Below are 274,412 nucleotides of genomic sequence, written 5' to 3'. Positions count from 1 at the left end.
AGGTTAAGAACATTCAACAACTCAAAGAAATTCTGAATGTGATGAAGGGTATGAAATGAAAATGACTTTTTATTAATAGGTCACAAGACAGGTTGGTTGGCAATGACTGTCACAATAAGCTTTTGGCTGATGACTCCACATATGCGCATACAATGTTCTCAACAAATTTATATTATTATGATTCATGACCATCTGATAAAATAAAATGAGCATTAAACATGAAAAAAAAAACCTAAACAAAACTGCAATTTATAAACATTGTTAAAAAAAAAAAAAGAAAAAAAAAGATGTTGCAGTGCTGGTGCTTTTGCTCTGACTAAAATACCCCTGGGTAGGATGTGACAAATATGACAAATATGTAGGCTGCTTACAATGTAATGTGCCCTGAGATAGCCATTGATGCTACCTAAAAATGCAATGATTTGATTTTGTAACTACAGTCCAGAATTCCCTGATAAAGTAACAAGTAAAAGTAGATGAAAAATAACATCAAAAAACAAAACAAAACAACATATTCACCTAAATTTTATCCTCCACATCACCTTTATGGGTGGAAGAAGTATCTCATCGCAATATTAAACAGCATACATCAACATGTTGTGCTACTTGAGTTATTAAGCTGTCGTGATTTACATTATGAAGTTTGTGGAAGCATTACGTAACTGTGGACATTAAAAAACCCATTTTGCCTTTATGTGTATTATTTAGTTTCAGCACAAGCGTCGTACTGTGTAATGCCACTAGATGGCGCAGTCGAGATGGGAGAGTATATTTGAAGGATCTCAGTAAATACTAGAAATAACAACAAAATAATAGAACAATGGGGGGTACAATAGAGTCTTTGAAGGAAAGTGCACTCATTGCCTCATAAGCGCTTTATTACTAATAAAGTTCTTTTAAATCATTTAAGAAAAATAAATATAAAATTTTGTCAAAAGAGATTTAAAAGGTACATTGAAGAGAAGGAACATAACTGTACAGATCTTTTAAAAAAAATTGTGTTTCTAAATAGCACATCCAATGCAAATTCAATGGTTTTAAATTCTTTTCTTAAATAGTTGTGATGACTGTCATTATTATATAATACATGTTTTAATTTTGTTTGCTTTTTAGAATCTAAATATAGAGCTTTTGTTGTCTTTGGTTATTTTTTCTTGCACTTTGTAAACAGTACCTCTTAGCCTAAACAATCTTCCTTTCAATTTTTAAACAAAACACAGGTACATTTTCTAAATGCATTATAATTTATAACTGTTTTTTCCCCATCCTGTCATCAGGCTTAGTGTAAAGACATAAGTTACACAAAATTACAATCTTCTCACAGTTCAGCTCTTTTTGTCACTGTCTTTGAGCTTAGCTTTTCCAACTAGAGAAGCAGTACTTGAATGCTGGAGGTTTCTTGAATGAACCACAGTAGTTGAGGGTGGGACACTGCTGTTCCCAACCTCAACTACTGTATGATATAAGATCACATAAACCTAACTAAACATAAAGTATGTAAGATTCTCAATGCAATAGAGTGTTTTAGTCTATTTATTATGCAATGAAAATATGGTAAACCAGTCTAAAAACAGAAAGAAAATAGCTATAAACAATAAATAATTTGTACCTGTAAAAGGTTAAGAAAAATGTTGGTTTTCTCTGTTAGGGTCACAATTTGTGATAAATACAAATCCCTATACAGTAGATTATGTAGGGACTGTATTTATAAGCAGTCTATGGGTCATCCATTTCTTTCCCATTTACATTACAACACTCTCCAGAATAAATATCAGCGATACAGACTCCCACAGCAAAAAGAGGGGAGAATACAAACAGGACTACGGCAAATATCAGGTGTCCACACACCCCACGGTAATGCTTAATTCAATGCTTACTTCCCTTCAGTATCCCTTCACCTTTCCCTCAGTTTCCTCGTTCCAGGTTTGCACTCTCACTGATTGGAGCTGACGTTCCAAGTTTGGGCTGAGATCTGACACAGGTTTGTACACCTGGTAATGGTCCCGGTTGAAGTACAGTCGGGGTAAAATGCACGTCTGTTTTTTTGTGTGGTTGACTTGATGTATCTGAGGGGGTTATTGAACAATGGGCACCCAAAGAAAGAACTTCCTGGCCTGAATGCGATGCCTCGGATAATCCTGGGCAAGCTGCCTCAGCGCAGGACAAGTTGTCTGTTCCTGATTCAAGTGGCATCTGACGTGGCCTGGAGCAGGAATGTGTGGGGAGGATTATTAGCTTGTGAGATTGTTGAGAAGGAAGAGGAAAAAAAAATCAAACAATGCTTTTATGATTATAAAAAACCCTTAAATACAGAATGACAACAACAAAACCGAGTTTGTGCATGTGATTATACTGTTCACAGAACCCATGGTATATTTATATAATATACCATACCATACTAAAATAAAGCACTGGTTCTGACACAGTTATCATCCTAAATAATATATTATTAAGGAGAACAGAAATAATACAATCACTAACACTATTTAACTTACTTTAAATAATATACTGTATATAGACAGGCAGTTAGCTGTCTGTTGTCTTAACTCAGTCTGGGTCAGTACAGGATGTTACACGTTGTTCTGCCTAAGAAACTGATGCCAACAGTCTTCCTTTACCATGATTTAAGGATACAAGACAATAGGGGAGGCGATTCGGTATTACTGGGAACTTTTACCCTGTCTTATCTCCTTTTACACCTCAACCCAGTCACAACAAAACATCAGCAGTTAACAAGATGTGTAGGCTATTCCAGTCATGGGGAAATGCTTTTTGATATTCTATAAAAGAGATCATTCCTGTTAAAGAGCTGGACAGCTCATGAATTCAGCAACAGTGAGGTGTGTCTTTTGATTGTACAAAAACACAACTTTATGTACAATCAGGAGCACAATCGAGAGTGACAGGGTGTCTGTGAGCAGGTTAATGAAATAATATACAGGGCTTTGTTAGATCATTAAGGAAATGCAATACCTGATATTCATAGTACAAAGAAAAATGTAAAGGCAGGGCATGTAAGTGCATACACATGTTTGTGAAATAGTAGCGCAGCCACATGAAGGTAAGAGGAAATATTCTGTGTCAGCTTGATTTGTGAGCTCATGATGAGATGTTGCAGATGAAATGGGGAAATTTTCTTCTTTCACTGGAAACTTTGATGTAATCTTTGATACCATTTTTGAAGCTCACATCAAACACCGACGAACTTCTTCACAAAGAAACCTTTGTTTTTGCTCGACCCAGAGGGATTTTCTTACTCTCTGTCTTTAACCCTCAAATCCACACCATTAAATCTATTGAAGAGTTTACTTTAAGACAGACACTATCTACAGCTAAAAAGGAAGATAGAGCAAATACACACATACAAAATGTGTATGTGATGAAACCGATAAAGGGCAGAAGCCTTGACTTATAATGATGGTTCATATGACTGGTCACCTGACATATTCTTCAGTTTTTGGGATATAGTTTTTTCTCCTGATGCTGTCATGTGTACCAGAGAGGAGAAAAGCACGTTTCTTATTTGTTTCTCTGCTTGCAATGTCACCTGTTTTGAGTTTAACCCTCAAGAGACAGACTGGGATAATTTATGACCCCAGCAAGTAACAATGGATGAACCAAAACACCCTGACTATTATTACTGATGTCTACACTGTAATTTTCTGTTAATCAAAGTCTTGCAGAGTCACCAGTCCGTCTGTGCTTTAGTGTTAAATAACAATGTGCTGTAATATAGATAAAAACCTATATTACTGAAGAACATCTGCTGTGTGAGAGCAATAAGAAATTAGTAACAGGTACATTTCTACCTCTATTTCTCTCCCTACTTTCTTCTCTCTCTCTCTGACACACTGCTGAAATCCAATAAAGGCAAAATGCAATATGTACATACACTGTGGTAATATATTGAAATGTAGGAGGGAATAGTTCCTGGAAACCTGAGTAAGCAGAAATCTGAATCACTTTCTGTATTCGCAGAGCTTAAAGCTTAAGAATTTTCCCCCTCACAGAGCTGAAATGTGCACACTCCTGAAGCACTTCCAATTTAATTTAAAATGTTCAGAGCACAGCTACGGTATGTTCAACCTGAAGCCCTTCTTATCAATCGACCAAATGTATGAATTTGAAAAATGATCTTGAAATGAAGTATCAAATTCAATCACAGGACATTTTAGCACATAAAGCCCATGGGTTTTCTCAGAGCACGAGCACTGATTTAAGAATATTCGCCACAGACGACTCTCACCCGTACAAGATGGAAAGATGGAGAGTTACAAGATTCTAAAAGTAATTAGTTACTTGAAAAGTAACTATTGTGTGAAGTGTTTAACCCTCTGGGGTCCAGGTTATAATTGGCCATTTTTCACTACTTTTGATGTTTCCTTTACATTTAACCTTTAAAATCGATTTACTTTGCCTTGTTTGGTATCATCCTGTTCAGCACAACCTCACGTGCCTGAATTTGCAGTTATGTTTTCATTTTGACATATTGTATTAACACAATTCATCTAAAATCAGACAAAAAACATAAAATCCAAGTAGAAAAAGTTATTTCTGTAACAACCACAAACATGTTTATTGAATCATATTTCATATTTCATAACTTTCATAACTTTAAATGCAGTTAAATGCAATTGTCAATTTTAAAATCCAATGCACAAGTTTTGCAAACAACAAAGTTATTTGCAGCCATTTACCTTTTACCCTTTTTTAAATAACCATTTCAAACTATTTACAGAACAATCAAATTATTTGTGTCACTCCAAAAAAATAATTTCTGTCCACTATAAAGGAGAACATCACAGCCTGGTACCTGCAGGTCTGACAGCATCAGGTGTATCACTCCTGTTTCTACCTGGAGACAGCAGTAGCCTCATTGTTCTGACACACAACACAAAACTATCCACAACACTACACACTAACAACACAAGACAACACATATACCGCGAAAGCCTAATTACACAATGGTTGCCTGAACCTATTCTTGTTAAATGATGAAAAACTCAAAGGCACGTTTCAGCAGTGGATGAAAATATGGGCTATTGATTCTAAAAACAGAAATCGCAAAAAGGTTCAACATTTACTAAAACCGCAATTCAATCATCTGAGAATCTTTACTCATTAAATTATAACAGTTAGATGAATTTATATGCAGTGATTTACTGATCAATGATCAAAGGGGAGATTTATGCCACAAAGAAGATTGGCATGAAAAGTAGGTGGCATTGGATCTCCTATAACCTGTTGAGCTAAGCTGTCTTTCCAGCTCCAAAGTTATTTGATTGCAAATGTATTTTGAAAATCTCGCCATACATTTTTCAATGTCAGCAGTGCGAAAACCTGCACTGATCTGACCTAATTTCTTCCTCATCCTGATTCCTGACCTTGGAAGGGAGAGAAAAATATTTTTGTTTTGTTTTTGTTTGTCTTCTTGTTTTATTTAATTCCTTGTAGGATATGGATCCAACAAGTAAAGTATGCATATTATGCACACACACAAACACACATGCAGCTATTACCCATTACTTGTATTCTTGAATAAAGACATTGATCTGACACATTTAAAATGCAGCCAATTGTTTTTATTGTTATATTATTAAGAAAAAAGAAGGGGGGGGGGGGGTGTTGAAAGGAGTAAAGGGATAGAGGAGAGAAAACCCCAACAATCCCCTCTGAGCAAGCACTAGGCGACAGTGGATAGGAAAAACTCCCTTTAAAAGAAGAAACCTATGACAGAACCAGGCTCTAGAGGGGGCAGTCAACTGTCGGGACTGGTTGGGGTGAGTGTGAAAACGGAGAGAGAGGGGAGGGAGATGGGAGAGGTGTTAGGAGTTAAAGGGAGAGGGGGGAGACGAGGTGACATCGGCAGTAGTGAAAGAAGGAGTGTTCTTCCTCCAGAAGAAGCGGAAGCGTTTTTTCTTTTTTTCCAGCTGCTTTTCCACGAGCACCTTTTTCTCGAGGATGAGGATTTTCAACTCCTCGGTTGTTTCTGTGTTTTGCTTCTCCAGCTTATTGCATTTTTTCTCCACTTCTTCTATTTCGGCTTGTTTTTCTTCCAACCTTTCTTTCAGCACTTTAGATGTTGCCTCCTGTTTTTGCAGTTTTTCATTTTCTCCTTCCAGCTCAGATGCTTTGAACTTCATTTTGTTGTAAAGTTCTTGCAGATTTTGGTTTTTCTTCTCAAACTCCTGGAGAAGAAGTTTTTCTTCTCTCTGCTTAATGACCAGCTGCTCTTTCTCTTGGAGGATTTCTTTATTTTGTCGCAGAGCTTCATCAAGCTTTCCTTGCAAGCTTTCATTTTGTTGCTTGATGCTCTGAAGCTTCGAATCCATTTGTTTTTGTTTGATCTCTTGTTCCCTTTTCTCTTGGAGAAGCTTCTCATTTGCTTGCTCTGTGCGATCAAGCCTTTTTTTGTCAACACTGTACATGAGCTCCATGTCTCTGAGATTGCTGTGCAGCCCTCTCTTCTTCATGCCATCTTGTATCTTTTCTTGGACAAGTTTTTTATTTCGTCGCATGGCTTCATCAAGCTTTCCTTGCAAGCTTTCATTGTGTTGCTCGATGCTCTGAAGCTTGCGATCCATTTGTTTTTGTTTGATCTTTTGTTCCCTTTTCTCTTGAAGAAGCTTCTCATTTGCTTGCTCTGTGCGATCAAGCCTTTTTTTGTCAACACTGTACATTAGCTCCATGTCTCGGAGATTGCTCTGCAGCCCTCTCTTCTTCATGCCATCTTGTATCTTTTCTTGGACAAGTTTTTTATTTTGTCGCAGGGCTTCATCAAGCTTTCCTTGGAGCTCCTGGTTCTTTTTGTCCATGTCTTGGAGATCCTGTTGTTTCTCCTCAATAATAGCTTCCTGTTTTTGAAGCTGGTATGATAACTTCTTTAGTTGAGCGCTCTTTCTCTCATTTTCCTCCATCAAGAACTTCATCTTCTCTGTGTTTGTGAGCGCTTCATCCTCCATTTCTTCCAAACGTTTTTCCTCTAGTTCTACTTGGTCACACCAAGGAAGAGAGGAGAGGGAAGGGTCTAGTGGCTCATCCCAGGGAAGAGCGTAGGGGTCAACTTCTTGTCCCTTTGGATCTTTTGTTTGAGACATGTTGGGTCTGGATACAGTTACTATTGCAAAGGATCCAAATATTTCAAAAGGTTTTTCTGGCGAACGGTTCAATGCTGCACACATCAATGCTGCGAGAAACGGACTAAAAGTCGTTGCTCTTCACCCCTATTTATAGGTTTTAAGGATCAAAGGATCGGAATGGTGGTATGATTCTACATGTGTGTGATGTCATAATTCTGTAAGGCAATGAGGTTGTCACATAACATTTGTGGAGGAGGGCATTTTTCAACTTGGACAAATTATCAGTAAAGTTTCAATCTCTTTTATTTTCCCCCAAAAACGTGTTGTCACAATTATGTTTTCTACAGTCATTGGTGTCAACAGATCAGTTTAAAGTTGGGTGTTACTCTGCCCAGGGTGCTACCATAGAAGAAAAATGTGGACCAATAGTACTTTAATGATTTCCGCGGATCATTTCCGTGTAAATCTTAGCATTGCGCTAGCTGTCAAGCGAAAAGTTTAGCGCCGTACAGCCATATTAAAAAGGTTTAAACTGACTCAGATCATAGTGAGTATTTGAAAAAACATTTATTTACTTTGAAACCTATGATGTGGAAAAGTTAGCAAGCGTAATTTTTCCCATTTTGTTATACACGTGTGCTTAAATCCGGGAAATGTTAATCTTTTCTAAGATCCATGGGTTTATCCAACAAGCAGCTAAGTCACCATTATATCTCGGATTCTGTGCGCAACATCTTAATGCAAGAAAACCTAAAACAAAGCAAAGGAAACAAAAACAAAACAAAAAACACAGATGCACTTTTAAGCTCTCTCTGCGTTCACTGCCTCTCAAGTGTCAGACTTCCTAACTTTAGCTGATGCTAACCAACATTAGCGCTTACGGTTGGTATGTAAACACAACTGTCAGCCCTTCACTTTTGGTGCCGACAACATTTTGAGCATTTTCGACAGTGTGTGAAATGGTCGTCATTGGCATTACATGCCAGTAGTGTTCGCTAACTGACTTTACCAGGGATTATATTTATTACAACGTGTGGAAGTGATCGACAAGTATGCTTATGAAAGTGAGTGGTAGGTGTTAGTGGGACTTTACCCTGCACCCATGTGCAGAAGCTTGGCACATAATCTCTAAAGGCATTGAAGCTAATCACAGTGGCATCGGCGTAACTTAGTGCTGAACATCCAGTTCATGGCAAGTCTGCCGTGAACTGGAAACTGGAACACCACTGTCACTTTTCACAGTGAAGCCAGTTTTACATCAACATGTACTGAGAGTGGGTGACCAAAATTAACACCTTCAAACTCAACTGAACTTTGCAGCTGCCCACATGGTCAGATGAGATAAAGAACTATTTGGCCACAATGATAAGAGGTATGTTTGTAGGAGTAAATGTGAGGCTTTCAAACCTAGCATCATTCTCTGAGGTTGTTTTGCTGCCAGTGCACAAAGTGGATGGAATAATGAAGGAGGAGGTCTACCTCAAAATTCTTCAACTTCACATCAAATCAGTAGTTAGATGGGTAAGTGTTGAGTGTTCCAACAGAACAGCAACCACAAACAGAAAACCAAAAACTAGTTTTGGAATGGCTAAAGCAGGCTAAAATTAAGCTTCTGGAAGAGTCTTCCCTAAGCTTTGACCTTAATCCTGCCTCGAATTTGTGGACTATGCCAGGAAACCAACCAGTTTAAATGAACTTTACGAATTCTGCTAAGAAGAGTGTTCAGAAATCTGGCAGACAGAAGCTTGTCGATGAGGTGCAACTTGCACATTTAACCAAATATTCGCAGAGGTGTATATTTATATTTATAACTTTGACCCTGTGCACATTAGTTTCTTAGTTTCTCAGTTTCTTAGTGCATTTCTTGTGGCATTACCAATAAGTTTGATGTGTCTCATGGCCCTCTTCCTACTGAAAAAACAAAAGTTGTATCCAAGATGGCCGACTTCTAAATGGCCACCATGGTCGCCACCCATCTTGAGAAGTATGCCCCCTCACATATACTAATGTGCCACAAACAGGACCAACCATTCCCCTTTTATTACGATGTATCCATATAAATGGCCCACCCTGTACAATATAGAAATGTAGTTGAATGACAAGAAATAAAACACCACCAGTGTCAGTGATCATTTACACCTTTCCCCAGATTGAAGGCAATCAAATATTTGTCCAACCAACAGTTCAAACCTCCCAAAATGGTTACTTAAAAATTAAAATTAAAATGTTTTTAAATATTTAAAAATTTTTTGAATACAATGAGACCACTTACATCTATTCATCAAACAGAACACTGAGTTGCACATCAGACTCAGTTTGCAATTTTCTTTTAGACATCTTTGTTTCCAAGAATAAAGCAAATGTAAGAATTACTTACAAGCTTAAAGCTACAGATTTACCTTTAATTTAATGTATAAGTAATAAAAAAGTGCAGATAAAAAACTGTTGCAAAGGAACTTTCTACTGTAAAAAAAAAAAAAAGAGGGCATCATTCCATTGAAACAACAGAGATTACAAAGACATTTTAAGTTCTATTCTAAGAACATTTCTAAGAAACTTCTACAAAAGTTTTGTCCTCACATAGAGACACAGTTTCCTTGTTGTGAAAGAAAGAAAAAAATCTGATCAACAAGAAGTGACTCAAAACATAAGAAAACACTATAAGAAGAAGACTAAGACAGGGCCTGTAGCTGTTAAACCATGCTGCACTTTCTTGACTAAAAAAGCACAAACGTTGGTTTAATAATGGACACTGGACATTCTGGACTTTGTTTACACTAATTCGATTAGATGCGTGGTCATCAAATCGAATCACTTCATCACTAAATCACTTTAAGCATATTTGCACTGCACAAGACACTTACAAATGTGGATTGCACAACACTGGACATTATATTTCTTAATTTCCACTTAATACTGTACAGCTGCTGTTATTGTATATATATATTTATATTTCTTCATACATTCTTATATATTTCTATACTGTGTATTTGTGTATTGTGTATTTTGTTGTACAGTTATTTTATTTTCAACTTTAATTTATATATTTTATCTTATTCTTTCCCAGTTAAATTTACCCTTCATTCTAATTTGTTGTTGTACAGTTATTTCATTTTTAACTTTAATCTTTATATTTTATTTTATTCCTTCCTAGTTAAATTGACCCTTTTTAATTTTCATATTTATTTCCTATTTTATTCATAGTCTTTATTTTCTTTAGGTCACGAGCAGTTGTGTAAGCATTTCACTGCATATCATACTGTGTATGACTGTGTATGTGACAAATAAAATTTGAATTTGAATTTAAATTTGATTTAATGCAAGAAAATTACAATAGAATCACACAACTGTCTTATTGAAGTTACAAGACAAAACTGAACATTTTCTATTTATGGATCAGCTGCATATCTGGCCCAAGTCTTAAAATCACAAAAGTAATCAAGCATGGCTGTAACTTTTGAGTGGTATCATTCATACTGAAGTATGTATTCTGAAGGGTTTTCAAATGAGATACCGATCTCCTGAGATCCAACCCAACCATAGAAATGGGCAGTGCATAAGAAAAGTCAAGAAGAGGGTAAAGGAAGGGTGGGGCAGATGGAGATGAGTGTCAGGTGGAAAAGAGGAAGACCAGTGAGAAGATTCATAGATGTAGTGTAGAAGCATGCTGGATAGGGTGAGATAGAAGCAGATGATCCACTGTGGTGACCCATAAAGGCACCTGCTAGAAGAAGAAGAAATCGTTGGTATAATTTTGGCAAACATATTAAAAATGGACTAAAATGCATGGTAGTTGTTCAAAATTATCTACTTTAAAGTATTTGAGGTGATACAGCTCATAGCACGTTTTGGACTTTGGCAGCTGAACATTTTATCCATTTTGCTCCGACATTGTTCTTCCGCTTTTGCGTCACCTTTTTCTAGCCAACAGTCTTGTTAATGGTTCTGAAAGTGAAGGCTATTTATAGTAGGTGTCTGTGAGTGTGGGGGTGTATACAAGCCATGGGGATGTGTCCTTCACCACTGCTGTGAACAATGCTCTGTGCCAGACTCACAAACACTTATTTGCAAGAGGGAACTCAGTTAGTGTGGAGAACAGTATACATGCATATAGACTAACACATAAGCACACGGCACATGTGCATGAAAACACACAGGGAAACAAAATCACACTGCAAAGTCAAAGAGAAGAAGGAGCTTTGCAATTGCAGCCTCTATTTTTTTTGTAACTTCAAAGGAAACTCACATCATTGGATGTTATTTGGAAACTAAAAGACTTGTAAAATAAAGTAAGTACACTAAAACTGGGCTACTGTTAACAGATATGAATTTTTAAATGTGTACCTGAAACAGTGGCTTTGACTTCTTGGTTGATTTTAAATATGGAAAATGTAAAAATGTAGCAGTATCACAAGTTAGCTAACAGCCAGTGATAAAGAGGTAAGACAAGCTGCAAGTGATGTCGAGGGTTCATGGATAAGTGGTATACAGTGTGGGAAATTTTTTTTTGATTGCCTGCTGAATTTGTAAGTTTGCTCATGTACAAAGAAATGAACAGTCTTAGTTTTACCGTACTTTCATTTTAATGGAGAGAGACAGAATATCTACCCAAAATCCTGAAAACACGTTACATGAAAGTTATTAATTGAGGTGCACGTCACTGAGTGTTTCATTGAAACAACCCAGAAACAATAGGTGTGGATCCTACGAGGTAGAGAGGCGGAGTAATTAGTAAGGTTGTGTGAAGTGATGCAGAAGTATCCACATGGCAGCCATGAAAAAAACTGGTCAAATTCTCCAAAAAATGCATTTCAGTGCTTTCTTTATTACCTTACCAATACATAGGATACACTGGACCATCTTTTATGGAAGCAGAGATGTCTTTGCACAACAGACCATTCAGAAAAATGTCAAAGGTAATTTTTACATAACCAGTTAATAGAATCAGCGTCTTCTGAAGTTGTCACCTTGTAATAAGAGCATTTTTTTTAAAACTCTAGAAATAAAGATTAAGATTTAAGTTTAAAATGATGAAGTTCATTACACTATATATAATTTATGTCCTCAGTTTGAAAGCTGCTGTATAGCAGACTTTGGGATTATCATTCATAAATTTTATCTCTGTCACAGAAAGCCTTAAGAAAGGCAAAACTCCAATTCCACCCAGTTCCATCAGTAATGAAGTAATATTTTTCACCAGTGGTTCTTTTGTATAAGAGCTCCATGAAACATTCTCTCCACCCCAGGGAAGAGGGTAACACTACCTGGGTCTGGGTGCAGTTTCCCCCTCCAGGGGCAAGGGTACCTAGACCTGGGGCTTAGAGTACGCTTGGGGAGTGTGATTGTGTGTACAGTGTCTATTTATGTCTGTCTCCAGGTTGGGTGAGTGTTGAGTATTTGCATATGAGAGCACGAGGGTGGGAATGGATGTTTGTATCTGTGTGTGCCTGTTTGTCTGTGTCTATATGTCAGGTCGGGTATCAGACACCACATCTCAGGCCCTCCAAGGTATGGAGGCTATCTCCCCCCACCATTCCCCTGCCAGTGGCAGATGCCCTCAGACATCGGTGCATTGGTGGTTCTTTGTGTCTGGGCATGGGCGTCCAGGTACCTACCGGCTCACTCCTGGTGGCTGCTTGTCGGGGCCTGGAGCCTGGGGCTCGCTCGGGCCCCTTCGGGGGGTGGGGTGCCCTCGGACTCTCGGCCTGGGGCTCGGTCACTCTGGCACAGCTCACGGGCACGTCACTGCAACCCCCCACCCCCTGGCTTCTGCTTCGCGGCTGCTGAGTGATCCCTCATCTGTGGCTCTCCTCAGCTCTTTCTGGGACAGTGGCGTGGCTGCCCCTCTGTTGGTCTTCCTTGGTCTCTTGTGCTCTGGGGGCCTCTGGATGTCTGGAGTCTTGATCTCCTCCATACCTGCTTCATGCTCTGGAGGACGGGGCTGTGGACCCCCACACCCTCTAGCAGATCATTACATGAAGGAACCTTTTAAAAACAAGTGCATTCATGCTCACAGGTGTACACACGGGTGCTCACACACACAAACTACACCCTTTTTGGCTCCTACCTCAAAGCACACTGTGTGCTGTCGATCTTACGTGCTGCACAATAATGTTTAATATTTAGTATTTACTGTTATATTCCCATAGATCATCGTAATGGTGTTGTTTATTATATTGCTCTTTTTTCTGCTTGTTTTCTCTTTTTTCTTTCTCAACAGGTGATCCAGATGATCGATATATGGTATGTATTTTTTCTCTGCTTATTTTGTTGGTTTTTTGCCCTTTATCACCATTCCTCTTCCCCGCTGTTTTTCTTTCCCTCTTTCTTTCTCCCCTTTTCGTTTCCCCAGTTAAGTCTGTCCCGTATTTAGCAGGTTAAAATAAAATAAATAATAAAAGGCGAATCAAATAGACCAATACGGCAAGGCTGGGTTGGTCGATGTGGTAAAGTAAATCCGTTGGGCATCTTTCTTTGCCTTTAGACAATAATTCTGATGGCAAAAGAGCCAAACGGGACAGTCAAAAAAAAAAAAAAAGGATCTCCATGAAACAAAATTTTTGGAACACCTTAGGTAAAATACTTAAAGTACAGTATGTCTATAGGCTTTGAGTTTTCCAGATCGTGGTCGTTTTAAATGCTTAAGTTTAAGGCAACTGGACTTTTTTTTTAAACAATATTTGTTTAAACAGCACTTACAAAATTATAGCAATCACAAAACTGCACAATTACTTTAATGTGAACAGAGCAGCACAAGAATCAAAGACAAAGTTTACACTGAACAAAGCACTGAAATCCCAAAATAAACAGATATCTTAATATTTCACTTCAGGATCATCTGAGGATCATCTTCAGTTCAGAGCAGAGGGGATACAGCTTCAAGAACCAAAAAAAGAAGTCCAAAAGCCTTCAGCTCCAGCGTTACAGACCGTGTAAGGTATGCTTTTTGTTGTCTCTTCTCAGGACATTTCACACCCATGTCAACAAATTACACATTATTAAAGGAGCCTCATGTAAGTGCAGTTGAATTCTCTGAACACAGTTCTCTTTTTCTGACTTGTTATTATTTCCCCTTAATATCTTTATTTAACTACATGGTGTTTTCTATTAGCTTCAATGAAAAATTAATTACAAAAGAGATCTTTCTTTCTTTCTTTCTTTCTTTCTTTCTTTCTTTCTTTCTTTCCCAGATAACCTTAAACTAAATCAACAAATCCAAATCAACCTTATAGCCCCTGACCCCCGAGAAAAATGTACTATAAAGCATAATTAATCTGGAGTAATAATGAATCTTTGTAAATATCCAATAAGCATGATTTACTAAAGAGCCATATGTAGATATAGATGTGTTCACAGGTCAAACATAAGTACAAATAATAGGTTGGACTGCAAGTACAGTGCAAGTAAATATAAGTTTTTGGTAAGTTCTGCTTTGAAGATGACAGATATTTGTAGTTGTGAAAATATGAAAAATATGAAAAAAAAATTTTTGGAGGAGGTGTATGTATACACTGTCATGGGGCTTGATGTATTATTATAAGTCAAGTTGTTTTATCAACTTACAGTGTCTTAATATGACAGTTTCTTAATAGGCCCAATAGCATATTAAAAAACCCCACTACTGTTAAGCCAGATCAAGAACACCAGCAGAGGGCAGTACAGGAAGGCAGCTGAGGGTCACAAGCTCTTCTAAATCTTTTTTTTTTTTTTTTTTTTTGCTGTAACTGGAGAAAACAGAAAGGCTCAGATTTTTACAATCTGATATCCTACTTATTATCAATAATAATGACTGGACAGTTTGTCTATAAGATCTCCTGCCTTTTCCCTTTACTTTGTCATCTGGTGCCAATGGTGCTTAAAGGTTAATAAAAAATGCTGTAATATTTGTTAAGATTGTATCAGTTAGATAAGATAAGGTTCAATGGAAATTTAAAAGGCTATCTGATATGCTTCTTCTGCTGGTTTACAACAATTGCACTTATTCATTATTAGATAGGGTCGTGATTTTAGAATTTAATAAGATTGATTGATTGAATCTTTATTTTGAACATGTTGAAAAAGTATAAAAAAAATAGAATTAAAAGAGACAAATGAACAAAGCAAACAAAAGGAAAACGAGCAACCACAACTCCAAATAACGTCCATGTTCAAAAAGGAGCAGGAAGAAGCATAAGCTTATTTAATCCCACCCCTTTTCCACTATATAGTATCAATAGACTACAGAAATACCTCCTTGCAATTACATTATATGTTATGTGTAATTTTTTTTTTTAAATATATACACATATATGTTTCTATCTATCCATACATACGTATATACACACATACGCACATATACACATTTTCAATAACCCCATTAACACCTCAAGGATACACAGCCTACAATTATATATAAAAAAAAAAAAAACACCCAGCACGCCCCTGCGGGCGGTTTATCCTTCAAGCTCGGGTCCTCTACCAGAGGCCTGGGAGCTTGAGGGTCCTGCGCAGTATCTTAGCTGTTCCCAGGACTGCGCTCTTCTGGACAGAGATCTCCGATGTTGTTCCCGGGATCTGCTGGAGCCACTCGCCTAGCTTGGGAGTCACCGCACCTAGTGCTCCAATTACCACGGGGACCACCGTTACCTTCACCCTCCACATCCTCTCGAGCTCTTCTCTGAGCCCTTGGTATTTCTCCAGCTTCTCGTGTTCCTTCTTCCTGATATTGCTGTCATTCGGAACCGCTACATCGATCACTACGGCCGTCTTCTTCTGTTTGTCTACCACCACTATGTCCGGTTGGTTAGCCACCACCATTTTGTCCGTCTGTATCTGGAAGTCCCACAGGATCTTAGCTCGGTCATTCTCCACCACCCTTGGGGGCATCTCCCATTTTGACCTCGGGACTTCCAGGTTATACTCGGCACAGATGTTCCTGTACACTATGCCGGCCACTTGGTTATGGCGTTCCATGTATGCCTTGCCTGCTAGCATCTTGCACCCTGCTGTTATGTGCTGCTGTACAATATATATATATATATATATATATATATATATATATATATATATATATATATATATACACACCCATACCAACAAACCCGTGCATGCGCACACACATGAAAATATTAGACAAGAACACCCTATCAAATCTCTACCTTTTCCCTGTACCCTGTAAAAACCATATCCTTAAACCGCTTTTTAAACTGCGCCATGCTTGGACATTGCTTCATATCTTTACTTAGTCTGTTCCACAGCTTCACTCCACACACAGAGATGCAAAAACTTTTTAATGTTGTACGGATACGAGGATGTTTTAAATTTAATTCCCCCCTCAAATTGTATCCCCGTTCCCTTTTAGAAAACATTTTTAGAATATTGTCAGGAAGCAGGTTATTTATTGCTTTATATATAATTTGTGCTGTGAGAAAATGAACCAGATCTGTGAATTTTAGAATTTTTGATTTTAAGAATAGTGGATTTGTATGATCTCTGTAACCAGTTTTATGGATTATCCTTATGGCCCTTTTTTGTAATATAAAGATTGATGATAGCGAACATTTGTAAGTATTGCCCCAAACCTCTGCACAGTAATTCAAATACGGTGCAATCAGGGAACAATAGAGAATGTGGAGTGATTTGTGGTCCAGAATGTGTTTTACTTTACTCAAGATTGAGACACTTCTTGAAATTTTGTTATGTATATGATTTATATGAGACTTCCAGTTTAATTTATCATCTATAATCACACCAAGAAACTTATGTTCAAGTACTCTTTCAATTTCCACACCATCTACATGAATCTGCACTTGTGCATTTCTAAGGGAATTCCCAAATAAGATAATTTTAGTTTTACTTAGATTTAGCGATAGTTTGTTCCTGTTAAACCATTTTTTAATTTTGCACATTTCTGAAGTAATTGTATCCAGCAGCTCCTTTAGATTCCCCCCAGAACAAAAAATATTTGTGTCATCTGCAAATAATACTAATTTTAATATATCAGATGCCTTACAAATATCATTTATATAAATAATAAATAATTTTGGACCCAGTACAGAGCCTTGTGGAACACCACAAGCAATGTCCAAGCATGATGAGGAATGGACACCCAGCTTCACAAATTGTTTCCGGTCACTTAAATAATTTTTCACCCATTGCAGTACAACCCCCCTAATCCCATACCGTTCCAGTTTATTAATTAATATGTCATGATTGATTGTGTCGAATGCTTTCTTGAGATCCAGAAATACTCCAGCTGCATACTGTTTCTGATCTATAGCATTCGTAATCTCCTCAATTGATTCGATTAATGCCAGAGATGTTGATCTTTTTGATCTGAATCCATATTGACTGTCAGAGAGTAATTTATATTTATCTAAGAATTTGTCTAATCGTTTATTAAACAGGTTTTCTAGGATTTTGGAGAATTGTGGTAGTAAAGAAACAGGCCTGTAATTTGTGAAGTGGCGTCTATCCCCGGTTTTATACAGCGGCACAAATTTAGCTATTTTCATTTTGTTTGGCACTTTTCCCGTCTGAAATGATAAGTTGCAAATATATGTTAGAGGTCCTACAATTCCTTCAATGACCTTCTTGACGATTTTCATGTCAATATCATTACAATCAGTAGATGTTTTATATTTACACATGTGTACAATGTCAATTATTTCTTTTTCCTCCACTGATGTGAGGAACATTGAGTTACGGTTCCTATCAATCAGGTTTTCACTACATTCTACTGATGGCAGTGACTCAGGAATTTGTTCTGCCAGTTTTGGTCCAATATTTACAAAATAATGATTAAAGCTGTTGACCTTATCAGCAGTGTTTTCCATAATATTGCCATTATCGATAAAGTATTGTGGATAACTTTGTTGTCCAGAATTATTTTTAATGATACCGTTTAAAACATCCCATATTCCTTTCATATTATGTTTATTGTTGTTCAATATTTTACTATAATACTCCTTTCTACATACACGTATAATATTGGTCAACTTATTTTTGTATTTTTTATATTTATTTTCAGCATCTTTTGTTCTTTGTTTTAGGTATTCCCTATAGAGTGTATTTTTCTTTTTACATGCATTTTGTAAACCCTTAGTGAGCCATGGTCTATCTGAATATTTGTGCTTTCTGTTGTATTTTATTGTTGGACAGTTTTTATCGTACAACTCCATGAATATTCTTAAAAATATGCCATATGCAATATCAATATCAGCTTCTTTGTACACATTGTCCCAGTCCTGATTTAATAGATCGTTCTTAAATGCAGTCATAGTTTCTTCTGTCCTTACACGTCTGTATCTCAGTTGTTCTTCATGCTGATTTTTCTTATAATTAGTGTCATAAACTGCAAAAACTGGTAGGTGATCACTGATGTCATTAATTAATATTCCGCTCACAATGTTGTTTTCCATATTGTTAGTGAAAATATTGTCAAGTAAGGTGGCACAATGTGGTGTAATTCTGCTAGGCCTGGTTATTTTAGGATGTAAACTCAAACTGTACATAGTGTTTAGGAATTCGTCGCTCATTTTATGCTTTTTTGGATTCAACAGGTCAATATTAAAATCACCACAGATAAACATAACTTTTTGATTTGTTTTAGAGAATATTTCCTCTATGAAGTCATTAAATACTTGAATACTAGAGCCAGGTGTTCTATATATACAGCTAATTATTACATTTTTTTTCTTTTTCCTTATAAATTTCAATTGTTATACATTCTAGTAAATTATCAATTACAGTTGTCATACTTTCTACCACCTTGTAGTTTAGGTTTTTATCCACATACACAGCTACTCCCCCTCCACTCTTGTTCCTTCTATTTACAAAATTCACTTCATATCCCTCCAGTCCAAAGTCCATTCCTTTCTCCGCATTGATCCATGTTTCAGAAATGGCAATAATTCCAAATGGATTTGTCAACTCATTTAGATATTCCTTTATATTGTTGAAGTTGGCATACAGACTTCTGCTATTAAAATGGATTATTGATAATTTATTTTCCGTGTTGATGGTGTGCTTAAACTGTTCATCAGTGAAGTAGCAGCAGTTACAGCTGATGTTGTAGAAGAAATTATTTTCCGGGTCTATATCCTTTTCTAAGTCTAGAACATTATGGTCTGTGTATCGAAATGTTCTCAGTTCCAGATTATCATAAAGAGAATTCCAATGAGTTATGTTGATATTGTTGCCGGATGCAGATGAAGTTCTTTTGGACTGTGCCATGTGTTGTGTTGTGTGTCACGTCACATGTGTATTCATACCTCCAGAGTAAGTTGACCTCAGTATTTGTCCAGCTCTTCCATATTTCTGATGACCAACACTTTGGCTTGTTCCGGTGTTCCATTGAGTTTAATGAATACTTTGCAGTTGGTGGTCCATGTATTTTGAATTTTTCCCTGTTTCTTCAAGTAACGTGCTTTCCTGGCAATGTCCGCATTTCTTTTTATCAGATGTTCGTTCATGAAGACATCGGATCCTTTCAGTTTCTTTCCTTGTTTTAACAGTGCTGTTTTCTGTTTGCAAATCTCACAATGATGGCTGGTTTGTCACTGTCATTTTTTCGGGGTAGAGGGTGGCAAGCCTCAATGTTGTTATATTCCACTTCCACACCTTTGGACCGTACAAAGGTAACCACTTGATGCTCCGTGGAGTTGACATCTTCCTCTCCTGGCCCTCCTACATTGTCAGTGGCGACCGCCCGGGCGTATGACCGGGGTTTGATGCGAAGCCCCGTGATGATAACATCGTTCATCCGGGTGTACTGCTCCAAATCCGCCACTCTGTTCTCCAGGTACGCCAGCCGCCGATCCTTCTCGGCGTTCTGGATGCGGAGAGCCTTAACTTCCTCGACCAGGTCCAGGATGGCTTTCTGCTGCAGTTTGACAGTAGAAATCTCCTCTGTCATAAACTCCAGCGACTTCTTAATATCGTCTCCTTCCTTGGCTGACAGAACTTTTTTCGGGCCCATGCTGAGAGACGCTCTTGTAGCTTTGCCGTGACGACCGGCTAGCTAGTTGATGCTAGCGTCCTTCCTCTCACTCACCGCTACGGTTCAAAAACATCAACTTATGAGTTTTCGAGAGGTCGCAAATGACGAGCCACCACAGGTTTAGTGCGCTGATCTTCAAAAAAGTCTCGAAAGTTAGAAAGACGTCAAATAGGTGTTGTAAAAATGCTTTATATCTTTCTAGTGCCGAGAGCTCGAAAAAACACTCCTCTTCACGCCGCCATGTTTGGCGATCATTAAGTTAATTTAAAAAAATAAACAAAAAAGGTTTATGTAATTTATGTATTTATTTGGTTTTACTGTCATGTTCATGATGTCAGTACAAGCAAGTGAAAATAGTAACCCACGCATCCATCCATCCATCTTCTGCCACATATCCAGGTTCAGCCTCTCTCTCACCCTGGCCACCTCCCAGCTTATCCAAGGGGAAACAGAGATATAATCCCTGGAGTGAGTCCTGGGTCTGCCCTGGGGCCTCCTCGCAGTAGGACATCCCTGGAATACCGATTGAGTCCACGAGGCATCCTTGTCATCCTTGTCAAACTACCGTAAAAGGCTCCTTTCGATGTGGAGGAGCAGCGGCTCTCCAAATCCCTCTCAAATGGCCGAGCTCATGACCCTGTCTCTAAGGGAGAACTCACCCACCCTACAAAGGAAACTCTACCGCTTCTATTCGTGATTTTGTTCTTTTGGTCACCTAGAGCTCATGAACACAGGTGAGGGTGGACAACGTAGACTGACAGATACATCAACAGTTTCACTTTTATGCTCACCTTTCTCTTCACCACAACAGATCATACAGCCACCCCAATCCATCTGACAGTCTCACACTCCACTCTCCCCACACTCGTGAACAAGAACCTGAGATACTTAAACTCTTCCACTTTGGGTAGTAAGTCAATATTCTGTCCATAAAAAGTATGAACAGAATCAATGACAGGGAACCCCTGAAGGAGTCCAAAACCCACCAGAAAAAAAAGATCAGACTTTCTGCAAACCAATACAAACCAAGCTCTACATGGACATAATGGGGTGTAGCATTGGGCCAGACATCCCATACTCCCAAAGGACCCCCTCTTCTCCAAGTCCACCAAACTCCCACTCACTCTCAATTATACTTGAGAGGATGAAGAGTTGGTCCAGTGTTTCACAAGAGTCACCCTGAATTCCTCAAGTTTCTGAATGTTATTGGGCTATCCTGGCTAACACGTGTCTGCAATGTCGTGGGGAGTCTGGGGCAGTGCCTATGGATTGGCAAACTGGGGTGACAGTTCCCCTGTGGAGGATGTGTTCCAGCTACAGGGAGATCACACTCCTTAGGAAATGCCAGGGTAACCTCAGATTCAAGAGGAACAATGCGGTTTTCTTCCTGGTTGTGGAAAAATAGTCATCAGTTTTAAAAAATCACAAAGTAAACTGATCTCTATTCTTGCTCTTGGAATAGTATTCTATCCTGTAAAGGTTGTCTGTTTCCATTATTTCTCTAAAACACTGCTTTGGCCGACCTGTATGATGTAGAAGATTTCAGAAGACTGGACTACAACTATTATGGGCTTGATAAAGCAAATTAGCACATCTGGAAAATCCATTTGGTTGACTGAAGGAGTTAAAAACACTACTTTAATATTTGTTTACAACTTTTATTCTATCTGTAAATATTCTGTCATACTGCCAACAAAACACTGGAGCCAAAAGAAGACCAGTTAACAGATTTTGTTGCAAATAAACAGGTTATCACACCCAAAGCTTGGGAACCAAGAAATGCAACAGGTCAGAAATTTTTGGAGCTGGGATTCTGCCAGAGAGGAGAGGCTAGTCAGAGCAAGGCTAATATCTGGACAAACAAAGTGATTAATAATTCTTTAAAATTGTTTGACGTAAGTTCTTACTTGATTCTGTCTTCTTGGCAAACAGGCCAAGAGGAAACCAGAGGGTGAGCAGTGGAGGTTGTACTGACCTGGAAGTCCAGGTCCAGGTCCAGGAATTGGTTTTTCCTTTGTGGATTTAAATTAAATTAAACTAAATTCAAGTTCATGCATATGGTGTCAAATTACAACAAGTGCAGCCTCAAGGAAAAAGTCAATCAGATGACCTGCTATGAGTTATTTTATCATAGTTCTGTGCTTCTGGAAGCGATCTTTTATATACAGTACACTGTAGTTTAACTTAATTATTCACAGACTTGATCGGCTGTTTTGATTAGTTGTAGTTTAATATTTTCTTCTGTTCCTGTGCCCTGTACATTTATGGAGATTGAGTGCACTAACAAAGCCCATAATGCAGTGATAATATTATCTGGCATCAGTAATCAAACATTGCTCAGCTGTGTTTCTAAGTCACATGGGTGTGAGGCAAACAAACTGCCTGCAAGTCTGTCAGATTTCACCACCCTGTGCCGATGTGCTGCTGCATCATTAACTGAGGTGATCATAGTCTTTTGCTTTTTCGGTCTATTAAAGTGATCTGTGCACATGTGTGCCTATAGGAGAAGTAGCTATTTCACATACATCTGCATCTTTAAAACTAGATTTGACTTCAGTTATTTAGCTCGGAAGAAAAAAGAACCATCTGCTAGATGACAAATGAGGTTCAGGTGCATACGATTCTGTCCTGCTCCTCCTTAATTATGATATTACGCTGCAGAAAGCACTTTTAGGCCAGCTCCTGTCTTTTATACTGTATTTGAGCAGAACATGCATATTATTCTTGTTCTAAAAAGTTCTCTGTATGGGTAAGGCACACAGAAAGAAAGCTGATAAAGCATTTTATACTCTTATCATGTCTACAATAGTGGAGCAGTAGCTGCAGAACTACTGTACCTAACCTTTGAGTGAGGTATAAAGGACTTGGCCCATAGGCGTGGCAAGGATAATGAAATGTTGTGTAGGGTCATATGTGTGTTTTTCTGCATAACTATTTAAAATATTACACACCTAGAAACCACATATTTTAGATTTTTTTTTAAAAGCACGGAAGTGACAAAGAAATAAGAATGACTGTAAAATAAATAAAAAACAAACCCTGACTGTTAGGAATTCACTGTGAATTCATCAGAGTAGTACAGAGTAATCAGTACATTTATATTTTGATGTTAAAGTGACACTTTATGTAATACATGAATCACATTTTAGCCAAACATTTGGTCATTTTAACCATTAAAACACAGTTGTTTAGAGGTTTACGTACTCTCATGGGCATGAATGTCATGGTAATTCAGCATCCATCTTTAATGACTTTAGTGAGTCATTAAAGATGGATGTACAAGCCTGAATTTATTTTGGATTTTCTCTAATGCATACAGACTCAAATATACAAATATACAAATATATATCTATATACATACACAGTTAAATCTTTAACTTGACGACGCAAAGGACTGTGAACTTCTTATTAGTGATCTTGCTTGACTACAATTAGTAGTTTTTCTTTGCCAAGCATAAACATGATGATAGTCCACATGGAGAAGCCAAAGGCCTTCTGGAGAAAGGTTTTATAAGCAGATGAGATAAAGAGCTATTTGGCCACAGTGACAAGAGGTATGTTTGTAGGAGTAAATGTTCATACCTGAAAACACTGTACCAGCTATTAAGCATGGTGGTGGTAGTGTCATGCTCAGGGGCTGTTTTACTGCCAGTGTTACTTGCACATTGCACATAATAGATGAAATAGTGAAAGCCACTTCAAATCAAAAACTAGATGTATGAAACTTGGACACACTTGGGTGTTCATGCAGGATGATTATCCCAAACACACATTATAACTGGTTTTGGACTGGATGTAGCAGGCTAACATTAAGCTTCTGGAAGGAGCAGATTATCTGCCATTCGAAAAGTTGCTGGTTCAGTTCACCAACTTTCCCCAAGTATCCTTGGGCAAGATACTGACCCATTCATCGGCTTATGAATGTGTGTGTAAATGTAAGATAGAAAACATATACAGTGGGGCAAAAAAGTATTTAGTCAAATCAAATCAAATCACTTTTATTGTCACATCACATGTGCAGGTACATTGGTACAGCACATGTGAGTGAAATTCTTGTGTGCGAGCTTCACAAGCAACAGAGTTGTGCAAAATACAATAATGTAAACAAGCAAAATACAAGAATGGCTACATCTGAAACTAATAAATATATGTACAATATATAATAGTATATGCATTTCTGGATGTGTATACTAAATATTTTTTTACGTGTGTGTGTGTGTGTGTGTGTGTGTGTGTGTGTGTGTGTGTGTGTGTGTACACATATTTTACAAATTAAATAGAGTAAACAATAAATAAAATATATAAAATAAAATATACAGAGTGAGACATGTGCAAAACAGTGGCGTTACTGTACAGTATGGAGTGCATAATGTTAAAGTTCCAGTAGTGAAGCTGAGGTGTCTATGAAGTGTTCAGCAGTCTGATGGCCTGATGGAAGAAGCTGTCTCTCAGTCTGCTGGTACGGGACCGGATGCTGCAGAACCTCCTTCCTGATGGAAGCAGTCTGAACAGTTTATGGCTGGGGTGACTGGAGTCCTTGATGATCCTCCCCGCTTTCCTCAGGCACCGCTTCCTGTAGATGTCTTGGAGGGAGGGAAGCTCACCTCCAATTATCCGTTCAGAGCACCGCACTACTCGCTGGAGAGCTTTGCAGTTGTAGGCGGTGCTGTTGCCAGCGATAGTCAGCGATAGTCAGCCACCGATTGTGCAAGTTCCCCCACTTAAAATGATGACAGAGGTCAGTAATTTGCACCAGAGGTACACTTCAACTGTGAGAGACAGAATGTGAAAAAAAAAATCCATGAATCCACATGGTAGGATTTGTAAAGAATTTATTCGTAAATTAGGGTGGAAAATAAGTATTTGGTCACCTCAAACAAGGAAAATCTCTGGCTCTCACAGACCTGTAACGTCTTCTGTAAGAAGCTTTTCTGTCCCCCACTCGTTACCTGTATGAATGGCACCTGTTTGAACTCATCATCTGTATAAAAGACACCTGTCCACAGCCTCAAACAGTCAGACTCCAAACTCCGCCATGGCCAAGACCAAAGAGCTTTCGAAGGACACCAGGAAAAGTATTGTAGACCTGCACCAGACTGGGAAGAGTGAATCTACAATAGGCAAGCAGCTTGGTGTGAAAAAATCAACTGTGGGAGCAATCATCAGAAAATGGAAGACATACAAGACCACTGATAATCTCCCTCGATCTGGGGCTCCACGCAAGATCTCATCCCGTGGGGTCAAAATGATCATGAGAACGGTGAGCAAAGATCCCAGAACCACACGGGGGGACCTGGTGAATGACCTGCAGAGAGCTGGGACCAAAGTAACAAAGGTCACCATCAGTAACACACTACAACGGCAGGGAATCAAATCCCGCAGTGCCAGACGTGTTCCACTGCTGAAGCCAGTGCATGTCCAGGCCCGTCTGAAGTTTGCCAGAGAGCACATGGATGATACAGCAGAGGATTGGGAGAATGTCATGTGGTCAGATGAAACCAAAGTAGAACTTTTTGGTATAAACTCAACTCGTCATGTTTGGAGGAAGAAGAATACTGAGTTGCATCCCAAGAACACCATACCTACTGTGAAGCATGGGGGTGGAAACATCATGCTATGGGGCTGTTCTTCTGCCAAGGGGACAGGACGACTGATCCGTGTTAAGGACAGAATGAATGGGGCCATGTATCGTGAGATTTTGAGCCAAAACCTCCTTCCATCAGTGAGAACTTTGAAGATGAAACGAGGCTGGGTCTTCCAACATGACAATGATCCAAAACACACCGCCCGGGCAACAAAGGAGTGGCTCCGTAAGAAGCATTTGAAAGTCCTGGAGTGGCCTAGCCAGTCTCCAGACCTCAACCCCATAGAAAATCTGTGGCGGGAGTTGAAAGTCCGTGTTGCTCGGCGACAGCCCCAAAACATCACTGCTCTCAAGAAGATCTGCATGGAGGAATGGGCCAAAATACCAGCTACTGTGTGTGCAAACCTGGTAAAGACCTATAGTAAACGTTTGACCTCTGTTATTGCCAACAAAGGTTATGTTACAAAGTATTGAGTTGTATTTTTGTTATTGACCAAATACTTATTTTCCACCCTGATTTACTAATAAATTCTTTACAAATCTATTTTTTCACATTCTGTCTCTCACAGTTGAAGTGTACCTCTGGTGCAAATTACTGACCTCTGTCATCATTTTAGGTGGGGGAACTTGCACAATCGGTGGCTGACTAAATACTTTTTTGCCCCACTGTAGATGTAGAAAAAAGTGCATGTAAGAATGAGTAAATGAGACATATTGTAAAGTGCATGTTGTTCATGTAAAGTGCTATATAAGAACCAGTCCAAGTAAAAGTGGATATCGAGCTGCTTCAAAGATCTGAGAAATATCAAAATGGTCAAAAATTTGATCTGAATATAATATTAAACTATGTAAGCCCTGGCAATTCTGACTCTGTTAAGCTAAGCTAATTAACATCTGCCAGAACAAAATTAAAGATGTTCGTCTAATACACTATGAGCAATGCAACCCAGTCGAGCGTGCCAACAACATTGTTGTCAGTGCCTTTTATTTAATTGTATATGTCTGCAAAAAATGGGTTCATATGACCAGTGTTGGTCAAGTTAGTTAGTAATTAGTTACTAGTTACTGATTACTTCTCCAAGAAAGTAATCCCATTATTTTACTCATAACTTATTTTCAAAAGTAATTAGTTACTTTATTACTTAGTTACGTTTTAAAAACATGTACAACCTGAATCCCTAATAAAGCAATAGACCTTTCAGCCCAATTCTATTTTTTCTGCATAATCCGTCATATAAAATTGAATTAAATGAAAAAGTCTCTCTTAAAAACTTGTTTTATTAGTTTTAATCTTTTAACTTTATGCATCAAGCAAAAATTTAATTATATGCTACAGTCTTTGACTTGAAGAAATTTATTTAACATTCAAATCTATTTTCTGCATATTCCAACATATAAAATTAAAAAAAAAATTGTGTTTACACTCACTCTTTCAAATAAATGCAAGTAAAACGCAGCAAAAAATAAATAAAATCAAAGACTCAGCACCACTAAGTCCTGCCATTCTTAAATCTATTTTCTGTTTTTTTCCCCATGCAGAGTGCACAGTTTTTGTCACTTTTTACGGAATCAAACTCAAAGTAATGTCAGTACTTCCACACTTTAAACACTCCACGGTCATACTCTCTCCCGCACTCCATATTATCCATCGTTACTGCCCAATCTCTGCTTATAACTGGTTGGCGCTTCATTCAAGCCACTGTGTTGCTAAAAAATTATCTATGGGCAGGATCATGAAGCAACATACTGAGGGGTATCTTTGCATTTTCTGACCTCACTTACCCTAACATCAGAAACTGGAATAAGTTAATCCAAAGTGTAGCATCCTAGCTACAAGTACATTTACATGAAAGGAGTGCAGTTGGCTGCATGTGAACAATCACAGACATGGATAATCTGTGAGCATCAGAGCTGCTAAAAGCACTGAGGTACTTTTAAAAGTGCTGTATGAGTACCTGTGTGCCTTTAGCACTTTGATTAGTCAGACTGTAAAAGATGTGCAATAAAATCAAAATCAATAAAATCGAGGTAACAGAGTATCAGTGCTCTATCGTTAAGACAAAGAAGACATTCTATTAAACTAATGTTTAGATGTGCATGAAACAGTTTTAATTATAGTGCTTGTCAAACAGTAAAGTTGTGGTGAAATTATTTTTGAGAGTCTTTATTTCTTGAGATGCTCATTGGGGAAATTCAAAGACTTTACACTGTCTTACTCTCTGCACACCTGCAAACACAGGTCAGTGGGATCTTCCAAGAATAGTGGTGCTATTGAACTGACGAGTCAGTCGGAAGTGATTTCACATTTGTTGATCTCTCATCTCAAATATAACCAGTGAACTAGAGTTTCTAGCACAGGTTGCCATGGCAAAAGTACCCCAGTGAGAAGTCTTTAACAATGGAAACCCCAGTTTAACCCTGAAGTTACCTGGATAATCCCTCTGTGTAGTGGGATTATCCAGGTAACTTAGCTCAGCTTTGATTTGCTGTGTGTGAGAAAGTCCAGTGACAAGGGTCAGGGCTCACTCTGTAGTGTGCTACAACTGCTTCCATTGACAAGACAAAAAAGTGCATAAGCTTGTTAGCTCAGGCTGTAGCTCAGGCGTTAGAGGTCATCTGCTAATCGGAAGGTTGGTGGTTCGATTCCTGGCTTCCCCTGGTCTGCGTGCCAAATATGCTTGGGCAAGATACTAACCCCAAATTGCTCTTCGATGCATCCATCTGAGTATGTATGTGTGTGTGAATGTTACTTAGAAAAATGTGCTTGTGTGAATGGGTGAATGCACAAGTTGTGTAAAGCGATTTGAGTGCTCAGAGGAGTAGAAAAGCGCTATATAAGAACGAGACCATTTAATCACACAGTCTGTGCATTTTAGAAAAGAATAGAATAAACCTTTATTATCCCATGGATGAGAAATTTGGGTGTTACACAGCTCTTATAGCAAGTGGAATATAAAATATAAAAGGAAGACACAAAGTGGTCATATATACATAACCAACTTCGTATATACAGGTAACACTATACAGAAATATGTATAGAAAAATTGTACGTAGATATGTATAAAATAAAATGAAATAAAATAAAATTTAACTGCAAAGCCCTATGTTGTATCTTGGTCACTCTTGGCCAGCCACATATGAAGCCTCTTATCAGTAATCTTATTGGTTTACAATTTAGTAGCTATAACTCGCTCTTTCAACTTGCTAATACCTTTAATAACCCTTCGTCTTTTTCTCCTCACCTCCACCCTTGTTTGGCTATACTAAGTATTTACAAGTGCTCTTGCGCTGCATTACTTACTGCAAAGCACCCTGGACCTCGACCAAGAGCAACAAACACAAACTATCTTTCATGTCAGCAGGCTCTGGTATCTTTTTTCCTTCTTTTTAAGCCCACCCCTCTGGTGAAACCATTGTTTGTTGCTTTAAGAGGAGATGGCTTATAATTCATCAGTGGAACACACTAAACCCTAGTGGCCTCTCGACATTTCAGCCCGCTGTTGTACTCAGTGATTTCAACACCTGACATGTGAAAATCCTTGTCTTGGTTGGATGCGATTCTGCTGTTGATAACGATCTGGGAATGGAAAAGAGAGAAAAGTGCGAGTTCAAGCGCCTGTGTCGGGACTAAGATGATGTTCTGTGTGTTGTCACAGTGCATGCGTGTGTTTGTGTGCGTCTGTGTGTGGAGGACAGTATATCAGATTGTAACAGATACAATTGTTCAGATCCTGCCAGCAAAAACGCCCACTTCCTTCCTCTGTCGTTGCAGGATGTCATGAATCCGATGGCACACATCCATTGATGGTGGATGGCACCCAGTAACAACAGAAGATTATTTGTGTGGGTTTATTTTAGACCCTTGTGTCAAACACACAGGTGTCATTTGATCTAAAGTGAGTCAAACCATTTGTTGGAGTTTCCTGGTGCCATTTTCTTTTAAATATTTTGGGAAAAAAAAACAACTTTTACTTTGAAGTACAGTTAGAAAACGTGCAAATGTGCATAAAAACTACACGTCACAACAGGTCTACAGATTTGTGGCGCTGAAATCGTTAACTGCTACTGCTCCTTATTCCAGTTGGAGCCTTTAACTTGTTTGCTTGACACCCCTGTTTTAGATCCTCGTAACAAGAAAAAATGGTTGGTGAATCAGCTCTGCATCATGCCCCGCCTGATCATAAACTGACCATCTCCTCCAGCTGTTTTCCTTCTCTCTTCTATCTGCATTACAATCTAAAAGGCTCCTTTGGATTCAGATGGACCTCGACTCTCTCAGCGCGTCACACAAGCACAGCTTGGAAATGAGCCAAACAAACAGACATATTCATAATAATGGAAATCAATTTAGATGCACAAAGCAAAAGCACCTGGAGAGATTTCATGCACCTGGCTTTCTTTACAAAGCACTCATTTTCATTCCTGTGGGAAGCTTTTGAAAATCTTTTTTTTCCCTTTTTCGCAATTTAAATGTTATTCTTCTGGGCTATTATGAAGGTTTAACTAGCTCAAGCTGCTGTATAGTTATACTACTGACACACTATCCCACAACAATTTCAGGGAGCTTGAAAGAAGCTTTTGAGAGCCCTCGTTTTGTGTGAATTTTTATATTTTACCACATAGCTTCATATCTCCAGCAGGTAACAGCAGGATGAAGTTTCAGAGCTGAGCATACCACAGGGGATCCGGCCAAACTTTTTTATGCACCTGCCGCAGTGCTGGTTTTATTTAGTTTTATTTATTTATTTTTTACAACGAGTGCTTATTTAAGCTGATTTTTATCAGCAGAGGAGGCTGGTCCACAGAGACGGAATAGGCTGAGATAAATTATAAAGAGCAATTGGATAAAACAAACCATTGTTATTTGATTCCTACATCTTGCCCTCACCCACCTGCACAATAAAGACACACATGTACGAATTCTGTTCATAGACAGTTCCGCATTCAACACAATCATTCCTCAGCACCTGATTGGAAAACTGAGCCTGAACACCTCCCTCTGCAACTGGATCCTGGACTTTCTGACAAAGAGGCTTCAGACAGTCCAGATCAGTGACACCATCTCCAACACCACCAACACTGAGCACTGGAGCCCCTCAGGGCTGTGTGCTCAGCCCACTGCTGTTCACTCTGCTGACTCACAACTGTGCAGCAATGCACAGTTCGAACCACATCATAAAATTTGCTGATGACACGACTGTGGTGGGTCTCATCAGCATGCAGAGAGGAGGTGCAACAGCTAACGGACTGGTGTAGAGTCAACAACCTGTCTCTAAACGTGGACAAAACAAACTAGATGATTGTTGACCTTAGGAGAGCACAGAGAGATCACTGTCCACTTAACATCAATGGATCCTCTGTAGAGGTTGTCAAGAGCACCAAATTCCTTTGTGTCCACCTGGCAGAGAACCTCTACCTCTCCTGGTCCTTCAACACCAGCTCCATAACTAAGAAGGCCCAACAGCGTCTCTACTTCCTGCAGAAGCAGAGGAAAGCCCATCTCCCACCATCCATTCTCACCACCTTCTACAGAGGGACTATCAAGAGCGTCCTAAGCAGCTGCATCACTGTCCGGCATGGTAACTGCACCATATCAGATAGTGAAAACAGCAAAGAAGATCAATGGAGCCTCTCTTCCCTTCATCACGGACACTTATAGCATCCGCTCCATCCGCAAAGCCACCAGCATGGTGGAGCACTCCCACACACCCCTCACACGCACTCTTCATCCAGTTGCCTTCTGGAAAGAGGTACCGGAGCATTCGGGCCCTCACTACCAGACGGCAAAACAGTTTCTTGCCCCAAGACGTCAAACTCCTGAACACTCAGTGATTGGACTGACACATGCACACCTTCATACACCAAATGACTTTTTGCACAATACTCAGTCTTTTGCACATTTCTATTGCACTGTTGTGTCTGCACGGTCTTGTGTCTGTATTGTTCTGATCTGTCTGGTGTTGCACTGTCTTTGTTTTGGGATTTTTTTTTTTTTTTTTTGCAATTTTTGCACATTGCACTTTATGTAGTCCTGTGTTGATTGTCTGTTATATGTCATATGCAGCACCATGGTCTTGTCTCGTTTCACTGTGTACTGTACCATTGCACACGGTTGGAAAGACAATAAAGCCACTTGACTTGACTAGCTTCATTAACTGTTCATAACTATCAATTAGTCATGATGTACACAGGATTGGTCAGGAGAACATCAGAAGGCTGAGGTGACACTTTTAGATGCTAGCTAGGAATAAGCTGAGGAAGAATTCTCATTCAGTTGTAGCTGCTTTTCCATTTTTGGGGGTATATTTTCTTCTCTTATTTGAAGTAGAAAATTATGGAAATGTAAATTATATTGCAGGTTTATTAAATTAGTCAAGGGCAGCGTCATGCAGTGTGCTGACTGATCTGTTATCCCCACTGTGCAGTAATCTAAGCCTGATTGACTGAAAGTGCAAAAATCCACTGGGATCGCTGGCTGATCATTGAAGACTGAGTTGGTTAAAGAAGCTCTGGAAATGATGAACGCTTAAATTTGAGACTTAATAAATGAATTTTTGTTCATTATTTACTCCCTGCCAAAACCCAGAGAGTGTCATTTTTGGATGATGTGTAAGTATAAGAAAGGCTAATAACAACAATGAGAAGGATAGCAGGAATGGTGAATTTAGTTATTAAAAACATGCCACTTGGCTGAGATGACTGATGACATTTTTAGTGAGAGATATTTTCTGCGCCATACATTTATCAGAGTTTTTATTTGTCCTTTGATGCTTTTCTTTGACCCTGAGGAGGAGGATTGATTTAATTTATGTACAGGTCCTTCAGCTGCTCTCCCATGTGTCAGTGAATGCAAAGTATTTTAGGTCATCAGCTGACTCATTAGCTTCCTATTTAAATCACATGGTCAGTAAGGAATGATAATAAGCTGTGTCCTACTCCAGAAAGACATCGGGCAGCAAATAGTTTCCTCCGCAACGTGACAAGCATCTGGCTAAGATATACGACAGACCAAAATTCAAAATATCAGGGGATCCATTTAAGAGCCTTTTGTGCTGGCAGCCAGTTAATCTGACACTTTGATGAAAAATCAATAGAGGGGAGAAAGCTGTTTGGCAGCTGCATCTTAATGGTGCTGCTGCCTGAGTTGAAAACAAATTACAGTGTATCAGATTTAAATATCATGTTATATAAAAGCCTTCTTCATATGTGGTTTTGATTTTGTGTAATTTATTGTCTTCATGCCATTAGCGCAGCTTTTTTGTGGATTATGGCTTGCTTGGATCTAATATAATTTTACCAAATCTGGAATAGTTGACAGCTTCCACTCTGTGCTTCCAGTTTCATAGGAAGTGCTTGGTAATGAAGAATGACTATGATCCCGTGGAAACATTCTCTGTTTGGGCCGTTTTCAATACATATCAGCTGATATTAGGGCTGTGAAATATGACCAAAATATCCCGATATAAGAATTCTATCGTCCCGATAACGATATAAATCACAAAAAATTAACATTTTCTGTAAATTCTGTGAATCTCGGGCAGCTCGACTTGCCTGAAGTGTTTGCAGCTGGGCGTCATGTGGAGTGGAGTGTTTTAACCGATGCATGAAACGACACATTTTTAGACATAAGTTGTAACGGCCTCCGTTTTCTTTGTGAGTATTTATTACACGGGGTGCTGCGGGGAAAAGCCTGTTCTAACGTTTGAATCTAAGGTTTATTTTGTTAGCACCTAGCGGCTCTTTTTTTTGCTTCTCATCCGTAAACATACTGCGTACTCTTTCACGTGATTCAGTTTATTTTGAAAAGTCTCAACAGGATCTTGAGCTTTATTGTGAAAGGTTTATGTGGAAAATAAACAAGCGGACACGCGATGGTTTTACCATCATTGTTGCCAAGGACAAAGCATAAAAACAGGCACTTGTCCTTTAGTAGTGTGGTTATATTAAATATAAGAGAGAACTTTAAGAAATTAATATAGCCACTACAGTGAACATCAAAACGATGAAAAAATATTGCCGTAAACTGTTTATTTTGCAACACCAAACGATAGTTGTTTTTATAACGTCATCCGATATATATCGTTATATGAACAGCCCTAGCTGATATATTTTAATAGATGGATAGTACCTTGTCACCATTTCTTACAAAGAATGATGACAAAAAGAGTATTATCTCAAACTGGTTTCTTGTACTCAAATGATCTCCACCTTCACCAGAGCTAATCCAAGAGAGCACCTTCATTGTGGGAGGTTCTCATGAAGGCTGTGCAGCTGACAGATCTGTAGCAACGGTGTGATGCTAACATCTCAATATGGAGCAAAATCTCTGCTGAATGTTTTCAGCATCTTGTTGAATCTACGCTGTAGTCTGACATATTGTAACCTGTTAAGTTGACAATAGCTTAATTGAAACCACACAGTTCCTGGTGTTTCTGGCCACCACCCAGTGACCTTCTGTTTTAGTTTTGCTCTGGAAAGTCCTGAGCAAAGATTAGCTGCTAAACGCTCCATGTTCATCAGCTAGCTGCTCGCTTTTCTCTTTGGTCCATAATGACAGATATTTGTTCGAGCCATTATTAATATGCAGGTTCTAAATAATTCAGCTTATTCAACTGTGAGAGGATTCTTTGTCACAGCAGCTCCCTTTCAACTCTTCCTGGAAACATTAACAGCTTGGCACATTTGGATATGGCTCGATCTTAAAGTCATTCCACAGATTTTCTCTGGGATTCAAGTCTGGGCTTTGAGGCCACTGAAGGACTTTCACATTCCTGTTGTGAAGCCACTCCAGCGTTGATTTGGCAGCCTGTTTGAGTCCTGTTGGAGGAGAAATTTATTGGCCCCGCTCTTAGGCCCCTGGCAGTCAGAAACATGCTCTTCTTGAGATTTGCCTGCATTTGGATTCCTGCATTGTTCCTTTGGACCTCTGGCCAAGTCTCTCCATCGTCTCTGGCCAAGTCTGAAGCGGCATCATCATGCTGCGAGGTATAGATGGTCTTAGAGGTTTGATCAGCCTCCCCAGTTCCAGCAGACACAGCACTCTGCATTGCAGCAGAAGCGTTTTGATTTGTATTTCATCAGATCTTTTTTCTTCTTTGCTCAGTCTATGCTTTGACAAACTCCAGGCTGCTGCCATGTGGTGCTTTTCAGGTGAGCCTGATTTTCTTAAAGGCGGTTGCCACAGTATTAGTTTCTGGCCTGACAAGAAATTCCAGCCTGAATGAAGAACGTCCAAGTCTGGCCGGATCGTCGGCAGGTTGTTGGCTATCTTGAGGTTCGAGGTCTCTCCTTGGCAGGTCGCTTGATTAGATCAACAAAAAGAAGGAATGACAGTTTAACCTGTCCAGAATACATCTGATAATTAAATTTTTTGCTTTTTTCATGTTTTCTTGGTTTGAGTTACTGTTGATCCTCAAACCCTTTTTATAGTTTAATTTTATTCCCCATATTACAGATTCTTTATACTATTTACAATATGAAATTTAGACATCAGTCAATCAATCAAATTATCTTGTCTGGTCCAACGAGTCTCAATTTTGCCATAAGTCATAAGTCAAACTTGCCATAGTCAGATGGTTCAGTTAGAAACAGGATGAAACCAAACACCTTACTGCAGCGTTCTTGGCTGCACATCCATGATAAATAATTGCCAGTAAATTTAAATTTTTTGAGCCTGGAGTGTTTATTGAAATTTCTGAGAAATAATAATAAAAATGATTAAAAAAAAGAAATTCCAGTTTGCATAAGTTACATGAGTTTCTTTTTAGATTACTTTTGCTACATCTGACATTGTATACATCAGGTTTTAATGGAAAAAGCACAAAATTACACTGAGATGTGATTTTGAAGTATAGGGATCAAAAACGTATCAAATATACATTTGGCATCAAAGGGTCACAAATACCGTACACGTGAAAGTTTTTGCCTTTTTAGAGCCACTGTGATCGGTGTACTTTATTGGTAATGTGACGACAGTGAAATCACCGTATGCAGAAAAACACGAGACATTGCTGAAATTACACATATTTTCTAAGACTTACCCTCCTGTACCGCATCTATTTTATATGTGGATGTCTCATTAAATGGGAATGTTTTCAGAATATATTTGTACATTTTTTCCATACAATAGTTTTACTGTCCCGGCCAAATTGAGATCACACTGTATGTGTGTGGCCCATGAACGATTATAAGTTTGACTGGAGAGCCTCAACTTTTCCTCCTTTTGATACCTGCAACAAAAAAAATTCGCAGGAGACTCCAGACTCGCACTAATTAGCAAATGTTATCAGGCTCATGTAGCATCACAAAGCCGCTTGCATGGTCCTACCTTTTTATTTATTCAGCAGCAGAAAGGAAATTTTACTCTCCTCTCCCCTGTACTTTATTCTCCCTCGGTTTATTGGTAGAGCAGCAAACACCTCATAAATCAAACTATCAAATTCAACTCACTTTACTGTGACACTGCAGAAAGATTTTTATAGTGACCTTTGACATTTCTCTACTCCTCTAGAGTCTACACAAGAGTTTTGGTGATTCTAGATTTCTTTGGTAATGAGAAAGTAACTAAATGCTGATGATTATGGTAGAAAAGCTTAGCCTAGTTTTTGTCAAAGAGATATTTTATTTTTGTTTCAGCTGAAAGCTGGTATTAAAAATCTAATCTACTTCGGCTAAAGCCAGAGTAAAATAAAGATCTTTGTTAAATCAGCTGTGTTTGTGTAATGAACAGAGAGGCAGAGAGTTTAATGTACACAGAAAGCACTGCTTTATTGACTGCACTAGACTGGACTGGTCTGGACTGGGTTGGATGGGACTGGGACTCCATCAGATGAAGTTGAGAGGAGGAAGGGAGCAGAGTGGGTTGGGTCAGGTTGGGGAGGCACGGGGTGGGCAGGGGCATAGTGGGATGCAGCCATCATTAAGGCAACACAAACAGCATGCAGATACAGTCACAGGAAACATCATCATCATCATCATCATATTGCTTTTCAAAGTCTCGCTTAAAACATCGAAATTGTACAAAAAGGAAGAAAATAGGTTTTTCGCACTAATGAAAAATACATTTTTTGATTTTTTTCCCTCCTACAAAGAAGATTCTAATACAAGAAAATAAATATAGCAAAAAAAGCCAAAAAATAATTTAAAATAGCTCTTCTTTTTCATATATGTTCAATAGTTCTCTTTGCTATTAACAAATGGCACAACATTCTTTGAAACAAAGAATACAGAAGGATAAACTCCTGCAACATTCATATTATTATATTGAAGAACCGATGCAGAGTGGAGGACAAACTGGACATGACAGCAGAGATTTTAACCGTTTTATAAGGACAAATAAAGACAGCAGGAGGAGGAAAAATGTGTCCGAGCTCTGCTTTGAATAGACAGCGCCGATTGGCTTTATGTCGTTCAAATACAACCAATAAGATTCAGGATAAGGATGTCCAATCGTACTTAAGTATGTCATGAGAAAGTAGAAATGAGGGAGAGAGGGAGACTCCTATCTTGTCACAAAAATGGAGATTCAAGGGTGATGTTTAAAAGTTGCTCTTTGGAGGTTGCCAAAAAAAAGCTAATTTAAATTTCTACTTATTTAAACCTGAGGGTGAAACCTTTTTTTGTTGTTGTTGTATTTAATGAGTCAGGAACTGTCTGCTCTGCACAGAAGAAACGTGCTGAGGGAGAATGGTGAAAACAAAAGCCAAAGAAATACATCAATCAGATAGAAAGTTACACAAAATTAAGGAGAGCAAGAGAGACGGACTGACTGGGGAATGAAGAGAGATCAGAGTGGCAAAATGCAATACATGCAGAGTACAGTACAGAGCGAGGTACCCCACATCTGTTCTGGCACTTCATCCACATTGAGCCATCAATTTTTAACGTTCAGCAGTAACTAGAACAGATGAACGTTGGCTTTTGGTTTCCTGCAGCTGAGCCTTTTGGAAGACAACACGCCTGGTCAGGAGACATGTCAAAGCACTTAAGAAGATGGCCTTTCACCTGTCTGTGATTAATCATTTTAAACGTCACTGCATTTAATCATATAACCGGCACACTGTTTTTAAGTTTGCTTATATTGTGTAGAGACCTTATAAATTTTAAAAGGTTTGACCTGCTGCGACCAGCATTTTTCCCCTTTTGGATTTTCACCTATCGGGCAAAAGGACGCTGGTTTGAGACCAGGTATAAACACAGGTCCCCTTTGGGGGATGGGCCATCCAGCATAAAAATCCAATATGTGGAGCTACCCAGAAAGGGAGTTAAAGAGCAGCTCCTTCTTAGCATCACAATAATACAGAACACCATCATATAATGTCCCCTAGGCTATAATAACCTCGGCTGACACTCAGCAGAGGAATCGGTCCACCCGTCCTCCTGGTGACCAGATATTGGCTGTGATGCAGCTTTGTTGCAGGATGAAGACGTGATTAGCGCTCATCCCATCGTTCAGGCTTTTAATGTGGCTGTAGATGTACCGAGATGTACCACAATTTTGTGCGAATGTTTTCTAAAGGTGTGTGCGACAAAACGAAGAGTCATAAATTCTTATTTCTGTGGGGGTGTGAAGGTTGAGGCTGCACCTCTCAATTGATGTTCCCAATGGAAAAACATGAGCTGTGAGCTTGATTGCAAGGTATGCATTAATCAAGCGTGACAGCTGAAGCCCCTGACGGATGTGAGGACTCACAAGAAACTGAATTTATTTGTGTTTTCCATCCGTCTGTCTCCCTTTCTCTCCTCGTCTGTGTGTTCGTACGAGCGCATTATTCAAGCAGAAACTTTTTTCATTTCTCGCAAAGAGTTTGTAGCATCTAATTATAGAAAATTGCTTCTCTCTGTTCCTTTCACATTTGTTTGGACACACCTTTAAGAGCGGAGAAGGAGTTCAGAAGAACAAAGGGACGGAGGTGCAAAAGATCAGCCGCCACGTAGGAGGGATGGCTCCCTATGTTTAGTTTTAACTAGAATTATGCCAGTGGACTCTCTCTATTTTGCCTCCTGTGACCACATAAAACTAACAGAACACCCTTAAGCATACAGAGGGATCCAATTTAGGCAATCACAACACCTGTTGGTTCCCTGCAAGTATCGAATCTGGGATAAACACAAGAAGTGACTCAGAGGCAGGAGATAAACATTTGCGTGAATGAGTCAGCTCATGAAACGAGAGAAGAAGAACAAAAAAGTGGGGAAATGGATAAAAATGGAAGGAATCAAGGAGGAGGATTAAAGCGAGACAGATGGACTGCGTGGTGGAAATTACAAGCGGGAGAAGCAGAGACACAGTGCAGACGGCCTCTTAACAAATTATTTTAACCTGCATCTGAAATCCATTCTGCCTCGGCGCGATGTAGCCAGATTACATTTACACCTGCAAAACAGTGTTGAAATCGCTTTCTTTCCTGTTGCACTTTGGGCGAGCTTCCTGGCTGAACTCAGAACAGATGCTGGGAGACGGCTGGTTTGTCTAAATGGATCTTGGGAGTGTTTTTTTGGATTTACACTTCAATTTGTATGCTGTTATGTGGATGTCTGAACCTCACAGGAGCGCGATGGAAAAACCAGATGTAAAGACAGTTGAATAAACTGTTCATTTGGTGGGTGAGGCAGTGTGAAAAAGCGGGACTTTCCAGGTTTTCCAGGTTTCAAGTGAGATTTCCAAAAGTAAACATTAAAACAGACTGGATTCCAAACCTGGATCTTTTTATTGGTATGAGCTGTTGGCTAAAAGTATCTTTTTCTATGAACATAAACAACCAGAGTGTAAAACTGAAAGTGGATAAATGAAAATCTGGTCTTCATTGTGATTTTTAAAGGACAAAGTTGGTGTTATGATATATTTTTTTTCCTTATTTGAACAAATCCTAGAAAAATACCAAAGCCATCAGCGGTTTATTACAAAGATTTTCAGACATCTTAGACATGATGGGGTCTGTTAGCATCACAGCTACAAAAAGAGCCTCTTTCACATTCATTTTACTGTTGTTACAATGCCTTAAGCTCCCACTTTCAGAGAGTTTTTTCCACTGTTGGATCTGTGTGATGTCAAAAAGAGGGGCCATGCCTAATATGGCAGCTCTGGCTGTGAACACAGAAGCTTTAACTTGAAAGGAGCTAATAACTGTTTCAGAGTTGGGATGAACCTCGGCCTAGTAAGATAGAGAATGGTTAGTTTTAAGAGTTTTAAACTCTGTTTAAAGAATTGTTTGGTAATGGCCTTTAATTTATGCTCTAATTAGCTTCATATCACGAAGTTCTGGTGATTAATAATATATTCTGACGTAAAACTGAATCGTTTTGTAAGCCGTTTAAAATGGAAGCATCTCTGCTCGGCGCTCCCGATTTGAGTTTTTACATTTTTCAAAGACAAATCTTGGACGGGGACCCAGCTGTGTGAGGCGAGAGAGCGAGAGGAGGCACAAGGAGGGGAAAGGGAGGGCCTGGTACTGTTTATATTAGCTGCTTGTTAACCTGACTGTACGGACAGGCTCCAAACAGAATGCAGAGGAAAGAACAAGTTGTACTCTTTTGTCTTTCTTTGGCTCCAGTTCAGCGAACAGTCTCCCTCCTCTCCTTCTTTCTAAACAACTCTCCCCTTTCCCGCACTTTCCCTCTTTTCAAGCCAGAGTTAAGCAAAGCTGAGTGCAATGTTTTCAGCTCCTCGTGCGTCTGTCATTATTTGTCCTTAAAGCTATAGGTGTCCTTCTTCTTTTTTGATCACCTTTAAAAAACCATGTGCCAAGGGCCAAGGAGGCTGATCACCGGACAGGGAGAGGAAGAGTTGTGGGCAGGAGGGAGACAACAGGGTGATTGTTTTTAGGGGATTCAGGATGGAGAAGAAGAGGGGAGTTTGCTGGTGGTGGGAGGAGGAGGAGGACGAGGAAGTTGCTGGATGGTGGATGCAGAGTAAGGTACGCAGTGGGTACAGACGGGAGATTTAGTCTGAAAAGATTTCTCCGAGCTGCTGTGGAGGATGACGCGATCACACAGGTAGAGCATCAATCGCTCTTTGGTTCCACCTTCAGTCACCAAGAGATGCTGGACACAAACAGTGTCTCCCCCCCCCCACACACACCTAAAAAAAGGCACAAAAATAGAAGCAATGCTTTTCGGATGAGTGCTTCTTGAGGTTTGTTGCAGGCTTTGATCCAAAAAAGCAACGCGGTGCTATCAGATTGCTGCTGCATTTACCATTACATTAAAAAAAGGCAGCAAATCTTCACTGCTGTGAAGCTGAACCTGGGGAATGAATATCTGCCATTTCTGATAAATTAACCAAATAAATTTTTAAGATGCGACTGATTGAGTCTCGAGCTCTGAAGGTTGAGTTTTACTTGAGATCAGTTTCTTCCTCGGCAGCAGCTCCGGTTGTGCGACTAAACCTCCGATCTGTGGAGTGTGTGTCTGGGTTCTGGATGCTGAGACCTTTAAGCCATAACTTTGCTGTAACGGAGAGGAGAGCAAAGCGCCAGTAAAAACAGTAGAAGCAGATAATGAGTCAGCTTTCTAGTCTGATACGTGCCACAGCGGCTAGATAAGCATTATAAAAGGAAAAAAAACAAAACAAACAGCTTGCAAAAGCCTCTTTAAAACACAGAAAATGAAAATGTCTAGTAGTAGTAGTTGAACAGTAATATACATTATTGTAGATGAGTATAAACTCCAGCGGTAGGTAGGTGGGCGGCTTTGTACGGCTGGTGTAGGGCAGCGAAACAAGGACTAGGCATTGATACCAGAAACAGGAAGCACTAAGCAATCTCTATTGTCATGTGGATACATTTTTCGACAGACCTGCAATTTTCTGCTTTACAGACATTTCAAGACTTCTGATCTAATCCTGCTTTTATTACTGGACTGCTGTCCCTTGTCGCTTGCAGGTATTTATTTCCTAAGCAATACCCAGTCCTGCTTTCACTGATCCCACTACAGCCTCAGACCACTTTCTGGATGAAGGAGCAACCACAGAAGAAGAAACGACATCTTATGAACTGCATCCCAATGCCCTCGTGGTTCCCCAGAACCACCTCAGTGCAATAAATGACTTTAAATTGTAGAAATCCAACTTTTTACCACCCACTAGGAGCAATCATGGAATTCAAAGCCCCGTTTTTAATGTCGTCGTTCACCAGAACTGAACATTGCTGTCATTTCTGGATCACCCTAAACTGCTTTTCTTGCTAATGGAAAGCTGTAAATGTGACCCTTCACCCAGCTGAGGGGGTTCTGAGGAGCCCAGCCCTGCTGGTGCACTGATGTTTTACAACAGAGTCAGTACAGTAAACGGCAGCTGTGCGCAGGCGAGGTTCCAATTACCTGCAAGCAATCGGTCTAGTGGAAAGCATCACTGTGTGTAGGTGTGTTTCTGACCTGCCATTATGTGCTTGATGCCCGTCAGTTTATTTCCGTGGTGCAGCGTCAGTGCCAACACCTGAGGGAAGAGTTCTGCTCTCAACATACAGCAAGCTGAGGACTGTACAGCTTTTCCGTTGCACATTTTATTGCCTCTCTAAGTGGTGACTTATCATAGAGGAACGTGACCTACCGACACGGATGCTCCGAGTATGAAGGTAAAAACTTTCACACTGTGTCTAATTTTATGGGACACAACCCAAATAGATAGACAGAGAGCGCGAGAAACCCCCTGCACTAGATCTCCTTTCAGTGTGGATATTCGACCTGACAGAGTTGCAAAATTCAAAGATCATCAGAGCACATTCGGGCTGCGAGCCAACACCCACACCGGCGTACCACACAGAGGATAGCAATGCTTTGAAGTTGCATTCTAGCAGATATTGATAAAAAGAACCTGCAAGAGACTCCAGTCTACATTATCTACGAAGCGGAAGGAGAGGGCATTGAAGCCACACTGTAAATATAGAATAATAACCAGTTATGTTTGCTAAGGCTGCACAGTATCAAGGCAAAAAAAAAAAAAAGAAGAAGATCAGAAGTACAATTTGCTTTGTTTTTGTGTGGAATCTCACCATCACCCAGCAGGAAATCTTATATACTGCTAACCAGCTCCACTAATTTAGCCCCAAATGAGTATTTTTCAGTCCTTTTTTTGTCCTTCAGGCACTGTGCAGCCTCAGCCTTTGCTACTACATGTTAAGGCCATACATGTGAGGCCTTGTCTAAAACCACTGTCTACAACGTCAGGCTACTCTGAACATTGAATATTGAAACCAAGATTACATTTTTCTGTCTTAGCAACACATGAATGGTAACGAACACCTGGCTGAGGATTCGGAGGCGACACGTCACCGCGTCCTCGCATCGGAACACGAGCTTTGTTGCTCTTTTTTTGTCGTTACTGTAATGTGTCAGCTGTAATAGCCATCGTAGAAGTCCCAAGTTCTCCGCCTGTCCTCGCAAGACTGTGACGCAACAATGCGAGTGCTTCTACCATGGCTACACCTGAAGGGACGAAGAGGGGACAGAGACGCAGCGCTGTCACCTGACCTGTGATAATACTCTCCTGCTGTTGGGGAGGGGGTGGCGTTTCGCTCTGAGTAAACTCATGCTTCCTGATGCAGTCAGGACCACATATACATAACAAAAACTTTTACATTGTAACCCTGTTATACCAGCTCTGGGGTTTGTGTAAGCGTCTATGTGTGTGTGTGTGTGTGTGTGCATGTGTGTAAGTGTGAGAGAGAGAGCTGTATGTTGTGTGATCAGTTCAGCAGCACTGGCTTTTTTCTTTTTTTTTCCCTTTTTTGGAGGGGGTTAATACATGCGAGTGTGTTTAACAACCATCACCGGGCATTTCCTGTGGGAATCCCCCCGTGAATGCAGATCTATCCAGGTTGGGAATTAAAAGCGCCCCCTGGGTTAGAGGAGGTCGAATCACATCTGCTGACCTGGACATCACTGTTCGAGCGGTCTGACAGCTTAATATGTTTGCGTAGATAAGACTGAAATATGCTGCCTTGTAACACAGATCTGTTCTTTGGCATGGTTACTCCAGAAAACCGGGGAGAAGCTGTTCATACAGGAAAACGGAGAAAGTAGAATGGACTTGGGCCTCTGTTTAAATGTGTGTTCATCAGGCCTGGGTCAAGCAGCCCTTAAAATCAAATCTTTAAGTCATCCCAGTTTGGTGAGACCCAAAAGACAGTTCCATCTGTTAGCCGATACTATCTGACCTCAGATCAGATGGGTTAAAGTGGGACTGTTGAACCCAGGGCTGATGGTCGTATGCTGTACTGAGAGAAGGAGCATGCTCAGTAGTAGTCGTGTTGGAGTTCAAACAGTGAAGCTTTCCAAATAAGGAAGTTTCTAGACAAACACACATCACTTCATATATTTATATATATATATACTGTATATGATATAAAATGTGTGTGTGTGTGTGTATATATATATATATATATATATATATCTACGTCTTTCGTTGCTTTTCCATAAATTCTTAACCTTTTATTGTTCTTTTTTATAAGTTTTTTTTTAACCCCTGAGAATACCACGGACTGCTTTAAGTACAAAATACAACTCTCTGAGAAAAACAAGAACGGCTCATGTGTTTCGTTTTTAAAAAACAAAAACAAATTTACAATCAAATCAATTCAGGGACTTAAGAGCGCAGGCCTCTGAAGCTGATTATTACACTGTCTACGTCCATCTAGTAGGAACAAGACGTGCCTCAGAGCCATCAGTTGTGAAAGCTTGGCCACGTCAAACAAAAGCGGCTGCCACCTTGGTGCCTGACAGTGTTTACGTCTTCATAGAACAAAATAATAAGCTGCATAGGTACACGTGGGTGATCTGACTAATAAAAATGACTAATTTCCTCTAATTTTACATATAGTTTTATGTATATCCACATGCACTGAATGCATTCCAAGTGATCCCGCTTCCACTGGACACATAAATAGCAACATCAGAATGCCAAAACTGAGGATTCCTCCTCTTATGAACCAAAGCAGAATTTCAGCTGCTTTTGAGGTTGAATTTGTGTCACATGATGTCAGCTGCTGTAGCAAGAATTTACCCATGAACTACACAATGCATGGCCACCCTAACCACTCTGAAACTGTTTATAAAACACGTCTCTCAGGCTTGGCTTACATGAACACAGCTACCCACTCCATATGAAAAAGCAAAACTGTACTGCTGATTAACCAAACCCCAAAATGAATACTATTTGCAGTAATGTGCATGAAATTTTAAATAAGAGGTCTAATTTTCAATGGCAGCAACATTGTGCCCGCAGTGTAACTGGCCAAACTCTGGTTATTGATGGCTCTGGGCTGCAGTGATGTAACATAAGGGGGCACAGAGCAGCAGGCAGCTCTTTGCACTGAAAGCACGATGTTGCTCTGCGTTGCAAGCTGCTGCATATGCTCTGTTGATAAATGGCAAGTGATGCATTTCCATCCTTTCAGGCACTACACAATTGTTAAGGTGACAAGGAGCCCAATGCCAGCTACGCTCAGTAGCCACTCCAATGGGATTTCCTTTTGGCTTGATTGTTACAAATCCGATTGACAAACGACTGATTGATCTACTCAGCGATTGTTTGGTTGATTTGGAAAGTTGGCGGCGATTGAGGGGGACGCAGGGCCACAGGGCAAGTGAAAGAAAGGCACAGAGTTTGTACGACGATTTTTCTCCAAAGACCCGGGAGTTAAAAGAACGCGGAATTAGGAAGAATTTGAAAGCAGCTGACAAAAAGTCAGACCAAATATTTCAACGGCGGCTGTGAGCAAAAGGGATCCGCTTATGGTAGTTTGTGTGTGAGTATGTTTGTGTGTGTCTGTGTGAAAATCTGAATGAGCACCAGGGTTGGGGTCAATGTGTTCGCTATTCAGAAACTGGCAAAGCTGGAGATTTGTAGATTTTTTTTGTTGTTGTTGTTTTTTCTTTTATGAACTAAAACGTGAAAATGAATTTGAGAATGAAGGATTCAGTGTACATTTTTCAAACCGAGTCAACGAGGGAGGAAAATTGACCCCAACCCTGAATGAGCATCTATTATACACACAAGTGCTTACATTACAGCTCTTATGACTAGCTATGTTGTGCTTTTCAAGGCTGAATACAAGTTGTCACCCGCTGTACATATTCAGACCAACTCTGGTGTGAAATTGTCTTTTCCACTGAACATATTCAAGAAAACAAGCACTCACTGGATGCAACTCGGGCCACAAAGGCCGAGAATGAAGCATACCCTGAAACCAGCTTGAATAATAATAATAATTATAATAATAATGCCCCAAAGTGTTTGTTCCCAAGTCTGGCAGATACCACAGACATGAGGCCAGAACTGGGTGCTTCGTTCGACGCCCAGAAATGAAATGATTCTGAAATATACAACACAAAAAAAAAAAAAACAAGAGAAAGAGACTGAAGGTAATGTTTGTTTTCAATCTGCTGAATGCATCACATCTTATGATAAGCTAACAACAAACTGCAGTCCAGTGGAGAAGCTTTTCTGTATGATAGGCAAACGGCTACATTCAAATCCCCTCCGTCCTAAAAAACAGAGCAGGTTAGGAGCTGGGGATTTTCCACTGATGGATGCGATCGGGATTTTGGTTGAACAAAGCGATCCAGCCGTGTTTTTATAGACTGTATGCTGGGCACAGGTGGGAAAAAACAAAAACAAAAAACAATTAGCCAGCGGGATTCTGCTTGGATAACTGCTTGTGTGTATTTGTCTATTGGAAACTCAGTACTTTAGGAAGCCAGCACGCTTCTTCTCAGCAGGTCCTCGTTCCCGGAGTGCAACTGCGGCAGGCGGAGCTTGCGCCCACCAGTGCGCGTGTCCGAATCGCTCTGCTCGCCGTCAGAGAAGTAGCCATCAGTCTCAGCAGCGTCTAACAGGGATACGTCTTTCCCTGCGAGTGGCAGGTTCATGGACTCGAACCCCGCTACACCTCCGGTGACGCCCCTCCCTCTTGATTTACCCTGGCGGGACAGACGGTGCCGCGGGGTCCCGCCACGAAAGATTGTCCCACCGTCGGGAATTGTGAACCCAAGACCAGAGACCGGTGGGTTTGAGCCCACTGTGAAACCAGATCCAGCCCCTGATACTACACCATTCCCTGCATGGATGCCATCCCAAGGACTGTTATCCTCCGAGATGTGACAGGAATCCATTTTGGAGATGGGCGGCTGTGGCGGTGGGTCCCTGTGAAGGTCAGAGCTCCTGGTCTGGTGGTGATGGAGGGGGTAGTGCACGCTCTTGGAGGAGCCTTTGTTCTTTTCCCCTTTCCGACTCACGTGGCCAGACTTTTCCTCCGCCATGCTCGCCCAGAGCCTCTTTGCGGTGGAGGGGCTGCCGCCTGCGGACGCAGCAGCTGCAGACAGGAGCGTCTGAGGCTGGGCTGGAGCGGATGGTTGTGCACGAACACGGGGCTTGTTGCTCCCTCTCGGTTTGCGCCCCAACTGGGGTGTTTTCCAGGTGGACTGCATGGAGTTCTCCATCATTAGGTTGAGCAGGCTCTCTTCGCCCTGCAGGAGCTGGATGAAAAGAGGAGAAAGGTAAGAAAGGGCAAAAATTGGTGATGAAAGAGGAAAACGGATGAGGAACAAACAAATCTTTTCATGTTTAAAAGTGAAATAACACAAAATATATAAATGATATAAGCGAAAAGTTGACTGATACAACAGTTAATCTGCTCATTTTTGATTTTGTGGTTTGGAATATTTTGGAACAAAAACTCCCCACCCACTCCCACCTACCCACACGTCCAACAGCTCAGCAGTTTAGACTGTGAGCTGCCGATGTCACAATTTGTTCCTGAGCAAAAAAGCCCGACTAAATGACAAAGCTGATCTGTTCTGACGGCACTCTACATCGTGATCTTTTATTTCTTCAGGGTGTGATTCTGTTGAATCTCTAACACTTTTTGTTTTTAATAAACAAGGCTGGTGTTTATTGATTTTAAACTACACCCCTAATATTAACTTGCGACATGTGGGCTTTGTTTAAATTACATCATTGTTTATTTATGCAGATCTTTGTTTCTGAAAGATATCAGGTTCCTGTTTAATTGGAAAAAATGACTGCGGTTGTGTTTATTGTTCTTTAAGCACATCCAAAAACAGCAGCGCAATCTGGTGAGAGCGCTCTGCCAGCCAGCACACAAACAGCACGTTCCTGGGGGGAGAACATCTTTGCTCTGATTAGCAGATCGATCAATTTACAATAAAAAACTAACAAGCTAAACTATATAAAACCACAGCCAATCTAAAGAATCGATGATCAGGTCTTTGTTCAAAGTCAGATGAACTTTTTCAAGTGTCAAAACTACAAACTGACGCTGTGCTGGCTGACTGGCTCACCGCAGACTCGATGAAATGACTGAAACTTGAGTGAAAAGCACCATCATGCAAACTTTTGGACCATCACAAACAGCTGTAGCAGCTGTTTCATGTTGGTATGATGCTGATGATATTCTATATTCCGATCAGAAAAACACATTAGTTCCTTGTTTAATACTTTCTGAATTCCCCAACTTGTTTGTGGCTCTCAGCCCTAAAACTACTGGTTCCCACTTAAGTAACAAATCTTTATAAATGGCTTCATAGAGGTGTTTATGTACACATTAATGTCTAAAACTAATTTAGAATCTAATTTCTAAATCTGAATTTATGTTTCAACATCAAAAAGGTGATAAGTTGAGTCATTGTGACCCCTGTCAGTTCGAGTGACCAGTCTAACCAGACCCAGGATAGGTGGGGTCTGGTTAGACTGGATAGGTGGAGAGCTGGCGCCTCTTTGCTGAGCTCACAGAGGCTACTGAGCGGGGACTCCAGCCACATCCAAGACGATGCTGCTGGAATGTGTCCGCTGGATGAGGAATTTATTGGCGAGGCAGCTGCCTACTGCTCAGTTTTTAAAAAAAATGTATGTAGTCACAAATATGCATGTACACATCTGTTCATTATTTAAAAAGCACAGATTAGCTTCGCCTATGTCCACAGTTGTGGACACAAACGCAACAAAGTTCTGTGGGAAACACTGTGGCCTCTCTCATGTGTTCGGATGGTGATCAAAATATACACAGATGAATTTATGACAGCTTTTTAAAAAAAATACTTTTCCATTAATACAAGCACCATTCAGGAATAGTACCAGTGCTCAATTCTAGTTGAAACTAACAAAAAGTAATTAAACTGATCAAATGATTTCTAATATATGTGGAAAAGAAACGCTGGTCGTCCTTGTGGAGTGTTTTAGACTGAATTAATGCATAAAAGTGAAATTCTCTGTGTATGTTTCATTTTCTTGTACACTTTAGCCGTTTTTCCTTCCTCGACTAAGAAGAACGCTTCACTTTTTTACTTATGTAGCTGTTTGTGTCGGCGTGGCCTCTTCACAGGAAAGTCCTTGGCACTCGTTTCGTTCACCGGTGAAGTGGACAGGAATTCAGGTCAAGATGTAACGGTCTACTCACAATGTTGCATTAGCAAACCACTTTTTCTTTTCCAAGTATTGAGCAAGACGTTTGTGTTGTATTCATCTCTTATCATAACATGTAACAGCTGCAGTTCACCTGGTAAAGCAGGCACCCCATTGTACTGAAGGCTTAAGTCCTTACTACAGCAGACCCATTGCTGCGTTTCATTCTTTCTGTCTCTCTCTGCTAACACATCGTCTTCTGTGCCCTCTGCTCCTGAAGCCCTACCTGGTCAGAAAGCAGGCTGCCGCTCTTGTCCCGATGTTGGGCACCCAGAGCCCACTGGCTCAGCATGTCGTCAGCGGTGATCTGAACCGACTGGGCGAGCCAGCTGTCGAACAAAGAGTTGTCCAACGGGAATGACTTTGACAAACCTAAGGAAAGGGGAAGAGGGCACAAGCAGGGAGAGGGGAGGTGCAGGAAGGGAGAGTAAGAGGAAGCAAGAAAAATGGGAGAAAAAATTGGATGAAATTGGTAGAAGTGAATAGAAGGGAAGAGGCAGAAGGGAAGAGGAGGGAGAAAACAAAGCAGACAGGTGAGGAGTGTTGCATATTTTTCATGAATAAGAAAATAAAGGTAAAAGATCGAAAGCCTCCTTTCGATCTGATGTGTTTTAGATTACTGTAATGTTACATATATATCCAAAGGGAGCACGAGCTTCAGGGCAGGAATGGATGGATGGACATTTTTCTTCAGGATTTTCTGGTACAGAGGAGAATTCATGGCTCCATCGATTACAGCAACTGTGATGCTCCTGAAGCAGCAAATCACACTACCACAGCACCACCATGTTTGACTGCTGGTATGATGTTGGACACAAATCTTCGGAAAAGTTCAACTTTTGTCTTGTCAGTCCACAGAATATTTTCCCTAAAGCTTTGGGGATCATGAAAATGTTTTTCTGGTAAATGTGAAACGAGCTTAGTCTCCTCCTTACTGTTGAATCATCAGTCTGTCAGGCACGTTGATTCAACAGGTCTGGCAGTAATGAAGCCTGGGTGTGGCTAGTGAAATTAAACTCAGACAAAATGTATTTAACAATGTAGTTAATCACAGTTAAATCATCAAGGAGGGGCATTAACGACTTCCTCACACAGGGCCAGGTAGGTTAGACTGGTGGGTTTTCGTTTCTCTAAACAAAATCAAATAATAATTTCAAGCCTGCATTTTGTATTTGTCTAATATTCAAACTAAGGAATCAGGAAGGAGGCAAATAATTTTTCTCAGCACTGTATATGTGTAAGTAGAGCAAACACAACAATGGTCTGGATTCGGTGAAAAATTACCAATGAAGGCTTTTGCTTTGTGTTTTAAAGTTTGCATCCAAAATTCGGGAATATCAAAGACAAAGCACTTAAATTAGATGACAACGTCCAAGTAAAAATAGAGTTGATGTCTCCTCGCCAAAAAAAAAGAAAAAAGAAAAAGGATGCGTTTAATGACTTCTCCAACACTGGTGTGTTTACAGGACTATCTCAGCCTGGATTATGTGCAGTGTGAGTGTGTTCAGTATCTGTGTTTGTGTGAGTCTGCAGACAATGCTCCCTCCTTTTAAGTGTTTGCATGTGTGTCTGTATAATTAGGAGATTTTCATGGCTCCTTTTCTATCATTGTGGGCTGTGAGAAGTGCTGCCAAAGCGCCGCATGTCTGTCTGCAGCATTTTAGGATTTCTTCCTCTAATATAAAAGCACAGACAAACTCGTTTTAACAATGTACCCACACTTTCACTTGTCAAATATTTAATTTAAGTGGAGAAAGATGGATGGTGGACATGGCGCAATGTTAACAGTTAAAAAGATGATAAAAACAAACCCAACACATAGAACAAGCAAGTGTCAAAAATCCTCACTCATTATATTTTGGAAAACAGAAAGAATCTAACATTTTATAGTTGTGTCAAAATATACAGTGATTATAATTATGTGGTATTTAGTCCACTAAGTGTAAAGTAGTGTTCAAGTGACGGTAATTGCTCAAACACTGCATCACGAAGTGGCCCAAAAGAAAACAGGCAGACAAACACGAGGAAACAAGGCAACTCATCGCAACCATGGATTTCACATAAAAGATAGACATCACCTTTTGACTAGACTTCAATATCAGTGAGAATCCAGACGTGAGCGGATTTTTCATCTGCAGTCATAAACCGTTTGGGGACAACACACAGACACCGATACGCAAATCAGGATTTATTAACAAACTAATAAAATACTAGAAATTCAATCACTAAAATCAAGCGCAAACATCTTGGACAGGCTGTACCTCACAGCAATAATATTTATTATTTGCCACATAATTCCATTGAAATTCATCAACAGGCACAGACGGCACAATCAAAGCAGAGAGGTCCAATTCAGCAATTCAAATTAGTTTAGGTGAAACCTAGTACACAGACTTGCTAAAGGTGCCTATGTCAGGACACTTACCACCACCCAGATGGATGAGCAGAATTAAAAACCCACCCCCTGGTGAGCTCTTACAAGGGGGAAAACTATCCATGGAGGTCAAAACATTTTATTCTTTAGCTGTAAACACGATTACTGTATAACTGAACGTGGGAGTCCACGGGGACCACCGGAGTCCACCTGTTCTCCTTTTTAAATGACCAACCTCTGATATTATCTAGTAGTGAATGTTTGAAAACTCATATATTGCATGAGGCATTCAGTGACACCAATATGACTGCAATCATAACCTATGATACAGTCTGTAGTTGTCTTAATCAGGTACAGGTTTGGGTGTATATACAGTATCATAATAGAGCTCACTTCTACTGTGAGTTGAATGAAGTGCAAATGTTATTGCAAAAAAAATCTAAGTATGACCTCTCAGGGACTCTGTAGGCATCAAGTGAATAAAAATAATCAAGTTTATTGATCTAATTTAGTCCAACCAAGAGCACTGGGAGATAGTCATACTGTCTTCTGGGACCAAATGCATCTAAATAATCGATAGCAGCCATATGCACATCATCAGGAATGCAGAGAATGAAGACAAAACTTTGCAGAAACTGAAATGTATTCATAAATGTGGATATTTTTGTGATCTGAGCATCTTTCTCTCTTTTATTTTTGCAACCTCCTTGTAAATCATCACTGCTTATAATGATCTGGCAAGCAGGACAGCAGGAGGTGCTGTTAGGGTGCCTTTAACACAAGCTATCTAACACACACACACACACACACACACACACACACACACACACACACACACACACACACACACACACACACACACAGACACGCACACACTGAGCTGGTAGTTTCCATGACGCAGCATGTCTCTGCAGGAATTGAGAGAGCTCAGAGGGAGGGAATAGGTGACGGAAGGAGGGGGAAAAAGACAGTGAAGAAGTGTGAAGAAGACAGGGAGGGGTGATGGAGCAGAAGGGAAATGAGCAGAGTTCAGAGAGAGGAAATCAGGAGACCAACATAAACATGCCACCCTGTTACTATGTCCAGTTTGGTCAGGTACAACATCCATGTACAACATGATTTGTTTAGATGTGATTATTTAACACAAATCCATTCTATTGCATAATAGACAGAAATCTGGTGTATTTTATATGCCTTATGACATCTTACAGACTTATCTGGGAACAATTTTTCATGTCTAACTTATAGCCTGTTGTTGGGTCTGAGTTCTGTCTGTAGTATTTCTGTGTATCATCTTACGGTGGCAGTTGTGGCATGTATAAAAAAAAACTGATTATGCAATGTCTTTGTTTTTTCAGGACATGTTTTCCACATTTATCCAGGTTTTTCCTCAGCATCTCTCATTTAAGCACAATCTGCCCAGGTACAATAACAGCCACAGTTTATTACCTTATTTTATTTAGTATTTTCCTGTTGTTGCTTTGCATGTGATAAAGAAAAAATGTTAATAAATGTCTGCGAATCAAACCCCCAGTTAAAAATGTTTGCTGATGCTAGAGATATTCCTTTCGTTTCCTATGCATTCATATGTTTTGGATCATCATGCTAACATCAGGAAAGGGAACCTTTAGATATAAACACGAGTATAAATAAACATAAAGTATTGTTTTATTTTCTGTTTAAGGAGACAGGGAAGATAAAGTCCTCAAACAGATTTCCATGAGAAACCTACTAATGGCAACACTTTGTCATTTAAACCAAATTGCAACACTGTTTCTACCTTCTTCTTTTTTTTGGTACAGTCAAGTAATTAGCTGATGCTGCAGTAAAGCTAATGACAAGGAAATATTTCTTTTCCTGGTACTTTTGCAAGCTAATGCTAAGGAAAAAATGGTGTTGGAGTTAGTAAACACTAGGCTGTCTTATGGCACACAGAACAACAAGAATTGCCAGCTAGTGCTAGCTAATGCAATGCAGGGTAAGGGACACACCAGCAGCAGGATAGGGCGAAGACCAGAGCCAGTACATAAGAAAGAGAGCGAAAAGATGCTCCTGTAACTAATATGCTCGTCATTTATGTGCAGCACTTTGTGTCATGTATAACGTTGCAAACACATAGTGTTGGGTTAGTTTGCTAAACTTAGCAATGCTAGGAGTAGTTTTTCCGTGCAAATGTCCACAACTTGGTACAAAATGTGATTACAAATGGCTTCAGTTGCTAGGTTACATTCCAGTTAGTTCAGGCTGCCTGAAATAGCTTGCTTCTGGCATAAGACAGGGTTTTTATTGATGTTTCAGGCTCTGTTGCCACTGATGTTTATACATTTTGGTTGTCTTTGTATTTTGTGTATTCTAGTTTATGCAACTGTGTTGACCGTACTGATGTCTTTCTTTCAGACTTTAAAAATCAGAAATACATTTTCCTAATTAAGGAATGAAGTCAAATAAAGGGACACAATAATGGGAACTAGAATAAAATCTTTTGTTGTTGCCTACCATTTCTTCTTTTTTCACTCTGTGCTACCAATTTGTCCAAAAGCAAATTCATCTCACACATTACTGTTGGCCTCATTATCTTTGTGACCAAAAGGCATCTTGTTTCGTTAGAGCTGTCGTCAGAAGGCACAAACCAATTACTGGATAGTTTTAAGATAACCGATTTGTTTCTCTCTCTGCTGTAAAATCTTCGCTCTCAAATTTCAAAGTCAAGAGAAACACAAGAGATTCTCAGAAATGTTAACCTTGCTTTTATGATCCACTATTTAATAAACTGTTATTTAATAAACAGAGAGCACGTTTTTAATATTTTTAGCAATGTGGTTTAGTTTATTTTTATTCAAGGTTTTATTAAATCTAAAAGCCTTTTAAAGCTCTTTTAAAGTCGCTGTAACTAAGGCAGTGCAGACCAATGTTCTCATCTGGTCTTATTACAGGTATTTGATATCTAAAGGCATCGACTTTATTCACATCTGAAAAAATGACATTTAAAAAAGTAAAGAAGAGACGGGAGAAACACCCTTCAATGATTTTGTGAGTGTTCATGTTTTGCAGCTTGTCCACCAGAGGGCGCTATGAAACTTCCCTGTAAGTAACACATGGTTTTCGAAGCCACGATCAGATAATCTGAGCAGAATCAAGTAAACAACTAAATAAATTCCCACACGTAACGAGGACATTTATTTAAATTTTATTTTCAGTGTCTGAAAGAAAAACTTAAACTGTCCCAGTATTGGATTTTTCAATCACCAAATATTGATATCGGTCTTAAAAAATCAGATATTAGTTTGGCTCTACTATTTGTGTACTATTTTATAAATCATAAAATCTAACTGGAATCAAACATGTAACTTTGAATTATAAACAATGTTGGATGTTCACATTAAACGTGAAAAACTACTTAGCGCTTGAATTCGGATTTTTTTCCCCACTCTTGGCTCTGTATGATGTCAGCGAGTGTGGACATCCTTAATGCGATCAATTCAGACGCGTAGCTCTGAAGTCCATCCCACCTGCCGTTCGAAGCTTTTGTTGACGAGGGGCAGCCTATCAGAAGAAAGTTGGCTTACAGGGTGGGGGAACAGAGCTGGCTCAAGACGGAGAATGAACTGAGCACAATACAGGATAAATATGGTTGATTGTGAACTTCATAGCTACTCTAATGGAGCCCATGATTTAAAAAAAAGGAAGCTGAGAATGAACGTCCCCTTTTAAGATGAAATTCCTCAGCACCCGTGGGGAACATTAGAAACAACTCAAAGCAATTTTCCTTTTTCTAATCATCACTAGCCTCTGGGCCTGACTAATAAACAGTGCGGATAGGGGACAGCACTAGGGCTGCCACGATTAGTCGACTAGTCACGATTACGTCGACTATCAAAATCGTCGACGACTGATTTAATAGTCGACGCGTCGTTTGAAGCTTTGTAAGATCGCAAAAGACGCAGGAATAAGTGGCAGGATTTAAGAGTGTAATAACGGACTGAAACAGAAGATGGCAGCATTGCATGTACAAGGATGTCAGCTACCGTTAAACCCCGAAGAAGAAGAAGAAGAAGCAGCTGTGTCCCAGAATTCATAGCGCGGCCCAGCGCAGTTTCCAACAATGGCGGCAGCTGGTTAGTTTTAATGTTACTCTTATTATTCTTTCTGGGTCACAAAATAAACGTTTAACATATTTTCAGGCGAGAATGTAGCTGTGTAAACCTCAAATATCCGCTCAGTTTATCAGGACACCACATATTTTCAAAAGCGCTCCGACGTTTTCAGAGACATCTGTTACCCACTAGCTCGTTAGCGAGCCGGGGGCGAGGCTCACTAGAGCCGTGAGAACACCGGACTCCCCGCAAATCGTTTTCAAACCCACCGCTGTCTTTCGCTACTCAGGTTGAATATATATGAGTCACTTAGATAACTTAAAATGTTATTGTTTGGCTTTTTTTTTTTTAGTATTTTATTTGTTCCTGAGTAAATCAGTTTGTCTGAGATTAAAGTTATAGTTTTTACACAGCTGAATAAACGTCAAGCAGACAACTGATTATCAGAAGTGTGAGATGCTCCAGAATTTACTCCAGTGTCCTGTTATATTTTAGATAGCAAGGAGTTTATTAAACTCCACCGAAACAATCTGAAAACTTCATTAGAATTTAATAAACTATCATCTTGTCTTTATTTTTAGTTAGCACAGACCTTAAACACTTAAAGCTGTAAGCTAATGATAGTTATATAAGAGCAGATGCTGCTGGTGCAATAAGCTGTAGTTTTACGTCTAATGGATGATGATCTGATTAGTCGACTAATCGCAGAAATAATCGGTGACTAGTCGACTATCAAAATAATCGTTTGTGGCAGCCCTAGACAGCACATCTGAGAAGGAGTTATGATACACGTCTGTCATCTTGATCCCAGAACAGAGAGAGAGGAAGACAAAGCCCTGAGAGTCAGGACCAGACCCGACAGAGAACAGATGGCCGGACACACAAACACACACACATACGCACACACAGAGACAAACACAGAGACGACACACTGAGAATGATATATAGAGCAGGTTGACAGAAGAAGGCGCACATAGACACACAAATGCAGACAAATGTTACAGTTGCAAACAACAGAAGCACACCATATATACAGAAGGACTTGTTTATCGTGGAAAGACGATTCGAGCTATGATTTCCCAGCAAGTATTCAACATCAAGTTGCAGTCCTTATCCCTCAGCAGTCGGGTGGAAAAACCGAGAAAGGCAGGAGAGAAGATAAACAGAAAGAGGGAGTTTCATAACAACAGAGCCAGGGAGAGAGAGAGAGGGGAGATTCAGTATAAAAAATAACTGTAACAGATGAGTGGGGGAAAAGGAGAGATAAACAAAAAAGGATGGAGATAATCTCAGAAAAGGAAGCAAGTATGCACAGCCAAACTGCTCTTGTGCCCCGTGTTATTATCTGCCTGTTTATTGATCACATTCACTTCGACTGCCGGCTCTGCGATGCTCAGCTCTGGTTAAATAAGGAAATGAGAGACAGTCCTGCGTCACTGCTGATAGTCACTGTGTGTGTGGGTGAAAAACATCTCTGCCAGATTAGATACTGGACTGTGAGGTGCAAATACACATGATGATGGACATGCTGGACCCACTGTAGTTTTTACACTGCATATGCCTAAAAATTGTGTGATCAGATTAATAACTGATGCTCATGACGATAAAATTACCCCATACGTGCAAAGTTCACCTCGCGTTTCACATGAAAAAAATCGAAGAATTCAGTAACTAATCCACAACATACAGGGAGTGCAGAATTATTAGGCAAATGAGTATTTTGTCCACATCCTCCTCTTCATGCATGTTGTCTTACTCCAAGCTGTATAGGCTCGAAAGCCTACTACCAATTAAGCATATTAGGTGATGTGCATCTCTGTAATGAGAAGGGGTGTGGTCTAATGACATCAACACCCTATATCAGGTGTGCATAATTATTAGGCAACTTCCTTTCTTTTGGCAAAATGGGTCAAAAGAAGGGCTTGACAGGCTCAGAAAAGTCAAAAATAGTGAGATATCTTGCAGAGGGATGCAGCAGTCTCAAAATTGCAAAGCTTCTGAAGCGTGATCATCGAACAATCAAGCGTTTCATTCAAAATAGTCAACAGGGTCGCAAGAAGCGTGTGGAAAAACCAAGGCGCAAAATAACTGCCCATGAACTGAGAAAAGTCAAGCGTGCAGCTGCCAAGATGCCACTTGCCACCAGTTTGGCCATATTTCAGAGCTGCAACATCACTGGAGTGCCCAAGAGCACAAGGTGTGCAATACTCAGAGACATGGCCAAGGTAAGAAAGGCTGAAAGACGACCACCACTGAACAAGACACACAAGCTGAAACGTCAAGACTGGGCCAAGAAATATCTCAAGACTGGTTTTTCTAAGGTTTTATGGACTGATGAAATGAGAGTGAGTCTTGATGGGCCAGATGGATGGGCCCGTGGCTGGATTGGTAAAGGGCAGAGAGCTCCAGTCCGACTCAGACGCCAGCAAGGTGGAGGTGGAGTACTGGTTTGGGCTGGTATCATCAAAGATGAGCTTGTGGGGCCTTTTCGGGTTGAGGATGGAGTCAAGCTCAACTCCCAGTCCTACTGCCAGTTTCTGGAAGACACCTTCTTCAAGCAGTGGTACAGGAAGAAGTCTGCATCCTTCAAGAAAAACATGATTTTCATGCAGGACAATGCTCCATCACACGCGTCCAAGTACTCCACAGCGTGGCTGGCAAGAAAGGGTATAAAAGAAGAAAAACTAATGACATGGCCACCTTGTTCACCTGATCTGGACCCCATTGAGAACCTGTGGTCCATCATCAAATGTGAGATTTACAAGGAGGGAAAACAGTACACCTCTCTGAACAGTGTCTGGGAGGCTGTGGTTGCTGCTGCACGCAATGTTGATGGTGAACAGATCAAAACACTGACAGAATCCATGGATGGCAGGCTTTTGAGTGTCCTTGCAAAGACAGGTGGCTATATTGGTCGCTGATTTGTTTTTGTTTTGTTTTTGAATGTCAGAAATGTATATTTGTGAATGTGGAGATGTTATATTGGTTTCACTGGTAAAAATAAATAATTGAAATGGGTATATATTTGTTTTTTGTTAAGTTGCCTAATAATTATGCACAGTAATAGTCACCTGCACACACAGATATCCCCCTAAAATAGCTAAAACTAAAAACAAACTAAAAACTACTTCCAAAAACATTCAGCTTTGATATTAATGAGTTTTTTGGGTTCATTGAGAACATGGTTGTTGTTCAATAATAAAATTATTCCTCAAAAATACAACTTGCCTAATAATTCTGCACTCCCTGTATTTATTTTAGCCACCTGCAGTTAGTTGGTCAGGTTGTAAATGAACAGAGATACAAGGCATTTAGCAACCGCCTGACAACCACCCATTCATGAGGGAAAAATGTGTCTTCACTCACCAGTTGGACTAAAAAACTGAAAAGTAATCAGCTGAGCAAAAAAAGGATTAAAATGTGATGTGAAAACTAAGCCGGGCACCATCCTACGTTGGACTACACAAACCACAGGTATGTAGTTTTGTCATATTTTATATTTGTATCCCTGAAGTCAAAAATTTAATTAAACAATTAATAATCAGTCAAATATAACCAAAAACTCAACACGACTCTGTATTTTCTCGTGATTAAATTACTGCTGAGTAAAATACCTCTAAGCAGTGGTATGCCTTGTGAAAGTATGGAGCAGCTCCATGTAATTTACACTAATAACATTTAATTAAAAAATGCTTTAATGGTTCCTCTTAGTTATTCTTTTTTAATTGCTGATAAAGCTCAAGAAAGATCAAATTTTATATTTCTAATATAAAATGATGGTTGTGCTGTTTTAAAGTATCTGTGGAGAAACTGACTCCAGTTTTCTGAGTATATATGTAGCCTCGTAATGGCCTTGGATGGCTGGACTCCGCCCCTAAGCCTTAGTGAGCCAATGACAGTCCTCAATGACAATGCCATTTTTAAAATTGGGCTTTGGGATCGGTAAAAACCCCCAAAAAACAAGCTATGTATGATATGACGCAGATGAATCGTAATATAGTAAAAATCATTTTGGTGATTTTAAAATCACAAAAGGCTTCTCAGATTTAAATCAGTAATGACCAAATATACCTTCAAACCAACCGACATCCTACTGTAAGTTGAAGTCAGTCTGCCATAAACTTTTAACAGTGCAGTTCAAAATATGCAAGCAGCTCTACCAGTGGAAATCGATACTACCAATCAATCAGATACCAATATGAAGACAACGGGAGAGGGTCTGTGGCTCTGCTTCCCTCAGCTTTATGGATCCTTTTACTGAGTGATGACTGCATCGGATCATTTCACTCTTGTTGCTCTTACAGTGGTGTTTTCAGCTGCAGCAGGTACCTCTCTTCTTTGAAAAAGCTCTTAAAACCCACAGTGCACTACCCGCTCAGCACCAAATGGCAGACAGACACAGCTGGCACCTCACTGGTCAACACAGTACAGCGTTTTGCAGTCGGTAGGCAATGGATCAAAATCTTCCCAAACCTTTGGTTTTGTGCTCCACTGGGGCATAAAGCACAAAACCTAAAGGACAAAACTAAATCTTCATGAGGGTGAAGAAAAATCATATCACCGTTATGAAGAATTTATAAAACTCAAATGTAACTAAATTAAAAAATCTCCCCAACAATGTTAACAAGAGCACTTCAAGACTGCATATCTCTGCTACACGCCATCCATAAACTTAGTCTCAAAAGTGTATCTGAAGGTAGATCAGTTTGTGATATTCTCTTGAGAGCAGTGTATTCCTATTGTTTTGTACTGTATGTATTTGGGAGGATAGCATGCAAAGGATTAAAAATTGCCCAAACTTGCATCGGAAAAGAATCCTGACTAACTTTTTTGGCGGTAGAAACATTTCGTCACTCATCCAAGCGACTTCTGCAGTCTCCAACGATTCAGAATTATTCAGCTGAGTCTGAGGAAGTTACTTGGATGAGTGATGAAATGTTTCTCCCACTGAAAACGCCACCTCCAGATAACAGAAACAACTTTCCAGTATTTCTGAGCGTGCATCAAGACAGAAATTTGTGCATCAACTTCACAAGTTAATGACTTCTTAGTTGGGCCAAGCCACGCGTCTAATATCTATCGCTAAGTTTTTCCAGTAATGTTGCTAACAGACACAAACTGAACCGATCACATGACCTCCCTTGGCAGTGGCACAGGGTGCAGTGCAGCACTCGGATAGCAGGTTTAATCCTAGGGTGTGTAAAGGTTTTAATAATTAAATAAATCTACAGTAGAAAGCTGTATGTCGTCACCCAGAGTGAAGGCTAAACTGCAGCAATAGCACACAGTGTTCGCTCTGATCAGGTGGTAACTACTAGGATCAGTCAACTCATCTTTCAAAGGCCTGAATTTGCTTGGATATGAATTAGTTCTCTGCTGTTGAGAGAGTGTAGTAAAAAACGGCACGACAAAGCATGCAAATGTGAAATTTTAAGGTTGCAGTTTTCGTCATTACTCCAATTTTACTGAATAAAAAATCTGTTTTGTCTGTAACATAAGCAATTTGGTTGAATTAAAACCAAAGTGACTAGTTCAATACCGAGGGACTTCAGCGTACGAGGGCTATCAAAAGCAGCCCCGCCTTTTCCGTTTACTGAATCAAGAATCGGTTAGAATTAGCAAAAGTAACGCTGGCAAAACTACTGAAAGAAACTCGTGTTGCTAAAATGTGAAACTGACTTTGGAGGGAAGGTTAGGAAAGATGGCCTATTTTGAGTTTTCTGAAGATTCTGAGTTAAATCTACTGATACTAAGACACAAAACACTCTTTACTGCAATGCGCTTCTCAGAAGTCAAGCCTGCAGCTGTCACACAGGAGGCTCACAGTGGAACCTGAATCTTTGTGGACGTATATATGAATTTTATGATACAGAAATGTTATAACAGTAGAGTGAGGTTAAGCTTGGCTGTATATAATTCCTACCAAAAAAAAAAAGCTTTAATCCCTCAGAGCCAGAGCCCATTTTGTTATCAACAGAGCAGCTTCAGGTTTCATCCTTTGATGACAGCGTGAAATCTTTGTCGGCTGGTTTTCATAGCTTTCAGCAACTTTCTGTCATGTTCGTTTTCTGAGATCAGAGGAAGGAAGCGAGCTCTCTGCGTTTTACGTGTTGCTTTAGTGCCGCTGCCAGCGTGCTGAGATCTCCCGTTTATGTATTTTTTTAATGCGTTTCGCGTGTCTTGGCCGTCGTACGCAGACCCGTGCCTATCCGTCCCCTACGCGAGTTGCTTTCGGGCACGTAAAAACTCAGATGAAAGGACGACAAATTAGAGCGCACAATTAGTCGTCTAATTAGAACTCATTTTCATTTAGGCTCTCAGATATTAATCAGGTACAGTGACTGTCTGAGCAGCCTACAGCTTTTTATGGAATGCAGCAATATTCACAAATCTTTAGATATGGGTACACAAAAACAAGGGTTACATAAGGCTACGAAACCACCTACTTGATGTCCTACATATAGAAGCTATTTAGAGCACAGCAGCTTGTTTTTAGAGGTGGCCTGAAGATACAGAAGACTTTGTTTTTGTTTCTAGACACCCACGCAAACATATAGGATGTCAGAACTCGTGTGTTCACTTTTTGCGTGTTAATTTTTTTTCTTTTCTTACACAATTTAAAAAAAAAAAAAGACTTTATTGATGTGTCTTTTTTCCCCTGAAATTGAGGTCTTTTCGTTTCTCTGGAAACACTTTACTCAAGTCTTCCTATTTATAAGCACTATATAAATATTTGCAGAATGGTTTATAGCACCCTTCAAGGTAGTTGACATTTGTGTTTACAAGTGTATTTGTCAACAACTGCAAATCCACTTTCTGGGCACTGGTGAGTGGAAAGAATGACAATATGGTGCAGTTTAAATAATAAAACTAAGCCATTTTCACACATGAACTCCAGGCGATCTTGGCAGAATCAAGTCGCCGTCTGATGTTCCCCTCTTTTCAAATGTAGCACACATCAGAAGAAGGTTTGTGTCAGCTGTATTACTGCTGGAAACAGTTGGGTGTAAGTGAGGCTTCTGCCTGAGAAGAGTCTGCAGAAGGAAGGATGTGTAATCCACTCACTCACTGTGAGAAGTTCATCTACCTCCATCTCACCCTATCCTCAGCATCTTCTCTGTCACGCCAACCCTCTGCAAGTCCTGCTTCACCACATCCATGAATCTTCTCTGCAGTCTTCCTCTTTTCTTCCTGCCTGGTATCTCCATGTCCAGCATCCTTTATCTACTATATTCACTATTCCTCCTCTGCACATTTCCAAATCATCTGTAACTTTGTCTCCCTCTGAAGTCTAAAGTATATGTTCTGACATGCATCTCCATCAGGTAATGTCTACTCTAGAAAACTTCAGAGCTGCAGTGCATGTGTGAAAAACAAGTAATTTGCTCATAGGAGTGGTTAAAGGTGTTGGCATACAAACCCCCCCCCCCCAGTCCATTCAATAATAATCACTATCGACACAAAGGATTCCACATATATATTTTAAGCCAAGAGGCTTTTCCTCTTATTTGATTTTGTCATGTTAAGACCATTCAACATGCATGGTTGTCACCTTTTTCAAATGGCTTCTGAGAGTTATGGAATTCTGGAGCAAAACGTTTCCGAGATAAAAGCGATAATTTGAAAGACAAAACCTGAAACAGGAGGAAACTCTGCGTTTGATTCGGACGGCGTGCTCTGACAGCACCAGCTCTCATCAAGCTGTCACAGTGCTACTGTCCCATGAAGACGCAGCATTGAGAAAAGTAACCTGATGATGTTTTCAAAATGTCAGGAAATGTGACTTTAGCAGCGCAGCAGAAATGCTGCAGTCGTTTGTGCCAACTTTTAAAAGCGAGCCATGATAATAGATGGACGTGAACAGATGGGTAAATACTCAGCTTAAAATCTGAAGCTCCCATGTTTCTGAACAGAGAGGCTTTGGTGTCTGCACCCCTGATTTAACACATCAATCAACATATTTCTACTGGGTCTAACAAGAACCTGGATTATTTCCTAAGAAACACACACACACACACACACACACACACACACACACACACACACACACACACACACACACACACACGACAGTTATACACTGACTCATAGCCTCCTCGAAGCTAAGCCTGTCTCTCCTACTCAGAAGAAATAAAACCTTCTCTTGCTGCTTAGTGATGGACAAACTGTTTTAGAGTAGAGTATCTTTTTTGACTTTTATATGCATGTCAGCGCATTGAAATGTTAATTTGCACCTCAATAGTCAGGCAGGTGGCTTGTCTTGTGTTGACAACTTAAAAGCTCCAGATTCAATCACCAGAGCCGCCAGCGTGTCCATCAAACGTCTCTCAACTGTCCTCGAGTGAGTCACTGAGCTTTTATCTTCTCACTCGCTTCGACTCGCTGTGCGCTCGAAATATCTCTATAAATTGTCAATGTTAGGAGAAAAAAAATCTGTATAAGCCGCTTGCTCAATTTCCATATAATATCCATCTTCTGAGCATCATAGGTGGCTGCAAAAATCAGCCACATATGAGGGATGGATCATCTGACACGGCAGCCAGCCGTTATCTTCCATCTTTATCCCAACGATGAAAGGCCTCCTGTCACACTGAAGCTGTTTACTCTTTTTAGTTTTACCATCATTTCTGGGTCTATTTTTTCCTACTTTATTTAGTTTTTTTACATTTTGCCAAGTGATGCAAGTTGCTCTTTAATGGCTTTGAAAAATGTACGTAACCTGAATTTACAGCTGATGCAAAGAGTTAAAGACTCCCACCGTAGATGTCAACAGTTTTAAACCTTCTTTTTACAGCACCACTTAAAGTCTTGATGATTGGCCTTTTTTTTTAATTCTATCTGTGGAATTGTTTTCTGTCTTTTGCCATCCATCCATCCATTTTTTAAACTGTTTGTCTAAATCAAGCTCACGGTGAAGCTGCAGTCTATCCCAGCTGTCCCTTGGTGACAGGTGTGGTACATCATTGGAAGGGTCACCAGTTTGTCACAGAGCCAACATAGACACCGACAATCATGCACGATTACATTTACACCTATGAATCACTTAGAATCACCAAATATCCTGACATTTGTAGCAATTTTGCATTAATTGCTTAGTAATTCCTAAGCCACCATTTGTATATACAGATCCCCATTGTAAGAGACTAAAAAATTAAGTGGACTCATTATGTACCAACCTACATACACCAACCTGCATATTTACACACACTAAGGAAGGGCTGTTTAGGTTGTACTGGCCGGTGGATTCAAAACCAGAAGCCTTTTACTGTGAGGTGGCAACGTTTACATGTTTCAAGTGTTTAAATTGTTAAAAAAATTAAGACAATGTTCTTTGGGACATCCTGAAATTCCGAAGTTTCAGTAAAAAACAACAACAACCAAAACTTACTTCTCAAATAAATGATAAATATCTGATTTGTTAGGGTCTGTAAGCTTATACATACAGATTTCCACATTTCCCAGTCTGACCATAACTAGTCCTTCTAGTTTTTCTATAACTAAAACTCTACTTGACATGATTTTAAAAAACAGTCGTCGTGTATCCCTACACCACACTGTGCTTCTTAATCTCTCCCTCTCTCTCTGTGAGTGACGTAACGCTGCCCAGAGATTGATAGATCATATTAGACCTGCTGTCAGCTTCTATTAAAGATTTTGCCATCGGACCTGCCAGCTGATCAGCAGCTATCACGGAAAAGGCGTGATGGAGGCATGAAGATTGTAAAAGAAAATTTTAAAAAAGGCAAAATAGCACACACACAGAGTGTGGAGAGGATGCTAAAGTGGCAGTATAAAAACTGATTATTAGCGGATAAATAATTTATTCAAGACAAAATCATCTAATAGTGTGTTTATAGGGCAAAGTGTAACTGTAAAATCCTTAGATTTTCAGTTTTTGTAAGGTCTTGGTGTTTTGCACTAAGGGATTGTATATCAAGCATCAAGGCTACAAAACTGTGGGCACCTTCTTATACAAATGCACAAACACACACACAGACACACACAGGTTCAGCCTATGACGTGTAGTTTGGAAAAACTGCAAACACTGCAGGAAACGCAGCCACCCACCCACGCACACACAATGTACCTAGCTCTTTAAGCATGGAGCCGTTCTCTGACTTCCATCTCTCCTTTTTCTTCTCAGGACTATTCTTCCTTCTCTCCTTCCCTTTATCCTTCACTCCATTCTGCTTCCTCTTTTCTCCCTTCTGGGTTTTCTCTGCAAGGAGACACAGAAGACAGGCCCATTTTAGGGATTTAGTTGATTTATTCAATTTAATCTTGATTTAACCAAAAAGTGTCACTGAGCTTGGGGAATGTCTTCTTTTCAGGTGCAGTTTGAGTAAGAAAGCGAAGTTTCAAGTTGGAGAAAATAGTGCAAAAAGATACATAATTAAGAGCATGTTTGTCCTTATTTGAACAATTGATAAGAATAAAAAAAGAAAGCTGTATTTCTTTGTTTTATATAATTTAAAAATTACTGCATGACACCAATATTATTTCAATCTCAAGGAAAATTAGTTTTACAGAGGGAGCTCCTTGTAGTTTATGAGACAAATAATTTCTGAAGGAAGAAAAAAAAAACACCAGAAAATGTTATATTGGGAAAAGTTTGGCAGAGTGTAAAACAGGCCTTTGAGAAGTACATTTTGCCCTCACCGTTTAAGAAAAGTAGCCTCCAAAGAGCAATATTATCATTCAGTAATGTCAGACATAACTCAAATATTCTCTCTCTTTTTGCTGTTTTTGGTCTCTACTGACTCTTCTGGGAAATACGAAGCTCTTAAGCTCCATAAAGCTCCACTGTGTTTGAGGTAGCTGCTGATAGCGTCTTTCTGCTGTTTGGTGCTAAGAAAGCAGAGCTTTTCGAGAGAAAACAGCCGCCTGCACACCAAAAATTCTGTTTTTTGAGACTGAACAAAAAATGATAGAAGTTTGATCCTGAAAGGACAACTAAAACAAGCGGAAACTCCCTACAACCATTCAGGGACCAGTGATTTACTCATAGTTTAGACAGGCATGCCCTTCCTCAGACACAGTAGCTCCCTAACTAAACTCACTGGACACTTTATTAGGTATATCTTGTTACTAACGCATTGGGCCAACTTTAGCCTTCAGAACTACCTTAATTAATCATTTCTGCTGGAAACATTCCAACATCCCATCACACAGTTGCTGCAGATTTGTCATTGCACATCGATGCAAATCTCTCGTTACCCCGCATTCATAAGGTGCTCTATTTGACTGATAACTGTGGAGGCCATTTGAGTACGGTTAACTCAATGTCATCTTTAAGAAACTAGTTTTAGATGATCTGAACTTTGTGAATGGCGCACGTTTTGATCGAAAGCAGCCATGAGGTCAACCCAACACTCAGGTGGGTTGTGGAATTTTAACAAGTTGGTACTAGGATGCCCAAAACCGTGTGTAATCGTGGTTAACTGTGTGACGCAAGGCAGGATTTCATGCTAATTAAACTAACTTCTAACGCTACCATCTTAATGCCATCAGACTTGGCAATATTTTCTTCTATTGTCTAATTTTAACGAGCCTTTGTCAACTGTAGCCTCCCAGTGTGGTCTTCTGCCGCCGATGGGCTACAGCAGCAGAAGACCACATCTTTGTGTTGAGAGATGGTCATCTGCATACCTTGGTAAAAGGTAATTTCTTATCAGCTCGAAGTAGTCTCCCCTAGCTTTTTACCCCACAGAACTCCTGTTTGCTGGATATCTTTTTTTTAGGATTTGTAAATCCTAAAGATGACTGTATGGAAAAATCCCAGCGTATCAGCAGTTACTGATATGCAGTTGTTGCTCGTCTGAAATACTCAGACCAGCTCCAACAGTCATGGCATGTTTAAAGCCACTTAAATGACCTTTCTTTCCTATTTTTATGCGCGGTGTCAATTTCAGCGGTTCTTTACCATGTTTAGATGTGTAAATGCACTGCGGCGCTGCCGTGTGAATGGCTGATTACATGTTAGTGTTAACGAGCAGTTGAACAGATGTACCTAGGTGGTTAGTGAGTGCACAAAACAGCCCAAACAGAAACCTTCACTGCTAATCGGTTTTACTGCCATGCAGCTATAGTAACACGTTTTTATTGCTGTATTTGACAGCGTTATTATGAGACCTGGTGACAGGTTTACACCTTTTTATCAGCTTGGCCAAATGTGACTCCCCTTCTAATGAGGTTTAGTGGTTTGGAGCCACAGTTCATCTTCAGCAGCTCATTTTCACTTCTGCTCTACTCTGATAAACCGCAGCTGACTGTGGCGCATGTTAATGCTTGTTGTAAAGGTTGTTTAGTATTCCAGTTGAAGTTTCAGGGTAAGGCTGTCCATGTGGACCCATAATAATAATAATAATAGATACTTTATTGATCCCCATGGGGAAATTACTTGTTTTTCTCTGCATTTGACCCATTCACTCAGTGAAGCAGGCGCCCGGGGAGCAGTGTGTAGGGACGGTACCTTGCTCAGGGGTACCTCAGGGTAGCTGTTAAGTGGATTCGAACCGCCGACCTTCCGATCATGGGGCGACCACTTTACCTACTGAGCTATCCCTGCCCCATGTGGCCTTGATGGATGTTACCTCAGTTAACCTAAAAGTTAAAACAAAGTCTAGTCATGGGGTTATCTACGTGAGTGGATTCAGGTTAAAAAGCCGTTTTGTATTCTTATATTGTCAAGATATTGCCGATAAGCAAAATGCCTCTGGGTTGATGTGGACAGCAGGGGGGTCTCTGTCAACTATCATTTTATTTAGGATTGTTCAGAATTGCAGTGTGTGTTCTTCAGTCTCCCTAACAGCCTAGCCCACCATTTAGACACATTTTATGTGTGCAAAAAGCACATGCATCAGTTGTGTATCAGTCTTCAAGGCCTGCGAGCATGCTGACACACACACTTTATGGCATGTAACAGAGCCCTGCAGAGCGCCTCCCTGCTGGGAGCTGTCCTCTCGCTCTAGGAGACCTCGCTCACTCCCTTCAGCAGGGAGCGTGGCAGGAAACACAAGAAACACTGATAAGTACACACCGTGAAAGATACTGTAATACTGTCTAATGCAGTGCTTGTCAAATGGTGGTACTGCCAGGGGTTCTGTGAAGTCCCGCATGGGGTAAGTTTAACGTTAACAAAAATATCAGTCAAACACGAATCCTGGAAGATAAATAAAAAAGTGAGCTAAATAAAAGATAAATCAAGTTTTATATTCAATATTCTCATTTCCAGTGTAGTTTCAGTCAGCTGCTGCAAACTGCCAACTGCCATAAATCCTCACAGAAGGCAGAGGCAACAAGCCCAGTCGCATTTACTCAGGCAAACATCAGGTAAAATTGATTCTTGGTTGAAAAGTGTGGAAGACATAGATGTTTCTTACAGAAAGAAGTGAAGCCTAGTTCTTTGTAATGACAATGCACAAAACAAAAAAAAAAAGATCCTCAGTGAGGCACAATATCACGATTCCTACTAAACTATTAATGCAATTTATTAACCCTTTCAGGTGTAATGTCTGATTTAGACTTCTTTAGTGAATCTTTGCAGAGCCTACAGTGTAACCCGTAGGTGGCCAATGCAATCCAGTCAAAGGAGCTTGCAAAGAAAAGCGTCTGGACTTCTTTAAGTTGCTTGAAGACGTTTCACCTCTCATCCGAGAAGCTTCTTCAGTTCTAAGGTCAAATGGTGGAGAGTCCCAGATATAAACCTAGTGGGAGTGACCCCCCACAGAGGGACAAAAGGACCCCCTGATGATCCTCTAATCGCCTGAGCCAAGGTGTGAAACTGGGCGTGGGTCCCAATCAGCCAGAGTTTCGGGTGTGTTCATTGTGAAACGCTTCACGAATTTGCGTGTCATCCTTGCGCAGGGGCCATGCTAATCTTCTCTGTATCGTATCCAATTTAGCGTACGCGCTTGCCGAAGCAAGCGCGTACGCTAAACCTTGTGCTTGTGGGGGACAGCCAATAAGGACAAGGCTGTCTTAAACGGATCTAAAACGGCTCGTTTCAGACTGTGGACGAATGCAGGAGTTGCACCAAGGTCCATAAATAGATAAATAAGGGTTCAGGGGCTCATTCAACAATAACTAAAAATGTAACAAGTGAAAAGCTGTGTAGGTGCTTGTTGGTTTTTCCGGTGATTTTACATAAAAAATATGGTGTAATAATACATTACAATAAAATATGTTTTCTTATACTGAGAGTAATTCAATTAGGGCTGAAACTAATTATTGGTTTATCATTGTCTCTTTTAATTGGTAGTCAGAATATTACCTAAGAAAAACTGTTGCAAATTTGCCCAAATGTGAGATATTATTATTGGTTGTTTTGTCCACCCAAACCTTCAAGATATTCTGTGTGTAACAATCAGAGCTGGAGTTAGATAATGGATAGTGTTTTTGCTCGGTACAAAAAACCAACCCTAATGATTAATGGATTATCAAAATGTTTTCATAACTGGCTAATCATTTCAGGCCCATTATTTGTGATGCCATAACTGAACAGAAAGAGGATTGCCGAGTTCTACGTTTACCAGATAATAACAAACACATGCACACTCCACACACATGTCTGCACACACAGCAGGCCAGGAAACGGCGCAGACCCATGCAGTCATACTTCAGTGAGCCTCGCATATACAGCACAGCGATGATCTCCATCTCTCCCTCCCATTGTATAACATGGGGAGCCCTTAATGTTGGAATGTCTTGTTGTAACAGGCTCTCGCTGTTTACACAAACAGAGTCCTGACTGCACGGCTCACTGACTCTCCTGCTGCTGTGCATCATGTTTATATATACATGCTTGTGTGCGCATGCATGCACCAGTACAGCAGGTGGCAGCTGCGAGATCATAGCGAGGTTTTAAAAAGGGTGAAACGGTCGAAATAGATTATCTGAAAACTACAGCGAGTGTCTAAACAGTACAGCAAATAATTTACTGGATTTAAAAAAAAATTGTAATGTGAAAATTAAAAACACAGAAAAGCCCAATTTATCGCTTTTAATTATTTTTATGTGCCGCATAATGAGCAGCAGCTCTTTTGCGAGCACATTTCTCTTTTCTTCTTTTGGCTTTTTATTAGCAGCAGCTGTTGTTTTTTTTATTTTTTACCACCAGATGACCCTTGTTGTGCAGTTCGCAGCAGGAAATGGAACAAAGTTTAATTCCTCGTTAAAACCAGTTTAAAACCAGTCTCCTCGTTTTTATTAAAAAAATACATTTTCTGTGAAAATCTGCAAAAAACAAAGCAAAACAAAACAAAAGACTGATTTTTTTTTTTTAAATAAAGGAAGAAACAACCATTAAAGCTGGTTGGTAAACATGACAGTGCACCGAGCTTTGTGTTAAGATAAGAAATACTTATTTATTAATCATAATAATGCTATTTATCCCATACATCTGTATGAGAATGCTGTAGGAGTTCATAAGCAATACACATATAAACACACTATGGAGTCATTTATTAGAAACTTGGTCATAAAGTAAACTTAATAAGGTGTTTTTTAAACATTTTTTGGGTCTACATGAAACATAATTGATATCAGGTTTGTTACATTTTACCCTGAGTGAGACTTTTCATCTGGATTGAATGTCTTTTGCGCCCTGTTCAATAGTTGTTCAGGTATTTCACTCAGAACCACAAATGTCAAATTCATGGAGGAGTTAGAGGAAAGCTCAGGGCACGTCTCTACAGAGTCTTTTATCATCCAGAAGCTGCTGAGATATTTATTTAGTAAGGACCAAAGGGGTCAGGCCAAATGATGGGCTGAATGATTCAATGTAGCTGAGCGCTCAATTTGATCTTATATCAAATTTGATCTTATATCAAAAAATACACACAGTATTATATCATAGATGCTCTGTAACATCCAGAATAGACCTTTTTAAAGGCGTGTGTGTTACTTGTGTGTGTGGTTGTCATTGCCACCAGCAGGCTGTCCTCATGGTTACTTTAGCATGGAGGAGCAGGACATGCATGAATGGAGCTGAGAGAGACCAGAGAGCGATTTCACACTGAGACGACCTCTGTGTGTGTCCAGAGAGACGAGTGTGAAAGCTTAGTTCAGTAAGAGCACAACGCCAAATGTTAAGAAAAAAGGCAGAGTATTTGGTTGTACTGTGTGTTTATGTGGACTAAAAATCTTTCCATTTTTATTTAGGAATATTCACATTTTCAAAGGGATGGTGATGCTATAAAAACAGTCAGCAATAAACACAAAAAGGTCTTACACGCAGGCGTGTGCTGGACATCCTCAAAGACAGGAGGATACTTGGAAATATTCGATTTGAAAAGTTATATAAAGTGAAAACTGTTAAAGTTATTGGAGGTTAATGGTGTGGAAAACCTTTTAGAGCCTTAACTCTTTCCCATTTGGATGCCTACTACAGGTAACTCTTGTTTCTCTTTTATGAACAGAGGGGTTTCTAGTGAAGTTAGTGAACCTATTCAATTGGTTGTCAAATCTCATCTTTACTGATATATTCTGATGTATCAAAACTTGTAATTAAAGAAACAGGGGAGGTCATTAAAAGTCGTCTTTATGGCAGAATTAAAATTTTAGACGAACTGAACCAACCAACGAAAAATTTTGAAATAAAGAGGGAAAGTGGTTAGCTTTTTTGTTAAATTTTTTACACTTCTCTCTGCCATAATGTTTCCACTCCTCCACTTTTCACTGTTTTATTGTTCCTCAAAGGAAACACAGAGGCTCTTTTCATTCAGACGTCTGCTGTGATACGCGGTTCTTATCGGTGCTAGACTCCTTTCGAGAAGATAGCATCTACGACTATGTGCTTCCTTACTTCGCCTGTATCTGCACCAAAAACAAAGCTGGCATCCTTCCTGTCTCAACATCAGGTTTTGCATTAAATGTGCCAGATGAGTAAAAAAAGATTTTCTTGAATTCGCTGCTCCACAACAGAAATGAGTAAATCAAAAGCTTACCTTGGAGCCTCAAATATCAGCTATTTAAACCTGACTTACCTACAGAGGGAAGTAAATTTATTGAGATTACACTGCTGGCAGGGCAAATTTACACAGTACCTCTTTACCGCTGCAGTTCTCGGTGCCCTGTAAGGTGCACTACGACTTGTCAGAAAGCAAAGAAATGTTTAAATAGAACTTGGATTGCTGGCAAACATCTATTACCCGAATCTAAAGCAACTCAGAAACTGAAACACGCATTCAAATAATTTGGTCTTTAAACAGGACAGACTTAAATCACTGGGGGAGCCAGCTGGTGTTATAAACCTCTGTTGTTTAAACAGAGACGACCTGTTATTGGTATCATTTAATTCCTGGAAATTTCCTGGAAAGTCTGCCCATTTAAAAAAAATTTTTTCCAGTCAGCACTGTGGTAAAAATCAAGACCATGAAGACAAAGGAGGCTGGGGAAAAGCCATGTTTGGAGCAATACATGTGACCTGATAGCTAGTCTTTGTATGCCCTAATAAACAGTAATGTACACTTGGTGAGTGCATGCATCTTCGTCTTCCACTTTTCCCTCTTAAAGATACATTTAGGAAATTTGTCTAAATCTTTATCCATGTGAATTCCAAGGACGGTGGGTCTGTAAAACCACTTGACGCTGGTGTGAAGGTTGTAGGAGTTATGTATGACTGCGTGAAACTTTTTTCCCCCCCATTTCTGTAAAACAGCGCAGGTACATCTCCTCGACACTCTCCCCCGTTTTTCCAATTTATTTTATGGCTGTTGCTGAAACTGCAGAGGCCATTAACGCCGGGGGATCTTTGAGGGAGCTCCCAGAGGGAACGCTTCTTCACACAGCTTCTAAATTATAATTTCTTTCTTTGTTTTGACAGAAGCACCATCTTATCCTCTGATCTCCCAGCGACCGTTTCCAACACCCCCCCCTTTCCTAATCTTATCTTGTTCTTTTATATGTTCTACAGCATGCAATAGGAGAAAAAACTAGTCTGTGGGTTTTCAAGGACGCCTGCAGGCTCTGCTTGAATGTGTGGAAACTTCCTCCCTGCAGGTTGTAATCTCTCCACAAATCCAACCATCAGCACAAGAGACCTTTTTTTTTAAACATGTTTTTGTCAGATCTGGGCTTTCTTTTTTAAACTTTTTTTTTTTTATACGTTCTGCTGTTTGCTTTTTCTCAATCTCCACAGTATTACTCCCTCCCTGAAAACCTCCTTCCCTTTCTTGTTTAGAAGGTGCAACAGCACCGGGGGATTTGTCTTTTTGAAGTGTATGATTAATTTTCCCTCTTTCTAGGCGCACTGAACTGCAGCGTCTATGTATGTGTGTAGCCACTGTGTCCCATTTCTTACCTGAGCTCATTAGTGCAATGTGAGAAAGTCTTTTCCCACTTCCTCCCCTCCCCTACTGTCTTTTCCTCCCTCTCGCCACCTTTTGTTCCATCCTTTTGCTATTTCTCTCTCATTGTAGCTACTTCAGCTTCCCTCTCTTCTTCCACTACTTCTTTCATCCCATTACCTTCTTGTCCCTTCCCATCCTCGTCTTCCTCTGTCCTTATTTTCTCTGTCTTCCTCGCACTCCTACACACATAAACACACACACACTTGCTGAAAGCAGATCAGAGAGGCCAATACTAACCGCTGTCAGCTTGTCACGGTTGGGTTTGAGCCAGAATATAAATGCAGTGCACTATCTGCATAATAATAATGCTGCGTGAGAGCATGTGTATGCACTTTTCAAGAAGTCCTACCTACAATGGGGATTATAACTGGAGCTGTTTTTGCAGGTGTGTCCACTAAAGGCAAAAAATATTACCCGCATAGTGCTGTACAACAATTTGTTACATTGACAAATTACAAAAAAACGCATAAGAATGAGCAATGCAGGCTGGTAAGCGATAGATAAAACTTAAACCAGCACAAAATTAATAAGGAAACCTGACTCCAGCTCCAGCTTTAGTAGTTACAAGGAAGAAATACTGTTATTCTAAAGGCCTGACAAGAGAAGAGGAGGTTTAAGTGTGATATGAGTTTCTTTTATGGCTTTCTTTAAAGTAGTCAAGCTTTTTCAAAACCTAAAAAGAACATGTTACCTTGGCTTAACCAGAGCGTGTTCACTTACTACACTGCACTACAGCCACTGTCCCTACAGCACACCTACAGATAGTCCTCAATGAAAAGGAAAGGAGCTTAACTGCTAAAATAATTTTCACCCGCTTCTTGACAAAAAGCCCACATATAATATTAATTGTGTCAGAATTGAAATAAAACAATTCCCATATCCTAGTTTTGACCATAAATTGACAGCTTCTTACTACAATATGCAAAATCCCTGTTTGTGAGTGTGTGTTTGTTTGTTTGGCTGCCAACACCTCCTACACAATTAGGACTTGAAGAGGCAAACGTGGCACACGGTTACAACGTGTGCCCCTGAAGGTTTTTATCTATATTAGATGTTACGATGCCATCATGTTGTCTACCAGCAACCCAAAAATGAGTTCAAATGACCTTTTAGCATTCATGCAAAATGGAAAATGGACTGCGTTTTCCTTTCTGCACCTACCTTCAACGAAACCTGTCGTTTAATTTCACAGCTAACAGCAAGAACAGGCTTGACAACACTTCAGCATGGCCATGTATTAGTTTTCCTAATTTGCAAGAGGACATACACGCTTGATGGCATCAGTCTTCAACTGATTACTACAAGAGACTGGGAGCAAAGTTAAAATCAAAACAAAAGCTTATCAGAAACTGTACATTTGTGCTGATTGTGGTAGCTGACTGACTGCTGTCAGACAGCTGCTGTTAGAAATTCTCTGCTTCTAATCACTGGTGTAAAATTAAAATGACATCAAAGTATCTAATGTCATTAATTCTTACAAGAAAGTCTTTTACCCCCATTTAAAATATCTAAAAGTGTAACTGTAGGTACCCATTGTATTTTGGACCTATCCAGAATATAATGAAAATACAAATGAAGCAAGCAGTTGAGCCCAGAAACCAATCATTAAAGTGAGGCCACAGAAGGAGAGAGCTAATTCACATCCCTCACGCGGAACAAGTTAAAATTTGAATTATTTTGTGCGTATACTTTAAAATTTAGCAATGACAAAAACTCTTGACCATCCGTTTTGTAAACATGTAAAGGCTTGGGGAATCTCCCCATTTCAAATTCTGCACACAGTTCGTCTCAATTAGTTTTTATTTACTTTCTGTGCTTCTTGCTACAAAATGCAGTTTTCTGCTTTATGCATTCAGCATTGTGTAGCTTCTCTGTCTCGATGGGAGACCACTTGGGATATCACCCGCATGCCTTTCCGCCTTGCTGAAACCATGCTAGCACTCACAAAGCATGACGCGGGCAGCCCCCGACATGACAGACAGGCATGCAGAATGGCAGACAGAGCATGGATGACAGATGAAGTACTATGAGAGACAGACAGGCGGACAGAGGGTAGTGGATCTGTTTTAGGTGAGTTAAAGAAGCTGGAAACAAGCCCATAAAGGGAGTAAGAGTGGTGCAGTTTATGGAAGGGAAACTAAGGGTATCTGAAAAACCTGATTCTTATAGTTGTAAACGCTTTGTGCGCAGCCTAGAATGAGTGTTGGACAGTCCACATTCCTGAACTTCCTTGGGCAAAATACTGAACCCCAAATTGCTCCAACTGAATATGACTGTAACCATGGCAGTCAGATAGTGCCTGAAAACTACAAACTCCAGTATAAGGAATGCATGAAGGCCAAGAAAAACAGTGCTATGGTTCCCAACGTGAATCGTCCAACATCAACTCAAGATGTTCACAAAAAACGAGCCTGTACATCGTTTTTGTGTATTCAGCGTATTCACCCATTTTACAAAGACACACAAGCAATCACATGTGATTTGGCCGAAGATACGAGCCCACTGAACATGATCAATAACGACTTAACATAAGTCTTTTAAATTTCTCTTGCAGCCTAAGTTCACTGACGGTTACAGTGGCAGCAATTTCCAGCAACACAGAGTCAATGGTGAAACTAGATTTTTCTTAATTCGCAGAGTAGTGAATGAAGCAGCTACCAATGAGAACTAAGGATACGGCTGTCATATGAAATGGTGCTAAATAAGGGTTACCTTGGCACCTGAAGCCTTAAATGTTGTTGATTAGTCTTTAAGTGCAGATGGAACCAAGGTGCCAGAAGGAGGTGGCCTACGGTCTCCCCAGTCTGTCCAGACATTGTAAAAGGTTTCAACAGGTGAACCTGCTGAAGGATCACTAATGGTTGCGCTTGCTCACCTGAAGGCTTCTTTATTACTCTCTGCATGGCTACCACCGCCTCACAGTCTCCTCTCTCCTTATGCCAACAAAGTCAGTTTCTACTCCACGGTAAGAAACTGACACTTGTTCTCTACTTAGTCATCTGTATTTTTATTTTTTATTTTTACAATTCAAAAAGATTTCCTGTGTGACTACATAAATGACAATATTAAATAACCAGTCTTACAGTTATTGACCAAAGTCATCATAATGATAATTTCTGTCATAATCTAGCAGCCCTACCTTTAATGCCATGAAATCAGTCTAAATGGAAGAAAGCCAGACCGATACAACTGATGGACTGACTAAAACAGGATGTCAGATGAGACAACCAAAATAACATAACTGAAAGAGACAGACGAGGAAGATACGAGCCTTAGAGGAGACTGCAAATGAGAGAAGGAGCGAGGGAAACAGATGGAGGAGAAAAAATAATTAAAGAAGAGGATAAAGAGAAATGGAGAGTGGAAAATACTAAAAGGAAAAGATGCTGAGAGACACGACAAATCATTACAGCAGACAACCTCATCCTTCATTCTCTGGTGCTCTCTCTTTTTCCCTGACACACACACACACACACACACACACACACACGCACACACACACACCAACTATTCTCTCTAATCTAACTCCTGTGGCAGTGTGAATAGATATGGCTGTTTAGTGCCAGCAGCACAGCTCCTGGTACCTGATGGCAGCAATCTGCTGAGTCAGGAGCTCTGCACTGCGTGTGTGTGTGTCTGTGTGTGTAGGTGTGTGTGTGCGTGTGTGCCTTTGGGAGTGTGTTACGGAGAAACAGAGAGAGTGAAAGTGTTCGCATTCGATTTACTTGAGTGCGTAAATGTGTGTGTAGTCTTCTTCGGGAACGAAGAGCACTGCAAACTCAACACTCCAACTACACACATACACACACACACAGCCACAGGAGCAGGCTGACAGAAGTTCACTATCATTACCATGCCAGCAAGACGTTAGTGGTATTACCATGACAACAAGCTTTCACTGTCATCGCCATGACAGCTGCAGGTCACGACTCCTCGAACTGAAAAGCTTCCTTTTAGCAACAAAGATGCGGATCGCTGTAATTTCTTAACAACTATTCTTAAAACATCATCAATATAAAAAAACCTAAACAAAACAAGATAAGAATTTCCAGCAGGATGGCAATATAGCAACAAATATGACCAATTTAAATGACTGTTTTTGTTCTATAACTATTTAACCCACTACAAATCTCTGTTTGTAGTGATAACTGTCACTAAGGTTCTGTCTTATACATCATATCAAGTGCTATCGAGGAGGCTTCAGCACGAGAACAACCTCAAAACTAGAGTGATGTGCAGTAACAACAAGAACAGGGTTTCCTGCAACAAATGGTAGCACATCCAGACAGCGCTGATCTCAACATGTCTTGAAGGATTACATCAGAGGTCATCAAATGTTTGAAGTCATGCCCCACTTCAGAAAAGTGTTCCAGCCCTACATCACTCCGTTTTTATCATTAATAATGAAAAAGGATCAGCAGTTTAGCAAAAGTATTGCATTTACGGTTTAGGAATTGGAGTCCTTTTTATACACGGCCTCCCATTTTACAGATGCTCAATAATTTTAAATCTAATTTTAAATACTTGGATGAAATTGTTGTCAATGACTGCCTGAAGTCTAGAGCACGTGGACATCACCAAATGCTGTTTCCTCCCTGCCTGAGATGCTCTGCCAGGCTTTTACTGCAACTGCCTTCAGTTGCTTTGCTTGTTCTCTGCCTTCAGTTTTGCCTTTAGTAAGTGAAAAGCTGCTCTGTTGGGCTGAGATCAGGTGGCTGACTTGGCCATTGAAGAAAATCCAGTTTCTTTGCCTTGAGAAACTCTCGGGTTGCTTTTGCAGTATGCTTTGAGCCAGTATCCATTTGTACTGTGAAGTGCTGTCTGATTGGTTTTGCAGCCTTTGGCTGAGTACAGAGCAGCCATCCCCATGAAACTACTTAATTGTCAAGCGTTCAATCACCTTTGACCTGCTGGAAATTGGGGGTATGTTTACAAGTTGCTCTAATTCCTCAACAGTTATTGTAATATTTCTATTGACTCCTTGAAATAAAGCTGAAAGTCTACACTTAAGTCTTGTTTGATTTAAATGCCACTGTGGTTGTGTGCCTTTTAAACATAAATAAAATAAAATTTCAGAAGCAGATTTTATTTCTCCGTGACCCATGAAATTGAAGTTATGAGTCTCTCTCCATTTACTTAGACATGGGCTTCAAAATAACTGTCCAAATTCATTCCAAGATGGCTGGCTGGTTGTGGGACTTGAATCTACACGGACATTGTTTTAATCCAAATTTTTTCCTGGTTGTCCAAGCGCCACCTTCAGTGGCTCTATCCCCCTGCAGTTTTAGAACCACTGGATTATAAGACACAAACATCTGAAACAGACCAAAATGCATCAACAATTCAACCTCCCTGTTTTATACCATCAAAAACTGTACAGGTCTACCCAAGAGAAATGGTACTTTATAAATACGAATATTCATACTGCACAATTTCTACCAATGGCGTCACAAGCTGTGAAGTCCTCAGTCTGGGTCTGGAATAGAGATGGCACGATACCACTTTTTTATGTCCGATACCGATACCGATATCATAAATTTGGATATCTGCCGATACCGATATGAATCCGATATAGTGTTTTTTAATCAACAAAACTGTTTTTTAAATATCTTGCTGCATTTTGTATAAGTTCATACTCAAGTTTAAAACAACAACTACACTAAAGCTATTCTGTTATACCTGTATCCAAAAAAAATATTTCATAGTTCAGCAATACTGATCAATCTAATAAACTTAAACCTACACCATCCTCCCTATTCTGGTATTTTAAAGAGTACTTAGCGTAAATATTAAGCAACCTAACTAATAGGGTTCCAACTCCCAGCAACAATAAAAATAAATAAATAAAAAATAGGGAACCACCCCTCACGCTCCACCTCATGATGCTTAATCGACGTAATCAACCTTAATTTGATGCAGTGTGGAAAAAAAAATGCACAGAAATCAATTATTTTTCAAGAAATATTAAATAGATTCAACATCTTTCTTCAACAAAATTGCAGACTGCACAGATGGTACCTTCACAAAGGAAAAAGTACTATAGCTTACTAGGGTATATATATATATATATATTAGACTTAATAGTTACTATATACAGTAATGGACTTCTATTCATTTTGCATCAAATTAAAACTTTGGGTGTCAGATAATTATTTATTAAAAGCTAGACATTTTAAATGAGAATAAGAAAGAAAAGTATGTCTTTGTGCCCCCTTTTCCCTGTTAATGCCCTATCGGCCCCCCTGGCTAAACTTTGCTAGATCCGCCCCTGCACAGTTACCAGCCGTCAGCTATGTAGAAAAAGATCCTGGAGTAGAAAGTAATATTAAATACATTCTAACAATAGCTGATCAAGCTTAAACGTTCTGCTGTTGTTCAGCCGCTGGTTTCCTCTTTCTGGTGCAAAGTGGGCCAAAAGCAAACAAGAGAGACGGACTCGCGACAGAAAAGCCGATCAGCTGATCGTTAAGCAGTTTCATGATTGAAGTAGCAGCAAGAAGAGGCAGTCGCTTGTTAAGCTTAACGCAGGAATGCTTTACAAACATTCAGAGATGGACTTACACGCTTGCTTTACTTCTCTCGGGATAACTTTGCCGGGTTGCTAGCGAAGCTCCACATGCTATCCAGACCACCGACAGGTCCCGCATGCCACAGCCGCTCTATCACGTGATGCATACTGCTCGACGTGCTAACGTTCTGAGGTGAGTTACGGCGTGTTGCAAGTTTTGTGAGGTGCTTTCGTGATATTTAATGGATCGGATTACATTTTTTATTTTTCTCCGATATCCGATCCAGTAATTTAGGTCAGTATCGGACCGATACCGATACGTAATATCGGATCGGTCCATCTCTAGTCTGGAATAGTTACACTAAGGATCAATCAGCGTATAATAATCTGCGATGCTTCTAGCAAGGACTCATTTCCAGGTGAAATTCTAATATTTCCACAACCCACAGAGACAAAAACCCACAATTCTAGATGAAGATAGCAAGTGGGGAACTGTGAGGAGAATACAAATATATAAAGAAATAGACTCCATTTAACCTGGATGTTTCACTAGGACAGTAAATCTCACTGTGAGCAGTTATCTGACCACCACAGCAGGAACAACTCAAGCAGCCTTCTTCATCCTTCCTGCTCTCCATCACAAAGCATCTGCACAAAATGCACCAAGGTCAGTCATCTGTGTAGAGTGGATAGAAAATCGAGCTCCATTTATGTGGATGTTCGGTGTCACAATATCTGGCTGAACTATTATTCCAGTGTTCTTTGCTGTGCAGGTGTCAAGTGTGGCCTACTGTGCAAAAATGATGACAGGCCATTTCCAAAACTATCCACCCACCACACTCAGGCAGCAAGGGCTTGGATGTAACTGTTATACACTTGAGCTTTCCAAATTGTACTTTTTTGGGGGGGAAAGGGGGGGTGGTGGAAGGATAGAGTACGTGTTGGCGGCATTGGCTGCAGAGCTCGAGTGGGTGAAAGGTAACAGGCTTTTTATATTGGTAAGTTTAGATGGCTGCAATTAGATGAGTGGAGACGCATGCTCACATTTTGTCTCACCCTTACCTCCAGCCATGTCCTCTTCCAGCAGTTGTATCTGAAGGTGGAAGATCTTCTCCTGGAGGTCACAGAGGGTGTGTTTCATTTTCTCCCTCCGTGTCACCATGTAGCACAGGTTGCGCACCTGAAACACAGGAAGAGGAGCAGTAGCTATAACTAGAGGCTTGTGCACGGGCAACATAATTTATCATGATGCAGTGAAAAGATCAGCCAAAAAAACCAAAAACAAGATGACTTGGATGACAAGGAAGTACGAGTGCTCGAGCACAACCTGGCTAATGGCAGCAGACCTGCATGATTGGTGCTACAAATTAATTATTATTTGCACATTATTTTATATAATATTTGTGTTAAGTAAATTGTTTAATAGTGAACTGACTTGTGAACAGTACAAGGAAATGCCAATGAAATTTAAAATAGGCAACACTTTATAATAATGGCATGCTATTAAGCACTAATAAGCTATAAGTGTATTCATATGACAACAGCACCTGCAGAACACATGACAGCCCAAGCATGTCGACATCCTAGACATAGGCATGATTTTGAATATCTGAACAGTCATTAGGTTATTAAAAAAGTCAAATAGCTAAGGTGAATTTTTTATTTTTGTCAAAAATACAAATTTCTTCTTCTTTTTAATGGTTTGGGGCCCACCATTAAACCACAAAATGAAGGAAGAATGAGCCACTAACTAGGACGCATCAGACCAGAAAACCTGTGAGATGTTTCAAATTATTGCTTGAAATACCCCACGACAGCTGGTACAGGCGCTAGCCCCCCATTTCCATTATTATATCACTTTCTTTATAAAGCATTTAAAGAAAAACAGGTCTGACCAAACAACAAAACCAAACCTATAAGACAAAAACAGCCCAGAGAGTAAAAGTTCTAGGGACGCATACAAGCTGTAGAAGGTAATAATGAATGCACATAAAAGAGGAACATAAAATTCATAGTCAACAAATGACACTAAATCGAAAGTCAGGAAATAAAAGAGCGTTTTTAAAAAAGATTTAAAGATGAAGGAGCTTGTCTCATGTGCAATGGCAAAACTTTCCACTGTTTTGGAGCTGCAGCCGCAAATTGTTCCTATTTGCAATACATAAAACCATAAAAACAAAACAAACAAACAAGCAAAAAAAAAAAAAAAAGTTAAATGGATTTGCAAACAAACTGCAAGCCAGTAAAGGGAAGTCAGAATTGAAGTAATGTGCCCTCGCTTGCTTGTGCTAGTTAAAAATCGATTGGTGCTTTTTGCACCAGCTGTAGGCGAGCTATGGAAGCCGGGCTAATCCTAATAAGAAACACACCGGAGTAAGTGAGAGACTAGAGGTTATAAAAAGAGTGTATTAAGTATTAGTTAATGATTTCAGGCTCTTGTTTTATGTGTCAATGTAACCATGTTAGCAGTGCTCTCATCTGGCTTTTGTGCAACAGTTGGTTCATACAGGTAGCTGGTATTATATAACCTTTGTATACTTTATGTTTATGCTTGCTATTAGAACATTGCCACTTATATATATATAAAACAAGCATAAGCTACTTTCATCATTTATACAGACCCTTCTCTTTTTCCAATATTGCGTTATTCTTACAAGCAACAAATGTTAACTAATCAGAGTGATCACAGACCACTGAGACTCTGCAAAAGCGATGATATACAGCTAAGTTATAAGATCTCCATTTCCAAACTCACCAGTGTTTGCTTCTCTACATTACCCAAAGTAAACTCTGAACTGATTTTGACACAACTGGGTCGAGACCACGTCAAAAGAACTGCTATGTTAGTTACAGTAGTTGTGAATATGAGACAAAGCAAAGCAAACATGCGTCAGATGAATGTTATTGTGATTCTACCTGTGCTGTTTGGTCAAGCAACACTTCGAGAAGCAAAAATTAAAGCCAGCAAACGCAACACAATGCAGACAAAACCACCAAACTAGAGGAAAGTCAAATGTACACATTAGAATTACAGCCATCAGATGGACCGAAAATGGCCTCCAGCAAACATTAAAGTTGCTCTGTGAGTATCAATAACTGTCTGTTAGTGTTTCGTGAAACTAAAGAGATTCACATTTCAAAAGAATCATGAGGTTTAAATGATACATGTCATAATATCAGAGGTTTATAGTGCATCCCTCCGCTTCTGACACGGTCACAGAGTCAAAAGGCGGCATCCTGTTTCCTGCCAACAAACTCGATCTTCTTCCACTCGAACCCAAACTCCAGCTGAGCCCTCGTGCTCCTTCATTCTGCCAAATTACTATCATATGGCCCTGCAAGCGGTATATGACCGCATTAGTGTCTGCGCTGAGCTGGAAGATGGATGTGCGAGCATGCATGTTTATGTCATGCGCATATGGATGTTCAAAGAAAATCTGTGGTTGTAAATGCATGTGTTACTGTTTCGTATTGGCAAGACATTAAAAAAAAAGATGAAGAAGAAAGCAAATGAAATAGCTGAGAATTAGACTAACGGGCAGAAAGAGATGGATACATTGAGAAAGACAGGTACATAAATATGATTCAAAGATATAGACATACATAAAAAGCTTTAGTTATTAAATGCTAACCAATAAATCTATCTGCAGATAAAATGATGACAGAGCCTGTGTATGCTCCAGCAGTATGTTTCAAAGGGGAAAAGGAGTAAGATGATGAGAAGAGAAAATGTCCAGCGCATCTGAACAAACATTTGCTCCACAGTCATTTCAGTGAGAGAGCAAAGGCAAATTTCTAGTTATGAACCGAGTTATCCAGCTACAAAGTACTTTACATCTCATTATAGATCACTGGACCCGTGTTCTTACTTTTCCTTCTGAGGCTTTTGATTTAAAAATCCGCCAAACATAAAACAGAAACAAGTGTTTAAATTTTAAGTTGGCTTATCTTTTCTTAAATTCATTTTCTATTGATCTTCATTCTTATCTTGATGCACATTAGTACCAAAACTAGCACGACTGAAAAGTAAAGCCTGTGTGGGTTAACACAATGCCAAGGAGGAAAAACGTCAGCAGTGATTAGAGCAGCCATTGTTGCTCTCCAGGGAAGGGTTACAAGGTCATTTTCAAACAATTCACAGTCCATCATTACCTCTGCCATGGAGGTTATGGTTTTGTTAGCATTTGTGAGCGTGTCTGTGTCATTATTATGTCTGTAAACACGATAACTCGAAAAGTTTGGAATTCTGATCAAACTTTGCAGGGGTGTGGAGTGGGGTCATGTTCACAATCCATTCAAATTCGACTCATTTCCACAGAGGTCTTTAAGGTCAACTTAATGATTTATTGGATGAAAACTGATTTAAAAAAAAACTTAGAAACTATGTGCTACATATTGTCAACATACAGAAAAAACTATATAAAGATTTAAAATATCACATCTGACCTATGACCTCTCCTTCAAGGCCAAAGTGATAATAATGCTATTATGCTAGAGTTACTGCCATTGTTGGTACTGACAACATATAACTATATAGGGAATTATATATGATGATTTTATTGACTTTAAATGTACATTCGAGTACCAGGTTAAAGCTGTTTAAATACAACACAACCACAATTTGAGGAAACAAAATGAATATATACAAAATACAATCCTGCACTCTGAAAAGTAAACACTGCCCAGAGAGTGAGCTGCCTCCTTGGAGGAGGTTTATCCTGCAATGAGAATGCTTATTTGCAAGCGGAAAAAATTCAAGACAGCTTCCAATTATCCAGGAGAAAGCCTCTTCTGTCTAAGAAGAACATGGCATCATGGGTTACGTTCGCAGAGTTGCATCTGGAAAACTGTAAGACTCTGAATAGAATATAGCATTTTATTGACATTATGCATGTACAATGAAATTGTGGAACAATTCCTTGGGATAGACAAGACCAAAGCACAGATGTCTGGCCATAATGCACAGCACCACGTTTGGATAAAACTAAACACAGCATATCAGCACAAACACCTCATACCAGCTGTCAAGCACAATGGTGGAGGGGTGATGATTTGGGCTTATTTTTCAGCCACAGGAGAGACTAATAAGGTCATAAAACAATTACTTAAAGAGGTGGTTTTACAAGCTACTGAGTGATGGGATGTCCTTAGTTTTTCTCATGACTCGTTGCAGTACTTCTTAACTCTGCACATGAGACCCACTCCCGGGTTTGACATTAGAAAGATATGTGCACCCCTGAGTATAACCTAAGTGGTCCGCAGGTGCGCATTCGCTGTCAAAATAAAAGACACGCACCAGATAAGAAGTTGCAACGCGCGTTTGCGTACATATAAAAGGCACTGTTTTTGTCCTGTAGAGTGGGATTTTCACAGCATATTCTGCACCACATCTCTGTGCGTTCATCATTTGTTTGAAGCCAGCTCACCTCCTGCAACCACTTTTCAGAGAATACACGCTTTTTTTGCGGTTCTGAGATTTCTTTGGAGGTGGAGGAACACCAAAGTAATTGCTTAAAGGAGCTTGCTTCTTCAACATCTTTAAAAGTTCTAAACAAATGTCTGTCCTCCTCCAGAAAATCTTATGCACGCAAACGCGCGTTGTAACTTCTTATCTGGTGCGTCTTTTATTTTGACAGCGCATGCACACCTGCTTGTGTGCAGCCCTGGTTATACTTACACTTTATCCCTCAGATAATCTAATATTAATAACGTCCCAATTGGTTTTGCTGCAGCAATTTGTTTTCAGCTAATTCTATTTTTACACTATAAAACAAACAAACCACAACAGCCGGTTATTATCAGCAGCTCATAGTTTAAATCATGATTTTCCACAAGAGCCCCTTCTTCTGAGGATCCAAGTTGAATTTTAAGTAATCAAAGATCAGCTGACTGAATATCAAAGAAAAATCACATCTATTCAATTTAAATTCAAGTTATAGTTTTTCCCTCGTTATAAGCGCCCCATAGTTTGTAAACCACAGCAATGATGGTAATTTAAACCACGATTTCAGAACAGAGAGTAACAGGAAACAATAAGTTAGGCCATAATAAATGTATTTGAACCATATACATTGTGGTTGCATGCATTTACCACGTAACACGGCTGCTGCTCTGTAAACCAAACACCATGTGCCGTGCATACTGTTTAGAGCCGTTTAATGCGCTTATAGATGCTATTCCCTGTTGCTCTGACAGCAGGAATCTCCAGTAAGAACTATTATAGGCGCCGACATCCCTTATGTTATATAAAATGTACCAGTGTTGTGTTGGTTTCCAGTTTTGTTGCGGTATACAGCACAATTGTCATGTGTGCATAGAAAGGGAGAAAAACTAATTGGGTCCAAGCCAGACTACTTGAGTCTCAAACTAACAAGCCAGAAACTGGATCTCTGCCAATTGGCTTTCTCTCACAACGGTGCATCAGTAATCATGGGTCTCTAAGTACATTTATGTGTGTGTGTCAGCATCCTATGTGTGCGTGCGCGTGTGTGTTTGTTCATGAGAGAAAGAAAGTCACAAATGCAGGTATTTAAGAGGCAGCACTACCAATACAGCCAACATGTAACCACACGCAGCAACGTTTTGTACTGGTAGGAACACGAATCCACATCCTGGACTGGAGCTACCTGCACTCACGTGGGTCAGCACAAGACAAAGATGCAGGACAGAGAACGATCTTTGATTGCCATTATCAGTTTACTTGTTTACTTAAACGGGGGCAGCTGTGTGTAGGTGTGTGTTCGTGTGCGCTGGCAGTCCTGCCGGCTGACTGTTTACAGTCTCCGTTGGTCTTGACGGATTCGTCAGCCTGGCCTATCTGACCCATTCCATCCCTGTGTTAGAGCAGTGCGGATAAAAATAGCTGCTCAACTGGGACACAATGTGCAGAGCCTGGCTTTGATTAGGACACTGTGTGTCTGTTTTCAAAAACAACCACCTCTGCCTGCAAACATGACAGGGGAGTGGAGAGCAGGATGAGGGGTGGGGAGGCGGGGTGGGTAAGGAAAGGGGAGAGCATTGACAGATGAGGGGATTTTGGAGTAAAATAACAAATAAGCTGCATCTTGGTGTTTGTTTGCTTGCTTGTTTTGTGCTTTGCTTTACCTCCGCGTGTTAGCGATTTCCTCTAGCCCTCTTCTTCAAACCTTTATATTAAAGCTACCCGTCCAAAGCACTGAGCAGTTTTTCAGCTTTCTTGTTTAAGCAAAGTCATACTGAACCAAACGGAAGCGTTTTCAATAATAACCAGAAGATCACACAATCCATCACAACTCCAGGTTATTGTTATGTGTGAAGCGCAGAAAGAGAGCTATAAGTTTCCTTGTTATTGGTCGGCTCTGTTGCACAGACTGATGAGAAATGAAATCTACTGAGAAGTGAAGGAGGCTGGCAAACAGTCACATCCAGGACTAAATTCATTTATTTCACTAAGGTCTGTCCAGCACGCTAGGAGCTGAGTTATTATAGTTTTGTATTTTGTAATTACTTTTTATATTCTTTTTATTTTACCATGTTTTTTTTAGTATCTTAGGAAATGTTCTTGCTTCCCTTACTCCACTGCCTGCTGGAACCTCCTGCCCTTTACCAACTCTCCCTGCCCCTTTTTTAAATACTGCCCTCAACCTCAAGTCAGTTTTTCCTCCTCCTTAAGTACAAATGTGTCCGTCTCATTCAGACGTGTTGATCCACAGACACAAATCTGACAAGACGTGTAGAGTTAATTTTGTTTGTCAGCACAAACGGTTATGAAATTTGTCTTTGGACTAGCTAACCGCTGGACAAGGACACTTGAAAACCTCAGTCGCATGAGACGGAGACAATGAAAGGAAAGCAGAACAGCTCTCTTGTCAGGATTGAGAAGCTGATGATTTCACTGTTTTTCCTCTCCTGATAAAGAGAGACGTGCGGCTGTTGCAGTTTATAAAAACATCAGTTATCAGGGACGACTGTTTGTCTTTGGATAATCTCGCCAGTGTGAAGCAATAAAACAACATGACCTTTTAAATGCCGCGAGGGTTTCATTTGAAAATGCAGATGGCTTGTGAACGTGTTTATCTACCCGACACATCGGGAAATGACTACAAAGACAATTTCCACAATGATATCCAGGAAAAGAATTTTTTTAAAAATCACTCACGTCCTCTTTTGGGCGGTTTTAAAAGCCTTTTTTCTTCCCCAGTCAGGAGAGACGTTCTGATTCATCACCATTTGTCATGACAGAGTCAATATGACACATTTTTGGAGACCGGTCGTTCGTTAATTTGTCCACTGAAAATTAAACTTGACAGACAATTAGCTTTCTGGCAGGTACACGGGCCGCGATATGAATAATAAAATAAAAGTGGTACATTTGCTTATCAATGCAACGCCTAACACTTGATTTACAATAACGTTCGATAAATGACAGACAAAATGGACCTTTCGGCTGAAAGCATCCATCTACAACTCCTCGTGCTGGTTCATCCATCCTCCGTCCCTTAATCCCTCGACAGCTAAAGCTACCTCCCTCCTTTGTCATCCATCCATGACACGACAGGCTGGAGATAATCAGCATTACAAGTGTATTAACTCTGCTGAGCAAAGCCACCGCCTCTCCATATCACTCCCTCGCTCTTTAACCTTCACACTGCAAGGCCCTGTCCCCCCCCCTCTGTGTGTATCATCACCTTTTCCTGCACTCGCCACACCGCTACTGTCCTGACAACAAATGCACACCCACACAAATGATTGTACACAAACTATATGCACATATACAGTGGGGCAAAAAAGTATTTAGTCAGCCACCGATTGTGCAAGTTCCCCCACCTAAAATGATGACAGAGGTCAGTAATTTGCACCAGAGGTACACTTCAACTGTGAGAGACAGAATGTGAAAAAAAAATCCATGAATCCACATGGTAGGATTTGTAAAGAATTTATTCGTAAATCAGGGTGGAAAATAAGTATTTGGTCAATAACAAAAATACAACTCAATACTTTGTAACATAACCTTTGTTGGCAATAACAGAGGTCAAACGTTTACTATAGGTCTTTACCAGGTTTGCACACACAGTAGCTGGTATTTTGCCCCATTCCTCCATGCAGATCTTCTCGAGAGCAGTGATGTTTTGGGGCTGTCGCCGAGCAACACGGACTTTCAACTCCCGCCACAGATTTTCTATGGGGTTGAGGTCTGGAGACTGGCTAGGCCACTCCAGGACTTTCAAACGCTTCTTACGGAGCCACTCCTTTGTTGCCCAGGCGGTGTGTTTTGGATCATTGTCATGTTGGAAGACCCAGCCTCGTTTCGTCTTCAAAGTTCTCACTGATGGAAGGAGGTTTTGGCTCAAAATCTCACGATACATGGCCCCATTCATTCTGTCCTTAACACGGATCAGTCGTCCTGTCCCCTTGGCAGAAAAACAGCCCCATAGCATGATGTTTCCACCCCCATGCTTCACAGTAGGTATGGTGTTCTTGGCATGCAACTCCGTATTCTTCTTCCTCCAAACACGACGAGTTGAGTTTATACCAAAAAGTTCTACTTTGGCTTCATCTGACCACATGACATTCTCCCAATCCTCTGCTGTATCATCCATGTGCTCTCTGGCAAACTTCAGACGGGCCTGGACATGCACTGGCTTCAGCAGCGAACACGTCTGGCACTGCGGGATTTGATTCCCTGCCGTTGTAGTGTGTTACTGATGGTGACCTTTGTTACTTTGGTCCCAGCTCTCTGCAGGTCATTCACCAGGTCCCCCCGTGTGGTTCTGGGATCTTTGCTCACCGTTCTCATGATCATTTTGACCCCACGGGATGAGATCTTGCGTGGAGCCCCAGATCGAGGGAGATTATCAGTGGTCTTGTATGTCTTCCATTTTCTGATGATTGCTCCCACAGTTGATTTTTTCACACCAAGCTGCTTGCCTATTGTAGATTCACTCTTCCCAGTCTGGTGCAGGTCTACAATACTTTTCCTGGTGTCCTTCGAAAGCTCTTTGGTCTTGGCCATGGCGGAGTTTGGAGTCTGACTGTTTGAGGCTGTGGACAGGTGTCTTTTATACAGATGATGAGTTCAAACAGGTGCCATTCATACAGGTAACGAGTGGGGGACAGAAAAGCTTCTTACAGAAGACGTTACAGGTCTGTGAGAGCCAGAGATTTTCCTTGTTTGAGGTGACCAAATATTTATTTTCCACCCTAATTTACGAATAAATTCTTTACAAATCCTACCATGTGAATTCATGGATTTTTTTTTTCACATTCTGTCTCTCACAGTTGAAGTGTACCTCTGGTGCAAATTACTGACCTCTGTCATCATTTTAAGTGGGGGAACTTGCACAATCGGTGGCTGACTAAATACTTTTTTGCCCCACTGTATCACTTGCTGCCTGTTTATGTTCCCTCCTCAAACACACAGACGGTCTGTTATCAACTATTAAATTCATCATGAGTCATCTGGCAGGAGAGCGCCATGCTCGCTCATCCAAATACTGCCCATTTTTAAACACACTTCCACGGGTTGAGAAAACGCTGCAGAACAGTTTGAAATATGGAAATCTTCTGTAGCCTTCTCAAAACTCAAAGCACAACTGCGATCGGCAAACAATACTTCTAAATATTTATTTATTTTGTGCTCGTTGAGATTGAATCTCTTAACAAAAAATAAATAAATATGCTGTAAAATGTAATGTAAATGTAAAATGCATGCTTGCACTTCAAAATGAATGGGTTAAAAATATAATTTGCCATCTACAAAATATAGAAGGCAAAGCTACACACACGTAAAATGACTGTTTTACAGTAAAGCCGGATTACGCTGACACGACGGTGTCCATCGACGCTGTATACTACTTATCAAAGTCAACAAACAAAGACAACACCACACCTACAAGGACTCTTTAGAATAATGCACGCCTACGCTCTTATTTAGAATGGAAGTGTGGGCGTCAACAACGTTCCGATAACAAGCATAACAAACATTACACAAGAGCAGCTATGCACCGGCTCTTATGAAAGCCAGATGTACAAGGAATCTACACGATACGAGAATCGACCCCCGATTAGATTTACAGGCAAAGCGAGAGCATCAGCTAAGAGTTGGGAACGGGCTAATGTGCATTTAGACTGACCGTACGGTGCCAGAGCATGTGAAATCGGTCTTACTTAAGGCTAAGTGTGCTTGTGCTTTGGGATTCACACTAATGTATATCCATACATCCTATATTAAAAAACATTAGCCCCCTCTCTTACCAGCAGCCTGTTGATTTTGGCGATCTGCTAGGTTTTGCCAAGTTTTGGTGAGGCTGCCTGCCTGTTTGCAAGTTTAGTGGCCGCACTCTGTGACCCAGCGCTTTCATTTGGTTTTTGATCTCTTTTGCTGTATTTTGAAAATAATGTTAAGTTCTAGGGTCATTATTTAGTTGCCTCGAGTTTAATCTAGTTATGTTTCACTTACGTCTTCTGGTTAGTCTCATGTATTTCAGGTTGTCAAGTTTGTATTGTCATGTCTGTGATACTTTGGTCAATGGACTGAGATCCTTCACAGACATTTCTGGTCAATGGTGTAAGTTTAAGCAACCTAAAGTTCACCATTTCTACTATTAAATACTTAGTGAAACACAAAAGCATACAGTACAAATACAAAAAACCCAACTTCATTATCTATTTTTCAATTTGTACTCATGGTCCTGCAAGTAGTGATTCGGGAGTACAGTGGTTGACACATTCACCTAACGCGAAAGATCAGTAGTTCGAGAACAGGAGGAGACACAAATCCCTGTGAGGGTTGTGTCATCTGTGCGACATCAACCATACAGATCCATCTGCTGTGGCGACCTCTTGTGAATAAAAAAGCAGCCAAAACAAGCTTTAGTTCATGTCCTTTACGAGTAGCCGGGGAAAGCTGCAGTTTCCAAGGCCGTGATACTTCTCTGTATTTTGGTAAATAAGACTTTGGAATTTTGTTTACAGAAAAGGGAGCTCGTTTAAAACTCCCTCCAAAGTGAAAATTTTGAAAAAACTGGAAATTTTGTCTTGTAACATCAAAAGTGCAAACCTTTATCTCCCTTTTTGTGCAACCGTCTTATTGTTTTTAGGTTTGTGGTTGGCCAACATTGTTATGCAGTTTACAGTTACAGTATATAGTTTAGACAGTTATCTCTACCCCGTTGCTCTGGCATGCTCTTGACATGTTGTTTTTTGGATTTGGATTTGCACGTGGACGGCGATGCTGTGGACGTAGAGCAGTACATTCCACGACAGGGACGAGATACAAGATGTTCCAGATAAAATAAATGAAGGGCAGCACTTAATTATCAAAACTTAATTACTATTATGTATTTATCTATTTGGTATAAAATGTTAAGTTGCAGCCTACCTGCAGGAGGCATTGGCACAGTTTTTAATAACTGTTCAATACTTAAGTAACAGATTACTTTTTTTTGCTGGGGCTCAAATACAAACAAAATATATTTTGAACAGTTTTCTGTATTTTAAAACATTATTTTATAAAAATGTCAAAGTTTTGTCCATTGATCTATAATGAAATATGTATAAAACAGGTTTTAAAAAGTAAAGTTTATTAATGTGTCTGCCTTCTCTTAACTATATGCAATGCTAAGTTTACACTAACGAAAACAAAACCTGAAAATGTTTTATTAGGAAACAGTTCCAGCAGCATCGGTAATGATCTCCTCCTCCAACCTGTACACCTCAACCACCAATTAAAACTACGATATTTAGGGCTTTTTAGTTTTGACATTTCAAATCAGGTTGTCTGATACAGAATATCAAGGTGGGTGGAAGAAAAAAAACAAACAGGAAATGAGTGCCTCCGTTTCCCTCAGTCAGCTGCTGTGTTTAGGTCTGAGGAAGACAGTGTGTATCCATGTGTGTGCTGCCCCCGGGAAAAAGGCAGGACCTATTTAAGTCTGAACTAATTCCCAAAGTGATCTCTGAGATAGAGATAAAAACCCAGGGGGGGGACCAGAGATTGAATGAATGTGCGTGTGTGTGAAAACAGGAACATCCGTCTGTATGTGGGGATGCGTGCGTGTGTGCGCGTCTCTAAGGGTCTGTGACTAAAAATGGATTTCATGGTAACGACTTAAGTAATATGTGACGCACATGTGGCAAATTACTGTGACTAGATACTTACAAAGACAGACAGGGAGGCGGGAATCCAGTACAATCAAAAAGACAAAAAAAGTAAAGAACTGATCCAAGGATAACAACAAAGCTTGTTTTGTTTTTTTCGAGTTTCACAGCTCAGCCAACAACTGATAAAACAAAATTTGAGTGAAACAAAAAAGTCTTAGAAGAAAAGCAGAAATGAGCCAAGAAACAAAGAAGATAACACTTTCTTTCTTTACTTCTCCAACTAACTTCCAGCTCAGATCCATATTGATTTGACCCTCTCGGCTCTCACCATATTGACTAAAAACCTGTGCTGCTTACTAATGAGCGCCATCGACTGCTCACTCACCCTGAAATACACAGACACCACTGTGAGGAAGCAGCCAGCTAAAGATCAGGATTATTGATCTTTAATTGGCCCAATATCACCCCAACCCCAATATGTAGAGCCTGGGTTAATTACTAACAAGACAATCCCAACTGGAATGATTAAAGTGGAGCGTGTATTTAAATGTAGACGGCTTGTTTCAGACGGAGCTCTGCTGTGATCGCAAGTGTAAACACGTAATCAATTTGTCACATGTTGCTCAAGTGTGTAGGATAGAGTGCTGGGATTGTGTGTGTGTGCGTGTGTGTGTGTGTGTGAGGTGATTTACATTGGACAGAGTTCCTGTTCATATCTATTTGAACACTTAATGATGAAGACGATTATTTAAAAACAGATCAAATCACTGGCTTAAAGCAAGCTGCATGCACTTGTGCAACAACCAGCAAAAACGCTGACTTGGTGACTGGCAGGTCTCTGTTAATGTGAAAATCCAGGCAGGGGTCACTTTAGTGATGAATCTTGGAACATAATTATCACCTGAAACTGCAGTTCCCCTTGGATTTACCAAGCTTACCCAGTTTCAGCTCAAGCCTTCGACTTCACCACTGTGTTTGACTCATGTCTCTCACAGACTTGTTTCTGAAACCAGAGAGGCTCTCAAATAGAGCCCTAAAGCTAGATTAAGTCCTTCTCTGAATCCCTGTAGAGCCTGTGGAGCACTGGACGATGCTGTCGTTTGCACTTGTACGTGTGTGTGCTGTTGTGTCAGCATTGCCGTGCCATCGTGAGTCAAACTGAGCTGATCATGTTGGACTTGGAGCTGATAAATATTGAATGACAGCTACTGTTGCTCAAGGCAAGAGAAAAGACGGTGTATACTAATGCTGTACAGGATGCTATAATTGTGTGAGCACGCTCTATTAAAGCAAATGTTTGAGCAGTTTGTTAAGCTGTGTGATAAAACAATACCATAGTCTTCTCAGGAGTGGAGCAATGTTCATAGAGTTACATCTTCATCTCTACAGACCTCAGTTAGCATGTTAAATGTTAACACTCAAGACAGCACAATTAGAAAATGAGTGGACAAGTAGATGCTGTTTGGACAGGTCCCCACCAGAACGCCTCTGCTCTCTAAAGAGAACATGGCTTAGGTTTGCAAAGTCGCGTCTGAAAATACTACAAGACTTCTGACACAAAGTCCTATGGACAAACAACATAAAGTGGCCATAATAAACCAAGCACAGCATATCAGCACAAACAACTCATAAAAACTGTCAGGCGCAGTGGTGGAGAGGAGATTTGCATACATTTTGCAGCCTTCTAGAGTCAAACGCGAGGACATCTGTCTGACAGCTGAAGTCTGGCCGAAACTGGGTTACACAACAGGACAATTGACTTCAAGCACAGCAGCAAATCTACAACCAAGTGGCTGAAAAAGAAAAAGGTGTTGCAATGGCCCAGCTCAAGTCCAGACCTCAACACGACTGAAATCCTGTGGCGGGACCTTAAGAGAGCTGTGCACAAAAAACCCACAAACTTCACTGAACCAAAGCAATGTTGTAAACAAAAAAGTCCCACAAAAAGTGATTGCTGCTAAAGATGCGAGACGCTGAATCATGGTTTATACTGCTGCTAAAACTCTTTTTTTTCTTCTTTTAATGAAGGAATTATCCTTGTGCTATACTGTAACTAACAGACTAATCACAGTTGTTGTAACGTGTGTGTTACAGTAAGCCTAATGCTTCCTGAGTAGATACAGAAGCAGAACAAAAATGAGAGAGAGAACATTTGACTTTCACTGGCCAACTGGCCGGAAGGTGGACTGATTAATAGATTGTAGAATCTGCTTCCTACAGGGAAATAGTAATTTTAAAGCTTTTGAAACAGACAGATCTGGCGAATAACATACATTCTTACAATAATCTAATAACTGATACCAAACATTTTGGTGCTTTTATTTCCACTTGTAGCCAAAGAAAACAGCACTGTGCTGCACGTCACGCCAAAAAATCCCTAAGCAAAATTAAATCTGACTGTTTTATCTACAAAAAAGTTATGCAAGAAAAAGTCTGAAGGAAATAGCAATAACAAAGTGACTTCACTAACTCGGATCTTGAAAAAAGTGCACCGTTAAATGTTCTTCCTCGTGCAGTCCTCACTCAGGAATATTACACACCAGTGAGCTGCACAGTCAGAGCAAAACACCTGAGCACTATGCCATGAATCCTTTTCATGATCCTAGAGGGAAGGCTGAGTAACTCCCACATCTTACATTCTCATCTCTCGAAACATTACAAATTTATGAGTGAAAATAAAAACCTGCCTGAGAGATGCAAACTATACTAACTCTACCTCTGCTGCCTCAGACACGAAGACAAAGTTTAGCTCGCGGTAATATCTCGACCATCAATCACACGTCGAAGCACGCTGGGTAAATTATTCGAATTGTGAGCATCTGAACAAGCACAACAGATCCACAGAAGATTGTAGTCATGCACTGATTCCACACTTCATATATAGACTTGTGGTGAAGAACTAATTATTAATCAGGAATATTGTTTTGCTTCAGCAGGAAGCAGAATGTCAAACCTAACCTGATGTGTGATTTAATGCAGGGTTGCGTTCCTTACTGCTTTCATGCAAATTGTTGAAGCTTTCCTTTATAATAGAACAAACACTGGAGCATTATATCTAACGAGACTGGATTAAATCAGACCACCTTCAAACAGCTACAGCTCACTGACAGCACAGCCCAGCAGTACAGTGCATTATTCCACCTCTTCAGCCTTGGCTTTTCACATAATATTAAAATATTATTACTGTTTATAAAGCAAACAGCGATTTCGGGCTAAATAGATAGACTCAGATCCTCCAGGGCTATTCTGAAAGTTAACCCAGAACTCAGGAGTGCAGAGTTTAGCTTTAAAAATGCATCTGGATCAAACAGGGCTAAAGACTTTTCTAGCATTTGGTCTCTAAAATGTATTTATTATATTTTTCCCCCAGCTTATGCTTTCGGTAATATCTCATGCCATATGGAACATCGCTGTGTTTAAATTGTGCTACAAAAATAATAAACCTGGACTTGCTTTGACTTGCTTTGCCTGACTACAGACTGCATTAAACACTGTGGACTGAATCGCTGCCATAAAGGCAGATCTTGGCAGCAGGAACACAAATATCCTTGCAAATCATTAAAGACCTTCAGATAATATCAGCTACCTGGAGAATAAAGTAGCTCAGTGTGATTGGTACCTTCCCTCTGTGGTGCCATTTAGAGGGTCCTAAAACAGTTAGGGGCTTAATGCCACCCACTGAAACTATCAGAACACGGAGTAATCACAATCTTCACAGCAGGGGCACTCTAGCCAGTGAGCATTATCTTGACTCTTTAACTACTGGTCACGACCTAAAATAGATCATGAACATGTGAGGCGAGTGGGCGCCCACAAGATAAGAGTAGCAATATAAGCCTGAATGCGAGCGCGATATTAAATTTCCATCTCCAGTTCTTCTGCTACTTTTTTCATGCTGCTGAACGTCGACAGTGTTTGTGTTTTTGCTCTGCATCGTCCCAAAGGAAATGCCGTTATTGCAAACTTATGCCTCTGTTTACGTGATTCGTGCTGCTGGAAATATTAAACTAATAACTTCTTATGCACCAGTGCATTTAACCTGAGTAAGAAAAAACATCTGTAGCTTCTTCTCTTTTTGTATATCCCGTCCTGATTCAGAAATGGGTGCTTCCTCTGAGGTTTTGTTTGGCATCTGTGCAGAAACAGCATGTCAGTTTGGGAGTGGACTTGGACAGATTCTCTTTTGAACCAACAGCTGCACTTTACTACAAGTAGAATAGTACAGGGTTGTGCAGAAGGCTTGAGCCACCACTTATTTCTTTATATTTTGGTTCTAAGAAGGCAGACTCCTTTGTAATGTCTTTGGTAATAGTTCTCCAAGCTTTCTGAAGGTCTTTAAAAGTTTCTCTTTGGACATTGACTGCTTTTTCTCTCAGTTTGCAGTCCTTATACCTGACCATTTTCAAAGGAATGCTTTTGTTTGTGCTACTTAAGGCTGACCTATGAATCATTGAAGCATAAAAAAACAATAAAGAACCAATTTTAAATTTCATCTTTAAGCACTTTGTTACCAGCAGCCTGTTAGACAAGCACATAATTTGTTCCCATTTCTTTAGTTAAATCTACAAAAAAGTCAAAGTATATGTTGGCATGGTGCGATCTAAAAGAATTTGTGGAGGGGCTAACAAACTGTGCACATTATCTTAAAGTCCCGTCCTTAAGAAATAAAAAGAAATCCAGCAAAGACAGGATGGACACCAAAAGATTTTGTGGACCTCCTAACCAAGATCCTCAGCTCCAGTGGCACCATTTCTTTTTCCTGAGACCTGAAGCTAAACGAGAGAATAAATCTGGTACTTAGGTTGGTAAAATTTTAAAAGCAGAAGATGGATAGCTGCTGAATAGCACATGAGAGTCTTGAAGGCAAAGGACAGGTAGACATTCATAAAGGCTGACGGGCAACAAAAGAAGAACAAACCAAGAACAGAGAGGGTGTGCAAGAAGGGTGATAAAGAACACAGGCAGAAAAAAATTTAATAAGAAAATAAAGGAAAATGAATGATGTGCAGGAACTTGTTCATCCAGTCATTAAAGAGAAACCTCTATTCAAAGACAAATAGAGGGATGATGGAAAAAAGAATTGAGGGCATTTAAAAAAAGGGATGAGGGTAGCAGGAACAGAAGGGATAGCATAAAGCATGGACAGAGGAGGGAAGGAAGGAGCACAATAAAGGGAACAAAGGATGAAAAGAAGGAAGGAAAGAGGAGAAAGTGGGTCAGACAAGCAGACAGACAGTGGAGGCTGGATTCAGCAGACTGAAGCTTTGTGAAGCCCTCCCTGATGTGCAGTGCACACAGCCGTCAGATACACACACACTATAATCAAGCACACCCCCCAAGTCTATCGCCCCCAAACACTTACACACAAACTACATGATTTATTAGCTCCTGCATATCACTCACTGACACTGAAGCCACACCCATCTGGGATCCATAGCAACATCATTCTCCAATCAGAGTTCAGATATTCGGCTTTTTGGCTCTATGTGTGTGTGTGTGTGTGTGTTCCCAACATGCATCTAAACGCGTGCATGAGCCTTAAACTATTTGCTTTCCGCAGGTGTGAAAACTTTCTGTCACTTTTCACAGTTTCACACTCGTCCTCAAACACTTACAGGTATGCATCACAAAGTGCACACATATTGTATTTACCCACACAGACTGCTGGAGGAATATAGGGAGGGAGTCTGGAGCGCTGCCAAAACAATAAACTCTAAATAAACCTTGTGACACAAACGCTCTGCTCCTCTCTCTCCTTTCATTCCTCTACAATCACACACTCCCCTTTTCTTTTTCCATGTGCGCTAATCCTCTCCCTTTTCTGCCTCCTCTTCTTGCGTCTTTCTCAAATCTGCATCCATTGCTCTCCCGTCTCCTCTTGCACTCCTTTTCTCTTTTTCCTCCTTTTCCCCAGCCCCCTCTGTCAGTTTCTCTCTCTCCCCAAGAACTCTTTTACCTTCCTCGTGTCTTTTATCTAACACCCCCCAACCCCCACCCCCCGTTTCTGCAGAGTCCTCATGCACTGTCCGTGCAGAGATAAAGAGAGGAAAAAAGAGAAAACGAGGGAAGAAAAGAGCGAGGTAGAGAGAGCGAGAGAGAGCAACAAACAGGCCTTCACACACAGAGTTTAATTAAAACTAGAGGAAAGTGTGTACACACCACACCGTGTCTAATAGCAAATATTTAAAGATCAAATCCCGGTTATGAAAACCTTATTACTCTAAAGCCCCTCGTCTCCATTGGATTGAGGTTTTATTGGACAAACTGTTTCATGTCAGCAAACAAAACAGGATTTGGGGAGGGATTAAATTGTCTCCAAAATCTCACTTGACAATGTATCCAGACACCATGGATTGGCTGTCTTGCATGCAGCATGCATAAGCCCTGACAGGATTAAAGAAGAGGCTGGTGTGAGCTTTCGGAAATTTTAGTCCTTGCCACAGTTCCTTAAGGAATCCCCTGTTGTGCGCATCTTAAATACAGTCTTTCATTTCCAGCCAGCAGCACTTTGTTCACAATTACTAAGTGCTGGAGTTGATGTTTGTTTGAAATTGCCATAACCACACATGGTTCTGTGTTAACTATTTTTGAATCTAATACTAGAGCTGTGTGATTAAAACCATAATCACAAATACTACAGTACGCAAATACACTGGCATTAATTAAACGTTAAATATTTAAATTAAACCAAATTTAATAGAAAAAAAAAAGGTGGACTTGGACAAAAATACTAGCCCTTTGATAAACTGGTGACCCGTCCATGGTCTCATCCATTGACTGCTGTGATATGCCACGGCCCTACCGCAACCCTGAACTGGATAAGTGGACAAAAATGGATGGAATACGAAAAGATATAATAGATAGTTTTACGGAGTAAAGCATCAGCAAGTCCTTCATATAAATCAACTACATTTACACTGTTTTTTTCTTCCTTTTCTTTGTTAATTCAATCAAAAATGCCCTTTTCCTTTTCCTGAAAGATGTATGAGGGGCAGCAAATAGAAAAACGCTACAAAAGACACAACGCAAGTTGAACGCAACAGAAATAGGAAAAAATGCACAAATTCTAAAGAAATTGAAAGTTACAGAAACCAAAACATGCAAAGGACTTCACTGAGACACGCTTAAAAGAGGCTGAAGGTTCATCGGTGCTGTAACAAACATGATTCATATAATCCTGAAGCTATACGTTTGCTATTAGCCGTTTACTGTTAGCTCGTCCCTTCCACAGCTGTTCACTTTACTATCCTCCCAAATACACTTCCATTTTGTTTGGTGATTTTATTTTATTTTATTTTTTACTTTTTTCAGTTTTTGTAGAGTTTTTCTTTTTCTCCTGTGTTTCATACAACATTTTACAATGTGTTATATCATAAGAACTGAATGAAGGCTGAGTCATCACTGCCGACCCTGATTAGGTGACAAACTGCTCTACCTCCTGAGTCACAGCCAGTTGTTTACCAGTGTCAATCTTACTGAGGAACCTGTGTTGCATTTCCATCTCAACATGCCTGGTCTCTTGTTATAAAAATTGTATTTCATTTTTTTTAGTACAGTTTGTAGCTTTTAAAGCCCAAAAACATGCTGGATTTGTCTTCTGCTGTTTTGTGTGACTGTCCTGCAGTAAAGATCAAACATCCCTTTGTGTTCATCGAGTGCGTGAGCTTGGTGGTGCATTAAGTTTTGTTTTGTGTGATGAGACCTAGATTAGATACAATTATACACATGTGATTAGTCCTTATGAATAGTATCACGGGATGAGAAAAGTTGATTTTCAAATAACTTGACTTTCAGCTGTGTACAAACCCAGGGATTTAAGTGGAATTTGTAGGCTCTGTGCCGAAACGTAAATGCATTTTTGCCATGATGTGATCCAATAAACAAGCGAAATGTATTATTATTTGGTCCTCGCCCACTTGGACGTTTGTGATGTACTATGTTTTCTGGTTTTTGGATTCCTGTTTGTTGCAGGACAGACATCCAAAGGCTCTGATATCAGTTTGGTGATATTACATTATTACAGCTCCTGGTTATTTAGAAAGTGGCAGTAAGATTTTCAATACTGTCATGGCATGTTTTTTTTTAAACCAAAATGGTTAGGCTGTGTGTTGGCCATGCACTGCAAAAAAAAAAAGAAGAAGAAGAAGAGAGAGACCAGAAGGCAGTATGTATGTACTAGTTAACAGTAAGCTGAGTTCATTGAGGTGTAAAAGAAGATGAGAAAGAGTAGCTAACAAAGTCTTTGTGAAATGTGGTTATGCAATAGGCAAGGCAGAGCATGCAAACTTCCTGCAGATAGGCCCTACAAAGGTTCAAACCCAACCCAGTCTTCTTATGGACCAATCAGAGTCAGAATCAACTCTATTAATCTGAACACATACAAGGACCTGGGGCCGGCTATTTCTTTGCTCTCAACGTACGCGTGATTCAGCAGGTATGGTGGATGTCTAAGTACAGACCAGTGAAGCCACAGTATGCCAGGAAAGTATGAAGACGTGAAAAAATAGACACCGCTCAAGCCCACTCTGATATGGAATTACCTCCCGAGAAGTTTCACACTATTTGTCAGGTTGAGTAGAGAGGTTACTCTACACCCACCTCATCTCAGGAGGGGAAGTCAGAGAGGAAGTTATTCAGACTCAAATCACACTTAGCAGCAGGAGAAGGGCTTCACACAGCAAGGAGTAAAGCCTAATTGGCTATGTTTTATTACCCAGCCAGCCAGGGGTAAGTAGAGGTCTGAGGAATGTGTTTGCAGATGCTACAGGGTGCTCAACAGGGAAGCCTTATTCTATAATGGCTTGAGAGGCCGGCTGTGATACAATTATAGCATGAGGGAACGTCATCGAAATTGTTTTCAGAGCTTTAGGGTGAAACGCTGTTTGGGAAGTGATGGATTTTTGGTGCCAACGGGGTGGGCTGAGCTGACGGTAATCTTTGTAACCTCCCAATTAGCTCCACTTTATTGTACTCTGGATTTACAGACTGAGGACAGGCTCCCCTGCTGAAAGAGAGCCAGTAGCTGTGCTGACCATAAAAGCATAATAATCAGGTGATGATATTAAAACTGCTCTTAAACAGGCAGTTAACCCCCCCACATACTTTTCTTGCATCTTATCTCTGCTCTTAGTTTCAAAGACATCGTTAGGATTCTCTTAGTAAATATGAGATACACAAATATACATCTGCCCCTTTTTGTTGCTGTAACTTGCTTTTGTTGGGGGTGATTTAACGATCATGCACAGACAAGTAAAACATCCTCGTCTATTATTCAGTGCATGCAGAATCAAATATACATTCAGGACTAAAAAACATACCAGACTTTAATCTGCAAATCTGTTCATGCGTCACAGGACCAAACCCTTTGCTGCTCTTTTATCATGTTTCTGACAGCTGGAATTTACGATGTTTTGAGTTTATTTGTCTTGCCAAAAGGATTGTTATGACGGCAACCAGATGGGTGGAGCTGAAATCTTGAAGGTGCTAAAGATCAGCGTGAGTTATATCTAACTGCCTGGGTATGGAGCTGTGATAGTGGGGGCTGGGTGGTGCTTGTTATTGTACCTACATGGTTGATGATCAGATAACGGCTGAATTTGTTTATAACTGAGAGAAAGAAAGTTAAACCAGGATGCGGGTGAATTATAAACATCGGTTAACGTATTTTTTTCTCACTTCCAGCTTTCTATTTTTAATCGTGGACTCTACGAGACTGGCTGCGCGTGATTCACAATTCACAGTAATTGTTCTTTTTTGTATATTGGGGGTTTGCGCAGACCCTTAGTTCATCCTCTGTCTGAAACAGAGTTTTAAACACTTTAAGTGAACTTTCTTCTGATTGGCTGCCCCTCGTAAACACAAAGTTTAAACAGTAGCTGCGTTGTTCTGCTGAGCTAATCACAGATGAACACATTAAGGATACTGTCTTACTTAATCGATGAAAAGATTGGAATCAGCAGGCCACATAATGGCAATTTCTTTTCTAAGATCTGTAACTGTCAGCATATACAAAAAATATCCACTTTTCTTCAATGTAAAATATTATTGGTATAAACAACTGTGAAAATAAAGTGCTCAGTTACTGAAAAAAAGGTCAGATAACTGAGAATGAGTTGCTGTACATTCTAATAGCTGCTTTGATCCTTTGCTCATACCGAGGCTCTTGGCTTGTGGCTGCCTCTGAGCTTTAGATACTTTAGGTTTAGCTATTTTGCTTTAGTTAGCTTGTTTGACATGACCATGTTTAATTGTGTGAGGGTTATTTAAGTGTCTGATTAGGTTTGTTTGTACAAACATTTTTATTGCGGTTGCCCTATGGCTTACTTTGATGAACTTTGTGTCTTCTTAAAATATGGCAAAGAATTTGCTAACAACCACAGCCACATGCTTATTTGCCTGCACCACTGTGTGAGTGTGTGTTGTGCATGCATAAAACAGAGAGACTTGTATTCGGACACGTGACCGGGCTGGTCTGGACTGTTGACTGACCAGCCAATGATCACACTGAAAATTTTTCAAATGTGGTCCCTGGTGCATGTCTAATAATTCCTTATGACAGAAAAGAAAACTGTAATAGACCCATTACAATTTGAGTATTTGTTGGGTCTGCACCCACTTTATATGTGTCACACATAAACACATTAAATCATTGAGGACTTGGAGTCCTCAATGATTTAATGCGAAGTAGTCTGTGAAAATATTGTGACACTGACTTAAATGTCAAAGACTTGTGTTAGCGTGCAGCAAGCTGGGTGCATGCTGAGTAGTACTAATGCAGCAACCGTTTAGGTGTAAACCAAAGAGGTGAATTTGTCCCACATACATACCACGGAGCTGAAAATGGAAAACACAGACCTCAGCTCGATTCAGTTGTTTGTTTCAGTACTTGGTTTCATTTCTGTTTTTGCTGAGCCAATAAAGGCTTCAGTAAAACTGCCTCGAACATGGAAAGGTCAGTCGTCTCACCGCTTTATCTACAGCAAAAAACACGTACGACTACACAAAATATGCAAAGATACAAAAACTAGGCCACTGAAACCACATATATTATTGGTTCAGCACTGATTGAAAAATTCTTGTGAAGAGACACGACACAACGAAAAGAAAATGTTCTTATTGCAAATGCATTAAACCATAAACGCCTGCTTTAGTAACCTTAAAGCACCTCATATTCCAGCCATAAACATCAATTTCCAAGAAACGTCTGGCCAAAGAGGGTTTGTATTAATAAAACTGTTCAGAAAACTGCCAAAATATTCCTGAAGCTTCCACGATAATGTTCCTGAATTATGTTGGCTATGCAATTTAGTCCTTGAATATTTCATCTGGATAGAGAAAGCAGTTAGCTATGATGGGAAACAATAAATGTGCCTGTTATTAGAAAAAGAAAGTTGAATAGCATCTTGTGTTTGATGTGTAAAGCAGTCTGCCTTTGATTATGAGCTGACGATGAATCAAATGAAGTATTAGACTGCAATTAGGCATTTCCCTTAAAAGCCAAATAAAAAATAGCCACATTAAAACTGATTTGTCATCCCAGTGCATTTGTTTTCTGGAAATCAGGCTTAAGACTTTAGAAGCAGTGGTTGCTTTGTGTGAGCTAAAATACACCCTAACATTTACATGAATCGATATTTCTGCCTTTATCAAACAAAAAACTATTGGATTCCTCCTAAATGCTGCAGAAACCTTGCATTGTTTTATTGCAGGTCAATACTCTCCAAAACTGAACCTGATTGGCCACCTCCTGAGCTAATCTATACTAAAAGGAAGCATTCACACTTCAAAGTTTCTCTTCTGTCTTTCTAACGTCTGTGATTCAAAACAAAATATGTTTTAAAGGTTAAGGTTTGTGCTTCAAAATGAGAAGGGTTTACCAGAAGGGTAACCTGACTTTATATCTTACAATGTATGCAATTAATGAATAACTATTCCTGTTTTTTCCCTACAAAATACAGGTCTGAAGTTGGAAAGAAACAGACTTATTATGAAATATACATTCACTGGCCATTATGCCTAATTTGCCTATGCCATGGCAGTGACTCAGGGATCTAGGGATACAGACAAAAGGCAAAAACTTAGACATGAAAGGTGATTTACGTGACATTGCTAATGAAGTAGGTGAGCGTATATTTGTCATGTTTTTTGCTGGCGCTTAGTAAGATTCTGATTAACCCAAAAACCAAGAAGCAGCTTAAAAATAAAAACATCTATACCAGATACAGCTGAGAGAAATGCCTACTGAAAGTCAGTATTAGTGTTGACTACACGGAGAGGCTCTCAGAGGATGCTACTAAATTGGACCTTGGAGGGCGGTGTTTCCCATCAAGTCCTGCAAAGAGAGATTTTATAGTTGAGCTGCAGCAGTGCATTGGCTGGTACCGTCTGAGAGACCATACTGTAAAATATTTAAGGTCCGGGTCAACTGGGGGCCCCCCTTACATCTCCCTCATTACTTATTGACGTGCCCTGAGTGTAACACAGCCAGTGAGCCTGTAGGAGTGTGTTGCGAAAAACGAACATGGTTGACGTGCGCAAACATTCACCACAAAAAGAGTGAACAAAATCTCGAAGACACGAGGAAGAATGTGTAATATACATTTTACAGTCGGTTAAAACGTCCGCAACAATGCTGCAAGTTAAGCTCATGGAAGTGCGTGTGTGTTTTTTCTGCATTACCACAGTGTGCATCGAATTTAACGCATGTTCAAGTTTGCACAAGTGTGTTTTCATGCATGGTCACTGAAAGACACAAAATCGGTATCAAACACATATGCAAGGATGCATTTATTCACACATGTGTGAGGGCACAAACTGACTGTTAGTGCTACATTGTGTGTGTGTGTTATGTTCTTTTACTCCTATTGTCTTATCAAAGTGATGTGAATTGAAGGTTTAACTTGCAGTGAATTATTTATCCCTGCAGCAGCTTGGCACCTTCACTGGCCAAGGGTTTGAAAACGTATACACCCCCCAAACACACACACACAGACCTTCATGTATGCATGCACACACAAAGTGCAACATCACACTGCCGTGCAGAATTATACAGCCGGAGCAGCTATAAATATTTATACCTCTCCCGCCTCATATTTATTTCATCCAGCAGAGCTCATATCAGAGGGGCATCGGGATGGTGAGGATATCCAGAGACAGAGAGAAGAGAGAGAAGAGGAGAAGAGGGGAGAGGAGGAGGTGAGAAGTGGAGTGATGAAGGAGGAAGAGACAGAAAGTTAGACAGGATGTTGAATAGTGAAATTCCTTTACAAATAAGAAGTTTGGTGAAACGAAAAGGGGGGGACATAAGTTCTGTATGGATGAATATATGGAAAAAGTTGGAAGAGTGAATTAATGAAGAGAACAATAAAAAGAAACAGTTACACTGACTGAAACTAGCCAAGTGTTAAGTTAAAGTCAGTTAGAATTGCTATTTCTCAGTTGCAAAACTGAAGCTGGCCATGCCACTTAGCTTGGATAGAAAGCCTGTGCTGGCCAGCCTTCTGCAGTGCCTGGAAAAAATACCGGCCGCTAGGTTGTAGCTGCCAGAGAGGAAATGTCAGGGAAAATATCACAGTGACTCTTAAAAGTCAGAAAGCACTTGGAGTCAGGCAGCAAGCAGATGCTTTGTTTCCCCAAGAGCTGCAGAAAAAGTTTCATGTTGCTCTCTAAGAGTCCCACTTGATTACACGGTGCATATTCCAGCAACACGTACTTATGTGCCTTCCATCAGTGCATCAGAGACGGTATATTTTAAATGAAACCAAACAGTGGATCTCTGCAGCTATTAATGCGCAAAGTAAAAGATGAGTTTTGTATTCGTTATGTGCATTTTAGTTTAAACCATCTTGATGGCTGGCAGTTTGGATTGGATTCAGATTATCTTAGTACCAGTTTATGTACACTCAAGCTTCTAGTCTTAAGAAGAGATGAGGTGAGGGCTACTGGGATTTTTTTCCTCCCATTTTCAGACATACACTCCTCACTATGAACTGTCGCTTCAGGCAATATCTTAAGACTTCACCTTTCATGTATGCAGTTGTAATCCCAAAGCCTTGAAACAGATTGGAGATTACTTGGGCAGCTAGCCCAGGTATATTAATGGAAACCCAAGAATATCTGGCAAGAGCGTTTTTTCTTTTTCTTCATCCATGACAAAACACAATCTACCACTGATTTATTAATGGGCGATGCCCTCCCTCACTCTTATTTTGTTGCCAACCCCAGGTTGAACAGTCCCCAACATCATTCAGCCACCTCTCATTTTGCTGTTGGACAAACTTCAAAGCCGCACTATGGTTGCGCACTGGCAGCTATAGTGCTTTTTCTGCTTTCAGGATCTGCAGTGAGACTGAGAGACACTTTAACCGGGACCTGGATCAAGAAGAGAAATGGTCCATGTGTTGATACACAGAGCTCACTGAGATAAGGTGGAAGAATGGCTGCTGTCACAAACTGTGCTCCAAGACAATGGCGTTAGCAATTAAAGCTGACTGAGGACTACTTTTATATGGTATTAATTCATTCTTTTAAGAAAAAGTCAGTGCACCTCCCTGCATATGTATACACCAGTGCTGTAAGCCCCTCCCCCTTTCATATGGGGGGGTCATATGGGGTCATCTGCTCAACTCTTTAAAAAAAAGGCCAGTATTTGTATAGCGCTTTACTAGTCCCTAAGGACCCCAAAGCGCTTTACACATCCAGTCATCCACCCATTCACGCACACATTCACACACTGGTGATGGCAAGCTACATTATTATTATTATTATTATTATGTAAGAAACACTGCAGTACAACATGTTGCCAGATAACAGTGAGAAAACGACATTTTTCAAAATCTAATGACGATATACAAATATTACACATTTGATAATAATAAATCTGCTTGCATCTTTGCATTGGGTTTCCCTCACGAACTTCATATTTGTATCACGACGAACCTGCCTGAATCTTTATCTTTTGGTGAAGCCTTGACTGTCCCTTCAGCGCAAGAAGTTCTAGATCTAGGTTTTGTATGTCCAAAGTACGTGTAGGTGGCATAATTAGGTGCTTCTGATCTCTCCTTGTGCTCTGGAAGGCAACTCAGTGACCTTTTGGCACAGAATTATCAAAGGCTAGAGCCAAAGGAGCAGTTCTCTGTAAGCTTTGAAGCCTTGGGGCTGTGTTACACAGTCAAGCTTAGCATGCAGCATTTTAAACAGCGGTGGATCTCAACAGGCGGTTCCTAGCAAAGTGAATGGAGCTTGAGGCTACCTGAAGGTGGAAAGCCTGTTCTTGCTGTCAGCTCATGCAGAATGTTGAGCTGAAGGCAGAACGATGCAGCCCAGACTCTTAAGGAGATTGAAGAAGAAAAGGAATATTTTCAAGATTACACTGAGTTTTAGAAATTATCTGGAGTTTATTTTGAACATTTTAATATCGCAGACTGACCCCTGCCAACAGGTATAAGGTTTGGGTGTGTTTGCTGGAAGCATTTTATCATAATTATCTATCCATCCATCCATTCGCTTCCGCTTATCCTTTTCAGGGTCGCGGGGGGCGCTGGAGCCTATCCCAGCTGTCATAGGGCGAAAGGCGGGGTATACCCTGGACAGGTCGCCAGTCTGTCGCAGGGCTAACACACAGGGACAGACAACCATTCACACTCACATTCACTCGCACATTCACACCTAGTGGCAATTTGGATTATCCAATTAACCTATTCCCACAAGCTGCTTGTCTTTGGACGGTGGGAGGAAGCCGGAGTACCCGGAGAGAACCCACGCAAACACGGGGAGAACATGCAAACTCCACACAGAAAGACCCCGGCCTGATGTTGGAATTGAACTCAGGACCTTCTTGCTGTGAGGCAACAGTGCTAACCACCGTGCCACCGTGCTGCCCCATATAATTATCTATACTCTCTTTTATTTTTCTAATAGATTTCATGAGCCTACTCTTAATTACAGTCAGTCATATATAGTCATTATCATAGTTTCTCCTAAACTTAAGTTTGTTATGATCATAGCAAAGACATTCATGAAAAGCCTGCCTAAAAACAAAGAAAGGACTGGATTAAATTTTTTTTTTTCTTCTTGAATACACTTGTAATTACTTGCAAATTTAGTGGGAATGTTTCAAGATGAAAGGATTACTCACTCCCACCAGCAATTAAAGCACCTTCAATGTACATGTGAAATGATTTCCAAAAACAAAACACCTTATTAGCAATTATATGTGACTCAGAGACTCATTTTCCAATCAGTAACACAGAGTTTAGAGCAGAGTTTTTCTTCCACTACTAAGAATACATAAATCAGTTGGACAGAGTTTACCTTGGTAGAATTTCTTTTGAATAACAGCTACAAGTCCACCATTATTGGAAAAAGTCAGATTTTACTGTATGAACATACACTCACCTGTCACTTTGGGTACAGCTATTCAACTGCTTGTTAATGCAAATGTTTAATCAGCCAATCACATGTCAGCTACATACGCATTTAGGCATGTAGACTGAGCATCAGAATAAGGAAGAAAGGTGATATAAGTGACTTTAAACGTGGCAGGGTGTTTGTTCCACACGTTTAGGTGTTACAGGAAAATGAAGACAGAGGCCAGCATGCTTTGAGCTGATAGCAACAGTACCTCAAATAATCAATGATTGGAGAAGAGCATGTCTGAGCACACAACATGTTAAACCTTGAAGCAGAGGGGAACACTCCTGTCAGCTAAGAACACAATTTCTTTTACAAAAATTGGACAACAGAAGACTGAAAAGCCTCTTTGGATTTGTCTCAGTTTAATTTAGATGATTGGGTTAGAATTTGCCATAACAGCACGAGAAAGCATGAATCCACAGATGGTGTGGGCAATATTTTGTCGGCATACCAACTGAGATTCATTTAAACACCACAGCCTGCCTAGCCATTGCTGCTGACCATGACCCTTTATGACCCTCTATGACTGCAGTGTACCATCTTCTGATGGCTGTTTCTTGCAGGATAACGCACAATGTCACAAACCTCAGATCATCTCAGACTGATTTCACTGAACATGACAAAGAGGTCACTCTAATCTAATGGCCTCAATCAAATCACCAGATTTCAAACCAATAGAGCATCCCTGGAATGAGGTGGAAAAGGAGATCCACATCATGGACGTGTAGCCGGCAAATCTGCACCAACTGTGATGCTGTCATTGCAATATGGACCAAAATAGCTGAGGGACGTTTTCAGCACCTTTTTGAATCTGTGCCACAAATAAGGCAAAAGGTGGTGTACCTAAAGAAGTGGCCGGTGATTATACAAGTATTAAAAAAAAACTAAATTCTTCAATAGTTGTACCTTAAGCTGAGATTTGACTTTTTTCCAAAATGAAAAGAATAATTTGAAAACAGTTGTTATTGTCGAATTGTGTTCAGTGAAACTCACACACCACTGAACAAAACACATTCAGAATAGATCAAAGGAAAAAAAAAAACATGTTCATCTTCACTGCAGCCAACGAGGCATCTATTCAAATCTAAACAGAGCGACAGGTTTGTACAGCGCATCTTCACCCTTTAGGAAGATTGCACCTCATGCACTACTTAATAAGCAGGCAATGCCACAATTGTGAAAACATGTCCTACCTTAAATCATAGCTTTCAAATACACAAAGCATAACAAGCAAAACATAATGTTTGATTTAAAATGACAAATGAACCTTGAAGTTTTAAATGTGCTGATGAATCCGCGTGAGGTGTACAGTTAGGTCACAGCTCATCTAATTCGAATCAGCCCAGACTCAGCAAGTGGCGCGCGGTGTTTAAACATCCCTCAAAACTATACATCCTACTCACATTATTCAAGATTTTTTTTTTTCTCTGGAGAATCCATCAGCAAGCAAGAACATGGGCCAAAAATCCTGCAGCAGAAAGGCTGTAAACCACTGAAAGGACCAGACTGCTTCCCTCAGGAGTCTACGTTACTTTGCCTCGCACATTGGGAGTAAGCCAACATTGACTTCCAGGTCTGTACTAAATGTACAAAGGAGACCTGGTTGGCTGGTAAAACACTTACAGTGTCTGCTGAATGTTGAACTTAACAGTAACCGTTGCTGGTGGATAGAAAAGGCCCTTGTCTTCTCCTCTCCTGGTAACTTGAAGCATCTTGGAAACAGACAGCAGCCTAAGAAGAAGGGATTTTGTGCAGAGAGCCAGTATTAGGTTTGGAGCAGAGCTGTGTGTGAGGAGCCAGGCTGATGCTGATCCAACAGGGTGGGTCTGTCTGACTCGGCCCGTCTGGCCTGGAGCGAGAAATCTCCCCCACCCAACCCCCCCTACAGACATGCAGAGCTGTAAAAAATGTGCGTAGGGTGTCGATGCATGTGTGCACATCTCTGCAGGCAAGCGCGCAGGCCAATGAGTGACGTTGCACTGTATGGGTGCCAAGCATGCATAGATTTGTGCACGCGCTACTGTGAGGCATGTCAGTCAGCGTAAGAAGTTGAGTGCATATGCACTGGTGTGAACTGTGTGATTGCAAGAGAAGAGGAAGAGGGCTCACATAGCCAAGTAGTCTGTGTCGCTCTTTCCATTTCTCTGTCCTCGCCCTGACCCTACCTAACATTGCATAACACCAGGGACTTTTTCATGCCAAATGAGTGGCTGGATGTATGATGTTGAAGTGGCTGGGGGATGATTATGGGAGGGTGTGAGAGGTTACAAGTCGGTTACATCAACCACATGAATGCAACAAACTAAAGTCAAATGCCATTTTCAGGATTGGCTAAAAAGAAGAAAATCCATTTTGAAGGGAAGCTACAGGTAGAAGGTCATAAAGTCATAAAGCACTTAAACGGATCAGCCAAAACAACAAAACTACCGGCAGAAAAAGTTAATAACAGTTGATATTTCATTACAAGAGAGGCTGTCAAGAAGTGTGCTAAATAAAGCAGCAAGTGAACAGTCAGATCTTGAAACTGTTGTGTTGAAAGCAGATTAGGACTTGGTCAGAACGGCACGTCTTAGGTGTGTTTCAACAATGGTTAAAGGCTTATGGGTGTGCTTGTGAAGGCCGGCCAGTGTGGTCTGAGCCTACAGAAGAGCAACTGTTGTACAAACCAGGGTAACTGAGTAAATGAGGCTTTATGTGCTCATTTTCTGCCTTTTAAATACTGTTAAAAAGCTGGATACACATTAGACCTTTATCACCCAAGTATCATACAGGCTGTCTGGACTTATTTTGTAACTTTGGCTGTAAAATAACAAAATAATGCATTACAAAATAGCCCACAATGGTTGAGGTGTTGCAGTAATGTGACACTCAGATGATTTTTCTCTCTGTGTTCAGACAGTATTACTTTGTGAACGCTTTGTGCTACCGTCATACACCAAATATCGCCTTAGAGCTCATCTTCTCCTCTTTAAATTTTGTAGAAGGATAACAAACTCCTTCTAAATCATAAGCTTCATACAGCCCACTTTAATCTTTAGTTGGCTGGACCATTGAAGCTACAGGATAAATGTGAAAAATCACATAAAACATTCTGATAGTTCATTGCACAGATTGTCTTGTAATTATAAAACATAAATGTTCTGTAAATTCTCTATGGACTCACTGATAATGGAAAAACAGGAACTTTCCTGTCATTTAATTGTTTGATAGTTAATTGCTTTGGTGTAGTATGAATGGCAATTGGCATAGGCAGTCTTTCTCAATAGGAAAAGCTGTAAAACTTGTGTCCTTCACCTTTTCTCAAGCTGTCCAGTGGGCCAGATTTGAGTCTTCAGTGGGCTGATTCAGGCCCCTGGGGCCTCATGTTTAACACCCCTGCTGTAGCACAAACATTAAGGACTTACAGTAGGGTAAAATGGACCCCCTACCATAATAAAAATACAAAACGAAAAACCCACTGAGCTCAGGTTATGTATAAAATCCTCCTTCACTGCTTATTTAGAGGGGAAATCCCTATTATGCACGTCTATTATGGACAGCCACACTCACCTGCTGTTCAGATGCTCAGCTTATGAGGGGCAGCCAATCAGAAGAAAGTTGGCCTTTGCGGGAAAGGAAGTAAAATGCCTTTGTTTTTACTGGACGAAGTTGCTATTCATCATCCACTACGCTTAAACTCTGAACATGCACAGATATCCCAGTTAGCTTTGTCTTACATGTGTCACAGTCATGACAGTTATCTACCAAGCAATCTAAATGACCTAAAAAGCACATCAAACGTCAAACTATCGTTATCAGATGCCCCACCATCACTTCAAAATCATAAAGGAAATTAACCTGTTTCTTTATGGGGAAAAGTAGGATCCAGGAGTTTTGGAGCTTGAGCAATACATAACACTAAAAAGACTCCTTTTTGTTCAGTTTGATACATTTTTAACACCCACCTTAAGGGCGTAAAAAGTCTGAAGAACAAGCAGAGATTATGCTTCACAAGCATCAAGGAGTAAAAAAAATCACTTAATTAAAAAGGAAGCCACAGGTAATCTGAGGGGTCACAACTGTAAAAATAAATAAAGAAAAATGACTCCATAAATAAGGAATTCTTGGATAACTTGAGGCAACTTGAGAATATTAAGAATATTGAGACTATAAAGAAGAAAGATGCTTCTGTGTTTCTGTGGTTCCTTTTAACTGTGGGGAAGAAAAAAGATTAAAAGAAAATCGAGCAATAGGAAGATTTCTCTGGTGGCTCGTGTGGATTTTGCCGTGTGTGGATTGTAAACGTGCGTCAACCCAAGATGAAGAAAATCCAGTAAATCCATACATGTCGATTGCCTGAGAAAAAAAAAACAAAGACACAAGCAGCAAGCCTTTTCTGCCCAGACACTTTTTTTAGTCTTTAGGCTTGGTTTGATGTGTGAAGTTCCTCCCTTTAACCTCTTCCTGCCAATAGTTTCACTCACAGCAGTGCAAATCCAAGTCAGCAGATTAGGGGTTGCGGGCTTGTGTACACATACATTTTCCTCTCATTCTTTATTTTGCTTCCGAACTTCCTCTCTCTCCTCAAACAGAACGAAGCGCCGAGGGGGGTTTGCGGAAAGAAAACAAACTGTGAAACTGTAACCTGTAGCCAAGGAAAACTAGCTGATGGGCTTTCCTCCCTAGTGCCTCGGCACACAGTGTAGCGATACAGTTTACCTGGCAGATACCTGCAGCTGGAGGCTGATGGTGCTGTCACGGCTGCTTTCTGTCCAGGTTTCAATCTCTGCAGCACTGTCCAAACACCTCTGCCTAAATCTGTACTAAATACATACAATATCCCTTCTTCTCATTAATTTCTCTTCATATAACCTCTCTCTACACTCCCTCCTTGTCAGCATTCTGTAGTTTAAAAAAAAGAGAGAAAAATATGATATAAAACATATGTTAGCTACTCATAATGAAAACTTTCCCCTTCTTTAAATGGACTGTTTCATAAGTGTACTGCTGTGTTCTGCTCTGAGGGCCTCCTGGGTGTGGGACTGCTGACCTGCTGAACCAAATGTACTGCCAAGTCGTTACCGTGAGAGAGCGAGGGAGAGCAGAGGGCAGGACACAGAACGGCGGCATGCCATCAGACACCCTGCCAGCCTTGGCTATAGTACCGATGCACTGACTGACCGGTGGGAAAAGACTAACTGCCATTGTTTGACTCGAGTGGTTTTAGAATTGAAAACAAGCAGGAAGAACCGAGAAAGGAAAATATATTCTTTCACACCTGCTTTCTCTCCATCATCCCCATTTCCCCAGTGAATCACGTCCCAGTCATTTCCCCTCTCTGGGAATCCTTACAGGTCACCTCACTAAAGTTTTAACTTTTAATTTCCAGTCCTACTCTTTTCTTTTTGCTTCCAGAGCCTGAACCTTCACCTCCCCTTCAATATTCATGAAGCTCTCCCTTCTTTTGCCAGTTTTATTTAATCTCAGTGAGCTCTTCTGAGAAGCCATGCTGAGTAAAATCTATAATTTCTCAGTTCCAGTATCATCATAAATGTATAACTGTGTATATTTTGCAGTTTTACAAAACAAAATACAATCATCGGTCTCAGTTTGGTTGGGAAATTATTCCAGAACTGTGATCAAACCAGGTATGAACGCCACAAACCGAACTTTTCCAGAACTCTTCAGTCTAAACTTCTGATAACGGTTTCTGGCACATTTTGATACTGCAGCTATCATTGCCTTCTATTTCATACTACTGATATAACCCAACACCATTGTTATCTGAGAGGAATGGTATAATGCATGGGTCCCCAATCCCGGTCCACGAGGGCCAGTGTCCCTGCAGGTTTTAGATGTGTCCTTGATCCATCACAGCTGATTTAAATGGATAAATTACCTTCTCAGCATTCTTGAAGTTCTCCAGAGGCCTGGTAATGAACTAATCATGTGATTCAGGTGTGTTGACCCAGTGTAAGATCTAAAACCTGCAGGGACACCGGCCCTCGTGGACTGGGATTGGGGACCCCTGGTATAATGGTTTGGGAATTATGGTTCACTCTCAGTTGCTCAGAACTGGATAAAGAAGATCGATATTACTCTCGTGTCTGTTGGTTAAAGTATGGATCTGGACCCAGGGGGTGTTCAGCTTGTAGTATTGGGCTAGGTCACAGGGGGAAAGCCCGGTTCTATCCAAAGGAAAAATACATGTCAACACCTCTGATACTCTCTAATTAACAATTTATATCTTTTTTCTGTGATTTTCATTAGATGGAAACATCACCTATTTAAATATGTTGCTCAAAGCATCTACCAAACCAGTTTTGGTAGATGCTCGATCTTTTTATATTTTATATTGTGCTTCCAAGCAGCCCAGATGTTCTTATAATTTTTTAAAATGTTTTTTCTTTGGACATTTTCAGTCCAGTTTTCTTTTGTTTGTGTGTTTGCTGAATCACTTAACACAGATCTATGATGAATTAAAACAAAAAAGACACCTAAATATCTGACCCTTCAGTTGATCCATCTACTTTTCAATTAAAGCTCATCAGAAATGGTCTCGGTGGAAGAATGGCAGTCCAGAAGTCTTTCTTAAGGTAGGGAAACAGGGAGAAAAGGCTGATAGATGCCAAATTACACAAGAACTGCTCTGAAAACAGATCTAATGGAGTGATTGGTAACAGCTTCATTTTTCAGTATAATGATCCCAAACGCACTGCAGTAAAAACATACCTGATAGAGAAACAGACACTACAACAGTATTAGTCATGTATTGGCCTCCCCAGAGCCCAAACCTCAACATTATTTAAGGAGTGTGGGATCATCATGACAGAAAACAGAACAAAAGGCAGCCAAAGACCAGCTTTGAATATCTTTCTACAAGCCTGGAGACTTATTCCTTCACACTACTTAAAGAAATGAGAAGAAAGCCTGGCAAAGAGAGTTGAATTCAGGCTGTGCTGAAAAATAAAGGTGGTCATCCCAAATATGGAGTCAAGATCATTAGACTTGCCAAAAATCTAGGCACCAGTTTAGCTCACTGGGATGAGCGGGCAACCACATGCTGTGTGGCAGAGAGTGGCAGGCCCAGTCTCGAGTCCGACCTGCGGCCCTTTGCTGCATGTCTTTCCTTTTCTCTCTTCCTCCGCTTTCCTGTCATTCTTCACTTCTCTATTCAAAAAGGCCAAAAATAAAGTATAATTTAAAAAGAAGAAGAATTGCACAAAATCTGCTTCTACGTCATCCTCTACTGCACCTATGCCCAGATTTCTTCTTCTCTTTTTTTTTAAAGGTCGAACACTTACCTAACTTACACTATCCAATCACTGTGTCACACATTGCTTCAACATGTTGCACGCTGATTGGATGCGAGTTGTGGGTGAAGGGAGGGTGTTGGGGCAGCACTCAGGAGAGGAGTACAGAAATGGAGAAAGCTCACAGTGCATTAGGGACAGCACGGTGCAATTCGTTCCATTGGCAGCACTTCAAAGAGGAAGAGGAGGGGGATAATCCACCCCAACATTAGCCCTTGGAATCTTCCACCACCAACATGCACACCCGCACACTCACACACAGACACACATACACACTTGTTCACAAAAGCAGCAGGCTGGAGGCTTTGGTCGTGGGGTCTGATTGGGTTGGGGTCTGGGGATGACGGGATGGAAGGATGGAGAGGATTTTTCAATTTGCCCGCAAATCAGAGATGATTGCAACACTATCTTCCACACAGACACATACATGCACTTAGAAACACAATGTCATGCACACAACACCTCCACAGAAAAATACCATATGCAACGAAAAAACAAAGCAAAGCAGGTGGACCACTTGAAAAACAGGTCAGCAATGGATGACAGAGCAGATACTTACAGGTGGTGTCGGCGTGAGAGATGGAAAAGTAAAAGGAGGAAGAAAAGTGAAGAAGACGGATGAAGTGAAAGAGAGCTTGTGTATCGACAGCCAGTGGCATCACAGCAGTGAGCTGTCAACACTCACTTGGCCAAAACGTGACCAATTGGAGATCAATCCTCCTCATGGGTGACTTGCCAGCAGCAATTCTAATCAATCCGACTTTCTCCGTTACACACTTGGGCAGTGGTCAAGCAGAACACTGCTAGATTTGGAGCTTGCCAGATTAAACACCTTCAGATCAACCTCACGTCTTGATCTGCAATCGCAGCGCAGCTTTCAGGCTATTAAATGCTGTTTTGAACATGCCTCAACAAAATGATCAGACACATTATTCTGCCTCATTTGCACAAAAACAATTTGAAAATTCAGACTTTGTGCCCCAACAACTCCACGGAAGCTTCTTAAAAACACAATAACATTGAGTTAAAGTCGCTATACTCAGGGTGTCTGTCCTAATATATAAAACAGAGTACTTATGGTGAAGTATGGTCAATAGCTACCAGGAGTTCCAACAATTCAACCAAGACTACATGAATTTAAGAGTTCAACTACTACAAGTTACAGCTCCAATACACCTGATTATTAATGGTGCTAAATGGAGGTGAGGTGATGGTGACACATTACTGTAGTTGCATATCAGCATCACTCAGTGTGAGCCTAGTTGAATCATAATAGTGAATAAGATGAAGCAAATAGTGTCAGATATTTGTCTCTAAGAGCTTAAGAAGAGCTTAAAAACAGCAAAGTTATTTTACATAATAAATCAGGAAAATAAATCACAAAATCCCCAAAACCAAAATGTCAGGGATCTAGAAGCTCATCTGTCACCACTCATAGGTTACTACAAAGTTTCCTTGTCATTTATTCGCTGTACTGCACAAACGAATGAGAATTCAAATTAATTGACAGTGACAAATGGGACTTTAACCTTGAGAACAATGTGGTTGAAGACCCATCAGATGATCACTGTGTGTCAGCTTAATTAAATTCTGACCAGTACTGTAAGAGGAGTACGGACAGCCTTGCCAGCACATGAGCCATCAGTCTTTCAGGCGCACGAACTGAAAAAAATAGGGATCAAATACAACTGTCACTTTCCCAGTGTTGCCGTAGCAGCAGCGTCTCAACAGAACGCTGAACGGTGCCGAGCAGAGTGATACCAAAACCTCTCACGGTCTACAGTATGTACAGCATTTTATTTTTACTAAGAGCTGACTTTGGACTCCTGGAGGTTTCTACCTGGAGTTTGTCCTTCCCACTGTCACCAAGTTCTTGCTCATAGGGTTCATCTGGGTTTTTATCTGTATTATCACAGGGTCTTTCCTTCGTAATATAAAGAGCGCTGAGGCATCTGCTGTGGTGACTTGGCGCTTTATAAATAAAATCAGTCTCTCTATTATTCCTAATGTTTTTTGTTTGATAAAAGAAGGCATATGGAACATTAAAAATCACAGAAAAATGACCTTTTTATTTGTCTGTGAAGGTTCTCAGTCATCCAGGTCATCGTAGTCAAAGGAGCTTGCAAAGAAAAGCGTCTGGACTTCTTTAAGTTACTTGAAGACGTTTCACCTCTCATCCGAGAAGCTTCTTTAGTTCTAAGGTCAAATGGTGGAGAGTCCCAGATATAAACCTAGTGGGAGTGACCCCCCACAGAGGGACAAAAGGACCCCTTGATGATCCTCTAATCGCCTGAGCCAAGGTGTGAAACTGGGTGTGGGTCCCAATCAGCCAGGGGTTCAGGTGAGCTCATTGTGAAACCTGGCCCCACCCTATCATGCGAATTCCTGAGGTCAGATGGCCCAGGATGTGAGTGGGTGTTAAGGCGTATGGGGGGCGTCCCTCTGCGGGGTGATACTCCCACTAGGTTTATATCTGGGACTTTCCACCATTTGACCTTAGAACTGAAGAAGCTTCTCGGATGAGAGGTGAAACATCTTCAAGCAACTTAAAGAAGTCCAAACGCTTTTCTTTGCAAGCTCCTTTGACGACCTTTTTATTTACATTTCTGTATTAAGTGAAAGCCAAATGATGTTCCCCATAAATCTGCAATATTTGGATGTAATATTCAAGCTAAATCCAACATGTGTTCATGGATTGCTTTAAATCCACCACGTGTTTGCATTTTTCACAAATAGGACGCAGTTGCCTCGAACACTGAGGTACACGTAGGCACCATCTTTACATACTCTGAGTAAATAAGCTGTTTCAACTGTTATTTCCTACTGACTGCTTCGCTGTTTTGTGACAGAATGAAGAGAGTTAACTTTTGAAAGCTGAAGTGGTATGGTTCACTTCTACAACACACACACACACACACACATCAATAATGGGTGGTCAGGAGGGAGAAGAGTTATGGAGTCCATGGACACACTGACTGGTTGAGAGGTTAGAAAACTGCAACAATCAATAAACCCTGACCACCAGAGACCACTGCGGTGTGGCTACAGTTACACAATTCTCTACACATCTGTAGAGTGGTCTTCCAATCACAGAAAATAGTGTACATCGACAGTGATTTGCACAGCTACAGAATATCTAAGTATAGCAAGGGCTTTCAGTTATTTGGCTCACCCAAATAAAAAGTGACCTACATAAAAAAGTTCAGCCCACTGTTTAGAAATGACAACCTGGCTCTGTGGGAAGTGATTTGTGATTCCATTATTTTAAGTTAAGAGGTGGAGGAATTATCATCTAAAAGCCAAATTAACACCGTGGGACGCTGGACAAAGCACGCTGATCCCGTGGTCTAATCAGCACTGAACTTAAGTCCACTGGTCTTACCACCTGAGGCTAAATGAGAAAAACTAAGGAGCAATTAACAAAAAAAAAAATCTCCAATTATCTCTTGTGTTTGTATTTGAACTCTTTTAGTTTTGTACAGAAAGGTCATTTGGTTAATATGGAGCCACCTAATTACCAAAAGGTTTTCTTACTATGAACGAAATTAAATCAACCAAGCTGAACAAAACCAAGGCACCTTAGACTCTGCTGACAGAAATATCCAGGGGTTAAGAATCTCTCTGCAGTGAACATTTTTGGTAATTTATTACGTGAAGGTAAGCAGATATAATAAGATTTTTTTTTCATTGTGGGAATGATATAAACAGTTGTCTAAATGTAAAAAAAAAACCAGAGGACTCCTGCCGCATGTCCTTAGCGAACCGCATTTACGTGTATCCCCCTAAATTTTGGCCGCAGTAGATGTTTGGCTGCTCGCTGTAATTTAGATCCTGTATAGTTTGCAGGGTCAGAAAGAGGTTTTGAGAGCACTGCAGCCGCAGCAGAGAATGCCAATGTACTAACAGAGCTCTGGAGTGAGGTTTTGAAGATGGGCACAACTAATTCAAGAAACCAGGCAAAAAAATGAAAATATTAGTGCGCATTCTGCAGCCAAATGCAAGCTCTGATACTGAAATCAGCAGGGGAATATTTCAGCATTCAGAAATAACCTCAACTCTTAGCAGCTACAGTTACAAACTACAAGCTGCAAAGATTTCATGTAGATAATGATAAGTTTTGTGTTTTATTTAAATGTTAAGGAACATTGTGTCGGGCAGGGCAAAAAAAAAAAACTTCCATAACCTCCTTTCTCCATAAATAGATCAACAAGTTTCTCATTGCACCAAGATACTGCTAACCCTCCAAAATGTGATCAATCCAGTTACAACAGCTACTATGAATGCAACACAACATGCAGCACGAATCTCAACTACCCTTTGAAATTTCTTCACCTGAGAGATGGGCCAGGCTTCCATTAGATCTTTCAATTTTCTCATCCACAGACACCTTTAATTAGAGTTAGCAGTTAAAGCTTCAAAAGCCTCCCTAAACTTCTGCTTCCACAACCACAGAAGCCGGAAAAGTATTCTTCGCCGGGTTTAAAGCCTCCAGTACAATTAATGCCCATTAGCTCGCTCTTACGTTAGGACACTTGGTCTACCTGAACTCATCAACAATCAAGGTGTAGATGTAGCACACTCCCAAAAATCACACCATGCGTTCAGTTCTAAAAATTGACAGTATCATGAAATTTACCATATTTGATTACTGATGTCATTTGGGCCAAGCTAGAAACCATCTGAGGTGCCTCAGTAAAAGTAGGGAGTCGCTGCGGAGCACCTTTTCTGGTATCCACCAACAAACTCCAGATCAAAGCCTTTCTCTCCATGGCACGGCAGCTGCACAAGCATTACCATCTCTTTCTCTGGGGAATAACAAACTGTTTCCAAGCAGGGGGCTCAGGAGCATCACAAAACGAACCCACAGGCTCTCAGAAAAATGAAAACGAAAAACGTCTGAACCAATTTCCACTATAGAGCTGACTTTCCACTTCCCGAGGGACTTTACACTATGTAATGTATGCTATTCCTGTGCTCCGGGTCACTTGAGACTGAATTTTCTGTGAAGTTTTTTTCTCCAAGTCAGAAGAGTGGGAGAGACACGGCAAACAAATAAACAAACAAACAAATCTGAGGAAATTCCGAGAGTGCCTCGCTGACTTTTTACATGAAGTAACTAATCTGTCACAATGATCACAGATCATAGAAAAAACAAATGAATTCTCCACAGTTGGTGAATTTTCACTTACATTTCCAACACTTGGCTATCAGTCAGTCACTCATTATATCCCTGAGTCATTTCATTACCCCGTCATCCTTTGAGCCATTCATTCATTTAACATCAATATTCATGAGAGCAAAAATCAACTTCATATGATACTGTCAATGATCTTTTTAATTAACATTCGGAAAAATGTAAATTAACTCGGAAATTATATCAGCGATACAGGGATGGATCAAGCACCGAGCACGAATATTCACACATGTTCGAAACACACACACACACCGAACACACACGAACAGAAAGAAATGATCCCAGAATAAAGCACTCTGCAAAGAAACAAGTTTTCTTTGGCTTCATACCAAACAAACATCGAAACAACGTCTGCATCTGATTGTCCAACTCACTCTTTCCAGGTCTTGTCGGAGGTGTGTGAAGAGTTTGAGGCGTCTGTAGAGGACGTCCTGCTCCTGTTGGGCCAGGTTGTCCACCTCGTCTCTCTTTAAGGTCACCAGAGGTCGATTAAAGTTGGCCTTCCTCTTCAGCTTCCAGAACTGATATAAGTAGTCCACCTTAAAACGTAGACACACATTTACCTGTTACGCTATCATAATGTTCGCATCGCTGCCATGTTTGATTTCAATTCAAGTCAAAGATGGCAGCGAGAAATTTCATGGAGTTAAAAATCAGTGCGAGCATCTGGTCAATGAAGGTGCTGTGTGCGCAGGTCACATGGAAGGCCACTGTACTGTGCTTTCAGACTATTTCCTTTTTTGTTGTTTTTAATTGTGAATTAGAGGCACTGAAGCATTATAATGTGAAATTCTAGAGCACATTTTTGCAGGAGATTTATTTCAAAAAGTCATCCAGCTTTGGAAACTTTATAGTCATATTAAACTTCAATAATTTTCTCAAATTAAGGATCAAATACTTGGATATTCTTTGTGATTTTAAAGTCAAAGAAAAACTTTACAAAGGTCTCACAAAATTACAAAATACACATATAGTCACATAGAGAAGAAAGGACTCTCTACTGTCCTGTGAAAAACTAGGTGCACCATTACAGCCTCAATACTGTAGGAATTTTTTTAATTAAATAGCCACCAGGTGCTGCTAATCAAATACACCTGATAAACTGATCATCACCAAGTGTGAGCAATGCTATAAACACTGAAGTTTTGGTAGTTTGCTGGTCAGGAATGGGGATCCTCACAAAATCAGCCCAAAGCATATCTTAAGTTTGCAAAATTGCATCCGAAAAACACCAGAAGACGTCTGGAACAATGTCCTTAGGACAGATGAGACCAAAGTAGAGATGTTTGTCCATGATGTATAACGCAAACACAAACACCAACTGTCAGGCATGGTGGTGGTGGGGTGATGATTCGGGCTTGTTCTGCAGCCATTCAGTTGACCAGAAACTCCTCTGTACACCAAAGTAGGGCTGTGCGATATGACCAAAATCTCATATCCCGATATAAGAATTCTATCGTCCCGATAACGATATAAATCACAAAAATTTAACATTTTCTGTCAATTCTGTGAATCTCGGGCAGCTCGACTTGCGTGAAGTGTTTCCAACTGCGCGTCCTTTACCCGGAGTCGAGTGTTTTAACCGATGCATGAAACTATACATTTTTAGACTTAAGTTGTAACGGCCGAGAAATTTCATGGAGTTTCTTTGTATTTATTACACGGCGTGCTGCGGGGAAAAGCCTGTTCTAACGTTTGAGTCTAAGGTTTATTTCTTAGCACCCGGCGGCTCTTTTTTCTTCTCATCCGTAAATAATCTGCTCTTTCATGTGATTCAGTTTATTTTGAAAAGTCTCAACAGGATCTTGAGCTTTATTGTGAAAGGTTTATGTGGAACATAAACAAGCGGACGATGAAAAAATATTGCCGTAAACAGTTTATTTTGCGACACCACGAAACAAACGATAGCGTAAAATGAAACGACAGATGTTTTTATATCGTCATCCGATATATATCGTTATATCGAACAGCTCTACACCAAAGTACTTTAGAGTAAAGTGTGAGTCCATCTGTCTGACAGCTAAAGCATTGCTGAAATTCTGTCATGTAACAAGTAAATGAACTTAAGCACAGCAGCAAACCTACAACTGTCTGAAAATAAGAAGAATCACCGTGTTGCAATGACCCTAACCTGATTGAAATGCTGTGGTGGGACCTTAAGAGAGGTGTGCACACATGGAGTGTGAACTGTTTTTAAAGAAATGTGGGCCAAAATTCCTCCACAACAGTTTGAGAGGCTGATAAAGTCATACAGAAAATAATTACTTGAAGTTACTGACGCTAAAAGTTGTTCGACCTCACCGAGTTTTTCACAGGGCTGTATAGAGTCCTGTGACAACTTCATTTTTCCCATGATTGTAGACGTGACATTTTTCTTTTGTTAAAAATCCCCATTCATATTCACATTTGAAGGATCAACCTTTTACACCAATGAAAATAAAACAGGACTGCACACATTAAAGAAGTGCAGCACTACGAAAAACGTTTCACTCGTGATCTGAGTAAGCAATGACTCTTCAAAGTCTGGGTATTTGACAACATGGCTACAATCGCAAGTATTTCATTAGTGTATCCAACTACAATGAATACCTCTATTAGATCATACACTGCAGACAAGACACAAAGCACACTGAGGCACTGTGGTGTAATGTGGTTGCCCCAACCTTGCCAAGAAAAGTGAAGCGGTTCTTTGACAACACAACAATATTTTCTCATAGATTTGTGACCTTAACCAGGCAATACCTGATTTTTTTCCTCTCTCTCTCAGCTCTATTATAATTTTAAAACCCAAAATGGCCCTGAAGTGTTGACTCAGTATCAAAAATTCTTTTTATAAAAAAGAACTCTTTCAAATCCATGGTTTAGCTTTCCTAGTAAAAAAAATAAAAAATAAAACACTTTCCAGCAGCAGCGTCCATGTTTGGAAAGCAGAACAGAGCATGGTCTAAACAAATACCTGTAACTCATCATGCGGTCTACGAATACCTATGAATGGGGAACACTTGAGCCAGTGTGCTAAATCGAGGCAAGTACATGATTAGTCTTCTCATATTTCTATAATTTTATACTCTTAACACAAACACATTTTTCCGACTAGGCAATGTTCTCCCAGATTTCATCAATCAATAGGAGCCTTCAGCTTTTTGTTCTTTGGACAGAAACGGCACTTCCTAACAGCTTCATGCTTCGGTGAATCGGGCGTTCTGAAATGCTCTGCTGCACGTCGCTGCTGTACTGAGCAGTCACAGTATCTGCATACTTGCTCCCTCTTAGCAGGAACAAGCGCTGCTATTATGAGCTCTCTCATCAGTGAGTTTTTTCAGCCACTCATCTTGTTGACCATGTCTGTGCACTTCGTGCCTATACCTGAGTCACTACCTAGAAGAGCAGGTATTTTTTGATACACATACAGGCGTACCTATCCTATCGCAACGAGTGTTTAACCTCATTTCTTATAACTTAATGAGAAGCTGTAGGGTCCTAGCTTAACACACCTGGGAGACGGGTAGCCCCAGGTTTTCGGCAACCTCCCTGGGTTCCACGAGTCGGTAAAACTCATCCTCCAGCTCCTGAAGCTTCTGCTTCCTCTGGCTCACTTTTTCTCTCTCCAGTTGGTCGCGCTCAGCCCGCTCCGACGCCGACACTGAAACCAGGTGCGATACCGACCTCTGCGCCGGATCGCTGCTGCCATTTGTCTCGTTTTGCTGGTCCTGCCAAAGCTCGGAGGTGAGACCGGGGGCGGCCCACTCGGGTCTGGCTCCACCGTGTGCTCCGTTGGCGGTGGAAGCGGTGACGTGATTGCCGTTGCTCATTCCGCTTGAGCTGAAGGTGCTGTTGGTGTTTGTACTGGTGTTGCTGTGCTCCAGGCAGAAGGACTTGAAGCGCACCTCGTCGTTCTCGGCCAAGATGGTCTTCATCTCCAGGCCGTGATCGAAGGCGCAGGTCACATGGAAGGCCACAATACAGGAGGGCATGGAGCACTGGGAGCAGGGACAGAGAGGGAATTGAGTTAAGGGACACAGCAATAAAAAAAAATGTCTTCATGTTCTCAGACATTTTGTCAAACCTGTTTGTTTTAAGCTGTCATTTTCGGTTCATTTATTGCGTTATCAAGGTTCCAGAACAAGTGCAGCAAAGCAGAAAGACAGACCAAGTCACAACAAACACAGCTTTCCCATTTCTGCTGACATTCTGGTAACTTGGGATATGTTTCAATATGTGTGTGAGTGCATGTTTCTCAGTGCTATCCATTACAGGTCATACTAAGAGCTGACCTCCCACTGAGTCCCTCCAGGCATGCTACGATTTTGTGTGTGTGTGTGTGAGAAAGCGAGAACCCTTGTGACTGTACTGGTGTCACTGCTGCATGCACATTTTTTTAGTATGTGTGAGTGTGTGTGTAGATCTGCACTTATCAAAGTAGTTCAGGATTCGGCAGGAGGCTCGTTGGTGACTCTCTGCACTGCAGTGCATGATAAAAAAAAAACCTCACTGATCCGACCGACTCAACCATCTGGAAAACAACTTTTCTACAAATGTCTCTTCTCTCTCCCTTTATTTCTCTTATCCTTATTTGGCTTTTATGCTTCATAAAAACTTTCTAAAAAGCTTTAAAAAGTTTTAATTGGAACTACTTCCTACCAAAGAAACAGTCCAGTCCTAACTGGCGTTGGGCTTTTCGGCATTTCCAAATGTGGTTTGTACGATGAGGCAAAAAAGGAGACATAACTGGCTAGCATATTCTTTTTTGCTTGAACTTCGGGTTGGCTTTGGACTGTGCTGCGGTCTTCTCTACTGTCACACTAAAGTAGGTCATCATCAGCCCGAACACCAATCTATCACTACAACCTTCAGCAGCACATGGAAAAGTGTGCGACTGTAATCTCAGGTATGCTGAGAGATCCAGATGAACCCACTCTCATTTCATCTTTTATGGACTTAATATTAGAGCCTATTTGTGTGTGGGAGGATTAACAGAGATATCCTGCATTAAACTTACATGATTTGTGAAACAGCATGTGAATCCATGTGAAACCGCAAACTGACTAATGGAGACCTCCTATGTGTGTTATTCCCCAATGTGGATAATGATGATAGACTCCTTGCTTTAATTGGCTCAATATGTCAAGTTGTACAGTCACTGTTATATATTTTAGTCTTTTGAGCACGACAAGCTTGGTTTTTATTGAAAACTGCCTGCAAATACCACATTTTCACCAGTTCTTTCCCTAACGTTACCAGATACATTATCAGAGAGATTATGAGGGAGATTTACCACTCAAACAAACCCCGTTAGAAATCTATAGGGAAGTGCTATAACAGCAAATATGAACACTACTGATTGCAAACAGTCAATCAACAACAAAATGAGAAAACATAAACCTACTGTGTTATTGTGCTAATGCAGATGACCCTAGAAGTTCAAAAGGTGTGGCAGCCTGTACACTGGGGGAAATACAGTGAAGTGAAAAAGTGTTTGCCCCCTTCCCGATTTCTTAAAACACAAGTTAATTACAGTTTATAAATGAATTATTATTATTACAATGATAAACACCTTCATTTAGAAAATGCATTTTGTGTTTACTTGTGTTTTCTCTAATATTATATTTGTCTGATGATCTGAAACATTTAAGTGTGACACGTATACAAAAACTAAAAATAAATCAGGGGACAAACACTTTTTCAAACCACTGTAAGTATCTGATCCCCTGCTAAAATTTTTAAGTTTGCCAAGAAACACCACTGTTAACAGCATTGGTAATGTACATGCCTGCCTAAGTTTGCCACTGAAAATCTAAATGATTCAGAGAAAGTGCAGGAGAAAGTGTTGTGGTCAGATGAAAGTAAAATCGAGCTTTCTGGCATCAACTCAACCTGCCATGTTTGGAAAAAGAGAAATTCCAAGTATGACAAAAAGAACACTATCCTCACAGGTGTTTTTCTGCTAAGGGTACAGGATGACTTCACCACATTAAAGGGCCAATGGATGCGGTCATGTCCTACTAAATGTTGGACGAGAACGTCCCTCCCCAAGTCAAAACACTTAGAATACCAATTATTTCCCCCACTGTATATCTACTCATTATCGTGGTAAAGATGCAAGCGTGCCTAGTGTTGTTTCTCGGCTTATGTATGATGTGGCACAGCAGAACACTTGTGCTATGGTGAAGAAAGTCCATAAACACCTAAACAGTTGGAAACACTGATATAGCATATATTGCGTAACTTTGTGCATAGCATACACGCCTTTTGTAGATGACAAAAAAAAGAAACCTTATTTTAGGGTAAAATCACCAAACTATTTCATTGTTTATCAGATTAGACAGTTTTATATTCTGGTAACCACTGGAATTCACGTTATATCTCTCCCCGTTTATTTGACTCGGGGCTTTATGATAACTGATAATTGCCCATCTTAGTTACAAATGGAGTAAGCGTTTACCACAGCTGCCACTTTGTTACCAAGATGGTTGTTGAGTGGCAAATTTTCTCCTAAAACTTTGACAATGTATCCAAGATATTGTGTCCAATAGATAACAACATTCTACCCATAAAGTTTATTTCACAGCACTTGTTTAAGTCCCACTTCATATTGTGCATATATTTTATATGAATTTTACCTTTATTGACGAAAAACAAATGATTTCCATATTTTTTTCACTATGGGACTGTATCAGGTCTGATATAGCGATCACGTTTATGAAATCTGTTTTTGATGTGCAGCAGTCTGAAATGACTGCATATGCACAAGCATAAGCATGTGAACATTCTGCAGTATTACCATTTTGTCTTCTTGGCAACACCTGCTAGATTTTACCATATATATATATTTTTAATATCCATATTTTCTTTCCATGACCTGATTATCTTGACTCATCAGGCTTAACTCAATCCATCCATTTTGTGTCAAAGAAGAGTGAAGTGGCACATCATTGTATGCGATCAACAAACACAGCCTGGGTTAACAAAGACAGTGGATAACTATCCATTATTTTTAACTGGGGTTTTAGGTGTTTTTCAAGCTAGCTAATGCAAAGAAACCTTGGCTCTAATGGATTTTGCACAGCCCTCAAATCATTATGACAGTTTGGTTGGCTTTTCAGTGTACATTCTCGTGTTTAAAGAGTTTAATTTGTCCTTTATTGTTTTTTAAGGTAAAACTAAATGGCTTTTCTCTGTCATAAGAAGCTTTGACCAATGAGTTAGCTGCCAGATGTGGGTTTAGAAGGCAGCTGTTTTCCTCCACCCCATCGGAGTGGAGCTGCAACCACGTTTTCTCCTCCCCTTCAGGTCACCTGCTGATCATCAGAGCAATCAACTGCTGAACAAAAAGACCAGCGCAGCAATCCACACTCCGCCAGATTATGAGCTCACCCGACGTGGTGAAGAGGCTAATCTTGTTTTTATTTGCTTTTTCTTATGATCTGTTTCTCATGTAATTCTGTGCCTTTTCTCCTCGTCTCCACTAAGCCAGCCAGCCCCGGATCTCACATCCATGTGCAACCACTCACCTCTCACGAATGCCACTTCTTCTGCTGCTACTTGAGATCATTACTCACCTGCTGGATCACCGCTGCCACTCTTCGGAGCCTTCCCACGCTCCACCCTTCACCAGCTTCCTTGCGGGCTCAAAACCTCTCCCTTTTGGCACCCTCCCCTGGCCCGACTACCTCGGATTTCAAGTAAGGTTTTCTCACAATAATCCTCTGGACAACATTGCCTAACTCACCTCCTCCTCCTCCTTCTCTGCACTGTCTAACTTGTCCTCTTGTCTCACAGATCTTACCCTCGCTACCTGCCTTCGCTCCTCATGCCTGCCTCTCTCTCCTGTTAATTGCATTCATATGTTCAGCTGAGCTCAGCCTTGTATTTAAATAAAGTTTGTTTCTATGTTTACGTTTCTTTAAAGTGAGTAAGAGCTCATTTAAGTTAGTTCATGTGCAATGTCTCTAAGCGAATAAAGAATCTCAAAATGCACTCTACTTCTCTCCGTCTTGCCCGGGTCCCGCACTTGAGTCCTACACTCACTGTTTACTAAAGCTTGACAGTTTCACCTGATGCACAGATAAATCACCAAGAAAATAAAGCCAGTGATGAAGAAACAGAAGGTGTGATCCAATAATCACATGCTTAGCCTGTGTAAGACACCCCAATAAATACAACATCCTGATAAAACGTGGAGTTACGGTCAAAGGTCTCCACTGTAAACCCATTTTTTTTATTACCAACCAAATGTCAGATTGAGACCACTGCAGCTGCTCTCACTTTTTCGGTGGCAAAAGGTTGAACACAGCGTGGAGTTGGCTAAATGTGTTGTTTGGTATGAGCCAAGTCATCGGAGGAAAAAAAAAAGAAAAAGAAAAAAATACTCATCTGGCCTTTTCGACTGCACCTGCTCTGTTCTGGCAGGGATTCATTAATAATGTTTTTATCAGTGCCCACACTGCTGCCGGCTACTTCTGTTTGTGAAGAAAACATGTTTCTCTAAAATAATCTTTGCAAGACTTAACTGAGAAAAACCCCCCGACATTATTCAGACTGAGGTTTGTTCATACTTTACTCTGGAACATTTTTTAACTTGTGTATCAACTTGCGATTTATCAACATTTCCTTGACCTGAAAAATTCTGGATTTGTTTCCTCTCTTTTTTTGTTGCACATGTATTTGGTACAAACCAACCAGAAAAATCAATGAAGCAACTTCCCATCTTTTTCATCTTTAGGTTTAGCCGATTTTCTATCACTCTCCATAATTAATTTTAAACAAATCTATCCATTCGTTATATTACCACAAATTCAATTCGGGGTCATGCAGGCACTGGAGCTTATAGACTTACATTGGACCCTTAGCAAATTTAGAGTCACCAATTAACCTAACATGCAATCTTTTGCATCGTGGAAGGAAGCAGGAGTACCCAGAGGGAGCATAAACAGGCAAACTCCACAGAGAAAGGCTGTGAGGCGGCAGTGCTAACCACTGCACCATTTTCCCACCCAAAAACCAGAAAGGGGCAGAGATTAGAGAGAAGCTTGGACCTACAGTAACTAATCAGTGTGATCACTTGAGAGATCTCAAGCATCTTCCTTATATGTCAATCAATCGTCAATATAGTCAATTGTATCAATAACAATACTAGTATTGTAGCGCGATAGGATCAATAGTTTGTTCCTATCCTCCAAGTTCAGAATGTAGCCCACTGAATCGTGTTAAATTGTTTTCTTTTTTGAAAATGAAAAAATATACCTCAAACATGCACTATGAAAACTGTCATAACCCTTTTGTGTTTCCCAATACATCTATTTTATTTTTGACCTAAAGCAAATTTAAACAACAGAAGTTGATCCAAAGTGCTTTAGAGCAGGCAAATTTCCTCCAAAAAGCCCAGTTTCAAAATACATAAAAGGTTGATTGGTGTGCTTTGTAACCGTGGAAAGTAAAAAAAACTGTGATTTAAGGGTCACATCTCTTAAATCTCTACTACATAAGTTGCTTTTATAAGTTGAAAGCATAAGTATTGTTCTTCGCAATACTAGCCCTGTATTTACTTGGTATCCCTTCAATAACAAAATGTGCAGCACTGCACAGGACTAGACTTTAAAACAAAGTTCTGTATGTTTAAACAGAATTCAGCTCCAATCCTATGATATTCCAACATCTGAGCTGCTGGATGTCCACCGCTTGATATGGGAATAACCAGAGTCATAATAAAGCAAATTAAATTCTTACGACATATTTTCAAGACCTTTTTCTATTCACTTAATCCATCTAGCACACTTAGAGCTACAACAATCTCATTATTAAAAGCTGTACACAGAATCTCTTTTACATATACAGTACAGGTGGCACTGGTTGACCTTCTAGTGCACAGATCTTCAGTAGAATACTAATTAAGAGACTCTTAACTCAGAACGTCCTGGCTAATGGTTGTTAGATATGTATACTTTGTTATGAGCGCTTGAGATGCTTGTTAGTAGCTCAGCATGAAAAGAGACAGGACAAGGTGTCATTAGACGAAGGCTTCAAAAAGTGGATTTCACTGTTGGAAGTGGTGCCGAAGTGAAGAACACTCAAGGCTGAAGCTGTCTGACCTACTCAACATTAAAAACACACAGATATCAGTGGTAACACATGCTTTGTGCTTTAATGTCTGCTATAGTGTGAATACATTGTCCTGCAATTGATCTACAATGATTGTATCACAAATCACAGCAAACACTTAAATCGGAAAAATAGATTAAAAGAAATTTTCTCTCCTGGACTGAAACTTTTCGAGGCGGAAAAATATTTCTTATTTCCGACTTTTCTCCACAACGTGGTTTACAAAGAACTCCTGCTGCTGTGCAGAAAAGCATCTCAACTGATTAGCAAGTATGTTTGTACAGCAGTCTGCTTTCAGCTATGGAAACAGGAGAGTGAGACTCTCCCTACGGACGACTCCAACTCAGGGGGTTCGCTGATAGTCTACAGCAGGGATACACTGTCAGGAAACACCCTCGCCGATGCGCAAACGCACACACGCGTTCGTATCCAGTACATACATCTGGGATGTGCATATGCTGCAAGCAAATGCAAAAGCATTGCAATGCTTTAGGATTGCGGTTCACCTTAAGGGCACTTTTGAAGCTAAATCATGCACAGGCTAATGTCTGTGAAGTGGGTTAGTGTAAGTGTGTCAGCAGGGGCTGTGTTTGCATACTAAGCAGTCGCTTCAAACACATCCACATTGCCTATCAGGAAACTAAAAACTACAATAATTTGATGAGAGAAATGCTGTGTTTGGAGCATGCTGTGCTCATTTTGTGTCTTTTTACCTGCAAGGCTTCATTAATAAATTCATGGATCAGTGTTTCACCCTTTGTAATAAATATTACACATAGTGGAAACCTTCACATATCCACAAACCACCTCTGGCTGATGTACAGCATGCATGCAGGCTGCATGATAATTTAAAAAGAGGAAACTTGTTGCTGTTGAAATCACACCCTCACTTATCTTGGTTTAACATGTTTGCAAACTGGTAGTTGAGATTTAGCAACCAGAGAAGGAAAAGAAGCAAAAACTGAAACCCATAATCTGGAGCACTGTAGAACCTGTGGACGTTTTGAATGCTGCTTGTGTTTCTTTTGTTTTTGGGGTTTTTCTTTTAACATTTGAAGACAATGAGATAGACGGGCAAAGCACTGATAATATACCTGAATGCAGGTCCCTGTGTGCTCTCGACACAGGCTGCAGGACAGAGCCCAGCGGCTGGCGGGGATATGGGACACCTTGGTAATGGGCTCCATCTTCTCTGGACAGCCTATACTCACCTAAGGAGGAAAACAAAACAGTTAGTAAGAAACAAACATAGAAAGCACAACAACACTGATGAGACTCATCTTACTCTAAATTCTTTTTAAAAAAATCTCACTTAATAATTAGGCAAAGTGCCAAACATATTTTGGTTGCAGCTTCTCAAATGTTGGAATATGCAGCTTTTTTTGGGATAAGTTAATATTCATCTGCGATGGTCATACAGGCAACTGAGGCTGAAAGACTCTTGGTGCATCTGGGGGCTTCCCATGATGTGTTCCTTTTCACTCCCTCTATTTTTATACACCACTTTGCATTTCATCATTGGCTATTATTAATCTCTGGCTGTCTTTCACTTCTCTTTTCTCCCCTCAACCCCAACTAGTCGCGGCAGACGGCTGCCCCTCTCTGAGCCTTGCTTTGCTGGTGGTTTCTTCCTCTTAGGAGGGAGTTTTTCTTTCCGTCTGTCGCCAAGCGCTTGCTCATATGGGGTCGTCTGATTGTTCAGATTTTTTTATGTACTATTGCAGGATCTTTACCTTAAAAAAAAAAAAAGCAAAAGCTTCTTGAAGCAACTGTGATTTGGCGCCATATAAAGTATTAATAAAATACAACATTTGAAGTTACAACATAATTATCATCTTCTTAAATATATTTAACACCTCAGCTACGCAACTTCTTCAGTTTCTGATTAAAGTAACCTCCCTAAACGCATCCTATGAATGACAGTTTACACCCTAATTTAGCTTGAATAACTTCACCTGTTTTCCAATTTCCAAAACTGTCCTCGGACCCAGAGCAGAGACACATGTGCTTCTTGGAAAAAGGTTACTGTAAAGCTCTGTGTGACTTCCTCTTTGAGCAGTTCATTCAGAACAGCTTTGGCCCCAGACCTCCCTGCACCAAATACAACCAAGAAGTCATTGACTTGTGCCAACCAGCCATGCAGAAAAGAAGTGAAGAGCACTCATCACCAAAGCGCTGTTTCTTCCTTCCTTCCTTCCTCTGCTGCCTATTTCTTTACAAAAAAGGAAAAAAAACAACATTCCACTTCTTTCACATCCACTTCTTGTCATATTTGAGGCACGGCCTTCTCTCCTTGTCCTTCACGCTTGTATTAACAAGCTGACAACTGATTTCCGCAGGTCACGCCTCCCCCCCATCATCCACTCGTCCTTCTATCTGATTTTCTTTCCTCCTCTCATCTGCTCAACCACAGAACAAACCAATGGCCTCTGCTCTTTCTGTTATTATCGATGTCTTTTGTACAACACACTCACACAGTTGATGCGGGGGTCAATTTTCACTCCATTGAGAATGTCAATAGAAAGTGCAATTCTGACTATGATGCCACAGCCATCACTGTCAACGCGCACTTCTTTTATGCAGCTGATATAAGAGCCGGTAGATAAGAAAAGGATTTCCACTTTTTGAATGGTACAGTTAATTGATTGAATTGTTCACAACCGTGATTCCCACGCGCACACACACACACACACATACGCAGAAGTTGCACTTCACATTTCAAAGCAGACAGATGAAAAAAGGGACAAAATCTAAAATCGCTTTAGAGGAAATCACTGTGTTAAATAAAAAGCCTTCTTAAAAGAGGGGCTCTTCCTCTTTGAGATTGAGTGTGTGTGTTTGTGTGTCTATGTGTAACTATGAGGGGTGAAAAGCTGTTTAAAGAGAGACCTTTCTCTAGGAGCTGAAGGCAGGCATAAGGCAGCTATGCACAGCTCTGGAGAGGCTGTATCATTTGAAGGCACACACACCCATACAAAAACAAACACACATACACTATAAATGTAAAACACACTTACACACAGTTTTTTCCACCACATATTCAGAACAAATCTACCAACTAGTAGCATGAAGCACATACATCTGAGCCCACACAAGGACAAGAGCACAAAACACACACACACAGCACAGACATGCAAATTAACCCCCTCCGCCATGGTAGGAAGAGAAAACAAAAGCGAATGGAGCAACGAAAACAATTAGCCCAATCAAGGGTGACAGAAGGCAATTAGGAGGAAAAGGTTTGAGGTGCCAAAAGCCACTCTATTATTGAGAGAAATGTGCTGGTGAAGTGTGCCGCTGAATAGTCGCAAGAAATATGACTGGCTGTCTTAAAGGTGTGCAAGGCTCGAAGCGCATCCACGAACCTTCTGAAATGAGGGGGCTCCGTTTGGGGCTTTCAGATGAGCGACGGTGACAAAAGATGTCATCAAGAAACGTCAAGACGAAATGAGCGGCTGCTGGGAGAAGCACGCTTGACAGCCAGGTTCCTCGGGAATCATTATGCATTCTTCAGATTGTAAAGAGGAAGGTGTTGACTGGTATTTTAAACATTTACTCTAAACAAGTGGTGGAAACAAGTAACAGGTGCAAATGCTTCTCAAAATCTTCCACCAAAGACTTTTTTGAGTCTAATTGCAAAGCAAAGGCCTCACCGTAAAACCACAGCGATGCGCTACATTGCCAAAAGTATTCACTCAGGCATCCGAATCATTGAATTCAACTCCGGTCATTTCCACGGCCACAGGTGTATAACATGCAGCACCTGGACGTGCAGACTACTTTTACAAATATTAGTGAACGAATGGGTTGCTCACAGGACTTACCTGTCCAACAAGTCCAGTCATGCAGTTTCCTTGCTACTAAATATTCCACAGTCAACTGTTAGTGGAAGTGGAAGTGACTTGAAGCCATGAAGTGGTAGGCTATGTAAAGTTACAGCTCAGTGTCAGCAAATGCTGAGGCAAATAGTGCGCAAAGGTCGCCGACTTTCTGCACAGTCAGTTGCTACTGATCTACAAAACTCATGTGACCTTCAGATTTGCTGAAGACCAGCGCAGAGAGAGCTTCATGGAGTGGAGTGTAATCCAAGCCTTACAGAACCAAGCGCAATGCAAAGCATCAGATGCAGTGGTGTAAACCACACCGCCACTGGACTATAGAGCAGTGGAGACGTTCTCTGGATGGACATCACGCTTCTTCATCTGGTAATCCAATGGAAGAGTCTGGGTTTGGCAGTTGTCTGACTGCAATGTGCAAAGTACAAAGTTTGGTGGAGGAAGTATCACAGTGTGGGGCTGTTTTTCAGGAGTTCGGCTTGCCTTCTTAATGCTTTACCATACCACGACATTTTGAACAATTTCATCCTCCCAACATTGTGGGAACAATTCTGTGAAGCCAACAATGCCTAAAAGCGAATGTAGAAAAGGTTACACTTCCAGGGATGTATTAAAAATTCATTAACATGCTGGCTGCAATTTTAAGATTGCACAAAGAAACCAATCAGTATCTGACTGTATGTGACCACCTCTGTGTCTTTCTCTCAGTGTCTCACCTCAGGGATCCATAAGGCACAGCTGACGTGGACCCACTTGGTTCCACTGCGGGTGGGCTTGAGTGCCCCCCCTCTCTTGGGGCAGAGCAGACATTTTGGCTGGACCCCGAGAGCGCAGGTCCGACACAGCCAGTTCCCCTGGGGTACCTTCAGGATGCCGTAACACGCCTGCAACAGGGAAAGAAATAAAAAAGGAAAGTTATGACAGGTCTTAATGCGAAAGCTGCATAACGATGGTTCTGAATTTACATAGGTTACCAACCATGACGTAACATGCAAGCCAATTTATTCTGGCTAACCAATTCTACCTACAAAGTCTTTGTGCCAAGCTAACCAGCCAATAGCTGTAACTTTTTATGCAGTGGACAGATTGCTAGCCTTGCTAATAAGAGAATGGAAAACTACGTCAAATCACCATAAATAAAAAGTTCATTAAAGACCTATTAGTACACTGAAGCACATTAACATACACCCCATGTAAACCATTAGGTGTATATTAAAAGTTGTATTCCATATACTCTGTGTTGGCAAAAAGATGACTGACAGTCAGCTTTTCAAGCCAACCTAAAAACAGTGAATTTTGTTTTGTTTTTGTTGTGATTGAGCACATAAGTGGTGCCGCAGCTGATCCGGTTCACAATCCATTAAGTTTTCTTGTTGTCGGTTGCACAAACTAATGAGAATTACAAGCTGCTGAAAAGTTAAGAACGCTCTCAAGCAGTTATATGGTGGACACATTCATCTCGACATGACTGCTGCAATACAATCACTCGGCCATAAAAAGCATGAAAATGTGTAAACGCATCAGGATGTCACAGCACTGACCATATTACTGATGTCAGCATAATGGTTAATGGACTGGTACTTATAGAGCACTTTTCTATTCCTTTTTACTACAAGCTTCATTCACTCATTCACACAAGTGCCTGTTCCTATGCCTAAGCCCTTTTAATCTAACATCACACACCAACGGACAAATCAGAGGGCTTTTAGTTTGAGCACAGTTTGGGTGGAGACCAATAAGGTCATCAGTGTGCGAAGTAGCAACAATAAAATCATTAGGAAAGACTAAAAACCTAAATAACTTGCTTTAAATGGGGAATGGCCACATAGACTTTATTTTGTTTTTTAAAGCACAGCTGGGTTTTGTATGATCAGAGCTCCACCCAATTCCCCTTCCGCTATCACAGAGGGGTGCCATGGAAGTCTTTCATGCCAGCATAACAGCATGCTTATATGTTTCTGATAAGATCCAGTCCCCAGGGTTAGAAACAAAGTGTTATTTTATTGTCAGACATTATTTACTCCTTCATTGTTAGAAAGGGTCTACTGTGGCAAGCGAAGCATACGTAATGCCTCTTTTTCTACCACTATCCCTATCACCTCAGATCTATCATATCAAAGCATTACTCCTTTAGTTGAGCCTCAAATGAAATTTAGACGCCCCAAATCCCAGACCATCACGAGGGAAGGACACATCATATTTCATATAACTGAAAAGGCAGAACACACATTCATATTAGACTTAGAGGATGATAAAACAACAGAGACAGAGAGAAAAAACAAACAACCTTCAAGGAAATGAAACACGAAAGTCTCAGTCTTTGTTAAAAGCAATTAAGGGACTCTATTGATGAAATGATTTTATTGATCAAACAAAGAACCTCAGCAAGCATGGCCCGTGTTTCACCTACCGAGCGTTGGGGAGACCACTTTACCAGGGAAGGAACAGACGATGCTGGTTAGTGAAAAAAAAGCAATATTACTTAATACTGCTGGGAGCAACCTTTTCTTTCACCGCCTGCTACAATTTGTTTCCATGACACCTTAACTTTTGGCTCGTACCTATTTTTACTCAACAAATACTACTAGGAAAACACCAGAGGCTCCTAAGAGTAATGTTTTGATGACTTGATCCAAAAGTTATTTATGCCCCGCGTTCTTGAAATATGTGCATGAGGGCACACATGCAAGGAAGAGGTGATGAAATATACGCTTATGCCAAAAACCTGCCCCCCTCCCCTCACCCCCAACCGGTTGCAGAAGATGGCAGCAACTCCCTGAGCCTGGTTGTGCTGGAGGTTTCTTCCTGTTAAGTTTTTCCTTCCTAGCGTCCTTACCTTTCAGTCTAAGCACCTTGAGCCGACTGCTGTTATTTGGTGCAATATAAAGAAAATGGAATTGAAAAAAAAAAGAAAAGAATTGGACTTGAATGGAAATAGCGTGCTTTCAAACATGCTAAGGTGAGAAAAACCGAGATATTTTATATATTGCTGTGCTTCTTTATGAACAGTAAGAGCAGCCACGCAAAGCTGTTATGAAATGGAGTAAAAATGCGTTATATTTAAGATGATTCATATTTCCTCCTGTTTCACAGTCTGGCTTTTGATTTCATATGCAGAAAAAAATTCTTTATAGTTCTGAAAAATGAGAGGAGACTTAACCTCCAGATTCTGATTGCTAATTTTTGTCTGATAGTGGGAAACCGAGCAGGTTTTGTTTGAAATATCAAAAGCACTGAGCTCAGGATGTTTTTCCTAAACTTGAATACTCATTATAAAATCCTCATGCAACTTAAAGGAAACATTTTTTTTAACTTGGATTTTTCTTTCGATTTTAAATAAAATTCAGCTGAGGTGGAGGCGGAGGTGGACACAAGGTCGTCTGGTTGGGAGTAAAGCCCAGACTTGAGGCTGTTTTCGACATTGAAGCGCGGCTCGCAAGGTCAACTGCCAGTCCCGGGCGGCCGCAGCCTCCACCACAGGCGGTCTGCTGTTGCAAACGAGAGGCTAAGGTGGGTTTCTGAGGTTTACCTACGGAAACTTTGTCAGGAATTTCAAATCTTTGAATTATCTTGGCTCAGACTGAACTTTGCAGAGCTTTAAGTTGGGGGTCACGACACACAGCTGTCAAATAAAAGGTGAGAGTTGAATTTGTAACGCAAGAAAAAAAAGAAAGGCAGTTAGTGCAACACAGTAACTGTTTTAACACGATTATCTTGTTTTCATTACCATCGGAGGCCACAAACCATAACTGAAAATAACACTGAATTAGTCGCCCAGGACTCGTTTATTAGAGGAACTGGAGGTGACAGATTAAAATGAGATCAGTTCTGCAGTGGTGGGAAACTTCTTCCATTCTGTGTCATAACAGCAGGTAAGCAGGGGCAGTCTGAAGGGAGTGATAGTGTGTTAGTGCCAACTGAGCCGACACAATAATTAATATTCTGTCACCGTGTGACAAACACAGCAGAGCCCCTCCAGCTTCAGGCTGTCACGGGAAGTATTTGTGAAAGAACTGCTCTATGTGCACCTTTGTGCAGTTCATGTACTCAGTCGCCTTCTTATTCTGCAGAAACCTACAAAAACTCCAAACGCAAGGAGCATACAGTGCATACAACTCCACAAGTGTGCACAAACAAAAAATGTGAAGAACTTGAGCCCATAATTGCTGACCTGATGAACACAGACATTGCACTTGTCACAGAAAACCATCTCGTTGCCGTCCTCTCCCTCCGGTGAGCGGCAGACGTCGCAGACCACGTCCTCATCGTACTCGATGCCCAGGCCTTCCTCTGTCTCGATGGCCTGCTGCATCTTCTCCTGGCACACACTCTCCAGCTCCACCAGAACGCACTCCATGGTGAGCTCATCGAGCTCCGGTAAGCCTGGCGGTGAGAAAACAAAGTAAAAAACAAAAAAGATTAGTTTGCATTTGTCGTACAGACGAAAACTGAACCAGACAGAAACTAATCATCCATCTCTTGTGAGGCAGGGAATTCTTGGTGAGTAGAGGATTATATTTTGTCTGGTGCTAAGTTGTTTTTTGTTTTACACATATTGTTTTCTTTGAAAGCTTGAAGACTCAAGCACGGCCTCTGGGAGAATGGATGAGTATTTAAGAAAATACTAAGCCTGTACAAAACAATTAAAGCTAAGAGTAGAGTTCCAAGGTCAACACTCACTGGTTTCTTTGAGTTCCTTTTATCGACAAGGATAACAGAAACGAGAAGCTGCTCATATGAAGTTCAAAACAAGCAAGCCAATTCACAGATTTCAAGTTATTTTGGGCCTAAATGCTTTGCATAACACTAATTTGAAACACACACAGCCTTCATTTGCGTGTTTATCTCACAAGGTCACTTTCTGTTTCTTCAGGGCGGCTCAGGGCGAAGCGTGCTGAAAATTAGCCGAGAGAGTGTCAGCTGGAGTCGACTGCTAACCAGAGTAAGAAGAGAAATATCACATGTGCTCTGCAGGCCCATTAGCTACCAAAGCCAAAATTTGAAGAAAAGCAACCAAAAAATTAATTAAAAAGTGCCATTAAGCCTTTGTTGCCCTCAGCTTAGCTCACTGTGCCAAAATGTGTCGACATTAGCATCAGTATCCCTGCTCCATTTGCATCTCAAAGTAATGCCTTGCTCTAAGGCTGGTTAATTGTTGATGAAGACTGATCTAACTGGCAAACGCAAGCCTTCTTCCTCATGAAAAATAAAACGTTTAAGATACCAGGAAAGCAAACAGTCTGGTTTCCAGGATCGTGGCGAACAGATGCAGAATATTATTATCTCATTACCTGCGATAAGATTACAGTGATTATACAAAATGGGTAACAGGAAGGCATTAAATCTAGTGTGAAAATTTTTTTGGTTTTGTTTTTTTTTTTTCCCCTGAAATGCAAATGATTATTTCGATAACAGTTTAAAAACCGTACAAAAATATTCTAAACGACACACCAGTGTGAATGCTGGCCGTACATGATGTTCACACAGATTAAATCACAGACTGCACAATCTCTGGTCATCATTTTAAAGTTATGTGAAACCTTTGCAAACCTAAGATCCAGGGACCGGGATCGGCCCAACAGACACCCCAATGCGCCCCATTTGACATCTTTGGAAAATAGATGGGATGCATGAATTTTGGACTTTCAACAGTGTTAAATAAACTTCACAGTTAGTCCTCCACCACAGCCATTCAAATGAGAGCAGAGTAAAGTAATAGTTAAAAACATTAAATGAAAGAAAAGTTCCTATTTTTTCACTATTTGTTATAGAAATGTTTTTTATAATGTATCCACAGTAAAATACATAAATAAATGAATTCAAAAATTGGATTGGAAATAATGAAATACATCTCTGCAACTTTCCCCCTAATTTTACAGATTTATTTCTTTCCATTTAATGAGTTGTGCTGACTGATGTCTTTCAATAACTACAGCAGAATTTCTCTACCACCTTTTTCTTAAATATTGAGATTCTCACTTAAGATCAAAGTGGGTTGTGTGTGGCCCACAATGTAAAATGAGTCTGGCATCGCTGCTTTAGAGTAAAGACTGATACGCACGGAGAGAGTTGTGAAAAAACGAGAGAAACTTTTGAGTTGTTCAGATGCAAACTTGTCGTGGAAATCAACATCGAGCGATGATGATCTGATGCTCATGTTTCTAAGCAAGAAAAGGAAGAATCGGGGATTCTGGTTTCATCCAATTCTAACGAGAAAGCTGTAGCAGCGAGAATTTCATGGTTTGAGCCTTAGGTTGAAGCTGTATCACGACAGCTTTCGTACGTATTTCAGGATGTCAGTGGGGCAGTTTGAACTCCTGTAGGAGAGATGTAAAATTCGAGCTTGTTCCAAAAAAACAAATGCCACAAATTTGTCCATCTAAAGTACGCGGTACGCCCTTCAGATGATTCCTGATTAATACAGCTAATCAGAGGCCAGTGTCATTAGAGTCCTGCATGCAGCAATCAAAATAAAACTTTATCAAGTCTGTAGCTCTGCATTATTTTTTGACTCATTTGTAGGATTTTGCACTCAGTTGGGAGGTTTTTATAACTGGAGTGGGTCAATTTGTGGATCTTATTTATGTCATTCATTCTCTTCCAATCAAATAATAATATTAACTAAGCAGCAGCATGATTTACTGCTCAGGTTCTTTTTGCCAACAGGGTGAGCTGCTGTTTAACCTACCGTACCCCTGCAATGTACTGAAAATAACATCGACTTTATTATGATAGCCAACATCTGCTGCTGAGGCAGAAAACACGTGAATTGGGCCTCGAGCTGGAACGTCGACATGAACAAAGAAAGAACAAGAAGAAGAACACACGTGATCGTTGTCGTGGATTCAGAAGCTGCTTCTAAAGCCGCTGAAAAGGGGAAGCGGAGTTAGATATTAACCTGCCGTGACATTTACATCATGAACTAAGCACACATACCTAAGACCGCATTATCTGTTGTCTCCGTGTTTGCATGTGGCAGCTGTGAGCACATGCAGGGATTCTTTCATTTTTGTGTATGTGCAGTATTTGTGTGTGTGCTTAAAAGTAAAACGGAAATTAACACAAACACACACAAAAAAAACAACTTCCTTTTCTTCATGCTTTGATTCTTCTAGTCTGCCTGACTGCTTTGGCTTTCAAACTTTCATGTACACTGTGCCTTAATGCACTTCTCTAATTGTATTTCTATTAATCTACTCAATGCAGCATAATGCTAAACACTCTGATCTTACAGTAACCCAGAGTTACTCATCCTTATAATCAGAATTCATGTGTATTTAGCTGCTGTATTGACCCAGTTTTCTCCAAGAAGACACATTTTCCTACAGCAAAACACAGCTGCCAACAAATATTGTAAACACGTATGATATCATTGAATGTTAAAAAAAAATTATATTTGATTTTGTGGGGGGAAAAAACAAAAAGCACAAGCCACAAGCTGGCTGTGTCCCAGCGGCACAAAGCTGGATTTTCACAAGAAAAGTTGTTAGGCTCCAAGTTATCCGCTTGTAATACCACATGTACTGTGTGGCAAAGTCACCACAGGCTGGTGCATCTCGTGCAGCTTCATACTTAAGGTACGCTGCTGTTTGTGCAAACCGAGCAAAGGATAGGGAACAAGAGACAGAGAAGGAGAACAAAATGAACGATTTAGCCTAGTGTGATTAGGAAACATAACTGAAAACTATCAATTCAATTCAATTTTATTTATATGGTGCCAATTCACAGTTGCTTCAAGGATCGTTAGATTGTAAGGTAACGACCATACAAGAAAGAAAACCCCACCCATCAGATAAGCCCCTATGAGCAAGCACTTGGCAACAGTGGGGAAGAAGAACTCCCTTTTAACATGAAGAACCTTTCGGCAGAACCGAGCCCAGGGAGGGGCGGGGCCACATTCCATGACAGGTTGGTGCATCTGATTAATCGCATTGCTGTGATGCCATATTTTTTACGATGTGGTTAAAACCCACCCTTGTTTATTCTGGAAATAATAATTAAAAAGTGTCCGGGGTTAAGGAGTAATTGTGTTTCCAGGTAGCAAAACTGTGGCATCACAACAATGTGACTGGTCACTTGGACTGTTGATCCTGGATTTACATCAAGGGGCAATCGTCGCTCAAGAGTTGGGAGTTCGCCTTGTAATCGGAAGGTTTCCGGTTCGAGCTCCGGCTTGGACAGTCTCGGTCGTTGTGTCCTTGGGCAAGACACTTCACCTACCGCCTACTGGTGTTGGCCAGAAGGGCCGATGGCGCAATATGATGCGCCTGATTCAGGGTCACCTCATCCAGCAGTGATTATAAGTTTAAGAAAAAAAGTAAAGTTTTAAGCCTAATTTGAAATTAGAGATCGTGTTTGTGTTCTGAACCCAAACTGGTGCTGGAAACTGAAGGGTGTGCTACATGAAGCACTTTGAATCACCTTGTTGTTGAATTGTGCTATACAAATAAACTTGCCTTGCCTTGCCATGAATGATTGAATGATTAAGAAAGTGCTCTACTGGTATAATCTGGTACCAAGAGGTACCATGTGACAGAGTCTGATTATACAAGTCTTTGTATGTAGAGGGAAGGATTTTATATTCAATTCTTGATTTAACATGGAGCCAAAGAAGAGAAGCTAATATTGTAGAATCAGCTACCAGCTGAAAGCAAACAGTGTTAGGGCTTAACATTTACCAAGTTTCTTTGCTTTGTTACTCTTCTTTAGTAGTTTTTAGTAGTTTGTGTGCTTAGTGGGAAGTTATGCAGTGGTACATTGTGCAACCTGAGCCTGCAGGAGTTCAATTTGGGCCTTGAATAATTCAGTAACAGTGTGCGGTGTCTGAATTGGCCGTACCCGTCCAGGTCTTTAAATGTATATTTGAGACTTTTTGCCAATTTTGACAACCCTAAAGCTGAATAATGCAACACCATCGAACAAAAGTCCTGAAATAATCAGCGATTGCAGCATGTCCAGGATCAACATTTGGTCTCCAAGAGCATATTGTGAACACAAACAAAAATACACAGATAAATCTAAATAGGATGTGCAGCACTGAGACAGAAAACGCTGAATAATCCCATCATGATTCGGCAGCCTCACCCAGCAGAACCAATCAGCTGTCTGTTTGTTTTGTTTAGCGTTGAAGGTTATGAGAAGCTTCTGCCAGTACGCGTGTGTATGCGCATGCACGTCCGAGTTTGATTTAAAGTGAATGTGCAGCAGAAATAAAGCCTGAAACCCCAGCGGGGATTTATAGACACAATTACTATGCTTTATCTGAAAAGAGCCAATCAGATATTGAGTAAAGTGGCGGAGATGAGAGAGATGCTCGGGGTCAGCAGTTGTCACCATGGCAAAATGGGGGATGTAGAAAAGCAGAGAGGAGAGTGTCAGGAAAAAAGGAAGCGAAAGGAAAGGAATAATGAGAATGGAGAAAAAAGAAAGAAAAGAGGCCACACAGCAACACTACAACATATTCACAGCATCTGCAAGTTTCAGAAAACCTCATTTTAAGGCTTTTTCTGTATTTTTTTTTAATAGAGTGATTTTTCAATTTAAAAAAGAAATGAAAGGAAAGGCTGGTGTTTGCTGGAACCTATAAGATAAAGGTTCTGAGACTATAAATGGGTGGTAATGGAAAAGAAAAAACACAGACCTACCTGTGAAATGAAAAGAAAATGCTAAGGCACCTCTTTAGCTGATTAATTCTTTACTTAAAAACACCAGCTGCCAGTCTCATTCCTCAGGAGAGCTTTCCAAATGAACTGAATGTAGTAATAAATCAACAAAAATAATTAAGTATTATTACTTAATTATTTTTGTTGATTTTTGTTTATTTTTTGTTGATATTATTATCTCTTTAAAACAAACTAAAGAGTCGCTCCCATGCTTTCCTGTCAAGCTTATAAAACCCTGGGCAGAATCTCTGATATTTAGCTTCAGCCCTACAGGGGGAATGAAATTCACACACTACCCAGCTAACAACTCCCATGAAGTGAAAACACATCATTTATGACACATCGGGGTGAGTCACTTCATAGAGGTCAACACTCAGACGAAAAACAAGTCAAAACACATCATTTCCAGCGCTTCATCCTTTACAACCGTGTTTACAGCCTTTGGAAAGTCTTCTGACGCTACGCAAGCGGAGTGGAACGGCCCTACATTTACACAGGTTAAGTGAGATTTTCCTCAGTGTTTTCAGGCTATTATTATCAATAATGCAGTGCTTACCCATCTGTCTGAACTCTTGGTTGACTATCTGTAGCCAGGCAACATCCAGGTCATCCAGGTCATAGCAGCTGTAGAGCTGGGTGGGAGGAGGCCGAGTATCACCTTCCCTCTCCTGCCCGTTGTTGGACAGACCACCTGTCGACTCCGGCAGCGACCTGCAACCAAAACGAAGATGCATGCAGAGAGTTTTATTTGTGCGGCCTGGAAGCAACAATAACTCTAGTATCCAAGAATATCCTCTGAAGCAAATGTCACATGTTGTGTCGATGTCACTGGTTGTCACACAGAATCGGATAACTGCCAAAATTCAAGTTTGGTTTGTTATCCATGCGCTATCCTCTACTCTCTTTTAGTGTTACACTGTATTCGGTGACTTTGAAGTCCTTGTGAAATTCACAGATCTGTGAATTTTTTTTAAAACTCCATGTGCTCTGTGAGGAAAGTGGCTCATTATACCAACATGAATTACGAGGAAGTCCTTACAGACAGGTCCTGACCTCATTGTCCACAAGTACTGAATCACAGTATGACGGATTAAAAAAAAACAAAGACCCAAAAGACCCAATGACAAATCAAGCAGTTGTGGCCAGCAGTGACACAACGCTCCTCCAGGCACTGTCTAGTCTCTGGAGCCTGGGGACCAAATGTCTGTCTGTCAACAACAGCAGGAAATGGGGTCAGGAACTCTGCTCAACCCACTGGGAACCAATAAAGACTAATAAACACACGCAGGCCCACATAAAGCATTGGGACGCTGCAAGAACTAACAAACACGTGAAAAGACACAAAAAAATCGCATACCCGCCATCACGAAGGCAGTGACCACACCCGAATAATAGGCGAAAAAAAAACAAGACAGCATTTACAGTAGATCACACACACGCACACCACGATTTCTCCAAAACATCTGTGTTTAGCATAGTAACAAACACACACCCTTTTATTCACTCGCTTGCCACTGAAGTCGAGACCTTTGCGTGAAAAGGTGAAGTGCGTCACGATCACAGCAACAAACAACAAACAACCTTTAGCTCTCGGTGTTGCTCCCGGCCTTCAACGGCTCATTATCGCACCGCTTACTTATTACCAGCCTCCTCCATTACTACTGTCACATCAAACAGCGCTGAGATCATCTTCCTCATCTTCGTCATCATCATTATCCTCCTCATTATCACCGCCACCACTGGTGCCGTCGTGATCACAAAACAGCTGCCACAATTTAAATCCGCTGTCTTCACCAGAATCACGTTTCACGGGAGTTGCCAGCTCAGTTAAACGTGAAAATAACACAAACCGACGATGTAAAAGCAAAAAAGCTTTTAAGATAAATGTTATGAACAGACCAGAATAAGTTTTTAATCTGGTGTATACAGTCATCTCATCCAATGAGCTTTCTGCAATAAAAGGCTCGACTCAACTGGTTGCTTTCTGGTTGTATTATTATACAGAAGCAAGGTTGCTGAGCAACTATGTCATTTTCCAGTTAAGTCGGCATCCTGCAGCAACTATGTCACTATTTGTGGAGGAATTTCTGGATTAGTGTTCAAAACTGTGATGTTCTGACTCTGAACATAAGCAGTTTATGTGCGTTTCTGTTACATTTCTATAGCTGTGTATGTAGAAAGTAACAGATTAGCAATTTCTGACACTTAATCTGAGTTATCACTGTCTTATTGCCGTTTTATCACAGTCTTGATCATCTTTTATCACCAAAGCTCCTTAGAAGACTCCAACTGACTGCAGGATGGGGAGCGCTGTCCTGGTCCCCATCTTCAAGGCAACTATTTCAAAAGCAACAAGACTGCAATAATTTTGTTTTCCCTAGTCTCAATATATACTGTCTACACAACATTTACCCCAACTTTCTTGTAACACAGGTCTAATCTGTTTTTGAGTCATCCAAGTCAAAGTAGCCCAGAACACAGCAGTCATTGTTAACTTGTGTGTAGGGATGGGTACCGGTGTCCGGTGGACATAAACGGTAGTAACCAGACCGAAAAGCAGCGCACATTTCGGTGCTTTATTTCGGTGCTTTTTTTTCCTGAGCTGTGATACACTTCTAGCCAATCATTTTACGTTTCCGAGGATAGTAGGCGGGGCCAGGTACGTACGTTCAGTTAGAGCAGAGCTACAGATTAAAAATGTCCAAGGCGAAGCGGTCAAAAGTCTGGCTGTACTTCACAGCAAAATATGCAAACTCAGCAGCCTGCAACAAGTGCTTTAAGCTGATACTGTGATACTGTCAAAGGAGGTAACACCAAGAATCCGATTAAACAGCTGGCGACGCATAGCGGTTTTTTTAAAAGCCGAGAAATGCGCCGTATTTGATAGCTTGCTGCGAGACCTCACACCGTGCACGTCGGGTGGGTTGCCAGTTATCGGACCCGGAGCAACATCCCCCAAAAACCCGAAGAATAGAGTCCTGGCCCCTAGCCCTGCCAGTGTAGCAGAAATGATGACGGATGATGGTGGCAGCAGCAGCCGTTCTTCTCTGCGTGAGTAGCTTCATGTTGTTCGTGTGTAATTTACGTTGAGTAGGCTAACCACGTTATTACATTAATGCATGTAAGGTGAACTAGCAAACATCATCATAGCTACATGCAGCTGTCTTCTTGTTTGATGGCAGATACTCCCTTCACCCTGGCCAAAAAGGCTAAAATGACCAAAGAAAAAGTGGGAAACAGTTAAACATGAGAGGTTTTTGGACAAAGTTTGTGTTTTTTCCATTGTTTAAGCACTGCTTCCAGCCAAGAGTGATACCATATATGCCACATAGCTGCAGAAAAGGCACACATTGTTATCTTTTTACAAAAAAAAAACAGCTGAACATGAGAGGTTTTTGGACAAAGTTTGTGTTCTCCATTCTTTAAGCACCGGTTCGAGCACCGGTTCGAGCACCGTTTAAGCACCGGCACCGTTTCAAAAGTACCGATTTGGCACCGGTATCAGATAAAACCTAAACGATACCCATCCCTACTTGTGTGTACTCTGATTATTATTATTAGTATTTCAAAACCAGAATTTTAGCAGTACAGAGAAGCAGCATTGAAACAGCTGCTGGTTAACATGTTGTCTTTAATTTCTGTTTGGCATGTTTAGATCAGAACAGCAGAACGAGATCCATCGTTATTTGGAATTTGACTTTATTAAAAAAGTCATTCTTTACTTTATTTATTATCTTTTCAGACCAGTTCTACTTTTTCTGCATAATCCATCATATAAAATTTAATCAAATAAAAAAGTCTCATTTTGAAACTTGTTTTATTAGTTTTAATCTTTTAACTTTATGCGTGTTGCTTCCCACGCAGAGTGAACAGCAGACACTAATGGTTTTGTCACTTTTTACAGAATCAAACTCAAAGTGATGTCAGTAATTACAAGCTTTAAATGCTACATGGTTGCACGCTGTCCCACACTCCATATTATCCATTGTTGATCTACACGGACGCCACACGCTCGTACGTCATTGTCGTCATTGTCATGAGACACTCTCACAAACAAAATCACGGTTTAGTAACGCAGTACCGCTGCATGCTTAGTGGAAAGTGACGGTAATCTAATTAATCCCCTTGCTTTACTCGTTACTTGAAAAAAGTAATGGAATTACATTCAGTGGAAAGGAGTTATATACTTTCCACTGAAAGTCAGTAACATTCTTGCAGCTGTGGTTCACTGATCTTCCTCCATCATCCAAGTATCAGGTAGAAAGCAAAGCTGAATTCGAATATATTTATATACGAAGACAAAACAGCAGGAAATCAGACCCTGTTTTGGCCTGCTTTCAGGCTGATATCTGACACTGGACAAACAGGCCTGGCCAGTTAAGTGGCAAAGGGGAGAAAAGAGATGCACAAACACACACAGAGGGAGAATAGGTTCCATAATGGGGACTCTGGGCTGGCTGTTTCCGTTATGTAACTTTAAAAGCAACAAGTGTCTTATTACAATGGAGGCTGGTGTTGTTTCATTATTAAAGGATAAGGCTGGTGTCATTCTATAGACACTTGGCTTTAACAGCAAATGCTGTAAGAAAAGGCCCAGAACCAAAATTGTGTTAGTTCACTACTCCTTACTCCTCCCCGTATCCCACTGGATCTTACTGAAAACATAAATCCTTTAAAATGATTCCTACATATAGCACATGGGTAATTTTTATTTTAAGCAGGAGAAAATCCTTCCTTTGATGGGAAGTATTTCTCTGCAGATAGCACAGGTGATTCTGGTTAATAGGATGAACAGTACTAAGAAAAATTTTTCAGTATAATCCAGCAAAAACTGAATACCCAGTCCATAATGTAATAACCCATCAGCGGTGTAATATGCTGGGATGTTATCAGCCCAGTGCTATTGGATTTTATGATACTCTTCATGTTGTTTATTTTAATATGGACTTTATTACATTTTGTTTTATGACTGGAATGGTGTTTGTTTGGCTTCTAGTGAAACATGAAAATGATAAAAGAACAAAAACAGAGATGAAAATTCAAAATTTTCACACCAGTTATATCCGTAAAATAGCTGAAAAGTTAGATGTCAATCGCCCGGCCGGTACCAACATCAATCTGTGAAAATAGATTGAGTTTTTCGCATTAATCAGTCCAGAAAGAGCTAGAACAAACATACAAGAGACATACTGATTCATCTTGTAAAGTAGTTAGGAACCATTTCCCAATTCATTTTACTCTCTTAGCGATATACTCTGGCTTAGATGTAAGTTAAATGAGATGGAAAGAAACAACACGAAGGGAAAAGATTACCTCACAATAACATCCAGTCATACCACGTGATGCTTATCAGGAGTAAATGTGTTCCTCCTTTGATAAGTATCGTGTATCCTACAATCACATGGACATCATTCATGCACACTCACTCAGTTACACAACGTAGGTAAACAAAAGTAGGTGCACAACTTCTCCCTTTGTCCAGGTTTTATCAAATCAGAGGAGGTGGAGATAAAATGCACAGTCATCCGTCAATACTGAAGACAATTATAGTTTCCAGGAAAGCTGTAAATAGATTTTCTGCCCTTTTATGGTTAAGTGCAAACTGGAGAAATTATTTTTTTAAATATTAGATTTATTTCAAAGTCACAAAGGCTGGCTCATCAAATTTCAACAACGGTACTACCTTTTTATAGCTTTGTTAACATGAAGTGAGGCGAGCATTTCTCATGTGTAAAAAGTGTGTCGCTATTCAGGTTGATTTCTGCACTAAAATACACCCACCATCCCCGTTTGCCTTAACAGCATAGATTCAACAAGGCTTTGGAGATTTTGGTCCGTGTTGACATGACAGCATCACAGTCTCTGCAGATTTTTGAGCTGCGCGTCCATGAGGTGAATCTCCCATTCCACCACATTCAAAGGTGGATGATCTGATTTCCTCGTGTTGGTGTTGTTCCCTCGTCATCATAAATAATGTTGTTCCAGGTTCAACATTGCAAGTGACCAATCACCTTCTCCTGATGTCATCCGCGACCTCGAAAAAAACAAACGCCTTCAAAAAATCTACTTCACTTGCGAGAAGAGAAACCGCCTCTGTAAGGACAATATGTATAATGCTTACCGTTTATTAAAGAAAAGTATCCTGAAATTCAAAGACTTCAAGTTCCTGGATCGGCGGACAGAAGCGGTTTCTCTTCTCGCAAGTGAAGTAGATTATTTTAAGGCGGTATTTTCAAAGGCACAAAAGGGGGACGTCACAACAATGTGATTGGTCACTTGCAATGTTGAACCTGGAACAACATTTATTATGATGATGTGGGAACAACACCAACACGAGGATATCAGATCGTCCTCCAAAGGTACTCAACTGTATTGGGATCTGATGACTGTGCAGATCATTTGACTACAGCGAAGTCAATGTCATGGTTCAAGAAACCAGAATGCTTGAGACTACCTGAGCTTTGCGACATATCCTGTTGAAATCAGCCATAGTATCATAACGGGATGCTCAATACCAGGCTGTTGTGTCCTCAACCACTGATAAAAGGCAGGATGGAGCCATGCTTTTTCTACTGTTCAGATTTTGGTGAGCCCTGGGTGAATTGGAGCCTGAGTTTACTGTGTGGTCTCCTGCTGCTATAGTCTATCTCCTTCAAGGTTCATTGTGCTGTTCTTTATACAGCAGAGATGCTCTCCTTCATACCGTCATTGTAGTGAGTGGTTATTTGAGTTACTGTTGCTGTCCTATCACCTCTGCCCTTAACAGGACATTTTCACAGAGAAAACCGCTGCTCACTTGACATTTTCTCTTTTAATGACCATTCTCTGTAAACCCAAGAGATGGTTGTGTGGGAGAATCCCAGTAGATCAGCAATTTCTGAAATACTGAAACCAGACAATTTGGCACCAAACACCATGCAAGTCAGTTAAATCGCCCTTCTTCCTTATTCTTATGTTCGGATCGAACTTCAGCAGGTCACCTTGCCCACGTCTACATGCCTGAATGCATTGAGTTGCTGTCGTGTGACTGAATGATTTAATATTTGTGCTTAAAATCAGCTGCAGGTGCATCTAAAGTGATCGGAGAGTCTATTTTCCACTTTTGACGCTGTTTTTCTTTGGATGTATATTTTTGTGACAATATTGAGATCATGACAAAGTACTTTACATATTTATTTTCTTCCCCATTAGAAGGAATTAAAGAAGCATACACATCTGACCTGAGAACTATTAGGAAAATTTTAGAAAGATAAAAGAAGACAATCAGTAAATACATTTTAAGCCAAAGCCAATAAAATATTTATTCTATAAGATGCAGTTGTTTTAATTTCTTAACCCTTTTTCTTCTGTTTTCTTTGGAAACACTTCTGTTTGCGTTTGAGAAGCTCTACTGAGAAAAGCAACGGAGGGAGAGAATTTAAACCTTTCCTCCTCGGAGTCATAACAACACAACACATGACTTGGCTTTGATCTTAATCGTGTGTGCAATGAAATATTCAGAAGGAACTCCACGCGTTGGGGGCTCTGAATCCTAAAACAATGCAAATCAAACACCCTCCACCTCCCCTTAAATCCCTCTCTTCAGCTTGAAGCCCCTGAGCGGGACTGCTGTTCCTCTGCTACACGGGATGTGCCTCTGGGGACCCGAGGAGTGGGAACTGTAAAAGTATATTTTGCGGCGTAACACCGCTGAATAGGATGTTATGCGAGCTTGGACAGCGAGGACGGGAGTTTTACATGATTGGTTGTGCAAAAGTGAAAAGAAAAAGTGAACTGGGTCAAATTACTGATGCGAACGATTCTTACGCTTTTGCCTCAGTGAAATATACCAAGATTTTGGCAGCCTTACTGGAAAAAATCATGTTATGTCTATGCTAGATCTCATTTCACTTTCTCATGCTAAATGTTTGGCAGGTCACTTGAATTGTGTCTAAAGGGAGAATAATGCGTCTTCCTGGTGGCCTTTTGATCTTTATCATACACATAGAAATAGCAGGAAGCTTAGGGGAATCCTCTTGTACCAAAGCCAGTATTTTATATTAAAAGCTTACCTGTAAAGAAAGGTGTTCCTAATCAGTAAGCGAGTGAAACTGTCATGCAACAGGTGCAGAAAGAGCTGTACAGTTTCACTGATACACTGGGTTGTAAAAAGTCAGCCGAGCCTTCTTCTATCTCCCAACTCCCATGTTTCTCACCGCTGTGTAAATCTCACTTTCCTCCTTTACACGAAATGCCAATAATAATCTCTTCTCAAGGAGGGATGAAGTGGATGGTGTTTACAGAAAATATTTCCAGTGTGAGTAAAGTGACAGTGGCTGGGCTTAATTCTCTGTCTGACTCTCTGCCCCACACAGGACATGTCTAGTTTAAACAGACCTCAACTCCTGATAGATCACTCAGGAAGAGCAGGAAGCCATTCTAAATGAGGATGGAAACATAGAAGACTAAACAGGGAAAAAGGGAAGGGGGGAGGGCATGGATCCGTATGCTAAAAATGAGCTGAAAGAAAGAAAGAAAGAAAGAAAGAAAGAAAGAAAGAAAGAAAGAAAGAAAGAAAGAAAGAAAGAAAGAAAGTCTGCTGTTATATAATAAGATTTAACTAAGCTTCGCCTTAACGTTCTCCATCTGCCACTTTAGTTTTACACCACACTACCTGTCAGAGAGAAATTCATGTATTTTAGCAAACTCTGAAAAGAAAATTCTGCTAATTAGCTCCAGATGATTAAATTTGCCAGCGACACCTGTCACTTCTGCTGGCAGGAGTGACCAAAACCTTCACCTCTTCAAAACAAGACACCCTGCTTAAAAATGAGAGCCATAATTAAAATTCCAGCCCTCATGGGTGCATTTTTTGCGACGAGAAGGAATTCAACGCTATTTGACACTATTTATGCTTACTGAGCTTCAAGGAAAATGAGCTCTGGCACTAAATCATACTGCAGAAAAACAATTAACTACACTGATGGCAAAATGAAATGGGTCCTAATCTGTGATGTGTCAGCAAGTCGATAAATCAAAGCCTATGCTGGCTTTGCAGGAACTTATTGGAACTTCGTGGGATCGTTTGAGGGCCAGGTAATTTGCAGAGAGTGAAATGATGGAGGCAAACAGTCACGAAATGGAAGGTGTGAGAGAAAATGGACATTCAACAGGCTGATTGTTATTAACTAGACATGTTTTACTATTTTCATCCCATGGAGTCAAACACTGATGTTGAAGAGACATCTTTATTTAGGAGGCACTGGTTTGGGAGCTGTGTATTTTGAACTGGTTTCACTGCTTTTTCACTTTTGCTTTAAACTTGCTGGTTAGGTTTAGGCACTCAAAATACTTGCTTATATAGGAAAAGACTGTGTGTGTTTTTTAAAAAAAAAAAAACATAACACCCTATACAATAACAATGCATCTTTAAAAAAAAAAGATGTTTACAGATAAACCAATAAGTTTCAAATCCATTCATCAAACCTTAGCAACCGAGTGAGACCTTCTAGACTGAGAGTTTTAGAAACGAAAGCCACACTCTGTTATTGTCGGAACAATTCATTAATCAACTTTGAGAGTGGGGGGCATGAAAAGAAAAGAGAGTGACAATATTATATTAATCAATACTCAAGAAAGTGATCAGGGCAGGGTAAAAGCATAATGGTGCTAATCAGGAGTGGCAAGAAAAAAGGGGAGAAATGTTCACTATAGCTGGAAAAAGAGGCAGTAATAAAATACAGGTCAAAGCAAAGGAAAATGAGAAGGAATCGACTGAGTTCAGTTCACTTAAAGTCAAGACTTAAAGTTCTAGTTTGAATGTGTTACATGAATGTTAGCATGTTACATGAAAGTATATCACAGCAGAGAATATCCAGACAGTATAGATACAGTATCGCATCACAGACGACGACGTTTTAAAGTTTGGGAACAAAAAATAAAAATCCCCAAACACCTGCAGCCATTCTGTATATGTACAAAAACTTGATAAGGGTCTGAATACAAGATTAAACCACTTATCCAGACATAGCATTCTTGTCAGATGCAAACAATCACTTCCCAGTGTGTACACACTGGGTCTGTGTGCGTTTGAAATAATCTCTCATTCTTGAAATACCTCACTGTCACAGTACGGCTGAGAAAACTGGCTATTCCCTTTTCTTCCCTGTAATCCCTCTCTTTCTTCCCTTATTTTCACACCAGACTCTGTGTGGCTGTGAGAGAGAGAGAGAGAGAGAGAGAGAGGGAGAGAGAGACAGAGTGGAAGAGAAACAGAGAGAGATGGTGTGTTGTGCCAACACCCCCTTGTCCTTGGCCAACCCCTACAAATCCCCAACTCTAAAATACAGTCTCATATCTGCATGCAAACTGGAGCAGGACAATCAGGTCAGCATCCAACTTCCACAGGGTTACCGACTCAGGGATCCAGGGGCAAACCCCATCATGTGGTGCTGGAGGATGCGTGTGTGTGCGTGCAAGAAAGGGTTAACTAAGCGACAAAAATGCCTGTGCATCTTTGCAAAGTTTTCAACAGCGCTGTTGCAATATTTATATCTGTGGTAGCGTCTGCAATAATCGACTTTCTGACCACTCGGGGGCAGCAGAAATAAGTGTCATGCAGTCCGTTAATACACAAACAGTGTCACACCGAGCAGTTGTCGTTTTAAAGCGTTTTAGATGCTAAATTGGCCAATATGTGCGCAATGTTTGATAACTTCCTTTATCTGAAAAAAGCAACCTTATGTAGTCGGAACAGCGACTTCGAAGCAGTGAGTAAGCCAAAATACTAATGTGAATACTACTAAGGACGGTAATTAGGTTTGATTATTTTAATAGTCATGAAGATATTTTAAAAAATATATATAAGCAAATATTTTTATGCAACTCAAATAGTTGCATAAAAATATTTAAGGAAGGTGGCATCATGCAAACTATTTGCAAGCGACCATTAAACAACAGCAGACAAAGAACACAACAATAACAATCAGGCATCAGACTGTACACAGTATAAAAGAAAGACGCAACTTACAGGTCTGAAAAGTCAAGTCAAGGTAAACCTGCACTGCTTTTAATGACCACCAGGGGTCATTACCCGTGGTTGTGAAAAGCCTTTATGTTCTACAGAAGTCTATGTTAAAATGATCGATGGTCTGACCTTTCTAAAGACTGTCCTGCTGAGTTTATTGTGTCAGTTAGGGCTCTGCGATATGACCAAAATCTCTTGTCCCCGATATAAGACAACGACAACGATATATATCACAAAAATGTTACATTTTCTGTAAATTCTGTGAATCTCTGGCGACTCGACTAGCGTGAAGTGTGTACCTAGAGTCGAGTGTTGAGTTGTGAGGTTTATTTTGTAGCACCTGACGGCTCTTTTTAGCTTCTCGTACGTAAACACTTTGCATACCATTTCACATGATTCGGTTTATTTTGAAAAATCTCAACAGGGTCTTCAGCTTTATTGTGAAAGGTTTATATGGAAAATAAACAAGCGGACGGCGGAGCCATGCGACAGTCGCTTGTGTAGTGCGGTTATATTAAATATAAGAGAAAGAGATAACTTTAAGAAATTCTACAGTGGCCAACAAAACGATGAAAAAATATTGCCGTAAACAGTTTATTTTGTAACACCATGAAACAAACCATAGCGTAAAATGAAACGATAGACGTTTTCATATCGTCATCCGATATATATCGTTACATCGAACAGCCCTGGTGTCAGTTACTCAATATGGGATTGTTGTTTAAACTGAGGTTTCTTCCTGTTAAAGGGGAGTTTTTCTTTCCCACTGTCGCCAGTGTTTGCTCAGGGGGGGTAATTTGATTGTTGGATTTCTCTCTGTATGCGTTACTGTAAGGTCTACCTTAAATAAATACCAATAAATAAATCAGTGATATAAGCACACACACCTTCCTGATTTCTGACAGTGTTGTTTTGGGAAAGTGAGTCATATTAAACAGAAAAACACACACAGAGTGATCCCATCTTTGTTATATTTATGTGAAATAAATAATGTAACCTCATCTCCCACACACACACACACACACACACACACACACACACACACACACACACACACACACACATACAAATATATATGTATATACACAGAAACTGTGATCCTTGGGAGCAGTGAGTCACCTTCATGTCATATTCATGTCAATGAAATCAATCATCGCCTCAAATACACAAACATCATTTGCACATTGACCTTTAAGAGATGACTCACTCCTGTGAGGGTTTCATAGCAATCAGCTAGTGTACCGCATACACATACACACACTCATTAAAACACAAGCACAAATCATGTAACGCGATCTTCACTCTTTTAAAAAATACCCTTATTTTAAGAGCCTGATTGTCTCAGTGCTCTTGCATAGGCTTCAAACGCCTTTCCTCTTTTAAACGCAGATGCTTCATAAAACTGTTATCAAATCACATCAGATGACCCCATTAAATGAAACATTAATCACCCCTGTGGTATATAAAAATCAAGTAGCAGCGAATCGCAGGAGAAGACAGAATAGGCCATAAATATTAATAGCCAAAATACATAAATGTACTGAAACCAACTTTTCTTCCCCCCAAAAAAAAGTTTACTTGAGGGATTAAAAGAGAGGAAAAACAGTATGAAGAACTATTCCAACTTTTTTCAATAGAAACACCAAGAAGATGATGTTACAGAGCTGCCCACACTGCGTGACTGACAGCTGATCTTTGAGAGGTGCAGTGTAGAAATGCCACCATAATGAGCGCTGAGCACCAAAGATGGAGAGAACATTTTTAAAAATGAGGAGACTGAAAATTACCATTTTAAGTAGGAGCTCATGAATGCAAAATGTGGCTTCATTATAGTCTCTTTTCACCCCTCTCTCTCTCTTTATGTCATAGCTACTCGCTCTCCACCTCCTACATGGTGTAATATATCTGTTTGTCACAACCAAAACATTATACCTGCTTTTAATGCAAAGTTTATCTGTTAGGGCTGCAAAAAATTACATATAAGACAGTATAAAAAAGAGATTCCTAGAATCAATGCGAGGAAGAGTTAATGTTTGGATCATACAGAAATAAGCCAATAAAATGTTTTCTAGGTAGGAAGCCATAAGTTATCTATATACTATTCAATATAAAGAACTCTGGATAAGCTAAAGGAAAGACATAAGAAGATCTAACTGATTAAGTTGTGAACAGCAACCATGATCATCATTGAGAGTACATCCACACAGGTGGGGTTTTTTAAAATGTATACCTCCATCTCGATTGACGTGAAAATGCCCAAAAAAATTAAGTGCTGCCAAGAGGATGACAAAGCAACAGGAGCTTGTTAACTCTAACCATTTAGAAGCGTTGGCCAATTAGAAGCCTACAAACACTAGGGCTTATAGGGTCGTTATAGCGAGGTGCCGTCACATTTTCGGCTCGACTTAGCTCACTTACAACCCCGGTCGAGTAGCTATTAAAAAAGTACCTGGTCCCAGGTACTAACACTTAATGGAAAATTCTAAAAACCAAGAAGAGAATGGAAAACAGACAAAAATGTGCATTACCCCAACTGGTTGCAAGCGATTGCTAGATGTTGCTGGCTGACGCTGGGTGGAATAGGTCAGTGATCATGATTGCTCTGGTTGCTAAGTCGACTGATTGCTGCAGACGACCACAGTTTGCACGACAATGACAAACACCTACTTGTCTGCGATAACTCATTTTACTCTCAGAGCTCTAGTAAAACTTCATTACAAACTGAATTACAAACCGGAAACAGAGAACATTTGCCTTCGGCATAAAAGTTGCCAACACATTCTAAAATGCACTGCCATGCAAATTATAGGAGAGGCAACCTGCTAGCAATCAAAGCAAAGAAGTTTTTTATTGCAGCCACCTGTTTATGACCAATTTTATGCTGGTGACTGGCAGAAACCTCTAGAAACCACTCGTGGAATACAGGATAAGTGAAATCTGCGAAGTAGCCAACTTGATTTTTTTTTTAAAAAATTTTACAATTTTTATAGATGTTTTAAGGCTGTAAAACCCCTCACTACATACTTCAGACACTTTTCTCAGACAGGCATAAACATTTTCACACTTTTCTCTCTTGTTTAAACACTCAAAGTTCAAACCTTGAAGAAAAATAAGTGCAGTATTACAGAATGAAACCAAAGCCACCGCAGGTGACGTCGTTTCATCGACATTGTTGTGTTTGTTGGGGAGAAAACTTACGAACATGCCGTACAGCACTTTAGACTCACACTGCTAGCGATCGAAGATTTATGTAAATTCGACAAGCTGACCGCATTCTGCACCACACAGGAGACACGGCACGAGATTGATTGACAATGGTCTACAGCAGAGATGGGCAGTAACGCGTTACTGTAATCGGATTACTTTTTTCAAGTAACGAGTAAAGTAAGGGATTACTATTGCAAAAACGGTAATTAGATTACCGTTACTTTCCCGTAGGAACGCTGCATTACTGCGTTACTAAAACCGTGATTTGTTTGCAAGAATGTCTCATGACAGTGACGTAAGCGAGTGCGACGTTCGTGACAACAGCTGTCTGCAGATCAACAATGGATCATATATCAGTGCAGGGGAGAGTATGAGCGTGCAGCGTTTAAAGTGTGGAAGTACTGACCTTACTTTGAGTTTGATTCCATAAAAAGTGACAAAAACATTAGCGTCCGTTGTGCGTGGGAAGAAAACTTCTTTTTACTCCGAAAAAAACCCTAAACAAGCTCCGAGTGCGCAACGACGTAATGGGAAATTCACAGAGAAACTCGCAGATTCTTCCACTGACCGCTGTGCCACACCTGCACCAGAGCACACCTCCGCCTGCCTCACTCCTGCTTTACAGGTGAAAATAGAGCAACAGGACCGCTAGTCTTTGATTTTATTTACTTTCTGCTGTGTTTTACTTGCATCTATTTGAAAGACTGAGTGTAAACACAAAAAATATTTTATTTTATGTACTGGAATGTGCAGAAAATAGGTTTAAATGTTAAACTAATTTCTTCAAGTCAGAGAATGTTGCATATAATTTAATTTTTGCTTGATGCATAAAGTTAAAAGATTAAAATGGATAAAACAAGTTTTAAAAAAAGAGACTTTTCCATTTGATTACATTTTGTATGATGGATTATGCAGAAAAAGTAGAATTGGGTTGACAGAGCTATTGCTTTATTACCTATTCAGGTTGTAAATCGTGTTTTTAAAAGTAACTAAGTAACTAAGTAATTAATTACTTTTGAAAATAAGTAATCAGTAAAGTAACGGGATTACTCTTTTGGGGAAGTAATCAGTAATTAGTTACTGATTACTTTTTTCAAGTAACTTGACCAACACTGGTCTACAGCCATTGTCAATCAGCACATTGTGTTCAGGATGCAGAACACAATGTGCTGTTAAAAAAAAAAAAAAAAAAAAAAAGAGTATGCAAAATTGCACCCCCCAAAAAATCTGCGAATAAGTGAGGCCGCGAAAGGTGAACCGCAATATAGCGAGGGAGCACTGTACACACTTTTCCCTAGAGCACTGACCAATGTCTAGGCCGATTTCACAACAGTATCCAGTAACCTCAGCTGCCACACACTTTTTCCGACCAGTGGTTGCTAGATGGTTGCTAAGCAATCGCTAGGCCTGAAACTCAGGTCAAATTTGTCAGTAACAAAGTACTATGATATTGTGTTAAACCTGACTTTAAAAAAAGCAATTAAGATGATAAAACCCTAAGAAAAATGTTTACCGGCGTAATAAATCGAGTGAGAACGGAGTGAATTCTGGCCATTACAAAGAAGACAAGCTGTATCCCATCTTTATATACAGTCTATGACTGCTAGAAACTCTCGAGGGAAATCTAAACTATTTGCTGCAAGAAGCTCCACTCAAATTAATGTACTTCAAAACAAATGCAAAATCCTAAAAATAGCAAATATCAGTGGTTTTAAGAGTAAAGAGGTAAACTGTAATTTATACTATGGGCTCAGTTTTTAGATATTCTTGAAAAACTATTTTTTTTAAAAAGGATTTACAATGCAAGAATATGAGTGCATAATTTTGCCCTTTTGGTTTATCCCTTAACCCATGAGAACAAGGGGATTGAATTTCAGGCACTGTGTACACAGGAAACCAATGTCAGAGTGCATTTATAGTGAGCTGCCACTTTGTTCAGTGGTTCAGATGCCAGTGCGGTCTGCCCGTTGTCATGGATATTACTCAGACTTCTTAACAGTGTTTCTCTAAAGCACTGCAGGCGTCTGCACGGAAACACACACATACACACACACACAAACAAACAATGCATAACTTACACACAGATAATGCAGAGTACATAAACATAGACTCAAAAGCACATGCACACAGTCAAAACTTCCTCAGAGTACATACAAAAATCACACACTAACCACACACTAATAAATACACACAAGCGCAAACACACACACACAGACACACCACTCTCAGTATGCCATCCTGTTTGCCTTCCCTCTCCCCTCTCCAAACTCCCACAGATCCAACATAAACAGTAATATAAAAAAAAGAAACATCAAAATTTTTTCTTTCTGCCCCGGTCCTCAGATATGTGCAAATAATGTTTAACAAAAGAGACAAAGCGTACAATAACAAGAAGAAAAGAAATGTATGCAGCGAGGGGGATATGAGAAAGAAAAACACAAAGAGAGAGAGGGATGGGTTGTGTATTTGCGCCCGGAGCAGGGTCTGGGCAAACAAGGCGGGGGAATGTTTTCATTCATATTTTCCACCCAGTTAGTCGAGAGGCACAGACGAGAAAGAGAGAGAGAGACAGTTAGAGGGGCGAGACACTGAAAAAAAGTGGGAAAGAAAGCGCGAGTGAGAGCAGATAGGAGACGCTGAGGATGTTTCTCATGTTTTGTGGCACTTTTTTTCTACCTGGGGGCTCAAAATATCATGTGGGATTAGATGCTATTAAATAAACAAGGATAACATCCAAAGCAAAAGACAATCAGCCGTCACAAACTTCTGTGTGGGGCAAAATAAAAGAAAATGAGGTTTAGCCTAAACTCCGCCAGGTAATTATAGCACACAGTCTCCCATTACTACCGAAATGCCAGAGATTTGATTGGCTCTCAATAATTCATTAAGGAAATAACACAAATGCAGCTATCATATGCGCACTAAAAGTGAGTCTGACGCTTAAAATATCAAATTCTGATTGGAGGTAACACAGAAAAAAATTCTGATTTTATTAAAAGTTTACCAGTCCACGTTTGATCGTTAGTGCACGCTGGAATTTCTTCCACTAACAAACCATGTTTGGCAGGATACACGAAAGCACGTGAAAAGCTTGCGCTGACCATATCACACAGCTTAATTTCACCTGTCAAGCTGTACGCACAATTTAAATAACTACAGCTGACAGCCTGCAGATAATGTTGTTTATTATTTTCCAGCCAAAGTGAAGGCCGGTGCTGACCATTAGATCATGCAATCTGATAATTACTCTTACAGTTTCTCGATGAATGAGTTTGAATTCTATTAAACCCAGAGACGAGGACAAAAAAAAAAGCAGAATAAGCATCTGTTAGGAGTTTCGAACCAAAGCACAATATGTTTGCAGACATCTGCAGACCCGGGTATTTGAAACCTACATTATTTACATCAGCCGGAAGTCTTTGCTTGAACGCTGCTACAACTGTCGGCCAAATGAATAGCTTTGAAAGAGAATGACAGCTGCTGGTAACTTTTGTTTTTAGGTGTACCTGTTCAACCTCTTGTTAATGCAAATATCTAATCAACCAAATACATGGCAGCAGTGATTTTAGTGAGTCATGCATGCCCTACTTGCAGGATTTGTTAGCACAACCATAACTAAGGTTTAGAGAAGATGCTTCAAGCTGATACGAAGCCAACAGTAACTTGAGTATTAAGCCCTTATTACAACCAAGGTATGCACCAAGGAGCACATCTGTATATCTTGAAGAAGCAGACGATATCACAAGGGCCCAATTCCGTAAGCTAGAAACAGGAATTAAGGTAGTTCTGAAGTCAATGCGAGCACGGTGTGGCTAATAAAACGACCTGTGTTTGCAGATCATCACTTTCTATGGTGCGATTTCTAGTTAAACTCTCATAGAAAGCAGCAAAACAAAAAAACTCCACAAACTCACTTTGTATGGAAGGTATGACAATGCAATTGGTGTACTGCCCCTTTAAGAGGGTAGCAATCACTTTCAGGAAAAATCAGTAAAACATTACTTCACCATTACGTACAAATTATTTCTCACTTTACATGCCCCCACGCCTTACAAAAACAAGCTCTGATCTTTGTTTTGTGAAGAATGATGTTAACAACTTTGATGTTGACAAGTTTTCCACAGTTCATCCTCAAAGCAGGGGAGGAGTGTCACCCAGCTGAGCCACAATGTTCCCTATGTTCCTTTTAAGAGGAAACACTAATACATCTTTATATAAATGATTACACAACGCTCGGCCAGTTCACAAGAGAGGCACCGCGCACGCGTGTGTGCGTGCATGTGTGTGTGTGTGAGTCCATGCTGGGAAAGTGGGGGGAGTAGCTGGTTAAAGCGCACACACAACCAGAAAAAAAATACACACACACATTGAGGAAAAACAGATAAAAAGGCTGAAAAACAAACACAGACAACCATGCACCGAAACAGACAGACAGAGAGAAAATACAGACGCAAGTAAACACAAACTGCTAGCAAGAGTCTGTATACACACATTCATACACACTGACACAATGAATGGGACAGCCACACTGGTGGGAAACGCCTTCATTGTGCAGCTCTGTCAACATTAACTCCTCCCTCATTCATCTCTCGGCTGAACACACACACACACACACACACACACACATGGGCTCATTTGAAATTATAATCTAAAAATATTATTGTTCAGGCTAATATTGCTACAATAGTGAGTTTTATCTGTGCAACTGCAGAGTGTTGGCTGGACTTACTTTGCAAACAGGCAAAAAAAAAATATGGAGCTGCATAAAAAATAAACACTGATCTGCATATGATTCTGTCATGTCAAAGGCTTTTTTATGGAACGCCAGGACTGCCATAATGAATTAATTAAATACACCATTAAATAATTAATTAAATGTGGCAATAATTAATTAAAATTGGAATTAATTAATTAAATAAATAGTTATGATATATGTAATTAATTAATTATTGACACATTTAATTAATTATTTATGTATTTCACATTTTAATTAATTATTGACACATTTAATTAATTAATTATTGACATATTTAATTAATTATTTATGTATTTCACATTTTAATTAATTATTGACACATTTAATTAATTATTTAATGATATATTTATTTATTTCATTTTGGCAGTCCTGACGCCTGGCTCTCATCATGAAATAATTTTATCTGTCAGCCTCACCCATCAAACTCAGGGGGCGGGGTTAACGCTGATCGAGTCAAAACCATTGCTTTGGCCTGGTGGCCATTGTTTCTAGCACACAACAACCGGCATGTGGAAGCTAACAGAACTGAGCTTTGAAAAACCCTGTTTGTGTGTTACCAAATACCGTTTTAATATTTTTTTAGCCGAGAATGTAGTGGTTTAATCTTCATGTGTCTGGTCGGTTTGTCAAGATACAGCCTCTTTGCAAAAGTGTTTCGATGATTTCGGAGATGTCGTCCCAGTCTCACGGCAAAGCGTGGGATAGACCCGCTCGCCTCGCAAGCAATCCCACCGACAAAGCGCAGGCCCCGGTACACAGCTGTAGTAACCCCCGCTGACTTCTTTTACTGAGGTTATATTTATCGGTGTTTTATTTCCTGAAGTTCTTATGTGTCCTACGTGTTTCAGTCGCCAATTCTGAATTATAACTAACATTAAAAACATGTTTAAGGAGGAGAGAGAGCAAATAAATCTGTTTAACATCTGATCTTTGGGTTTTTGTTCAGTAATCAGCGTGACCTGTGTATAAACGCATAAAAGAGATAACGTTGGTGTTTCCGTCATGTAGTAACTGCTGGCTTTAACTGTACAAAGGTTGTTCGACACTATGAAACATATACAGACTTCATGATGTTCGGCTAATATTTTTATTGTGAATATTAATCATGCTGACCTCGCTCTGTACACCACGCAGCGAGGTCAGCATATCCACGATATCCTCAGCTCCATGAGTTAACACAAAGTTTCCCAGCTGACTATCTAACTGCCAACTATTCCAGAGACGTGAAAATATACAGCATCAAGAAAAGTGTAAGAGACTCAGCAGCAGATTAGAATAACAGTTATACATTTAATAAATCACCAAATGAATCCAAGAAACGAGCAAACCTGTTCCGACAATTTGAGTTTGTATTCCCTCAGCTGCAGACTCGCTGCTGTTTAAATGTTTGAAAAGGAAGATTAGATATAAAAAACGTCAAACATAGACTCAGTCTGCCTTCACATTTGATATGAGGCCAGCACGTATAGTGGCCTCAGCAGGCTATTACTGAAATACACGTGCTATATCTTAAACTATGATATAAATAGGGAGGTCCTATTAACATGTTTAGTTTTAAAGGACACCTTCCTGCCTTTAGTCTCATTCATGAGCAGTATTCGTTTTCTTCTAACATCCAGAAGTCTGCACGATGTGTTTCATAGTTTGTAACAAGCCTTTGACAGGTAAACATAACATGACCGAAAAAGCAAAAAAAAAGAAAAAAGAGAGAGAGAGAGAGAGAGAGAGAGAGAGAGAGAGAGTGTTGACATAAGAAGAGAAAATGCTCTCAATTATGGAGACAGACAAATGGTTCATTTATGTTTGATGTGTGTTTATTCCTCCCTAAATATCGTCGGTGAAGTTCGCCATGCACGTCAGATTTTCCTGCGCATTTTTATACCTCTGCCAACAGAGAGAGAAAAAAAATCACATTCTAACAGACAGCTGGTGCTTAGAATACAGTTGAATAACTATTAAAAAACAGATGATATTTAGATGATAGTTCAGTCTAACACATGTGCCAGTGAACCATTAAACGTCTGTGAAACTATGCAGTTATGAAACGTAACTTTAACCTCAGCCAAACCGATTTGCTCAGTTGTAAATAAAACAGCGAAGTAAACGTGACCCGACAGACAGAACCTGAGTGAATGAAGTCCAGCGTTTAACCACTGAGAGCTAAAACTCAGCTGAGGTTTGAAAGCTGTGTGCCGGTGATTGGACATCAGCCGCTGATAAAGCTGGCTCGCCTATAAAGTGCTCTGTAAGGAAACAAGCTCCAGCAGCTCTGCGCTCGGGGAAAACACTATATTTACTTATCTTGTGCAGTTAAACTGTGACTATCACCAGGTAATGTAGGCGTGTTTCTTGAATTAGCAGCAGGTGTTAAACAGCTGACAGATGAGGAGGAGGATGCATGCAGGTAAACTGAGGGTCTGCTGAGCTGATCGCTGGTTTCGTGAGAAAAATGTCAGCTCGTTCTTTATGTTACAGAAGCACAGAGACACAAGACCAGGCGGAAAGAGACGATCGTTCGGTGAAAATGAGAATCTGCGAATGCAACATGTGGAACACGGAGAGTGGAATATGTAAACAAACCGGTTAACGTAACCCCCTCGGTGCACTCTGCATGCTAACTGTTAGCAGAGCTAGTGAAATCTCTGAAAACATCTGAGCACTTTTGCAAGCATATTCTATGTTGACAACCTGACCAGACATACGTCGCGACATTCGCGGCTAAAACACTGTTAAAAGTGTAGCTGGTGACAGAAAAACGGGGTATTTTAAAACTACACCACCACCATTGCTGCCTGTGATTTGATCTGCATTCTGGGATACCTGGCTGCCCCAAGTCTACACAAGCAATCGATTATCTAGGATCGACCTGTTTTGACTTACTTTGCACGGCAACCAATCAAATGTTAGAGAAGCTGCATGGGCAGCGTTAACCCCGCCCCCTGAGTTTGATGGGTGAGGCTGACAGATAAAATTATTTCATGACGAGAGCCAGGCGCCAGGACTGCCAAAATGAAATAAATAAATATATCATTAAATAATTAATTAAATGTGTCAATAATTAATTAAATGTGTCAATAATTAATTAAAATGTGAAATACATAAATAATTAATTAAATGTGTCAATAATTAATTAATTACATGTGTCAATAATTAATTAAAATGTGAAATACATAAATAATTAATTAAATGTGTCAATAATTAATTAATTACATGTGTCATAACTATTTATTTAATTAATTAATTCCAATTTTAATTAATTATTGCCACATTTAATTAATTATTTAATGGTGTATTTAATTAATTCATTATGGCAGTCCTGGCGTTCCATACTTTTTGAGTCGAAAACGCTGCACAATTAAGAATTTATTATTCATTTTTAGTAACATTATTATAAATAGTAAATGATACCCCCCAATCTGGAAAACGTGTTGACTATTGCTAGACAGTCTACCTTTTTTTGGTCTGTTTTTTTATATTTTTTTAAGCAAGCACACTTTCAGTTGCATCCTACTGATGTGACTGAAGGCAGTGTTGTTTATTTAATTCAGTGCCAATTTGAACACAACCTTGGGAAGACTCCACAGCAACCAACAAGCCACTTTAGTACCTTTTCACTGATGCCGATGTGAGTTGTTTTATGGTAATTGGACATGAATGAAAGAGTAAATCTGTATTTCTTAACCACAGGAATGAACTGGAGTGAATGTGTCTCTCTGTGTTAGCCGTGTGACAGACGGCTACCTGTCCAGGGTGTACCCTGCCTCTCGCTCTGTGACAGCTCGGGATATCTCCAGCCAAACCATGACCCTGCCTTTGGACAAGCGAAAAAGGATCGATGGAGAAATGAACTGGACCAGGATGTAGCATCATAGTGTGAAAGTCTGATTCAAGGCATTCATGTAGTATGGGGGTACGATAGGGTTAGTGCTCATGAAATGGATAAGTCACATGTCTGTGAGGGCGCCAGTAATATCGTAGACCAGTGATTCCCAGAGTGCGAGTCGGGCCCCCTAGTGGAATAGAAAGGTACTGCAGGTGGGGAGCAGTAACAAAAGAAATTCAGTTTGAAATGACGTCATTTCAGTATGTACAGTTACATATTTACAGTAATGTATTTATTCATATTAAACTTGTATTGAAACGAACTGGTTATAAAGCTATGTGTAAGCTAATTAGTGCTAAGGATGTGCGAAACTAGCCGGGGCTTGTTTTAACGACTAGCAAATTAGCCCAGTAATGTAAAGTGTATCATATTTCAAACCTGGGTTTTTATAGGTTTCTTGAGACGTCTACATCATCACTGGAATGTTTTTCCCCTGAAAAACCTGAATAAATTACACAATTTTTTTAAATCAATTGCACGAAAATGCCAGATACAGCAAAAATAACACAAATTAGAACTCCTGTATGCAAATTTAGTTAGATATTTAGTTTAATTTTAAAAACTGCTGAGAATTTTCTGGGTTAGGCTAGGCTTATACTATCTGTGTCTGCAAGTCCACTGAGACAGTGAGCGCAAGTTTCTGCAGAATTCTGTGTATCTGTGTTTTTTTGTAGCCACGTGAATCAACGTTACAATCTACCAGCTGCGCCCAAAGCAACGGATTTGTCTAAGACTTCAAAGAAGTATAACAGAAATTTAAAATAAAACATTTACCCAATCAAAATTTCTATGAGCAGGGAAACTACTAATAGAAGCAATGGTGTTTTGTACAAGGCTATAAAAGTATTTTCTAATGCTATAAAGAAAGGCATTTTAATAAGGGACTCTATTGAGATTGGAGTCAGCCTAGGGGAACGTCAGGTTTTTTGCCTTTTCAACATTTTTACACATCATTCCAAATTTTTGCACAACAGGTTTGTGTGTGTAAGTAATAGGGCTGGGCCATATTATACCGTTCACGGTAATACCGGTATAATGTTAGGCAACGATAGGAAAATGAAATATAGCGATAGAATGGGAGTAAAACGCGCATGCGCAGTGCCTTTGTTTTCATACGCACATGGCCGATTGTTGAGTGAAACAGATGAACCAGAATTGGTTTGTAAAAATGGTGCAACTTCAGTGATGTGGAACTTATTTGGTGTTTGTCCGTCAGATACACGACAAAGCACATTTTTTTGCAGAACATGCAAGCGGCCGTCGTTATTGTCGTATTTGTCGGACTAAGATGCTCTTAAATCTGGGAGTAATCTGGGTCCTAAGCTCCGTATGCTTCAGGTCAAACAACACTGCAGCATCACTGAGCGTTAAAAACTGTCTAAATTCTTTCATCTTTAATAAAACGATCAGCATTGCTGCTTTACCAGGTGTAACTATAAAGTTTAACTTCCAGGCATCCATGAAAACAAAAGTTATTACATTTAACGGAGTTAGAAGTTAGCAGGAAGCTAGCGGAAGTTAGCTCGCTAGTTTTGCTAGTTACCTAAGCATGATATAGCATGTTCTGACTGAGAGATTTCTGAAAAAAATCAAACGTACAGCTCTGCTATCACTTCCAACATAAATGAAGACAGGAAACTAAACAGCAGTGACGTTTGTAGGGTTACTGAAGTTGGGCTAGCTGGTATATAATGATGTGCTACGTGATCGCTAGCGACACAGCTATATTAGCATAACATAAACAGTGAAGCTGGAGGACGAACACTAACACTTTTCCACTTATAAAAGTTAACGTTAAGGTTCTTCATGGTTAGAGACAAATGCAATCGCATGGCAGGATGCTGTAAACGGACCAAACTTCAGTCAGGAGAACAACTGAGATAATCCATCCACAATACGAGGTTAGTCATTAATATACTGCAACATGGGAATAGAGCAGCTGCCAGAGAATTCAACATTAATGAATCAATGGTACAGAAGTGGAGGAAGCAAGAAGAATGAGTTTAATCAAGTTTGATTTATCTGACTGCTTTGTTTCGCTTAATGTGCCTTATAATCCTGTGCACCTTATGGTCCGAAAAATGCGTACTGCACACTGCAGTTTAATGTTGCAAAGCACCTCTTTTTAACTTCAGTGGATATTATACATGGTTATGCTCAGGATATGTCAGCCCATTTCTACTGGAAATGCCTTTTGGTTAAACTTTCAGCAAGGAATTTGCATTTGCACTGTTACATTTTTATAAAGCTTTAATGTACATAAAAACCAGCTTCTTGTTTAAGTGAAAATAAATGGAAGGTTGTCTTTTTGCGCTAGTAATGTTGTGGAGTTGTATTTTGTCTCGCATCAATTATATCGTCGGTTATATCGTTATCGCAAATTTTCAAATATATATCGTGATAAATATTTTTGGCCATATCGCCCTGCTCTAGTAAGTAACATCTTAAATTTGCCATGTTTTGTGTTAATGTGACAAAATATTATGGGTTGTTTAAGAAGACATAAATCTGCCTGTTCTGCTCACAATGAGGGGTGACACCACTCCACCTCTCAAACCTACTGAAATGTTTTGCGTTGAAGACTGAAATATAGCTTGATAGAGTCTGCCATCATTCCCCACAACTGAAACTATGTCTGTTTTATATCAGCTCATATTTCTAGCAGGACACCACATTAAAAACAAACAAAAAAACCCACGTTTGACTGCCATGTGCTATCTGAGGCAGCGTTTAAGTCCCAAGATCATTTTCAAACATTTTGACAGCTTTAGTGTGCCCTTTGGTTCACTCGACACTACAGCCTGGAGTTTTAAAAGTGTGCCTCCTCATTCAGATCCAATAAAGCACTGCAGAAAAATAGATGGTGGAACAAATAAAGAGTCTTGTGGAAAAACATCTTGACAGGTTTTCAGTCCGATAGCACTGCCTAGCCTCTGCTCTTCACTGTGTGTGTTTGTTATCTCAGCATTTATGAATATGAGATGGTGTGAGCGCTTGTGCAAGTTGCAGCTGCGGTGTGGGTCACTGTGTGCACCAGTATGTGCGTGTCTGCGAATGCCCAGTTGTGTTTGAGGGCTCGGCCCTCATTACATGCATGATGCAATTTGCAAACAGTATGTGTCCGTGGGTGTATGTGTATACATGTGTTTGCTGGTATGCTTCTGTAAGACAGATCAGAGTAGGTGTGTGGGAGTGGTTTTAAAAAAGCTCCTTTACAAGATAAGAGACCAGAGAGTAAGAGAAAAAAAGATAGAGGGCTACTGAGCCAGAGAGAAAAAAAAAAAGGAAGAAAAAGAAGTAAGATCAGGTGGAGGAGGAAAGAGCAAAAGGAAGACAATAAAGGGACAGAAAAATGAGGGAAGGTGGTAATCTCAGCCGTCACCTGCTATCCTGCTTTGGATGATGTCATTAAACTTACTGGACATGCTTTGTGTGTGTGTGTGTGTGTGTGTGTGTGTGTGTGTGTGTGTGTGTGTGTGTGTGTGTGTGTGTGTGTGTGTGTGTGTGTGTGTGTGTGTGTAAATTGCTTTTCATCGGCTGCGGGATGAGGATGACTCACCTTTCTCCAGGAACAAATGCAGTGTGTTATGGTGTTTATACAGTGGTGTGTGCGTGCGTGTATATATATACATGCACTAAGCCCTTTCTACACTGACTTGATGGAAAGGATTACATTTCTATATGAGGTTTCAGTACACACACACACACACACGCGCGCGCGTGGGTGAAGCTGTGTTTTCATCACCTCTTTGCCTCACAGCCCATCAGTTACACTTTCACACCTGCGACCTTCTCAGTAATATGGCCGGGGTTAAATAGTATTTTATCTAATTTGAATCCATCATCAGTTCCACAAATTGAATTCACCTTTGTTCGTCTTTCAGCATATGCAAATACTGAAAGTAAAAGCCTCGGAGATTAAAATAAGACTTGTAAACAGAATATTGTTAGATGAATAACCAGAAATGATTAAGTACAGATTAGGTCTTTATTACGACTAGGTGAATATTTCTTCATTCCCTCATTTTTCCACTTCTGGAACTTGATTTTTGAGGTTTTATTACAGTATTGTAGCTCCCTGTACATCTGCTTTGTCAAAAACTAACTTGGTGGTTTCACGTTCTTTTGTGTGACATTAAGGGAGAACTGTACACAGATACTGAAAGGGATTCAGTAGAGACCTGGTCCATCTTAAATGGTGTCCACACAGGCAGAGGCTAGTAGAGATGTACTAGCAAAAGACATTCAACCGACAACAGGCGAGACAACAAGATGGGCAGGCCGACCCATGACTGATGCTGTTCCAGCGTCTTCTGTGTGTTCTGTCCAGGTATGATTTTATTGCACAGGCAGTGAGATTAGGGATCATTGTCACGCTGAAAGATGAAGCCATTGCCAATCAGATAATTTCCAGATAGCATTCAATGGTGGATCAAAATCTGATGGTACTGTCCTGAGTTCACGATTCCTTCAATTTTGACAAGAATCCTAACATCCACTGTCTGAAATGCAGCCCCAAACAAAGACAGAGCCTCCACCGTGTTTTAGGTTTAAACACTCACTTTTGGACTTCTCTTGTGACCAAATCTGGCTTCTTCAGAGCCATTCTTCCACTGAAACCACAGCCACATATATCTCTCAGGTCTTTACATGCAATCGCTGAAAGTGTGATTCCTACACAACCTACACTATTACTAAGGCTACGTTCACACTGCAGGCGAAAGCGCATCAAATCCGATTTTCTTGACCCTATGCGTGTCATGGTCCTGCGACCATGACTCAGTGTTCTTTATTGTTATTATTCTCTTTATTATTCATGGGCTGTTTTGGGATGGTTTGTGTTTTGGGATTTTAGATACTGGGTTCTGAGCTTGTGCTCCCTCTATTGGTCCCTGGTGTCAGTGTTCCCCTGTCTCGTCAGGTTAACCAGGTCCAGCTGTGTCTCCCACCTGTGTGTGATTTCCCAGTGTCTCTCTGTGTACTTATAGTGTGTGTTTTCCTCTGCTCCTCGTCGCGTCGTCTGTGTTCATACCCTGTGAAATCCTCTGCGTGCTCTCCCTGCTGTTCTCCCTTCATGTTCAGGTTTGCCACTCCTTTGTGTAGTTTCTCCCAGTTTAGTTCGTCCTTAGTTCAGTTTTGCCATCTCCACTTTATGTTTGGTATTGTCAATAAATCACCCTTCACGTCTGAAATAGTGCTGCGTTTGAGTCCTCCTTCCACTCTTCACACGGCCGCTGACCCGGACCGTGACAATGCGACCCATATCCGATCATGGTATGACAGTGTGAACGGCACAAATCCGATATTTTCAAACCCGATCTGGGTCACTTTCGTATGTGGTACTGAATCCGATACATATCCGATGTTTTAGAAAGCGACTGCAGTTTGAACGGTCACGTCGCATTAAATCCGTCTTTTACGTCACTGACACAAGACAGACGCCAATTATCAGCTCCGGAGAAGCGCCCGAGAAGACATCGCGAACGCTTCCTGGCCATCCAGTGTAGATGTCAGGGAAACTGTTGGAAAGACAACGTTGGAGAAACGTGACCATTTTATTTGTACTGCATAATCTGCAGATTCTGACAAAAATCTGCAACTATCCTTTGAAGCACCGCTCCACTAAAACAGCAATAAAGATAATTATTAGGTTATCTACATTATTATGTAAATAACAAAATAACTTAAAGCAAAAATTGGGAAACGTAAAGTCCGAAGTCTTTATATTAGCGGCCATCAGTCAAACAATATTGTTTGCTCTGGGTCTAAACAGAGCGCGTTGTGTGTGACGTCTTCTTTTGCGCATGCGGGCCGCTTTGAGCGTTCACACTAGAGCGCGTTCGCTGTCGCATTTTATTTGTAGTGTGAACAAGCAGACAAAAAAATTGGATTTGATCAAAAAATCGGAATTGAGCATTAAGACCTGCAGTGTGAACGTAGCCTAACACTGTCAACTCATCAGTGCAGTATATGAAAGAGGTACTTACACAAGCCAGTGTCTGGGTATCTGCAAGCACATTAACCAAACAACACCCCTCAAAAAGATTTTTGGCCATCAAATTACTTGAGGCACTAACATTAGTCGGCTACGTCTGATAAAATCTGCTGGGGGCAATTTTTATCACTCCTGGCAACAGTGACTGTCAGTACTGGTGGCTTAGTAGTTAAGATACATGCCATTTGGCCACAATGTTCCAAGTGTAATGCTGTGCTCTCTCCTCATGTTATTGGCCTTCTAATGTGACCAGCAAATAAAAGCAAAAACCTTAAGAAAAAAAAAAAGAGCTGACCAACAGGAAAAAAGTAAGACATCACAGCTCTTTAAGAACTTTGACTCTAATGTTGAACCATCAGAACCCAGTCTTGTAATGAAATTCAGTGACTCTCATTTATAGCTGTAGTAGTGATAGTCAGCTACTTCGGTCATTAGAATATTTCAGGTATTCTTCTCTGCAAAGGTAAAATCTTAGTTTTAAAACCACAGTGTCATCTGACTGAATCACCATAACAGGTTAAAGAAAACAGTGCTGAGATTTCACATTTATTTAAAAGTTGTTGGGTTGTTTTCCAAAAAGTCATCCCTGTGTGGAAATTGGCTCATTGCTTGTGCAGAGAGTAGCCTGCAGCAGAAATAAAAACAGCCATAGAGTGGTTAGTAGAGAGTGCATTCTCACCACTTACTATGAGCACAGGTGAGCCGAAGAGTAAAACCTTGACATTACACACACGACAGTACACCACACATGATGCCCAGTCACTAGAACCAATCACAGACTAACTTTACTTGGGAGATGGTTAACGGTAAACATTTTTTGCCATCCATAAGTCACGGTTTTGGGCTAGGTGTCTTAAACTTTACAACGCAGTAACTGAAACTTCTGAGAAAACAACATAAAATTGAGAAAATGATTTTAAATTTTGAGTGGTGGAGGGAAAATGGATTTAAAAGTTTCAAGAAAACAAAATACAACAAGAATTTTTCCAAAATGTCTGAAAATATCTTCTGTGTATTTTTTTCTTCAGAAAGCATGCAACACTGGCGATTAGTGTCTTCGAACAATAAAAGAGGGGAAGGGTGTGGAAACACTGTCAACTAGTTAATTAATCACGGACTGCAATGTCAAGCAGATTTTTAGAAGACAGTAAAATACTTCAGTAGCCATTAATATACTTGGGAGGCTGGGCCAGGGTTCAGTTTAAGTGTAGGAAACGCTGGCTGTGGGTCATCTTATGGCTACAATTTTCCATTTTTCACTCATTTCATTTGCATGTTTTTCTGTGGTTGTTTTTATTTCTGCTGCAGGCTGCTATCTGCGCAAGCGATGACCTGATTTCCCCACAGGGATGATTTAATCTAATCAAATCTAATCGAATTTAATCTCTGATTTATAATAGCGCTATCTTCTATTTCAGAAGAAGCGCCAGAAGACTGTCCTAACTCACTCCTTCTCCCTATCAAAGCCCAGTGTGCTGCCCTGAATACAGACAAGCAGATAAGGAAAAGTGTGTGTGTGTGTGTGTGTGTGTGTGTGTGTGTGTGTGTGTGTGTGTGTGTGTGTGTGTGTGTGTGTGTGTGTGTGTGTGTGTGTGTGTGTGTGTGTGAGAGATGTGGGGGGGGGACTATAAATACAAAATGAAGAACCGTCCTTCCCTTGGCACTTTAAACACCACACACACACAAGCAAACACACAGCAAGAGAAAATGATGGGAGCAGACAGTCAAGTGTTTTCAGTTCTGTGAAACATATACAGGTCATGAATATTAACACAAACCAGTTGGTGGCTGAGGGAGGGAGAGAGAAATGTGGTTTTGCTGTCATGTTGTCAAGCATGAAGCGAAAGTGTGTCCGCGTGTGCGAGTGTGAGTGAGAGAGATAGCAAGGAGGAGCGTTTCTGGGAAGGAGTATACAACCAATTAGCTCCGATAAACTGTCCAGAATCAGTTCGTTGTCATCACTCTTAACAAGCATCAGGGTGAAAGAGTCATGAGCTCTGAAATTCTAACACGCACATTACTATTCAGCAAATGAAAAACCTAGCACAGACAGAAGTGGTCACTGTGCACAACGATCCAAACACAGCCTACAAACACTCACTTCGGTGCAAAGTGAGTTAAAGAATGTGAACATGCACATTTCCCAAAGAAACTCGTGCAGCTTGTATGTATATGGACACAGATGTTCATACGCAATTGTGTGCTTTTGGTCTGTGTCTTTGCTGTGTGCCGCACGATGACATTTTAGACAATAGCGTGCTTCCAACTTTGTGGCCACATTTTAGGGAATGTCCTGTTCCTGTTTCAGCAGGACAATGCCCCCACGGACAAAGCAAGGTCCACAAAGAAAATGGTTCACGCAGTATGGTCTGGCCTGCACAGAGCCCTGACCTCAATCTCACAGAAAACTTGTGGGATGAATCGAAGGGCTGACTGTGAGCCAGCCACTTATCGCCCAACATCAGTGGGCAACCTCATTAATGTTCTTGTGGCTGAATGGAAGCAAATCTCTCCAGCCAGTTTCCAAAACCACGAGGAAAGCTTTCCCAGGAGTGCGAAGGCTGTTACAGCAGCACGCTAATTCCTGTGATTTTTGGAATGAAATGTCCAATTATTGCATGTGTGCAGAGCCCGTGTGTCCAGATACATTTGGCTAGTTCAAATATCATGTGTGTTTGGCTGAGGAGAAATCTCTCTTGGTCCGTCTTACCCTCTCCTGACAAACAAAGCAGTGTTTGTGCTTTTGTTTGCGAAACAAAGCATGGGAATACTGTCTGGGGGAAAAAAAAGCCATCGTGACAGAGAAAGAGGGCAAAAGACAGTAGGCAGCAAAGCTAAACAGCAAACACAAAATCATTGAAGTCAGGCAGACAACTGGTGACAGACACTGCTGAAACTTCAGTGGCCCGAGTGACACACTTGGCAGCATCAAGCACATTGGATACAGATAGGTCTGGCTCAAGACGCGGCCGTAGCGCTTCAAAACAGCGGGGCGCAAACATTGTCACAGCGTGACGGTGACAAGGTCACTGCTAAAGTCACTCTCACAAGCTGACTTGAGCTCACTGAACCCAACTTGAACCAGCGTCGCCACTTAGCCAATAACCCTAGGAGAGATAAAACCCAAAGAGCTGGCGAAAGCAGATGGGTCGAGGAGCAGGAACGTTGAAAGAAACACGGAGAGAGTGTGAAATGAAAAGAGAAGGAGGGAGGGATGATTAAAACAGACTGAAAGTGAGAGCACTTAATCCCACCTCTCTCCATGTGTGCTCTTCTGTGTCACTCTGAGACAAAAGTTAATAGGCCAGCTTTCTGCCTCTGCTCCTTCAGCAACCCGCCACTGAGAGCTGCTTCACTGCAGAGCCTCCAGCAACACTGCCGGCAATTTGTGTTTTTGCCAACGCAGGGGTTTTTTCCCCCTCCATTTCTTTTCTTCCTTTTGCTAAATCAACATTTCTCAAGCAAATGCAGCACTTCCTTGCAATCTGGTAGGGTCTAAGCACTAAATGTAGCAATTTTAACATCCGTAATTTATTGGCATAATTATTTTGAGAAATTGCTCTACCATAAGTAAACAGGGTGTCTGCCAAGATGTACGGCTGCCTTTATTACACTGTGAATTTAAAAAAAACACTACACTATGAGAGAGAAAACCCCAACAATTCGACCATCCTGAGGAAGCGCTTGGCAATAGTGGGAAGGAAGAACTCCCTAGTGACAGGAAGAGACTAATGGGTGGTTCGGGATCATGTGATTCCACCAAAACTATAAGCTTTTATCAAAATGCAAAGTTTGAAGCTTGGTCTTCATGGTAGACACAGAGCCTGACAAATGAAGGCTCTATTGCCTTTTCTACTTTTCAGAAACTCTGCAAACCACAAGCCTGTAAGTGCACTATTAGGATAATCTGATGCCATGAAATTATTAAGATATGAACCAGTGCAGATCCAGTATATCATTCTGAAATATTGAATGACGGTATAATAATGTTATTAAGTATGAGCCTCACCCAGTGGCCATGTCTCAGACTTTTTCAGTTATTTGAATAAATTTAGATCAGATTTCTTTCCCAGAAGTCAAAAGTAATTTGTGCAAGGTGTTATTACAATTTCGAGTATTGTATTAAAGCAGCATCTAGCAGCTGTGAGGATGGGTGCTTACAAGAAGCATTTTGATGTAATCAAGCTGACATGGGTTTGATGTAAAATAGTCCATTTCAACTCAAACTAGGTCCTTCTCAAAAACCTAGCTTTAAATCCTAGACTGGAAATGCTCCTATATCACATTTCCTATATATGGGCCTTTCACACTGCATTAACAAACAACTGATTAATGATTAAAATCTGGTGGGTTGCAATTGTTTGTGTTCACTGTGTGCATGTGAACACAAACAATTGAACACCTGTATTTGGGTCCTTGTAAAATTCACAAGATAACAACCTTGATAGAGTCCGACGTAACTAGCTTGAAGTCAGTAACTGGCATCCTATGAAGAACTACCAGCCAGAAACACTGTAGTCATTGGCTTATTTTACAGGAGAAAAAAGGTTTTTCCAGTTACCTACCAAGCATTTGGTAGGTAACTTCAATTCAGTGAGGGTTTGTAGAGAGTATGCAACAGCTTATGGGAAAGGAATTTGTTATTATGAATTGCTCTGCAGAACAGTCCAGTAATTGGCTTGGATTCTGAGAAAAAGTCAGATCACCCAAGGGAAAAAACATGTCAACCTGACCACACTGAGGAAAGATGCAGAACAATCTGCTAATAATCCGCAGAAGCTTTGATTCTTTTCATGCCGTAACTGTTGTGATTCTCGTCCTCTGATGTCGCAATCTCGATGAATCTGAACCACCAGGGGCTTCGACAGAACGCTGTAGCACACTAGCTTTTAAAAGTATGAATATTAACACGTCACTCAATATTTATTCCTTTATTCTCTATTTAAACAGGCCCAAGGGAGGCCCAGGATGTTTACATACCAAGGATGATATCAGTTTTTGTGGTGTGTTTGTTATTGTATGGCTTACTTTTCTTCCTGTGCTTGGGAAACTAATTTACTCTGAAGGGACGGTAAATATGATTCTTAATTTAACTGTTTTTTGTTTGTTTGTTTTTTTATGTCCATTAAAAAATGGAAACCTAAGACACACTTTATGGCATTTGTTTTTCTATTCGCTCAGGGGGTGCAAAAATTTATAGTTGTGTTAATTTTTATACACTGAACACACAGTGTCTAGGCATCAAACACATAAATTTAGCCCAGCTTTATTACCAGAGACACTGCGGGGAACCCCTGTGGGCTTTGAAATTGAGACAAGGGGGTGGAATAATAGGTCAAAGCAATGCAGCCTTGAGGATGCATCCACACATGCACACATTTAGACATGTCCAAATACACATACTTCACTTTAACGGTGCGAGCCTACACTTAGCGCCGTCTCCATGCATCTCACACACGTGCACGCAGACTCCCACCCTCTTCCTGCATTCTTCCCCTGTCTGACACACTTCCAGTAAGCCCACCAACACTTCAAAAACAGCCCTCCACCACCAGCACCAGCCCCTCAGACAACAGTGCCTGCTAAAAACATGCACAGCAGAGTCACACAAAAACAAACACCATCTTCTTCTTGGAAAAAACAAAAACAGTAAAAACAAGCCACAGGTGAAGCCAAATCCTTCATCGAATTGTGACAGTTTCGCATTTAGTTACAATCCTATGTCACAGCAAAAATAAACATGTTTCCATGTGCATATAACACTTTCAGTTTTTATAGATCTTTGTTCTCCTCGAGAGTTGTCCGTCATATTGGCCATGATACAACCACTGGGGGGGGAAATGTGTAGCGAGTGGTTTCTGGAGGTTGCTGGCAGCCCTCGTGAATCATTTGGTTGCGAGCAGTTTGCCGTGGTCGCCTGTAATGTGTAATTAATGATCCCACGATTCTGTCTCTTTGCATAAGTAAACACTATAAGTAAGCCTGCACTCTGAGAGCTGCAAGCTCTCCATACAGGCGATGTAATCCACTGCAATGATCCACTGCAAACTTGCACCCGTGCAGTTCTTCAAAATCCCAACCGCATGATGCTGCAAGTGGATGACGGTGTCTGTCATTAAATACCAATTGGTCGTCAACTGAACCACAACAAAGACAGAAGCGACAGTGGAGCATTGGGAAAAGTACAGGTAGTGATGACTGCAGTGGACATTTTTCATTGTTTTAACACAGTTTCACTTCAACTCTTTGTATGTTATAATTCTCTTTTCTGCAGCCGGCAAACAGTCCGTGGGAATAGCCCACAGACTGGCTACATGAATTTTAGCTTAAGATGTCAATTTTGTTAGCAAATACTCCCCAATTACTAGCCGAGCAGTAGGAAAACTTGAAAAAGTGTGACACAAACCAGAACCAGAGAGCGTTCGCCTTCAAAGTAAAAGTCTGTAATCAACATGTTTCAAAAGAACTTTAAGTTTCTGGGTTGTGCATTTTTCACAGTTTCACTACTGCTCCCCTGTGTTTACAGACCAACCAAAGGAATTGTAATGAGGTTGCTCACCAACCAGTCACATTTTTTCTGAGTTACTAGGGACCATGTGGTCAGTGACAAATCTCTGGGACATTGTGATTGCATGGCCATCACACATCCAGACCTTAGGATAAATTGACCCTTCATGAAAAACTGTCCTGGGGTCACTGTTTTTGAATAACAGATCTATTTCAACTGCTTTAAGGTAGTAAGTTAGGCATTATTAAAGGAAAGCCTGCTTTGACTCACAAATGTCTGTTGAGGATCACTATGCTGGAGCTGTAGACTATGCTGGTGGTGTTTCTGCTTTCTGGAATACGTTACAACAAATATCTGACAATAGATCACGAAGACAAAAACAGCTAAAATCATAAAATCAAGGCTTTACAAACCACCTTCGCTACGTCCATACTTATAGTCAATGCGTTGAGTCTAGGAAAGTGTTGTTATCACGTTTTAGTATTTTCCAATTTTAGTATTGATCAGTCTAAGCAAACCTAATAAAACAGCAACAGGGATGAGGTGTCACTACCTCATTGTACAGAAAATTAGGAATTTTCAACTAACTCCCTTCTCAGATTACTAGGAAGCCTTAAAAACTATCTGTGTCTGCTGCCTTTCTTATGAGCTTTGTTTCAATTTCTTCTTTGCATTAGCAGGGCATAAAGCGTCAAGTCTGCTCCTCTGAGATACATTCCCACATGCCACAAAGCTTCGATTAAACCCACATACAGAGAAACAGGCGAACAGGCAACACAAGGGAAAGGAGAGAGGAGAAGGACGAGGGTTTTGCTGTTATTTGCTAAAGCATAAGCAAAGCTCTGCTGTGTGTCCATCTCTCTCTTTCCTGCTTTTTGTCATTCCCAGCAGATCTAGTTGTTGTACCGCTCCACTCAACCACCTCATCTACCTGTTTGTTTACTTATTCCCTCAGTTCCTCCACCATCAACATCCTTCCTCCCCACAGTTTCTCTATCCCTCATTCTCTGGATGATTCGCTCCACCCTGAATCCCTGCCTCTGTCCCTTCATTTTGCCTTTCTTTTGTCCCCATTCTTCTATTTGGCAGACAACCCTCACCAATGCTCACTCCCTTTTACTTCAGCTCTTTTTTGTGGCTTACCCTTGGTGCAGGAGAAAATACCCAGTGAGAGGCTATTGAGAAGGTCATCCTCTACAATGCGTGCTGATAAATGAGGCAAAAGGGGAGGAAAGGCAGTCAGTTCATTACTGGTGTAATGTGTCATGGGGTTTTTTTATGCTTCAGGGCAGCTACAAACATTTGCACTCAAGTTTGACAAAAGGAAATCAAAAACTCTAAACTCTAAAGTATTACCTATGCATGCAAGGGGTGCTCTGAATTCTCTAAGCTTTCCAGAAAAGTCTGTGTTTCATCACCGTCGCTCCACCAGGTAAAACCATTGAAGAGGTAGGACTTAGCCCATGGGAGGAGATCTACTAAACAATGAATAGGTTGATGTTTGTGACTTGTAAGAGAATATGATGGTCTATTATACAATAAAACCTGCATGCAGATGCATGGAGTGGTTTTATGAAGAAGCACAACTGTATGACATTCTGTTACTGGAGTCAGTGATCCTCCCTCAGTGACTCGTGCAATACCAAAAGACCGGCTGTTCATTAAGTAATGCTGCCACAAGAAAACACCGCAAAAGCATGCGAGCACCATTTTACGAGATAAACGCCTCCAAAGCTGCTTTTATGCCGTGCTGATCGACTTTCCTCACTCACCCAGAGTCTTTGTTTTTCAGATAAAAACATGAAGTCATATTATTGGAAATAATTTTGTGCTACTGCTCAAAACAGAGGATGAAAATGTCTACATCTATTGCTCTCCATTTGGTTTATCTTCCCTTTCTTTTATCCGTCCGTCCAGGCATCCATCCAAATCAATGGATATTATTTTATTTGAGGCTTGGGCTTGAGGACTCCACTGGGAGAAAAAAAAGCAGTAAACAATGTTTACTCTCCTGGAGGCGGTTAGGTTTTAGTGGCCAGAGTGGGTGGACCGGGTTCCCTAATGTGACCATTAAAGTCAATGGCTTCACCTTGACAACAGGCTGAGGATACTGGCGGGGGACACAAACAGAAAGAGAGGAGTTAAAGAGAGAGACAAAAGAAATACAATAAACCTGCATTTGCAAAACTGATCTGAAACATGTTTGAGCAACAGCCTGAGAGGAAAGGAAGACTGCGCACAAATAGAAAGGAAAGGACATTTACTGTGACAGTATTAGTCAAAGTGAGCGTGCACACACACACACACACACACGCACACACACACACACACACACACACACACACACACACATAATGGATCAGTAAAAGAAAGATGGAAGGCAAGCTTAATTATCCATCTATCGTCTCATGTGTCTCGCTCTCTTTCCATCTTTTTTTTTAATATAGACAAACATACAGACACAACACACACACACAGTCAAGTGAAGCTGGCAGATGGTAGATTGGTAAAAGGAAGACAGCGTGGTCCAGATGTTGTTGAACCCACAGTGCAGAAGGCAAAGGGCTTTGATCTTCCATAGCAGAGAAGAACTGCTGGATCTCAACAGAGTTGAAGTCCTTCCTTCAAAGAAAGAAAGGTGTTTCCAGCATATAGACTTAAAAGGCTATATTTACAGGTGCAAAAGTATATTCAGAAAAACTATTTTTTAGCTGCCAACATCATCCGGGATTGATTTGCCAGTCGACAGCCCCCTCACTTTTATTTTGAAAGTTCAGCTGCTAACCGGCTAGCCCCATCGGATGTCTCAATCGCCAATAGTTTATTGCCTCTCCATGCAGTCTAATCCCACGGCCGTATAGCCTAACTTCAGCAAGTGGAGATGAATCCTCGTCACACTAAAGGTAAATGGCTCACAGTCCACTACACTGAGCTGTTCAAACGACCACAGGATAAGAGCCTCACTAAAAAGCCAGCTGAATGTGAATATACTGCTCCTTTATTCATTTGCCAGAAAGTACTTGGTAGATAAAACACTAGCAGAGCTCCTTATAAAAAGTTATTATTTAATAATAAGTAACTTAGGAAATACATGCAGTAGCGCCTTTTGCATGTGTGTCTGCATCTGTGTGTGTGTGTGTGTGTGTGTGTGTGTGTGTGTGTGTGTGTGTGTGTGTGTGTGTGTGTGTGTGTGTGTGTGTGTAAGAGACACTTGGTGTAGCACAGCAAGGGATGCAAGATGTAGCAGTGTTTACTGAAAAAATTACCCAAGGGACAGCTCAGATGTATCACAAACAGATACACACAAACACACACACACATCCTGTGCATCCACAAATGCGGGCGCCTAAACACACACAGTCCAGACTCCCACTCATGGCTCTTGGGTTTACTCACATGACACCCATGTGGGGAACAACAATGATGCACACACAAAAATCTACACACAAAATCTACCCACACTCAGCCTAAGGGTAACCTGGAGTAAACACCACCAGCCACACATGCCACACATGCTGTGTTGTGAACAGGGAAATTGCTTTCATACACACAAGAGCAAACACACACACACACACACACACACACACACACACACACACACACACACAGAAATGCTTTTACCCCGTTGTAATTTAAGAAAAGCTGCATTCATTTATCAACTCAGACTGATTCTACTTCACACTTTATCCGGCTAGTCATTGCGTTTTTCAGTCGAGCCTTCAAATTAGTTTTTTGTCAATGGCACTTAATAACAGTAGCCTGGTTAAAAAAAAAGGTTAAATAAATCAAAAACTGCCAACTGAATCTCTGGGTAGGAAATGTAGAGGCATCTGCCAGCATATTTAGAGTTTGGCAATCTGCTTTACCAATTCCAAAACACACACACACATGCACACACCTTAGCAAGTTAAACCTGTTGTTTAGAAGTGAAATGTTTAAATTTTCAGTCCCCAGACTTAAGCCAGTTTTTGCCCACAAGCCGCTTGAGGTGAATGGGTTTAACTGGAGAGTGACTCACCCGCTAACTCAGCTCTGGCCGATGATCAGTCAGTGTGAGAGTCAGCCTGCCAGCCGTTCAGGCAACCAGTCATTTAGTCCGCTTTTCAGCTCTGTCATTCCACAGAGGTCGGCCAGCCAGTCAGTCAATACAGTACTAAAATTAGTGGTCAAAGATGGGACACTCAGACCGCCATTGTGCTGCTTGCTTGTATACTGGCCAGAAGTACAAAAAGAAAATTCATCCAGACTGCCAGATTTCAGTCACCGCAATCAGTGAGCAAACAAGGCTGCTTGTCTTATATGTGATTAATAAAGCACCCAGAGACCCAGCCGCACGCTGTGGTAATGCGAGAGCAGAGGGTTTTGTTCTTATTTTCATGCAACCACTCATTGACCCTTTACTCGTCCATTCAATCAGTCAAGGAAGTGGCTGTTCTCCCAGGCATCTGACAAACAAACCACCCAGGCAAGCAGTCACAGGGCTGGTCAGCCATTCAGGAAAAGAGCCTGAAATGTGGTGAGCAACAGCACCACTGACCCAGTCAAGTAGTGAGTAGGCAGTGTTGGGGTTTTTTGCAAAAAACAACACGGTGATCATACTTCCATTTTTTTTTTCAACCAAAAAAGCCAGGGAGACACCAATCAGGCAAGTGGCAAGCAGAGTGAAATCTACCAGCCAATCAGTCAGTCAATAAACCTGTCAGCCAGCAACCTGGCCAATCACTCAGGCAGCCAATGACTCAAACAACCAGGCATGGTTTATTGAGAATAGTCTCCATTGTGGTAAAAGATGTACCCAGTGACTCGGTGAACTCATTCAGAAATGAGCATGTATTATTATGTTTCTTTATTTGCCATTATGGTTCCCCTCCAGCCTCAGTGGGAAGTTTATTAAACCCCTTCCCGAGGAAAGACATCAAAAGCTATTTCTCACTGTAACATGCTATTAGCTTTGTCATGAGGACCTACCAGATACAGACAGCAATGGCCCTGTTTGGCTCCTCAGCCTATACTTAAAGAAATACAGTTCTCATATTCGCTCACTCACCGAGCCAAAAGCAACCAGATCAGCCTGCGGTCGAGAGATATGCTACTTAACCCCTCATAGCAATGTAGTGATGAGATACTGTGGTTTTTGGTATAACCCTAACAGTCCATCAATGGGTCAATAAGTGATCCATCAAAGTCACTGGATGTTTATCTCTTCATTCCTGCATGCCATTTACATCAGGAAATGATCTAGTTTGTACTTAGAAAGTCACATATAAAATATCCCCATATTTACAGATTTTTCCTCTTTGATATATAGCACAACTTTATATTCTTTGTGGAATTACATATGTCTGTCATATACAGCTAAACACTAAGTACATCCTCACTGCTTCCATAGGAATTAAAGCAGAAGATTTGGCAGTTTGGAGCATTCAGATGTGCAGGAGTGGATGTCTCAGCAAATTTACGCCAAGGTTGGACCGTCCGAGAATCTACATAAAACCCAAGAACTACATCTCAGACTCTACACGCCTCAAAGAGCAGGTTAAATGTTCAAGTTCAGGACAGCACAATTAGAAAAAGACTGAACAAGTATGGCTTGTTTGAAAGGATCTCCACGTTTTGATGATATTGTGTACTACACATCACAAGTTGGTCCAACCTGTTACTCTTTCGTCTCGGCTGCCAAACGGACAGATGCATGCACAATGAACAGCACTAGAAACACACACCAGGAAGGAAATGTATTCAAGTATTGTTGAGTAAAATGTATAATTTCTCCTAACTGTCTTGAAGGGGCAGACTGCAAATGTTTTTAGCTAAGTGTTTTTAATCTTAATGACACTGCATGAAGACATAGTAGGCAGTAAATTACAAATTACACATTTATACAGTGTAAAGTGCCTCGATTATCCACCTGTTCTGTCACATATTAATTCTGAAGGTCATTTATGTAGGCAGCTTTTCCCAGAACGACAAGCACCATGTTACACGTACATATACATCAGCCCATTAGATGTGCATTCATCCATCTAACCAAGTTAAAGAGGCATCGAGAGTATCAGAGTACAACAGACTACTAACAAACATCAGCGCTGTGTGTGGAACATATTAGTTTCACATGCACCCGATGACCCAGTGAATGACGGTGCTGGTGATGCTGCTCTTACTCATCTTATCATCTGATAAAGAGCCTTTTCAGAGAGCCAAGGCTCCAGATGTTATTGTGAACACCTGTTACACATACAAACACATACTTGGATGAAACGTGTGCACATACAATCAACACTCAGGAACGTGAACCTTTTCATAGTGAGCTGCAGCTGGGCCTGGCAGTTTAAAACCACAAGGGACTTCACAGCCATCTACCCACCGCTTTTCTCCATTCCTCCATAGTTTTTTTTTTTTACGCCTGTTATTAATGTTCTTGAATGAGTGCTTCTGTTCCGACCTTTCACTGGCAATGTCTCTTCATTAGTTACACAGAAGAGGAACAACAAATGTCACATTTATTCCAAGACGGGAAAGGATACCGAACTGGAAAATGTCTCCAAAGAAGAAGCAGAATCTTCAAAAAAGGTGGTCAGGTCGGGTAGCCGATGAATCTGCAATCTCTTATACTAACTTAAGAGACTTGCTGGGTCCTATGTTTTAAATGAAAAGTGGAAACAAAAGAAATGTTATTTAAAAAGCCAAATTTATTAACCTTTATCAACTCCTTGTATGACAAGAGCGTTGGTGGAGTAAGAAAATCAGCAATATCTGCAAATGTCAACGTATACTTTTTATGCTTTAAATATAGCTGAAGCTTTGAGATACATGACATTTAGACTGTCCTCCATCTCCACCATCCTGCAATTTGTCCTTCTCACCATCTCTCCATCCATCTCACTGCCCTCAGGCTGCCTTCAATCCATTATCTGTGTGTGAGTGTGTGTGTGTGTGTGTGAGACAGTCACTGAGTTATTAGTAGCCGATTAGCCTCCTGACCCACTGTCTGACTTGCCCGCTGGAAGGGTGTGTTTGCGTGAGTCAAACAGACTGACTTTTTTCTTTATGTAGAAACAGAAACAGCCTGTTTTAATCAGTAACAACCCATGTTTATGCTGCATGATGTTCCATTTGATTGCATCTATTCAAATGATGTTAGTTGGCATTTCCTTCCCTACCCATACCTGAATGCAAAGCTTGACATATGAGCTTCCCCTCTCTAATGTCCCATTCCAACTCAATCAGTGGTACTGGTGGAGGTCCACGGCAATTATACTTTTATCCAGTCCCAACCTGCCAAGTCCATAGTGCTTGGCCATCCAGAGAGTACAAAAATACTCTGGAACAAATTACCAAATGTTTCCTCTGCTGCACTAACGAACTGACATCTATGTAAAGTAATAATGCGTTGGGTGTTTGGCAGCTGTCAGACTGTCATAACACACGCAGGCTAATAGTCTAAGTGGACTCGGTTTCAGTCTGCAGCTGTTTTTCTGTTGTGTAACACAGCCTTACTATGTTTTCTATGCAAGAATGGTTGCAGCACAAAAAAAATAAGCAGATCTTCAGATGCAGGTAGCATCTTCAAGAATCTCTGGAATGTAAAGCATCAACAGGTGAGTAGTTTTGAAGGTTTTTTCATTCTGTGGAAAATATTTCAGGATTGCTCTGAATGAGGAAACTTTAAGCCAATTAAAAAAAACAAGCTTGTCTGTCTGAGCAGGAATTTCACAGATATCGTTGGTATCTATTCTCACCACTGCCTTCCTGCTTTATCTGACAACAGCTTTTACAGCCTTTCTGGGTTCAAACCCTCCATCCCCTTTGAATAAGGCTGCAAGCTTGTTGCAGGTTTTACATATTAGAGCCAAGTTTTGCATATGATCAAAGCTGCCCGAAACCTGACCTACTGATATTCCACCAATGCACTCCACATGATGTATCTCATTATGTTTTGACAGTTAAAGCTACACATTTATCTCAGGACTTCCATGGACTCTTGAAGTTAAGCAATCGCGTCAATAAATTAAATCTGTAGCACGTCGATGTGCCAAGTGAGGAGCGATTCCCTCCAACAAAAGCAACTTAAAAAAAACCCCCACACAAATCTGCATAATCAATCTTTGCTGTAGTCTTGCAGCATGTAAACCACTCTGGTAAGGATTCTCTCCATGCGATGCTCTCAGTGACCGCAGCTTTACACGGCGCACCAAAAGCCAACATGTTTCGCCAAACCGCAAACAACGGGTTCACATTCACCACCCTGGCCACCGGTCCAAGGGGGAAAAATGAAGTAATAAATAACATAACCACTATCCCAATTCTTAAATTTTGTGAAAAGGAAAAGATCTTCTCATGTGCATGTGTAATTATTTCCCTCTCTGGTTTAGCATTGCCACTGGGGACCCAAGACTGTCCAGACATTGGCAAAGCTTGGTTCACTATCTGCACATAGCCAGTATTACGCAACGGCTAATTACTTCCACTCAGTCCCGACAAAACCATGGAGGAGGAGAGAGGAAAGAGGGAGAGAAGAGAAAGGGAGGGGGAGTGTGTGATAAAATAAAATAAAAATGAACAGAAAGGAGACGAGACGGCGAAAAGAGAAAAATGAGGAGAAAAAAAGAAGAGATAGAAGAAGGCAGCGGTGAAGGACAGACACAGAGAAGCAAGGAGGGCTTGAGAATTGCTATCTATTTATCTTCCTGCTGTGTTTTGGTAAAGATAGGTGCAGAAAAAGAGCATCAAACCATAATGACCTCTTCACCAAATGCCACAGCTGTTTTACTGAAAATCATGCCACAGCAGCCAAATATGGTCCAAGGAGAGAGGGAAATGTAGAAGAGGAGTGTTGTCAAAGCCAGACGGGGCCTGCAGCTCTTTTCCTCTCCAACAATTTTTGGAGATGATGTCATTATTCATAAAAAACAGAAAAAAGAAAAATGTGTCTGCGCCTTCGGCTCGACTAGGTCGAAAGGTAGAGAGGAAGGTTGGAAGGCTGTGGGAGGGAGGGATGTCGAGATGCAAGGAAAAGCAAGAAACAAGGTAATTTCTACCTCTGATTTATTCTGATTATGGAGTTAACCAAACCACTTTAACATGAGAAAATGAGAATAAAGAAGTCACCAGATAAAACATTTACCAATTCAATATATTGGTTTAGTTAGTATATATGTTGATATGCACCAACATAAAATACTTAATTTAAAAAGATATTTGGGGTAATTTATTAATAGTGTCATCACATACCTGCAGCTCACACCTGAGGCTGAAAAATGCATTTCCTCTGGTGGCCACTTATAGAGTCACACTTTAAAATGCAACACAAATACACAACACACCCACTCCTACATATAGGGCTACATATAACTAAACACAACCAAAAGTTACAAACTAAAAATATTATTGTCTGTGAAGGTTCTCAGTCATCCAGGTCATCGTAGTCAAAGGAGCTTGCAAAGAAAAGCGTCTGGACTTCTTTAAGTTGCTTGAAGACGTTTCACCTCTCATCCGAGAAGCTTCTTCAGTTCTAAGGTCAAATGGTGGAGAGTCCCAGATATAAACCTAGTGGGAGTGACCCCCCACAGAGGGACAAAAGGACCCCTTGATGATCCTCTAATCGCCTGAGCCAAGGTGGGAAACTGGGTGTGGGTCCCAATCAGCCAGAGTTTCGGGTGTGTTCATTGTGAAACCTGGCCCCACCTTATCATGCAAATTCCTGAGGTCAGATGGCCCTTTACGACACCAACTCTCTGCCATCTATAATCCAGTTTTGAGATCCCTTCCCAGACGCCTTAACGCCCACTCACATCCTGGGCCATCTGACCTCAGGAATTCGCATGATAAGGTGGGGCCAGGTTTCACAATGAACACACCCGAAACTCTGGCTGATTGGGTCCCACACCCAGTTTCCCACCTTGGCTCAGGCGATTAGAGGATCATCAGGGGGTCCTTTTGTCCCTCTGTGGGGGGTCACTCCCACTAGGTTTATATCTGGGACTCTCCACCATTTGACCTTAGAACTAAAGAAGCTTCTCGGATGAGAGGTGAAACGTCTTCAAGCAACTTAAAGAAGTCCAGACGCTTTTCTTTGCAAGATCCTTTGACTAAAAATATTATTCACTCATCTTATATATGAATATAAATATCTACCGATATACTTGTGTCTGCATTTATAATAACAAATCAATAAAAATGTAAGAATGAAGACATAAGAGAAATGCCTTTTAACCACGTTATGAGTGTTGTTGCTGCATAGTTAATTTGAGCAGAGTTGGGCAAACCATAAATGAGCAATCTAAGATTTCTGACAATAACAAAGAATTTTTTTAAGCCACAGACTTTATTTTTTGTAAGGGCTCATTAATGCTTACAAATAGCAAATGTTAGTGAAATCTGTTTATTTGTCTGAAAGTGACGAAAAGATCGACCAATATACAGTGGTCCCTCGTTTATCGCGGTAGTTACGTTCTAAAAATAACCCGTGATAGGTGAAATCTGCGAAGTAGCCAACTTGATTTGCCTTTGTTGCACTAAGAGCAGTTGATTAGAGGATCTGAGCGCTGTCTTGGGGCAATACACGTCGAGAAGGTCTGTTAAGTAACTGGGCACCAGGTTATTTCAAATTTTAAAAGTATACAAGGGTAGGATTTTAGGATTTTAAAAGCATTTAAAAAAACAATACGGAATTTACGGTATTGTTGTGTTTGTTGGGGAGAAAACGTACAAACATACAGTACGGCACTTTAGAGTCACACTGCTAGCGATCGAAGATTTGTATAAATTTTGCAAGCTAAACGCATTCTGTACTGTACTGGAGACACGGCACGAGATGGATTGACAATGGTCTACAGCCAATGAGGATCCAGAAAACAACGAGCTGTGGAAAAAAAAAATCATGCAAAATTGCACCAAAAAAATCAGTGAAACAGCGAGGCCACAAAAGGTGAACTGCGTTTTAGTGCGGGAGCAGTATCCAAATCTGTATCTGATTTTTAATTTCCATGTCAGCCTTAAAAATCCCTTTTAGGGTTGTTTTCCCTTCAGAACCTTACAGGTTATATTTATAAGGTCTGCTTATATCCCAGCCCTCTGGGAAATAGTTGTCTGTGGGCTATATCTGCTCATACAGTGAAATTCTAATTTTTCTTAAACACTGGTGCTTATAGGAATATCTTCCTACTATCTGTTAGCCAGTTTTCCTTCCAAGTGCTAGTGATCTGCTAAGCTAAACTAAAAGGCTGCTGTTTATATTTAACAACACAGACTTAAGAGTGCTCCTCTAACTGAATTTGTGTTGTTTACAATTTGACATAGAAACACCCAAGCATCACTCTTAATTTTTAATGGTAACCCTGCAGTAGTTATTGCTGTAAGTACTTTTTTTGATGAATGAGTTCCTTAAAAATATTTGTGTGCTATACAATGTATACTTGTTATCAAATTTATCAAATGAGAATGAAAAAAAAAACCTACTATGGAATTTATGTTTAATCTTTCTTCAGCTGACAAGCCATAACAGCCTTATTGGCCATATGTCTTGTTCTACGTGGGCGACAACCTCTGCTATTAACTTGTTTGTAATGAATTTAAAAGACAGAAGAAGCTCATTGTTTACTGGTGACCTTTCAAGCGACAACGAACAAAGCAACAGCTGCCCATAAAAGCACTAAAGCAAATAGCAGACAAAAAAAAACAACTATTTTCCCACAATCTTACAAGTCATTTCTAACTAAAAATGTTCTAATAGCAGTGATTTATGTTGATAAGCTGCATAAACTGACAGCTTAAAGAGGTATCCTTACAGTCTGGTAATTGCATTTACTTGTGACCTTTTACCTAAAAAATGTCTCAGCATCATCATCACTTACTCTGTGAAAATAAGCTCTCCTACCACCGATTCTGCCTGACCGCAGGGGCTCGTATATGGGTAAAACCTAGGAAATCACAGGGATCAGTTTCAGACCAAGCATATCGCAGAACGAAGTGTGGAGAGGAAAGGATAGGAAAGAGGAAGAGGAAAAAACGAGGGGCGTCAAAGTGACACACGAGAGGGGAAAAAAAAGGATGAACGTCGGGGGCTCTGACAGAGACCATCAGCTCACTCACACTTACTCTTCTTTAACACTATCCCACCATTCATCCATCATCACTCCATTTCAGCGTCACAGTAAATCCCTTCTTCGTCCTATCACATACAAGATAATAGATATGCCCGCATGCATCCATCTATCCTCAACTATCTCTTTTATGCGTTTCTCTTTCTCTCCCAATATGCTCATCTATCTCTCTGCCTCCAGGCCCTGTTCAATCTGTTAGCGCCATATTGCTTATAAGCATGAGCGTGTGTGTATATGTCACAAATGATATTAACCTGGTAAGCAATGCAAACAGTAAGGGTGGCACAGCAATCCTGTCAAACCTCATAGATGACCAGATTTTTTCCCGTTTCCTGTTCTATTATTTATAACATTTGTCTTCTGCCTGCAGTCAGACTCATTCATTCTTTTGTCTGATTTCAAATTGAAAAGAAAGTAAAACTGAAAGACAAACTGTTTGTTATCAAAACTGCGTACTGAGAGATATCGCTATTAGACATGGCATTAGACCATTCCAACTCCCTTTTCTGCTGTCATGATCCTAAAAATTTCTGTTTTATTTATAAGGGAGTGGCTGAATGGTTAATGAAAAATAATTACTTCAATTCTATTCATGGCGACCATGAATGTGCAAAATAATATAATGGGTGTTCAGAGTGTTGCCAAACAACACTGTGATACAGGTAAGAGATTGAGCTTGTAATCAACCCCCAGCCTTGTGAACATCCCTGCTGCCTCCTGACCTGCAGCCACTTCTGAACTTCGAGCATCGCAGTGATTTCTTTCCAGTCTAGTCCTTAAACAGCTAGGGAAAAAGGTTATTGCCTCAAATAGCTAAACAATCGGTACAGCAAGTAATTATTGAGGTTATTTAATTTAAAATAAATCAATTTACTCATAACATAATGATTAGTGTGCAAATAAGTCCTCTAACATGCTGATGCACCTTCATAGACTTACAAGTAATCCATTTAAAGTACATGGGAGAACATCTCAATAGTGTGAAAAAGAATAAGCTAATTTGAATGTGTAGGTACCTCGATATGGTATGGCCCATGTACAGCTCAAAGGCGACTGGCACCAACATGATTATCATACACATAAGGAGCCAAGATGGCATCTGGGTAGAGGATTATTCACTTTTCCAACTTCCCCCCAGAAACACTTGGGTCTATTTCCAACTTCTATTTTAAGATTTGCATTTAAAGGAGTGGATAAGGCTGAGCTGCCACGTTTTTGAATAGTTTTCTCTTGTTTATGATAGGTAGTGAGCCACTGCTGTTGCTTTCTGGTTTGTTTCTTATGAGTAAGTTATCTCAGTTTGGAGTGTAGACAGTTTTTCCTTGTTTGTTATTTTGGCCTTGGCTCATTCTGACATTGATTTGTACTCCTGAATTTGTGAAACTACTATGTCTTCGTCTTTTGGCTGGTCCCTTTATGGGTCGTAATAGCAGATCATACGCTTCCATCTCACCCCATCCCAGCATCCTGTTCTGTCACACCAACCCTCGGCATGTCCCTCTTCACTACATTCATTCATGAATCTTCTCTGACATCCTCCTCTTTTCGTTCTGCTTAGCAGCTCCATTTTCAACATCCTTTGGCCAATATTTTCACTATGTCTAAATTATCTCAGCCTTGCCTCTCTATCTTTGGTCTCCAAAAGGCTCAACCTAAACCATTCCTCTGAAACTATTACTTAATAAATACAACACCTGTTGATTTACTCAAGTTTTTCTTGTGGCTACTTGGGATTTAAAGTAGACAGGAGTTTTTCATGTACTGCATTAGTCCCCCATAGATATTCCATTTCATTAATTGGGGGCTTGTCCGTGATTCAGACCTAGGACCTCTCGCTGATAAACTTGGGGCAAGATGGTGATTTTTCTTCCAGTTTAGCCCTTGTATAATTAAAAACAATTTAGAACAAACAAAATGCCTCCAACAGGCTTTAAATAGTGGACAAATATTTTTAACTTGAGTCAAGAGTGGAAAAAAACAAAAAAAGATGAGAAACATCTACCATGGTGGGAATTTTTTGCTTTCCTCTAACCAACATGTGTGTCACCTCTTCACCTACTCCATGTTCCTGTAAAAAAACAAAAACAAAAAAAACCCCACTGCCTCTATATTTTTGTTTAATAATTTTCTGCGACTGGGGTTCTTGAGCCATGTAAATTGGGGGGGAAGCATTCATGGATGCAGAAGGTTAACTCGTTTATTTCTCCGTCTCTCAAAAAGACTGAACACTTGTGTGTGCTTGCCAGTGCGTGTGTGGTCTCACAGTATGGCATGTCTGTGCAACAGGCATTACCAGGCAGTCTGAGCATTTTTATTAGTTCCTAGAACACCAAACAAACCACACGGGCACGTGAAGCAGCTGCAGTAGTACTAGAGAGTTGGAGAGACTACCGCCATAAGAGAGACACACAGAGGGAGAAAGAGAAAAAGGCGACTAATTTACAGTATGGGAGTGAATGTAAGTGGGTCAAAGTGCATGCCTGTACACATCTGCCTACCAGCTTGATGTTGTGTGTGTGTGTGTGTGTGTGTGTGTGTGTGTGTGTGTGTGTGTGTGTGTGTGTGTGTGTGTGTGTGTGTGTGTGTGTGTGTGTTTGTTTTTACGGATGAATGAACTGAAGCACAGAAAGCTAAAGCGTCTCACTTTATACCTTTGTAGATTTCCATGTGCAGGAGTGAGTGTGCATATTTTCCATTTCAAATGTATTGCTAATTAGTGTAATTGCAGGAAATGTAATTATGTAAAGGCTTCCCACACCTGTTATTACACTTTAATTGCCCCCCCCAAAAAAAAAAAAAAAAAAAAAATTGCCCTTTGTTTGTTATTTTTAATCATTCCAGCAAAAGCTCTTTGGAACTTCAGGCATCTCGTCTGCTCGTTTAGCCACATTTACAAGAGCTTATCAAAATTACCTTAGCAAATTTAATTTTCACAGTTGTATGAACTTTGCAACAAAATCTACAATCTAACAATATTCCAAAAAGAAAAAAGAAAAACAATTAGTCATGCCAAACAAAAGTTCAAATGCAAAACTTTTCCAAGATCTCTTTAAAGGCAGCAACTTCATGTCCCCATTGGCAGCTGTTAGTGCTTACAAGAGCAATGCAGATTAAATCTGCCTTTCAGGCTTTAATGAAATGGAGAACAAAAGAAAAAATACCTTTGGTACTAAATACCAAACTACTGCATGGGTTTGGGTGTTTATCGGTGTGTTCTCTGTGTATTTCCTACCTGACCACAGGCTCCGGTATGGCCTCTAGGTTGGCTGGGACCTGCACTCCCTTCTCCCACTCTTGTCTCCAAGGGTCTGAAAGCACGTAGAAGTCGTCTGGGCCGAGCTGGGCTGAATCCGGCAGCTTCATGGCAGTGATGAAGTCAGTACGAAATACCTTTACAGAAGAAGAGAAAAAAAATGCAAGAAGGTCGTGTGATTGGCTAGGTTTTACCAAGGTGGGACTTGGCCCAATTGAAAAGGGATTTTTGGATCCAGAATCATTCTTTAATATTGTGAGTTACTGCAAAATGGCACATGTTTACATGTACACAACAGAACATCAATAAGAAAAACTGGGAAGCATCCAGAGTCAGATATCTTTCTGAACCAGTGACCCATATTATGCATGGTTTGTGATTTTAACACAGTCTCGCCCTGCTTTGTTATTTTCTTCAATCTTCTAATTTCTGCCTGTGTCTTTCAGCAAAAACAAATCTTATAAATCTTTATATTGATATGAGTTTACAAATCTAAATATTATACAGCACCTCAAAGTAGACTGTATTTAACACTTACTATTGACTCTCTTGCACAATTCTTGAATATATCATTTTTAGCACAGTGTTGAGAGAGACAAAGTCAGGGTAGAAAAAAGGTTAGAACACAGAGCAAAAGCCCCAGCTGGGAATGAAACTGTAGACCAGTTTGGTCACAGCATGTGCAACCATTAGGCCCACAGAAAACCCCACAATAACAACACATTTTTAAACTACCCAGTTCATCTGAAAGCTGGTCCTACGAATAATATCTTCAACAGCTCTTGGGTTTTACTTAAACAGAAAGCCAGCATGTAACTCCAAAACTGCAACTAATGCACAGGAAAACAATGCTCGTGGCCAGAGATAACCTGTGACACAAAAAAAACCCCAAAAACATGGAAGCCTGGTGCGGTTCCAAAGGCAGACCGTTTTCACAATGACTGATGCTATGTTATGCAATCTATTTTCCCTCAGTAGCCTCCAGTCAGTCAAGCCCCGTCTCAGGGCCTAAGTGATCCTCAATGATCCTCACAGCCTGTAGGCTCAGACTGCTCATGATAAAGCCGTTACTTACAACAACAAAATGTCAGGCTTGTGTTTGACTTCCCAGCTCAGATTTACCATAAATCTCTTGCGGCCTCAAAATTATGCATCTTTTGCATTTCTTTTGCTGACGGCTGCCTGACACTAAACACTGGTGTAACATTTGATCAGGCAACACAACACTGAGAACAGATGTGCAACGGCACTGAGATGCATTTGTCTAGTAAAGTATAAATCCCAGATTTTGTTGCACTTAATGTCTTTGGCTCTCTTGGGTACTCGGTCATAGACTCTGGAGTCCTTTTAAAGTTTTACTGGATGACAGGGACGGGATTTGCTGCTCCAGTATTCCAGCAGCGCACCACACAGTCGGTGCTTCTTCCCTCTGCAATTAAAAATAATTGCAGTGCATTACGTTTTAGTGCAAATACAAACTTGAAGGTGAACCATATGTGACACCATCAACTGATGTTACTTCAGATGACACAGAGAGGGAAGGGACGTGTCATTTCACTACAACCGTGCATCCTAGCATCTCTCACTCAGCGGGTTTCGTGTATTTTAAGCGTCTCCTGGTTTCTCTCATCTTTTCATTCAGCCTCTTTCTCACATCTTGAATGGGACAGACTGAGATGTAAGGAATGGTTGCAAGCAAGGGGAATAAAACATTTTGAAACACACCGACAGATGAAAGAAGAAGTAAAAGGTAAGGAGGAAGAAGCAAGTGGAACACTGATAAACTCAAGTGGTGGTAAATTATTGATATTAACCAATATGAAATCATTAAAAGTACAATTCTTGGGAGGATTTTACAAAAACAAACTAGGTGTGCCTGAGTGTGATGCGGCATTTGAGGACACGAGGGAGTGGATGCATTCAAGCAGACACGATCATTCTTGCACATAATGCGAACGCACACACATAAATTCTCCGTCTGCTTTACCAGGGACCTGAAGCAGCGATATTATCAGTCATATAGTCAAGGACATCAGTCAAGAACACACAGGCATAAACACACAAAGCCACACACACACATAAAAAAAACCAAAAAACAAGCAACACTCCCTCGCAGTGGTGCCAAATCAACCGTATGACTTCACTCTGCATTTTATCATTACTTTCTAAGCCTCCTTATCCCTGCTATATTAGCTCCTCTTCTCCATCTGTCTCTCTATTAACCTCCCCATCTCCCTCCCCTCCCTCCATCCCTCCTTCCTCTCCATCTCTCCATCCCCAATGTGTGTTTTTATCTTCTCTATTTTGACCTAAGAGACACGATGAAGAAAAACAGACTTGTAAGACGAAAAATGGAGTTAAAAGAGAGATAACAGAAGCAAAACTGGGTGGAGATAAAAATGAGCAAAAAAGCGACGGATGGAGATGGAGTTTAAGTCTCCCAGTGGACCACGAGAAAGCCCGCAGATGAATTCATTCGCTTGTACAATGTGAATGGAATTTTTACTTTAAGACGTAGCAGTCACCTCCTGCATCTGCAATGTGGCTATCCAATGTTGACCATCCTCTAAATGCCAGTCTAACAAAACCAAGGGTGCCCACTTCTGCTCATCCACTGCTCTGTTTTGAGGACAGTGAGGCCCACTATGACTTCACCTGCCCATGATCTCCTCTGCGTGCTCTGCAAGCGGCCACGCTCAGCAACCTTCCAACTGCAGCCATGCAAGAGCCTGCAGAAGATTGCCGGTTTGCCATAACCACTACTGACCAGCAGTTTACTTTACAAAAGCAACAACGGCAGCGCAAAGTGCTGACTCTGCTGACAAAGATAACAATAGAAGCCACTCTTCTTTGGACCTGGACCTGAAAAGGGACAGCTAAACTGGACTTCAAGGCTTTTTTAGCTTGGATCTGATCTACAGTAACCTCCTCTAGCAACATCCAAAAAGTCTGGTAACAAACCACCGAGGCACAGCATAGCTTCCCATAGCACATGGTTAACAATATGGACACTTAATATAAAATGTTGTTTTTTTTTTATATAGCGCATTTTGAAACAACAGATGTCGAAAGAAAATAAAAAAAGCAAAAACTGGTAGCTCTTTAGAGTTTATTTAAAATTCTCAATTGTTGAGCAGGTTCTTTTGTCGGAAGGAAAAGTTTTCCAGAGCCTGGGGCCAATAACAGCAAAGGCCCAGCTGCCTGGGCGAGAGGAGGGCACTGAGAGAAGTTGTTGGGATGATGGACTCATTGACCTGGAGGCAAAATACTGAGTTTAAGATCTGCAATGCACTGTGGAGATAATCCATGGAGGACTCTATAAAAAAAAAAAAATACAACTTTAAAGTCTATTCTAAACTTCACTGGTAGCCAGTGCAGCTGTGTGAAAACAGGAGTGATGTGCTCTCTTTTCTTTGCACCGGTTAAGCGTTGAGCAGCTGCAGTTTGAACCATCTCCAATCAAGGTGGAAACTGTCAATCCTACACACAGGGAGCTGCAGCAGTCAAGCCAAGAGGTGCCAAGTCGTCGATAACTGTTTCTACATCACTGGCTTTGACTTAGTGATGATTCTCCGCTGATAAAAGCTGACCTTCACAACATTCCTGGTTTGATTGTTAAAAGTCAAGGAGCTACCCATAAAAAACACCAAGATTTTTAACAGTAAATTGGACGCGGCTGGATAAAAGACCAATATCGATGCCTCGGTGAGAATGTTTGTAGAGCTTGAAAGGGTCATTCAGTGAAAGCACTTTTTTTTTGCCATCCAGGATTTCAGATGACTCAAACAGTCAAAGGGACTCTTTGTGGAGTGGTCACCATCTGGTGCGACAGGTAGATGAACATTTCATTTCTGTTCATCCATTCAAACGTGATCACTGTAATGGTTCGATGCTAGTTATCCTGTACACAGAAAAGACAGCTTGCATGCCAACTAATGATCTTCCTTATTAACCTACCACCATTATTCCCTATGATCATACTTTCATACATTCAATTAGCTTAAGCATCACAAGACAAAGTCAAAACTCCCCAGGCATCCTCTTCCTCTCTGGCCCAGCACATGTGGGACGGAACAAAGAGACACATAATCTGACGACACACATCCACCAGTGTGCACAGACACACAAGCTTTTTTAACACCTACATTAATGCCGGTGCTGCCTGTATGAGGCATGGCTGTATTAACAGCCAGTCATAACCCGTACACTGATATTAAAAACACTTGTGCCAGCTGTTCAGTGTGCAGCATTATTATCAAGGCTCAGTTTCAGTGAACAGCAATAAAAACTGTAACCTTAAAGTAGCTCACTCTGTCCCTGGACTGGCAGTATAACTGTGTGGGGAAGCCTCTCTTTACTATCTCTGAGGTGCAACACATCAAAATCCCTGAAAAAAACAATAAAACAATCTAAACCCGCCAGAGTCTCCCAATTTAATCAGGAGTCATCTTATCAAAATCCGATCAAAGGATAAGTAAATAAGAAGACTACAGATCTACTTTGAGGCTGTACTCAGGCACGGTAGTGCTTGGAGCTAAGTGAGTGATCACTGTGACATGTTTACCACCGTAGGTTTTCATCTCAGAGTGCTAACATTTGTTAAGTAGCAGTAACTACAGTTCACTAAATGAAGTGCAGCTAAGGGTGACTGGATTCCCATTAGTTCTTCAGCAATTCGGTCAATTTCCAGAGTTATTATGAATTTCAGTTTTCACTTAATGATGGAAAATGCAAGATTACTCAAATTCATCCCTAGGAGAGCGCAAATTTGTTTATTTTCATTTCAATGCACACACATCCATAGTCGTCGAGGTATTTTCACTCACAAGCTAGCAATTTCTGGAGTTTGTCAGGGATCACGCTATTAGGGTTTAGCATCACCAAATCCTGACTTTCTCCACAACATTTTGTGACATATATCAGTAATAGAGGACAGCGTGTAGGAAGAGGACAGAGGGAGAAGAGGAAGAGCAAAAATTATGTTATGTGAAGAGAGGACAGGGCCAAGCAGTGAGAGGGAGAGAAACAGAGAAAAGGAAGTGAAATTAATTTCAGTCAGTGGAAAGAGAGACGAAAGACAAGGCCGGACGGGGATGAGGTCTGTGTGTGTGTGTGTGCGTGCGTGCGTGCGTGCGTGCGTGCGTGCGTGCGTGCGTGTGTGTGTGTGAGAGAGAGAGAGAGAGAGAGAGAGAGAGAGAGAGAGAGAGAGAGAGAGAGAGAGAGAGAGAGAGAGAGAGAGAAAGTGCAGTATATTAAAAGGCCATATGTAAAAAGCGGCATCCTTGCTTCTACTGCTTGGCTGCTTCTGCCGTCTGCCAGCCAGCACAAATAAATAATGCAATGGAGCAAGGATGTTTGCGCCTGTGCGCGTGTGTGCGTGCAAGTTCAACCTGTACTGTAACTGTGTGTTCGTCTGTGTGTGGGTAAGTGTGTGTTGACAGTGAGTCAAGGCCATCATGAATCTTGTCTTCCCCTTCAGCAATACCAGAGGAGGAAAGACAGAGACTAAGGGCAATCCACTCCTCCTTAATCTTTCTCTTTTTACTTCTTCCATCATTTCTTTTGCTCTGTTTTCATGCTCCTCATCAGCCGAAAAACATGGTAGTGGAAAAGAAAGAGGATGACAAAAAGATGAAAAAAGAGCGGGGGGTTGGGGGGGTAATAAAAATGCATGGTTGGGGAAAAAAAGGGGGAAATAATAGAGAGCCAAATAAAAGGACTGAGATACAAAGGGAAGAGAGGATAACCAAGAAAAGAGGGGAAAGTTAGGGATGAAAAGAGAAGAAGCCAGAGGTAAGGAGAGGAGACAGGAGGGGAAAAGAGGAGAGGAGCAGTTTTATTACTGTGTGTTTGTACAGGAATGACTTCGGCTAATTAATGTCTAGGAAACACTATTACAAGCTCCTGCAGTTTTATGTTCTACCTCGCGTCTCTCTCTCTCTCTCTGCCTCTCCAGCTCAACACCATCCTGCTCTTCCTCTATTCCACTGCCCACCCTCTTCATCTTTTTACGCTTTCTCTGACAGACAGTTGGGAGTCGCCCGTACTCAGTGACGGATGACAGTCAGATAGATGGAAGAGGAGAGCGATAAGAAGATGAGAGGTCCCAGGAGACGGGCTGTAAAAGTCAAGCAGGTAGAGGGGCAGGAAAGCAGTCCCTGCTTCCAAACTGTCTGCCAATTTTTTTTTATTTTTTTACACAAAATATAACATATGAGTTGGGGGTGGGGGGGTGGGGGGGTGTTCTCCTCCCTTTAGCTTTCACAGAGCAACAAAACAAATCCAGCAGAAAAATGGAAAAACAGAGACCTTCGAGCACTGATTAGATTTGAGTAACTAGTTTATCCTTTACAGAGTCAGTTAGTGCCGGCTGTATTTCATGCAAAGACCAAAACAAAGAAATCAATTTGGCTGCATTGTAACTGAGCAACTAATGAAGAGTTATGTACAGGAGTGACAGTACCAATGTCAAATCTCTGGCTGCTTTTGGAAGAGAGAGCCTGTTGTGCAATGAGCCTGAAGCAGCAATGGAAACTCTGTCAGTAATTACTCAAAAAGTGCATTTCTTTTTCCATTTATCACATGATTTATTTATTGCTGGAGAGATTTTCCACATCCATCAACCATAATAACTTTGTTCTGAGGAGAGCATGTGATTGAATTTTGCCATTTCCACTCAGCTTTCCAAATTTGATAAATCACAATTCGCAAATGAAAATACTGAGTGCAAGCCCAACTTCTACAAAAGGAGGAATGCTAAAGTAGATTTCCAATAGGAAGAAAATCCCCTTTAGAAGGTAATTAATATACGTCTTCATAGTAATCCCGCTGTTAGTGGTCATTTCAGTCAGTTGCTCATCAAATTTGTTGACATTTTCCTCGATGTTTCTGCTGCAACAAAGTATGAGCTTAATTCAGCCTTTTTACACTTTTCTATACGCAACACTCATTTTTGTACAGCTGCAGTGCATCTGAAAAGTTATGTCATTCATTTAAACCATCCGGTTATATTATTTCTGTCTGTAGTGTCCTTTTCTCTAGATTTTCCCCAAATGTAAAAGGCGGTCATGTTGCAAAGACCACACCGGAGTTCGGCAAAGTCTGCCAAAATACCAAATAGTAATGGCTACAGTGAAACATAATGATTGAAGAAGACATCAGGGAAGGAGTTTAGAAGTGTGTTCAGAGTATTGTAGGATACTCCTACCTTTACATTTTATTTGATTCCTTTTTGTTGCCAGACTTAAGTGTAATCACATTAGGACTGGGCAGTTAATCAAAAACAAAACTGACATTCAAAACCTCTAATTGCCCATGTCATTTATCTCCTTTTTTTTGTTTTGTTTTCATGTTCCAGTAATACTCCCCTGGTATGAACTGTGTCTTTGAAAACACACAAAATGTGTGTAGACTTGTGAATCTGCAACATGGCAACGTCACGGAGGAAAACTCAAACTTCGTAAGTTGAGCAGCTTGTGCCAAATAGAAATGCCGTATCCGTTATTTGAACATTTTTGGCTTCAGCAAACAGACGTCAAGCAAAAAGAAGAAAACGTTGCGAAAAATTGTTTCAGCAATTGAATTTTTTCAATTGAATTGAATTTATTTAGTGCTATCACGACAATGACAAGTTGCATCGAGGGGTTTTATATTGTAAGGTAAAGGTAATACAGAAACAAACAGCTTTCAGGATGCACTTGGTGACAGTGGGAAGGAAAAACGCTCTTTTAACAGGAAGAAACCTCCAACAGAACCAGGCTCAGGGAGGAGCAGCCATGTGCCGTGACTGGTTGAAGGTAATACCACCAATCTGTTACAACACACGCTGTCTCCATCTTGAATAACAAGATTTCTCTTCTGCAAGGTTTCCACAGTTACCCCTTTGCACCACTGTCTGTTTTTAAAGCCTCTTTCTTTTTGTTTACACGATCAGCCTTCATTTACTCCCATATTCTGCACATGTTAAAAGGCAGAACATTTAAACTTTTAAATTTAAAACAATAAAAGCCATTGCATTGCGCTAATACTGTTTGCACAATAACGATAATTTAAAGCAAAACTGTTGATTTAAACTCTTCTATTATCGGTTAAGTTTGCATCACAATCTAATCAGACAGTGCGGCATGATCGATGGTCTCTCCATAAAACTGATTAGACTCAGCTGCTCGGTTAAGGCTCCACAAAACCTCAAGTTCAGCATTACTGTGAGGTGAGTAGTAACACACACACACACACTCACACACATTCCTCTGTCCAATCAGTCAGTAGGTCAGTGTGCTGTGATGAGTTATGGGCTGTTAGCATGCAGGGGTCTCATTAAGTCCAATCTAGGTCTGAACTGATGACATTACCAGGGGATGTGAAGTGTGTGTGTGTGTGTGTGTGTGTGTGTGTGTGTGTGTGTGTGTGTGTGTGTGTGTGTGTGTGTGTGTGTGTGTGTGTGTGTGTGTACACGACGGTAAAAAGTCTGACAGCCTCAGAATTTTTTCCCTATTAAAGAATTCCTGTTTATCGAGCCACACCGCTACCAACACTGTAACTGCTATATTAATAGAGACTAAACCATACTGACATTTAACATTTTTCATTTGCATCGCGTCACATTATGCATACATTATTTTACAGGCTTTTGTGAAGCGACTGTTTACGAAGCACCCTTAGCAACAGTGACATGTAAACAGCAACATTGGTAGCTCACCTTTTCTAACATTATTTAGCCTATAAAGCACTTTTGCTTGTCGTGAATCATAAGAGAGGTCTTGCTCTCTCTCTGCAGCACCCAAAGAGCGAGATCGTGCTTTTAGTAATAAGTTTGGAAAGAGCTAAATGTCCTAAAGTCGGACTATCCTTCACAAGGCAAAGCTGCCACTGCCTGTTACTACAACAATTACAACAAGCCTTGTGCAGTACAGAAAAAAAATGTGCCTTTCTCAATCACTGTCACGGGCATGTTTTAACATACAAGTGACCGTGCCACTTTAGTCACCTGAAGCTGTAATAGTGTATTATACTCATGTTCAGAACAGAAAAGGTTTATGACAGCTGCTGCTAACACTATGATGCTGCGTTTACAGCTATTATCACCATTACCTCGTTCCACTTTAGCCAAGACTATTACGGTTGATGCGTCTAATTCTACTCTCCAGTCCAAAATATGACGATCACCGTGAGCGCTGCTACTACACTTGTTGCTTCAGCTGCTGCGAATAGAACCAAACTTATGTGAGCCACCACTACCTCGAGCGGTAACAACTACCGAATCAATAATCAAATGATTAAGTCAGGTTTTAAGCTAAAAAAGAAAGTAATCCAAACCTTACTTTACGCTTCGATGAGAATTTACAACTTCTTTTTTCCAGTGTTTGGCTATTTGATGAGATTTTCTTGAGTTGAGAAAGATTGAGAGAAATCGTTAACCAAATTATTTGATAATGAAACTGGGGATAATACAAATTTTTTAAAAAGAAATGTGTTTTTCAGGAACAGTGTCAACTATGAGCTTAAGGCAGCTCTGATTCAGCTCGTCTATGTGTTGTAAGTCTACCTGTCAGTCTCATTTCGCGGCCGGGCTTAAATTTCTGACCATCTGCGGAGAAGTGATAGATTAACGCTGCCTGCTTCCTTCTGAGCGCAACAGAACAGAAACCACATAGTGTGGCCGTTGAAAGCGGACATTTCACTCCAGGAAACGTGCGCTCGGAGAGGCAGATAGGGATACACACAAAAAATTTTCTGGTTAACACCAAAACTCCTGTAAATAAAGGACCAACACACACCAATTCGCAGCAGCCGAACATAGCTGAACACACCCCCTCGCAGATGAGGAAACCCAGGCGTAAACACAGGCGAGCATATGGGTCATAGAAAAATGCATTTAGGCACTGCAGTGACACACACACACACACACAGTACACATCGTTATTATGTTTCTGCGGAGCCAGTTTCCTTGAAGCACAGCGACAAAGTGCTTTAAGTGCTGTTAAAGGCCAGCTGACATAACACAGCATCATTTGACTCGCTGGTTATCTTGAAAAACAATCATCCTTGTTCATGTGTGACTTTGAAAGGGATGAGAGCACTGACAGATAGAGAAAGAGGATGGTATGCCCTTCATCCCTCGTGTTATTATTAGACTGCTCAAGTCTGGCATGGCCTTCTTACAGTGAAAATACAGATGGATTTATCTAATAGTGATAAGCCTGTGAATACGGATGAGACTGTTTATTCTAAGAAAGGGCATTTAAACTAAGTATTTGTGTATTATCACAGGCTCAGATGACGCTTTGGATGACGCACACACCAAAGTGAGAATTCTCCAATGCTAGACCCTTCAATAAAAACACAATGCAAGCAGGCATTAACAACAAAGTATGTTTTTGTCTTAATAGACGAGCCAGTCTGCGATTGTGCAGCACAGCACCTGCTAGCTCTGCTCATTTTAGGCCACAGTTTAAAAATTCTGGCTGAAATAGGTACAAAAAAGTTCCTAAAATGATTGGATTTTCATTGGTGAACCTATCTGCCTGATGATAACAGCACAGAGTACAGAGGAGGCGATGGATCACTCTTTCCCTGTGCGAGTATGCGCTTGTTACAAAGACAGTGAAGATTAAAGTGATCTAGATTGTAAGGTAAATGTAATACAGAAACAATCCCAGCAATCAACTGCTTTGAGGAAGCTCTTGGTGACACTGGGAAGGAAAAACGCCCTTTTAACAGGAAGAAACTGGTGTTTTTATCGATACCTGATTAGACTCTCTGAAGCAGCTGCTACAACAACAGCAACAATATCATTTAATGTCTCCAAAGTGATTCCAAACTGAATCTAGAATTTTAAAAAGAGCATTGCTGGGTCAAGAGTAAACCTTGGCCACGTGTTGTTGAAGTACGCTCGCTGTTGAAGCCAAGAGACTTAAAGCACTCACCAAGTTTGCACTCATCCATTCTTATCTTTTCTCCTTGAGAACAAGTCAATCAAATGTGTGACTGTGTGATAAAGCCACTGAATTAAATAATAAATCACTAAATTATGACTTAATAAAAGAAAAATATAATAATACTGATGATAATAGGGGGATGAGAGTGGAGAGAAGTACAAAAAATGCAACTTTTTGGATTAAATTAATAAATTTATGAGGAAAAATGGCAAATTGAGAAGAAAAATGCAAATTTATTGGGGGAAAATTGATTTATGTGAAAAACTTTCAAAATTAGGAGACAAAAATCTGCAAAACTTTGAAGTCATAAATTTATAAGAAAAAAACTGAACAGATATGAGAAAAAATGCAAATGTATGAAAAAAGGTGGCAAATCTAAGAAAGATTTGAGCTTTATGTGAAAACAGTGGGAAATTTAGAAGAAAGAATTTGCAAATTTGCACACGAGAAACTCTGAAAAGGAGTTTGGGGTTTTTTTGGTTTAGTAAAGAAGCAATACTGTTTCATTTTTGAGGTTATTTGAACTCCTGGAATCAAAACCTGTTATTAGAAGACCAATAACACCTCATTTAAATATAAAATATTAAGGCAGTCAGGCAACTATAAGATCGTTTTCACCAAAACAACTTGCTCTCCGTCCTCCGCCATGATGGTCTCTATGTGCGGCTGGTTGTAACACGAGTGTGCAAAGACCATCTTTAAAGTGCAACACTAAAAAAATGATAACCGTGAAAGTCTTGACTTTATCAGACCGTACAGCTCAAATTTGTGCCATGTCACTCTCTGGAGTGAGAAGGTGCACATCTACATAGAACTGAAGACAAGAGAATAAAATAAGAGTTTCTTTTCAAATAAAGAAAAGGGAAAAAAAGTTGTTTTTCTCCTCTGGGCATCATGGCTACCTGGTTCTCCACAGTGCGTCACAGCAGATGTCGACTAACAGAGAGAGAAGGATAATTTTAGCAGCCACATCACAGCGAGGGCTCTAATGATTGGCTGCCTGGAAGGTCCACAGGACTCAAGAAGTGTGTGCATGCGTGTGTGTGCTGAGTGGGTGATTAAGAGTGAGAAAACCACAGAGAAGGAGAGAAAGGGGTTGATGAGAGAGTAGCAGAACGAAGGAGAGGAGAGAGCGTGTGCATGTGTGCGTATGTGTGTGTGTGTGTGTGTGACAGAGAAAGAGATCAGTGCATTAGTGGAGTGACTCAGTGATTTCAGGCTGATCCACACACTCAAACACAGTCTCTAGGATGCATCAAGATAGGACTGCATCTCAGTGCCAGCAATGTGTATTGAATTCAGCAAATTAGAGCCTATATCTTTAAGACGATGTGACCTCCAGCTTGCAATGGGGCGGCTAGAGTGTGAAGTGGCAGGGATGACATTTAACACCTCCAACTCTGGGCTCTCAGTCAGTTCTCAGCTAGAAAAGTTTGTATTTCCTGCTCTGTGTTGGGGATGAATTGCATCCTCAAGTGGAGAAGCACACATTGGGGGTCTGCAATGATGAGGAACGATGTACTGGTCTGCAGTGGTAAAGAGAGCACTAATCCCACAGGCAAAGTGGTCGATTTTCTGGCCAATCTATGTCCTTGCCCTCACCTGTGGCCACGAGCGACAGGAAGTGGAGTGTCTGGGCTCCACTGGAGCTCAGTTATTTGGAAGCAGCTCAAAGTAGAGCTGCTGCTCGTCCAAACCAAAAGAAGACGAGTGGGTTGGAGTTGGGTTGCAGATGGGTTATAGATGCCTCCTGAATGAGGCACGTTAAACCAAGTAGAGGCCCCATAACAGAACCAGTACTAGTACTTGTAACAAAGACACAGAGATATTCAGAGGTGTGGACTCGAGTCACATGACTTGGACTCGAGTCAGACTCGAGTCATTAATTTTATGACTTTAGACTTGACTTGAAAAAATGTTCTAAGACTTGTGACTTGACTTGGACTTTTACACCAATGACTTGGGACTTGAATTGGACTTGAACCGGTTTACTTGAAAAGACTTGATATTTTACCCCAAATATAAAATTTAACATGCATATTATATAGAGATTGAAAATGTGACGTCATTCACGGGTAGAACCGCAAAGGATTCTGGGAACTCGTGGCAAGTGGTACTAGCGCACGCAGGCTTTCAATTAAAATCAGTTATACAGCGATAAAAAGAAACACAAAAATGTCAAGAAGCTGTTGTATTATTAACTGCAATAGCCGGTCGCATGACAGCCACGGGAAGCCGACGGGTAAAGAGATCGGTTGTTATCGGATTAGTCGTTGAAGAGAAATTGTTCGAGCCATGTTTCCGAAGTAACAAAGACGCGACGGATGGCCTGGATTGCAGCCATTCAAAGACCAAATATAACGTCCCAGAACACTCCAGCTCACAGGTTAGTCTGCTCCAAGCATTTACACAAAGGTCAGTGTTTTTTAGTAGTTAATACGTCATTTTCATGACATAATTAGTGATATAGGTTACAAGCAAGTCTGGCGCTGAACAGAAATTGTCGCGCTATGCTCCTTTGTTTATTGTGCATAAATAGTGAATTGTCCTGACACAATATTGCGTTTCGCTTCTGTTATTATGGTACATTGACAAAAACATATACTTTTATTCACAGGATAAAACAGGTTTTTTGTATCACTAATTGCCCAGTGCGATTACAGCATACAGTATTATTGTCACTGCTACATTTCTGTGATGGGTACCAGAAATTATTTCCACTACTAATTAATTACCGTTGAGCTCAAAGGTCCTATTAATAAACGGTTAACGAATGTGTATTTATGACGACGATTTGTGAGACTGGTAAATTTATGATACGTACGATGGTCTTTCGTTCTACACGGTGCATTTCAAGGTCCTGTACCCATCCGTCGGTAAACTGTACCTGGGCTTGTTGCAGTGACCTGAAGTTACTAAACTTCATGAGTGTATGCACTCACTCCAAAAACCGTATAATTATAAATATGCATATAAATATGCTAAGATGAGATAGCTGACTTCATCTAACTAGCAAATGTTGTCCAGGCTACGTTGGTGATACAGTTTTTTTTTAATGTGTATGATATTTTTGTCATGCGATTTTAAAACTGGTCCTACAACCGCATCCAAGAATAACATGCAGCTTATCTCAGAACTGTCGGTGAAAATTATTCTTGGAGCTAGGTTTAATTGAGCTGCATTTTAAAGAGGTGCAATTTCACAATTTGTGTATATTTTCTAAGTTCACTATTTTGTCATGTGTTGAGAAAAACACAGATTTTAAAATTACATGGTCTAATATTTACATTTAGCATAACTGCAACATTATTTTTTCTTTTTTTTTAAAGACTCGAAAGGACTTGAAATTCAAAGTTTCAGACTTGTGACTTGACTCGGACTTTTACACCAGTGACTTGAGACTCGACTCTGACTTGCCTGACATTACTTGAGACTTGACTTGAGACTTGAGGATAAAGACTTGAGACTTACTTGAGACTTGCAAAACAATGACTTGGTCCCACCTCTGAAGATATTTACTTGATAACTTGCATGTCAAACCAGGAGAAGACCCCAGGGAAAAGCCAGGCCGTTTATAAGAGATCACCTTGTTGCAGAATCTGTATCCCGTGCACTGAAAGAAGGCTCAAACTCTTGCCAAAGAATACCGCACATCACTGTGAAGTACATGTACCCCAATTCTGGGGTTGTCGGGTAGTTGTTGGATAAGAAGCTGAAGAAATGGATGGATGGAATAAATTTGAACTTCAACAGCAGGGAGAGAACAGGTGGCAATAATTTACAACTGTGTTCCATTAAGACTCCCAGTAATCCATGACAGTAAACCAGAGCGCAGAAAACAGGACTTCTCCTAGTGGAACAGAGTTATAATTAAACACACGTGTAGTTTCCCTACTATGAGAAGTTAAGATGCTTAGATTCAGATACTAATGTCATCAGCCAACCAGTGAAATTCCAGAAATCAGAGATATTCAAGTTTATTTATGCAGTGCCAAATCACAACAACAGTTGCCATACTGTGTTTTTATATTATAAGGTAAAGACCCTATAATAATAATACAAAGAAAACAGAGAAAACCCCCAAAAATCATATGACCACATATGAGCAGTCACTTTGGCGACGGTGAGAAGGAAAAACTTCCTTTCACCAGGAAGAAACCTCCAGCAGAAACAGGCTCAGGGAGCGGCAGCCGTCTGCCACGACTGGTTGGGATGTGGGGAGGGAAACAGGACAAAGATACGCTGTGGAAGACAGCCAGAGATAATAAGAACTAATAATTAAATGAAGAGAGCTGTATAAACACATAGTGAGTGAAGAAGGACTCAATGCATCATGGGAATCCCCCAGAGCCCTTGACCTATTGCAGCGTTTCTAAGGGAGGGTTCACCTGATCCAACCTTAATTATATGCTTTATCAAAAAGGAAAGTTTGAAGCGTAGTCTTAAAAGTAGAGATACTCTCCCGGATTCAAACTGGAAGCTGGTTCCAGAGAAGAGGGGCCTGAAAGCTGAAGACTCTGCCTCCCATTCTACTTTTGAATATTTTCGAAGTATTAGGGGATTTGGGAGGAGGTAAGATTTTTACCATCCACCAAATATTATTAGGGTGCATGTGAAACATGAAAAATAACACAAAAAAGAACAAAAGCTTGCCTTAAAGCAAACACATACAAGGGACAGTGAGCACGAAGACCAACCAACAGGCTACAAAACAAACAATAAAGCACCAAATGGGGGATGTCAGAGATGATTTAGCAAGTTTTTCATGGATGCAACCCAACTCATCTCTGCTACTCAACCCACAAATGCCTTTTCCTTACAAATGTGGCACTATTTAACGGGAAGTAAACATGCTTTCCAACAGTGTAAGATTTATTGGCAAGAAGGATTGTTGCAACAAAGAAACAACTGACCAAACACATTTCTTTGCTCTTTGTCTTACGTTAATATGGAGCATATTCAAAGGGCTGCAGAAACCACAGATTTGCAGGTATTGACTGGTATTTTGTTACTACACTTGATGTGAACCTAACTCTGCTTTCACATCCACGTTGTGCTACATTACACCTCTACACCTGACACCTCTACAGGACAGCCAGAGAATAAAAGTGAAAGAACCAGGGGACAAACAAAAGAAAAGAACCAAAGTGCATCTTTTCCTGATGTTCCTCTTCAAATAGGCTTTCACTTTGCATCTTCGATTTTTCAATTTTAGGTTTTCTGGTTTTCCACGTGCAACAAGAAGCAAACAGTGGACAAAAAGGTTGGAGGAAAAACAAATCAACAATTAAAGAGATTAAGTAGTGAGACAGGCTATCAAGCAGGCGATATGGAGTGAAAAACAATCCCAAATCAGCCAATAAACTACACAGAAGTATCATCATGGCTGGATTAGAAGACTACTTTAGACTTTTAAGCATCTATATTTGCTGCTCATAATATCTATTATTGATTAATCTAAACATTTTTCAGTACAGTTAGTATTTCAGGCAGCAGGTGAATGTTTAATCTCTACAATTTTATAATGTTATTGTGTGCATCACGTTGCTTAAGTGATCAGAATATAAAACAAGAAGTGTTACGTCAAAAATAAAGAGTATGCAGAGGCTACATGAAAAATATATCTACAGCACCTTTTCAAGTCACAAATGGATATATATATATATATATATATATATATATATATATATATATATATATATATATATATATATATATATATAAAAACACCCAGCACGCCCCTGCGGGCGGTTTATCCTTCAAGCTCGGGTCCTCTACCAGAGGCCTGGGAGCTTGAGGGTCCTGCGCAGTAAGTATCTTAGCTGTTCCCAGGACTGCGCTCTTCTGGACAGAGATCTCCGATGTTGTTCCTGGGATCTGCTGGAGCCACTCGCCTAGCTTGGGAGTCACCGCACCTAGTGCTCCGATTACCACGGGGACCACCGTTACCTTCACCCTCCACATCCTCTCGAGCTCTTCTCTGAGCCCTTGGTATTTCTCCAGCTTCTCATGTTCCTTCTTCCTGATATTGCTGTCATTCGGAACCGCTACATCGATCACTACGGCCGTCTTCTTCTGTTTGTCTACCACCACTATGTCCGGTTGGTTAGCCACCACCATTTTGTCCGTCTGTATCTGGAAGTCCCACAGGATCTTAGCTCGGTCATTCTCCACCACCCTTGGGGGCATCTCCCATTTTGACCTCGGGACTTCCAGGTTATACTCGGCTTGTTCTTGTGCTGCCATGATTAGTGCCTCTGTGCTGTCTTTCAGTCCAGCTTTGTCCAGCCACTGGTAGGATTTCTGGATATCAGCCACCTCCTCTATCTGCCGGTGGTACATACTGTGCAGGGGCCTGTCCTTCCATGATGGTTCCTCGTCTCCCTCCTCTTTCTTGGGTTTCTGCTGCCTGAGGTATTCACTGAGCACTTGGTCAGTTGGGTCTATATATATATATATATATATATATATATATATATATATATATATATATATATATATATATATATATATATATATATTAGGGGTGCAACGATATTCGTATCGATATTGAACCGTTCGATACAGTGCTTTCGGTTCGGTACGCATATGTATCGAACAATACAAAATTTGTAATTTATTTGATCAACTTTCCTTCTGACGATGCTGTCTGTGTTGAGCGCTCAGTGAATCTGCGTTCGACTACTCTGCCTAGGGTCGACAGTGCAGCCTAGGCGGAGTAGTCCGAACGCAGATTCACTGAGCGCTCAAACAGACAGCATCGTCAGAAGGAAGAGCGCAGGGCAAGCTAGCGAGACAGAAGTTAAGGTCTCCTTACAACATGGACCTCCCCCACTCTCATTCAGATCTGGCGTTGGAATTATTTTGGTTTTCATGTGACGTATGACCCTGAAGGTAAGCGAGTCATGGACTAAAGTAAAACAGTATGTTGGATGTGCCACGCAATGCTCAATTACATGGGTGGGACCTAGTGTGTTAGCGCAGTTAGCTCGTTAACGTGTTGGCCGTCTAGCCCCATGCACGGGGCGATCGGCGGTAGCTCGTTAACGGAGATTTGCCGTGTTGTGGCGTTAAGGTCATTTCAACGAGATTAACCTGAAAGCACTAGTGGGAACACAACGAATATGACTGCACATTTACGCCGACATCATCCTAGTGCAAAGACAAGTGGAAGCAGAAAAAAACCAAGCAAGCATGCTACTAACTTTAGCCGAGTCATTTAGACAGCTGTTTAATATGCTGCTGAGAATATAGCCCAGAAGAAGCGGATAGTATAGCTTTTATTTTGGAAAGAGACATTTCTCTGTAATAAACTCTCTTTTCCAAAGATGAGTGATTCCTCAATCAGATACAGGGCTCGCAATATCGCTAGCCCGACGTCCCGGGGCTAGCGATTTTTTTCAGTCGGGGTACCAAAATCTATCTCTGCCCTGCCCGTCGGGCTATTGTAGGAAGGAAAAATATATGTCAATACTTTTGCATTCTTTCAGAAATGTAGCTGGGTTATTATGTCATTGGCATCGGTGAGCCACTGTCAATATGTGACATATTGAAATCGCGTTTGAATTTGCGCTTGTTTTTTTGCTTTCACTTTGCAATCGCGTGAACTGTGTATAGAGAGCGACAGCACTGATCTGTGAGTGATGATAATTTGTGCACCAATTCCTCTGACATCGTCTTATTAATCGTTAGCTTACTATGCAAACATGACAAGTGAAATCTCCCGCAGCTTAAACATGTGAGAGGTTGATCGCGCAGAGAATCGCTGAGCTTATGTGAGTGCGTGTGTAAAAGCAGCAGGATATATATTTGACTACGATGACCTGGATGACTGAGAACCTTCACAGACAGATATATATTTTAGTTCTGCTGAGCCAAATAAGACAGGTCAGGGTGAAGAAGTGACAGCCAAAGAAAAGCTTACCACAAAACGGAGAAGTTATGACAAATCAGACTATAAGGCAAAAAGAAAGTGCAGCTTTATGGTTTCATGGACAAAAGAATTTCTGTGGCTGCAATATGACGAGCTAAATAACCAGGGCTGCACATAAGTGGCCCGCAGGTGCGCATTCGCTGTCAAAATAAAAAACGCGCACAAGGGTTAGGGTTAAATTTAAAAACTGTACTTTTGAGTTAAAATATATATTTATAATTTTAATAAATGACAAATTAAAAAGGCATGAACATTTTTTTTGTATCGAAAAAATATCGAACCGTGACACCAAAGTATCGAACCGAACCGAACCGTGAATTTTGTGTATCGTTGCACCCCTAATATATATATATATATATATATATATATATATATATATATATATATATATATATATATATATACACACACACACACAAACTCTTTGATATCCCACCTGTGATTTTTTACTACTGAGTCCTGAGGTGCCGTTCAAAACATATTTTTTTCACTTCTTCTCAGTATATGGCATCAGACACGGTTCGGATGGCAGCTTGTTCTTTGTGTGAGCGCTGCAGAGCAGGCACCATGCAGGGCACAGAGAGCACAGGCCTGAAGAAACCTTTCAGTGCGCTCGCTACACACTGCTTCAACTCAGGATGGATGGCAAGGAGGAAAAAGGCGTAAAAAGCAACAGGGAAGGGAGTCGCCGCTATTATGCAGAAACATTTCTCACTAACATAAATCACTCGCATCAACAGCCTTTACCGGCTTGACACTTTTCAAAAGACACATAAAGGACATGATAGGAATGTGAAAAGGATTTCCTCCTGCTCTTTCTATAGTCCCCTCTCCCTTCTTAGATCTGAAATGTCACATCCGTAGCTATTAGCCTAGCTCCGTGGTGCTGAACTCTGAAAAGACACTCAGTCTACAATTTATGCCCCTCATTAGCGTGAGACAAGACAGTGAACAAGTCCTTTTGAGATTTCTCTGAGCGCCAGCTCCTCATCACAAGCCCCTGGCCTGAATGATGCGTGGAGCGACGGCGCTCCCCTCCACGCCAAGGGCAGGCTGATTGCCAAGGCTTCACTCAAAGGTCATGCAATTAAGCTTTGTTCCCGCTTCAATAAGGCTTTGACTGACTTACTGTGCTCCTCCGTCTGAACAGATGTGATTTTTGGCCTCAAGCGAGCTAAAATTCTGCCCTCCATTCATGTCCACAATCACGTATTCAAAGAAACGAGTCAGAGATAGAAGAATCATCACAAAAAAATTAACATATGTGTAGCTTGTCCACAAATTTAAATTCTAATATTGATATTCAGGGATGAGGAGGCAGTGTGGTAGAGGTTAAGTAAGTTGGATTTGGAGCCAGGAACTGCTTGAATGAGAGTCTTATCAGCGATAAGCTCTTCTCCCCAAATGTCCTTGGGCAAGGCATTTAACCTCTAAAGTGCTTCAAAGGAGCTACTAAACAGCCTTTCAGTGTTGTGGAAAAGTCTTGAGCCACCTCTTATTCTTTATATTATTGAAATACACAAAAACATACATGGAAATACAGTAAATAAGGTACAAAATGTTTTTACAATTCTAACAAGCCTGAATGTCAGCAGTGATTAGACCTGGTATGTCTTAGACCAGTGGTCCCCAACCCCCGGGCCATGTAAGTCGTTTGGTACTGGGTCGTGAGAGTTGAGGCCTGATGTGAAATTTATGGTTTTCAGGGTTTTTATTGTTATTTTTTTATTGTTTGTATCGTTATCTCAGTATCCCTGGGTCTTCTCCTGTGTGTTATGAATAAATCTTCTATTTTTGGTACTGTTACTGGTTTATTTTGTTGTATTTATCCGCGACACCTTAAAGGCCGGTCCGTGAAAATATTGTTGGACATAAACCGGTCCGTGGCGCAAAAAAGGTTGGGGACCACTGACTTAGACACAAATAGCTGTCCAGGCTTCTTAAAGGACATTCAAAGCTCTTCGTTGGACGCTGGCTGGCTGCTTTTTGTTCTGTTCTCTCCCAAACTGCTTCAACGCTGAGGTCCGGGCTCTGGGGAGGCCAGTCCATGACTGACGGTGTTCCATTGTGTGTTTTTCTATCGCGACCTCCAACACTGCTGACTGAAGTGCAGCCACATGACAGAGCCTGCACCATGTTTTACAGATGGCTGTAGACACTCACACCTCAATAAATAATGACAACAATTTAAACAAAAAATTAGTCCTGTTGCAACTAACTGCCAACTAACTGTTGGTACAAAAGTATCATTTTATCCTTGTCAAACTGTCTTCCCTTTAGCAATTTTCACACATTCAAATAAAGAAATGGACACAAATGTTCTGTTTTTGTGACAGACTGCTAGCATAAAGCGCATAAAGATACAATTTGAAACTGTTTTTTGGTTCTTGCCAAGTTGTCTACTATGTATAGACACAGCACTGGTTTTCCTTGAAGTATTCTTTGTGCTTGAATTAGTAAAAGATTGGAATTAAGTGACTTAAGATAAAAAGACTTCTTTGAAAATGGTCAGATATGAGGTCGGGACTGAAAATAAGTGAAAAAGCAGTCCTTCAGAAAGTCTGGAAAACTATTGCTCAAGACCATTTTAAAAGACTAGTTTGGCTTCTTGGGAGCAAGATTTAAAGAAATTAATGGTGGCTAGGGCTGGGCGATAAAATCCACATTGTGGTATAATTTGAAGCACGTGCGGTAACGATATATATCGCGATATATTCTTTTCTTCTGTATAATGTATTTTCCACACTATAAAGCACACTTAAAATCCTTTAATTTTCTCAAAAATCAAGAGTGTGCCTTATGTATGAATTCTGGTTGTGCTTAATGACCTCGAACCAATTTTGACGTGCAGAAATCTGTTAAAAAGTGTTTTAGTACAACTTTGGTAAGCCGCACTGCTTGATGGATTGTCAGAGCATTACGGCTGCTGTAGTGAGGAGCTTCAGAGTAATCTGGGTCCAAAACTCCATCCGCTTCAGATCCCAAAGTCAAACGAACACTGAGAGTTAAAAACGGTCTAAATTCTTTCATCTTTAATAAAATCATCAGCGTTGCTGCTTTACCAGGTGTAACAGTTAAGTTTAACATCCAGAGTTAGAAGTTAACAGGAAGTTATCTCGCTAGTTTCCACCTAAACATGACATACCATGTTCTGACTGAGAGATTTTTGAAACTAATTAAAACGTACAGCTCTGCTACCACTTCCAACATAAATGAAGACAGAAAACTAAACAGCAGTGACGTTTGCAGGGTTACTGAAGTTGGACTACCTGGTATATAATGTTGTGCTACGTGATTGCTAGTGACACAGCAATGTTGCATAACATTAGCACAGTGAAGCTGGAGGATGAATGCCAACTTTTTTTCCACTCGATAAAAGTTAACGTGAGGGATTCTGGTGGTCAGGGACAAATGCAATCGCATAGCTGGATGCTATACACAGGCCAAACTTCAGTCAGGAGAACAACTAAGATTATTCATCCACAATACGAGGTTAGTTATTAATATACTGCAACAACATGGGAATAGAACAGCTGCGAGAGAATTCAACATTAATGAATCAATGTTACGGAAGTGGAGGAAGCGCAGTTTTTGGATTTCCCCATATTTCAAAAGTGCTTCATCTCTTTGCTATGACTGTCGGCATAATTTGCAGATGATAATGGTTGTAGCCGCTGCGATGCTTTTGGTCAAAACAGGCGCAGCTTGATGACATCATCAACATGCGCTATCGCGGTAGAGCGGTATAGTCAAAATCTCTGAGCCCCTAATGGTGGCTCAACATTTTTGGACAGCACTGTGAATTGTATTGGGGCAGCTTGGATGCCTAAATATGACAGAAAAAAATAAGTGAACAAATTAGAGCAGAATTGTTATAATAAATGTAATATCTGCTAAGTTTTTTTAAGTTATAATTTTAAAAAAATCCAAAAAACTAACTTCCTGTTTAAAAACAGAGATTTCCGCACAATAACTGACTAAACCAAGGCATGCAGCCCCCAAACCCACTCCAGTGGATCAGATCAGTGGAGGCTGTGCTTGTACTCTGCAGCTCCCAGGTGTGAACATGTGTACAGTCATGAATATGAAGCAAGATTTTTTAGAGAGAGCAAAAGAAAGAGGGCGAACAGGCATCGAAACACTTCCTCCAATAAATAAAGTTTTTTAAAAAACTGGGTCACTGACAAGAAAGAGTGAAGGCGACTTAAGAGGCAGAAGCGATAAGCCAATTTCCCCCTGCAGAGTCCAATGTAAAACATCATTCTTGGTACGGCAGCTACGGCAGGCGATCTGGTGAAATGGCAAGCAAAGGCTGGGGAGAGAGATGTGACCTAGTTTTGGAGGAGATGTGTGGCTGAAACAACCAAACAACTGCATGATTAATGCTGCTTTGCATGTCTGCATCGACTGCAACTTGAGTCGGTTGTTGTGCTTTTTAGAAGCAAAATTTACTAACAGGGAACAACACAGTGGATCAAATGAAAGCCAATCTGTGTCTGCTCGCCAAGAGCTCCAGGAGATTTACCTTAAATGCAGCTTTCTAAAACAAATATTTTTTAAAAAGACATAAAAAGTCAAGCTTTTTTCCCCCATTTTTTAAAATAGCACATCAGGGGTGGTATTTGACCCAAAGAACAATTTCCCTCTGTCATGGCGGCTACATCAGCTCCCTCAGCGCCGCTCCTCGCTTCCCCTACACTACAACTTTGAAGACCTGCCATTATCCACCAGATCCGCTAAAACTTTCCCACTGAGTCTGGTCCCAACTCACACAGTCACCAATGCCAGCTTGTCACTGAACTCTTGCCATCCCGGTCCCATCTCTGCCTGTCCTGTTAACCAATCCAAGCCATCTTTTTTGACACCCCTTCTTGCCCCCTTGGTTCTGTTTGCTGGTTTGGATCACCTTTTTGTGCTCACTGTAAGCCTTTCTTATTTCAGCACTCGCTTGGTAAGCTTCATTTTCACGCCTCTCCTGTCTCAGTCTCTGCCATTGGCTTTGAGTTCTCCTTTTAACATCTGATGCATTAAAGTCCACCCGTCTGGTGTTGTGTGCCGGCCAAAGTAAATGCGACGAGAGTGGGCCCGCAGGGTCCTAGAACAGTACATCAACTTCTCAAGTGGCTTCATATTAACGCCCACTCTGATGCTAGATCTATTTTTAAAGCAGGAGAGATCCGCTGACAGACACGTTTGCCTTGTGTCGTCGATATGAGGCGTTCAACGAGATGCAGGAATCTCCTTATTTTCAACTTTCATACCATTTTGTCCTTCAGTCTGCTTTATCTGCTTCTGGTTCACACAATGCATAGGAGGCAGAAAATGAGCATGATCATTTTGCATTTAATGAGAGATTTTCTGCTAGTTGAGAAAAGTGAGAGACGGATGGTGTGTTGTGGATGGACCGCCTGCTGAGTTTGTCAAGTTTTTATTTTCTCGGTTTCACTGTTGAATGTCAGCGCAGCGCGAGCTTTCCAGGAAGGCATTTTCACTGTTTCTGAGCGACTGGAAGCAAAACCTGACGTTTAGCAACTGACAATAAAACCATCAGTTATCAGAAGGAATCTGAAAGAAGAAGCGGACAGCTGTGACTTGGGAGGTAAAGCAGGTCCTAAGCCACAACTGGGTGTGCAAGTGTGCAAGTGTGCAAATGTGTAAATGCTTAATGCGGTTTGAGTGCTCAGACTAGACCAGGAAAGCTCTACATAAATTTATGCCTCCCATTCAGTACTTTCTTTCCAAACTCATCTCTCTCCCTCTCTCTCTCTGTAGACTTTTCCACCCCATCAGGTGCAGTTAGTGTCCAGCCCTTTGATGTTCTGCCATGAAACCATCAGACATGACCGAAAGTACAAATATGGGCCATGAAAGGCAAGCGTAGACACACACCGACTGCTGATGGCTAACTAGAAATAAAACAAATGCACATGAGTGCACAAATATTAACTTTCCGCACCAGACAAAATACACACCCGCTGATTATTGTTTATATTTCCCCAAAGAAGTTCTCTGGCCAACGCTGCTAAGTTTATGTGTCAACAACAAACTTTAGAGCTCTGAGATGGAAGCACAACAAGTGAAAATATCTACAAAAGCAATGTCCAAAATAACAGTTTTTCAGCCCTTACTGAGGTCGGCGCAGGCTACACCTAGTACTGTCTACACCTCAGGACAACTCATTTTGAACTGAGCACTGTACTGTGCAAAACTACCGAGCCACCCCTCATTTCTTTATGTTTTCCTTCTGATGGGCCTGACTTTTTGGTATTTTTTTGTTTTTAAAGTGATCTTGAGTAAAAATGTTTGCAGGCTTGCTGAAGGTCTTTCAAGGTGCATTTCAGTCATTTTCAGTCTGGACCGTGTACCTGATTAAGAAATGGGGGGGGAAAAAATCTGGTCCTTCAGTTGATGTTCACTGAAGAAATGGTCTCAGTGGGAGGGTGGCTATTAGGAAACAGGGAGAAAAGGCGGAGGTATGCTGAATTATACAAGAACCTGCCTTAACAACAGTGGTAACAGGTCTGATGGAGCGATTAACTTAAATTAGAAACAGCTTCAATTTTCACCATGACAATGATACCAAACATATTGCCAATGCAGTAAAAACATAACTAGATAGAAAAACACACAGTGGAACACTATGGGCTTCTCCCCACACTCCAGAGCAATGTGGGATCATCTTGAGAGCAGAACAGAAGGCAGCCAACATCCAAAGAAGAGCTTCAAATGTCCTACAAGAACCCTGGAGAACTAGTCCTGTTGCTAATCGGACACGTTTTCTTTTCTCTTACCAATAAGTGCAAACAATGTGTTTCTATTTAACTTTTCAACACCTGGCAGGTGAGCGAGGGGGGAGCAATGCTGACAGTTTAATACGATGGTTCGGCGCTATGTTGGCTCGCGGCGTGTGAATGTGTGAGCGTGTCCGCATTCGTTTATTTGCACTCATCTCCCGGCTGGTATGTGTCGACATGCAAAACTCTCCGCCATCCATCCAGCCTGCTCATCCATTCACTAGGCTTGGCACGTGTGTGTGTGTGTGTGTGTGTGTGTGTGTGTGTGTGTGTGTGTGTGTGTGTGTGTGTGTGTGTGTGTGTGTGTGTGTGTGAGAGAGAGAGAAAGAGACAAACTGTAACATCAACTTCGAGCTGTTTGCATCTGGTTGCCATGGAGTTTCACAGCTGTTTCCACCAGACCCTAATGAGCTTCAGCAGCTGTTAGCTTAGAGGACACACACACGTAAAAATACACTAACATGTATACATACAGTACACATTAGTTAGTTTGTATCGTTACCTGTGATTGTTTACTTGCCTTATTGTTCACATATACAAGATTGCAGAGCATCTGAGCCAGCAGTAAGGCTGATCTAAATAACAATATATCACAATCACGACTCTTGACAGGGATCCATCTATAACATCTGCCTTGGAACAATAACCCTAATCTTGACACACAAGCTGTTAAAAATGCTTTGGTTCACACAGTCTGTCAATACCCCGAGGACAGATTTCAATTTCCCTTTTATTCTCTTCTACTGGAACATGACTTTAACAAGTATTAAAGTATAAGGCTTGATATGTGTGAAAAGCACACTATAACATAGTGCATTAGATTAAAGGATGGAACAAATAGCTTATTTCACAATTTAAAAAAAAATGTAAATGTAATGTAAACAAAACAGATTCCTCCTCTGTTTAAAAATGAGTTTTTGCACAGTCTTACTTATAAATGGGCAGATGATCATATACCTCCACCTCAGGAAAAATGGATCTACAGTTCACTGTAAAAAATCTTATTGTATTAATTTCATCAAGCATTACAGCTTCTGCTCTCAAACAGATAACAGTATGAAGATTATTAAATCCAGCATCTGAAGTTCTTCAGCGGACAGAACAGGTAGCTGTGGTACTCCTAATGTTAATGCTAAAGCCAACGAGCATGACCTAAATATTGGAAAAGGTGGACCCAGCTGTTCTACTCAGACAGGGCTTGGATGTGGATTTAGTAAGTAAGGAGTATCTCTCTGTTATTTTACTGCAAATTAAAAGGACACCGGAAACAGCTCCTACTTTCTTATCAATGCTATAGATGAGAAAGACACCTGTAGCCGTGATAACTATAAATAACAAAGAGCCAAAAACTATAACGTCAAAACACTTTGAAGACATTAAAAGGACTACATCAAACTGACAAAGGTAAACTTTAAGTTTTTAAGTTTTTCACTAGAAAAGGGGGGGGGGAATCAGATATTAAAAATTTAAGAAACCAAGCAGACTAAAAAATTAAAGCTCATGCAAAAATACCAAAAACTGAGGCCACCTATTGTCTATAGGGAATATTACACATTTTAGCTAGTGTGTGTGCAGTTTCACATTTCATCACATCTCTCATTTTTCAAAAGCGCAAGATGGTGACAATGAAAACGCTCATCTATCTGTAGAATCCCATACAATTCGCTGCTACCAAATTTCCACTTCATATTAACTGTACGGACAATGCTTTATTTTTTTTTACCTTTTTGTTACCTTTTATAGATAACAACTTACCTATGTTTGCATTTTTGTTTTGTTAAGGCTTACAATTAAAGGTGCGTATTGGTCAAAGCACCGTTAGCCATTCACTGTCTGCGCTAATTCCAATCGCTGCCATGTCAAGTGTATTTGTGGTAGAAATGCAATTATCTAATTAATACTACAAGTTTTCTGTGCAGTTAACTGTCCTAATTTCCCTTACATTTTTGTAAATAAAACTCTTATCCATTTATCTATTACTTAGCACTAATTAGCATGTGCCTGTGTCTAACATATAGATAAAGCTTGCTAACATGCTAGCATTAGCATTAGCCGATAACTTAGCACTCCACATTCTCCTCCAAATACAGACACATGTAGACCTCACAGCAACATGACTGTGGTCAAAATGCTAACTTGAGACTATAAAAAATGGCTTCACAGACTAATGGGTAATGTCAAAGTGGTTATGTCTATGTTTCATACACACAGTCTATGACTAACATGAATAGACATGTTAGTCAAACCCCAAACACTTTCCACTGCAAAACCCACTCATTTTTGCTTTGTAATCATATCATCACTCAATATATGATTTCAAAAAATGAATAAATTACATATAAGCAAAATAAACTTCTCATCCTATAAAGCTGTCTTTAGGTTACTAACATTAAATCATGCTCACTAAAAGGAAAATCGAGGCAGTATTAATTAAAATCTTGGAAGTATTACATATCAAACACCTTAAACAATAAAACAATCTATATTAATCTCATTTTACTTTGGTTTACTTTCACTGAACAAGTGCTGATATATTGTATACCACCCCTGCTGATGTAAAATCCATATACAGCATCTACAGCTGACTTCTGTCTCCACACACACACACACACACACACACACACACACACACACACACACACACACACACACACACACACACACACACACACACACACAGTTAAACAACAATGCTATCGAAAGTGCTTCACACCTGCTCATCATCTTTTTCGGCAATCCCCCCGCTGATACCACTTCCTTCCTCCCATGTTGCACCAGAAGTGGCTGATATTATCATTTCTAGTTCAAAGCCTTCTTGCTGTAAATTGCCTGTAAAGCCTACTCAGGTAACATTTATCTTACCCTTCTCGCCTCCACGGGGCTGCTGGATATTTGTTATTGAAAATACTGTGACAAGTTGAAAGGTGTGAAACTAGTGCTTCCGATCATGCCATCCCGCTTTGGTAGGCCCAGAAAATAAAGCAATCATAATTTGCGACTACATATTATATATTGCCATATTGTTTTGATGATGATGACGGCTTAAGATGCATTAATCTGGATTAATAAGCAGATTACAGTACTTTGACTGAGTGTAGGTATTCTATTTGTTTTAATCAAGACTACCCACATGATATAGCATTAAATTTTTTTTTAAATTAATCGCTTTTAACTTCATGCCTTTGGTGGGTACACAATATTTAACTGTTCCCCTTCCCAGTTGTAAATAGCTGATTAACTGCATCACTGATTGCAGGTCACAGCTTTTGCTAAATGCCCAGCTGCAGACTGTATACAGCTTATTTCTGTTCTGTTTATACAATATAAACCTCATTTTGTTTGTTGAGATTTGTTAAACCCTAAAATACCATCTGGGTCACTCCTGTCCCAAATAGCTTTATTTTTTTGTATTACAGCATTAAATATACTTTTGATGAATTTTACATGCCTAATTAAATGCGGTACAAAAGTCCTCATTTCAAAGGCAGCAATCTGCTCAATAACAGATCATCCTCGTTAAATTGTGTGCAACTCACAGAGTAAGTTATCAAAATATCAAGGTCACAGAGACCAGTTGCTATTTATTTTATTCTCTAATGTTAACTATGCATATTTAATATTCTGCAGCTTTGCTCTCCCTATGCATACACTATGCATAAAGGAAAAAACACCAACAGACATCATAAACATAAACCCTTGCTGTGTCTGCTCGCATCTCCCAATAGAGACCATGACGAATGGATTGATTTTTCCCTCAAAAAAGATTTTTGTAAACTAAGCTTCTTTTTCTGTGTAAGCTGCATGTAAGCAGTAGCAGACAGTTTTCATCTCTTCACACCTGCAGCCTTGAACTATTCCCAACAATGCCAATCTCATGTTTTCTATGTTTATGCATCTAGCAACCATTGAAATTCTCCATCGCCACCCTCATCTAAAACAAGATAAAAAAAAAAAACTATAGGGAAAAAAAGGAAGCATTTGACTGTGTCCTCCTTCCGCCGAGAAAAAAACATCTAAACCACTTCTAAGAAAAGGCAAAGCTGGAGTACGACTCGCAAAGGCGCAAATAAAGATGGCTCATTTTTAGAAAAGCACTACGTTGTCATTACAAAGTCCATAGTGTTTAACATTTGCCACACCTCCCTCCGACCAAGAGTATGCATCAACCCATAAACTTTTAAACCCAGAAACCCACATTTGGAGCTACTGTTCAATTTTCTCACCAGTGGGGATGCAAATCGTGAGGATTCTTCACTACCTAAAAATAATGTTTTTGTTGACATGTTTTTAAAAAAAGCATGTAGTTCCAACCACTGGACTAACTACAAAACACGCCATGTACAGTAGTTGACAGAACCAGGCTTTTCATGGAAGGATGAAGGGGAGGGAGGTTAAAAACTAGAAGAAATCTTTGATAGAGCACACTTAAGCATCATAGCCTAGAAGTCTATTTCACCCAGTGAACCATTTCGAGAACAAAAACCACATGGAAATGTGACATTTGTTGTTTCGCTCGTCTATATTAGCCACATTTATCTACCACTTACATACTTCCTTTCATCCTTTGTCATTAGCTAGGTGAAAAAAGTGAAATAGTCATGTCACTCGTAACAACAATCCAGAAGGAAACTACAAACTCTCATTTAAAAGCTGCTGAGTCTACAGCTTTGCAGAGCGTCTGTTTTCGGTTTGTGTCCAGGCTGGTGCTCACCACACTTGGCAAGCAAAGGAAACCTCACTCCTGACCCTGGAGAGTAGTTAACTGCCTATCAAGTAAAAACAAGGAACTAATGTTAGCATTATCAGCAAGGGAGGAAGGCCTTTTTTCTTAGGCATGTGACGTTTGAACTATAAAACACACAGCAAGGTGTTGCTATCGCCTCAGGACGATTCACACTCTGACAGCAGTTGCAGCCACCTCTGGTTGAAGTGCTGACAGGCAACCAGTTAGTACTCAAAGATGGGTTAGTCCTGTATTCTGGCTTAAGGACAGTGTCTTTGTTAGCTCCTCAAAATGCTGTCAAAGGATGACTTCCCTTTGAAACATTTAGTCATGAGCCCAATTAACAGGCTAGAAGGAATAACTACACATGTAATCAAGGAGTTTTTTGAGTCATGTGTGGGTTTTCCGTATTCATCAATGCCATTTTTCATTGCAACCCACTGCCTCCTCATTAGCTTTGTATGAATTCTGAAGATGACACTGAGCAATTTCAGAAGAACAGTCTTCCCTTGATTTTGCAGGGTAATTGCTTATAATAAAAAAAACTAGGTCAAAAATTAAAGAGACTTTGAGAATTAGATCCAACTTTTACACCTGGTAAATTACCGTGCAAAGAGATCCTGATTTTTGGATTGGCTGTCAGAAAACAATCAGATACAAACAAAGTCCTCTAAAGTTGAAAAAGTAGGTCAGACACTGATAATCAACCTCTTGATTTAAACGTGAAATAACGAATCTGAAGTTGTCCTCCAGCCTTTCCGGAAGAGAATTTTAAAAAATGACTGTAACAGATATAAGTGAGTTATAAGTGATTTACAAGTGAGCACTTTTATACCAGCAATAATGTTGTTGAATTATACAATTCCTGATTGAAACCATCCATCCATTTTCTTCACTGTTTAAATCGCATGGCTGATTTAAATGGTCTCTACTTATCTACACTAAACTCAATTATGGATATTTCTAGAGGGTTAACAATCAAAAGCTTAAAGAACCTAGCCTTCTGATGGTTGCAGTAGGTGGACATTGTCAGTTAGCAAAGCAACATCACTTTGAATGTTTGCAATATTAACAGGTAAACTCAAAACGTTACAAATAATGTAAAGATTCACCGTTTAAGTAAAACAAACAGAGATCTAGCAACCAGCTTTTGCACCTGTAATCATAGAACCTAGGGTTACAGTAAGTAACCAATCCCACAAATCCCTTCCTTTCGCATGTTTGCGAAATGATATCACAAAATTGTAACATTACCTTGTCAATGCGATGGACACTACGCCAAAGTGGAAACAGAAAGGCTCAAAGACCCAAACAAACTAAAGTGGAAAAACAGCCGTGATATTTCTATCAGCACCAAGAGAGCAAAAAGCACCAGATTTTTTACATTAAATGAGTTAAGCTGTCTTGACACCAGTTCAAATGCACTCACAACTCTTTTTGAAAACTTTGCACTGAACCTTTGTCAGCTGCCACCCGCTTTTTTTTTGTTTGTTCAACCTTTCTTGTCACTCACTGCTTCGGAAAAAGCAGAAACATTACTTCAAAACACCATCCTTTATGAAAGAGCAGCGTGCCCCGGAGCGAGGAGGCAGCATTATGAAAGGGAACATGGCCCCTGGCTCTTCAGCTGAGGCCCGGGTCAGAGCAGAGAGCTAAAGTAGTAATTACTGAGAGACTGATTGCTGACAGGACCTTCCAACAGCCTGTGGTTAACTGGATGGAGCTGAGGGGGAGGAAGCATCAAATGCACAGGCCTGACAGATGCTCTGCTGATGACTCGTACTTCAGGGTGGTTCGGGGCATGCATGCCATTTTGCTTTATTCATTCTTCTTTTAAAAGTCACTGAAAAACAGAATATTTGAGCTTCTTCACTTTTGCTAGTTTTTGACATTTCTTTTGAGCCACGATGCAGAGATACAGATAAGGTGGGAGCAAATTAACTTAAAGTATATGAATTCATTTTGTTAAAGAACTTTGTCATTGAACATCCTTAGAAGCCCAGATCTGCCGTCAGAGGCAGTTACCTCCTCTGCGTTATTTAAAAATTCCCCCCCTGCTAATTTTTTAAGAGTAAATGCAATTTCTTCCAAATGGCAGATTTATTTTTGAAGTGAAACTCTTCAAAAAGCAAGAGACGAGTTCTCCTTAAACAGATCAGAGCCCACTTCACTGAGAGTGGGAGCAATGTGTGATTGTGGCAGGCAACACATTGCCACAACTGGTAGAGTGCACCATTTTCCAACTGGATTATGCCAGTTTCTTGCTCAGAGTGGTCATTTGAGAGCCCGTGGCTCATTCATCATGACCATATGGATGTTACAACCTGGTATTTTAGCCAACCAATTTATGCCATCAGTGCGCCTGGTTGATTTTGCTGCGGTGACGGAGATGGCTGTATTTACATTGGACAGAAGCGACCGTTTCACTGATTCACTGACTCTCAAATGCCTTTTGTGTGAATTTATTTGATTTCCACTGATTGTGTACGCTTGGACAGTGGAATAAGCATGTTTTGACATATGTTTTTATCAAATACTCTGTGGTCTCTTACAGATCTGCAGTGGCAACTAGCTCTGAAACATGAGACGGTAGCAACAATGCCCACATTACATGCAACCAAGCAAACAAAGGATGTGACTGGGTATTTGAATATCATTCTACTGTTCAAAAACATGGACAAGCTGACCAAAAATGTTTGAATGTGACCATTTCTGCCAATTTTGCAAACCAAAAACAAATTTCTTTCATTGAAGTGGAGCAAAATTGTGAGCTTGTCACGGTCAAACAGAGACTGGGTTTCATTAAACACATGCTGGTGTACTCTATGGGTCTGAGTCACTAAACCCAGCTGCCAAACTAACTTACCTCTGATGGTTTCTTGTGCTGGTGGCGGACCCATGTGCTGCTGGTGCCCGTATTCTTGGATGACCTGGACCACGACGTCACTTGACCTGCAGGAATAACAAAGACAGCAATGATACCACAGTCAGTGTAAGTATGTGAATTCTTTTTAGAGTTTCTAGTTTTGCTCTTCTCCTCTGCTCTCAGTTTAACACCTTATCTCACCATGTGCTCTACTCCAGAGCCGAACGAAGTTAATTTGGGAAAAAAACAAACAAAAAACAAAGTTGCCATACTATTTTAGAACCTGAAATTACCAGAACTGGTTATAATGGAGGAGTTTAAGTCCCTTTCAAAGGAATGAAAAAATAGCACACTTGGCAAACACTCTTGAAACACATTTGGGCACCTTTTTGGGCGTTTATCTTGAAGCATTATCTAAACAGACTTTAGTTTCCACTTGCATCTATATAATCAGCAGTGAAATGTCATCAAAACGAGAGCGTGAGCTCATCCAGCTCACAACCCATCATAATTCCCAGGTTGTTGTAATGTGTGATGCACAGAAAGACGTTTTCTTCGAAAGCCCCAATCACACCTTCTCAATGTTATTGTCAATCAACAGAAGTACTTCCTCCATGAATATGATCAATAAAACCATAATCGTCACCATCGAACAGGATACAACAGGTGTAGCACAGTGATATTTCGAGCCACTGCATCATTTGATATTTCATCAAGTTTCTTTATCCTTTAGTGCAAAATGTATCAATACTGAATCTTATCTAATCTTTCTCTAAAATCACTGTCTTCTTCTTTCGACGGCTCACTTTAACGGTCTTCGGCTCCACCGCCTGTCTTTTTGTGTCACCGTCTCTGAACCACACATCATAGCAGGTCTCACTACCATCTTGTAAACCCTCCCTTTCACTCTTGCTCTTCTTCCTCCTTCTGTCACAAATCCCTCCTGACTCTCACATCCACCAACTCACTGCTGCCTGTACTCTCTTCTTCATCTTTCTCGTGCACTGTCCATTGCTTTGGATGGTTTACCCCAGCTCAACCCTCATCCACTGCATCTACTCCTTCTTCACTGACACACCTGTCTACCTCTTTTTCACACGTGTATTCTGCTCTCTACTCTCACTACAGATCACATTGTCATGTGCAAACATCACAGTCCATGGAGATGTGTTAACCCGTCCATCACCACTAGAAACAACAGAGTGCTCAGAGCCAATCCCTGATGTAATCCCATACCCACCTAATCATTCCAACAGCACACTGTCTCACTGTCCTCATACATGTCCTGGACCACCCTCACATACTTCTCTGCTACTCCTGACTTCCTCATGCAGTACCACAGTATCTCTTGGCACTCCATCATATGCCTTTTCTAGATCCACAAAAACAGTGCAGCTCCTTCTGATCTTCTCAATCAACATTCTTTGACCAAACATCATATCTGTAATTCTCTTTCTCAGCACGAAGTCATACTGTTCACTGATCACCTCTCTCCTTAACCTACCTTCAACAGCTCTTTCCCATATCTTCATGCTATGATTCATCAGCTTTATCCCACTGCAGTCACAGCTCTGCACATCACTCTTGTCCTTTACAATCGGTACTAGCACCAACCTCTCACCTAGACCTCCATGTATGTCATCAGTTACGTCACTAGGACCGTCTATCCACTCTTTGTCCTCTTCATAGGTGCACTCACTTCTTCTTTACTGCACTTGCCCATTTATTAACGTTCCTCCATCTTTCCTCCTCTCTTTTGCTCTCTCTCTGATTTTCTTCATTTATCTTTGCACCCAAATAAGGTTTTAACTTTTTAAAAACCTTTTAAACTCCTACAACCATTCTTGCTGTAGCAGAATTCACCAGTAGATTTCAATTAAGGATTCAAAAGATGTCTTGAAAGGACTGCACAGAAAGTTGTTTGCAATTAATTGCATTTATTGCAATAAAAACATTCTAACAAGTGTTAATCTATTCAAAACAGAGAGAATGACATTCGTAAATGTATCTTTGAAATCTGCCCTCCTGGATGCCACAGAGGAGACAACCTACCGAAGAGCTGCAAACATCTTTTTCGCTACTCAGTGAAGTTTTCTGCTGAGGACCAGAGGAGAAAACATCAATATTTTTTTTTTCTGGCAGACAAATTAGCCTTTTCTGACCTTCCTTTTCTGACTCACAGCTGGAAAGAAGGGAGTGTTTCAAGTCTTCATTCATCTGGATCAGAACACAAAGCCAACTTAATCTGCGTTTGATTTGTCAAGAATGTTTAATGAGTGTGAATGTTGATTTAAAGTGGGGAAAATGAGGAACAGGTCTCTGGCTGTAGATTGGACTTCGAGCGCACAGCGTGTGCTGAAATTCACGCCAAAGAAATTTTATGGAGAAATTTGTTTTGCAGAGAGGGTTTACAATAAAACGATAATACTTTTTTGTTGTTTCTTTAAACACTGTTAGCCAGCACCAACCGGCGGGGAATCGGTTACTTATTAGAGAGCAAGAAGCTGCTCATCAAAGGTTCTTAAAATGAGCATGCGATGGGGTTCAATACTTTTGTAATTCACACCAGTGGAGGTGATTCAAACGCAGCAGAGAAGCATTTAAAGAAAGCAGCCAAACAAAAACCTTCTTTGTGACTTTGAACGCCCGTGGCAGCACTACCACTATGAGTCAGACCTTTAATTGAAGCAGACTGATGATGATCTATTAAAAGCTTTAATAAGTAATGGCCGCATAAATAGCATCTTGTTAAGCGGTTAGTCCACTGTGGTCCTTTACAACCTTATTAATACACAACCTAATTGCAATTAACCAGACACCGGAGCCAATATCCCACCCACCGCTTCAATCAACAGCTGTGTGTGTGTGCGCACACCTCTTTCCAAGTGTGCCTGTACATGTTTGTGAATGGAGGCCAAACCGATTGAGGAAAAGATGCCCCTTATGCTGTTTCCTAAATTTAAAATAAATAAACCCCAAATCCTCCTGCGACACTTTTCTCGTGTGACCATAAGAAACTCACTAAAAATTGGATCGAATCTGCAATTAAATTATATCACACGCATAATGGATAAAACATAAAATCGACACAACATTCTGCGATTTAACATCTGCGACCGTGACTTTATGCGAGTGTGCATGCGTGCGCTGCCTCCCACTCAACATATTTCCCTTTCCACAACAGCAGTGCTGCCACCCCGCTAATGTTGCTCATGACGTCTGAGGAGCAAACTGCGCTGAGAGCCTCTCTTCAAAAATCACCAACACTACACACACACACACACACACACACACACACACACACACACACACACACACACACACACACACACACACACACACAAAAAGACATACTGTATTGGAAGCCACTAACACATCAATGTTCCTACATTTTTTCACCATACACAGTTTGCCTACATTGTCAGTCATTACAGCACACACACAGACATATTTGTGTGTGATCTTTTCCTCTTTAACGGTCCGCTCTACTTACAGATTGACACACTACAATAATACAAAGAAAACAGAGAAAACCCCAATAATTATATGACCTCCCCCAAACAAGCACTTTGGCGACAGTGGGAAGGAAAAAATCCTTTTTTAACAGGAAGAAACCTTCAGCAGAACCAACCTCAGGCAGGGAGGGGCATCGGCCGTGACCGGTTGGAGTGAGGGCATCTCAGAGGAAAAAGTGCAAACAGAAGTTGCACTGAAAGTGGTCCAGAGATGCAAGATACAGAGCGCTTCAAGGGAATGTCAACACAATATTCAAAATCAGCTCATACAAACTTGATTTAGACATAACGCAGTCCCAGAACGTCTTTATTTTTGGCCTTTCCGGCTTTATTTGTTTTGCTTAAGGAATAGACAAGAAAGAGGGGGAAAGACCAGGGTAGGTAGTAAAGGGACAGTCGGGCCCTTTGTATTTCAGCAATAAGGTATTTGGGTGCTTGCTGGACAAACGAGCTAGAGTGACTGCCAGAACTTCTTGACTGCACCTTCAAATATGAATCCTTCTGTTTCTTTTCTAAGGTGTAGGCCAGCAGTCCCCAACCTTTTTTGCACCACGGACCGGTTTATGTCCGACAATATTTCCACGGACTGGCCTTTAAGGTGTTGCGGATAAATACAACAAAATAACACCAGTACCGATACCAAAAAAAGAGGAGATTTATTCATAACACAAGGGAAAATACCTGGGGAAACTGAGTTAACAATAAAAACAATTAAAAAAATTACAATAAAAACCCTGAAAACCATAAATTTTACACCCGAGCCTCAACTCTCACGGCCCGGTACCAAACGGCAGGGGTTGGGGACCGCTGGCGTAGATTCACAGTGTGCTTACCTTACAGGCTGATATAGGACACAGTGTGTGGTGCTGTATGTATATACAGTATCTGTGTCAGACAGAACCAGCCTTCATTCTTCAAAGTTAAACTGGGCAGTTAGATCCTAGAACGGCCAAGAATCTGTTATTAGTTTTTTAATCATACATCTCAGTCGCAACATCGTTTGACACCTACACAGCAGCAGCCTCCACCGCAAGCATCAAAAAAGCCAAACAGCTTCCAGAAGTCCGATGATGAATGACACCTCACTCAGACACCGCTGATTTTCTTGTCCACCATTCTCTGTTTAGTACTGTGTTCCATGCGTGTAAGCGTCGAGGGTATAAAAACAGACTGCACACTAATCTGTTAAGGATTTTTTACATTTACTCATGAATCTGCACTCCTCAAGAATGTGTGTGTCCAGGCAGGTTACATCTACACGTGCCCAACATAGTGCAGCTGCAGAGCTCAATCACTGTGGCCAGATAACCAAAACAGGCCGCGGCGCAGTTGGAAGTTACCATCGTGGCCGCGTGTTAATTAAAAGCCACGCTGGATGCACAGCAGCCAAAATTATCATGGGCATCCTTCAATTAGAAACCTGATAACCTCCAGTGAGCAGATGCAGCTGGAGCCCACACTGCAGTGAGCAGGGGAAGCTAACAGCTAAAGGCTGATTATAAAGCAAAGTGCATGGCCTCCAACGCGGGGTGGCTCGGTCACGTCTGCAAAACAGCCTGTTAAACCTGTTGTAAAATGCATTATACACGCGGGGCTGTGACCACACAACAGTTAAGCCCTTCAGAGGTCATTTTAGCCTGTAGTGTAAACAGTTTGAATGACTACATTTCCCAGATTTAATCCGGCTGCAGATCCCCACTGATCAGCCACGACTATACTACCTGTCTAATATTGTGTACGGCTACGCCTCGTGCTGCCAAAACATCCTGGACGCCTCGATGCATGGGCATAACACATCTTGGGTGTCCTGTGGCGTCTACCGCTGTGAAGTTGGCAGCAGTTTCTTTGGGTCCTGTGGGTTGTGGGTGGGGCATCCAGGGATCGGGCCTGTTCCGGTGCATCTGGCAGATGTTCAGAATTTGGAATTTAAAGGCTGCAACCAGGCTCTTTGTTGTGTTCCTCAAGACATTCCTGACGCCCGCTGTCTTGCTGTGGCGAAGGCCCCTGTCATCGAGGAGTTCCACTGCAATGTTTGGTCAGCGGCAGTATTTAAATTGGCGGTATGTGTGAAAGAACATTTGCATGAATTCCACAGTCCAAGATTTCTCAGCACACTGGAGCTCAATGAGAAGGTATTAAAAGTACTGACAATTCTTCCTGATCAGATCCCTGTTTAAGCTTCTAGAGTAATGTCAGTGCTTCTCTTTATCTAATCTCTTCTATCACTACAGTTCCATTTATATTAAGCTGAAATACCAAACTGGATTTAATTCCAGAAAAAGATTGTCACAAATGAAAATATTTTGCTCTGGCGTACACACAAATGTACCACAAGATGGGTGAGAATACTTTTATCATTATAGTTTTCAAGGCACCACGCTGTGAAAGGATAACTCTTTTATTTATACTCATTTAGACAAGCATTAAAATAATATCTGAAAACCTCATTAGCGCAGCCGGGTTTAGCGACACCAAAACAAATGCCAGGTTCTGTTGTGTTTTTTTTAATTGTACAGCTCGCTTTCTGATGTGTCTAATTTTGATCTGTTCTCTAATATTGCCAAGGGAATAGCCAAACAAATATATTTGCTTACTGCAAAAATGCGTGCCGCGAAAATGCCAAGAATTAGTCACACTGAACTGACAAAAGCCGAGAAGAATGACATTTAAAATGAAATTGAAATCGCTGGCTGTCTTCAGTGAATAAACCCTCGTATTTTAAAGACAGTCATCAGCTGTTGTGGCCATTTGTGCTTGTATAACAACGTATTTCATTCGAAGACTGTTAAAAGATTCATTTCTCTACAGAAGCTGCCAGTGTCAGACATGCGGTAGTCTGGCCAGATGTTCCTATCCTCTCGTCTTAGAGGATTGCCTGTCTGCTCGTCTTAGAAGTTGTTTGAGTTTGTGTCATTAACTCTGGGAGGAAAACATATCTGCCACTCCGTCAAACCATGCATCCCACCCTATAATATCAATTTGTCACTCAGCTAATTAACTATGTGCTCAACATTAAATGTAAAGCACACAAGGCCAGACATAACTGCAAAATGCAAATGTGACATGTCCGCTTTATTGACTTTGAGTCTGCGTGTATTAAGCACCTTATTTAGTAAAGTGGGGAGCTCAAACACATCCAGAACTGACATCCAGACATGCCCTGCAAGCAAAAGACGGCTTTGTCTGAGATATCTAAGTCCAGATATTAATAAAGAACCAAACCTGATGCACGCCAAAACATTGTGAGCTGAATCTACTTTTTCGGTGGTGATAAAGAGATGCCAACCTCAGCAGAGGTTGGCGAAGGCGTGAGAATTGACGCGATAATGCAGCTTCTGAAAAGAAAAAAAAAGAGCGTGGTTGCAGTTTGTGGTGTGTTTACTGACATAGTTCATCAAGTTCAACTGCACTCAAACGCAACTTCCAACTTTGTTTTTAATAATTCGTATCGTAATAAACAGCATCAACTTGATTTCCCCGGAGAGATCAGGGTTTATCTGGATCTGCACATCTTCTCTTTACTTTAACAAAGTATTACAAGACTTAAATACACAGACCTTTGTACCAGTTAGAGAAATTGGAAAAGACACAAGGGACTGTACAATATACAGTCAAGTACAGATCTTAGCTCCACTGAAATGTTGTGGGTGGACCTGAAACTGATGATACGTGCAAGAAAACCCTCAAGGTTTTGCAAATAATGGAACTTTGCATGGGAAGAATGGTTAAAATGTCACACGCAGGGGGACATCCATCTATCTTCCTAACTTCTTATCCGATTCAAGGTCGTGGGGGCTGGAGACTATCCTAGCTGTCATGAGGCGAAAGGTCAGATACACCCTGGAGGGGTAATCCAGTGCCCCTTTATGGCCCAGCCAGAGAGACAGATAACAAGTCATACGGTCAAAGCAATCTCCAGTTAAGCTAAAACACAAGGCTTTGGACTTTGGGAGAATACCCAGAGAGAATCCACGCAAGCACACGGACAACATGCCCCACGCAGAGGGGTCCTAGCCGACTGAAGGATTTAAACCAGTGTGAGGGAACGGTGATAACCACTGGATCAACATGCAATTATACAAAACACCTACAAGAAGGTTTTTCTGTTAAAAGGGACAAGACGAGCCTCCGAGACCCCCAAGTCGTACTTACTACACAGATGGCTGTTTTGTGTTGCATAAACTGAAAAAGATGGCTTTCCTTGTGGTATTGCCCAAGTAAACCACCTGTATTTGCAGGCTCCGTTTCAAAATGCCTCAAATTTTGCAATCTGCTCGTCCAGTAATGATGCACTACAATCTGTTTTCGTAGCAACATCTCTCTCAAAGAACGACATTTTCCGACAAATTCGCACTTATTCTAAAAATAAAGACTTTATTCTTCAAACCTTAAGTTCTTATTCCCACCGGTGATTTCTGTTATGCTAACTGGTTAAATCGCGCTCATGTTTCCAGTGTAGCTCGGTTTTAAAATGGCAAGTCTTAATGAGCAGAGGGAGGACAACCATGAGACAGGAGGAAAGTCTATATGGAGAGTGAATACGAGAATTGGGAATTGACGAAGACCAGGCAGCTCACCGTATAAAAGCAGCAGAGGAACTCGCTTTTCTCACACTTTCAGGATTCCATCGTCACACACACACACACACACACACACACACACACACACACACACACACACACACACACACACACACACACACACACACACACACAGATACCCTTTCCCTGAATCCCAACTTACTGTCAGTGGTGTCAGAGTCGTTGCTGCTCGTGGAGTATTTTCTCCTCTTCTTTTCGCTCTCCATCTGTTAGGGGGGTGGCAGGCAGGCAGGCAGGCGGGCAGGGAGGGAGGGAGGGAGGGGGGCAAGAGAGAGAGAGAAAAATGACGAGTGAGAAGATGTTCACCATGAAAACACAAGTGTTAATGAAATAATGTGCTGATGGCACCAATCTGTCAGAGCCTCCAGCAGGCAGCCTGCCAGAATAAACTGACTTGATCACCGTTACACATTAGCACTTTGGACTCCCTGGGATACAGTTGTTCCATTTTTCCTCCCACCACCCCACAACCACCACCACCACACATACAGAGGGAATCCTTGTACTAGTCGACAATGAATCCATCCTTTTATTAGCCTTGTATTCACTGCCAGCTTTGGCACAAGACCCTTTCTTATGCATCTGTTTCAATACTGAAGGTACTCCTTTCTTCATTATAATGGAGTGAAACCAAATCAAGTGAGAGCAAAAAAAAAAAAAAAAAAACACAGGCTTCTCTCATCCAGATAAAATCTAGGACGCTTTCTAAAGCTCTAAGCAGCTGTGTTTCTTTGTGATAAAGCGCACTAAAAAGCAACCTCTATCATCTGGACATCTCTTTCTAATAACAGCATTATGTTCATTTGTCACCTTATCTTTCTAATTCTAAGATAAGCACTGAAAACTAAAATTGAGCTTTGGGCCGCTATTCAGTTTGATCCAGAAGGAATTTGTTCTACTGCAAAGTCACAGCAGTGTTTTAGTGATGGGATTAAAACCTGCTTTCACTCAGTGATGTTTTTTTAAAGAAGTGGGGAAGCAAGCTGTAAAGGCATAGAAGATTATGAGATTTTTGACCACCTTTCGCTTTGTCCTGCAACATTTTTCAATTTCCTTCAAATCCACTGGGAGCCTTCTGTACTAAGAGACGCAAAGGCGCACAAGAGCAAAGCAACTCAGTGCCGATTCCTGCACATTTTCAGTTTTACTGATTGTGGGGTTAAAGGAGCTTGGAAAGAAAAGCGTCTGGACTTCTTTAAGTTGCTTGAAGACGTTTCACCTCTCATCCGAGAAGCTTCTTCAGTTCTAAGGTCAAATGGTGGAGAGTCGCATGATAAGGTGGGGCCAGGTTTCACAATGAACACACCCGAAACTCTGGCTGATTGGGACCCACACCCAGTTTCCCACCTTGGCTCAGGCGATTAGAGGATCATCAGGGGGTCCTTTTGTCCCTCTGTGGGGGGATACTCCCACTAGGTTTATATCTGGGACTCTCCACCATTTGACCTTAGAACTGAAGAAGCTTCTCGGATGAGAGGTGAAACGTCTTCAAGCAACTTAAAGAAGTCCAGACGCTTTTCTTTCCAAGCTCCTTTGACTACGATGACCTGGATGACTGAGAACCTTCACAGACTGATTGTGGGGTTACAATGAAAGGCCTGCAGGGAGAGCAGGAAGCAGGTAAAAGAGAATGTAGAGAGGTGGAGGCACGCTCTGGAGAAAAAAAGGAGTGAAAGTCAGTAGAAACAAGACAGAATACATGTGTGCGAAATAGAGGGAGGTGTAATGATGAAGATTACCTGGGGTCAACCATCCAAAGCAACAAGAGAGGTAAAGAAGAGAGCGCAGGCAGGTTGGTGAGGGTGGACACGAGTGTAGTGGGGGGGGGGATGTTTGACAGCAAGAGTTAAAGGGAAGGTCTACAAAATGCTTACGAGTTTAAAAGACCAGGATGAGCATCAGAGTACGTGAGAGGGACAGCTCAGGTTGAACCATTTGGAGACAACGCTGGTGAGGCAAGGCTGAGATGGCTTGGATGTGCACAGAGGAGGTGTAGTGGATATATTCAACAAAGGATATTAAATTTTGAGTTGTCAGGCGGGAGGAAAAAAGGAAGTTCACAGCAGAGGTTCACGGATATAGTGAAGAAGGATGTGCAGAGGGTGGTTGAGACAGAAGAGGATGCCAGGGGGGAATCAGAAGAAGATGAAGATAAAGTTGAAGGAAAAAGAAGAAGAGTTGACAAAGAGGTATACGGTGCTCTACCGAAACCTCCTCGCTACTGCTTTGCAGATGTTTGTATATGAGGCAGTGATTTGCCTGCAAACAGTCATCAACAGTAATCAAAATGTGAAAAGTGCGACAGAAACATCTGCCTTCAAAGTAAAGCTTTCGAAACATGTTTGCAATACTAAGGAACAACTTGTACAATGAAAGTGTTTCTAATTTTCACAGCTTCACTACCGCTCAACAAGTAGCGGCGGGAGGTTAACAAAAAAATCATGCGGTGGTCTTTAGGTCTAAAAGACCAACAAACAGAAACTAAAGGGAGCAAGGTAACGTAAACAGACTGGAAGTAAAAGCATATTTCTATAGAAATTCTCCGCTTTGTGTTGTTTTTTGAAGATCGGAAACGCCTTCGATGTGCTTATATGACGTAAAAGACTGCAAACACTCGATATAAGCGAGAAAACTCCAAAGGACTCCTTCATCTTATGAGAACCAAGAATACAGAAAGTTTGCCTCCTCCGCAAAAAGACTGCAAAACACTTGAGTCATAAAGGATATCGCTCAACATGAATGGGCCCCTGCCAAGAGATCAGCTTACTGTACATAACACAGCAGATGCATTTAGTGCAGGGGTGCTCACACTTTTTCCGCATGTGAGCTACTTATAAAATGACCAAGTCAAAATGATCTACCCACTACAAAAATCCAAAACATATATTTATAAATATATTGAGGATTCTTTATATCTACAATGTATATACATGCATAACCGCAATATCCAATATTTCACAACACAATTAACTATGTAAATTTTTTGTCATTACCTGAGTTTACTCTGATGACTTGCACTGAATTGAATCAGCCAGGGATGCATAGTCCGGACAGTAGCTGCTGACGGCCAGGTTTAAGAGAAAAAACCGAGAGCTAAAAATTGGAGTTAACTCGCTGACTAGCTTGTCAGTTTTACTACACTTCGCGCCGCTGTTTGCGCATGCGCAGCGACCTAAGCGTCAGAAAAAATCTGCTGTCATCTGACTGGCTTCCCTGTATCAATCAAGTGACGGGATGGATGATAGGCTGGCATCTATTTTTTTAATGCCATGCGATCTACCAATACTACCTTTGCGATCGACTGGTCGATCGCGATCGACGTATTGAGCACCCCTGATTGAGTGTATCAGGGAGATACTCAACTTTATTATCTAACAACCGTTAATTTCAGATGTAACCATTTCAAGCTGGTTTTATTTTTTAATTAGAACAGATACATGCAGTGCAAATTTAAAAGCCACCGGGTACCCATATCCACAGTAGCCTTCCAATTATGTAATTTAGCTTCTTATGTATATTACAGCAAGCATCTGCCTTGCTGTAATATACATACATAATAAAGCCCCCTCAGGCTTTATTAATGATTCTAATATTGAAATTGAAATATTTATTTCAATTCAAATTCAAAATACTGTTAAATAACTTTTTTGTCGATTTCAAATATTTAGCCAAAAATTGGTTTTGATTAGCCAACAAAAGTTTCCCCAAAAGCCGTTAAGCAACTTTGTAAATAAACGTATCCCTTTGAAGCCAAATGTATATTTGATACATGAGGTTTTGCGACTTCTACACCATGAGATGTAAAAGGAGCTAAATAAATGGCACATTTTATGCAAAAAAAAGATTGAAAACAAATTAAAAAATAACATATTCAACAAATTACTTTTTTTATTTTAGTCAAAAGGTTCAATAAACACTCCATTTAAAAATATCTGGAGACCCTCTTTTCGTAATGAAATAAACTATGTGTTTATAATATTTGTGAACGCTCTAGAGGAAATTGCATTCTTCACTCAAGCAAAGAGATTGACAGTCTGTGTCGTGTCAAAAATCACTTAAGCTTCGGCATCTTTTGCCACCCTGAATTTGAGCATTTCTTAATTGTAAAATGTGGGCAAAGATCAGAAGGAACCCACAGGCATGAAAGTCAAAATGCTGTCAGATCAGCACACAAATAAATGCAAAGTCAGACACATAAATGTTAACGATGGTATACTATAATGAGAGACTAAAAATAAAGCTTACTTTCACAAACTGAGTTTAATTTAAAATCCATCTCTGGCTAGAATCGAATAGAAAGAATAGTGAAGAGAAAAAGGGGGTGGGGACAAACAGCCCAATAAAATGTTGTTAATCTATTGCCTGCTGTTAGCTTGAGGGTCAAAGGGGAAAAAAGAGGGTATAGGTCAAGAGAGTCTGAAGGAGACAGAGACTGAGCTAAAGAAAAAGGAAAAGATAAAGTCCAGAAAAAAGGGGTTTTAGCGTATTTCCAAACTGAAGGAGGAAGCCTAAAAGAGGAGCTGTCTTACAACCTTCAGAGTGGGGAGGAGAGATTTATGTGCCAGTAAAACTGGGCTATTCCCTCTTAAATGGGGCTCTTCCTGTAGCCTGGCCTCCCCGCCTGTCCTGCACACACTTAAGTACTCTGACATTTATGCTGACGAAAACAAAAAAAACAAAAAAACGCCGCGCTTCTTTGCTGCCTGTGACCATTTCCACTCCAGAGTCCTGCCATTTCACTCTTCCCCTCTTCCTCCCCCCTTCCCGTCTTTACTTGCCTTACAATAACAGGGACACGGAGTCTGTGGAGTAAGGTTAAGTACATTATTGACTTCCTCAACCTCTGTTGCCTTTCTCTCTCTCGCCGTCTTTCCACCTCTTCCCATCTGTCTAGCTTTACCTCGTCTTCCTGCCTTTGAGGGGAGTTGTTAAGTACATCACCGACTTCCTCCGGCTACGACTGTCTGACTTCGAGTCTGCACGCTTGGATCCATCTCAGGGTTTCCCCTCGCCTATTAAACTCGCAGACGACCCACTTAAACCACGCTCGGGCTACCAATGCGTTTTGGTTTTTTTCTTTCTTTCCATGTGCAGCTCAGTCATTTCTCTCCTGACCGCTTAAAGGAAAATGTCAACGCTGAGAAAATAAGACATAAAATAAGTTTGAGGGTCTATGTTTTACACCAACCTGCTAAATGAGTCATTTTGGGAGTGTTTTAAAGCAACTGCAACAGAGACATTTTGAGGCACGGGCTCGAATAAGCACAAAGATTCAGAGCTTGAGCTTCAGACGACCTGGTTTGCGGTTTGAGCCGGCCGGTCAATTTACTGAGCACTAAAAACAACCAGGTGTCTCTCTTGTAAAACGCTGGTTTTTATTCGATTTATTTATTTTTCTGTGCGAGTTGAGCAAACCACAGCGTGTGCGCATTAGCATCTCCTTTTCCAGCTGCCTAATAACACACACAGTGATGTCGCTCAACAGCCTGACCAAAGATCAACAGCAGGAGCTGGTGATGACAAGAACGAGGTGGTAAACCCAAACTGAATGAAAACACACCAAGAAGAAGGTGCAGAGCGTACGTCAGGAAACCTTTTGCAGGTGCTCGATCACAAAAAAAAAAAAAAAGTCGAGAGACACAAAAGGATTATTCACTGGATCCCACGAGAGTTTAAAGAGCATCAATCAAGGTATGCAAAATGTCCTGGCATTTTAAAATGTCTACAAGGACATCTCATACTACAGCTCTACCAGTGCACTGAAAAGAAACTAACTGGATTAATTTACAGCATGATTGGGTATAAAAAGAGCATCTTAGAGAGGGAGAGCTTCTCTGAAGTAAAGATGAGCAGCAGTCCCTCACTCTGAAAAAAAAAAGAAAGAAAGAAAAAACCTGCAGTTCTGGAACAATTTCCGAATAATGTTCCCTGAAGTAGAACTGACTTTGAATATCTCATCATCTGCCGTGCACAGATTCAGGAAATATGGAGAAAAGGCTGATAATAATAATGTCTGTGTCCTCGGGTGGCACTGCATCAAAAACAGACGTGATTCTGTCGTGGAAATCACAACATGAGCTCAGAAAAACTGCCAGAAATCACTAAAAACAGTTCACTTCGCTATCATGCAAAGAAGAGCCAACATGTGAACACGGTCTGGAAACACCGCCGTCTTCTCTCGGGCTCATTTAAAATGGACTGTGGAAAAGTGGAAAAATGTTGTTTAAAGAAGACGAACAGTGAAGTTCTTTCTGTAAAACACAGACGCAGCATCTTCCCAGCTAAAGAGGAGCGGGACTATCAGGCTTTTGTTAGCACTCAGCTCAAAAACTTTAACCTCTGATGGTATCGGTGTGCAACAGTGCCTACTGAACTGGCACATTTGGAAATGCACCATCAATACTAAAACATATATACAGGTGTTAGAGCAACATATGCTCCCATAATGTCTTTTTTGCATATTTCAGCAATACGATCAACAGCATCCTTCATCTTGTCATGGTCCCCGTGTCTGCCCGGCCGGCTCCACAAGGCCACATGTGTTTTGTGTACATTCTCCTCTCTCCTCCCCGCCAGGGCGGAGCTCACTGAAAGCTCCCGCCTTTGGCACACACACCTGCATCTCGTCAGGCTCTAATTATGGGTTGGACTCTTGAGGCCGGGACGCAGACAGCCTCACCGCTGGATGATTGTGCTGGACACGTCAGTAAACCTTAGCCTGGTATCCTTAAGCGTTGTGGACCTGCTGTGATCTCTGTGTAACCCTCTTTTCTCCTGTGCACAGTTTCCCCAGACCCATGACCAACCTGTTGTTTGAACCGTTGTAAAGAAGAAGAGCTAGCATGTATGTGACTCCTATCCCGGACTTCCCTTTCGGACCCAGGACCCCCGCTCCCCTCACTGTATATATCTGCACCTGGTGACTGTGTAAATAAACGTTGTTTTCCCCTGAACTCTGCTCTGCGCCTGAGTCCTACCACACCGCATGACACATCTATTAGAACAGCATGGCTTCACAGTAGAAGAGTCCAAATGCTGGACTTGGACTCACCAATTGAAAATATTTGACACATCATAATATGAAAAGAAAAAAAGACAAAGAAGACAGAGGACTGTTGAGCAGCTAGAATCCTCTATCAGACTAGAATGGGACGACATTCCTCTCTAAAGTCCAGCAGCTGCTCTCCTCAGCTCCCACACATCTACAGGCTGTTGTTAAAAGAACAGGCGATGTTACACAGTGGTAAACATGGCTTTGTCCCAACTTTTTTCAGATGTGTTGCCATGCCATTTTTCTTCTGTTCCGCTGTAAATAAAATAAGGGTTTATGAGATTTGCAAATAACTGCATTCTGTTTTTATTCATATTTAACCGGTATCCTTTTTTTGGAATTGGGGTTGTAGAGAAAGCCGGAAATATTAAAATTAGGGATTCTGGGATTGCTTATCCTGGCTCACAGTCGCGACCCGTGTTTGATGTAATGCATAGAAAGTGTGCTTTTGGTACCGTCACAACTCAAAATCTTGTCATGGCAAACCTTCTAATATTTCTATAACAGGTTAAAAAGATATTTCCAGGAAAAAAAACCTGCATGCAACACAGTCGGAACGCTGTAGAGTCGTTAATATAGTTTACTTTAAAATTTTGAATGGCAAAGGTCAACGGCTTGTTTAGTTTTAAAATAAATAAAGATGTAGGGAAAAAAACTATTACCTAAAGCGACTCTTTCAGCTTGTCTTTTGTGTTGACCAAGGCCTCGAGGTAGCGGCTGCTGGTTGCAAAACAGCATAGGCGTAAATAATGCGACAATTATTGCACAGGAGGTTTTGCATTTAACAGATGGTTGATTACAGAGCCATTCAACCAGACTCTTGTCTTTACAGAGGAAGGGAATGTTTGCACCCTGGCACTGTGAGCTAGCTTCTGACACTTGGATTTCATTTGGTTTGCTGTTAATGCTAACAAGCTGTTACTTAGTGAAGTACAAAATCCCGAAACTTATTCCCCATTGTGTGAAGACAGTCCAAAGCGATTTCTGTATAATGTTAGAGTAGCAGTTGGAGAGCTGGGTTCATTTTACTTAATCACAGCCCACTTTTGGTTCCAATTGTGGTGTTTTTTTAGTCCTGCAACTGGTAGGCAAGCAGTACATTTAAGCAGTAGCCAGGCGCTCATATGTTTTGGACTGAATTATAAAGAGTTTTCCTCTTAAGGCTGCACCATTTCCCTTTCTTTTTCAATTTTTTTCACTGAACTGACCAGAACGACAAAGCGTTGTCAGCCAATCTGGCAAATTTTGGCCGCTCAAGTTATTTAACCTACCAACCATTTTCAAAATACAAAAAATAAAGGATTAATTGTTCTATTTTGCCCATTAAAATCTCACCTGTTATTTAAGATGCTGCTGGTATCTTTAGTTAACCAGACATAAAGCTATCATGAGGGCTGAAGCTGTGATTGTAAGCTTAGCGGACAGTCTCTTTAACCTCCTGTCCTGTGGTAACCCAGCATTTCTCAATGCATGCGTAAAGGGGGAATTGCTGGCCCGTTTAAGTGAAAGACTTGACAGTAATTGGAAATGTCACTGTATCGCCTTAAAAATCCCCCTCCCCTCCTGTTTTTTTGGGGGGAGCAGAATCACCTAAGGCAGAAAGCAGACCAACGGCTCAACAACTGCCAAGAACAGCCACTAAGTTCATTTTCTCAATTTTTCTCTCCAGCTCTGGCTCACTTTTTCTATATCTGCACCTGATACCCTTCCTTTCCTTTCACTCAGTCGCCCGACCTTACTTCCTATTTTCTACTGTATGTCTCTCCGTCCTCCTTCCTCTCATGCAGTATGCACAACCGTGTCTTCAATCAGTTCGGTGAATCCCAGCTTAGCCTGCAGATTGAGATATTTTGTGTTCTACAGAGAGACGGGGTGGGTGAGGGAGAAAAGGAGAGGGAAACGACTCGCAAATGTACAACTTTATATCTATCAGTGCAGCGAAGCAAACACCAGGTCTGCACTGGGTTACGTCCTGAATTGAAAACCAAAAAGAAAGAGACAAAAGGAGAGAAACAAGAGGGAGTATGTGATGGTCTGCCTTCTTGCCAAAAGGCTACAACAGATGGTACGGCATGCTTTTATCTCTGGAGCCAGAATGGTTTAAATCACTTTTTTATATAATTGAATCTATTTTTAATTTGACTTTTGACTTTCCTTTTGCTGCTTACCCATAGTGCTGACTAAAACGGCAGCTAACCACGAAAGCAGTTTATGAAATCTTTTATATTATTTTTTGGTGAGCTCCTCTGAATGAAGTACTTGATTGTAAAGGACACTGTGACTTTCACATTTCTAGGAGCAGAAAAAACAAGCATCCTACATTTAATGCTTACGCATCATGGTCACCTATAACTAATGGTTGAAACTTTTATACTCACAAGTCTTTTCTCCGAATTAAGATGTATTTTTTTCACCGTACATAAACGTAATGTATTCATCTGTATCTATTTTGCCTGACACATGAGGACCCTGTACAAACACACTGAAAGTAGAGCTCAACATTAGCTATTTGCCAATATATCAGTGTAAAACATCTGATATCAGTCGGGCCTGTTCCCAGTGGAAGGACTCCACCTGGACTTACCAAACTATTAATGGACAGAATTTCAAGACCAACCCTCTGTTTTTTGCAGATGATGTGGTTCTTTTGGTTTCATCAGACACTGACCTCCTGATCACACTGGGACGATCTACAGCCAAGCAGGATTGAGAATTAGCGCCTCCAAGTCTGAGATTATGGTTCCCAGCTGGAAAAGGTTGGATTGCCCACTCCTGGATGAACTGCTGCCCCAATTGGAGAACATTATCTCAGGGTTAGGTTCAGGAATAAGAGAGCAGAGGAGCAGGAGAGTGGCCTGCAGATTGGCACAGCATTGGCAGGGATGGGGATGACATACAAATCTACTTTGGTGAAGAGAGAGCCAAGTGTGAAAGCAAAGCTATTGACTTGCCACTCGATTCACAATCCCTCCCTCACCTATGGTCGGGATCTGTGACTCGTGACAGAATAAGATCACAGATACAAGCTACTGAAATGGGCTTCCTCTAGAGGGTGATCCCAGATAAGGAGCAGGATGAACATTAAGTTGCGAGCAGATTATTTTTAGATTATTTCGTAGGTAATGATGTCTAATCTGATCAAACTAACTGCCATAATATCGAGCCATCTTACTGTAGCCGTAAAACATACGTGAATATCAACTTGTTAATTAAAACTATTGGAATTAAAAAGAAACGTAAAAAGAAGCCAGCTGGCTTTAAGTGAACAGTGTAATATTTGGCTGCCAGCCACTGAGGGAAATCCCAGCAAAGAGAAACATCCTCATATCATATTTACAACGGCAAAGGCATTATGTTGCAGGAACCTTCAAAAAGCAGATTACAGGACTTTGTTGCCTGATGTCATTTATTATCAGTCCTATGAGACTGTTTTATTTGAGTGCATCAAACAGCCCCATGTTTTATGATGCAGTGCTATGCGTATCAGTCGACAGCTGCAGCACATTTGGATGTATTGTACCGAATTATACTGCATCAATGCATCATTTTAGATATAATGTAATACATGATAATATAGAGCCAAGTAGTCAATTACCCAACAACTTTCCATATCTGTTAAAAAACATATTATATTTTTAAGAAATAAATGTGAGACAGTCTTTTATGATATGTTTGGATTTAAGATTCTTTATTAAAAAGCAACAGTCAAAAATCCAAAATCCAAACAATCTGAAGCACTGGGAAAAATACTGGGAAGTACTTTCTATTACTCTGTAGCCCAAAAATTATAGATGACTTAAATAGTGCTCTATCAGAGCACATTGTTGCATTCATGTGTTTCACTCCATCACAATGCTGTTGGTTTGTGTTGCATTATGTTCCCGTACTATAATAGCTCTGCACTCCGTCAGAGTTGAAGCAGGACAATAGCTGGAGGCAGCCAGCTGTCAGAATCAATGAAACCCTGTTGTACAAAGAGGAGAAGACCATCAAACAGAATGAAATATTTAACTATGTCACGAACTGATGTGATTTGGTGTGGCTAAACAGGTCTAAAGAAAAGGAAGGAATTAAGTTTAGGAAAGAGCAGAGAGAAGGACTGAGGTATCGGGAATTCCAGATCAATACAGCAGAGAGTTCACAGAGCTCAGAGGTTAAACCGACCGGGAGACTATTAAAAAAAAATTCAGAGGAAGACAGAGGAGCTGCAGAGGCAAACAGCAGTCTGTTAGCCTCGCACAACAGAAATCTGAGTGTAATGACAACAAATTAGAAGTATGAACAAACACTTAAACCATAAAAGAACTTTAAAGTACATTAAACAAAACCACATTTCCTATTGATCTGGTTCATTTAAAAAAAATGCATCACAACCTGGTCTCCATTTCATCTAATTCAGAATTAGTTAAATTCAGTAACCAAAAAAAAAACCAAGCGTACAGGCAAAGAGACGGAGACCACATTCAAATACTCACTCATACACACTGTAGGTGTTGACATGCTATCCGCTGCCCTGTGGCCCAAGTATGTAACAAAAAAAGAGCCAAAAGAGTTATGGTTTCTCTTTTTCTCTAATTTTCACCATTTTGCCTCTTTACACCACAACAGATATCAGAGGAAACAATCAGAGCGCAACTGAAGGGCAGACTCTCGGCTGTAATTCAAAGGGTTGCCCAAAATTATTGTATTACACAGTGAGGACTTAAGGCTTGAATGAAATTGGACAATTCCCTGTTTCATGAGCCAGATGTGATTTTTTTTTTCTTCATTTTTTCCCATAAATAAAGCTTGTTAAAAGTCTGGAGTTAATTCCAAATGTGGTATTTGCTATTGGAAGCTGTTTCTGGGAACCACAACATCCAGTCACAGGAGGACCAAATGCATGTGAAACAGGCAAATAATTAACTTAATTAACAACAATAATAATAATAATAACTCAGACAAAATGCAGGATTATTAGGAATGACCAAATCAGTGGCCGCTGAGCTCGACATCATGACCAACCATAGATGTCCACAGACTCCCACAAAGGTAGATGAGCGCAGGATCCTTTCAATGATTTACATTTTTATGTGATCTGCCCGGGACTACAGACGTAAATGAGCAGTTTTGCTCCAGGAAGGAGGTATATTATTCTCCAAGCCCATCATAAGGCACACAAGGCTCATACTGATGATCACCAGAGTGGACAGAAGAAACTAAGATCAACCTGTACCCGAATGGTGGGAACTTGGAATGGGCTACAAGCCTATGCATAACGCAGTACCTGCAAAACATACCGGTGTCACGGGGATGCATGGATGTGTGGCTTCCAGTCACATTGGGTTACTATAATTATTGATGGCGTGACAGAAAGCAGAAGCAGACAGAAGCTCTCTGCGGTATATAGAGCTATTCTTTCAGGCATGTGACAGTAGTGATGGAAAATTACCCAAAACATACTGTTAATGTAAACCCAGAAGTTTTTAAAGGTAAGGAAGCAGAATCTTCTTCAGTGGCTGAGCTGATCACATGATCTCAACCTTATTAACTATGTATTTTACAACCAGAGAACAAAACTGAAGGCAGAAAAGCAAACTACAAATGAAGACAGCTACAATAAAGGCCTAGCAATGCATTACAAATTGTGATGTCTGTGGTTTCCAGACATCAGGCAGTCTTAACAAAGTGTTAAAAATAATCAGTTTAATTTTTTCAATTATATTTAAGCCCCTGAAAATAGGGTAGTGTGTATAAAAATGGATGTTATTCCTCAGTGGTTAATTAACTTAGCTTCAATGAATTAAGGCTGAGCGTCTGCACCTTAATTGCATCTTGATTGTTCCATACGCAGGAAAACTACAAAAAACATCCAAAATTTTTCCACATCAAACCGCGTGTCCCAATTAATATGCAGGAATGGTGTGATTGATCCAGTGGTAATCATCCCTTTGCTTAACGTTAAGATGTTACTATCAGCCTTTAAAGTCTGCCTTCAAAAACCAGTCCGGTCTCCTTCAGCTCAGATTAATTCAGATTAGCTGTCATGTGCAATCTAGTCCATATTACTCTAGCAGAATCCACTGGTGTGACTTATTTTTTCCCCAGTTACTCTGGCTGATTACACTTCTGCTGAGATTAAAACTAGGTGGAGCTTTGCTGCGTAATGCTCTGGATACAAATATGTATACGCACACACACGTATGTTGCGCGTATGTGTGCACGCGCACGTGTCGGTGAGTTTTACCGGGCTTAGAAAGACACCTTAGGTATTAGCTGGTATAAGCCACATTTTCTGTTCATGGTTTTTCTGTCAGCCCAAACCATTTACAGTGAGAAGGTTGACTAATGCATGCTGGGAAAAGCCAAGTTGCCTGGGGAGCTAATTAATTGGCTGACTATGACACTGCTGAGAGCACTGTGTCTGACTGAATGTTTAAAGGGGACTGTCCTCTGAAATGTGCAACATATAAGGCTTGAGAAAAAGGCCGTACGCGGGCAGCGAACAGCAGGTGGGAAAGAAATTCATGCCTCAGCTGGTTTTAGCAGTTCATATAGAGTAGAGTGAGCTACAGCACAGACACCAAGTACGCATGCTCCTCAAAGACGAAGGATGAATTCACATTCGTGCATGTTAGAAGCAAGATTTCAGAAACTTTATTCACTTTGAAAGGTGTACCATCGAGTCTGTACAATTAAATCACATTTATTAAAAATGCTCCAGTGCATGCACTCACCAATCTAACTGCACTGTGAAAGCAGCAAGCAAAGGAGGTGCAGCCTGTCAGCTCACATCAAAATGAAGGAGAAAGTACTCCTTGGTGAAATTACCACAGTTAGTCATAAAAAGCGAATGTCCCTTAGGTGTTTTTGGGAGTTCGCTTCACTTGTTTAAATTTGTTTGTGACGTTTCTCACAAGAAGCCGCTGAGAATCTAAAATGGCAAAACTAAAGTAAACAAAGCTTGGGAATTTTCACACACCAAATTAAAATTTCTTGAATTAAAAGACCAGGGTTTAGTCACCAGACAAAATAAGGCACAGATAAATATATGATGTAAATTGGTAACCCGTTAAGGCAAGGAGGTCTGATGCCTTCCTAAAACATATGCTACAACGTTTGGGCAGTGAATACAGTCGTCATTCCAAATAATACTATAAGAAACACCGATTTTTGAAGTCATGAAACTCTTATGATCTCCAAAGCTGATAAATGGTCTGTATTTGTACAGCGCTTTACTAGTCCCTAAGGACCCCAAAGCGCTTTACACATCCAGTCATCCACCCATCCACACACATTCACACACTGGTGATGGCGAGCTACATTGTAGCCACAGCCACCCTGGGGCGCACTGGCAGAGGCGAGGCTGCCGGACACTGGCGCCACCGGGCCCTCTGACCATAACTCACGGAAAGAGCGCGGCGAGACTGCTTTGAGCTGATACAGGCAACAGCAATTCAAATAACTGTTCGTTACAACCAAGTTATGCAGAAGACCATCTCTGAACGCAGCAGAAGACCTCACCAGATGGGACTGGTGTCAGATAAGAACAGGAAATTGAGGCTGTAGTTTTCAGATGATCACCAAAATTGGGCAATAGAAGAAGCATGAAAAAAGTTTACTGTCATATTAATATGGACCAAAATCTCTGAGAAATGTTTCCAGTCACAAACAATTAACACAGTTCTCAAGAAAAAAGAGGGTTGAACCCAGTAATAGCACAGCAGACCTCATAAAGTCACATGAATAAAATCCTAAAGTAATAGGATACATTTAAAAGTAATCAGACCTAATTCTGTGTATGCTAGGACAGGCTTTAAACTCTTTATCCCTAAGAACGTTTAGGAGAAAATTCAAAGCCCCAAAGCTGCAAGTTTTATTTAGTACCTTAATTCTAAAACCATGTTAACACTTAAAGAAGTTCCCAAAAGTAAAGCTAATACTGACAGCATGCATGGCATCCTGCAGAGTTTCACAGTCCACTCTTGTGATCATTTTATAGGGATCACTGTGTGTCGCTGCAGCCAGTAAAACTTCATCAGCACCGTTATTAAGTGAGCAGATGCTACTACAGCTGAAAACGGGAAATAAGGTGTCATAAAAAAAGCACTGTTTGCTTTAGAACATCTTGACAGCAGCATACGGCCCACCTCGGGCAAGAGTAAAGGTATTGCACTCAGATAGTCAAATCCGATCTGTCAATCACACCGTGAGTGGGACTGTGCCACCTTTCCACGCTTCAAATTTTCCGTCAGTTTTGTCACTTCCTTTGGAAGTAAGTTTCCTCTAAACAAAAGCAAGACTAAAACTTTCACATCATTTAAAATAACAAGGGATGCTATAACAACAAAGATTTTTCCTGTAGAGCAGCTGACAGGTGATTTCTTTCTGATAACTGAATGAATTCTTTCATCTATAAAACTAAAACTAAAAAAATACAATTCTAAAAACAAGGAAATAAACCAGGGAAAAGCAGAAAATACATTAAGGAGCGTTGAAATAAGGAAATGTGCTCGCTTTGCTTTAAATACCTTATCAATACTCTAAGTCCACAGCATTTCACTTCCTCTCAACTGAGCGATTGATTGAGGGTCTGAGATTAATCACGGCTAGTTAACCCACGTGTGATCGTGTGCAGCTCAACGCACATTTGCATCGTAAAAGATTATTCGAGTTTTTATTTGGCCTAGTCTGACTTAAAAAAAAAAAAAGAGTCTTTCTTCTCCGTCCCCCAGCTTCCAGATCTATGATTGGCTGCATCCCATTTGTCATCCTGTCCATCCGTCTGTCTGCCTATAAGCTTGCCATCTGTCTTTCTGTCTGTCTGACTGCTTGACTCTTTGCTTCTCTGCCCGTCTACCCATTTGCCTGCCATCTGTTTAACTGTCTGCAAGTATGTCGCTCCTCTGCTTGGCTGTCTGTCTGTCCCCAGTCAGAGAGAGACAGACTGTGGATGACGGTGCACTTACTTCAGCAGGAAAACACTAGTCGGTGGCCGGTGTCTGTTTTAGCACTGTGCAGCACTTAAGGTCAGCACAACAACGGTTACCATGATGGCGATCTATTATTAAGAGACTGTAGCTGTAGAAGCCCAGTGAGCGCACACACACACACACACACACACGTGCAGCCCTCTCTTGAGATGAGCATGCAGTCTGGCTGTCAGAAGAAAACAGATCCATCAACAATAAAAACACATTAAGTGACTGCTGGAACATCTGGGCACGTATGCACGACCTAAGAGAGGCTGGGATACATGCTGGTTTATTATTCATAAAGAGAAACAAGCATATAAAAATGAATAGTTAAACAGTGCAAATGAGCAAAGGTGCTCTGCAGCTGCACGCACGTACACGCGCCGAAATGACGCAAGCACCAACAACAACAAAACCCGGGAAGTAAAGCTTCCTGTCATTCAGCGCACACGAACACACAGACACACAAACAGTTGGCCAGTGCTCAGCACTCCTCGACTTGCCAGAGGTCAGTCGGTTTGATAAAGAATCCTTGCATATAAATTGCTTCATAACAAGCCATCTCTCTGAGGCAGTGCTCCGTGTGCGTGCGGGAGAAGATTTGTGTATTTGTGCATTTAATGTGTGCGTTTATTTGTGTGTCTCTTTTGCTATGATCCTAATGTTGTGTGTAGCTTGATTGAACAGAGTAAAGACCTGCCTGGCCGGGGAACAAAGAGCCTAAAAAAAAAAAAAAAAAAAATCTTAAAAGCCTTTGGCAACATCCAAACCTGGAGGACGCCGAGCTGCGCCCCCCCGCCCACTTACGACTTTCTTCTCTTCCTTCTTTTTTCTTTTACTCGCTTCCTTTCCATCACTCACTTTTCCACCTCTAACCTTATCATTTCTTTCCATCACAGTATCCAATCTCCTTCGCTGCTGCTCTCTGTATCCTCAAGTCCTTGAATTTTATTTATTTTTTTGGTAAATTCCACCTCTCGCTCAGTCACTCTTTGCCTGACGCTTTCTCACTTTCAATCCTCTGTTCAAACCCAGTTTACTGATCACCTCATCAATACTGACTCTTTCCTTTCCTTCATGGCGGTGTGTGTGTGTGTGTGTGTGTGTGTGTGTGGGGGGGGTGAAAAAATGAGATGCGATGGACAGGAATCAATTAATGAAGTGTGTGTTCCTGTGCAGACCTAATGCTGCGTGCACAAGCAAGACAACAACTGCTAGAGGGCACGCAGGGAAGACTGCGACGCTTACGCTCGCACACATCCAAGTCTATTTTCACTCTCCCCAACCCGTCTCTCATCCACCCACACACACACACACACACACACACACACACACACACACACACACACACACACACACACACACACACACACACACACAGCTATTTTTGGACAGTCACTGGAGACAAGGTAGGAAAAAGAGAGTTTGACAGGTACAGAGAGAAAGAGCACCAAAGAAAGGAATCACAAAGATTCATAAAGTGAGGCGGGGAGACCAGGGAGAGAGACAGAGATGGAGAAATAGGGCAACTGTTGTGAATGAGCTGAAAGAATCGAAATGTCAGAGTGGGTGTCTACTTGTGTGTGATGTTGGGTATCAAGTATTTACCTCAACATCAAACGTATGTGCATGCACACAGAGACGTATGTGCTCGATGAAAAAAAAGGGGGAGAAGAGAAAACACACACACACACATCAAACATCTTCATCAGGTTCATGCTAACAGGTGTGCAAGAAAGGAGGCGGCGACTAACTCACACATCGCAACATGAAAGGTAGCGAAACACACGCGCGTTTCTCGTGCTAAGTGTATTAGGCTGCGATCCAGCTTTCAACACTGACACTTCAAGAGGAAGAAGTTTTTTTTGGTGTTCTGTTTAGATGAAGTGCGACGGGTTAGAACAAGTTTTGTGTGTAGTTCGTTTATTTGGACGTGTCACTCCCATCTGTGATTTATCTGGCATTAAGATGTTAATAATCTTGGCAAACATGGGGACTCGATGGCATCACTGTGTGAAAAAATATAACTGGAAGCTATTCTAGTTTAGACTATCAAGGATGTGTAATGCAGCGATTTTGTTCTGGCGCATACGGTAAATTTGTCGCAAATGATTGATGATTGATCAAAAATTTAATTTATCAAGTAAACATTCAGAGGGAACATTTCAATTTTGGTCCTGAGAAAAGCTGCCACGAAATTTTGTGTAGGCACTCATGATTCTGGAAGGATGGTGCGCCTACGGTTTTTGGTAGTAGTTTATTCTGCGTGGCACCGATTCAACAAGGTGCTGGAAACATTCCTCAGAAATTCTGGTCCATGATGAAAAGTTCCTGTTCCTCCACATCCTAAAAGTGCTCCACTGGATTGAGAGCTCATGACTGTGGGGGCCGTATGAGTACAGTGAACTCTTTGTCCTTTTCAAGTTTGAGATGATTTAAGCTTTGTGACATGGTGTGTATCCAGCTGGAAGCAGCCATCAAAACATGGTTACACTGTGGTTACACTAAATTCTAGCCCTACTATCTGAATGCTGCAGCAGAAATTAACACTCATCAGACCAGGCAACCTTTTTCCAGACTTCTCTTGTCTACTTTTGGTAAGCCAATGTAAATTATAGCCTCCTTTTCCTCTTTTGAGCTTACAGGAGTGGCACCTGGTGTGGTCTCCTGCTGCTGTGGCACATCTGCTTCAAAGTTCGATCTCTTCTGTGTGCCTTGGTTGTAACGAGCAGTTACTGAGTTACCGTTGCCTTCTTATCACCTTCAAACAATCTAGCTATTCCCCTCTGACTTCTGGCATCAACATCGCCCAGAGAGGTGCGACTCACTGGACTTTTTCTATTTTTCAGACCATTCTCTGGAAACCCTAGGGACGGTTATGGGGAAAGTAACAGTAGATGAGCGGTTTCTGAAATGCCAAGACCAGCAAATTCTGGCACCAACAACCATGCCATCGCTTAAGTCATTTTTGTTGCTAGCATGTGATTGGCTAATTAGAAATTTGCCAATTGAGTGTATCTCAGTAATATTTCAACAAATCTTCATGCAAGCCCTTTGTCTAGGGTGATCGTGGCTCAAGAGTTGGCAGTTCGTCTTGTAATTGGAAGGTTGCCGGTTCGAGCCCCGGCTCCGACAGTCTCGGTCGTTGTGTCCTTGGGCAAGACACCTCACCTATTGCCTACTGGTGGTGGTCAGAGGGCCCGGTGGCGCCAGTGTCCGGCAGCCTCGCCTCTGTCAGTGCGCCCCAGGGCAGCTGTGGCTACAATGTAGGTTGCCATCACCAGTGTGTGAATGCGTGTGTGAATGGGTGGATGACTGAATGTAGTGTAAAGCGCTTTGGGGACTAAGGGGACTAAGCGCCATAGGGACTAAGTAAAGCGCTATACAAATACAGGCCATTTACGCACTAACTTTTTAACTAGTATCACTGTCAGTTCAAAACATCCAGTACTTTGGGATATTACAAATGGCAAGCATTAAACTTAAAGTACTGCCTTGTGCGTGTATGTGTAAGCAAAGCCTCAAATAGCTGCTATCATGGCTGCAGACCATCATGGCAACACATGAGGTATTTAAAGCAAGTTTTTCATTTGTCCATCCTCACACGTCAGAAGGAACAGATACGTACAACTTCTGCTGTAATCAATACAGCTGTCCGCGCAGACTGTGCACAGGCTCGTGCTTCACTTTCTTTGGTGGCTCAAACTCAATAATGTGACCAAAAGCATCCTGCATAGACAGTGACAGGGAACTAGAATTTCCTCCTCCATCCTCTAGGACAGCGGTCCCCAACCCCCGGGCCTCGGACCGGTACCGGTCCGTGAGTCGTTTGGTACCGGGCCGTGAGAGTTGAGGCTCAGGTGTGAAATGTATGGTTTTCAGGGTTTTTATCGGTTTTCAGCGTTATTTTGTTATTGTTTTTATCGTTTACTCGGTTTTCCTGGGTCTTTTCACGTGTGTTATGAATAAATTTCCTTTTTTTCGGTACCGGTACTAGCTTTATTTTGTTGTATTTATCCGCGACACCTTAAAGGCCGGTCCGTGAAAATATTGTCGGGCATAAACCGGTCCGTGGCGCAAAAAAGGTTGGGGACTGCTGCTCTAGGAGTTGAGTTGGACTCCTTGTGTTTGTGCAGTCTGTACCCTTTCCAGGGTTTTATGGTGGTGAGAAGGTCATGTGAAGGCAACATCTAAAAGCTGCTTCAATATTATGGTTTAACTCTGCTAAAATGGTGCTGCTAACTTTCAGCTCTTGGAGATAGACGTATATTCTGGGTTTAGGATATCTAAGAAACTAGCCTTCAGCATTTCAACAAAAAAAGGAATAAGTTGTGGATCAGCTATTCAATACATTTTTTAAACACAGGCTGCTGTATAGTGCAACCCACTGATACAGTGAGAGCTCCATCACAAAGGTAGAAACCACCAATAAACCTGAAGTGAAAAAGAAAACAAACCGCAGCACACAGCAGTACTCAACATCTCAGCCGGAAACTCCATGCGCTCACGACCTCACTCGGTAATACACACCTCCACCCCTTCACATCTAACTGACTGTTAGGCTCAGAGCCACTTAAGAGCAGTCATGAGTCACTCTCTGATGCTGATATCACCATCACCATTCCCATCAGCCCTCTCCCCTGTGGTCCCCCCCTCCCGCTGAACGCTCCGTGGGGATCCGCCGAATGGAAGGAAACTTGCTACTCATGTCAAATACAGAAGACTGTTGTCTCCGTAAAGTGAATTAGTTTTCTGGTATTGCTCTCAGGGGAGCAAAGCTTCCCTAAGTGAAGCGTAACATAAGAGAGAAGCAAAAGACAAAGACCCCCTGCCAGCAGTAGCATGGTTTAAATGAAGAACGTTAACGATGCTAGAAACGACAGTTTGTAAAGGCTTCTAAAGGAATATTGTTTCCATTTCACGATTACGATTTAGGTGCTTTATTAGTAACTTTATTTTTTGTTATTAGGATTTTTTCCTTTCCCTTTTTCCTCCACTGACACGTACCAATCCACTGGTTGAATGTACTTTGGCAACCATAAGAAAAGCAGCTTCAGTATTTTATAGACTCAGGCGACTTGATCAATATATCAGCTTTTGACAATTGATGTCTATTGCACGCTGAATAGATGTCAGACAATATAAGCTGACGCAGATAAATACAACTAAATAAACGATACGACCAAGACAAAAGCTGCGGTAGTTTGTAAATATAATAAAAAAAACGCGAATTCACTGTGTAATTGTGTAACTTTATTAGCAGCGTCCTCCTGAAATGAGCCAGTAACATTAAAATTAACATCCTCCTCTCTGCTCCTTAATGCTCTCTGGTCTCTATGGTAACGCTTAAATGTTTCTTTCAAAATAAGATACGAAACTACAACACGGGAAAAGACCCAGTGAAACCGAGTTATTGATAAAAACCCTGAAAACCATAAATTTCAACTCTTGTGGCCCGATACCAAACAACTGACGGACCGGTACCGGGCCGTGGCCTGGGGGTTGGGGACCGCTGCCCTTCATGACAAGAAAACTGTGGTGGGTGCAGTGGCACTACATCGGGGAAAGCAGGGTAACCAAGAAGAGCAGTGCTTGCCTAATCAAATATAAAAATACACATCACTTAAAACACACCAAAGGGAAAGCAATCTCTCCCAAAAATGACATCACATCCACGCAAGCTGTGCTTTGCTGCTCTTTTGGCAGCTTGTACAACTCTCATTATTGATAACCTTGTGCATTTGCCATTGCCATCACAGCTATTTTCAAAATGGACAAGCTCGAGGAAAGACTGTGCGATCAAATTCGGCCGTAGAAGCAATTATAAGACACATATGTGGAAGTACAGGCATTCCCAGATGGGACAGGGCTCATGGAGGGAGATGTGTAAATGAGTTACAAACTGCTTTGTTTACATCCTTAGGATTACAACCAAAAATAGCAAAATGGGCTTGTACAAATGAACATATCAGAATCAAAATCAGACAATCACACCCACGTAATTCAATTGCCCAGCATTGCAGTGTAGACAAAGTAGGTAGGGTTATAAAATGCTTTCTAGGAATACCTTACACAATAGCTCAGTCTAAAAATAGCTGCCTGACAGATAGACCATACCTGAACCCTTTGATCTCACATATACCTTGTAGCATTACGCACATACAAACTAGTTTACTTTATGCATATCAATACCTCAAGCAGCTTCCCTCGACAGTGTCTGTTTCTAAGTACAATGCTCATGCTAGCTATAAAGAAGCAGTTAAATCCTTAAGGGACTCCGTCTCAGTAAAACAGTGTTAAACTCGGGAAGAAAATAAGGAAACTCTGAGGACGGCAGCAGAAGAGAGGAAGTGCGCTTGCATTATGAAGAGGGAATAAATGGAGCAAAAGACAAAAACCTTTACACACACTTAATGCTGCTACACCAAATGTGCACGCACATATATGCACACAAACCTGAGAGGCCAAACAAAAGAGCCACAGAAATCAAATAGATTTCCTTTATCATCTTGCTGGCTCCAGCCACCAGAACATTAACACAATATTTATTGATGCTGCCACTGCTCCTGCTGCTGCCGCTGCATTATGGGAGCAGGGATGAGTGAGCGAAAAACAGAAAGATAGGAGAGAGAATGAAAGGGAATTAAAAAAAAAAAAAAAAAAAAAAAAAGCGGGAACAAGGCTGAGGTCCAAATCATTTTCTAACTAAGCCTCCCGCTCCATCTCCTAAAATCTGCTGACAAACAATAAAGAAGATGAATCGGAGCCAGGGAGCCTCGGGCTCTGCCAAAAACCCGGGAGGAGAAAGAGCAAAAGGGGACGACAGGTGGGAGGAGGGAAGGTGGGAGGGAGGGAGAAACACAGAGAGATGGAAGGCTGATCCAGAGCTCCCGTCTCCACATCGGGAGTTCATTAGCCTTTGGAAGGAAGGACGACAAGGACAGAGATTGAGGATGAGCACTCTGCCCTTCACCCTCTAGTAACCCCGACTACCTGCACCTCCCATCCTTTACCCTACATCTTGTCTTTCATCTTCTATTACTACCTTTCACCTCCCTCTGTCGCTGTCTTCGACTACCTCCTCAACAACTCATCGCCTTTGTTCTGCCTCTCTTTTAAGTTTATCCTAATTTCTGGCAGTTCAAAACACACATGTAGCATCTCGACACATGTACATTAAATACAAATAAGCGCAGTAAAGGCTTATTTTCCTCTCGAATCACCGTGCGTTCCTACAGCAAAGGAAGGCCGGACATACTGTTTCTATCTGTTGTTTACTCCCCTCGCTCAGCACAAAAACATACACATACCTACTCCTGAAACTCTTCCCATCAGGAGCTCAGGCGGCATCTGTCAGCCTGTCCATCAATGTGCTTACAACTAGACTTTTATTTTTATTTTCTTCCCCTGGAAATAAGAGTAGGAGGTAGAGAGAGAGAAGAGAAGAGAATAACCCAGCAAACCAGGAAGAAAGGGGAAAATGTGTCTGAGCATAATAACACATTTTAAATGTTTCTGCTTTTTAACTTTGTGCACGAGTCACCTGAGACTCTACAACTGTGGGCTTCACCTCTATTTTCAGAAATGACCCTACATCTTGTGTGCTTAAAACTAACTTAAATATTTCACAGATTTTCACAGATATACTATATTACTTAAACACATGTACATATAATATGCATCTCTTAGTACGGCTGATGTAGTTAAAAGGGTCCTATTATCCCCATTTTCACTTGCCTCGAGTTAGTTTGCATAATTTACAGATCAAAATAATCCTCATTAAATTAGGCCTTGGTGCAGCATGTAACCCTCCCTTTAAGCTAATTGGCTGCCCCATCTAAACAAAAAGTCTGAACATTAAATTGATGAGGCTTCTCATAGTCAAAGTTTTGTGCCTGAAGATATCTTACGGATATCTGCTGCCTGTGTAAATTCAGGGCCACTCGAATAGGTTTTGCCAAATACCCTTGCTCTTATTTTGACAGTTCAGTCGCTGCATACAGCAGTGGCCCCTCAGACAAACTCTAATTCTACCTTCTTGGACCACAGCTGGTCATGATATACTCCTCTGGAGATCCACTGTGAGCAGGAGGGTCACCCTAACCAGAGCCTGCAGCAGGCTGACAGCTAGTGCTGCTACTCTGTAGTCCTCTGAGGCTACAGAGTAGAACAAGGACTACCTCCACCAGCTGCAGTCCAAGATGATAGCACTGAAGTCTGTCTGTAGGATGAGGAACTTATTGCAACAGATTCTTTTTGTTCTCTGCTATTTATTCTGAAAAAGCATATATGGGATTACATATTACTTCAGTTAATAAAGGGTGGGTGAGCTTTCTTTCGTGTGCATACACAAGCGTGCATGCCCTGCTTTGCTACTGCAGCAGTTCTGTGGGCAACACAAGCATAATCCCTCATTATTTGAAACTTTGGGCTGGTTTACAGTATCAGAAAAAAAGGATAAAGCAATATGTGCTAATTCCTGTGCAATACCACTATAAAAATAATTCTAGTGAATAGGGCTGGGCCATATCATACCGTTCACGGTAATACCGGTATAATGTTGGGCAACGACAAGAAAATGAAATATCACGATAGAATATGGGTAAAACGCGCATGCGCAGTGCCTTTGTTTACATACGCACATGGCGGCGACGCAGAATGACAAGGGCGAAAGCGGATCGTTGAATGAAACGGATGAACCAGGTTTGTAAAAATGCTCCAACTTCAGTGGTGTGGAACTGGTTTGGCTTTCGTCCGTCAGACACACAACAAAGCACTATTTTTGGTAGAGCATGCTAGCGGGCCGTCGTTATTACCGTGTTTTTTGGAAAATACGGCACACTTAAAATCAATCCTTTGATTTTTCTGAAAGTCGACAGATTATAATCCCGTGTGTATGTATGAATTCTGGCTGTGTTTACTGACCTCGAAACGATTTTATGTCGTACACGGCGCTCGAAAATCTGTCAAATGTTTTAGTACGACTTTGCTAAGCTACGAACCCGCAGCGCTTGATGGATTGTCGGAGCATTACGGCTATCGTAGGCAGGCACCTCGCGGAGTGATACGTACTGTGCTTCAACATAATATTACGTATTGTGTGTGTATAACCTCTTTTTAAGTTTTGTGGATATTAAACATGGTTATGCTGAGGATATGTCGGCCAGTTTCCACTGGAAATGCCTTTTGGTTAAACTGTCAGCAAGGAATTTGCATTTGCACTGTTACGTTTTTATACAACTTTAATGTAAAAAAACAGCTGCTTGTTTAAGTGAAAATACATTGATGGGGGTTTTTTTCACTAATAAAGTTGTGGAGTTGTAAAGTATTTTGTCTAGTGTCAATTATATCGTCAGTTATATCGTTATCGCAAATTTTCAAATCTATATCGTGATAAATATTTTTGGTCATATCGCCCTGCTCTAATAGTGAACTAGCTTTACTCAATTACAACATGAGACGGCCAATATAAAGTCGACAGAAGTCATTCAAACCATGTTTTGACAGACAACACGAAAGGCCAATGACAACGAGAGCAGCACAGTGCTGAACCATTGATGTGATGGGTATAGAGTTAGAGCCATAACAGGTTAGACTAATGCATCCAGCAGCCACTGCAGCTGTACACAGTATACAAGTATGTCAGGAGTGCGAGCGACACTCCAACATCAGATCTGTGATCCGGTCACACATCTAGTCCATATATAATCCTGACTGCCCACTTCGTTGAGACAGTCCTGCCATAAGAGGACCAGAGCTGAATGAATAGCTCATTTTTGCTTATTTTCTCCTTTGTTTACATGTGAATTTTTCTTGAATTTACCCACTTTGCTTATTTTAAACTAATCAAATAATTTATTTTTCCATTTTGTTTGTGTTCTCCCGTAAGACTTGAAGCTTTCGACCGGTCAGACCTACATCTGTGGTTTCACACAAAATTTCCAAACAAGCAAAGACCCCACGTTCAGTCTGTCACAAATCCTTTTGGAGCTGCATCGGAAAGGACATCCAGGGTAAAAAAAAAAAACAAAAAACAAAAAACAATAGCAGGTTCTATATATACCTAAGTTTTTTTTATTTAAAATATAATTTTATAATGCTCTACATTTAAGTTTGACAGAAATAGTCATTACACTGATATGAAAAAATTATAATAACAAGTTTTTTTTCCCGACACAGTTTTTGTTCAAAAAGGCTTTCCTGTAAAATGTAACAAAAAAAAAAAAAAAAAAAAAAAAAAAAAAAGCATCATTAATTTTTCTGAAAAAACATCTGGTGCACCGCAGCATCCACTGCTCTCATTCAGTCAACCAGGGACAGGTTTTGCAGACCAAACAGTTAGGAAGCACATTCCAATTACTCCTGCAAAAGTCTTCTCTTGAAATATGTTCCACATTTTCCTCCTCGCCAGTGTTCTGTGCAGGTGTGCAGACTTTGCAATTATCCCTTAATAACAAGGCTGACTCACAGTGACACGAGAAAAAAATATATAAAAATGAAAACACCCCCTCTCCCCTTGAAGTCTGACGTCATCTCCTGCTCACAGAACAGCAGGTTAGCATGTGCACGCATGCACACGCACAAGAAGCCGCTAATGAGGTTCTAGGCCACAGCGGGGTCATCTGCTTCAAGCAAACACTGACAGAACACATCAGGGTAATGCATAAAAACATGCCTGCGGCATTTAAGCCAACACATGGTTTGTTTTGTGCTGCAAAACCTCTAAGACACGACAAAAATCTGTGCAGGACAAACTAATTAACACAATCTGAACTAAGCTAAACTGTAAGTGAACTAATGGCAACTCCACATATGAATTTATTCTGAATAAAACATTAAAGTTTTTGTTGTTAAAAGTATTTTCTACTTTCCTGATTTTTTTAGCATATTTGTCTTAAATTTGTCATCATCAGACACATTTTAATATTCCAGTTAAATACAAAATACAGCTTTTAAATGCTGATTTCATTTATTAAGAGTTATCCAAACCTGAGTTATCCAAAATTAATTATGCCACTCCTCATATTAAATCATGAAAAAAACTGATTAACCATATTTTTTTGGAAAGCTGAGTTCAACTTTACAAGCAGCTGCCAGTCTTAGTGCCAGACCTGTTGAGCATTTCTAAGACTTTATTACTTCAATAAACCACAGCGACAGTCAACAGTGGTATTACCTTCCCAGTAATGGTCCACCTACCAAATGAGCTCATCAACGACTCATCCAGGTTGTCATAAAAGAACCCAAACAACATCTAAAGGACTGCTGGTCTTATTTGCCTCAGTTAAGGTCAGGTCATATCAACAGTCAAACATGGTGGCGGTAGTGAGATGATGTGGGGCTGCTTTGCTGTTTCAGGACCTGGACACTTTGCTGTAACTGATGATCACACCAGCAAGTTCACCTCTGAATATCTCAAAAAACAAAAGAAACAAAATGAATGTTTTGGAGTGGCCCAGTCAAAGTCCGGACTTAAATCTAATTGAGATGCTTCGGCACGACCCTAGACAGGCTGTTCATGCCGAAATAGCCTCGAATAAATCTGGAAAGAAGAGTGTGCCAAAATTCCTCCGCAGTGATGTAAAAGACTATCATTGGTGAGTATCTCAAACGCATGATTGCAATTTATGCTGCCAAGGGTGGCGGTGGCACAACCAGTTATTAGGTTTAGGGGGCAATTTTTACACAGGGTAGGTTTTGAATGATCTTTTTTATCCCTTAATAAATTAAATCACCATTGAAAAACTGCATTTTGCATTTACTCTGATCTTTGTCTAATGATAAACGTTTGAATGTGACAAGTATGCAAAAACGAAGAAATCAGGAAGGGGGCAAATATATAAATAGTGCTGTGAAAAAGCATGTAGGAAACACAAAGTAACAATAATAATGAAAAAAATTAAGAATGTTTAATCGTCTCAAACTACAAGAAATTTCAGCTGAACAGTTACAGTATTGTGACACAGATACACAAATCCTCCTCAGCTAGTAGCCCACATGCTGCTGGGTTAGTTAGTTGGTTACTAAGCAGATCAGAGCAGAGAGCTATGAACATGACAGCTAGCCAACACGCCTGAAGGCGGCCATACACACACACACGCTCAGCTGGTTCCCATCCTTCCTATACGACAAATCTCCAAATCTAACTCTTAAAAAACAACAACAACAACAACAACAACAACAACAACAAAAACTATACACGCTTTCGCAGCCTTCATCAGCGATGTGCGTAAAAACATCCATTTGTGTGTGTGTGTGACGGATTGAGGGTACGGTTTAAGTGACGTCAGCCGTCCATTCATGAACAGCATCTCTCCTCCTCCTCCTCATCATCACCTACGTAGCCAGCTAATGCGATACAACACACCACGTGGGGGACCTTACCCCCTTTTCCAGCCAATCAGAGCTGAGCGCTTAACGCAGCAGACACTAATACTCACAGACACACACGCAACACTACACCCACGCCTAGACACACGTGTGAGTACGGGCACATGTGAGGCTTAAAAGGTCTGCAAATGACATGGTGTGAAGGGAGTGGCGGTACGATGGATGGATCGATGGATGGATGATGGAGAAGTTGGTGGAGAAAAGCACAAAAGAGTGGATGGAGTACAGAAAGAGAGGGAGAGTTGAATGAGATGGAGCAATGGAAGATGAAGAAGCAACTGAAATACAGACGACTGGCTGGAGGGCTGTCATCAAAAATGTGGAAGCAAAATAACAACAGCACTCATCCCCATTCGCTGATTTTGTAAACAACCACTGTCTCTAGGCGAGCGAAGAGAGACCCGAGGGAGGGAAGGTGGGGAGCGGGAGAGAAATGAGCATGAGTGAGAACAAGATAGCACTGCATCAGAAAAAGATATGAAAAAAAAATTAAGAAGGGGCTAGAGGGATAGAGAGAGAGCTGTTATACCCCCACACACCGTGACTCATCTCCGGTTTCATACCCAGCGGGAGGAGGACGGTTGTGTGTCTGTGTTTGTGTTTGTGTGAGGAAGACAATCTGAGGTGAAGGTATGTATTTGTGCGCATCTGTGTAATCGCTACCTGCATCCATACTTGAGGATCAGAGTAGGCATGAAGCACGTGGAGTTGTTGGCATATGTGCACAGGTCTTGCTTGCAAGTGGCGATCGTGATGATGATGATAATGATGCACATGTGTATGCGTGTGTGAGGAAGGGTAGGTGGGAGGGAAGGCTGTCACTACTGGGAACATCTAACAAATCTCCAGACAATTCAATTGATTCAACGCTAGAGCCACTTCAGCCTTTCTGAACTAAAAAAAAAAAATTGATAAATTGCTCCATCCATTAATAATTAGCACTAATAGGCAGATATACTTGTGTTCTTTGGAGGTGCTCCAGGCAAATGTTGAAGAGTAGGTGGCCACAAAAAAAAAAAAAATCACACAGGAGGCAAATGCCCCAGTTATAACACATTAATCCTGCAGACATCTGACTTGCAGCATCACCATCTGCATCCACGTGTCATGTCCTGGTGGTGTTGTTGTTTCCCCCCCTCCAGGTATGAATGCATCTGCCACACTCAGAGAGAGCTCTGACTTAGAGGTAAACAACAGCCCCCTTTTCTGACGCCAGCTAGATCAGCACAGCACGAAGCAGGAGGAAGGGGGATGGGGTGAAGGGGGCAGAGAGAAGTTGCTCTAATTCCTTGATGTGTGTATGCTTGCGTGCCCAGCCTTCCTAAAAGCAGTACAGCTTCCGCTGGTCCCTTTTGCCCGAACCCCCCTCCCTCCATTTACCGAGCAGTGAAGAAACCTGCAAATCCCCAGGGCCTGCAAATTGTTTGGTGCCACCAACACCCCAACCCCACCCCACCCCAGACCTCCTCCTCTCTTCACAACTTCACCTCATGCGCCTCTCCATGTGTGCGACCCTCAACACCCCCGCAAGTTTTCTTTTTTTCATTGTTTATATTTAAAATATCCCACACGACTCACCCCACTGCCGCGAACAATTACGCCCCGAAAAAATATAAATGCATAATAACAACAATAACCACACTCTTGGATACGCTCCAACTAACCAGCTCGCACTCTTTTGATTCCCACGGGGGGAGCTGGCTCGTTCACGTCACATTTTTCAAGCACAACAACATGGCCCGAGTTTCCCCGGTTAATTTCATGTCCCTGCAGTGAGTGCACCGGCTCTGCTTTCAAAGGCGCTGTTTGTCTTTTCTTCACTGCAACACGTAAAGCGCATATCCCCACGCCTCACCCACAACATCGCCACCTCTCCTGGACCCGTTTGCCCCGCTCACTGGCGGAGCGCCACAGCCGCGACTGTAACTCACAAGTCCGCTGCGAGAAAGTCCGTACACAGCTGCTAGCCTAGCTCTGATATAGCACTAGCAGCAGCAGCAAAGTGGACTTCGGATGTTTATTTTCTTCTACTTTTATTTATTTATTTTTTTACTAAATCAGCGTTATTTCTTATTTTACCTTGATCGCTGTCTGCTTCGGGTACAGAGACGTCCTCAGTCCTGGACGGCGGGCGATTCCCAGAGATTAGGAGATCATTGGGAGCCAGGCACATGTAGTTCAACAGCGGAGGCGGTTTAGGACTAATTCAGCGTGCCCACTCGGTGCCCTGGCAGGCTGTTAGCAGTGCAGCTAAAAAAGCTGGCTCCTGGTCCACGCTAGGTGACAGGACTGTCCCTTCCCCTCCCCTCACCTCACCTCACCTCACCTCACCTCTCGGTGTGTTGACAGCGCGTCAGCTCTGCAAAGACCTACGACCGAGTCCAAATCCGAAATAAAAATCCCCCCCCAGCCAAAAAAAGTGGCAGCCAGGATGAGATACAGCCTCCACAAGTCAATAACAAACGGAGCGGGTGCAGCGGCCGGTCCTGCTACCGTTCACGGCGTAACGGGCTGCGAGGTGCGCACAACATAGCGCTCACAGGAAAGCGTGTCGCATTTTGCAAAAAGCAACCCCAAACGTGGTGTCAAAATCCGACTGTTTTCCTCTCCGGTGCCAGCCGCACGGGAGGAGGAGCAGGAGGAGAAGCGAGGATTTAAAAAGAAAACGAAATAAAGAAAAAGAAAAAAGGGTCTGCTTTATTTCCAAGCGATGAGTCAGTAAATATTGCAAGCCAGTTTCGCAACGTCCCCTTCCTTCAAAAATAAAACACAGCGCTCTCTCCTCCTCGTCTTCTTCACTTGCTCCGGTGCCTTGCCTCGCTTCCACTCCTCTGCCCGGTGCTGTGTACGTGCACACCGCTCTGCACAAATGCACAGGCGGGTCTTCTCTTGCTAGCCCTCTCCCTCCCACCCCCCGGGAAAGAAAAAAATAAAAAAGACAACACAGAATGAGAGAAAAATCAGCTCTTATCATCAGCTTGAAAACTCTTTTGGCGCCATATTTATGGCGTACTTTCAATTCACTGTTACCGCAAACTGCACTTCCTACTCTGACAAACGCTAGATTACTGCGCCTCGGAGAGGAGATCGTGGGGATTGAACCTTCCTTCACCTGCCAGTTCTGTCACAGTGATACAGCATTACTGTATGGAAGAAAGTTATGTAATGCAATCACATACACGCGCGCGCGCGCACACACACACACACACACACAAAACACATCTCAGCTATTTTAAATTATGAATATTATCCTTAAGAATTAATAGATCACTCATCCATCAATGCACATTTGGCTATATGAGCTCAGAGAGATGAATAGTTTTTTGAGCTGTGTCTAAGTTATTATCATATCCCTAAAAAAAAGTAGCTTCTTCATTCATAGGAAGAAAAATAAAACTGTTAAAAAAATATCTGACAAAGTGCTGCCGACTGAAACCTTCTCTGTATATGAAAAGATAACCAAACATCAACAACAACAATGGCTGACATGTGACTGCAATAACTGGGTTTAGAAGAGAGTTTAGAGCCTGAATAAAGTGCGCTTGATCAATAGTTCTCTGGATGGTTTTCCTTGGACACTGGCTGCTTTTTTACTCATTTCCAGTCCAGTCCTTGTTCCTTACAATTTTCAGAAGCTACTTAACACTGACATATGAATCATTAAAATCATAAAAAGGCTCCTAACTAATGGGATGAACCAGTGTTGTGTCTACACAGAACAGAGAACTCAGCAAAGAACCAATTTTACATTTTATCTTTAGGCACTTTTTTACTAACTGTGACAAAGCATATATTTTTTCCCATTTCTTTTATCTAATACTTGTAAAATTCCAACGCTAATGTGGTTATAAAGGCATAAAATAGCATTTAGGCAGCAACAAGATGATTCTTAAAGAGGTTTTAGCTGAAAACATATCCAAGCACGGTGTGCAGTGTCAATTAATGGCAGGCCTGAAAACTACCTATAGCAGTTCCTTTTATTTTATTTTATTTTATTTTATTTTATTTTATTTTATTTTATTTTATTTTATTTTATTTTATTTTATTTTATTCAGAGATCTGACACAGTGGTACACTGGTAGATCCTGCATTTTTAGCTGATCACTGAAGCCTCCTCAGAGATGATGTCAGTTAAAAAGGTGGCAGTCAAGAAGTCTTTCTTAAGGAAAGGAAACAGAGAGAAAACACTAAAGTATCTCCACACAAGCCCTGGTCTGAAAATCAGTGGCAACAGGTCTGATGGAGTGGTGAATCCAGATGGGAAACTTTTGATTTGAATCATTAGTGAGTGATTACTGTAAAACACAATGAAGGCTCTGTGATGGTTTTAGAGCTGGATGTCAGGTAGTGGTGCTGGGGATCTTGTCAAAATTGATGTAATTATGAAATCTGAAATGTACCATCAGACTTTGATCCAAGTTCTAAACCCTCTGCTAACGGTTTCATTTGTCAATATGACAATGATCCCAAACCCACGGTCAATGCAGTAAAAGCATTCATGGATACAAAAGCATAAATTGAACACTATCGGTCATGGATTGGCCTCCCCACAGCCCAGACCTCAACATTGTTAAAACAGTTTGGGATTAGCCAACAGCTAACGTCCAAAGAAGAGGTAATACCGAATTCTTGCCATCACCATTAACTGCTTTCAAAGTTACTGACATCTGGCGTTTTACTTCAAAGTGAGAAACTCTTTAACTCTAAGTGATAATATCTCTCCACAAGTGATTGATTTGCACACAGTGATCCATAGGAAATAGCTGGCAAGTAAATTACTTTCCTTCACATTTTCTCTAAAATCTATATTTAAAGGGGAAGAGGGTGTTTGATCAATATGCAGTCTACTCCCATCTACTGTCTCTAAATCACTGTCCTCCTCAGCTGTTATCAAGCAGGATTATTTATTTATTTTTGCCCCTCTCTTACAGTCTTTTTCGAAGTCATTTGAGGTGCTCACAAGCGAATCTGTCTTCATTTCCCAGTGAAAGAAAAGGTCTCCTTTTCATTCAGTATGTGTAGCTTTTAACTCTGCACCTCTGCAGTGACAGTGCATCATCTCCACTGCTGTAACTCATCTTGGCTCTGAATCTAAAATGTCTGGTCAATACACACAGACGCAGAGCCAGGAGGCATGCTGAAATTAAGGTCATTCGGATGAACAAATGGGACAATTTGACTTTTATGAAACATGCAGACCTACAACCGGCAGTACACACTCACACAAACACACACAAAAACATGCACAGTGCTCATCCTAGCTATATCAGGTGTCACTCAGACAGCGGGGAGAGAGAAAGGGGCAGAGGAATAGAGGGTGTGATGCTGTTTTGCACAAAGTGAAATGAGGCAGTGAAGGACACAGAGGAGGGATCTCTCTGGCACACATTCAAATGCAACAGCAGCATCCCAGGTTTTTTTTTTCCTTCCTCCCCTCTCTCACTCTCCTGCACATAATACAGGCAGGTAGCGTCTCCCGAGGAAACAGCTTGTGACCCCCCTCCACGGTCGCTTTAATGTGCACTAATGCAATTTCCTGGCCGATGAGATGCAAACGTTGTTTATTTAGGAAGCAGATCTAGGTCAAATGGTAGTTGTAGTTTTTTTATTTAATCTGCCGGCTGCACTTTTTGGATGGGGTTTTTAGTTTTTAAGAGGTAGCTATTAGGAATCATCAGGCTAACACAATTTTGATTACATCAAATTACAAAATGTATTCCTTTTTTTAAACTATTACAAATGATGTTGAAACTTTTGCCCATCAAGCAACACCATCGTAGCGGCATCTGATCGGGCTCAAATGCAGTCCGTAGCACACAACAATGACCTCAAACATACAGCCAGAGTCAATTAAGATTTATCTTCAGCTACAAAAAGAACAAGGCGTCCTACACCAGATGGTATGGCCCCCACAGACCGAGATGGAATCAGTGTGGGATTACAAAAGTGACAGAAGCACTTGAGACAGCTTAAATTGATAATTTAAGTGCTTATTTTGCTTAAGTAAGAGCAGCAATAGCAGAATAAAAAGCTGAAAAAGGAAATGTTATCGCTGTCAAATGCAAGCAGGTGGATAAAAAGGTAGATTACATTTGGAAATGTAGTTGACTCCAAGTATCTCATACTATATTATATAACATTTAAGTACAGCGAAGGTACCACAAAACCTCAACTACGCACATTATATACATTCACTAGCCACTATATTACATCTTGCTAATACTGCATTCGACTCACTTTTGCCTTCAGAGCTGCTAAAATTCTATGTGGCACAGATTCAACAACAAGTTGGAAGAATTTCTCAGTTATTTTGGACCACACTGACATGACAGCATCACACAGCTGCTGCAGATTTGTCAGCTATACATCCATGATATGAATCTCCCATTCTACCAAATCTCAAAAGTGCTATATTGGATTCAGATCATGTGACTCTGGAGGCCATTTGAGTACAAATCAGTGCTCACTGTCATATTGAAGAAACCAGTTTGAGATTATTTGAACTTTGTTGGTACCTTATCATGCTGAAGCAACAATCAGGAGATGTGTACACTGTCGCCAGGTCAACAACAATATTCGGGTAAGCTGTGGGGTTTCAATGATGCCAAAATGTACCAAGAAAATATTTCCCACACCCTTACACCAGAAGATTTTTCTTTCATTTTGTTTACAATAAATTCTGACTCTGCTATCTGAATGTTGCAGCAGAAATCGAGACTCATCAGACCAAGAAGTCCTGTATTGGTGAACCTGTGAAAACTGTAGCTTCAGTTTCCTGTTCTTGACTGACAGGAGTGGTGCCAGGTGTGGTCTGCTGTATGGAGCACATCTGCTTCAAGGTTTTATGTGTTGCACTTCTAGATATGCTCTTCTGCATATGTTGGTTGTAACAAGCAGTTATTTCAGTTACTGTTGCTTTCCTATTCAGCCTGAAGCAGTCTGGCCATCCCATTTTAAGTAAGCCCTAAAAATGACTGTGCAGGTATTGAATTACTTAGACCTGCGTGCCATCAGCAACCATGGGACTTTTTACCAAGTCACTTAAATCACCTTTCTTTGCATTTTGATGCTCATTTTGAACTTCTGCAGACTGAGTTGCTGCCATGTGATTGGCTCACTAGATATTTGCATTAACAAGCAATAGACTAGGTGTGTCTAATGAAGTGGCCATTAAGTGTATATATGAAAAAACAGAAGAAGATGTCATGGTCCTGGTCATTTTTACCCAGCGTTCTTAGTTTTCTTGTGTTTTTGTATTTTGTTAGTTCATTATTTATTCTGCGGTTCCTAGGTTGTTCAGTTTAGTTTATTGGATTCGCCCTTGTGTCTCTGCCCTCTGTGTCTCTCTATGTGTCTGTGTTTATATTGTGGTGTGAGTTCTTGTGCCGTGGTTCCCTTCATGTTTTTTTCTATTTTTTCCATGTTTCCCCAGCGTGTTCCCTCGCTCCCTCGTCTGCCTCTCCTCCACTCCCACATCATGTTTCCTGTTTTATTGTGAAGGTCCCACGTTTTCGTGTTCATTCTGTTCAGTCCAGTCTCCCCTGTCACGTTATGGTTATTAGTGTCAGCTGTGTTCCTAGTGTGTTCTCACTTCCTTGTTATTCCTCTGTGAATTTAGGTCAGCGTCTCCCTCAGTTCTCTGTTGCGTCCTCCCTCATGGCTGCGTGTCTCTCCCTGTGTTTCCCCAGGAGTTCATATTCGTAGATTTTCCCAGTTTAGTTTTGTATTGCTCCCTGTGTTCCCAGCAACAAAACTGTATTTTGAGTTCACATTTTGCTTTAGTGAGTTTGCATTTGAGTCCAATTCCTGCCTGAACGCAGCCCGTTCATGACAGAAGATTTCTTAAAAATTTGCTTTACCAACTAGAGAAATTGTTCAGAGTTATCAACAATTAACAAAAGGAAAGGTATAAAAATAAATACATGCAAAAATAAACAACCAGTAACAAAAACGCAAGAATAAAAAGCAATCAAACAAACAA

General features: G+C 40.7%; 1 protein-coding gene and 1 non-coding gene across 4 annotated transcripts; both read right to left on the bottom strand.

The window, feature by feature from the left end:
* Nucleotides 1-42,536: 42,536 nt before the first annotated feature.
* On the bottom strand, nt 42,537-269,430 carry jade2 (jade family PHD finger 2). Of its 3 annotated transcripts, none has more exons than XM_085421111.1 (14): nt 268,511-269,430; nt 238,179-238,242; nt 229,921-230,006; nt 196,647-196,804; nt 146,516-146,670; nt 140,469-140,680; nt 137,014-137,181; nt 133,556-133,672; nt 125,858-126,343; nt 122,738-122,902; nt 81,441-81,564; nt 65,614-65,745; nt 49,285-49,430; nt 42,537-47,113 (listed from the first exon to the last, which is right to left on the bottom strand). In XM_085421111.1, exons 2-14 carry the CDS (start codon nt 238,240-238,242, stop codon nt 46,328-46,330), a joined length of 2,799 nt encoding a protein of 932 aa, XP_085277237.1. In that variant the 5' UTR covers nt 268,511-269,430; the 3' UTR covers nt 42,537-46,327. The 3 variants fall into 3 exon arrangements, with proteins under 3 accessions (XP_085277237.1, XP_085277238.1, XP_085277239.1); XM_085421112.1 differs by having other exon boundaries at nt 81,447-81,564; XM_085421113.1 differs by lacking the exon at nt 65,614-65,745 and having other exon boundaries at nt 81,447-81,564.
* LOC146661012 (U6 spliceosomal RNA) lies at nt 69,348-69,455 on the bottom strand. The gene has a single exon (XR_014913623.1). It is a non-coding gene; the product is annotated as a U6 spliceosomal RNA (small nuclear RNA).
* Nucleotides 269,431-274,412: the final 4,982 nt, after the last annotated feature.

Source organism: Rhamphochromis longiceps, linkage group LG10 (genome assembly GCF_057381845.1).
Source record: "Rhamphochromis longiceps isolate RC_006_pf linkage group LG10, R_longiceps_female_GT1.1, whole genome shotgun sequence".
Classification (NCBI taxonomy): domain Eukaryota; kingdom Metazoa; phylum Chordata; class Actinopteri; order Cichliformes; family Cichlidae; genus Rhamphochromis; species Rhamphochromis longiceps.
Note: the sequence above shows the minus strand (reverse complement) of the source record. Positions and strands in the feature narration are given on the sequence as shown.

Excerpts from the sequence above, each read along its gene's own strand:
- jade2 (XM_085421111.1), bottom strand. The coding sequence starts at position 238,242 with ATGGAGAGCGAAAAGAAGAGGAGAAAATACTCCACGAGCAGCAACGAC. Across the intron at positions 230,007-238,178 it reads CGACTCTGACACCACTGACA|GTCAAGTGACGTCGTGGTCC; the intron begins GTAAGTTGGGAT and ends TTATTCCTGCAG. Across the intron at positions 126,344-133,555 it reads ACACAGGGACCTGCATTCAG|TGCTCCATGCCCTCCTGTAT; the intron begins GTATATTATCAG and ends CCCTGCTCCCAG.